Genomic DNA, 243,793 nt, shown 5'->3' with positions numbered 1-243,793 from the left:
GCATGAAAAGGATCTATGTCACTAATTGACGAGGAAGAATACAGGAATAAATAAACCCACGGGAGGAATTTAATAAGAGGCATTGTTGCCGGAGCACTAAGAGGCACTGCTTCTTCAGAAGTCTCTCTTTTTCTTGGGTAAGGCAAAAACACCTTTTCATATTACATACAGTTCAATAGCCCTTCACTATTTTATATTATATTTTTCCTTCAGATGGAGATGTCATAGTCTACTTAGCAGATTACTTGTTTGCAGTTTGCACTGCTATGTTCATGATGAAACCACTGTTATCTTGTTCATTTATAATATTATGTAGTAATAGGTAAAGTGAGAGATAGAGAGTGATAATAATGTATTGGCAAATTTTACAGTTTAATACATTACAATATGAGATTGCAGAACCTTAGCACAGATTATACAAGAAATATGAACTACACTTTCTTTCTCTCTCTCTCTCTCTCTCTCTCTCACTCTTGGGTTTCTTTTTCTTACTTTATTGTATCATTGTAAAAGATGAGATATACAGTATCTTGCAATGTTTGCATTCAATGTATTCCACAGGTTACTATCAAGAGAAGGAGACAGCATGGCTGAAGATAATACTTTAGATGCCTTGCCACAGGAGAGAATATCTTTGAACCTCAAGCTTTCACCATCACCTTCCACTGTGGATAATAAACTACTTAAGAAAAGTGTTCACTTCAAGCTCACCAAAAGCTACCCAGAGAAGAATGCTGAGCTCCTCAGCAGGCAGTATGGGATTAATGTGTTCCTAGCTGGACTTCTCTTGATGTTTGTTTCCTCCCTAGATATCTCTGGGATTCCCAAACCAAGTCTACTGTCCTATCTGGTCACTTTAATGCTGATTCAGTTCATCTGGATGATTTGGTATATTTATATAAGTTACAGACAAAGGAAACTGAGCAAAGAAAAGGATACTCATGCGGGAACACGGTGGCTGAAATGTAAGTAGCAAATTACATTAAATAAATTAAAACCGTCGCCATATATTGCAGAATGTGAATATCAAAGGCACACGTGCTGTGTGGGTATTTCTGATCTGTATCTGCTTTATATGCACTTCATGGTATCAGAAAATGTTTGAATAAAGGATGACCCATGAAAGGCAACTTTTGTGCCTCATAGAAAGGGCAGACCAAAAAGGATAGTACAGCCGTAAGGAGGAACGGAAATTCCACTGTTGCTGGGTGCATACGTCTTGTGCTCAGCAGCAGGAGAACATAAATTAATCCATGCACCTCTGTCAGTGCACTGGGGAATAAATCAGTACTCACAGACTGTGTGCCAGACTGATGCAACCAGCAACTCAAGATCCTAATTTTCATGGCAGTTTTCTGGCAAACTAATTTTATTTAGTTATTTTTTTTTTGTTTTTAGCAGGATGCACATTGGCACTTTTTTGACTGCTAGGGTTGTACATGTAGATAATATGAAAGTTATCATTTAAGCATATGAGTGCAGAAAGAGAACACAAAAACATGTGTAGACCATCCAAAAGAGTCTAAAAAGAAAAAAAAGATAAATGTGCTCAGGAGAAAAATAATTCAAAGATATACGAATTACAGTGTGAAGAATGTTGCTTAGAAGATAATCCCCATTCATTAACAGAAATTGCTTCAGCAGTAGAAATAACTCTTTTATAGTTCTAGAAATACACACACAAAAAATGATAAACTAATTTCTAGACCAGATACAGTACTAGTTCCCTTCCCTGTAGGTTTACAATCTAAGGGGGTCATTTACTTAGCTGTGTTAGGGTTTTATTGCCCAATAAACAGCATTGCCTTAATATAGAGATAGCATGAGGTATTTGAAATACTGTGCGTTATCTTCCCTCCCCCAAAACACCTCACAGCACCAGTATTAAATGATTCACTTGCAAATGTATACAAATTAACTCATTATTAATTGATCCTATCCAAATCAAATAATACAGCTTGCCCCAAAATTCTAAAGCCATGTTATTTGATCGAAAGTTAGCTACATCTCAAGAGGTGCAGCTGCATTTCCCCTGGAGCATCAGGACAATAATGTACATCCTGATGCCCTGGGCTCTGGTCTTGAAAAGGCCGTTTGGCCCCAGAGCTCCCACCTTGGCAGAGTAGGGATCTCATGAGAATATTATGCACCCAAAATTTAAAAAGATTAAGCGCTTGGGCACTAGGCCCTTCCCCCATGCCCAGCCTTTCTCCTTCATCCCCCTCCCCCCAAATGATGTGTTTTTTCACCCTCTTCAAGCACCCCCAAGGCCTCCGGGAACCCAAATCCACTTTTAAGTACCTTTGGTATAGTGGTGATAGCCACAGCACCGCCTAGGCGTGCGGGGCTGGTGACTCCATTTTCAAAATGTCATCAGCTGGCATTGGGCGCCTTCTATACCTATATTAAGGGATTGGACAGGCCAATGTGGACATTGGGATGTCATACATCCCAGAAGAGTGAACTTAGCAAAGGAAGCACAGTGTGTGTTCAGAAGTAGAACATGTCAACGCAGATGCCGGGACATCACATTATGCAATCTATCATGACTATTTAGGGATTATTTTGGAATTATAAATGCAAACCCCCCCCCCCCATATGTTTAAGATAGGATATAATTTAGAATTATACTTTTGCATAAAGGTAGAAAACAAGAAACGGCTTTTACTATATCTATCTAAAAATATCTATAATTTTCAAAACAAAATTTTAACTGAAATATGTTACTTGTCACACATCCTGAACAGTAAAGTTATTTAGAAAACAATTTTAAAAAAGAATTTTGTGGGTTAACTAAGACTTACTCAGGTAAGTTCTCTAAACTGAAAATTACTTTGCCCCCAGAGGCCAAAAGTAAATATGTAGTTTCACAGCAGATACATAAAGGTAGATTGTAAGAGTCACACGCGGGCACACCTATGCGCACGTTTGCTGACGCGTGCACATGGAAGCGCTGATTTTATAACACGCACATGTATATGCATGCGCGTGTTATAAAATCTGCTACCCACACCAATTTTATATCGACGTGCGCACATGCGCGCGATTGCCATCTCGAGCACGTAACTGTGTGGATTTTAGTAGATGCATGTGGCAACGCATTAGGGCCTGTTTCCCTATTCCGTCCCAGTTTGCCCCTGTAAAGCAGCAGACTTCCTAAACCTCCTACCCAACCTGTCTCCCTTTTACCCTACTAGCCCCGACCCCTAAAACACCACTGATTACCCTACATTTTTTTTTTTTTACTACTTACCCGCCACCCATTGAAGCAGCAAATTACGCGGTCGTCGAATCCCAGCATGCACTTGTACATGGCTCGGACTTAATGGTGCTGTCCCGCCCCGCCCATGGCCCGCCCACACCCAGACCCCACCCCAGCCCACTCCATTTTGTGAAATCCTTTCCAATGCGCGTACTGCGGGCATCTTAAAATCTGCACGACCAGCGTGCGTCTCAGTCAGGCACGTATTCCCGGATTTGCTACATGTAGGGCTTTTAAAATTCACCCTATACTTTTTTGACAAAGCAAAAAGTGATGGAACAGGAGATGGGGAGATAAAATAATCACAGAGATTTTATTTCGAATGCTTTGGTATGCTTTGCACTTGCTATAACACAGGTGTAAATTACATGGTACAAGAACACCTGCAGTCCCCACCAGCTCTTAATTTTCAAAGAAAAACTCTGCTGAGCATTTCCCTTTGAAAATTAGCTCACACCCTGTCCCTTTTGTTAGGAAAAATTTTTATGCACATACCCGTGTGGGTTTTAAAAACCAAGTGGAGGGCACCAGGCCGAGTCATGCGTGTATCTCCTGGCTTTCTTGCGTGTAGGACTTTTACAATTGACCAATTACTGTATAGTCCAAAAGTAGTCTACAGAGTCAACTTACTCCAGCAGCTCTTGCTAGAATGTCCAAAATCTCACAGCTCTCTTTACTCCTTGCTTCAATCTCTTAACAGAGGCAAAAGGAATCAAAGCCCAGCCCTTCCAGATACCGAGGGGACTCCCTTCTGTCAGGAATTGGCTCCAATCAAAAATCCAGCAATCACAGCAAATTCTTCAAATCTCCAAAAATCCTACTCTTTAGATCCACTCTACTGTGTAGCAAAGAAACCTTTTCTTCTTCTGGTCGGTCCATCTGGGGGATGACCAAGACCATATCAGAAAAAACCCTTCTCTTTTCACTACTTGCATTCTCTCTCGCCTTTCCTCTGACTTCTGAGCAGGCTCCTGAACATTTATAGCCCATAGAAGCTTCCCACAAAAAGGTGAAGATAAATCAAGGGGATGATAAAAAATGTGAAAAACCTCCTCCCACTATCTGCGCTAGAAAAATCTAGGAGAAAATCTTTAGTGACAGGCAAAGGCGGGTCACATTGGTTGGAAATCTTGTGAGACCCCTGGTTTTTGGCCTGGAGAGAGATTACTGGGAAGTCTCTACCTGGGGGGAACATGATAGTGAAGATCTGCCCCTTGCTACCATGAGGACAGAGGTATGGTGATGACCCATTGCAAATGGATTCCTGTATTTGGACTCAGTTAGGGGGAAAGAGATTTCTGTATTGGAAGACCTGTGGATCCCTAAAAGGCTAGGGGATGGGAATAAATAAAAAAGCGTAACCTGCACGGAGCGGCAGTTACTACCTTGGGAAGCTTGCTGGGCAGACTAGATGCCTGGACCATTTTGGTCTTTTTCTGCCGTCATTACTATGTTACTATGTTTCTATGAGAGAAAGACTTTGCTGTCCCCTTCCTGCCCTAAAGGAGGAACACCATGAGATCTGTGGTGATCCTGGTTGGATCCTTTTTCCATCGAGGGATCCTGGGAGACTAAGACATTCTGGAGAACTGTGAGTAAGACAAACATGAAATATTCTGAGGACCCCCACTTGGACTCTTCACCCTGAAGAAGGAGGGAATTTGGACTCTGTGCAAGGCTTGAGATTTACCATTTTTCTGTCCAGTTTGGATATCTTTTTTTCTGCTCAAATAGGAATACCCCTGCCCACATGGGAACCTTACTTATCCAGTTCTTGGAGGGTGAGTGCCTTGTTCTAGTTGAGAAAGAGACCAATGTACAGATAGAGCTCAAATTGAGAACTGTAAATGCCATCTGTGATGCTCAGAACTGATTTGAACTGCACCATTGATTCATTTAAGAACCAGTGCAGTAAAGTTTATTTTTTAAATACTAACCAAGGTTCTCTAGTGTGGTTACAGGCACTCACATCCCTCAGAAAAGAAAAATAACTTATACCTCTTCCAGGTTTCAGCTATAGTATCTCCCCCGATGCCCAGGGTCTTGGAGGAGGAGTCCCCCTAACCTCCAGAAAGAACCTAGCCCTGGAGCTAAGAGATTTGTGAGTGTTTGAAATGTGGAGCGAGGCCCCAAGAATCCTGTGTGCCCCTGTACCTATTGTCACGATCAGGTCCCTCCGCTCAGCATGCTGTGGGGCTTTGCTGGGCTTCAGGCCTCTGGCTTCGCTCCTATGACACGTCTTGTCCCCTTGCACAGCTCAAGCATAGCGCTGCTATGGACTCCTCACAGCCTCTAGTCAGAGTGCCAGGCCCAGTCCTGGCACTCCCAAGCAGTACACAGAAAAAGGATCTTAATCAATAAGGAGTTTAATGTGGTGCTGTAGCTCAGCGGCTGCAGCCTTATATTAATGTGGGGTTGTCCTTACAAGCCCCAGGGTACACAGCATTTAAAACACAATCCCTTCCCGCCTGTCTCATACATCCATACAGCAATACAGGATTTACCATCCCCCAACCTCCTGGTTATTCCACCTCCATAGAGGAACAGCTGGAGCTTTCCTCTCCCCAGCTTACCTCCATCTCCTCCTCCAGAGACTCCGAGGAGCCGGGCTTTTGTGGCCAGGTCCACCACGGGGGCACGCCCTCTTCTTCAGCCTCCATAGAGCATGCTGAGTCATAGGGATCAGTCCCAATTTCCTCCACCTGTTCCTGCTCCAGCCAGGGGTCAGGTGTTGGTTCGGGGAACCTGGGAAGTGTAGTCTTTGCTACCTTCCTCAGCGCCCTCCGGTGGCTAAGTTTGGTACCACTAGCTTCTGCTCGGCTGTGTCTCAGCTGTTTCTGCCCCGGGCCAGGTCGTACTGCATCACACTATGCAATCTGCAAATTGGGGTTACATCTACATGTTTGCATCTTCATAAACTGTATTAGAATTGTAAGACAAGACTTCCTTTTGCTGAAACCATGTTGACTCTTCACCATTAAGCCATGTCTATCTATATGGCAAGTAATTCTGTTTTTAACAATAGCATCTACCAGTTTTCCCAGTGCCAATGACATGCTCACCATTTTATAGTTTCCCAGATTGATTTTGGCACCCTTTTAAACAATTGGTATTACAAATAGTAACATATAACATAGTACAGATGGCAGAAAATGACCAAATGGTCCATCCAGTCTGCCCAACAAGCTTCTTATAATAATATCTGCCACGCCATGCAGGCTACCCCCTATGTTTCTCTTAAGGGTAACAACTGCCACTCTGTGCAGTAATTCCCAAGCCTTATGATAACCCAAGCATTTACTGCTAGCAACATTTTTACTGGGTGATGAGCCTTCTTGAAAATTCCTAGAGTGCTGATCTGTTTTGCTTAAGGACTTGGCCTCAGACGTAGTCCTGTGCTTTTTCACTTATGTCTGCATATCAGTACCCCAGATCATAAAAGTCAGGGCCCGTGTTGATTGTCATCTGAATCTAATTCCTCTTCTATCCCCCTCCACCACTATCAAAGTGGAGACTGATGTAGTTGCAACAAAAGCATCAAGGCTTATTGGGTAAGGGTAGTAATCCCTTGCCTTCTGTTAAGGATAGTAATTCCTGCTCTGTGCAATTTATCCCCATGCTCATCAGCTCCCCAGACTAAAAGTGAGGGCCCTCATTGGTTTGTTGTCTGAATCCAGCTCCCCTTTTCCCCCTGACATTGAAAAGGAGAGCATTGTTGCAATTGCATCAAAAGTATCATGGCCTATTGATTAAGAGTACACATCAACAAGTTACCCCCATGAATCCTTGTCTTCATTTCCATCTTCTAGCTTTTAGGGATCTACACTGTTTATCTCATGTCACTTTGAATTATTTGACTATTATTGTCTTTGCCCCTGCCTCTGAAAGGGCATTCCAGGCATGCACCACCCTCACCATGAAGAAATATTTTCTGGTGTTCGTTCTGAGTTGTCCCTCCTGGAGTTTCATTTTGTGAACCCTTGTCCTACTGATTTCTTTCCAACTGAAATGTTTGAAGTTCATGCATCATTAAAACCTTTCAGGTATCTGAAGGTCTGTGACATATCTCCCCTGCACCTCCTCTCTTCCAGGGTATACATATTTAGATCCTTCAGCCTCTCCTCATGTCTTCCAATACTGTCTGCCTCTATCCTGCCTCTATCCTTTTTGAGATATAGGCTCCAGAACTGAACACAGTACTCCAGGTGCGGTCTCACTAAGGACCTGAACAAAGGCATTATCATTTCCTTTTAATCACTGTTTATTCTTCTTTCTTTGCCGCCCAGCATTATTCTGGCTTTAGCTGCCTTCCGATTGCCAGACACTATCACCTGAAGAACCCTTTCTTGCTCTGTGCACATTAGTCTTTCACCCCCTATCACATAAGGCTCTTTTGGTTTACTGCATCCCAGATGCATGACTCTGCATTTTTTGGCACTGAATCCCAGTTGCCAAATCTTCGACCACCCTTCCAGCTTTCTTAAATCACATTTCATTCTCTCTACTCCTTCAGGCATGTCCACTCTGTTGCAGATCTTAGTATCATCTGCAAACAGATACTTTACCTTCTACCCCTTTCACAATGTCGCTCACAAAGATATTAAACAGAGCTGGTCCCAATACCGATCCTTGAGGCATTTAACTTTGCACAGTTTTCTCTTCAGAGTAGGTTCCAATTACCATTACCCGCTACCTCCTGTCAGTCAACTAATTTGTAATCCACTTCACCGTCTTGGTGCTGACTCCCAAGCTTCTCATTTTATTCACAAGCCTCCTATGTGGGACCGTATCAAAAGCTTTGCTGAAATCCAAGTAAATTACATCAAGTGCTCTTTCTCAATCTAATTCTCTAGACACCCAATCAAAAACAGCAATCAGATTTGTCTGACGGGACTTTCCCCTGGTGAATCCATGCTGTCTTGGATCCAGCAATTTACTGAATTTTAGATAGTTCACTAATCTTTTATTCAGCAGAGTCTCCATTAATTTCCCCACCACAAAGGTGAGGCTAACTGGCCTGCAGTTTCCAGTCTCCTTTCTGTTACTATTTTTGTGAAGTGGGACTATAACTGCTCTTCTCCAATCTCTCGGAACCACTCTTGTTTTCAGGGATCCATTGAAGAAGTCTTTCAATAGACCTGCCAGGATATCTCTGAGCTCCTGTGGTCTCCTGGGATGAACCTCATCTGGCGCCCATGGCCTTGTCCACTTTCAGTTTTTCTAACTCTTCCCATACATTCTCTTCTGTAAAAGGAGTTGTGTCTGCCCCATTCCCATCTACGGTCTTGTCAACCAGGAACAGTCCATCTTCAGGGTCTTCTTTAGTGAACGAAGAACTGAACACTGTTATTTTTGTTTTTATTTTTTCAGTCACCTCCTTTGAGAACCAAATCAGTTTCTTTTTCCTTGCACATTTTTTATTTTTCTAATATATAGATTTCTTGCCTTTGTAATAGCTCTTTTTAATTTGGCCCACTGTTGTTCCACCTTGCCCATTTTCTCCCAGTCTTCTAGTTCTTCCTCTAGGTACATCCCCATGTTGTCAAAGTCTATACTTTTGAAATTCAGAACTCAGGTCTTTGTGAGACTTCTCTGTATCTTATTTGTGATATCAAACCATACTGTCTGATGATCACTGGTGCTCAGGTTGGCACTTGTCCAGACTTTAGAGACATTATTCCCATTAGTGAGCACTAGGTGAGGTATCACACAATCCCTCATTGGTTCCATTACCATTTGTTTGAGCAGAACCCCTTGAAGGTCATCTATTATCTCTCTACTTCTTACAGATTCTGCAGAAGGGATACTCCAATCCATATCTGACAGATTATAATCTCCTGTCTCACTAGTGTTTTATATCTAATTTGCCTTTTTTCCTCATTGGCATCTGCTTTCCATTCAGGCCAATAGTGTCCCTAGTGCCTCCTTTTACTGTGCGCCCTCATTTCTATACTCGATTGCGTGCCCAGAAGAGTGGCCTGGGCGCACGTTGGGAGAGCGGGTGCTCGCCTCGGAGTGCTGGCTCTCCCGCAAATTTTACTGTATCGGCCTGATTGTTTGAAAGATGTTCTTTTATTTTTATTTATTTAGAGGCTTTTTTATACCAATATTAGTGGGTACATCATATCAGTTTACATCAAACCAAATAATGTGATTTCTTTTAAATAATGTGATTTAATTTTAGTTTGATATAGAAATTATTTCAAGTTAGTTGTATGGATAAATAACATTATTAGAATTAAGGTTTGATATATTTTATTTTATATTTTAGAATTACTGATTAATGGTATTTTTATTATGTTTTAGTCTAAGACTGATGATCATATAATATTGAAGGTTTAATTGTAATTTTGTGAATCGATAATGCTAAATTTTTTGTTATTGTAAACCGACGTGAAATCAATATGAATGTCGGTATATAAAAATTGACTAAATAAATAAAATAAATAAGATAGAAAGTACATATAACAGGGAAGGGGGATGGGATTGCAGAGAACAAAAACTAGAGTAAAACATAAGAGGAGAGAGAAATTTAACTGCAGTGAAATAACATGTTAACATAAAATTTAAAAATTAGTAATTTAGAAGCATAAGTCTGTGGCAATGGGTTTATGGTGTAAGGGTCCTAATCTGGGTATGCTTGTTTGAAGAGCCAGGTCTTTAACTTTTTCTTTAATTTGATGGTGCAAGACTCGAGGCGGAGATTCGTGGGTAGTGTGTTCCAGCGGGTGGGGCTTGCTATGGATAGGGCTCGATCCCTTGTGGCGGAGAGGTGTGCATTCTTGGGGGAAGGGATGTGGAGGGTGCCTTAACGGGTTGCTCTAGTGGGCTTTTGGTTTTAACTGCCTCATTCACCTCACCATTAAACCATGCTGGCAGTCATTTGGTCTTTATTTGACGTTTTCAAATGTATGGAATACAATGAAACACATGGGCAATCCTATTTGAAAATTACTTCCATAATATCAAACATTCAACCTCACCAATCTTATTTTTAAGACTTCTACTAATTTTATTTGCATTCACAACCTGCTTATTAGCAGATGATACAGGCAGTTCAGAGTCATTCATATGTGTGCCTTTTATTTAAATCCATCTGGGCTAGTTCAGCCTTTACCATAGTCTCTCTATCTGGATATTCTAACTTCCTTTGGAAAATATCGTCCTCTGAATCATGTACTTCTGAGTGACTATCAGCTTTCCCCCATGGTCTGCTGTAAAAGCTGCTCTATCTCTTTTTTAATGTTAGTGTCAGCAGACAGGTTCTATCCTGGTTAAGAAGGAGTCCATCACATCCGAATAGGTCCTCACTCTCCCAGAATGTTCTCCAATTCCTATCAAATCTAAAGTCCTCTTCCCTTATCATTGTCTCATACATTGAGACTCTGGAGCTCAGCCTGCCTCTAGGATCTTGTGTGTGGAACAGGGAGTATTTCTGCGTGCAACCTTGGATGTTATGGATTTCAATTTCCTACCTAAAAGCTAAGATTTCCTTCCTGCACCTTCCTGTGTCCGTTATACCTACATGTACCCAGAGCTACCAAAAGGCGCCATAGCGCTGCAAGGCCTGATCCTTCGACTCTTCAGGAGCAGGGAGGGTGAATGAGGGCATTGAAGTAGCACTGTGGGGGTGAGCAGCATTAAATGAAATCATGCACTGGCTACCTGTGGAGAGTGAGGGGATTCTGGGCAGTAGGGGGCTGGGAGGGGAAAAAAGTCTGGGGAGCAAGACTGATGGGAAGTGGAGGTCTGGGAGAGCAGGGCTTGTTGAGCAAGACTGATGGGGAGTGGGTGGGGGGGGGGGGTCTGGGTGAAGAGAGGGGGCTGTGGACTAAGACTTCTGGGGAGTGGGATTTTTGAGATGGGAAAGGGATCTGGAGAGAAATACTGCTGGGAATTGGGGATCTGAAAGGGGAGAGGGGGCTGAGGATTAAGATTCCTGGGGAGTGGGATGTCAGAGAGGGGAGCAAAACTGCTGGGGCATTGGGGGTCTGAAAGGGGAGAGGGGGTTGGGACCAAGAGTGCTAGGGAGTGGGGGGGAAAGGGAGCAAGACTGTGTGGGAGAGTGAGAGAGAGAATGCGTGTATGTGTGTGGAAGAGAGCGAGAACTTGTGTATGAGAGTGATATAGCATGCATGCATGTGTGTATGCATGTGTAGGAGAGAGAGAGAGCATATATGTGGGAGTGATCTCTCTTCCTCTCTGCCTGCCAATCCATGACAATTTTAGGGCTTCTAGAAATCAAACGTCTAGATATGGATAACGGGATTTTTAAAAATAATTATTAGTTTTAATGGGTGTTATTTGATGTGTTATTTGAAATATTTTATTGATATTTGGAAAATTTGTATGTGAGTTTTAAATTTTGAATGTTATTCTATTCATTAGTTTCAAATTATTCTTTGAATTGGTATGGTTTTACTATTTTTATTGTGTTATGAGGAATGGTAATGCTTCTGATTTTCCATTGTTGCAGTTCATATAGAATTTGGCTTGCTGTGTTCAGATTTTGACTGGTCTCTTTATTCTGTATTTGAAGGTCCATTTTTGTTTTGCATGTGTGACTGAAGTGAGGTATTCCAATAGTGTGTAGTTGTATGTAGGGATCTATAGCATCTTGGCTTGTTCTGTTTTCCTAATTGGGGGTGTATTGGTGTTTTAGGCTTGGTGTAATATTTGCTGTGTTAACTTTCATAAGTAGAGTTATTGCTGTTTGAGTGCTGGCAGTTAGTGTTGTTTTGATTATAGAAAGTTTTTTGCATTATAATTCTGTTTTCTTGTGGCTCTCTGAGGGCCATGAACATGCCCAAGATGCTTAACCGTAGGCTTAATATCATAGAATTCCAAGTGCCATTTGTTTTTTTGCAGGGTTTTCTGGTTGGCACCATAGTAGTGCATGTAAATATAATATAGATATTGTAAGTGATATTTTTACCTCAGAAGACTGTGCTTTGAATGTCCTTTTTCATGTAAAATGTTATTATAAATGCATACATTTTAATTGTGTATGATGGGGTGGAGGGCACCGATTACCCTTGCACTGGCCTTGGGCATTGCTTTACAAACATTTAACAAAGTCTCCCAACTCATAGTGTCATGTGTTGAATAATGGGAGAGGGCATAGTTTTTCACTTGGCCATAGGCGCCACATTGCCTGGCTACGGCTTTGCACTATAACTGGCTCAACACTGTTTAATAGGACTGTTTAATATCCTATTTAGGTGATATATCAGGTATGCTACTTTTGTACCAGGTAGGCAAATTAGCAAGCGATTGTCAGGCCCACGATTCTTAATGATTGAATTGCTAACTACAATGACAGTTCTAACCCTCATTTAGGATCTTTTTGAACTGATGCTATGTTCCTGCCTCTGCAAGTACCCTTTTTGTATCTGATTTCCAAATAATTAACTTTCTACTTGTCTCTTCTTATTTACTCCTGGACCAAAGCACCAATTGGGCAGCTTTCTCCTTTCACCTTTCTCCTTTCCTTAAAGCTTGGTAACTCTGGATAGCATCTGACACACACTTCTCACCACTCCTGCCTAGATCTCTGTTCACTCCTGGAACACAGATCATGGACCTCTGTCCCTTTTGAAAGACAGACTCAAAGTGAGAGATTTACTCCTTCAGAACAGGGATACTCTTTTTACTGCTGGATAGCTTGAGAAAACTGCAATGTGAGAAGCACTACTACAGGGACTGACTGATGGCCTTCTGTACCCACTGCAGGAATTCAGAGACAAGAGTTTGCCTCCTTCACCACTTCCCTTCTTCATTCTTTATTTTTGACCAGAGCCTTCTAACAAACACCTAGAACTATACAATTGTAGCCACTCTTAAAGGGAAGCAATAGCAAATAGTTCAGTGAACTCATTACTAGGGATGTGAATCGTTTTAGGACGATTAAAATTATCGTCCGATAATTTTAATATCGTCTTAAACCGTTATGGAACACAATACAATAGAGATTCTAACGATTTATCGTTATAAATCGTTAGAATCGTGAGCCGGCACACTAAAACCCCCTAAAACCCACCCCCGACCCTTTAAATTAAATCCCCCACCCTCCCGAACCCCCCCCCAAATGACTTAAATAACCTGCGGGTCTAGCGGCGGTCCGGAACGGCAGCGGTCCGGAACGGGCTCCTGCTCCTGAATCTTGTTGTCTTCAGCCGGCGCCATTTTCCAAAATGGCGCCGAAAAATGGCGGCGGCCATAGACGAACACGATTGGACGGCAGGAGGTCCTTCCGGACCCCCGCTGGACTTTTGGCAAGTCTCGTGGGGGTCAGGAGGCCCCCCACAAGCTGGCCAAAAGTTCCTGGAGGTCCAGCGGGGGTCAGGGAGCGATTTCCCGCCGCGAATCGTTTTCGTACGGAAAATGGCGCCGGCAGGAGATCGACTGCAGGAGGTTGTTCAGCGAGGCGCCGGAACCCTCGCTGAACGACCTCCTGCAGTCGATCTCCTGCCGGCGCCATTTTCCGTACGAAAACGATTCGCGGCGGGAAATCGCTCCCTGACCCCCGCTGGACCTCCAGGAACTTTTGGCCAGCTTGTGGGGGGCCTCCTGACCCCCACGAGACTTGCCAAAAGTCCAGCGGGGGTCCGGAAGGACCTCCTGCCGTCCAATCGTGGTCGTCTATGGCCGCCGCCATTTTTCGGCGCCATTTTGGAAAATGGCGCCGGCTGAAGACAACAAGATTCAGGAGCAGGAGCCCGTTCCGGACCGCTGCCGTTCCGGACCGCCGCTGGACCCGCAGGTTATTTAAGTCATTTGGGGGGGGTTCGGGAGGGTGGGGGATTTAATTTAAAGGGTCGGGGTGGGTTTTAGGGGGTTTTAATGTGCCGGTTTTGCGATTTTTCGATTTTTAGATTTTTCACGATTTTTCACGATTTTTCACGATATTTTACCCCCACAAACGGCAACAATACGATTCCCTCCCCCTCCCAGCCGAAATCGATCATTAAGACGATCGAGGACACGATTCACATCCCTACTCATTACTGATAACTTTAATATGTCCTCCAGTGAGAAGAACATAGGCCTTTTACATGAGTGTAGATTGCCTTAATGCACTTAAGTGGATTTTCAGCTGCCTAAAAATATGTGTAAAATAAATTCATAATGTTCATAAAAGTGGTCATATTGAAAAGTGACATTCAAGGCGGGACAAAAGCATGCTATCAATCTACACACATAACTTAAAGTTTCAAAAAGTATGTACATAACTGGCATGCTGATGGCACGCTTAACTTGTGCCTTTGTTCTGGAATGGGTAAAGTTATGCATATGTATTAAGATGTATATCAATATGATTTTAAATTTATGTAGGTATTCTGTGTTTGAAAATTAAGAGATCGATATTCAAAAGACATTTAGATGGATAACTAACAAGTTATTCGTCTAAATGGCAAATTTGGCATATTCAACCACTTATCTGGTAAATTATTGCCAGATAAGACATTGTTTGGCTATTATTTAGCCAGATAACAACGATGCACTTGCGGGCATTCTGGGGTGTGTCAAAGTTGTCCAGCTAACTTAGCCGATTTTCAACTATAAGTTCCTAAGGGGGTCATTTTCATAAGGGATCGCACGTGAAAAAGGACTTTTCGCACGCGATACCCTAGATCGAGGCAGGTTCTGGGCGGCGTCCGCACTGGAAGGGGAGGAGTTGGGGTGGCACCGGGGCGGACGCCGGGAAGACGTCTCTGACAGCGAAAAGGTAAGGGCCCTTTTTGCTGCCAGTTTTGCGCCCAATAGCACCACCTTATATGATGGCACTATTGGGTGTGAAAGCCGGCTGCGATAGCACCGTGGAGGTGCGATAGTTGCCGGATTTTGCAGGCCTGCCTCCGGCTTTGCCACCATGCCCCCCCATTACTGCCGGATTTTCTAAGGTCTGTGACCTTAGAAAATCCAGGCCTAAGGCCTAGATTTATCATTTTGTGATAAATATCGCAAAAATAGTGCCTGCGATAAAAGAAGGGGTGAGGTTAGGGTAATTTCACTGGTACTGCATAGTTATTTTACCGCAATACAGATTAAATTTATCGGACCCACAATATTTTCACATCGCAAGCTGAGAAGTGCCCAGATAGGCATTTATCACATTTTGGGCTGCTGCTGGCTAGAAAGAGAGAGAGAGACTGAGAGAAAGAGAAGAGAGAGAGACTCTGTGGAAGCTCACCAAAAAGTTAACTATTTATACTACTATAAGAGGGGCCACTAGTAACTTGGGATGAAATATGTGGGATGAGTTGGGTTTTGGGGGGCAGTTTAACATGCACAGTCATACATACGAACAGCACAGTTACCATCGGTGAAGAGATAAAGTGATTTGGAGTGATGAAAGGTGAAAGAAGAGTAGATTTGTTCCATGTTCTCTCTACCTAGCTTGACTGCAGCTAGGCAGAGAGTAGGGATGTGCAGCAGGGACGGATTCGTCCCATTCGGTATTCATATTCGTCGGGACCCAAATCTGTTGCATCCGTTCTTGGGGGACCCCGATCTGTTCATTAGTTACATATGTATTCGTTTCCCAAAAAACCCCTCATCCCAACCCTTTAAATTTAATTAGCTACAACCCCCCACCCTCCTGACCCCCCCAAGACTTGCCAAAAGTCCCTGGTGGTCCAGCGGGGGTCCTGGAGCGATTTCCTGCACTCGGGCTGTCGGCTGCCGGTATTCAAAATGGCGCCGATAGCCTTTTCCCTAACTATGTCACAGGGGCTACTGGTGCCATTGGTCAGCCCCTGTCACATGGTAGGAGCAATGGATGGCCATCTTGTGTTCCTACCATGTGACAGGGGCCGACCAATGGCACCGGTAGCCCCTGTGACATAGTAAGGGCAAATGCTATCGGCGCCATTTTGAATACCGGCAGCCGACAGCCCGAGTGCCGGAGATCGCTCCAGGACCCCCGCTGGACCACCAGGGACTTTTGGCAAGTCTTGGGGGGAGGGGGTCAGGAGGGTGGGGGGTTATTCATTATTGATATGTTGTATTCGTGGGGGTTCACCATATGTTTCGCGACCCCCACGAATACAACGAATATGGCATATACGTTGCTGATTACCAATACTTTGCAAACGAATGCACACCCCTAGTAGAGAGTGCATCAAGCAAGGCAGAGAAAACATGGTAAAAATCTACTCTTCTTTCACCTTTCATCACTCCAAATCACAATAAATCTTCACTGCTGGTAATGTGCTGTTTGTACATATAACTGTGCATGTAAAACATGATCTTAAACCCCAAGTCACCCCACAAACCTCACACCAGTTCATAATGTCCCCTCTTACAGTAGTATAAAGAGTTCAAAAATACCAGTGGGCTTCCACAGAGTCTCTCTCTCTTTATCTCTCTCTCTAAACGGAATATGTGATAAATCCTGTTTCAGCCATAACTCACAGCTATCGCAGGCATAACACAGAGGAAAAAGTTGCAGTTATTTCTGGTGTTAAATACCACGAAAGCATGCGTTATTTTATCGCATGCAGTGTTAAACAGCCCTCATTTCCATTTACTCTACCCAAACTCCTCCCACTTGAAACATTTTTTAAAATTTGCATACACATTTCATGATGCGATATTTATCACATGTGTTATGGCATTATGGCATTATCACGGGCGTTAGCGCCCTAACATCCAAAATAACACCCTAACACGATTTCATGAATGACCCCCTAAGTTAGTCAGACAACATTAGACCTGCTCAAGTGCAAGGCTGAACATTAACGCTGATAGCGTTCACTTTCAGTGTTAGTATGAAAGGTACACAGAAGCACCCTGGATTGCTTTGTTCAGCAATCCCGGCCAGTCATTGAAAAAGGTACTGGGGGCAGGAAGGGAAGGGAATGGGGAAGAGGGGTTGAGTATTGGGGGCAGGTGGGGGCTGCAGAAGCAGGATTTTTATTTTCTAGACCAGGGAGGGAGGATATGACATGCAACATTTAAACAATTCTTCACATATTGGAGAGGTTGGGAATTTTGTTAATAGTGGGGGCACTGAATAATAGTGGTTTGGGGGGTGGAGAGGGGTAGAAATTAGCCCTCAAGGCCTGCGGTGTCATTTTTTTTTTTAACAGGATTACCACTTAGCCGGGTATCTTTGAAGATATCCACTTAAGTGGCAGGTTATCTGGTCACACAAGGCTGGATAATTAATAAACCTAACCAGTTATATTCAAACAGCTGGTTGGGTTTTATAGGTATCTGGCTACATGTAGCCAAACAACTTTAAACACAGTAAATGTGTTTTTTTTTAAATCTGTAAAAGTACCTTCTAGGTACACCTGGCTAGAACCTACATCACTAAACATTTGTACGTATGTTTATGATTTAATGTAACCGAAACTTAATGGCACCGGTTAGAATGTACTATAGTATGCTTACTCCAAACTTACTTATGTGCCTACATGTAAACCGTTGCGATGGTATATAACTTAGCGATGGTATAGAAAAGACTTTAAATAAATAAAATAAATAAATAAACAAATATATTCAGGGGAACATTTATCCCATTGAATATACAGGACAAGTTATCTGGCTAACTTTAGCCGTATAACTGGTCCACTAAATGGCTTACTGAACATGGCCTCCATTAATGTTGTTTTGTATGGGCTTTGCTGTTAGGCACTCTACTGAACATATATCCATTAATGCCTTATATTATTACTTATTTATTTGCCTACATGAGATCATAATACCATAATTAGATGCTGTTGTACATCCACAGTTATTATGATTTAATAAAGTACATGCATGCCCTTACTGTGGTAAAGCCTTTGAATGTGTTATTTTATTTATTTATTTTTTGTTATAAAGCTTTCCATTAAGATTGTTTTGAAATAATGTGTGCTTTACTAAAACATTTGTATGCAATATTAATATTTATAATATTTTCTTATTCAGGTGCTATATTGCTATTTGCTGGGATTACTTTGATTTTGGATGCTATGAAAGTGGGATATTTCATTGGATACTTAGAGTGTGAATCAATAACTGAAGTCATTTATCCAGTTACTCATATAATGCATACTCTTTTACAGGTACAGTATAACTGAACTCAGAATATTTTAGTCTGATTTACTAAGCTTTTTTCCCATGAAAACAAAATGAGAGAAAAAAAAAGCTTATGTAAATAATTTTCTTAAATGTTGGCTGAATTAATGTGTGCTTTGTTTTGTAAAAAAAAAAAAAAAGGCATATAATCTATTAGAATTCTTTTTACTTGGCCTATGTTGAAATAATTTCTCTATGAGAGAGTAAGCGAAATTCAAGATGATGATTTTGATATTTTAGGCCATTAAGTGGGCAGGGCCTGGGTATCTACAGAAATTTCTGAGTTGTTATATCCTGTGGAATAACTAATGCTCATCCCAAGGTATACTACTACCATTCTTTTTTTTTATTATTATTTTATATTTATCATTTTCAATATACACCATCATAATAATATAAGTGAAATCACAAAAAAATATCATAATCACAAAGAAAATTTAGCTGACATATCATACTAAACAAAAACTATCTTATTTTTCACAACAAAAGAAATTCAATCAGCTCAATTTTTTACTTATATATTCAAAGTAATATAGTGATAACACCATAAAAAGTAGGGAAGGCATTTAGGTTAATACAGGGAGCCAAATCCATGAAAAAGAAAATTCAAAAAGAAAGCAATAACATAGATTTTTCCTGCACTGTTCTCTAATTTTTAATTAGATAATGGGGATGAAGTGACTACTTTCCTTTGCTCAATAAAACTTTTCAAATGTTCTGAAATGAGAAAAACAAATGTCTCCTGATTCTTTTTTAACAAACATTTGCATGGAAACCTCAGTGTAAATGAATACCCTAAGGGGTAGATTTTCAGACCGCGCGAATAGGCGTACTTTTGCTGGCGCATCAGGCGCCAGCAAAAGTACGCGGGATTTTAGTAGATACGCGCGTATCCACTAAAATCCTGGATCGGCGCGCGCAAGGCTATCGATTCTGTATAGCCGGCGCGCGCCGAGCCGTGCAGCCTACCCCCATTCCCTCCAAGGCCGCTCCGAAATCGGAGCGGCCTCGGAGGGAACTTTCTTTTGCCCTCCCCTCACCTTCCCCTCCCTTCCCCTACCTAACCCACCCGCCCGGCCCTGTCTAAACCCCCCTGCGGAGGGAGACGTAAATCCCCGCGCGCCAGCGGGCCGCTAGCGCGCCGGGACGTGACCTGGGGGCGGGTCCGGAGGGTGCGGCCACGCCCCCGGACCGCCCCGGGCCGTAACCACGCCCCCTGGCCCGCCCCCGGAACGCTCCCGACACGCCCCGAAAACGCTGCGCGGTTTGGGCCCGCCCCCGACACGCCCCCGTCACGCCCCCCTCAGAAAACCCCGGGACTTACGCGAGTCCCGAGGCTCTGCGCGCGCCGGTAGGCCTATGTAAAATAGGCTCACCGGTGCGCAGGGCCCTGCTCGCCTAAATCCGCCCAGATTTGGGCGGATTTGGCGAGCAGGGCTCTTAAAATCCGCCCCTAAGGATGCCACCTCTTGGCGGAGAGCTAAAAACTCTTTTCTCCGCACTTGGGTCGTTAAAGCAAGATCTGGGAAAATCTTAATATTTTTATCATAAAGTGAGACTGGGTACTTGGAAAAATATTTCTTCATAACCTTATTTAGGTCCAGGTAATTTATAAACGTAACTATTAAAGTTCCCCTATCTATCACTTGATTTGAATTTTCTAGAAACTCTGTAAGATTTCCCTGAAAAGGTAAATCAGGTGTGTTTAAATTGGAAATTCTTTTTGGCAGGAAATAGCAAACATTTATATTAGTTAAATCATTTTCCAGATATCCTAACACTTCTTTAAGAAATTTGAGGAAAGTTCCCAAAGGTACTTCCCCCACAATTCTAGGAAAATTTAGGAGATGCAAGTTTAAACGTTTTGAATTGTTCTCAAAGTTTTCTATTCGCCTTGCAAGTAGAGCTCTATCTTTCACCACCGCAGCGTGGAACTCCATATTCTTTTTCTCTGTCTCTTCCAAGGCTTTAATCCTCTCCTCCGAATTCTTAATAGATTTGTTAAGTAGTTGAATTTCCTGTTGGCTTTTCCCACTATTACTATCCATTTTCCTCTCAAGTCTCTTGATGTTTGTCGACATTTCAGCCATTAAATCCCACATTACTTGGCCTATTACTCCTATGTTGAAATAATTTCTCTATGAGAGAGAAAGCGAAATTCAAGATGATGATTTTGATATTTTAGGCCATTAAGTGGGCAGGGCCTGGGTATCTACAGAAATTTCTGAGTTGTTATATCCTGTGGAATAACTAATGCTCATCCCAAGGTATACTACTACCATTCTAAATGGTAGATGAGAACAGTAACTTATCACAGGAAAGCTTTCTCTGTAGCAGGTCCAGTACTGTGGAATTCAGCCCCATTGGATATTAGATTGGAACCAGACTACTGGTTTTTAGAAAAAAAAATATAAACGTGGTTGTTTCCAGGCAGATAGATGAATGACTGGGATGGGAGTAGAGGGAAACTGGTACCCTGTGGTTGAAAAGTGAAGGATTTGTATGAGTGAGTTAGAAGCATTTTCTCTGTGCTTGGTTATAATAGTCAGGAAGCTAATGGGGAGGGGACTGAGAAGTTTTAATTTTATTTAAATTTTAGTTTAGTTTTAACTTTTTATGTATGTTAGGTTTTTTATATTTGGCTTTCTATATGTATGGTTGACATTATTGAATACTCCAACTAATTTGACAAATGGTCAACTGGTCATATATTTCAAAACAATTACTTTTTATATTTTTATAATTTATATATTTGTAGGACCAACACTGAAACAGCTTATAATATACCAAAGCTGCTCTTAGTTTAGAGTCCACTTTACTTTATTATTTACTTATATATAACTTTTTATAAAAAAACTTGTAAACAGTTCAGTCCAGTGAGAAGTAACAATCACTCGTTCAGCCTTAGTAATCCAAGCAACGTGAGCAACTCCACTTAAATAGTACTTATCTTGCCATGACATAGAGGTCACACACCCCGACATGAATTCATGTTTCCAAAGCAATCTGCTATAGGGGGTTGAATCTGCAAGCTCACATACTGTCCAGTTTCCAAAAAATTCACAATACTCACTGTATCTGAAAGAACAAGTCAATCCTTAGAGATATCTCATTCGAAGTTGGAGTTGCTCACGTTGCTTGGATTTCTAAGATTGAACGAGTGATTGTTACTGCTCACTGGATTGGAATGTTTACAAGTTTTTTTTATAAAAAGTTATATATAAATAAATAATAAAGTAAAGTGGACTCTAAACTAAGAGCAGCTGTTTCAGTGTCGGTCCTACAAATATATAAATTATAAAAATATAAAAAATATTTTTTTAAATATATGACCAGTTGACCATTTGTCATATTAGTTGAAGTATTTTCTCAATAGGTCTCTGGATTTCTGATATTTTTTGGGTTATTTTGTACTTGACATTATTGAATGCCAGTATGAGCAGGTTTTGTGCCTAGTATGGTGGTATATAAGAAAAAAAATGAAAAGAAATGGTATAAATGTAGGGGTAGATTTTCAAACCGCACGATTTGGCGTACTTTTGCTGGCGCATCAGGCGCAAGCAAAAGTACGCGGGATTTTAGTAGATACGCGCGTATCCGCTAAAAACGGGGGTAGGCTGCGCCGAGCCGCGCAGCCTACCCCCGTTCCCTCCGAGGCCGCTCCGAAATCGGAGCGGCCTCGGAGGGAACTTTCTTTTGCCCTCCCCTCACCTTCCCCTCCCTTCCCCTACCTAACCCACCCGCCCGGCCCTGTCTAAAGGGGTAAGGGGGACCTTACCTTTGTCAGGGGATTTACGCCTCCCGGAGGGAGACGTAAATCCCCGCGCGCCAGCGGGCCGCTAGCGCGCCGGGACGCGACCTGTGGGCGGGTCCGGAGGGCGCAGCCACGCCCCCGGACTGCCCCGGGCCATAGCCACGCCCCCTGGCCCGCCCCCGGAACGCTTCCGACACGCCCCGAAAACGCTGCGTGGTTCGGGCCCGCCCCCGACACGCCCCCCTCAGAAAACCCCGGGACTTACGCGAGTCCCAAGGCTCTGCGTGCGCCGGTAGGCCTATGTAAAATAGGCTCACCGGCGCGCAGGGCCCTGCTCGCCTAAATCCGCCCGGATTTGGGGGGATTTAGGCGAGCAGGGCTCTTAAAATCTGCCCCGTAATGTTTTAATTAATGAAGAACTTGCTTATCTGTACACATAGAATAATTTGTGGCAAAGTGATATCTGTTGACCTATGTGCGTAAATATATTCAAATCCTGTTAAAAATATACAGCTCAAACACCCTGCTTATATCCCAAAATTCATGTACGTGCATGGCATACAGGTTTTTAAACCTGCTTCCAGTCTGACTTGTACAATTTATTATCAGGCTCATTAAAACATGCATGAGACTCAGTAGTCATTTACAGATATGCAGAATCAATCTCTTGACATTGCCAGCATGAAGAAAGCAAACTGAACATGATCATACCATAATGTCACCACAAAGTATGGGAAAAAAGTTAAAAATGTTTTCTCACACTTCAATCATCACACTTATTTAAAAAATGCTGAAAACCAAAATCTACCAGCCAACAACATTGGGGAATGGGGAAATGAGAAAAAGATAATTAAAACAGAAATCTTTATTTGATGGTAGGAAAAGTATTTTAATAAGAGTGGCATGAACATCTGAAGACACTGTGAGAGAAGCAAAGCAGCACAAATAGTGACCTGAAGCCAGAGAAAAGTCAGGAGCAGCTCCATTGTTTTCCTGATGTGCAAATCTGTCTTCAGACCTGGGTTTAGAGCAAAAGACTAATCAAACCATCTAGTAGCCAGAAAATGGTGAACTTAGTATCCCTGGGTAGAGTGAAGGCAGAGGACATCTCTGGAGGAGGTCTGTACTGATCATTGTGAAGGTTTCCTATAATTTCAATAGGGGATGAAGATGAGAGTCAGGTTTGGAGATTGACTTCCCCTTTCCAGTGTCTTTGCTGATGCTGATTCTTGTAGTGGGTATGAGGTCCCAACATGTCAGTATCCCCAGTTAGCACAGAGAATAGGTGAAAGGAGCAGTGGTATCAACATGCCAAGACACTAAGGACCAAGTGTTGCGCCAGAGGTGGATTCTTGGGCTGAGGTGGGGTTGATGCAACCCATAGGCAAAGACCTATGGGTCCCCACTGTCAGCAGGTGAAGTGGGCTGAAGCTAGAGGCCATTGGAGATTCACCTATACCAGTTCACGTTCCCCTCGGGTTGAGCCTTTGGATGCCGGGTCCAGCAGGACTTAGGCAGACCTCAAAGTTAGGTAACGGTAGTAGGTGGTTCAGCCCAGAGGCAGCAGTCAGTAGATGGCATAGTTCTATCCAGGACAGGACTAGGTACAAGAACTCAGGCATCAGGGAACGAGGAGAGACTGAAGGTGCCTGAGCAAGGAAAGGCCAAGGCCTTAGTTGTCCATGTCCAGAGGATAGGGACAGAGGCGTCACTGTCAAGCTTGAATCAAGGCTGGTGGCAAATGGAAGGTGTAACAAGCAACGCAGAACTCTGGACTCAGGAAAGTCTATAGTGTAGTCATTCATAGCAATGGTCAGGGCACAGAGAAGGCAGGTATGGTCAGGCATAGCAATGGTCAAGGCACGGAGAAGGCAGGCCTGGTCAGGCATAGCAATGGTCAAGGCACGGAGAAGGCAGGTGTGGTCAGGCGTAGCAATGGTCAAGGCTCGGAGAAGGCAGGCGTGGTCAGGCGTAGCAGAGGTCTGGCTTGGAGAAGGCAGGTGAGGTCAGGTGTAGCAGAGGTCAGTACCAGGGTGATGTAAGCAGGATCCCTTTTGGAAGGCGTCTTTCAAATGATGGAAGGCGGTTGTGGCCTCAGGTGGCCAATTCCATGTGTTTTGTCCCTTCCGGGTCAGGGCCATCAGAGGAGCAGCCAGCGTACAGTAATGTGGGATAAAGTGGCGATAATAGTTAAGAAAGCCCAGGAAGCACTGGAGTGCTTTGAGCCCCACTGGCTGTGGCCAATTCCGGATTGCCCTCAATTTATCTGGGTCCATGGAGAAGCCTTGTGGAGAAATTACGTAGCCGAGGAAGGGCAAACTGGACCTCTCGAACAAACACTTGTCCAATTTTGCAAACAACTGGTTTTCACGAAGACATTGTAGTACCATTCGTACATCAGCACGGTGAGTGTCAAGGTCTTTCGAGAAAATGAGGATATCATCCAGGTAAACTACGACTTTGGTATATAATAGGTCTCTAAAACTTTCATTCATCATTCGCTGGAATACAGCAGGTGCGTTAGAAAGGGCAAGAGGCATCACCAAATATTCGTAGTGACCATCTCTAGTATTAAAGGCGGTCTTCTAGATGTCATCATGGCAAATTCTCACCAAGTTATACGCCCCACGTTGATCCAGCTTCATGAAGATGGTAATCCCTTGGAGACAGTCAAATAATTCAGAAATCAGTGGTAAGGGATATTTATCCTTCCGGCTGATAGCGTTCAGACTGCGGTAGTCGATACACGGTTTAAGTGACCCATCTTTCTTGGTCACAAAAAGAATCCTGCTCCAGCGGGTGATGTAGATGGATGGATAAATCCTTTTGCCAGATTCTCCCGAATATATTCGGACATGGCCCTTGTCTCAGGTAAAGACAAAGGATAGGTGCATCCACGAGGAGGCGTGGTTCCAGGAAGAAGGTCGATTGGACAATCGAACCATCGGAGAGGCAGAAGAAGGTCAGCCTTCTGTTTAGAAAATATACCCTCATAGGTGATGAATGGAGCAGGTATGCCAGAGGAGGTGGTAACCAAAGGAATCGTTGATGATGGAGTCACTTTCTGAAGACAGGACTGATGACAGGCTGGACCCCACTCTACCAATTGTAGTGAGGCCCAATTGAATTGGGGAGAATGCTTCTGTAGCCAGGCAGTCCAAGTACAATGGGATGGATAGTCTTATCCAACACTAGTAATTTGAGTTCCTCGAGGTGTAAGGCCACCGTATGTGACTGTACAGGTTCCATGGTCAAAGTGATGTGGCTGGGAAGCATCTCTCCATAGATAGAGATGATACACGAGGAAGGGCCAAGCAAACGGGTTTTTATACCCAAAAGTTGCACAAGATCTTTGAGAATAAAAGTACCTCCTGCTCCGGAATCTACCAGAGCAAGAACCGGGAAGGATCGGGAATCCCAAATTAATGTGACTGGAACTGAAAGTTTATTTATTTATTTATTTATTTTATTTAAAATTTTTATATACCGACATTCATCCAGGATATCACATCGGTTCACAGTGTAACGCAAACAGACGCCAGGCATGGCGCTTTACATCGAACAAATAAAACATGTTAACAAGGGATTAAATGAGGGTGGGAGATATCATGGGAAAGTTTGCATTAAATTATAAACAAGATTTGCAATTATAAACATATGTACAATAATTGTACATAATTGTTGAGGGGCCGGAGAAGTTACACCCAAGTTCAGGACCCCTACTGAACTCGGGCCCTGGAGTTTCCCAGACACAAGCCAGTCACAAGCCAGTCTGCTTCGCTGGAGGCGCTCTTCCAGTGTCAGTCGACCTCGACCCAACCACATAGGTTCTTCTGCCTTGACCACTCTATTGTCACTAGAGGTAGAATTAGTAACTAGTGGTGAGCGGGAGAGAACCCGCGAGGACATCTGACTCTCTTGGACATCTGACTCTCCTAGTGATGCTCTTGAAGACAGTGGTCAATTCGGCCTGTCAAATCTATAAGGTCCTCCAAGGAGGAAGGGAGCTCCCAAGCTGCCAGCTCATCTTTTAATTGCGAGGAGAGACCATCAGTAGCCAAAGTACAAAATTCTATAGTGAAATCAGAGGCTTCATTGTCCTTGATGAAGGTGTGGTAAACTGGTGCTTGCTACATCATGCCGCCCTGGATCGTCAAAGGTCCATTTGAAAACAGCCACAAATTGAACCAGTTCTTTAACAAGGAGTCTGAACATTCCCACAGGGGGGAAGCCCAGGCCAGAGCTTTCCCTTCAAGGCGAGACAGGATAAACGTGACCTTTGTTAACTCTTCCTGGAAAACAGAGGGCTGCAGAGCAAATTGCATATAGTATTGGTTTATAAACCCTCTGCAGAGCTTGAAGTCACCATTGAAACGTGGAGGCACTGGAAGTGCCAACAAGGCTTGCGGAAATGATGAAGGTGGCTGTGGATGAGGAGGAGCCAAGTCATTAAAGAAAGCATTGACCCGGGCATGAAGACGGTTCATTGAGGAGACCAGTGCCTCAAGGAACTCTGCTGTTCTTGCACCTTTGAAGCCAGGCCTGGATTGACCTGGAGGGCATGCAGCTCCACTGAATCCATGGCCTTTGCAACTTGTTGTGCTGGAAGTGGATTCTTAGGCTGAGGAGGGGTTGACGCAACCTGTAGGCAAAGACCTATGGGTCCCCACCATTAGCAGGTGGAGTGGGCTGAAGCTAGAAGCAACTGGAGCTTAACCTATACCAGACCACATTCCCCTCGGGTTGCGCCTTTGGGTGCTGGGGCTGGCAGGACTTAGGCGGGCCTTGAGATTAGGTAACAGTAGTAGGAGGTTCAGTCCAGAGGCAGCAGCCAGTAGATGGCATAATTCTATCCCGAAAGGGGTTAGGTACAAGAACTCAGGCTCCATGGAATGAGGAGAGACTGAAGGTGCCTGAGCAAGGAAAGGCCAAGGCCTTAGTAGTCCACATCCAGAGGAAAGGGACAGAGGCATCACTTTCAAGCTTGAATCAAGGCTGGTGGCAAATGGAAGGTGTAACAAGCAACGCAGAACTCTGGACTCAGGAAAGTCTATAGCGTAGTCGTTTGAAGCAATGGTCAGGGCATGGAGAAGGCAGGCGTGGTCAGATGTAGCAATAGTCAAGGCAAGGAGAAGGCAGGCGTGGTCAGGCATAGCAATGGTCAAGGCACGGAGAAGGCAGGCGTGGTCAGACATAGCAATGGTCAAGGCACGGAGGAGGCAGGCGTGGTCAAATGTAGCAATGTCAAGGCACGGAGAAGGCAGCCATGGTCAGGCGTAGCAGAGGTCAGGCTTGGAGAAGGCAAGCGAGGTCAGGCATAGCAGAAGTCAGTTCCAGGAAGCTGATCCAACACACAGACGAGATGATCAAGGAATCAGGAACCAGGAATCAACAGGAACACGGAGCAAGACAAGCACGACAGCAACATGTACTCGGAGACCTGAAGCAGGAAACCGGAGGAGACCTGTTGCAAAGGCAACGCTATGGAGCGAGCCTGAGGATTTATACACTGGAGGATCTGACGTCAGCATCCAAGTCCGCGGCCACGTTCCCGCCACAGGACCTTTAAAAGATTTACTGATGCGCGCGCACGCGTGCCTAGGAAGGGGCGCGGCGCTGCTGGCAGTGTCTGCGGAGAGGCCCGACAGACAATGACATCTTGGTTGGAGGTCCCAGGCAATGGAGCAGGGCTGGAGGCGCTGGCGGGAGCCCGAGGTCGGGGCTGGTGGCCCACAGCCGCCAGCGACGGGAAGCTGTAAGCTGTAGTCTGCTTAGAAAGGTGAGAGGGCCGCACCGCGGGGCTGCTGCTTGTGGCGAGCGTAACACCAAGGACATAGCAGCTGTGGTACTGAGTGAGGACCAAAACACCCCAATGCAACAAGACAGTGACATTTACCCTTCCATCTGGTAGGTGAAGGAAATGTGACATAAAGAAGACTGCCTCCTTGGTGCCACTTGGGAGGCCGAGTCCTTCAGACGAGGAATAACACCTTGCATGATATTAGGATGGTAGTAGCCCATGGATTACAAGTATCAGTCCTTTATTTAGCTGGTTTTCTTAAGATTGCAGTATATAACATGTGGTATAATCCACTGAAGGCTAAATACTAGATGAGACTAATAGTAAGTATCATGAGGAAAATTTGAAATAACTTTCAAGAAAGAATATAAGAGGGCATGAAATCATTAAAGGTAAACAGATACGGTTTATGCAGTATACCTAAAGGATTAAAACTGACAGTTTGGTTGGTGGGATCAGGATGGTGGATTATCTGTGTAACTCCCAGCTGGAGTAAATAAAATGAAAACTAATTGCAAAGAGATTCCAATTCTGACACTGGTTAGTGGGTCCACCCACCCAAAAAAAGGTTGAGCAGATGACATAGTAGACTGTGTGCAGATGACTTTCTTTTACTGGACTGGGCAACTTCTCCCTCTGTGGATTTGTATTTTGTATTTAGTCTGGTGGATTCTTTCATGCAACAGAATCTTAACACAATGAATGGGCATCCCCATGTTACTTGGCTTCTTCTAACAAGTCCCAGGTATAATGCTCCTTACCTCCAAGTGATTCCCGGCATAGTGTCCCACTGCATGCTGCATCCAAAAGTCATGTATAATACTTCCTGCATCTAGGAACTCCTCTTATTGGCCCTGCAGCCAGGACTTCCTGGGGTGCTGGCCGACAACATCACAAACTGTCTAGGTACATAAAGAAGTCCTCTGCAACCAGCCAGTGCCTCACCAACATATGCTCCTGTGCTAGTCATCAATGCTACATTGCTACTGTTCCTGCTTTGTCCAGCCTTGCCTAGCTTTGCTTCTTCCCTGCCCTGCCTTGCCTCTCTAACCTGCTTGTTCTCCTGTCCCACTTCATCTTGCCTTGCCTTCCAATCAGCTTTTCCTTGAACTGTTCTTCTGTTGCTGACCTGGAGTGCCTTTTATCCCTTGCTTGATGTCTGCTGGCCTCGATTTCTGCCTGGATACAGACTGTGCTTGATTTCTACCTGCCTCAAACCCTGCCCAGACCCCAACCTTGCCTGATCTCTGCCTGTATCAATCCCTGCCTGGACACTGACTTTGCTAGTTCTCTACTTGCCCTGACTTCAGCCACCATGATCCTGCCTTCCTTGTATCCTGCTAGAGAATTCCTGCTTGCCTCCAGAACCTGTGGGCTCAACCCAAGGGGGAGGGGGCCAGCAAGGCAGAAGACCTTGCTTTGTGGCATGTCAGCTGCTGCCTGCTAGGGTCTATGTTCGTATGCCCCAGGCTGCACCAATGTAGCAGCAGTCCTATGGTTCACATCTGCTAGATCGTGACACCAGACAACCTTAAGAACATAAGAACATGCCATACTGGGTCAGACCAAGGGTCCATCAAGCCCAGCATCCTGTTTCCAACAGTGGCCAATCCAGGCCATAAGAACCTGGCAAGTACTCAAAACCTAAGTCTATTCCATGTTACCATTGCTAGTAATAGCAGTGGCTCTTTTCTAAGTCAACTTAATTAATAGCAGGTAATGGACTTCTCCTCCAAGAACTTATCCAATCCTTTTTTAAACACAGCTATACTAACTGCACTAACCACATCCTCTGGCAACAAATTCCAGAGTCTAACTGTGCGTTGAGTAAAAAAGAACTTTCTCCGATTAGTTTTAAATGTGCCACATGCTAACTTCATGGAATGCCCCCCTAGTCTTTCTATTATCCGAAAGAGTAAATAACTGATTCACATCAACCCGTTCTAGACCTCTCATGATTTTAAACACCTCTATCATATCCCCCCTCAGCCATCTCTTATCTAAGCTGAAAAGTCCTAACCTCTTTAGTCTTTCCTCATAGGGGAGCTGTTCCATTCCCCTTATCATTTTGGTCGCCCTTCTCTGTACCTTCTCCATCGCAATTATATCTTTTTTGAGATACGGCGACCAGAATTGTACACAGTATTCAAGGTGCGGTCTCACCATGGAGCGATAGAGGCATTATTACATTTTCCGTTTTATTCACCATTCCCTTCCTAATAATTCCTACCATTCTGTCTGCTTTTTTAACTGCTGCAGCACACTGAACCTTCAGCTCAGGCAAACCCAAACCTGGAAAAGAAGTCAGTTCACAATGTAGATTGGTGGTTCCAATAATGCCAGCTTTATTAAAAAAAGCCCAGCTTTCCACAGATCTCCTTGGTAAATAGACAGACAGTAGAAAAATCAAAATATCCTTAGCAGCACAACAAACTCCTCAACACAGGGAAATCCTCCTTGGCCAAAACCCAACATAATTCATCAGTCAGAAATCAGTCACTTACTCCAAATCAGAGTGTGATGGAGCAACCTTATTTCCCCCCTTTAACCTGTGCAAGACCAGGCATTTAGCTTCATCTGCCTTAAATCCTACAGAGGGAGAGAGCTCTGTGGGTGGGACTCTGCTGGGAGGGGAATAAAAATGTGAGCCCAGCTGGGATCAGAAAGCCCTATATCTCCAGGAGCAGAAGCTCCTGACTCTCTCTGGAAGTTGATGTTGTGTTATGAGTACACTGCAAAGGTAGGCAGCCTACAGTTAAGTTATTTTGCTGATTATATGAATAAAAGTTTAAGTTTGCATTAGAAAAGGCTGGAGTCAGTATGGGTTTTCTGCTCATGCCTAGAAGATTTGCTCAGTCATCCTCACATATGATGGCAGATGTGGGATTTTTTCTAAGCTTGGCACAGAGAAAAAAACAAAGCAAAACCCAAGTCTCCAAGGGAGAACAAAAAAGAAAAATAAAGTTGTTGTAGGGCCTGCAAAAGAAGAAGTTTGGAGGCAAAGCAGTGCTTTAGTGTGCACCAGAGCACTGATGTTAAAGCTTCCTGGCTTAAAGAAGAGCCTGAGGAGAATCAGATGTAGGTTTACAGCAGACAAAGGAGGCAAGCTTCACTGGAGTTAGGGCTTGTACTCAGTAAAGTCAGTGCCAGAAAGGCAGGGTTTAAAAAAATTTTTTTTTACCTTTGAAGGAAAAAAAAATAAAGAAAAAGAGAACAACAGTTGTGCACTGTGGCTGGAAGAGGGTGTGCTCCCTAGAGAGACTGAAACAGCCAGTGTGACTGGGTGCACTGTCTATAACTGAAACCAATTCAGCTCATTATTTTCTATGGATAGAAGTTAAGGGATGAAAATATTAGTGGCATATGGACCAGAATTGGAACCTGAGCCACATTTGTATATGTGTAACTAATTGTGACTCCCAAGGGCCTAAATTATAGAAACAAAACTAAAAACACTGCAAAACACCATTGAAAGCAAAGCACATTAACAACCATAAGCATAGATGCAAAGCAAGATAGCAAGCACAATGACATCAACAACCTAAGACAATGAGTGAGAGGTAAGGAAGGAAGAAGAGTCACATCAGTACCCTAAAGCATAAAGTACTGAGTATGTCAGCAAGAAGAATGGCATCAGCAGAGCAAGAATGAACTAAAGTAACAGGATAGCAGGAGAAGGCTGAAATGAATCAGCATCAATGGTAATAAGATCCCAAACCTTCGAGAGGGGCAGGGGAGGAAAAGATTTTCTCTCTTTTATGCTTTTTATTTCCTTTATTTTTTTCTTTGTTTTGGGGGCAAAAACACACATGTAGAATCAAGAGAATGGCAGTACAGCAGGAATAGGTCAATCAGTGACAGCAATAATGGAATCAACATTGCAGGACACTGAGAGTGGCACTAAACATTGGTTCAAAGGGGTGAAGCCCCAAAGGTTTGATCATTGGTGTTCAGTGGGTGGGTATGAAGGAGTGTTTGGTAGACCTTCCTTAAAAACCCATGACCAGACCTTTAGCCTGGTCCACCTTGAGCCACACATACACAGGAAGGGAACTCTGCTCTCAGGGCAATTCCCTTAGAAGGGTGATAAGAAACTAGGCCCAGAGGGAACAGAGGGTGACAAAAGAGAAGGAAGCCCAGAGAAAACTAAAAAGGTATCCCATGAATTGTTTTGTGACTTTTGCTTTGAAAACTGCTGAAGTAGGCAGGTCTGTTTCTGCTTGTTTTTTTTTTTTTTTCTGTAACCAATAAATGTTTATAGAGAATTTGCCAAAGTCCAGCCTGAATCTGTCCTCTGGCAAGCCAAAGATTGTGCACGGTGTCATATGTGGTGTCTATTCAGGGCTTTCTGAACTAAGTCTTGCACAGGCAGAGACCTATACCAAAAAGAAGAAAAAAGAGGAGAATTTTTTTTCCTGGGGTCTAATTACAGCTGCTACCTGGGATATTAATTTACACCATGTCTTTATCCATGATGTTGGCCAGAGGTTCCCATTACTTCTCTTCTGGTCCATAGCCCTCCTAGGAGATGAGGTAGTCCCACATCTTGCTTCTCTTATGGATATCCAAGATGTCATCTATGGCATATTCAATGTCGTCCTCCGTGTCCAGATTTGTGGTTTCTGGGGTCTTCTTGGAGAACTCTGAGAGCATCAAGGGTTTTAACAGAGAGACATGAAAAGTGTTGTGTATTCTCATAGATGGAGGTAGTTTTAGATTGTACGTCAGATTTCCCAAGCACTGAAGGATAGCAAAAGGTCCTACATAGCGAGGCGCAAAGCATGCTGAAGATAGTTTAAGATGGAGGAACTTGGTACTCAGCCAGACTTTGTCTCCAGGCTGAAATTGAGGTGCCTCTCGATGGTGAGCATCATAGATCTTTTTTTGCTTTCTGTCCTGCTTTGAGGAGCAGATCCTTTGTTTGCTTCCAAAGCTGAGATAGTTCTGTTGCACTAGCCTGTGCAGCAGGAGAATCCACTGATAAAGGAATTGGCAGAGGAGGAAGCGGTTGTCATCCATAGACGAGATGGAAGGGTGAAGACCCTGTAGATCCAGCAGGATGCAAATTGATAGCAAATTCTGCCCAAGGCAGCCGTTCTGCCCAGTCATTCTGTCTTGAGTTAACATAGGACCTTAGAAACTGTTTAAGTGTTCTGTTCATTCTTTCAGTCTGACCATTAGACTGAGGGTGGTAAGCGAAGGTTCAAGTCCAAGGAGATATCACATTTTTGACATAAGGCTTTCCAGAATTTGGTAGTGAATTGTACTCCTCTATCGGACAGAATATGCTTAGGCATTCCATGAAGGCAGAAGATATGTTTGAAGAGTTTCGCTAACTCCACAGCAGAAGGTTATCCTGGTAAAGCTATGAAATGTGCCATCTTGGAGAAGCGGTCAACGGTGACCCAAATGGTATTGTTACGCTATCCTCCTCCAGAGGGGAGGAGTTAGCAATCTGTTGTCGCTCACCCTGCCAGGAGGGCGGAGTTAGCCATCTGTTCTGCTTTTCTCCTGAAAGGGGGAGGAGTAGCAATCTGTCATAATCTGCTCCTCCAGAGGGGAGGAGTTAGCTATCTGTAGTGCTTACCCTGCCAGGAGGGCGAAGTTAGTAATCTGTTAGCAAACTGCTGTTAGAAGTTCCTGTAAGGAAAGGAGGTATCAATCTATTATGGATCAACTCCCCAGGGAAGAGGAGTTGGCAGTCTGTTCAATGATACTCTTCTGAGGAGAGGAGCTAACAATAGGTATATAGTACTTCGCTACTGAGAAAGCAATCTATCATGCCTCCGCTATGGAATAGCAATCTGTTATATATAAGCTGCTGGCAAGTCCCATAGAAAGAGAAGGTAGCTATCTATATAATACTTCCGTAAGCGGTGTTAGTGGTCTGTAGTGGTTGGCTCCCACAGAGTGATAGTAGTGTTGTTATATGGTTTTGTTAAGTTAACCCCTAAATTTGATGTAAACCGGCCTGATATGAAGCTTGTCATGAAGTTCGGTATAGAAAAATGTTAAACAAATAAATAAATAAATAAATAAATAGTGTAAGGAATGACCACTTGAAGGAAATGGTGAATCGCTGGGCCGATGGCAGATGACAGCACCCCCAGGAGGAGATCCTGAGAGGAACCACTGGCTAGGCTAGAATATGAAATAAACACAAATAGTTCTTTATTAAGCTGGAAGCTGGACCACCAGTGGTAGCAGTAGTGAGTCGAGGTGTCCAGTAGGGCTGAAGCCCTTCTGATACTGGAATATAATCTCTGGGTCACTGAGCTGAAAAGAGAGACTAGAAGTAGTGAGTAGATAGGGTATACTGGATACAAGATGGTTCACTCACGATAGTAGATGTATGCAATGGTCTCTATGCCACAGAGAGTCTTCAGTATATTCAGGAACAGGAGCCGTAGGCGAGCACTGGTTCCTCTAAACAGTCTGTAATAAGAACTCACAATAGCTGTAAATGAAATGGTTTCTAGAGTAGAAGAGAGTCTGTAAAGGATTCTAGGAACATGGGCCCTCGTGGAGTGAGTACTGGTTCCTATCTGCAATCTTGCCAATATAACTCTCGATCTCCATACCTGCGATAACGTCTTGGACGGACAGGAGTCTTCAGAGCTATAGGAATATAGGCCCTCGTGGAGCGAGTACTACAATAGAAATCACTGCGTTCACGTCTGCAATCGCTTCCAGGCAATGAGGAATCTTCTGAGTATTCCGGCAATCTGAAATCAAGAAGAGAGAGCGGAGCCCCCGTGGAGCGGGTACTCCTGGTAAATTTGAAAAGGCCGAGCAGTGGAGAAGGATTCTCCTGGCTGACTTAGATCATTGCTGCAAGAATCGTGGACTGCCTGTTCGTGAAGTCCTGTTGGAGTTCCTTGCTAACTCACTAGAGGTTAGCAAGCAAAGACCTTTTAAAGTGAAAATGGATGACGTCACTACGGGGGGATGCCCCCGAGATTCATGCCCTTGCTGGTACAAAGTCTGGAGCACGTGCACGTGCATGCCCTTACATCATCAGGAACATGGCGGATCCGTAGCGTCAAGCCAGCCCGGGGACATCGGGACCAAGAGGCAGGGAGAAGCCACGGCTGCAACTGTCATCAGAGCCGAAGGGAGTCGCTCCAAAGATAGAGAGGGTGGAGCAAGGGGCAAGAAGAGGCACGAATGCAACAATTGTTCCCATTGGAGAGTGGTAAGTCTACCACAAAATCAGTTGCTATATGTGTCCAGGGTTTATCCAGTGCTGGTAGGGGTTGTAGCAGACCCCATGGACATCCGGCTGGCGGCTTTTGCTTGGCGCAGACAGCGCAGGAACCCACATAAGCTTGTACATCCTTTTTCATGGTTGGCCACCAGTAATACCGCTGTAACATAGCCAAAGTGTGACTATATCCAGGATGGCCGGCTAGGCGGGAATTGTGTGCCCACTTCAACAGTTTCTTCCTTTGATTTCTAGCCACAACCGTCTTCCCGGCGGGTACGACATGAGTGGCTGCAAGAACCACTCTCCCGGGGTCAATGATATGATGGGGTTCGTCAGGCACATCCTGAGATGAGAAGGATCGTGACAGGGCATCAGCCCAAGTGTTCTTCTCTCCCGGACTGTATTTCAAGAGGAAATTGAATCTGTTAAAGAAGAGTGACCATCTTGCTTGACAGTGATTGAGTCGTTGAGTGTGTCTAAGATACTCCAAGTTCTTGTGATCGTGTACACTACTATCTGGTGTTGTGTGCCTTCCAGCCAAGGACACCATTCCTCAAAGACCAGCTTGATAGTGAGTAACTCTTTGTCTCCGATTCTGTAATTTCTTTTGGCAGGCGAGAATCGCTTTGAGAAGAAGGAGCAGGGATGGAGGACATTGGATTCGCTGTACTGGCTCAAAACCACTACCATGCCGACATCTGATGCGTCAACCTCAACGATGAATGGGCGGTGCGGGTCTGGATGACGGAGGCATGGCTTCTTTTGAAAAGCCTCTTTGAGAGTCAAAAAGGCTTATATGGCTTCAGGCGACCAGTTGACGGGATTGGCTCCCTTTCTGGTCATAGCTGTAAGAGGAACTGTCAATGATGAGTAGTTCTTAATAAAGGAACGGTAGTAGTTCGTGAAGCCCAAGAAGCGGTGCAGTGCCTTCAGGCCTGTAAGTTGAGGCCAATCCCGGATGCTTTCTAATTTCTTAGGGTCCATCTGAAACCCGTTTTTAGAAACAATGTAGCCCAGGAAGGGCTACATTGGACTCCTTGTAGAACTCACATTTCTCGAGTTTTGCGTATAAGTGTTATTCCCGCAGGCGTCTTAGAACCTTCTTGACGTCCTCTTGATGTGTTTGTAGATCTTGTGAGAAGATCAGAATATTATCAAGATATACTACTACACATTGATATAGTAAGTCCCGTAAGATATCGTTCATCATATTTTGAAAGACTGCAGGTACGTAACTTAATCTGAAGGGCATGACGAGATATTCGAAGTGTCCATCGTGGGTGTTAAAAGCTGTCTTCCATTCGTCTCCTTCACGAATGCGCACCAAATTCTAAGCTCCTTTGAGATCAAGTTTATAAAATATCTTGGCTCTCTGGAGCCTGTCAAATAGTTCAGAAATCAAGGGCAGGGGATACCGGTCCTTGATGGTAATTTCATTCAGACCCCTGTAGTTGATGCAGGGATGTAAGGTGCCATCCTTTTTCCCTATAAAAAAGAATCCTGCACCAACCGGGGATTTGGAGGGTCAGATGAATCCTTTTTAGAGGTTCTCGTATATAGGCGGATATGGCCTTAGTCTCAGTTGCAGAAAGAGGGTACACTCTTCCCTTTGGAGGCTCCGCATTAGGTTTCAGGTTTATAGTGCAGTCAAAAACTCTGTGTGGAGGGAGTACATCTGCTGCTTGTTTAGAGAATGTATTTTCAATATAACATCATATCAGTGAAATGCTGTTGCCCTGTAGTCTTATAAATATAATTTGAGAGACCTCATATAAAGTGGCGGGCTTTAACTGAAATAGCCCCAGACAGTCACTATGTTAATTGTGCGGTCATTTAATATTTGGAAGACCGTCACTGTGTTGTAATCATTGGTCTCTCCAAAGTTTGTTTTACATTTTTTTAGGTTTTGCACAGTTTTTTTACGACAAAATTATGTCAGTTTAAAGGCAGTAAAGTTTGACTTATCGTAGCGGGGTTTGCAGCAGGGGTATCACACTGGCGTTGGCCCAACACGGCTCGTGTTTCTGTGAACCTTCTTCAGGGGCCGCGATATGCCAATTGATTAGCTGCCCAGATATAGCTGCAGCCGAGTAGCAGAACCCAGTTGGCAGATCCGGGAATCAATTGGCATATCGCGGCCCCTGAAGAAGGTTCACAGAAACACGAGCCGTGTTGGGCCAACGCCAGCGTGATATCCCTGCTGCAAACCCCGCTACGATAAGTCAAACTTTACTGCCTTTAAACTGACATAATTTTGTCGTAAAAAAACTGCGAAACCTAAAAAAATGTAAAACAAACTTTGGAGAGACCAATGATTACAACACAGTGACGGTCTTCCAAATATTAAATGACCGCACAATTAACATAGTGGCTGTCCGGGGCTATTTCAGTTAAAGCCCGCCACTTTATATGAGGTCTCTCAAATTATATTTATAAGACTACAGGGCAACAGCATTTCACTGATATGATGTTATATTGAAAATACAGTTAAGAATACATCATACACATACAGTTTGAATTATAAGTGTAAAATGCTTGTTTAGAGAAGACATCCTGGAAGGAGGCATATTGTGGAGGTAAGCCAGGTAACGATGGTGTAGTAGGCATGCAAATTAGCGGCGAGACTTCCGCGAGACACTGACCATGACAGCCGGGTCCCCACTGGGATAATTCCAGTGTGGCCCAATCAAACTGTGGCATATGATCTTGTAGCCAAGGCAGTCCAAGTACCAACAGGTGCATGGCCTTTTCCCCCGAGGTTCCCGCCATGACACATTCAAAAGCATAGGTGGCATGTTTGCGAGTGCCTAGGAGGCCTCAGGAAGAAGCATGGGGGACAGGGATGCCCATGCTGTGTCGGAGACACCGAGAGTTTCTGCAATCAGCACCGTAGGCAGCCATCCTTCCCAGGGTGGAGGAAAAGGGTAGAAGAGAGGTGGGGCAGAGCGGTTGCAGCCGTCTGCGACCGACGGACGTCTGCATGTAAAAGTGGCCCGTAAGCCCTACACTACTATCTAAACCTCACCTCGAGTTACAAGATGGGCCTTCAATAGTAGCATAAATAGCCATCTACTAGATGGGTCTTCTAGATAGTCTCTCTCAGTCTCTCTCTCTCTCTCTCATGCAATAATTGTGGTATTACTGAAAAGTGTGGGTAATACCTATGCAATAAATAGCCTATTACCATAAAACATGCCCCTCTTCTTGAGCTATTTTGATGAAGCTAGCCCTTAATTACAAGTATAGAAGCTTTACTTATATGTCTGAGAATAAGCAATAAAAAGCATACAAGATTAAAATTTTGCTTTAAAGAATATCTACACAAAATACTTCCCTTACAGTTCCCAATGTGAGATATTTTGGAAAATCTGGGAACACAACGAGTTGAAAAATCAACAACAACTCATTGGTCACTTCATTAACCACTGATAATGTCCAAAAAAAGCTTTTCCCAACTTCATGGGTCACTTCATTATCACTGGTAATGTCCAAAAAGCTTTTCCCAACTACATGGGTCACTTCATTATCACTGGTAATGTCCAAATAGCTTTTCCCTACTTCATTGGTCACTTCATTAACAATGGTAATGTCCAAAAAGTTTTTCCTTCAAGCTGTTGGTTCTCTGATTTCAAACCTGTCTCATGTTGCTTGTTTTAAGTTAATTTTTCTGACCTTTGTCCTAGTTTCTTTCTCTGGACCATTCCCCATGTGCTTGCTGAGGCCCCAACTATCCGTTATCACATCACTAACAAACAGTCAGGTGTGGCCCAGAAGCTAAGTCCTGTTCTGTTCAGATATCTGCAGTTAGCCTTTCTGAGTAATGGCTTTCCAATATATGTGATCTCAGGACTTGTTTTGTTGTAACAAAGTGTCAATTATTCGCCAAATCGATTTGGCGAATAATTGACACTTTGTTACAAAGTACTGATAACAGAGGTAAATATAATCAAATAGTAAAAGAGAATTTAAATATGACGTAACACGTAAGACGTTCCTCCATCCATTGGCGGATTCACGATCTGCTGACCAATTTAAAAAGCACACTTCCAAAGCGCCGGTGAAATAATGCCGTCATTTAGAGCTTGTTAGCTCGAGAGAGAGGAAGGAAGAAGAATGCCACCGACCAGTGTTTATTAACCTGAGGCGAGAAAGAAGCGAATCGATAGAAGCACGCCACAGATCAGAGTCTTAGCACCTGAGAGCGCGAATCAAAGAACGGACACATGCTCCCCTGACGAAGAAAGGACATCTTTTCGAAACACGGCTGTGTTGGGAGATAAGTCTTTGTGATCAATAATCATATGGCATTTATAATATGATTTTGGCGTTTTCATGAACAGTTCTCGGTTGGAGATAAAAGTGATATCATTCCTTATCGACTAGGTTATAAGGTTTAAGTGTTCATTACAAACAAACATTTATAAGCCTTTAGAGGCAGAATTTTTTCAAAAATTTGGAAAACCTAGAGATAAGGTGAAGATTATATTTTTTAATAATAATAATAAAAATGAATCAAATAAAATATTGAATAAAATTCTAAAAAATAGTACAAAATAAAGTGAGTGGGAGGGAGCTAAGTTAATGATTATATTGCAAAATAAGAGGCAAGGCCGTGGAGGCATGCGTCTAGTATATGAAACTTACCTCATCCCGCATCTAATTATTTTTTAAATTTTTTGTAAACACGTTGTTAGTTTACAAGAACGAAAAAATAGGGTGAGATTATGACATTTTTTTGGGATACATAGACTTAATGATGACATAGACTTAATTGGCATCTTAGAGACATGGTGGAAGGAGGATAACCATTGAGATAGTGCTATACGGGGTACAAATTATATTACAATGACAGAGAGGAGCACCTGGGAGGCAGTGTGGCACTTTATGTCTGATCAAATCTTTATGGGTAGAAATCCCTTGTGTGTTGGGGAAAACTATAGTGATAGGAGTATACTACCGTCCACCTGTCCAAGATGGTGAGACAGATAGTGAAATTCTAAGAGAAATTAGAGAAGCTAACCAAATTGGTAGTGGGTAATTATGGGAGATTTCAATTACCCCCAATATTGACTGGGTAAATGTATCACCGGAACATACTAGAGCGATAAAGATCCTGGATGGAATAAATGACAGTTTTATGGAGCAATTGGTTAAGGAACTGATGAAAGAGGGAGCAATTTTAGATCTAATTCTCAGTGGAGCACAGGATTTGGTGAGAGAGGTAATGGTGGTAGGGCCGCTTGGCAATAGTAATCATAATATGATCAAATTTGAATTAATGACTGGAAGGGGAAAAGTAAGCAAATCCACGGCTCTCGTGCCAAACTTTCAAAAGTGAAACTTTGATAAAATGAGAAAAATAGTAAAAAACTGAAAGGAGCAGCTACAAAAGTAAAAAGTGTGCAAGAGGCATGGTCATTGTTAAAAAATACCATCCTAGAAGCACAGTCCAGGTGTATTCCAGACATTAAGAAAGGTGGAAGGAAGGCAACATGATTACTGGCATGGTTAAAAAGTGAGGTGAAAGAAGCTATTTTAGCCAAAAGATCTTCATTCAAAAATTGGAAGAAGGATCTAACAGAAGAAAATAGGATAATACGTAAGTGTTGGCAAGTTAAATGTAAGACATTGATACGACAGGCTAAGAGAGAATTTGAAAAAAAGTTGGCCGTAGAGGCAAAAACTCACAGTAAAAATGTTTAAAATATATCTGAAGCAGAAAGCCTGTGAGGGAGTCAGTTGGACCGTTAGATGTTTGAGGAGTTAAAGGAGCACTTAGAGAAGATAAGGCCATCTCAGAAAGATTAAACAATTTCTTTGCTTTGGTGTTTACTGAAGAGGATGTTGGGGAGATACCCATTCCGGAGAAGGTTTTCATGGGTATTGATTCAGATGGACTGAACCAAATCACAATGAACCTAGAAGAACCTTCTTTTTCTTTCTTATGTGGCAGGCCTGATTGACAAACTGAAGAGCAGTAAATCACCTGGACTGGATGGTATACACCCCAGGGTTCTGAAGGAACTCAAAAATGAAATTTCAGATCTATTAGTAAAAATTTGTAACCCATCATTAAAATCATTCTTTTACCTGAAGACTTGAGGGTGGCTAATGTAACCTCAATATTTTAAAAGTGCTCCAGGATTAATCCAAGAAACTACAGACCAGTTAGCCTGACTTCAATGCTAGGAAAAATAGTGGAAAGTGTTCTAAATATCAAAATCGCAGAACATATAGAAAGGCATGGTTTAATGGAACAAATCAGCATGGCTTTACCCAAGGCATGTCTTCCCTCACAAATCTGCTTCACTTTTTTGAAGGAGTTAATAAACATGTGGATAAAGGTGAACCAGCAGATGTAGTGTACTTGGATTTTCAGAAGGTGTTTGACAAAGTTCCTCATGAGAGGCTTCTAGGAAAGGTAAAAAGTCATGGGATAGATGGCGATGTCCTTTCATGGATTACAAACTGGCTAAAAGACAGGAAACAGAGAGTAGGATTAAATAGACAATTTTCTCAGTGGAAGGGAGTGGACAGTGGAGTGCCTCAGGGATCTGTATTGGGACCCATGCTTTTCAATATATTTATAAATGATCTGGAAAGGAATACAACGAGTGAGGTAATCAAATTTGCAGATATTACAAAATTGTTCACAGTAGTTAAATCATAAGCAGATTGTGATAAATTGCAGGAAGACTTTGAGAGACTGGAAAATTGGGCAACAAAATGGCAGATGAAATTTAATGTGGATAAGTGCAAGATGATGCATATAGGGAAAAATAACCCATGCTATAGTTACACAATGTTAGATTCCATATTAGGTGCTACCACCCAAGAAAGAGATGTAGGCGTCATAGTGGATAACACATTGAAATCATCGGTTCAGTGTGCTGTGGCAGTCAAAAAAACAAACAATGTTAGGAATTATTAGAAAGGGAATGGTGAATAAAATGGAAAATGTGATAATACCTCTGTATCACTCCATGGTGAGACCGCACCTTGAATACTGTGAACAATTCTGGTCACCGCATCTCAAAAAGGATATAGTTGCGAAGGAGAAGGTACAGAAAAGGGCGACCAAAATTATAAAGGGGATGAAAGAGGTTAGGACTTTTCAGCTTGGAGAAGAGACAGCTGAGGGGGGATATATAGAGGTGTTCAAAATCATGAGAGGTCTAGAATGGGTAAATGTGAATTGATTATTTACTCTTTCGGATAATAGAAGGACTAGGGGGCACTCTATGAAGTTAGCATGTAGCACATTTAAAACTAATCGGAGAAAGTTTTTTTCACTCAATGCACAATTAAACTCTGGAATTTGTTGCCAGGGGATGTGGTTAGTGCAGCTAGTGTAGCCTAATTTAAAAAAATGATTGGATAAGTTCTTGGATGAGAAGTCCATTACCTGCTATTAATTAAGCTGACTTAGAAAATAGCCACTGCTATTAATAGCAACAGTAGCATGGGATAGTTTTTGGGAACTTTCCAGGTTCTTATGGCCTGGATTGGCCACTTTTGGAGACAGGATACTGGGCTTGATGGACCCTTGGTCTGACCCAGTATGGCATGTTCTTATGTTCTCTTCTGCTTCTCCTTTTGTCATAGGAAGATGTTTAAAATGAACCCATTGCAACATATTTCCAGCACCCAAATGACTTGATGCTTCATGCACATAGTTCTCTATGCTGACTGCATGAATGGCTACATGTTGATCAGCAGCCTGATTATGAGTACTCCCACCATTATCTCTACCTCCATGTGCAGCTACATGTCTAGCATAAACCTGTATCTTCTGACAGATTTTCCAAATTTCAGGCCAGAGATCCTTACCCCCAAAGAGGTTTTACTTTAATCTGCCATACATCCTGATGCCACTTTGCCATCCAATGTAACAGTCTTTGATAAACTGCCCAAGAGTCTGTGTATATGTAACAGGAACTAGCCCCATCATGTTGTGCTGATTGAAGGGCTTGAAGTGCGGCATTTAACTCTGCATATTGGCTACTTTGCCCCACACCCTCCCTCATCGATGTTCCTGAACAGCAGGAGAATAGGCTGCAGCCTTCCATTTCCTCTGACCCTGATTATAATGAAAACTGTCATCAGTAAACCAGGCAAGACGTTTTTGTTCTGTGGTCAGGATCTCATATTCCGGGGCTTCTAAGACAGGACTGCAAGGTGGAGTATTATCAAGCACTGGAAGCACTTCAGAAGTTAGGGAAGTTAGGGACTTCCCTAACTTCTTCATGAATTTTGGATAGCCCAGGGGAGGAACCTCGGACACAGCTAGCAATATACCATTTCCATTTTAAAAGGCTAGCTCAGGAGGGGGAAGGGGGCTTCATTCCCTTTATATATAAAAATGTCTTGCTGTCATGATAAGCTCCATGTATTAATATAAGTTACCTTTGTATTTTGTCAACTCTGACAACAATAAAACTGTTAATTAAAAAAAAAAGTCTAGCTGTAAGGGCAGTACCAGTTAATGCAGTGGCGTGCTCTGAATTTACCCATGTCATAATTGGGATTTGTATTCTCAGGGTAATATCCAGTAATCTGATTAGTCTCAATCAAAGCCCAATAAACCCCTAAAATATGTTTCTCAAACATAGTATATTGCAAAGCCGCAGGAGTCCATTTCCTTCTCCAAAACCCTAATGCATTCTTTCAGCCAGTTTCATCTACCTGCCAGAGAGACCCATCTGCTCTAGTAGGATACAGTGATTCTTCAAGAATAAGATGGAGCATCCTCATTGATAGTATGCAAATTCTTAGCAGTAACAATTTGACAATTTAACAAGTAGACAATTTGGCAGCATGAAATGCATTCTGTGCCTCCTTTGACCATTGGAATACACATTTCTTTTTACATAGTGCATACAGAGAATGCAGTATCTGTGAGAGATGTGGTACATGATTCTGCCAGAAATTAAAAATACCACAAACTCGCTGCACTTCCTTCTGCCAATTGTTGGATTTTATTGGTCACTGATTCAGGAATACAACGTTTAGGTTGCCCACCTCATATACCCAGAAATTTCACATCCTGACTGGGTCCCTGGACTTTCGTCTGACTTATTAACCACCCATGTTTTTCTAATTCCTGACATAGCAGGGCTAAAGCTTCAGCAATTTCCTCTGTGTCCTTTCCCTGAAGTAACACATCATCTACATAATGATGTAACTTTATGGAACCCGGCAAGTTGGAAGTTAACCTTTCCAGTGTCTGTGCAACCTTTTCATGACAAATGGTTGGACTATGTATATATCCCTGAGGCAGTCTGGTAAAGGTGTATTGTCACCCGAGCCATGAGAAGACAAACATCTCCTGATTAGGAATACTAAAAAATGCATTACTAATATCTACCACAGCATACCAAGTAACAATATGTTCTTGGATGGTATGTATTAGCGGGCTGATACAGTAAAAATTGCGGAGAGCAGGTGAGCGCCCACTCTCCTGTGCGCGCGATACAGTAATTTAATTTATTTAAATTAGGGCCGGCAGTAAAAAGAGGCGCTAGGGACACTAGCGCGTCCCTAGCGCCTCTTTTCGGACAGGAGCGGCAGCTGTCAGCAAGTTTGACAGCCGACGCTCAATTTTGCCGACATCGGTTCTCAAACCTGCTGACAGCCATGGGTTCGGAAACTGGACGCCAGCAAAACTGAGCGTCCAGTTTTCAACCCCCTTGAGCCGTGGGCCTATTTCAATTTTTTTTTTCTTTTTTTAACTTTCGAGGTTGGTGCGAAAAGGGAGGGGGAGGACGTGCAAGGCAGAATATTGTCCAGGGTGCCTAACACCCTTGCACTGACCCTGATTGTTAGGAATGGCCATTAGGGCAGATTCTGTTCTATAGCCTTTCCTGAAGCCAGATTGGAGATGGTGCAGGATGTTGCCCTCTTCTAGGAAGTCGAGTTGGAAGTAAACCACTTTTTCCATTAGCTTGGACTAGAAGGGAAAGCTGGAGATTGGATGATACTTGTCAATTATTTTTGGATCAGAACCTAGTTTCTTAGAGATGGGCTTGACAACTTCCCTTTTTAGTGAGAGAGGTAGGGAACCTTGGGTAAGAATGGCGATAATGATGATGGTTAGCGAGGGGGTGCTAGGTCATATTTCAGGTTACAGATGAATCTGTGGAGGGGGGGCATAAAGTCTAAAGGGTTCTCAAATTGATTCAAGAACCTTTTCCCCCACTTGTGGGGAGATTGTCCTGAAATCAGGCAATGGAATACTGTCAGAAAAGAGTTTTGATTTGGCGAAGATTGAAGAAAGGGTAATTGTATTAGTGGGGCAACTTGGGGCTTGAGGTGAGTGAGGTGGAGGAGGAAGTATCAAAGCATAACAAATAGTTTGGATTTTTTCCGTGAAAAAGTTTGTGAAATGACAAATTAGTTCCAGAGAGTGGCTTTTGTGTGGGAACCTTGATTAGTTGTATGTGGCCCAAATCATCCATGTTGCATTGGAAGCTGGATTTGAATTCCATTGCCCACATCTTGAATAAGGTGGTTCAGATTCCCTTGACCACTTCTACCAGAGCTGCTGTGCTGACCACCCCTCCTGTTCTGATGTAAATTCCTGGCTTTTCTCCTGCATTTATCTATCTGATCTCTCAGTATAATGTTGATACCCTCTTTTCCCCTTGGCCCAAGGGCATTCTTACTGCCAAGTGCAGCAAGTTCCAAAGCATGTTAGCCCCCATTGGCCATTTCCCTGATCATGTTGCTGCCATTGGCTTTTACAAAAAACAGGAATATTCCAGTTTCTCAAGCCTAGCCTACCCTCTCTCATCCCCCTGATCACCTCTAAGATATGGGTTGAAGTATGGCACTGGTACATCACCTGGGAGTGCAGCACAGCCTACTTGTATTCTGTTTGTGATTCCTTGCTAGGTGCTGCCTGCCTCATCCTGCAGCTACTGATGTACCATCAGGGAAGGGCAGGAATGTGCAGCATTCTGGCTGGTTCAAATATTACTTGTAAAATGAATTATACTCCCTTCATCTTGGCCAGCTGTGCCTGCATCTGGGTATAACACTGAATACAGGGTGGGGATTGTGCACATACTAAAAGTTGTTCTAGAGGGCACTTTATAATTTAGAGCTAATAGAAACATAGGAACATAGAAATGACGGCAGAAAAAGACCAAATGGCCCATCCAGTCTGCCCAGCAAGCTCCCACACTTATTTTCCCATACTTATCTGTTTCACCGACCACCAAGTTCAGGGCCCTTGTTGGTAACTGTTTTATTCGAATTTCCTGCCTCCTCTTTCCGTTGATGCAGAGAGTAATGTTGGAGTTGCATCAAAGGTGAATCATAAGGCTTAATGGTTAAGGGTAATAACTGCCTCATCAAGCAAGTTACTCCGATGCTTGTTTACAAAGATCGCACAGATCCATGCCTTGTTGGATGTTGTCTGAATGTAAATCCTCTTTTCCACTTCTCCCCTTGCCATTGAAGCAGAGAGCACACTGTATATGCATTCAAAGTGAGGTATCAGGCTTAACTGGTTTAGAGTAGTAACTGCCGCAATAAGCAAGCTACCCCCACACTTATTTGTTTACCCAGACTGTGTAATTCAGTCCTTGTTGGTTGTTGTCTGAATGCAAATCCTCTTTTCCACATTTCCCCTTGTGGTTGAAGCAGAGAGCAATGTTGGAGTTGCATTAATGGGTGTGGACCCACCCCTTAAAATCTATGTTCTCTACCATTCGCAGGACAATCATTTCCTCAGTGCGCAACGTGTCCCCCTTTCAATGCTTCCTGCCTCTTGCACTGGGAAAGTGATGTGGAGCACCACCCCGTCTGCTCCATAATTATTTGTGGCTGACATGGGTGTGGGGTTTTCAGGCCTGCAAACTCACCGAGGGAAGGGCCAAATGCTCAGCTTGGGAAATGGATTTCCTCTTTGCTGTGACTTTCCTGCTGCCTTGCAGATGCGCATGTCCAGTCAGAAAAATAGCTGTCCAGGTAAAGTTATGTGTGCAACTTTATCCTGGTATATTCAGTGACAGACATGCCAGAATAAGCCCTGCTGAATATCCCCAAAAAATGTTACATTCATAATTTTACCTGGATTTATTTGGTAATAGTCTTATCCAAGTAAATACTCTTGAATATCTGGGAAAAGTTACATGTGAAACTCTACCTGAATAACTTACTTGTTCATCAGCTGTCTGAATACTGACCTGAAAATGTAGTTCTTATAAAAGTCAAAAAGTATGATAAGGCCTGAAATGGCCTACCAGAGGAGGGTAGTGGTAGGAAAAGGCTTGAAGGTCAGGTAAAAGACATGGGTTGTCAAATTCTGCCTTGTAATTGCTGTTCTGCCCCTTACAAAAATGACAACAGTGGCTTCATCTGGTCTGAGTGCCCTCAGTGTGTATCGGGGTTCTTAACCAGGCCCTGCCCCTAATGTGAAGTCAGTGTAATATAGTGTTTTAAGGAATTGTTACATCAAAATAAACATTCACAGTACATTTTACTAATTTCTATTGGCTACAGAATTGCAAATTATAGGACCTTCATAAATGGCTGTTCTCAATGCAATGAACCCATAGGTACTAAAAACATGCATAGTACAGGATATAATCATCAGTCCATAATAGTTCTTATTTTTTCATTATTTTTTGCACTTAAAATATTTAAAGAAATAAAATACTTTCCTTGTTGTGACATTTCTCGTCATAGTATTTAGCCCAACATAGTGCCATGTTTCAAGATTAAATCTTCTCTGCTCCAGGGGATTTGTTAAAAAATCTGCCACTACATCTTACAGATCACCATCTCGGCATTCTTTTTAAAGGAAAAGAACACAGATTAAGGAGAATGGCAGCACCATTTGGCCAGTAAAGTCTAAAAACATCACTCTTTTACACTCCTGTTGGTTACAAGGTTTGCTCTCAAATATTAAACACCAAACGCAAGGAAATAATAAAATTTTGAACATGAATGTTCTTTGTAGTTCTCAATATGAAACTGCCCATCATTGGAGATGAAAGAAGCCAGTATATTATAGGGATGTGCATTCGTTTGCAATGAAATAGGAAATAAAGATGATATTTCCTATTTCATTGTGTTTTGGGGGGGGCTGACGAAACGATAGGAAAACCCACAAACTTTTGTGTGGTTTTCTTATCGTTTTTTTTTTTTTTGGGGGGGAGAGAAAGGGCACATTAAAAAAAATGCAAACCCACCCCAAGTGCAACCCCCCACCCTCCCGACCCCCCAAGACTTGCACGATCCCCCCCCCCAAGACTTGCCGAAGGTCCCTGGTGGTCCAGCGGGGTCCCAGGAGTGATCTCCCCCTCTCAGGCCATCATCTGCCACTAGTCAAAATGGCGCCAGTGGCTCTTTGCCCTTACCATGTGACAGGGGCTACCGGTGCCATTGGTCAGCCCCTGTCACATGGTAGGAGCAATGGATGGATCGCGCCATTTTTTAAGATGACGCCAGCCGTCCATTGCTCCTAACATGTGACAGAGGCTGGCCAATAGCACATCTCTAGTATATTAACAGATTTTGGGCATCTTTGGGACTGATATGGAGAGTAGTGGTAGGAAAAGGAAGCACAAAGGAAGAGTGGGATCTGGGGGTAATTGTATCTGATGATCTTAAGGTGGTCAAAAATATGGATAAAGCAACGATAAACACCAGAAAAGTGCTTGGCTGCATAGGGAGAGGAACGGTCAGCAGAAAAAGGAAGGTGATATTGCCCTATATAGGTCCCTGGTGAGATCTCATTTGGAATACTGTGTACATTTCTGTAGACCGCACCTTCAAAAGGATATAAACAGGATGGAGTCTATCCAGAGGACGGCTACTAAAATAGTCAGTGGTCTTGGCTCTAAAACATATGGAAATAGACTTACATATCTAAACATGTTCACCCTAGAGGAAAGGTGAGATAGGGAATATATAGAGACATTCAAATATCTCAAAGGTTTCCATGCACAGGAAGTGAGCCTTTTTCAATGGAAAGGAGGCTCTAGAATGAGGGGTCATGATATGAGGGTGAAAGGCGGTAGATTCAGAATTAATCTCTGTAAGTATTTCTTTACAGAAAGGATGGTGGATGCATGGAACAGATTCCCAGTGGATGTGGTGAAGACAAAAAGAGTATCTGAATTCAAGAAAGCATGGGATAATTACAGGGATCTCTAAAGAAGTGATGAGGATTATAATGCTAAATTAATTGGATGGATGGGCTGACTGGATGGGCCATATGGTCTTTTTCTGCTGTTATGTTTCTCTGTTTCTAGCTACTGCCCCTTATAAAAATGGAACCAGTGGCTTCAGTGTATATCAGACATCTCAATGAGACCCTGCCTCTATTGTAAAGTCAGTGTACTGCAGGTCTGTTAAAGAAGTGTACCACTCCCTTGGGAGGGGTTGTGAATACATGGCTGCACCCATGTGATGCAGTCAGAGTCCAGAGGGGGTTAAAGAAGCCATCCATAACACAAGGCTGAGGCTGTGGGTGCTCTCTTCTTGTGGAGGACACTTGGAGATCTTTACCTCCACAGAAAAAGGACCAGGAGTGGCGCAGTTCCTCTCAACCAGAAGGCTGTCAATGGAAGAAGTTTAGGAGTCCAGGAATAGAGAAGTCTTGGGATTCCAGTGTGTTCTGGGAAGAAGTGTTCCTTTGGAAATTTTGAGGAGCCCAAAGAGGAAGGGATTTCTTCAGAAACAGAGGATTGCTGAGGATTGTCCTTTGGGGAGCATTAGAGAGAAGTTGCTTGCCTGCTAGAGGCAGGATCTATGGAGTGGGTGACTGACCACACAAATCAGTTGGAGGGTCCGTTGTGACTGAGAATTGAGGGAAGGTACAGAGAGAGAAAGATAGAGAGAGATGGAAATCTGTTCCATCTAAAAGGTATCGGGCAAGCTCAGGAAGGAAGTTTCCTTCCCTTAAGAGCTGACGTTTTGGGAAAGCTGTGGTATTCTGTGAAATGAGACTGAATTTGTGGTTTTTTTGTTACTGGATTTGAACTTTGCCCTACTATTGGTGTACTATCAACTAGTGTATCCTTTTGAACTTTGCTTTCCTGCCATCTCTGGAGTCAGAGTGATGGTTTTTGGAGTGACTGCAATGAGGTGCAGTACAGACCCAGAGTGATAAGGGCCTTGAAAAGAAGATCTTTTCCTTCCTTTGTGGGAATCCTGGGTGGTCAAGGGATTTTGTGTGTTCTGTGACCCTCCCCCATGCCCAAGAGCTGACTGGGACGGGCCTATATTTGTATATGGGTGAGTATGCTTATTTGGGAAGAATCTCAGCTGGGCAAACTGTATAGGCCAATTTTGTTTTTTCTATCTTTCACTATGCTGCTATGTTACTATTAGATTAAAACTTTTATCATAATATTGCATAGAAACAGAACAAACCTTCTGCATTGTAATTCATCGTCAATTCACAAACAGAATATAAAAATCAGATACATGTTTATATACTTGATAAATTAAATCATGAATCTGACATTTTTCTCGTGTTGAAGACAATAATTAGAACAAACTCTGATATTGTGAATTCTCTGACATGGACAACTTTTTTTTTGTGGCAAACAGAAGTTCACTGCAAGAATGTTTTCCACTATCTATGTGATTGCCCCACCTCATTTTTTTTTTAAGGGAAATGTTTCTATTCCATTCAACAGATCCTACTTGACATTCAAGTTTTCTTAGCAAGTGATTATATTTCATTCCAAAGGTACAGACATGTAGAACTTAAAGATTATTCACTCAGGTAACTATGAAAGCATTTTGCTTTTCTATTGTGAGGTTTTGTGAAAGGAACATTCTATATTTTTATATTCCTGGAAAAGGGGGCAGGCAAATGTGGAAATCCGAGGTCGTGGGAGGGTGAAATTTCAAACAATGTAGACCAAACAGAAGCCTGCCAATTGTAATGCACACAGTTACAGTATTTGCAAAGAACAAAATACATAAAGGAAAGACAGAACTGAAATAGAACAGCATATCAAATATACTGGTTTATTGTGGTGAGACTAGGGTTGCCAAGTTTTCCACTTACCATAATTGGACCCTCCCCAAGCTTGAGGATTGGGGGCAGGAGGATATCTGCTGTCAATTGTCCTACCTTGTATTCTGTTCAATGCCACTACTCCTTGCTCTGCCGCTTGTATGGGGAAGTGACTGAGGGCTGTACAAACAATGGAGCAAAGAGCAGGAGCATCAGACAGAGCATTTTGGTATTGGAATAAGCAAGATTTCTATAGATACCGTGAGAGAGCATGCAGTCCTTCACTGAAAGGTGGGCAGTTAGTCCACCAAAGAAACAAAGAGCACTGCAAAGGGAAAATGGAATGAAAATAGGAAGTGATGTTGTTATAACCAGAAGATGGACGGGCAATGTAGACAGGACTGGTGCAAGGGTGGTAAGCACCCTAGACAAAACTTACAGCCTGCTTCTATAAGTTTCCTGGGGGGGGGGTGCTTCCAAGGTCATACCAATTACCAAAGTCAGACACAATTACAAATTATGCATTTATAATAATTTTACATGAAAAAGAACAAAGTACAGTCTTCTGAGGTAAAAATATCACTTATAACATGTACTGTATATTATATTTACATGCACTGCTGTGGTGCCAAGCAGAAAACCCTGCAGAAAAAAATAAAAAAGAAACTTGGAATTGGTATTAAGTCTATTGTAATATTTGTTGGGTGTGGGCTTGGCTCTCAGAAAGCCATGAATAAACTGTAGTACAATTTCAATATAGTAAACTTCCAATACCAAAACAGCACTAATTGCCATTACTCAAACAGTAACAACCATAACTATGAAAATGCCTCACTGCAAATATTATACCAGGTCCTAAAACACTAATATATCGCCTATTAGGAAAATAAAACAAGCCAGGCTGCTATAGATCCCTACACTGAAACTACAGGCTAGAAGAATATCTCACCTCAATCACACATGCAGAACACAGCCAGACCCTCACCAAATAAAGAATAAAGATAACATAAACTATAAATAGAAATGCGTAAATAAAAAAAATTGGAAACCACAAGAAGCCAGACTCATTTTTTTTATTTACAACAATGGAAAAACAGAAACAACAATGGAAAAACAGAAACATCACCATTCCTCATGAAAACAAACAATAAAATCAAGAAATATACATTATCAATAGTGTAAAACCATACTAATGAAAAAAATAAATATTTCAAAACAGCTGATGACTAGAACAACATCTAATAATTTAAAAGTCATACAAATTTTACAAATACCAATAAGCTATTTAAAAACAGCAGGCATCATACAACACCCAATGATTTAAATTAATAAGGTTAAAAATCTCCTGCTATCCATAACTGGGATCTTTTGATTTCCAGATGCCCTGAGATTGTTGTGGATTAGCAAGGAGAGAGGAGAGGAATTGTTGTTCACAAACTGTCTCCTATCTACTATATATGTTTATATATATACATGCTTACTCACTCTAACAAACACACACACATACAGACATAGACATGCCCGTTCATACATACACACATACAAACACACAGACATACACACACACAGACATGATCTCTCATACATACATACATACATACACACACATGCTCTCTCTGCCATATTACACACAGAGACATGCTCTCTGTCATATATACATACACACACAGACATGTTCTCTCTCCAATACATACACAGAAACACCCTCTCTCTCATACACACACAAAAGACATACCCTCTCTCTCATACATACACACAAAGACATGCTCTTTCTCTCATACATACATACACACTAGATATGTTCTCTCTCTCATAAATACATACACGCAGATGTGCTCTCTCTCTCATACATACACATACACACTAGACATGTTCTCTCTCTCATACATATATACACAGACACACAAGCTGTCTCTCACTGCCCCTCCCCCAGAGGCACAAGATCAAGACCTACAGCAACAGCCTCCTCGTTCAGCCTCCAGGAGCCGAGGGTATTTTTTCTCTTTCTTCAGACCTGTAGGAGCCGCTCCTCTGGCTCCTGAAGTCTCAGCTACTCCTCTTCCTACAGCGGAGCAGGAACCGGGGCCAATATTACAGCTTCCAGAGTGGGTGGGGCTGCAGTGCTTGGCTGCTGTTACTTGTTCAGACCCCAGGCCACACTACTGCTCCTCCTCTCTCTGCTCCTCACTGCTGTACAGCCCGGGTCCAATACCGCTGTTGTTCTTCTGTGTCTTCTGGCAACGACGTGGCCTTTCCTTCTTCTTGCCCACATGGGACCGTACCATGGTGTTTTCTCTTCCAGGCACACAGCAGGAAGGAGAGGCCATGCCATTGCCGCCCCCCACCAGTGGCGCTGTAGATGGCTGCCTTGTCTGCCTTGAGCTTCCACTGGCTCTGAAGTTACAAGGGGACAGGAGCTGTGGTTGCAGATGGGGCAAAATAGGGTATGGTTGAGACAGTTATAAAAGCCCTTTGGAAAAAGCCAAAAAGCATCAGACAAGTGTGGAGGGCCTGTAGGACTGCAGGGAAGGACACAAGGGGAATCAGGGGCCAATTAGAGGGAGACCATAGGCTTAAAGCTACCACCCCATTTCAAGAGGTAAAAGCTTGGTATCGTTTTGCTATGGTCCTTGGAAGCATGATTATCTACATCACAGGAGGGGTTTTTGGGTGGTTTATATTGTTGAAAGGCCTTGGTGTCACAAGGAATGGACTGGCATTATAGGTGTGAAGTAACAGGCTTCAGCAAGGAATAAAAATATTGCTTTAACTGCAAATTCCTGATTTTGTGGAGTTTTGGCAGTGCACTGGCACTGGTCCAGGACAGGGCACAGGAGCTGCCCTGTCACATTCCCCACAAAAAAAAACTACAGGCTAGCAAAATACCTCAACCTCAGCCACATTTGCAGAACAAATACTGTACAAAGAATACAGAATAAAGGACCACAAATTAGGAAAAGAAATGTGAAGACAAAAACTGAAATGAAAACCCCAAGAAGCCAGACCCCAGTGCAACACCGGAAAAACAAAATTATCCCCTCCCCCCCCAACAGAGTTGTGCCTCTCCATTAAGATACCACTGAACTAGGGCCCAAACTGCCTTCTCCTCCCACTCCAGAAGACACCCCAGCTGCCTCCTCTCCCTCCTTCTAAAACCCCAATCTGGGCAAAGACTTTACTGAGTCATAACCAGACATTGTAAAAATAAATAAATACATAAATACATAAAATCTCCAAACTGAACTATCTGGTCCCAAACTGGGCAGCTGGCAACCCTAGATAAGACTGGTTCATTCTTTAGTATGTGTACTTTATATCTTGGCAAAATATTATATCCAGATCTCAATTCAAAAACTGCCCCAGTTTAGGTTTTCAAAACTGCTCTTCATTGTTTTCAAATCATATGCAGCTCTCTTTCCCAACTTAAACTAGGTAGATCCTTTGATGGATGCGTCTGCTTACTCTATCTCAGACATGTGTTGTAATTTGAAATGTGGAATTCTCTGGATAAGTCATCCTAATGTTATGGATCATATTGTACGGATGCTTTTGACTACTGAAGGAGCCCCAAAGCACATTAAAATAGTCTCACTCTATGTGGAACTGGCCAGCATGCAGTATTTACACGGTGGGTGTTTGCTTCTCACAATAGGCCTATGCACTAATAATTATCTAAATAGGCACTAAATGGGAAAAAAAAAAACATTGGGGAAAATTTTAAAAGCATTGCTTGCGCTAAAAGGCCCATATACGCAAGAATTTGGACTGCATGTGAGTAAAGCATATTTTAAAAGCCACTAATTATGCACATATATGTGCATGCTTGAGTGAAAGAAAGGGGCAGGGCATGGGCATTCTGGGACAGGGCCAACAGTTACATGCATAAATCCATATTTTAAAACCGGCAGCCACAGCACAAGGCAGCTTCTTAGCCGCAAATACTTACTGCTGCGCCTGATGAGGTGTAAGTCTGCAGAAATCGCTTTTCAGGTCTAACACGACAGGGCGAGGGGTCTGGGTAAACTGGAAAGAGGGCAGGCTGAAGAACCAGAGGGGTCTGGATGACCTCAAGATAGTTTGGGAAAACTTGTGGACTACTTGGTAAAACTGGGAACGTCTTTCACGCAAGTATGCTTTACAGTCCGTTTGCCTGCGTACGTTAAAGTCGACGAAGCCTAAGGAAGTCACGCAAAGTAAGTTTGCTTGAGTAACCACTTAAAATTAGGAACACACGTAAACTAGGTAGTTGTATTTTAAATTATACGTGTGCAACTGCATGCATGATTTAAAATTCCAGCGAATGGGTGCCAGTGAGCTTGTTTTAAAGTTACCCAATTGAGTACATGTGGCCCAATGTGCGATAATTTTTTTTATTAGTCAACAAGACATCCCTAGCTGGGTATGTATAAACACTCACTGATCTTAAACACATTGGGGTAGATTTTAAAAGAAGCGTGCGTGGCCTACATGTGCACGCGCAAGGGGGTGCAAAATTATGCACCTTGTGCGTGCCAAGCCGCGCTGCCTTCCCCCATTCCCTTCCCCCTAATCTGACCTTCCCACCCCTTCCTGTTCTTTGACATCCAAATGTATACATAGCCATTTGTATAATCCCTCTCATCTCTCTGCAGTTTATGAATATAAACATAAGGCACAGCAGCTGATGAAAAAAATGTATTGCCCGGGGATATCCCAGAAAATGTTTGAAACAGGCATTTAATAGGGGTCTGTACACTAATAGGGATAACCTGTTGATAAAAAATGCTCGCACTAAGTTAGACCAGATGATTAGCTGTATACCGTATTTCTCTAAGGTGATGTCCATTAAAAAGCCATATTAAAACATTGGTCATTAATAAAAGCCATTCCAGGATGTAAGGAACTCCCGGTGTTTGCATTCACAAAAGGGAAAAATTTAAGGTCTTTATTAGCTCAAGGTGGAAATAAAAAAAGACAGAATGTAGGTAATAGAAGTGTGGGTCAGATAACATGCCAGGGATGCTCGGTATGTAGAAATGTATTGGTAGATGATAGGTTTCAACATTTGGGGAAGAAAATAATATATTTTCTGAAGGGCGAATTTTCCTGCATGTCTGAGAAGGTTGTATATGCCATTATATGTCCCTGCCAACTGATATATATAGGATATACCAAACGAATGATCCGACAACGGATCATTGAACATAAGAGTAACATTCGGCTACAGAAAGAAGTTGTGGCTCACTGGGCTAATGCACAACATCAGATTGATGATCTAAGATTTTTTCTGGTAATGCAATGTGTAGAGGAGTATCGAGATGTGATGAAATGGTTATGGCATACTGAACAGAAATTTATTTTTCAATGAAAGACTGTACACCCATGGGGTCTTAATGTCGAAATTGAATGGACAGCATATTATGCTTGATAGTGAATGCAGATGAAGACTATCGAGAATGACAGATATACCGGGGGGTGTGTGATGGAGCATAGAATCGGATTGGTTGGAAGAAGAATGAGTGTGTCCTTCATGACTCATACGGGAGATTTAAAAAAAGGAAGTAGAATTTAGTTTCCATTGTGATGAGATGTTGGCTGAAGGATTTTTGAGGCTTCTATGGCTTACAAGGGAGATCTAATAAGAGGAATTAGAATACAGGTTTCGTTGTGGTGAGACGTTGACTGTAGGCGTTTTGAGGATTAATGGAGACAAAATGACTGATGTAAGTATTGTGAGTGATTATAGAAATATGGGGTATATGGTTGTAAATATGGGGTATAAAGACTTGACAAGACATTTGTACGTGTTATAGGTTTATGGTGTATTACCGGACGATATCATGGAGCAGTGAGGAATAATGGAATAACTTTGACACCATCTTATTAGTATGAGTAAGTGCATGAAGATGTGGCGTTGATATGCACGAGATCAAATTTATTGGTGAGAGATGATATATATAATAAATTATTTTATAGATAGTAATTCCTGCAAACAGTGTTTGGAATATATTGGAAGATTGTTGATATCGGCATGAGATGAGTCAAATGACATCTGAGGTGTAGAAAGTGAGTAATAAGATTTAGGCTATATTTGTCTGGCTTGTATTTTGGCGAGAAATTAGTAATATTCCTTATATGCATTATAGGACATTCGGGACGCCTGTGCACAAGGTATTGAGTTTGGAACTGCGGGGAGTATTTACACTGCCAAGTATATGAAGATAGTGAAGAAGAGAACCCCTGAAGAAGCCACATACGGCGAAACAAGGGTCCTTGTAGGGTTGTGAAAACTTCAATATATGTAAAAAAATATTTGGGTTGTGGAGATGCTAACACATGTAAAAAATCCAGCTGGGAAGTGAAGATAATAGTACAGGCATTGATAAAACGTGAGAATAATATCAATAAAAGAATATTAGGGGGGGTGGTATTAATTTTAATGTTGCCCTGTGAAGGGATAAGTAGGTGAATGTAGATGGATGATGAATGTGACAGATGAATGTGGAGAGAGGTTTTAGGGGATAATTAATACTAGTGCAATAGGGAGGGTATGTGCACAAAGTGGGTGCCCAAATGATATGGATTTAAATATCTTTATTGTTGTGATCAATGGACTAGTGGACCCTTGGGCCGGCCTACAGGAGACTTGGGAAGGGCTTCACTGGTCTCGACTAAACAGGCCGGGAGGCAGACCTCTGGCGGACAGGTGGAGATGGTTTCACCCTGGAAGCTGGTACTCCCCCGGGAGGAGCCCTTGGGAGTCCAGCCGCTGGGACTTAGGAGATTAACCCTGGAAGTCGGAGCCCCCCTGGGAGGAGCCCGTAGGGGCCCGACCGCTGGGACTTAGGCGAGGCTTGGGGCTGGACCTAGGATGGATACGGCAGCCAATGGAGTGGAAGCAGGCGAGTACCAGGCTTGGCCGAGGCAGGCAGGAACCCGGCTTGGGCTGGAGACAGGCAGGAGCCCAGCTTGGGCTGAAGACAGGCAGGAACCCGGCTTGGGCTGAAGACAGGCAGGAGCCCAGCTTGGGCTGTAGACAGGCAGGAACCCGGCTTGGGTTGTAGACAGGCAAGAGTCTGGCTTGGGCTGTAGACAGGCAGGAGCCCAGCTTGGGCTGAAGACAGGCAGGAACCCGGCTTGGGCTGTAGACAGGCAGGAACCCGGCTTGGACTGTAGACAGGCAAGAGTCCGGCTTGGGCTGTAGACAGGCAAGAACCTGGCTTGGACTGAAGACAGGCAGGAACCCGGCTTGGGCTGGAGACAGGCAGGAGCCCAGCTTGGGCTGAAGACAGGCAGGAACCCGGCTTGGGTTGTACACAGGCAGGAACCCGGCTTGGGCTGAAGACAGGCAGGAACCCAGCTTGGGCTGTAGACAGGCAAGAACCTGGCTTGGACTGAAGACAGGCAGGAACCCGGCTTGGACTGTAGACAGGCAGGAACCTGGTACAAGAGAGCAAGATGAATACCAACACGACGGGCAGGCAGGCAGGAACGGAGTGGCTAGAACGCTAGCGGACTCCGGGGCTTGAGGCAACAGGGAACCAAGGGAACCCTGTTACAAGGCACTGATCAGGTGTCTGCGGTGACCCTAAGTAGGCCGCAGCGTCTGACATCAGACTAGGGGTGGAGCCACCCTCGGGCGGGAAACTGCCTAGAAAAGTGCGGGGAAGCCGCGCGCGCGTGCCTAGAGGCAGGCCAGCAATGGCGTCTCCCCCGCGGGGACGCCCAGGTCCTGACTCCGTTTCGTTCCCAGCTGGCAAAGACCCTCGAGGTAAGGGCCGGGACGCGAGCTTCACGGACCGGACCGCAAGATTTATATATTGAAATGTTGTATGTTAATATGTTGATATGTTGAAATGTGTGATACTATTTTAGTAATTTATTAAATAAAGGATTGTGATGTGATATGTGTAATAGTTAATATTACTAAATATACTATCCTTATGTATTGGTATTATGATTAATTAGTATAAGGGTGGATAAGAGTATCTTGTATTTGTTAGATTCATCGACGACATTTTTCTAATTTGGTTGGGAACAGATGTCCAGTTTCACATTTTTTTGACTGGCTTAATCAGTGTGACCCTAATTTACAATTTAGTTGCAATATACATTCTTCTCAGATAGCCTTTCTGGACATTCTCATATCACTTGATAATTCAACTTTTTCCACAACTATTTTTAGAAAAGAAACTAATCGTAATACCTTACTCAGGTTTGATAGTTGTCACCCTAGGGCTTTGAAAAGGAATATACCTACGGGTCAGTTCTTGTGGTTACGCTGGCTCTGTTCATCCAAGACTGACTTTATCATCAAAGCTAAGGAGATGATGTCCCAGTTTAAGTCAAGAGGGTACCCCAGTAAAGTGTTAAGACATGCCTTTAAATGGGTTCTATATGTTAATAGAGGTTTGTTATTTTTGCCATCAGTATGTAGTACAGATAAGACATTGAACTGTATTTTACCCTTTTCTCCATTAAGTAATCCCATCACTCATATCATACGTAAACATTGGCATTCACTATCCCTTCAACAACTTTTTCAGGGATCTTTATGGTTTACACATCAGAGAGGCAGGAATTTACGAGATTTGTTGACACACTCTGATTTAAGTTTGAGACGATCTGGTTATCAGGCTATTGGAGTACATAAACCCTGTGGGCAATATTCCGTCTGCCCAATTACTAGCACCATTTCACATTTTGTACACCCCTGCTCTGGGAAAAAGTACCTGTTACAGTGTAGCTCGGATTGTGATCCTGAAGGGGTTATTTATATTATTTGATGCCCTTGCCAAAAACTGTATGTGGGGAAAACTATCAGGCGGGTAAAAACTAGAATTATTGAACACAGGTCCAACATCAAGCACACACGTGAAAATGCACCTCTTGTTGACCATTGGGGGTCAGTGTTCAAATACTGTATCAGATTTATTTTACTTTGTCTTAGAGGTCGTTGCTTTTCCTAGTAGCGGGGGCAACTTCTCTGAATATCTGATTCGTAGAGAGCAAAAATGGATATACATTTTAAACACTGTCACTCCTCATGGACTGAATTCTGATTGGTTACATTGCTCTGCTGTTGATTGGTTGTTTTTCCCTGTGCAAGCTGATTGGTCCACGGGGTTTGGCGCCTTTTTTGACATTGCTTAAAAATACATTTGTTGTATTGTTGTATGCGCTCCCTGCCACACATTTGTAAGCTTCATAAAGATATGTTTTAATGTCTGTTCTATAAAATTTGCTGCCGGCGTAAGTTCCATTGATTAACATAGTCCTTTTATATTTTGCCTTTAGACTTGTTGATACAAATTGTCTGTCCCTCCCGACGCAGCCTTGGCGAAACACGGGTCCGTGTCGGATGACCCCTTTGAAAGTAACAATGAAAATCAGTAAAGTTGCCATATGAATAAAAAGATTTATTTGAACAACTATAACGGTCTATGCAAACATTTTCTGCATTCATCTCGGTGTTATATTAATTTTGGGGTAGATTTTCAGAGGGGTACGTGCGTATCTTACGCGCGTACCCCCTGAAAACCTACCCCAAACCCCCCCTGCGCGCGCCGAGCCTATTTTGCATAGGCTCGGTGGCGTGCGCAAGCCCCGGGACGCGCGTAAGTCCCGGGGCTTGGCAAAGGGTGCGTGTCAGGGGCATGTCGGGTAGGCGGCACTAATTTCAGGGGGGGGCGGGAGGCGTGTCGGGGGTGTGATGCCGGCCTGGGGGCGTGGTCGAGGCCTCCAGACCATCTCCCGGGTTGGGTGATGGCGTGCCAGCAGCCCGCTGGTGCGCGCAGATTTACGCCTGCTGAAAGCAGGCGTAAATCTGCCAACAAAGTTAGGGGGGGTTTAGATAAGGCCGGGGAGGGTGGGTTAGGTAGGGGAAGGGAGGGGAAGGTGGGGGGAGGCCAAAGGAAAGTTCCCTCCGAGGCCGTTCCGATTTTGGAGCGGCCTCGGAGGGAACGGAGGCAGGCTGCGCGGCTCGGCTCGGCACGCGCAGGCTGCCAATTTTTGGCAGCCTTGCGCGCGCCGACCCCGGATTTTAATGGATATGCGCGGCTACGCGTGTATCTATTGAAATCCCGCGCACTCTTCTTTGCGCCTGGTGCCCAAACAAAAGTACGCGCGTGCGCGCTCTTTTTTAAAATGTACCTCTTTGAGTGGAGTCATTGCTCTAGTGTTTTGCTGAATGTTTTGAAGCAAGTCATTGCCAAGCCTTTGTTAAAAAAAACAAAAAAAAACCAAGTTTAGAATTACCAGTTTGGCTAATTATAGACCAATTTCATCCCTGTCTTTTGTTGCAAAGGTTTTGGACTCTGTGGTATTGAAACAGCTTGTAGACTTTGTTGAGAACCAGCAAATTTTGAACCCTTATCAGTTTGAGTTTTGTAAATCACTGAATACTAAGATGCTTCCTCTCTCAACCATTGATTTCATCAGAAGGGGGCTTGATGGTAGCAGAAGTTGTTCTTGTTTTAATTGACATATCATCCGCTTTTGATATGGTCCACCACAAGATCCTTCTTTTCTGGTTGAGAGAATCTAGCATCTCAGACACAATATTAAACTGGTTCCATTGTTTTCTTTGTGACTGGAAGTAGAAGATCATTGTTGGTGTGGCTAGTTCTGAGTGTTACCCCATATGGACAGGGATCCCTCAGGGTTCAGACCTTTTGGCACTACTGTTTAGTTGTGCAGTCTTAAGCTGCTTTCGCATGCTGCAGACTTTTGATTTGTTGTTCAAGCTCTTATATTACCTGTACTGGATTACTGCAAGTCGTTGTATTTAGTTTTGCCTATGTCATCATTGAGAGCCCTACAACATTTGCAAAATGCTGTGGGCTACTTTATTTCTGGTTGCAGACTGAAGGAATACACATCAGTGATCTGACCTCTATTGGTTGCTAGATCTGCCGAGGATCAAATATAAAGTTGTTTGGTGCGTAAATTGCTTTCACTTGATTCCTTTTCTTCATCCAATGCATTGCTGTAAATATATAATTCTACAAGAGCCTTACGTTTTTCCCAGACATTCCAAATGTGCATCACAATTGATTGGCAAAGACCAGGGAGCAAGCATTCTCCGTTGCCACCCCCTTGTTGTGGAACTGATTGCCTCAGGAACTACAGCGAACAACCTGTCTTAAAACTTTCAAGAGCCTATTTAAAAACATTCCTGTTCAGGGATCATTTCTTTAAATGAAGCTACGGACTCTACCTGGTGCATTTTTAGGTGTGTTTGGGCTGGAATGTTTGGGGCCGATGCAGTAAATCTGTGCTTAAAACGAGCACTCAGTGTTGAGCGTCCGCTTTCCTAATGCCGCCCAGCCACCTCTCTTGGGCCCACGATTGAATATATTTAAATGAAGGGTCGCGCTGTCAAGGAGGTGCTAAAGACAAATGTGTACCCCTAGCGCCTTCTTGGGAGTGGGTGCCCAGGAGAGGTGGCTGCCAGCAGGTTAGGAAAACAGATGCTCAATTTTAAGAGCGTTCATTTTCCTAACCTGTGCACAGTCATGGATTAGGAAAATGGATGCTCGTTAATTGAGCGTCCCTTTTCCTAAACTGACTGCTGGCACACTTTTATTTATTAATTTTTTTTTTTTTATCTTTTAGTTCTTTTGGTTCCTCCTATTTAATTAATACTGCTATGATATTAAGTCAGAAGAAGTACAGAAAACAGTATTTTCTGCTTTTCTGTACACCTTTTTGGGCTGGTCAGAAATTAACCTCTGCTCTGGGAAGGCATTAATTTCTGAGCGTAAAAATGTGCAGGTCGGGCGCTTATATAATTTTTGATCTGGGAAGAATAGCTAATAGCCTCATCAACATTTATTTGCATGTGATAAGTGCTATTAGTTTTGCAGGGGGTTGGATGTTCATTTTGGACACGCTAATCCCGTTAGAATAAGGGGCTTTGGACGCGCATCCAAAACCCGTGTACAACCACGGGTTAAAAAGTGTGCTTGGCTGAGCGCACTGTATTGCCCTTTTTGTGCTAATTATCTGATGGTTCTGTTTGTGTTTGATAATACGTCAGAAAGTACAGTGACGTCAACAGCCCAAAGAAAATAAAGGGTAAGGCAGAGAGCACCGTGACATTGGAAGCCCAAGGTACAGAGTGTATAGTAAGGCAGCAAGCACAGTGGCATCAAGACCCCAAGGCATGTGAAAGGGCCATAAGGCACCAGTGAGAGTGGCATGAACAGGCCAAGGTACCAAGAGCAGTAAAGCAGCACCGGCAGTGGCATGAATACCCCACACCAAAGTGAGAGGGGCAAAATGGTACCAATAGTGGAAGGAATTCTCATAGGGACCATGAGAGGACCAGAAGTGGAAGAAACAATGGCAGAACACCACATCAAGGAACTGAACTAGGAGAGGGGCAGGGAACACGGAGTGGGCTGGGCATCATCAGCAAGAGTGGTAACTGCTGGCAATAACTCAGCAAAGTGCTGAGGGCCACTGCTGTAGGCATTGGTTCTCTGTAGCTGTACACTCAGTCCTCTCACTCACATGGAAATTCTGGGAAGCCTAACAAAGGGAGGTTTATTTTAAGAAAATAATTGTGAAAGTCAGAGAGAACAAAGAAAGGAAAGACTGGTGTTCTAGCTTGTGAATGGAATGGTCACTAGTTAGAGATACTGCAGCTAGTAAGATAAAAATAGATCTCTCTCTCTGCTGCAGGTGCACAGAAAGAGTGATACCCTCTTACTCCTTCTTGTTAAATGATACAGTAACTCTGTAACAATGAACAGATAAGATTAAATTGCAGTGTCTCCTCTCACATGGTGACACTGTGACAACAGGAAACAATACAGTCTATCTTGCTTTAAGTTTCTCTTTCCTTTTCTTTCTAAATCTTTTTTTTTACTTTTTCTTTTGCATCGAGGATTACCTTCAGAAGCACAAACTCTCTTTCTGAAATCCAGCAGAAAAATGACTGAATATAAAATAACTGCTCAAAGTTGCATGTTTTCAGTTTCAGATCATTGTCAATCCAGACAGGGGCCAATTGGGATAGGCTGATTGAAAAAATGCTTGACCTTGATTGATCCTGCTCCTTCCTTGCCTCTTCTTACCTTAGCTCCATTTTGCATAGCTTCAGTGACTTGTTTTGAATAGAAATAAAATCCTGCAGTTTTTGTTTGTCCCATGGTCGTGAATGGGATCTGAAAAGAAATGTAAATGAAAATTTCATTATTTTCAGGAGCATTATCCATTTGTTTCATTTTAAACAAAATAAAAAGAAAATGTCATAGTTTGTTTTGGATTACCAATTCATTTCAAATGAATGCACATGTCTATTATAAAATTAGTTTCCATATGTAATGAATTATTTCTGATAAAGGTGAAAGGTTGTAGACTTTTAGATTTGTTTAACTGCTATTAACTGCTGTTATATTTCTCTCCCAATGAACATCTTGGTTTAGGTTTACTCTTACAGTTGTTGTCTCTTTCGTACTTTTTTCCTTGCTTATTTGTTCACCATGATCTTTTATTAATGTTTATGTCTCTAGTTAATTGAAATATTTTATGGTTTACAAATTTTTTTGCCCAATGCAGCCCAATCTGAGAATATTTTTTTTCTTGTATAGGTTTATTTTCTGTGGTTTCATGCAAAGGATATCATTCAATCTTTCAAAACACTTGAAAGGTAAATTAGTATCATATTTGTTCTTGTAAATGAAAATTCTATGAATCTTTGTATTTTGAATGTAAAATATAAAATAGATTTGATGGGGACTGTATAGCTCAGGGGATATGCACAGTATTGAGATCCAGCTCAGGCTGATAATAAATTAAATCTGCTATCATTAAGCCTATCAGAGAGTAGAGAAGTTTGTACTGGCACTGCCCTTCCTATACTTATTCTGTGCCAGACTTTAGTTTCTAGTATTGCCAATCTGGCACTTTTAATTTTACATGGAGACAAGAATTCATTTGTGAGGATTTTGAATCAGGTACTGTTTAGGAGAGGGAGAGAGAGCAAAACATTTATCAGAAATTGCAAGCTCACCAAGCTCAGGTCATCAACATTTTGGACTCATAAAAATGTATGGCTAAATGTTATTCAGCAGCTTTGGTGAATGGAAATAATTCACATTCTATGAATAAAATAAATGTCTTGAAGGATCTGCATATGTAAACCCCTTTTATATGCCATTTGGACCCGCCCACACTCAGAATAAAGTAATGCATTATCAATGTCTTTGCAATATTCATGAACCTCATTATTCATTTCCTGATAGGCAGTCTCTTTCCTGATATCATCCAACAAATAGATGGAGGAGATGCAAGGAGTATGTGTCCACCATGATGTCAGCTCAGAGAGGCTGAAGTAATAAAATCCACTCTAAAATCTGGGCTAAATTTTAGCATGGGTTTTAGTTTATTTGCATGCAACAAACCCACGGTACCACCAGGTGCAGTAAGCTAATGAGTTGCAAATAGTCCAAGATTAAAAAAAATGCAAACTAAATAGAAAAAAAACATGCTTTTTATTACTCATGGGCAATGTATATGCCCTTATATATAGAAAATCTACATAAAAAAAACCCAATAAAACTCAGCTGTGCATGCCTGCATGGAAACACCGTGGGTAGTGGCAGTTACTGTATGTCCAGACTTATGTGCAGCCCTAATGATTATAAATATTCAAAGATCAGAAGACCTGACATGTACTACTCTTTTGATCTCTGCAATTTAAGACTCATTATCTGAATATTAAATAGTATCTTACAATTGGCCACAAAGCACACAAACATCCAGTCTGGTTTCATACTAGTATCAGGTAGGGATGTGCAGAAGGAAAACATTTGTTTCATTTCGTTTTTTGTTTCGCTGGGACCCACATTTGTTTCATTAGTTTCACAGGGGGGAAAACCAATTCATTTATTAGTTTCATTCGTTTTCCGTTTTGCCATTAAAGTCAATGGGGGAAGTATTTGCAGCCTATTTTTGGCTGCAGAATTGGGTTTGGTTTTTTTTTTTTTATCAATTCTGATGAAACGTCTGGGGAGCTATCATCAGAACAAGAAAAGAGCTCCAAGGTACTTAGACTGTGGCAAAGTGGTACCAAAGTGTCATGAATAGCCTAAAAACAATGCACAATTGTGTTTTCGAGGGATATAAATACCATGAAACAATAAACAAGATATCACCTCTAATGACCCAATTTTACCATGTATTATTCCAGATTATTTTGATGAGAATCCTATCTCTGCAGTATTAAATAATTCTGAATCTCTCATAAAGTAAACATTTTTTTTTACCACAAAAACAATTTTTTAGGAAAGAAGAGGAAGGTTTCATACAATTTCTTTATATCACTGCATCCAGCAGTGCATAGCAATTATAATCATGAACCAACCTCCTCCGCCCCGTGATTTCTTTTTTTATATATTTTTTCGCGTGTTAATGTCGTGAATCCAATAAAATAAAATACTCTTTTCTGTCTGTGTATTTCTAAAAAATGCGCAAATTTTCCCAAAAACGCCCAAATTTTCCCAAAAACGCCGACATGCAATATTCTCAACTATTAAAGTGACACTGTTGTACGGAGAGATTTCCTCTTTAAACTTATCTGTATATATTTGCCGTGACTCAAGTCTGAATTGATGTTCCGTCCGTTTCAATGTCCCAACAGGGCCTTGTTTCGAATCCTTGATTCTTCATCAGGGGACAAGACGTGTTAGTCCGGTGATTGGTATTATTCGGCGTTCTCTCTGCTCTTAACCCACCTGGATATTTAAACAAAAATGGCAAACGTATTAATGGCAGGTTAATATTTCCAGAAACACCAATAATTTCCTAGTGTACTCACCAAAAAGTTATAAAATGTGCCTAGCCTACCAGAAACAACCATTTCACCTTCTCCACCAGTTCCTTTACAATATATATATTTTTTATTTAGATTTATATTCCACTTTTCACACTACTTCAAAGTGGATTACATTCAGGTACTATAGGTACAATAAGTTTGTACCCTGAGGCAATAGAGGGTAAAGTGACTTGCCCAAGGTCACAAGGAACAACAGCAAGACTCAAACCCTAGTCGCCTGGTTTATAGCTCACTGCTCTAACCACTAGGCTACTCCTCCACTCTGCATATGGACTCTCTCCCTTTGTATCTGCATATGGACTCTCTACCTGGGTAACATCAAGCTAGGTTGAGAGAACATTGCACAAATCTCATCTTTGTGTGAGTTTCCTCACTCCGAAGGTCATCAAATCTTCACAAGAGTGCACTGTTCTGTTCGTACATCACACTCTGCATGTCAAAGTGACCCCCTAACCCCTACACTAATACCTATACCTCACCTTGAGTAACTAGGTGGGCCTTATATTGGGGTATAAATACCTACCTTGTATGAGAGTGTTATAGTTAATCTCTCTCTCTCTCTCTCTCTCTCTCTCTCTCTCTCTCTCTCTCTCTCTCTCTCTCTCTCTCTCTCTCTCTCTCTCTCTCTCTCTCCCCCCCCCTATTTGGTTAGTGTTTTTAACATTCATTGCAACCAGTAATTTTCCTCCAGTCATTTAAACACCTTGTAAGGGGTGCTCTTTTCACAGATGTATAATGCTTTTTCTTGGAGCTTTACAGGAAAGTAACACTCCTAAGAAAGCCCAGAAGTGTGGGAAACTGTTCCTTCTCTCTGTTTTTTCTGAGCAATAGAAATGGTATCCAGACTACTGGGAGAGGGATGCAATATAAGACCTGCAAGACATTGCAGGGGGACAGCCTTAAAAAGGGATTGAAGAAATCATCATCCAAAACTCTATTCAAATCCAGGGATTTGCTATTGGTGGGTTAGAAAACTGGATAGTGGGTGGAGGGGACTGCCAAACTGATGATTTGCTATCACTTTTTGGTGCTGTGGAAAAGTGCATGCTTACACAAGTATGGCGGGAAGTTGATCTCCACCTCTTATCCAGGCGTTAAATGTTCTGCAGTAAGAAGATGGGCATAAAGCAGCCCCACCTTTAGTGTACCGCTCTACATTGCAGGGTAATAGCTAATTAATTTGTTAGCATGGGATTTGCATGTAAATATACTAATCCTAGAGCAGGTTTTAATCTGGGTTTTAGCACTTGTTTTTCCATGCTAGACATACCAGGGTTATTTCAGCATGGAAAAATCTGTGCTAAAATGTGGGTTAGGATCAGTTCAGCTTATTGCATTGATTGGCCCCAAAGCAAGGGCAAGTAGCTAAAAACACTTTCCTACACTTCAATCAATACAATTATTTAAACATATTCCATTTATATATCACTATTCTACAGAAAGTTAATGGGGATAAATGAAATTTAACAGAAATAGAAATGCATCTTTGCTGATCAAAAAACAGTCATAAGTAGAAGGAAGTTAAAAAAAGGCAATACAATACAGGAATTAGGGAAGCTTATATATATATATATATGCAAACTAAGGGAGCCTACTTTCTGGAACACATGTACCTCCCCACACGCACATAATTGTATGATGATCTCTTTGACATGTACTGAAAATTTAGTGTGGCTTGGATACTTAACACAAATTATTGGGACACACACACACACACACTAGATGGTGCATCTAGTCTGCCCAGCAAGCTTCCCATGGTAAATGGAACTTTCTCTGAAGAGAGGACGGTGTTAAGCAGAATGTCACAAGGATCGATGTGGGGACCATTTCAGTTCAATATCTTTGTGAGCGACATGTTGGAAGGGATAGAAGGTAAAGTTTGTCTATTTGCAGATGATACTAAGATCTGCAACAGATTGGATACATTGGAAGGAGTAGAGAGAATAAAATGTGACTTAAGGAAGCATGAATAGTGGTCGAAGATATGGCAGCTGGGATTCAATGCCAAAAGTGCAGAGTCATATATCTAGGGTGTGGTAATCCATAGAAATGAGCTTCATTTTTCTGCCTAGTAGGGATGTGCAGACAAAAAGTTTATGTTCATAAGTCCATAAGTCGAAAAGGGGGGTCAATTTCGGTCAATATGGACATATGGAGAATTCCATAAGTTGAGTCTATGTCCATACGTGCACCGGTTCCCTAAATAAAAATTTAAACCCCTCACCCTCCTTAATCCCCCCCCAAGACTTACCAAAATTCCCTGGTGGTCCAGCGGGGAGTCAGGAAGCCATTCCTCTATTCCTTTGCGAGGAGCACGTGACGTCCGCGTCACGTCGGAGTGACGCGGCCGTCACGTGGTCCACCGCGGTTCCGCTCCCGGACCCCTCGTTGGACACAAACGGAACTTTTGGCCAGCTTGGGGGGGCCTTCTGACCTCCCCAAGCTGGCCAAAAGTTCCGGGAGCGGAACCGCGGTGGACCACGTGACGGCCGCGTCACGTCGGAGTGACGCGGCCGTCACGTGGTCCTTGCAAAGGAATAGAGGAATGGCTTCCTGACTCCCCGCTGGACCACCAGGGAATTTTGGTAAGTCTTGGGGGGGGATTAAGGAGGGTGAGGGGTTTAAATTTTTATTTAGGATCAACGATCGCGATTTCCAACGTATTCAACATAGCTATGTTGATTAAGTTGGAAATCCGATCGTTTTCGCCTCATCACTTTTTTAAGTTAAAAAAAAAAAAAAAGTAGCGTTTTACATATAAGTTCAAAACGAATGCACACCCCTACTGCCTAGGGTCAGGTTTCAGTTCGGGCACTTCGTGGGAAAACTCATTTTCTCACGGATCGTTTTTCAGCAAAAACGAAGCTGGAACCTGAACCCGAAACTGGAAAAACGAATAAAAAAAAAATTTGAATCGGAAAAAAAACCACCCCAACCTTCACATTTACTGTATTACAACCCTCCCACCATCCCGATCCCTCCCCAAGAGGTTGAAGGACCTAAATATGTATACCCTGGAGGAAAGGAGGTGCCAGAGAGATATGATACAGACCTTCAGATATCTGAAAGGTTTTAATGATGCACAATCAACAACAAACCTTTTCCATTGGAAATGTTATATTATTATATTATACTGTTATATTATGTTTTTCTGTAATGTTCACTATGTTATAATGATATCTCAAATTTCCTTGATTATATTTGTTCACTATGTAAACCGTTATGATGGCTTTTCCGAATAACGGTATATAAAACTCTTCAAATAAATAAATAAATAAATAAATAAATAAATAAATAAATAAATCAGTAGAACTAGAGGTCAGGAAATGAAACTCTAGGGATGACAACTCAGAACCAACATCAGGAATTATTTCTTCATGGAGAGAGTGGTGGATGCCTGGAATGCCTTTCTGGAAGAGATGGAGAAGACAATAACAGTAAAAGAATTCAAAGAGGCATGGGATAAATACTGTGGATCCCTAAACGCTAGAGGAAGGAAATGAAGAAAAGAGTGCATAGGGGTAACTTACTGGTATGGTGGTTCCTACCCTTAAACAATAAGCCTTCATACTGTTGATGCAACTCCATCATTGCTCTCTGCTTCAACGGCAGGGAGAAAAGAGGAAAAGGGGAATTAGATTCAGATGGCAACCAATGAGGACATTGAATTGTATGGTCTAGGAAAACAAATAAGCATGGGGGTAACTTACTGATGTGGCTGTTACTACCCTTACCAATAAGCCAACCTTTGATGCAACTCCAACATTGCTCTCTGCTTCAATGGCAGGAGGTAATTGTTACAACTGTCGCTGCCCGGCGTCTCCACTCCGCCCTCCTTACCTCTCTGGTGACTCCTCCTGCAGTTGACGGACATTTGGCTGCAGTGGCGTCTGCCTGCCGTCCTCTCCGGCGTCTCCTGACCGGCTTGGGCGTTGCCTCCTGCCATGCTATTCAGCTGCCTTATGGTGCGCGCGCCGCGTTGCCCTGCTTCAAGTACCTTCAGTGGCGCGATCCTCAGGGGTGTCCCCCTGTGATGACGTTATGCATCCAGGATACAAAAGGCCTGAGCGATTGCTAGCTAATCGAGTTAGCAAAGGTTTCCTAATGGATGGGATTCGCTCTCCGTACCTTGCAACTCTGCCTCCTTCGGACCTACTCTATTTGGGGTACCTGCTCCTCGGGGGCCTCTCTCGCTTTCTTATCTTTCAGGTCGTAGTCTGGAACTGGTACTCGCTCCTCGAGGGCCCATGTTCCTGGACTTGCTACTTGGACTCCACTTCTGCCAGGAAGACACCGCTGCCTATAACATCTGTGAGTTACCATCTCTATCTCTCAGAGCTATTCCCTGGAACCTGGAACTCGCTCCTCGAGGGCCTGCCTTTCCTCCAGCTCCTGTGCTCCACACTAAGAGACTGCTGCGTGAGTACATTACCAACGAGGCTCTATTCCTGAACTCTGCATATCCTGCTACTACTCACAATATCAGTTCTCTCTATTACAGCACAGCCATTGTGGGATCGCTGTTCCAGAGCATGAGGGACTACAAGCCCAACCGGGCTACTTTCCAACTCACTACTGCCACCTCTGGTGGTTCACCAATCCTGAATAATAAAAGAACTAGTGTGTGTGTGTCTCCAACGCTGAGCCTGACCTGTGGCCCCTCACGGGACTTCCCCCCGTAGGTGTGGTCATCTGCCACAGGTCCAGGGATCCACCCAAAACCCTTACAAATAATAACAGTAATGGGGTATTGGACTCAAACAGCAACCAACAAGGGCCCTGAGTTTGATGGCCTGGGGAACTGATAAGTATTGGGGTGACTTGTATGGTGCAGCAGATAGTACCATAAGCTTGCTGGGTAGACTGGATGGACCGTTTGGTCCTTTCCTGCCATCATTTCTAAGTTTCTATAGTAGTAACTGCTGTGCTGTGCAGGTTACCCCCATGTATCAGTCAGTTTTGCTTGACGTGCTTTGCTTATGAATTTGGCCACAGAAGCAGTCCTGGGTTATTGGTAAGGGTAGTAACAACCACATCAGTAAGTTACCCCCATGCTTATTTGTTTTCCTAGACCATACAGTTCAATGTCCTCATTGGTTGCCATCTGAATCTAATTCCCCTTTTCCTCTTTTCTACCCACCCCTGGACTACCCCTTTTGTAAAGCCCTGGGACTTACACGCATCCCGGGGCTTTATGTGCGTCACAGGACCTTTTGAAAATAGGCCCGGTGCGCATAACCTTTTGAAAATCTGGCCCATTATTTTTATTTATTTTTTCATAGTGATTTTTTTTTACTGTTTGGGTTTGAACTATTAGTTATTAGAATTTAGTGCATTTGATATAGCTGTAAAGCTATAGAATCTGTTAGAAACTTAGGGATAGGTTTTAAAAAGTATGCGAGCACGTCCATGTGCGCGTGCTACCTGGCGTGCACAGATGGACTCACAATTTTATAACATGTGTGCCCAGGAACACGCATGTTATAAAATCGGGGGTCAACGCGCGCAAGGGGGTGCACAATGTGCACCTTGTGCGCGCTGAGCCGCGCTGCCTTCCCCTGTTCCCTTCCCCCTAGCCTGACCTTCCCACCCCTTCCCCTAACCTTCCCCCCCCAGCCCTACTCTAACCCTCCCTGACCTTTATCTTACCTTTTGTGCCTGCTTCTGGGCAGGCGCAAGTTGCGTGCACCGGCAGCCTGCCGGCACGCGATCCCCCAACACAGCGGCAATGGCCGCTGGTGTTGGAGGCCTCTGGCCCCGCCCCGCCCTACCCACCCCCGGACTGCCCCTTTAATAAATCCCCGGGACTTACATGCGTCCCGGGGCTTTACGCACGTCGCCAGGCCTTTTGAAAAGAGGCCTGCCGCACGTAAATCCATAGGGGCCGACCGTCGGCCCCTATGGCATAGTGAGGGCAAAGGTAGCGCTGGCGCCATTTTGAATACTGGCAATACGGTCCGAGTGCAGGAGGTCGCTCCCGGACCCCCGCTGGACTTTTGGCAAGTCTTGTGGGGGTCAGGAGGCCCCCCCCAAGCTGGCCAAAAGTCCTTGGGGATCCAGCGGGGGTCCGGGAGCGATCTCCTGCACTCAGGCCGTATTGCCAATATTCAAAATGGTGCCGGCGCTACCTTTGCCCTGTCACATGGTAAGGGCAAAGGGCCATCAGCGCCATTTTTATTAACGCAGCTGATGGCCTGAGAGCGGGAGATCACTCCCCGCGCTCCCGCTGGACCACCAGGTAATTTTAAAACCTTTTTGGGGGTTCGGGAGGATGGGGGAGGGTTTTTTGATTATCGGATCGGGCGAAGCCGATAATCAGAACTCAAATCGGGCTGGGCGATAAAAATTTTAAGATTTGGATCAGAACCGGAACCGATCAGATTCCGGTTCCGATTCACATTTCTAGTAAATACTTATGTGCACAGTTGCTCTCCGACGTCCCCTGCTGCATAACTTTAGTACTGCTGTGGATGGCGGATAATTAGAAAAACAAAATAATCTAGATTAGTCAGTGGAGTTTTAAGAGTTAAGACTTACAGGGAGAAGGGAGGCTAATAAATTAGGGGGGTTTGGAAGTGCTCTTCATAAACTGAAGGAACTGGGAATGAAGTGGGAAAACATGGTATGGCATTGAGGCACGTCCCTTATAAAATTCCCCCCACTTATGTGGTAGAGGCTGCATTTGCACACACATGCATGCATCCATATAAAATTGTGCACACATGTATGTGCGGTCACTCTATTTTATAACATGCACACATATATGCACATATGTTATAAAATGGCCTCATCTCTGGATTTATGTGCACAGGCGTGCGCCGGGGTCCCCTTCTGCGTAACTTTACTTTTGCTATGGATGGCATGTAAGTTTTAAAATAAAAATAAGAGCTTGTCACTGGGGTTTGAAGAGTTGGGGCTAATAGGGAAAAAGAAGGAAGGTTAATTAGGGGAGTTAGGAAGTCGGAATCCTTTATCTGGACAAACTAGGAAATGATTGGGGAAATTGGTAATTGCATCAGCACATATATCTAATATACTCCCCCCACTTATGCAGTAGAACCGGCATTTGTGCACACAATTGCATGTCGATATAAAACTGCGTGCACATATACGTGCATATAACCGATTTTATATCATATGTACATATACGTGTATATTCTATAAAATAGCCATGTCCATTTGCGCAAGCCGCCATACATACCCGTGAGGCTATTTAAAAGTTATCATCTTTGTGTTTAAATTTTTTTCTTGGCATTTAATGTTATGTGTTATTTTTTTCTCCGTTGTGAGGGAAACAGATGGTCAAGGTTCAAAGAAGGAGAGGGCAACCTGGGTACATGTGCTAAACTTCTTGATCTACATGGAGGATCCTCCAGGCTGATCTGCATAGAATCCAGGGAAAAGGTTTTCACTGTAAAAGAGCTTCCTCATACATGCACACACCTGGAATTCTGTAGCCCCATATCCAGAGTTGTGGGAGCAGGACACCTTTGCAAGAAGTTTCAAAGGACATCACCAAAGCCCTTATGGTGCAAGGATAACTTTGGATGTGATGGCTCTGTGTAAAGGTCAGCCAAGGTTATAGCATAACATTGTAATTTTCAGTGATAAGCTGGGGGTGGGGTGGGTGAAGGTAGTAGTATACATATATGTCATAAGGGAGCATGAAGAGCCACAGTTTGTATGAGTGAAGGCTTTGCTGGCATGTATGGGAATCTGCCATTATGGATGTTACTAACCAACCTCATGCAACTAAGAGCATATTATGCCACCTTTTCATCTCTATAATTTGAAGACCTCAAGAAGAAGCCCTGGAAACTGCTCCACTTGGAGGGGGAATGGCTGGTGCAACTGCAGAGGCAGGAGTGATCCAAAGTAAGTTCACATAACTCCCATCTGGGGGGCGTCACCACTATCTTTCTATATACAGCTTCCATCACATACCCCACTATTGCCCTGCCTGCCAATTAAACTGCTCCAGCCTGCAGTTTTAAGTATCCCTCCTGCACAAAATGTGGATGAGGCACAAGCCATGGATCATTGTGTATCTTGCCAAGAAGCATAACTAGCAGCAATTACTGGTCAACTATGTATGTTATAAAGGTGTGAATGTGAACTCTCAGAACCTGAAACAGGAAACGCTTTTCCTCCCTTCCAACAAAGTCCATGTGCCTATTGGCAGCAACATGACCATAGAGAAGTTGAAACCCAGAGCACCCTCCCAAAAAGTGCCCTGCCTCAGAGAGCTCAGAGTCACAAACACGAAGACAGTAACTTTCAAAGTGGTGTGCGGGAGCACATGTGCACATGTTCATTAGCTCATGCCTGGGGACACAGCTGTTTTATAACATATGTGCTTATATACACGCATTTTCTAAAATAGCCTGGCTGCGTGCACATGTGCACTCAATTTTAAGTGGACACCCTCCTGTATGCACAAATGCAGCTTCTACCACGTAAGAGAGTGGATTTTAAAAGGCACGCATGCCGACGGCATTGCTGGTTTTCCCAGTTTATTCCCCGTTTATTCCCAGTTTGCCTTCCTTCCCTACTATTATCCCTGACCCTTAAAATCCCACTAGCATGTTTATTTTATTTTTTATTTTATTACTTGCACACCATCCATATCAGAAGTAAAGTTACGCAGCAGGGGACACTTGTGTGTACCAATGTGCATAAGTATCTATGTGCTAATTTCACGTCAACGCCCATGCCCCACCCAGACCATGTCCACATCCTGCCCTACCCCTTTTTATAAAGTTTTCATTTGTGGCCACAGTGGGAGATTTGTGTGTATCTGGGCTTCTTTTAAAATCTGCTCGGCCTGCGCCGGGCCAGCATATTTGCACATCAAGCTTTTAAAATTCACCTATAGGTAGTCAACATGCTGTAGAGAGTAGCTGTACAGAAGTCTTTGTTTCTGTTTTGACCTATATCCTACCTTTGCAACCCATTATTGTTGATGGGTGTCCCATTGCTTGGATCACATCCCTTGGCATTTACCCCTCCCATAAATGGAACTTATATTTACAATTTTTATGGTGCTCCAGATCACAACTCTGTTCAAACCATCTGATGGCTTTCCATGCACTTTTTTCTCTTCATAGAAAACACCAACTTCTGCTCTGACAAGGAGGATGAGGATGAAGAGGAGGAGTAGATGCACCAGGCCCCTCCTACTGATGCAGCTTTGCACCCATCTGCAGTAGCCAGCCACCAAAACCAGCAATACCACCTGTGCCAGCCTCTCTTCCCCCCAAAAAAAATAAGTACACACAAAATGGCCTCAGGCCTCTTGGGGACAGGCCACTCCAGGCACCTCTCCCACTTACTGCCCTGGACATACTGCCTCCCAGTCCTGTTCTCACCTGTATTGCCCTCTCCTCATTTGCCCTGGAATCTCAGGACAATGGTTCTGAAGGTGCCCTGCCATTGCAGAGGAAGGGAGACAAGCATGTTGGGAAACAGCTTGCTGCCGAGTCAGAGCAGCACATCATGGCTGTGGAGGCTGGATCTGCAGCAGGAGCATCTGCTCTTAGCCTAGAGGCACAGTCTCTCACAGCGTTGGGCACAGCTTTTGAGAAAATGGGGGAAGCTGTTGCCCACATGGATGTTGATTTCAGGAGGCTGATAGCAGTGGTGGAGCACTTTGCCCAAGCTCAGGAGAGACTCACTGCTCCTCTTGAGCTGATTGGCATGCACCAACCACCAGTGCCCCCAGCCCTCTAAGCCTAGCAAGATCTATCCTCCTGGAGTTCCTGAGGCCTTTTCAATTTTGTACATAGTTTTATCTCTAGACTTTCATTTCTCTCCCCTTTTCTATTCAAAGTTTATAGTTGTTTATATTTTAAATATTTGTATGACATTTTATATCTGGTAGCTTCTGTGTGTTGCTTCTTCATTTGCATGCTGGGTGCCATGTCACCCCAGATTCTAGCCCCTATCACGACAGCCTATTGCACACTCTCACATACTCACACACTGAACATAAGACCATAAGAACATAAGAACATGCCATACTGGGTCAGATCAATGGTCCATCAAGCCCTGTATCCTGTCGCCAACAGTGGCCAATCCAAATCACAAGTATCTGACAAGTAACCAAACATTAAATAGATCCCATGCTACTAATGATTAAGAGCAGTTTATGGACTTCTTCAGGAACTTATCCAAATCTTTTTTAAACCCAGCTGCATTAGTTGCCTTAACCACTGGCTTGCATGTAGCACTGCATCATGCTCATTCTATTTAACACTGTATCCTTTTCTTTCCTACCTTTTTCAAGAGCCTCAGTTCTGCTCCTGCATATGACAAGGTAAAGCTGAGTGTACTTGTTGTAATGCCCATAACACTACAGAGCGACATGTCATTAGTTAGATCTTGCCTCTGGTAAGTGCCAGAGATGTGTGTGAAGCAAAGACAACAACACTGGGTTAGCTACAGAGGGTTAAGTTTTAGCTGCTACAGCATAACTGCCTTCACATAATGGGAAGACCAGGTGCAATTATAGGGATGTGCAATTGCATTTCCCGAATTAGGCAATGTCAATGAAATTGCCTAATTTGGAATGGTTCGGGAAAACCGAAAAATGATTGAATTTTTTCCGAAATTTCATAAAAAATTCATTTTTGAGTTAGTGTGCGCTATCTCCCATTAGTGCATGCTAACTCCTGATAGTGCGCACTAACTCTGCCAGCTTAGTGCGCACTATCGGGAGTTAGTGCGCGCTAACTCCCGTTAGCGCGCACTAACCCGAAAATTGGGGTCCCGAAAAAAAAAACCCCCGAACCACGGGAAAAACAAAATTCCCACAGGGGGCCCTCCCGAAATGAAGCCCGATATGACATTTTTACCCGAAGCACATCTTACAATTTAATAGGGGCCTTTTCATTGGCAGGAAACCTTCCAGCATAGAAGAAGTGTCATTTAGATTTACAGCTAGATACTCTTTTCAACGGCAGCCATATAACTCGAGGTCTAATCACCCACCTCTGTTTCCCAAATGCTGGCAATGTAAAGGAAAACAATTGGACCTAATTGTGGTCAAATACCATGGTGGATGTCGCAAACCTAGAGTTCAACTCAAAACTACAGTTATTAGAGGCCCAATCCATATCATTCTTCAGCATACACTGGGTCACCACTCTAGCAGAGTCCAGCTTTCCACCAGAAGGGTTTCAGTTCACTGCCAAGGTGCTCTTCATCACCTTTCCAACAAATCTGTAACAGGAAACTCCATGTCCCAATAGGATTATACCAGCCGCTTACTGGGTCTACCTGAGATCTCCTTTCTTAAACCTGATATGTAGGCAAGAAGACTCCCTGAAGGCATCCTCAGAAAACCCTCAGCTGTGAGCTATATGAGACTCTTAGACAATAACTTTAAAATCAGTATGCACCTGCCCATATATGCGTGCATGTGGGCGCAAGCTCACGTATGCTTGAATTGTATATTGTCCGCGCAAGTGCATGCATACTATATAAAATAGGCCTAGTGCATAAGTGTGCTCCTAATGTTAAACAGTTATACGAAGTTATGTTATTCTCATATTTTCCTTAGGACTTATCAGCTTTTACATGCACAAAGGAGCACATTTTATAACATGCGCGTGAAGGAAATTACTAGTTTTCCCAATTAGTCCTTCAGTTTGTCCAGTCTATCTCTAGGTCATCAAGACCTCTATGGTTCATCAGTCTGCAGTCCCCTCAGTTTGCCCAGATCCCTCACCCAGTCAATGTTTGGCTATAAAGAGTTTTTTTCTGATTTATACCTTATAATTAGCAGAAGTAAATATATGCAGGTAACAGCCCTATGTGTGCTGTATTCGCAAGTTATAAAATTGTGATTAATGTGCGTTAATATTGACCCCACCCCAGAACATCCCTGACCTGCACTAAATCGAGCCCTTTTTTACATGAGCAAAGTTATTTGCATATCAGCACTTGCACACGAATGTGCAATGTTTATAAAATAGCTTTAGCATGAATAATCTCTAAATGCATGCACATCTACTATTTTGTGCACACATATCTCTTTTGTAAATTTCACCTTTTAGAGTTTGCCATTACCTCACATACCTGGCCCTCTAATATGGAGATGGAACCACAAAAAGCAACCCTTTGGAATCTAAATGGAATCACCCAATGCAAGGTTTGAAGTGGCTGTACCAACACCAGCTTCCCCTATAGACATATATAATGCCTTCACCTCTGCCCTCCCTGAAGTAACTCACTCAAACCCCCCACCCCTGACCTTCCCACAATAACACACCTCAACCCCCCTCTCCGACCCCCGAAGTAACACAATCAATTCCCCACCCTCCCAGTGACCCCAAAGTCTCTACATTTAAATCCTCAACCCCTCCCAGAAAATGCAGAACCCTCCACCACCCCTGCGCCCTCCCCCCAACTCTGACCCTCCTCCAGAATCCCGTACCTTAAATTGGATCCTGCGTTCAGGTCAGGTGCACCCTCGCACCCAGCCCAGTCTGAGCCATTTTAGAAAATGGTGCTGACTTGACCTTACAGCAGTCATGTGACTGGGGTAAGGTCCAGGGATCGGGGGGGGGGGGGGGTAGGGGGTATCAGTACTGGGGCCACATGTTATTGTGTGCTTTGGGGAGGGGGAAGGGGGGCCAGGGCTGTCACCACGCAGTTCTTTCTTTAACTTTAAACATTTTGGATGTGATGGAGCCTCCTCAATTGGCAGCCCCAGGTTGAGACAGGACTCAGCACTGACCCCCACTCAATCTCCACATTTGGCCATGACTTTTTAAAACATTTTTCTTCCTCTTTAAATGTGCAGCAGGAGCCTTGGCACATGCATTAGGGTCCCGGGCTTCCCACTGCATATCTACCACATTTCAAATACCTGTAGATATTTTAGCATGGCTGACCACCTTCTCGGATGGCCATGATAAATAATTTACATAAAACTGACTAGTTATGACCTATTTTGCATGGATTTACATTACCAATGCATGCAAATTGCATGCAAATAAGGTCATTGTAATAGGGGAGATATCTAGGCAGGGAAATGCAAAACACCTTGTATATTTTGTAATAACCACAATATAACATGTGTTAGAGCCCTAACATGGCTTGATGAATCAATCGCTTTGAGGCTAATATTCATCACCAATTAACCAGGTAAGTTCAGACTTATCTGGGTAAGTGGTGCCATTTCAATATTTAGCTGGGTTCAGCAGCTTCTGCTGATCCAGATAATATTTTATTTGATTATAAAGTTATCTGCCTAAGTGGGGGAGTGGGATGGGGCATTCTGGGACAGAGCTACTTATCCAGCCTTCTTTGACAAAATTGTCTGGATAAGTTAGACCTGCTATTGAGCTGGACATAAGTTAACCAAATAAACTAATCCAGCTAACTGTTAAATAGCTGAGTATATTCAACAGTGCAGCCATTCCATGCAATATCTCAGCCAAATTAGCTGGATAAGTTTTTCTGGCTAATTTGCTAAGCTGGATAGTGGCTGAATATGGACCCCTATTGATAGATAGATATTTACACCTATACCAATTGACTGTGGTCCAAAAGGCAGGTAGGGCCTGTAGTCATGGGCAGTCTATTGCCACATGCCTCTATTTTTTAAATACTTGATTGTTTTAGCCTGGAACTGCAAAATGTTAGCTGAGACAACCTAAAGCATTGAGGACTTCAAGGCTTGACGGCAGATGTTATGACTTGGGAGGTGGATCCTTGGTCCGGCGATGAATGTGCATCCAGCCGCCAGAAGGCGAGGCCAATTCCAAGGCTCACAAGAGATGGGAGAAGGGAAATCTGGATGCAGGCGCCTCCTGCAGGTCGTGTGGTCCAGATAGCTGGCGCCTCCAGCAGGTCGTGGGATCAGGAGCTGGAGCCTCCAGCAGGTCGTGGGATCAGAAGCTGGCCTTTCTCCTCCAGAGGGGATCAGGAGCTGGCCTTTCTCCTCCAGGGGGGAAGGATGCTCTTCTTACAGAGCCCAATGATGGTGAGAAGTAGGCAAATGACATAGGAGAGAAGAATTGAGAGGAGATAAAAACTGAATATGAAAGGAACACTCTGATACTACAAAATTTTCATGGAGAATGTGCATTTATTAACATGTGAAGGAAGGTATGCATTATATACATTGGACATTGATTATTTTTTTCTGGGACGTCCTCTTGAGTGGTGCCCTCTGTTATCTTGGACTAGCCTAGTCTAGTGCTTTTGTGACGGGACATACAATCACTGCTGAGTGTGCCCTCAGAAGTCACACACCCAGAAGGCATGCCAAGGGTCCATCAAGCCCAGTATCCTGTTTCCAACAGTGGCCAATCTAAATCACAAGTACCTGGTGTTTCGCTCGCCGCCCACAGCAGCCCTGTAGTGCGGCCCTCTCTCCTCTCTACACAGTGTTCAGGCTCCAGCTCTCCATCGCTAGCAGCAGTGGGCTGCCAGCCCCGACCTCGGACTTCTGCCAGCGCCTCCAGCCCTGCTCCATTTCCCGGGACCTCCAGCCAAGATGTCTTCATCCGTTGGGCCTCTCTGCAGGGTTCGTGGAGAGTCACCACCGGCAGCACTGCATCCCTTTCTAGGTGCGCGCGCATCAGTGAACCTTTTAAAGGGCCCGTGGTGGGAACCTGGCCACGGGTCCTGATGCTGACATCAGATCCCTCAGCGCATAAATGCTCAGGCCGCGCTCTGTAGCGTTGGCTTTGCAACAGGTCTCCTTGGTCTCCTGTTCCAGGTTACTGAGTACTGGTTGCCTCCATGCTTGTCTTGTTCGTATTCCTGTGTATTCCTGGTTCCTGGTCCAGTATTCGTTTAGTCTGTGTGCTGATTGACTTCCTGGTTCTGACCATCGCTACACCTGACCTTGCCTGCCTTCTCCAAGCCTGACCACTGCTACGCCTGACTACATTTGCCTTCTTCATGCTTCGACCATTGCTATGCTTCACCACGCCTGCCTTCTCCGTGCCTTGACCATTGCTACATCTGACTACACCTGCCTTCTCCAAGCCTTGATCATTGCTACGTCTGACCATGCCTGCTTTCTCCGTGTCCTGACCATTGCTATGGACGACTATTCTACAGACTTTCTTGAGTCCAGAGTTTCATGTTGCTTGCTACACCTTCCAAGTGCCGCCAGCTTCCATTCCAGGTTGACAGTGATGCCTCTGTCCCTATCCTCTGGACGTGGACTATTAAGGCTTCAGCCTTCCTTTGCTTAGGCACCTTCAGTCTCTCCTTATTCCTTGGTGCTTGGGTTCCTGTTCCACATCCCATCTGGGATAGAACTATGTCACCTGCTGGCTGCTGTACCTAACCTCGAGGCCCGCCTAAGTCCTGCCAGCCCCGGCACCCGAAGGCTCAACCCGAGGGGAATGTGGGCTGGCATAGGTGAAGCTCCAGTGGCCTCTAGCTTCAGCCCACTCCACCCGCTGATGGTGGGGACCCATAGGTTCTTGCCTACGGGTTGTGTCAACCCCACCTCAGCCCAAGAATCCACCTCCAACGCAACACCTGGCAAGTACCCAAACATTAGATAAATCATAAGCTACTATTGCTTATTAATTACCATAATATCAGTTTATGGATTTTTTCTCTAGGAACTTATCCAAACCTTTTTTAAACCCAGTTACACTAACTGCTGTAACCACATCCTCTGGCAATGAATTCCAGAGCTTAACTATGAGCTGAGTGAAAAATAATTTTCTTTGGTTTCTTTAAATGAGCTACTTGCTAACTTCATGGAATGCCCCTAGTCCTTCTATTATCTGAGAGAGTAAATAACTGATTTACATTAAGTTGTTCAAGACCTTTCATGATTTTGTAGACTTCCATCATATCCCCCCCCCCCCCCCCCCATCTCTTCTCCAAACTGAGCAGCCCTAACTTCTTTAGCCTTTCCTCATAGAGCAGCCGTTGCATACCCCTTATCATTTTGGCCACCCTTCTCTGCACTTTCTCCAGTGTAGCTATATCCTTTTTGAGATGCGGTGATCAGAACTGAACACAGTATTCAAGTCGCGGTCTCACCATGGAGCAATACAGAGGTATTATGATATCCTTTGTTTTATTTTCCAATCTCTTCCTAATAATTCCTAACATTCTGTTTGCTTTTTTGATCGCCACAGCACACTGGGCTGACAATTTCAATGTATTATCCTATCCACTATGACACCTAGATCTCTTTCCTGGGTGGTAACTCCTAATGTGGAAGCTAATATCAGGTAACTACTGTGTGGATTACTTTTCCTTATGTGCATCACTTTGCACTTTCCCTTACTAAATTTCATCTTCCATTTGGATACCCAATTTCCCAGTCTTACAAGGTCTTCATGCAATTTCTCACAATCTGCTTTTAGGCACAGAGTCCTGGGAGTGGACTTATTTTACCCATCTTTTTGATGGGCAAGTCTAATTGGCTTGGACCCTGCAAAACTCTTGGGATTTTTCATGATCAGCTTGAGAGTAAATTTTGATCAGGTTTTTTTTTTTCTCATGTAAGACTTGTATGGTGTGTTAGTCATCTTGCTTATTCAGCTATTTTTCCAAATTAGGTGACCAATAAATATAACTAAATAATCATATGAACATTGATATGCTATTCTGGGTCAGGCCAAGGAACAGTAAATCTAGCATCCTTTCTCTGACACAATCTGTGTTACAAGTAACCAGCATTCTAATATATTCCATAAAGTAGATCTATGTGTTGCTGGAGTCAAGAGAATGCTGGATTTGGACTTTAATGGAAAGTGCTAAAATCAGACTGGAGTGGATAGATTTTGCTGGGGTCGGACTGGGGGAGAGTATTGTGGTGAGGCTGGAGGGGGTAAAGAGTGCTAGAGTTGGGTTGAAGGGACAGTTTTGGGGTCAGACTGAAAATGGCAGAATACTGGTGTTGGGTTGAGGGAGAGAGTGCTTGCAAACTGGCAATAAAATCTGCATGCATGATCAACATATGTTACATTCACTTCTTCATTTCCAATTTTGTTGTCATGTTTGCAGTAATAATATGATGAAGGTTGTAGAAATGATATGAGACTTTTCAAGATGTACATTTCTGGCTAATTATTGTTTGTTAAAGTACGGCAGATGCTTTCAAAAAGTAAAAGGAGGCTCACCACATTTATCAAGGTATGATTTACAGTTTTTACAGCAAACACTGTGCAACATGGCCATGTTGGGTATTTGTTAGTATTTCTTATTTGTCTTTGTTTTTTATATTTTTTATATTTATTCAGCTTTTATATTCACATTTTTGTATTTAAGTGACAGTTTAGCAATCAGATATTTTTATTTAAATTATTTGATTTAGGTTTACCTTTACATTCCTGTTTCTTTTTTTATTGGACACAACTCACATTGTTGTTTAAAGCAGAAAGCATAGGTGTAGAGCACTGCAGGAAGAAGAGTAGCACTAATACCCTATGGCTCTGTGAAGGGGGCAAAACAGTCCAAACAGATGCATGAACAGTCCAAGGTACCAAAAGTGGAGTCAAGTCGAACTAACAGTAGAATAAACATCCCCAAGGGTCCATGAGAGGTGCAGTAGTTGGGGTAGATTTTCAAAGGGGTACACGCGTACCCCCTGAAAACCTACCCCAAACCCCCCCTGTGCGCACGCGCAAGCCCCAGGATGCGCGTAAGTCCCGGGGCTTGCATGGAGGGGATTGTCGGGGGCGTTTAGGGGGCGGGCCGCGAGTGATGCGGCGTTTCGGGGGTGTTTCGGGGGCGGGCCCGGGGGTGTGGCGCCGGCCCAGGGGCGTGGTCGAGGCCTCCGAACCAGCCCTCGGGTCGGGTGATGGCGCGCCAGCAGCCCGCTGGCACGCGCAGATTTATGCCTGCTTTCCGCAGGCGTAAATCTGCCAACAAAGGTAGGGGGAGTTTAGATAGGGCCGGGGGGGGGGGGGGGGGGTTAGGTAGGGGAAGGGAGGGGAAGGTGAGGGGAGGCAGAAGGAAAGTTCCCTCCGAGGCCACTCTGATTTCGGAGCGGCCTCGGAGGGAACAGGCAGCGCGCGCTGGGCTCGGCACACGCAGGTTGCACAAATGTGCACCCCCTTGTGCGCGCCGATCCCGGATTTTATAAGATACGCGCGGCTAAGCTTATGGTCAGCAAACGAAGCTGGTAAGTCACAGGACCAAGCTGTCGCAGCACCGGAAAAGGCCCAATATAACGTGGGGTTAGGTGCATGGAAGGAACTCTCAACCGGATATGCCTGGTGCTAAGCCCCTCCAAATATATAGAGCGGTGACAATTTTCCTCCCAATGGAGTTCGGATGCAAGGGTTCTAAATTCAATAGTGTAGTCAGCCAGTGGTCGATTTCCTTGTCAAAGTTGTAGGAGCTTGGAGCCGGCGACCATTTGTCTCCCTGGATCATCAAATACTGCTTGAAATAATTCCAAAAACTTCGGAAGGTCTTGTAGGACAGGGTCTGACCATTGCCAGAAAGGAGAAGCCTAGGCTAGGGCTTTCCCTTCTAAAAGAGACAGGATATAGGTGGTTTTTGTAAGGTCATCCGGAAACAGGGAAGCATGAAGGTGGAAGTCCATACTGCATTGATCGAGGAATCCTTGACATAAACTAGGTTCACCCGCATAACATGGAGGAAGTCGATCCGAAGTCAACGCCAGAGAACCCCCACAGCTGGCCCAAAGGTCAGGAGCCACATAGTTAATCCAACGAAGAGAGAAGCAGAAGCAAGACGAAGAGCAGAGCAAGTCCAGGAACACGGGCACCGGGAAACCAAGCACAGAGCCTCAATACCAAGGCAGGGTCTGAGGAGCAAACCTTGCCTTAAATACCCAAAGTGAGGTAGGATACTCAGGAGGGAGCCACGACAACATCCTGTCTTGGCCCCTTTAAATCTATTCTTCAGCTGCGCGCGCAGCTCTAAGGCAGCCAGGAAGGGGAGAAGTCATCTCAGCCGTGCTGGGCCCTGCAGATGGCCTAGCAGTGGCTATGACCGCAGGGAGAATGCTGGAGGAGGCTACCTGCTCCAGCAGGAACCTCGGAGCCCACTGGATGCCTCGGGTGAGTGCCTGGTCCCGGCCGCGGACTGCCATGGCCGGCGGCCATGACAGTCGGCCCCAGTCACGGCCCACCACCGCCGACGGCCATAACAGTGGTGGCTGTCCGCTGGTTAAGAAAACGGATGCTAAATTTATCAGCGTCCCATTTTTCTAACCAGCGCACATGCAGGGGTTAGGAAAATGGACGCTGATTCTGCGTCCATTCCGCCAACCTGACTACCGGCACCAGAAGGAGTGAATAAAATCAATATTAAAGTGTCAGGCACTTAATATTAATTTATTCACTCCTTCACTTACTACGGATTGGTCCCTTTTCTGTCACGTCAGTGAAAGGACCAATATCCTCTCAGAAGGCTGTCCTGAAAGGCGATTGGTCCTTTCACTGACATGTGACAGTGTAGGGACCAATTGCTGATTGGTCCCTTTACTGTCCCTTAAGTAGGAGGTAGTACAGAAAAGCAGTTTTTTCTGCTTTTCTGTACTAGTTTTAGTAGCGCTCAGCAATTAAAGCCTGCTCCGGGCAGGCGTTAATTTCTGATCACTAAAATGTGCGTCCTAGACGCATTTTTTTTTTTTTTTTTTGCATAGGGAGTGAATAGCTAATAGTCTCATTCACATGCATTTGCATGTCATGAGTGCTATTAGTTTCACTCCGTGTTGGACATGCGTTGTAGAGGCGCTAATCCCCTTATTGTATAAGGGGATTAGCGATCAGAAATTAATGCCTGCCCGGAGCAGGTGTTAATTGCTGAGCGCTACTAAAACAAACATTGCATAAGGGGATTAGTTAGTGCCTCTACAACCCATGTCCAACTGCAGGTTATACAGTCCGCTGGGCTCAGGGAGGCCTTTCTCTCTCTGTTCATGCTCTTTGAGACCTGTATCTTTGTCCTTCCTATGACAGTCTGTTTTTCAATCAGTCCCTGGCATGACCATTGTCATCATCCTATCCCTCTTCTTCTTCCTTCTCCATCGTATTTTTGCCCATGCACATTACCTTGAGCAATGGGGCAGCAGCGGAGGTAGTTGCTGGTTGTAATAGTTGGAGAGCCAACAGAACAAGCAACACATTTCAAAATATTTATAACTATTTACCAAAATATTTAAAAATATGTACATAAAAAATACTATATATTTAAAAAAAGGAGGGGATGGGGCAGCAGGGGCCCACTTGGCTGAGGCTTGGACAGGACCATCAATGATTGAGTTCCTGCTACACATAATAGAAGCTCAATCATCTGCTGCTGGCATTGTACCAGCTTTGCCAAGTTGGCTCCCATCCAGGAGCCCTTGCATTGTGTCCATCCTGCAATCCAGCTGACTTAGCAGTGCAAGCACAGCATCCAGGCATGCCTTGATTGAAGAAGGCCTTCCTGCCTCATGAGGCACATCCTCGGATGCAGCCTCTTGCTCCTGTAGATCACAGGCCACAGATGGAGCATCAACGGAGGGCTCCTCATTGACAAATACCTCCTCGACCTGCATGGACATGGGACAGGGTCTCAGGCCGCAGTTGTGCTAGAGTTTGTGGTGACGGCAGAGATGGCGCGGTTGGTGGACATGGTGGTGACATGGGAAGTGGCGAGGGTCACGGAGGTGGCAATAACAGCCGAGGTGGTACTTCGCCTTCTTCTTCCTCCTCCTCTGTGTTGGAGGTGTCTGAAATAACAAATAGCAAAGTGTTGGGGAAATGGAAGATGGAAGGATGGCGGAAGGAAGGTGGTGGTCAAGATGAATCAGTTTTACACAACAGATATAAATAAATCTTATTATTTCTACTCACAAAACCATTATGATTTTTACGGGGGCTGAATAATTTTACGGGGCTGAATAATTGGCTGTGATTCCTAATATACTCACCATTCGGCTGTCCATGTCTGGCACGGAGGGCCAGGAGCCACTCCTTCTTCTCCTGTCATATACACCTGGCCCTATTTTTCAACACCTCCACCTGGCATCAGGAATTAAAAATGCAAACATTATTATATTGAGAAAAAGATGCAGGGCCTGCACCTCTCATCCATTCTACAATTTAAGCTATTTTTTGCATTTTGGTGTCGATATTGAAACTCTGCTATAAGTTCCAAGCTACATTTCCTTCTTTAATACCTTACTCTAGGTCTCAACCATACTTATCTCTCTTGGGTAAGATGCATGGGCACTGAATCTCGCCCTGCGCACCATCCAGGCAGCATATGCACTTTCCTGGTTCTAACAGTGCCCAGAGCGAAAGAATAGGTGTCTCTCATCCTCCACAATCATCTACGCTAGTAGGTACACATACCCCTTAGTAAAGTTGGGCAGCCGGCCTTGAGGCATGCTGCCAACGGTTCCACAGAAAATGGATCTGGGCGTGGCCGCAGGGGATGGACACCATAAGAAATGTGCACAAGGAACCATGTGTGAGGAAGATAAGTGATGTCCAAGTCCAGGGTGTCCCGTAAAGGTGCCGGATTTGGGCATCCAAGCAGTCTGATGGCCCAAATCTGGTGCCTTTAAGAGTCACCTCAGACTTAAGCATCTTTTGATGTGGCCCCTCGAGGACATTGATGTCAATGGCATCCCTTAAAGGCACCAAATTTGGGCATTTGAACAACCTGAGATTGGAGGCCCAAATCCGGTGCCTTTAAGAGATGCCCTGGACTTAAGTGTACAAGTTCAGGACATCCAAGTACAGGGTGTCTCGGAAAGGGACACTGTAAAGGAACTACATGTAATGTAAAGGAACTACATTAAACCAAAGGATGTAAAGGAACTACATTAAACCATAGATACACTCAGCTGTAGAAACATAATTTATTCACTAAAATGAAATTATAAAACAAAAGTTAACATTAGAACATCTTGGAACATCATTCGGTGCCTCTCTTGGACTCCAATTGCAACTCCTGAAATAGAAACACAAAAGAATGGATTTAGATTATTCAAAATATCTTTGACAGAGGAGAGGGGTTATTTGTAAGACCTCTAAGAATCTACACGAGAAGTACTCCGCAATGACACTTCGGCAAACCTCTGAGCCTCGCACTGTGTTGTCCGCTTCTGCAGCTGGTTGTAGAAGTGGATCTGGGGGCAAGTTTTCAGGTACCTCCACTTCCATCCCAAAGCGTAATGAGAGGTGGCATGCAGAAGGCCATAACAATGCATGCAACCTTTTTGGAACGGTATTGGAGGGCACCACCTGACTAGTCCAAGCATCTGAATTGTCCTTTCAACACGCCAAATGCCCACTCAATGACAGACCTAATGCTGGTATGTGCCTCATTGTACTGTCTTTCCACTGCAGAGCGTGAGGCCAGGAGCAGAGTCAGTAACCACAGCGTACAGCCATAGCCAGCATCTCCTATAAAAGAGGTCACCAATATTGCATCAAAGATACTGACAAAACACCAGGAAACACATATATACACTACTTCATATGGCATATACATAACAGTCTCATTTTATACTACACCCACCTTAACAATACAAAAATACCAAAATACTTCAGGATAAACAATTAACTTGTACAAGGTCCTGCATTCCTCCTTGTCACCTGGTTGTCTATCAAGACTTCTGATAGCTATTGTTACTTACCGAGCAACCAGCCACCACTGTATTTCCCTTCAGGAAAATTGGCTCCAAGCAATGAATGAGCAGCTCCCCGGAAACCTCGATAATACATTCAGGATCCATTGATGCGCATCACATACCATCTGCATATTCATCAAATGGAATGACTTCCAATTGCGGAATGCACTCTCCTGTTCCAAGCTGGGGGTAAGTTCAATATGGGTGCAGTCTATTGTGCCAAATACATTTGGCATCCCAGCTATGTTAAAGAATCCAAGCTGGATCTCCTGAAGTTGCCCTGGGTCCACTGGGAAATAAATATACTGTTGCATTAATTTCATCATAGCCCTCAAGACTTGTCCAAAGTGCCACGAGACTTAGGACTGTTTCATCCCACAAACCAGTCCTACTATATTCTAGAAACTTCCTGACGTGAAAAAATGCAAGGTGCACAGAAGTTTCACCAGCCTAGGGACCGCTTGGTTGTGAGAGGTGACAGGATCAAAGTTGAGACGGTATCTTCGCACCACTTCTGACTCAGGTAATCCAAGGTTAGTTGTGCATGACCAAATAACATACTGCCTGCAGGGTCTATGGATGGCTCTGTGCTGCCCTGAAAACATAAGAACATAAGGAACATAAAACATGTCATACTGGGTCAGACCGAGGGTACATCAGGTGTTTTTTTTAACACATTTAGATCAACCACATCCTCAGCTTATCACAGCTGTGTGGTGGGCATGATCCAAAAGCACATGTTTTTAAATAGACCCAAAACTAAAGGGTTCATAAAAAGGCCCTTGTCAGTTAAAGACGCCTGAGGCCTGAGGCCTGAGGCCTGGAGCTTTCACACATTACTTGGACTTTGATGTCCATTGTTCTAGTAATGGATGTTCAACTTTTAGGTGTCGACATTAGCAACATTGAAGTCCAGAGCATCTTGTGATGGCCCCAGAATTGGATTGAAGCCATTTTCTAATCTGTGCCTACGCCACCACCACATGGTCCTTGGCAAGGTCGTTGGCAGGGTATTTGCTATCGCCCATTTTGCTGCCCTAATTCTTGCTTGTAGACACAAGAAGAAGGTCAGCATGTCAAGAAAGTAAACAGTTTCCATTGAAAAAGCAGGAAACCTTCAGGAACTGCCAGCTACCACTAACTCCAGCACAATAATGCCAGGATAAGGCAGGCGTCAAATTTTGAATGTAAAAAAACTCGCTAAGGATGCAGAAACCTTTGGCGTGTGTTACTGCATTAGGTACTAATAGATAATCGTCACATTTAAATATGATTTGCATGCCATTGGTGCTATTCCCTATGCACAGATTTTCCATGTGCATTATGGACGAGCTAATCCAAATATTGCATTGGCATTCCTTTTGCGCCCAAAAAATGTGTGTCTAACCTTGTGCTTACCACCGAGCTAAGCGGAATGCCTACTATTGCATTGGCCCCTACAGATTTTTAGTCATCTAGTAGTGTGGACACACACAAACACTCGACAAAGCAATCATGTCTGATAGAAAAAAAAAACCTACACAGTGGTACTGTCAATAACCCTAAACATGGAGAGAGGGCTTAGGCAGGAAGAAGGGTATCATCAAACCCCAAGGCACCTAAAGAGTAGCAACAAGGCACTAATGGTGTCATTTATACTACCCTAAGGGACCATAGGAGTTAGGGATGTGAATCGTTTTTGAACGATTAAAATTATCATCAGATAATTTTAAAATTGTCCAAAATCGTTAGAGTGCACAATACAATACAAATGCCCCCGATTTATCATCAGGGGCATTTGTATTGTATCATTAAATAGGGCGCGGGAAAACCAGCACTCCAAAAAAACCCTAAAACCCACCCCGAACCTTTAAAACAAATCCCCCACCCTCCCGAACCCCCCCAAAATGTTTTAAATTACCTGGGGTCCAGTGGGGGGCTCCTGGCACGATCTCCCTCTCTCTGGCCATGGCTGCATTGAGAAATGGTGCCAGTGGCCCTTTGCCCTTATCATGTGACAGGGCAAAGGTAGCACCGGTGCCATTTTGGTTCCTTGCTCCCGACGTCACGCGTACAGGAGATCGCCCCGGACCCCCGCTGGACCCCCAGGGACTTTTGGCCAGCTTGGGGGGGGGCCTCCTGACCCCCACAAGACTTGCCAAAAGTTCAGCGGGGGTCCGGGAGCGACCTCCTGCACGCGGGCCGTATTGCCAATCTTCAAAATGTCGCCGGCGCTACCTTTGCCCTCACTATGTCATACTGGCAAGTCTTGTGGGGGTCAGGAGGCCCCCCCCAAGCTGGCCAAAAGTCCCTGGGGGTCCAGCAGGGGTCCGGGGGCGATCTCCTGCACGCGTGACATCGGGAGCCAGGAACCAAAATGGCGCCGGTGCTACCTTTGCCCTGTCACATGATAAGGGCAAAGGGCCACCGGCACCATTTCTCAACGCAGCCGTGGCCAGAGAGAGGGAGATCGCGCCGGGAGCCCCCCACTGGACCCCAGGTAATTTAAAACATTTTGGGGGGGGTTCGGGAGGGTGGGGGATTTGTTTTAAAGGTTCGGGGTGGGTTTTAGGGTTTTTTTGGTGTGCCGGTTTTCCCGCCTTCCCCCGATTTACGATTTTTAACGATTTTAAAAAACAAAACAAAACACGACGATCAGATTTCCCTCCCCCCCAGCCAAAATTGATCGTTAAGATGATCGATCACACGATTCACACCCCTAATAGGAGTTGCAGCAAGTGTGCAAGGCATCAGATTGGCATGGCAAGATGTTATGGTTTCAAGGTTTCGTTTGAATAGATTCTTGGGTACTATGGAAGATGACCACACCCACGGAGAAGAGCCCCGTGGGGAGCCACAGTACTGGGCTAGATTCAGGATGCACAAACACACAGTTTTGTCTTTTATTGTACAGCTGATGTATACCACCAAAGGTGGTAGTAGTGAGGTGATCCAGAGGTAGCAGTTCAGGGACCCTCGGCAGAAGGAACCCGTCTCACCAAGATGGTATAGGGATATCCAGGTGTAGGTTTCCCAGCTCGGCAGTCAGACAGACTGAGAATTAGATTACTCACTAGATGGTAGCTGTAAGGTTGATGATTCCACCAGGCAGACGTAGATGGTAACAGGCACCAATGCAGGGAAAGCAGGCCCTCAAGGAGCAAGTACCCGATCCCAGTAAGGCACCTGAAAGAAAGCAAAGGGCCCTCGAGGAACGGGTACCCAGGTTAGAGAATACCCCGAAGGGCAGAGAGAGCTTCCAGTGGCAGCATGGAAGTGGCAGAGTAGCTAAGACCGGATGAGTCCAATCCTTGCTAACTCAATGAGCTAGCAAACAAGCGTAGGCTAAATACCCAGATGGCGTGACGTCACTCGAGGGGGACGCCCTCGAGATTCCCATCATGACGTGGATAAAAATGTGGGTGGCGTGCGCACGTGCACCCTAGGAGGCCCTTAGGAGAAACATGGCGTGAGGCCTTGCCATAGCCGTTCCCCTTACGCCGGAGAACACGGCTTGCAGATGCGGTGGTAGCCATCTTCCCAAGGCTAGTGGGGAGAGCAGAGAAAAAGGTGAGGCACAAAGGTCAAAGCTGTCAGAGGCCAATGAACGCAACAGTACCCCCCTTCAAAGGGCCCTCTTCAGACCTCCTACCTGGTCTTGGTTTCTGAGGATGCATTCTGTGGTATTACTGAAGCATCTCTTTATCCATGATATTTGCCAAAGGTTCCCAAGAGTTTTTTCAGGTCCATAACCCTCCCATGACAGGAGGTGTTCCCATACTCTGCCTCTCTTTCTCGCATCAAGGATAGCATCTACCTTGTATTTGATGTCTTCTTCTGCATCAATAGGTGTAGGTTCAGGTGTCTTGGTTAAGAATTCGCTAAGGACTAGCGGTTTCAGTAGTGAGACATGGAACGCATTATGAATCTTCAATGCTGGTGGAAGTTTCAGACTTTACATAAGAGAACCTAGTTGTCGGAGAATGGAAAATGGTCCTACAAAGCATGGATCAAAGCGTGGAGCAAAGCAAGCTGATGGTAGCTTGAGTCTTAGATGTTTTGTAGACAGCCAGACTTTGTCACCAGGCTGGAATTTTGCAGCCTTGCAATGATGAGCATCATAGCCTTTCTTTGCTCTTTGTCCTGCTCTATGGAGCATCTCTTTGGTTTTAGTCCATAGTTGTTGGATATCTTTGGCAGTAGATTGAGCTGCTGGGGATGACACTGAAAGTGGAAGTGGTAAGGGTGGTAATGGTAGTCATCTGTAGGCCACTTGAAATGGTGTTGATCCAGTTGATGTTGCTGGATGAGAGTTGATGGAGAATTCAGCCCAGGGCAACAGTTCAGCCCAGTCATTTTGACGTGTACCCACATAGGCACAAATGAACTGCTTGAGTGTCCTATTCATTATCTCCGTTTTCCCGTTAGACTGAGGATGGTATGCAGAGGTGAAGTCGAGAGAGATATAAAACGTCTTACACAGTGCTTTCCAGAACTTAGCTGTGAATTGGGTTCCTCTGTCAGAGATGATGTGCTTTGGCATCGAGAAACGATCCACTGTAACCCAATGGTGTTGTTATCTCCCGAGAGTGGTAAGTCAACCACAAAGTCTGTAGCAATGAGTCCAGGGCTCATCTGGCACTGGCACGGGTTGGAGTAGGCCCCAAGGACAACCGGGTGGCGGTTTCTGTCTGGCACAATAGGAACACGAAGCAACGTAGGAGAACGTGTCTTCCTTCATGGTGGGCCACCGGTAGTACTTCTGTAGTTTTGCCAGAGTTCTGTGTTGACCAGGGTGTCCAGCCAGTTTAGAATTGTGAGCCCATGCTAACAGCTTTTTCCTTAGGTTCTTGGGTACAACGGTCTTACCCGCAGGTACTGGGTGAATAGCTGACAAGATAACTCTTTTAGGGTCGATGATATGTTGTGGTTCATCAGGTACATCCTCAGAGAGAAATGAGTGCCATAGGGCATCTGCTCTGACGTTCTTATCTCCAGGGCGGTATTTCAGCACAAAGTCAAATCTGTTGAAGAAGAGGGACCATCTCGCCTGCCTATGGTTTAGGCACTGATCGTGACAGAGGTACTCCAGATTTTTATGATCCATGAAAACTGTGATCGGATGTTGTGCACCTTCAAGCCAGGGGTGCCACTCCTCAAATGCCATCTTTATTGCCAATAGTTCTTTATCCCCTATGCCATAGTTCTTCTCCGCTGGCGAGAAGTATCAGGAGAAAAAAGAACATGGGTGTAAGGCCTTAGAGTCACCTGCCTGGCTTAGCACGGCCCCTACGCCTATGTCTGAGGCATCGACCTCTACGATGAAGGGCCGGGTCGGATCCGGATGTTGGAGGAATGGCTTGCTTGAGAAGGCGTCGTTCAGTTTCTGGAATGCTGTTACTGCCTCCGTAGACCAATTGTCGACGTTGGCACCTTTCTTAGTCATCGCTGTAAGCAGAACAGTTAGTGAGGAGTAGTTCTTGATGAATGTTCTGTAGTAGTTGGTAAATCCCAGAAATCATCTAAGAGCCTTTAGACCTGTGGGTTGTGTCCATTTCTGAATGCTCTCCAGCTTCTGTGGGTCCATCTGAAAACCTTGGTTGGAAACAATGTACCCCAAGAAAGGCACTGATTCCTTTTGGAACTTGCATTTAGACAACTTGGCACATAGGCAGTTCTCGCGGAGTCTTAGCAGCACTCTTTTGACATCTTCCAGATGAGTGTTTAAGTCCTGGGAAAATATCAAGATGTCATCCAAGTACATGACAACACATTTGTAGAGTAGATCATGCAGAATGTCATTCATCATGGTTTGGAAGACAGCCAGGGCATTGCAGAGGCCGAAGGGCATCACTAGATATTCAAAGTGCCCATTCTGGGTATTGAAGGCTGTCTTCCAGTCATCGCCAGAGTGAATGCGAACTAGATTGTAGGCTCCCTTGAGATCAAGCTTGGAGAATAACTTGGCTCCCTGTAGTCTATCAAATAGCTCTGAGATGAGTGGTAAGTGATAGCGATCTTTCACAGTGATCTCGTTTAGACCTCTGTAGTCAATGCATGGACGCAATGTTCCGTCCTTCTTCCCCACAAAGAAGCAGCCTGCCCCGGCAGGATACTTGGAGGATCTTATGAAGCCTTTCTGAAGGTTCTCCTGTATGTATTCCGACATAGCTTTATTTTCTACCACGGAGAGAGGGTAAACCCTTCCTTTGGGTGGTTCAGTGTTAGGCTTCAAATTGATGGCGCAATTGTAGGATCTGTGTGGCAGTAGTACATTTGTGGCTTCTTTGGAAAATACATCTTGAAAAGATGCATATTGAGGCAGCAACCCAGGCATTAATGGGGTAGTTGGCATGAAAGGTATAGGAAAGACCTCCATCAGACATTTACCATGGCAATCTGGACCCCAACGTGAAAGCTCCAGAGTGGCCCAATTGAATTGAGGCATATGCTGCTGCAGCCACAGTAGCCCCAGTACTACAGAGTGCATGGCCTTCTCTAGTACAAAGAAGGAGATAGTCTCTGAATGGAGAGCACCGATCCGTAAACTCACGGGTTTGGTGAGATGTCATGGTGGTGGTATGAATCCGCAAGTGCTCCACTAATCGTTTCAAAATGAAGTTGCCCCCTGCCCCTGAGTCCACTAGAGAAAGAGTCTGGTATTCTAGGGGTCCGTGCAGTTAGACCCGCAGGACTTAGGTCTGCCAGTTTCCCAGACATATAGGGCATGTTTGTACAGCAAGGTCAGCTTGTCCACAATACTTGCATAGTCCCAACCTCTTCCGCGTTCTTCTCTCCTTTGATGTCAGGTGACTGCGACCTAATTGCATTGGTTCTTCTTTGCCAGCAACTGGACCCGAGAGAATAGGCCTGGGTGTAGTCTTAACTCGAGTTTCACTCTGAAGGGGTCTTCTGGGAGTCTTGGTCTCTTGAACCTTGCCACGAAGTCGGCGATCAATCCTTGTTGCCAACTTCACCAGTTCGGCCAAAGTCTCAGGCATCTCGCGAGCTGCCAGCTCGTCTTTTAAACGAGAGTTCAGTCCCTCAAAGAAGAGGGTCCTCAGGCATTTAGGATCCCAATGTAATTCAGATGCCAGTGTCTTGAATTCTATAGCAAAGTCTGATAAAGGTGTATTATCTTGCTTCAGGTGAACCAACGAAGATCCTGCAGTTGTGTGCTGGACCGGGTCATGAAAAACTGATCTGAACAGTTCATGGAAGCCGGCAAGATCATGTAGGATAGGATCATCGTGCTCCCACAGCGAAGAGGCCCAAGCCAACATTCTTCCGTCCAGATAAGACAAGATGTAGGTAGTCTTGGCATAGGCTGTAGGAAAATGATTAGGTTGCAGGGAAAAGTGCATGCAACATTGGTTGATAAATCCTCTACATTTCCAAACTTCCCCTGAGAAGCGTGCTGGAGCAGATAGAGGTACAATGGTCTTGACCGTCACTTCTGGTGGTGTAACTTCTTTACCTGTGGTGGTTGGTGAATCCATCTGTGCGTGCAGCTGGTTAAATGCAGCAGTCAAATTCTCCAGCACGTTCTGCAGTTCAGAGATATGCTGGGCCAGGCCTGGAATGGCCTGCAATGAAGTGAGCTGAGCCGACTCCATGGAGTTAGTAATCTGTTATGGTTTTGAGGTGTTTGAGTGGATTCTTGGGTACTGTGGAAGATGACCAGGCCCAAGGGGAGGAGCCCCGTGGGGAGCCACAGTACTGGGCTAGACTCAGGATGCACAAACACAGAGTTTTGTCTTATATTGTACAGCAGATGTATACCACCAGAGGTGGCAGTAGTGAGGTGATCCAGAGATAGTAGTCCAAGGACCCTCGGCAGAGGGAACCCATCTCACCAAGATGGTATTGGGATATCCAGGTGTAGGTTTCCAAGCACGGCAGAGCTGTAGATGAGACAGACTGAGAATTAGATTACTCACTAGATGGTAGCTGTAAGGTTGATGATTCCACCAGGCAGAAGTAGATGGTAACAGGCACCGATGAAGGAATAGCAGGCCCTCGAGGAGCGAGTACCTGATCCCAGTAAGGTACCTGAATGAAAGCAAAGGGCCCCCGAGGAGCGGGTACCCAGGTTAGAGAATACCCCGAAGGGCAGAGAGAGAGCTTCCAGCAGCAGCATGGAAGCGGCAGAGTAGCTTAGACTGGATGAGTCCAATCCTTGCTAACTCAACGAGCTAGCAAACAAGCGTAGGCTAAATATCCGGATGGCGTAACGTCACTCGAGGGGGACACCCCCGAGGTTCCCACCATGACGTGGCTAAAGACATGGGTGGCATGCGCACGCGCATCCTATGAGGCCCTTAGGAGAAACATGGCATGAGGCTTTGCCATAGCTGTTCCGGGGATGCCGGTGCAGATGCGGCAGTAGCCATCTTCCCAAGGCTAGCGGGAAGAGCAGAGAAAAAAGTGAGGCACAATGGTCGAAGCCGTCTGAGACCGATGGACATAACACAAGACCAATAGTCAATAAGAACTTAAAAGGAATTTGAAAAGAACTTTGAAGACTGCCCATGACCCAAAAGTACCAAGGCATTTATGGCATTTAAAACCATAAGTTCAAAAAGGGAAACATCAGTATCACGCTATAATAAATTAATCATTTCACACCTAAAATGATAAATAATTTAGGAGAGAAATTATTACTGAAGAATAGGGTTTAAATCCAGAAACCATAGGTGTAGAGCTATGCATCAAGAAGAGTGGCATCAATGCCCCAAGGCTCTGTGAGGGGACAATGTAGCCCAACCAGAGGCATGAACACTATAAGTCACCATAAAAAGAGCAAATGACATTAACAATAGTGACATGAACATCATAAGGCACCTAAATAGGGACAAAGGACACCAATAATAATGGCATGAACTCCACAAAGCACCTTCAGAGGGTCAAAAGGCACCCACAATGGTGGCATGAGAACCCCAAGGCACCTAAAGAGGAACAATGCAGAATCATTAGTGGCATAAACACTGCAAGGCTGAGTGGGCGTGTGAAGCTACAGCAATAGTAGCATGAATATCCTAAGACATAGAATGAGTGGTTTGCAGTGAACATGAAAACCCCTAAGAGACAGAATGAGGGGTATGGCAAAAACCACAAAATGTCTTGGGGTTAAAATGCCACACAGTGGCATTATAACCCCAAGACATTTTGGAGTGAATTTCCAAAAGGGTTAGGCAAGTAAGAATGCCTTATATGCACGTATGTTCAATGTATGTGTGCACACATCAGTTTAAAAACAATGTGAGTGTAGATTGATGAGCAAGACAGCAAGCAAAGTTGTATCAAATCCCCAAGACATAAAGTGAGGCATAGAGTAAGGTGTGTGGTAAACAGCACAGTGGCATTAAACCCTCAAGGTATAGCATGAGGTGTATGGCAAACAGAGACTGTGGCATTAAAACCCTAAGGCACAGAATGGGCAAGATAGCAAACACAGTAGCATCAAAACCCTAAGACATAAAAAGAGGGTATGGCAAACAGCACAGTGGACTGGAACACAGGGATGTGCATTTATTTAAAGTATAAGATATTTTCATTGTCATTTCTGAAATAAAATGAAACATCATATTTGGGAGGGGGGTGTTGCATCATTTCTTTTTGCAAAATAGTACACACTGTTTTCAAATGGTGCAGCTTATTTTTAAAAAATGAAACAAAATGAAAACAGAAAACACAAAAAGAAATAAAAAGAAAGCAAAGCATAAAAATAAATCAAAATGAAACAGATATAAAAAAAGGGAGCAAGCACAGACCTAAATATTAAAATTAGGGCATACACTATGGAGAAATCATGGAAAAGATATTAGTTTATAGTGTGTTATTATCTCTCATTCCATCTAAGGATAAAAAGCACATATCAATATCTTTAATGGTCAAGCAAATGCCTTTATCAGTCCAAGCTAAGGGCCTCATTTACTAAGCATTTTTTCTATAGACACAAAATGAGAGTAAAACCTTAGTAAATCAGGCCTTAGTTTGCATTTTACATTTTGATATTCTTGATCAATTGTTAAATTGGTTATTGTATATACTGCCAGGTTAATTCAATGTGATTGAAATATTGAGCTGAAACAAGTTTGACAATAGTGCATGTTCTTTAGACCTGACCATTTTCTGATAGTACAACATGTTCAATCTATAAAAGAGACAAAAGAGAAAACTACATCATTTGTAATCAAAGTATGAAAATTATACTTCACAAGGTACTGGAACACTAAGAAGTTGAATATCTGGTAAGCCAACACTTATGAATTGAAAGAACTTGCAAGTGAAACATAACACTAGACATGGATAATAAAGATGAAAATAAGAAACCTGCAAAAGGGATATTACAACTCCAAATAACATTGGAGAAATACGTGTAGCTGGTGTTCAGTTTCGTACTTTAAACACGAGCACAAGGGTTCTTCCATAATAGGTCATGGAGTTCTATAATTGGAACTCTGCTGGGGGAAGGAGGGCCAGAATTCTACCTCATCAAACAAACCGTTCTTCATACTGCAGTTTTGTGTTCCCAAGGACCTTTCTTTCATTCAGGGAAATTAGTACAGGAGAAAAAAATAAACAGTTCACAGTAGCTTGCACAGCACAGTCAGTGCTGCTTCTGAGTACTGGGCAGGTACGAACACTCTGTCTCCTCTACCTTTTGCCTCGGATGTCCCTCGTGTTGGGAGATCAGTCACGCAGAACTGCTGCTTTCACAAACCCAATAGCTCACGGGAGGCATCCCCCTGGGAGCCAACCCACTGGGCAGGTACAGAATCATTTTGTACTTTGGCCACTCAGTCAAGACAGTGGGGCTTGTCCTGCATTTCCATTGCAGAACTCATTTTAGTATTTCAGGAAGGTTAGGATACAACTGTGGTCAGCTTGCATGACTCAATCCAGAGAATGCGTTATCCCATGTAGCTGAGTCTCTGGTCAAAGATCCAAAGCGTGGCCCTGCAGGTGAGAGGCATTCCTTATGGCAGGAAGCTGCTTAGCAAGCAAATCACAAATATCTATCGAGATCCCTCGTCTCCTTCCAGAGTCCTCTGGCATAGTAATACTAGTGAATCTATGCAGGAGTTGCTCCTTCTTCTTCACACTTGTTAGAAGCTTCTCAGAGTTTCCAACTGTATCTCCAACTTGCTAATAACATGTTGTGAAACCAGGGAGTTGCACCAGACTGCATCATTCTCTGAGTAAGAGCAATGGATTTATAGTTGAAAAGCTTTACATGATATAATTATTAAATTTGTTGATAAGTAGAAAAAAAAAAGTCTCAGTAGAAAATTAAAGGACAATACTCAAAGCAATTTCCCCAGATAAAACAGTGTTTTACGCATGGACATGGGGAGTTTGAATTCCCCCTCCTCCACACACACACAGCTTTCTTGTCGCAGTGTAGATGCTCGGAGAAGGGAACGTACAGAGGGGGCTTGCATTTTCCAAGCTCCAGGTGTAATTTCTTACTTCAAAGCAAGTCAAATGTACATGCTGAGCTTTGGGACCCATTCCCACAGCTGACTGCATTTTCCCTTTAAAATGAGCTTGCAGTCCCACAGGGACAACATGTCCACAGGACACTAAACTAGACGTGGGGTCTGATTATTATTCCCTTAGAAACTAGCACATAGGCATTGAAACAGGAAATGGGTCATGAGGGCTCATACAAAATATTACTGGCAAGAAAGCTTTACCTTAATATTAAATAATTTGCAGTGATTTCATTTTTTCTATAGTAGAAACAGAAAAGTGTGCAATGAACAACTCCTATTTGCCATCCTAGGGCCATCTTCATGTCCCTCACTCTAACCTCTTCTCTTCTTTTAATGCTTCTTTTCAATGTTTCCCTCTCGTTTCTTCCTTCTTCTTCCCACTTTTCTACCCTTTCAGCCTCCTGATTTCCTTTCTTCTCTCTGAGTACATTTTATTTGCTTTTCCTCTCACTCAGGTTTTTAGCTCTGTTGTATTCATTTTTCCCCTCTACTTTATCTCCTCTTCAATATTCCAAGTCCACCTGTCCTCTTTCCATGCCCTGGAATGGTAGGTAGGTTACCCTCCCACCCTCCCAGCTTTTTCTTTCTATCCTATCCTCATTTCACTTCTTCAGTTCTTCTTTCTTTGTATCTGAGATCAAATTTTCCTCTCATCTTCCCCCCTCCACCCCCACCCCTCCCCCGCACCTTCTCGTAAGATATCCACTTCTAGCCTCTCCTTGGGAGCAGTTCACCTGATCTCCACCCTTCCCCTTCATCTACCTCCTTTTCTCATTTTCTTAGTGTCACTGCTTTGCCCTTCAGCCCACTTTGTAGTGCTAATCAATGACACTTTGAGCCCAACTTGTGAAGGCATGCGTGGGGCACCAAGTGTTCACATAAACGAGCCCACGGAGATTTATGCTAGTATTTCATAAACTGTGTGGCGGGAGCTGCCTATTTCTGCCCCAAAAGGATGCACGGATGTTTCAGTATATGTGTCAATTTGTAATTCAGGAAAACATACATTTTGTTTCCCATTTTTATAACAAAATGCATGTCTTTTTTAGAAACATGATAATTGTAAGAATGCACACATAATAACCAAGAAAAATGCAGAGGCAGGTATTTTATTTTTAGAAGCATACTCTGCTTCTAAAAGTATTTTCTGGCATGTGTAATAGGAATCAACAGTTCACTAATACCACCACCACTTCACCCAGACCTTCACCAGTTAACCTAGACCCTCCAGCATTGTACCCTGAATGCTTATCAGTCCAACTAGACCTCCCACCCAAAAACTACAGTCAAAAGACAAGTCTGATTTCAATTGCGTGAGATGATTAGCAAGTGTAAAAGTCGAGGGTACTAACAACTTTAGCGATGTATGCACAAAGGGACAGTAACTTTCAAACCGGCATGTGGGCATACTTTAGCATGTAAATGCCGGCACAGGCCCAGACACTTGGCCATGTTATAACTTGCACGTACATATGTGTACACGTTATAAAATAGCTTGTGGTCGCGCACACATGTGTGCCCAATTTTAAGAACTTGCGCGTCCAGGTGCATAAATCGTGTTTCAACCGCGTCAGGGTATTTTAAAACTGGCACGTGTCCACACCATGAGCAGTTTCACCAGTTTGTCTACCAGTTCACCCAGTGTTGAGATAGATCCTCCAAATCCCCCTGGTTTAATAGCCTGCACTCCCTCCCCCCCTCACTCCCCCCCCCCCCAGTTACCCCAGACCTTGTAAACCCCTCCGAAATGACTCTTTTCTTTTGTTTTTTTTACAGTTACACTTCCTCCATAGTAAAGTTAAGTGGCAGAGGAACTGGGTGTGCGCCGGAGTGTGTGAATATTTACGTGTACATCTCTTGGCTATGCACCGCCCAGAGCATGCCCAGACAATGCCTCTTTTTTAAATCGAGTGAGATGTGCACACAGCGGGAGATACACTCGCATCTGGGCAGCTTTTAAAATTCAGTTAGTGCATGCAAGCCATACTTTTGTGCACATCCCCCAACTGATGCATGCGCCAGGCTTTTAAAATCTAGCTCATACTGCTTACCAAATAGCAGCTTTCCTAGTATGAATATTCTTTTCTTTAGTTGAATGTACAATAATATTTATACCAACCTTGAAGGTAAATGTTATAATAAATAGAGATGTGTCAATCCAACTTTCTGGATTTGTGATTCCGGATTTATGGTTAGAGAAAGAGGAACCGTTGGTTTGGGATTTATATTACATGTTTTTAATTCAATCCCAACTGTGATCTAGCCCTCAGATCTTAAATCATGAATCACACTAGTAAAAGAGCTGTCTTTGGCATTTTTAACAGGGTAAAATCCCTTTAGGCTATAAGTCTGAGATGAAACCTTGGTAAAGCAAAATGAGGGCAATATCTTCTCAACGGATTCAGGGAACAGGCTGGAAAGAGCCTTCTAGATAGGGATGTGAATCGTTTTTTAACGATTAAAATTATCGTCCGATAATTTTAATATCGTCTTAAATCGTTATAGAACACAATACAATAGAAATTCTAACGATTTATAGTTAAAAATCGTTAAATCGTGTTAGTGCGCACTAACGGGAGTTAGTGCGCACTAACTGAAAATGATACAAATTGACACTTTCCAGGTCAGTAAAGGTCAGTTAGGAATGAATATGTGTTCCTATTGGCTGGCTGCCCTCTTATCTATTGATGTTAACCAGGTTCCCACTGAGGTGATGGTTGGGGGGATGGGAAATGGAAATGGAAACTCAGGAACACTAACAGAAAATGATACAAATTATTGACACTATCCAGGTCAGTAAAGGTCAGTTAGGAATGAATATGTATTCCTATTGGCTGGCTGCCCTCTTATCTATTGATGTTACCAAGGTTCCAACTGAGGTGATGGTTGGGGGGATGGGAAATGGAAACTGTTGGTAGTTGACAAAAAAAGTAATGTGATCAGTCAATATGACTAGAACCTGTGCCCTATTCCTGATACCAGGGGTGTTGTGATCTTCCTGCACTCAGTGCCCTATCCCTGATACCAGTCTGAGACAGCTCCCTCCCTGCATTACTAGTGAGAGGCTGGCTTCACAGACAGGGGGGAGCTGCCTGACCCCCACTCCTGACTTCCCCCATGTCCCAGCCAGTGAATGGTGTGTGGGTGAGGGGGGGGGGGGAGGATGGTGAAGTCTGAGACAGCTCCCTCCCTGCATTACTAGTGAGAGGCTGGCTTCACAGACAGGGGGGAGCTGCCTGACCCTCACTCCTGACTTCCCCCATGTCCCAGCCAGTGAATGGTGTGTGGGTGAAGGGGGGGGGGGAGGATGGTGAAGTCTGAGACAGCTCCCTCCCTGCATTACTAGTGAGAGGCTGGCTTCACAGACAGGGGGGAGCTGCCTGACCCTCACTCCTGACTTCCCCCATGTCCCAGCTAGTGAATGGTGTGTGGGTGAGGGGGGGGGGGGGAGGATGGTGAAGTCTGAGACAGCTCCCTCCCTGCATTACTAGTGAGAGGCTGGCTTCACAGACAGGGGGGAGCTGCCTGACACTCACTCCTGACTTCCCCCATGTCCCAGCTAGTGAATGGTGTGTGGGTGAGGGGGGGGGGGGAGGATGGTGAAGTCTGAGACAGCTCCCTCCCTGCATTACTAGTGAGAGGCTGGCTGCACAGACAGGGGGGAGCTGCCTGACCCTCACTCCTGACTTCCCCCATGTCCCAGCCAGTGAATGGTGTGTGGGTGAGGGGGGGGGGGGGGAGGATGGTGAAGTCTGAGACAGCTCCCTCCCTGCATTACTAGTGAGAGGCTGGCTTCACAGACAGGGGAGAGCTGCCTGACCCTCACTCCTGACTTCCCCCATGTCCCAGCTAGTGAATGGTGTGTGGGTGAGGGGGGGGGGGGGAGGATGGTGAAGTCTGAGACAGCTCCCTCCCTGCATTACTAGTGAGAGGCTGGCTTCACAGACAGGGGGGAGCTGCCTGACCCTCACTCCTGACTTCCCCCATGTCCCAGCCGTGAATGGTGTTTGGGTGAGGGGGGGGGGGGGTAGGATGGTGAAGTCTGAGACAGCTCCCTCCCTGCATTACTAGTGAGAGGCTGGCTTCACAGACAGGGGGGAGCTGCCTGACCCTCACTCCTGACTTCCCCCATGTCCCAGCTAGTGAATGGTGTGTGGGTGAGGGGGGGGGGGAGGATGGTGAAGTCTGAGACAGCTCCCTCCCTGCATTACTAGTGAGAGGCTGGCTTCACAGACAGGGGGGAGCTACCTGACCCTCACTCCTGACTTCCCCCATGTCCCAGCCAGTGAATGGTGTGTGGGTGAGGGGGGGGGGGGAGGATGGTGAAGTCTGAGACAGCTCCCTCCCTGCATTACTAGTGAGAGGCTGGCTTCACAGACAGGGGGGAGCTGCCTGACCCTCACTCCTCCGGGGTATTGTGATCTTCCTGCACACAGTGCCCTATCCCTGATACCAGGGGTGTTGTGATCTTCCTGCATGCAGTGCCCTATCCCTATTAATACCAGGAGTGTTGTGATCTTCCTGCACGCAGTGCCCTATCCCTAATACCAGGGGTGTTGTGATCTTCCTGCACACAGTGCCCTATTCCTGATACCAGGAGTGTTGTGATCTTCCTGCATGCAGTGCCCTATCCCTGATACCGGGATGTGTGCAAGAAGATCACAACACCCCCGGTATCAGGAATAGGGCACTGTGTGCAGGAAGATCACAACACCCACGGTATCAGGAATAGGGCACTGTGTGCAGGAAGATCACAACACCCCCGGTATCAGGAATAGGGCACTGTGTGCAGGAAGATCACAACACCCCCGGTATCAGGAATAGGGCACTGTGTGCAGGAAGATCACAACACCCCTGGTATTAGGGATAGGGCACTGTGTGCAGGAAGATCACAACACTCCTGGTATTAATAGGGATAGGGCACTGTGTACATGAAGATCACAACACCCCTGGTGCCAGGGTTAGGGCACTGTGTGCAAGAAGATCACAACACTCCTGGTATTAATAGGGATAGGGCACTGTGTGCAGGAAGATCACAACACCCCTGGTGTCAGGGTTAGGGCACTGTGTGCAGGAAGATCACAACACTCCTGGTATTAATAGTGATAGGGCACTGTGTGCAGGAAGATCACAACACCCCTGGTGCCAGGGTTAGGGCACTGTGTGCAGGAAGATCACAACACTCCTGGTATTAATAGGGATAGGGCACTGTGTGCAGGAAGATCACAACACCCCTGGTGCCAGGGTTAGGGCACTGTGTGCTGGAAGATCACAACACTCCTGGTATTAATAGGGATAGGGCACTGTGTGCAGGAAGATCACAATACCCCTGGTATCAGGGTTAGGGCACAAGTTCTAGTCACATTGACTGATCACATTACTTGTTTTGTCAAGCTACCAACTGTTTCCATTTCCCATCCCCCATATACTGTCAGTGGGAACCTTGGTAACATGAATAAATAAGAGGGCAGCCAATAGGAATACATATTCATTCCTAAACTGACCTTAACTGACCTGAAAAGTGTCAAATTGTATCATTTTCAGTTAGTGTGCACTAACTCCCGCACTAATCGGAAAAAACGATTTTTAACTAAAAAATCGTGCCTAACACGATTTTCTTGCCCTGCCACACGATTTCTATCGTTAAGACGATATGGAAAACGATTCACATCCCTACTTCTAGGTGCCAGCTGCCTCTTATGTCTCTTTGAGACTGATGTATTAATCAGTAAAATTTGCACAATGGCCATTTCAGGTGCTAAAGAGGCAAAGAGTGCTTGTTATTTGGGATAGCATGCACTTTCAATTTTAGTGTGAAAATTTAGCTATTTGCTAAATTTGCCAGAGTTTTAGGGGTCCAAAATGTTATTTATCTTAATAGTTAATTAGTGACTATGATGCAAAATTATGCAAAGCAGTTCATTAATTATGAGCACATAGTAAAACTACTTGTGAAAAGCTTTTCAAATGCAGTTCTGCACACTTTATAAATATATCTTATTGAGGCATAGTGAAAGTTTTAGTGAAAAGGCTTATAGCAAAACTGCATGTGCTATTTTTCTACCTTGGGTTTTTGCACAGAAATCCTAGAAGCAAAATACTGTCTATTATATACTAAAGTGTGCATAGAGTTCTGTGCAGTGTAATATATACTGGCTTCTTTGTTAGTTATAAACAGAGTATACGTCTGACATTAAGTCTTCATAAAGCAAGGTGAGGTCAATGTCTTTTACAGAAGGCTTTCTGGCAATTCATCTTGTCTTCAGAATTAAAGAAAATGTGTTATGCTTTTCAGGAAATTGTTTTGATATGTTTTTTTCCGGCTACCAGTTTGCTTGAAGTGTTCATTTTTTTATGCTTAAAGGGGACTGGGTGTAAGTAGGAATCAGCCTTCTAGGTGCTAATTGTCTCCTTTTTCTCTTAAGGCCTGATTTACTAACATTCTTCTCCCATGCTGTGTCTATGGGAAAAATGCTTAGCAAATGAGGCCCTTAGTTATGCCCAGAGTATAAGTCTATAAGCAAAGATCAGTCCAAATCCATAAAGTGTTGTGTTTGCAGAAAATGTAATATCAGCTGAAATTGCTTTATATTTACAAAGTATGGGGTAATTTTCTCCGCCCCTCCCCCTTAAATTTTAGTTAAGGACCTATTGGGCCATGAACACCCCACCCCCAATCCCCTTAAATGTGGCTAATTATGTTCCGGGGTCCACAGATCAGGCCTCCCTCAAACCCTTTCCTGGTTCTGTATATACATATACCTTTAAGGATCTCTCCATCCCCCAAAATATCAAATAATCCCTGCTGGCAGTGAGGCATAAATTTACTTGATCCTGAGGCATCAGTGAATGCTTCTATAAGAAACAGTGCTGGAAGGATAAGTTACCCACTGTTTATACCTTGCTCCTGGCAGGGTTATTAGATATCAGTTGATGGGGAAGGGGGCTGGGGGTTGGAGTCCAGCCCAGGACTTTCACTTCAGATGGGTGAGGGACTTCATTTTATATCTATTTACAAAACCAGGAAAGGAGTTGGGAGGGCCCAACTTGCACACCATGGGGCAGATTTTAAAAGGTGCGTGCAACCCGGCACTCACAAATGTACGCCCAATTTTATAACATGCGCCCGCCCTGTCCCCGGACCATCCATTTTATCAAGCCCCGGGACTTACAAGCGTCCCGGGGCTTTACTCGCATCGCCGGGCCTTTTGAAAATAGGCCCGGTGTGCGTAACCTCCCTATGTGCGTAACCCTTTGAAAATCTGCACCCATGGGTGGTCAAGTAGCTGCACAAGGCCGAATAACTTAGGCCTAGATACACTAAGCTATGATTTGTTAAGGGGAGGAGGCAACACAATCGCGCGCGCGTGTGTGTGTGTGTGTGTGTGGGGGGGGGGGTTTGTTACCGTGATAGTGGGCCCCTCCTTCCCAAAATTATCACGGCTGTATCGTTGTGTTGTTTTGGCTGGCAGCAAAACACTGCAAGGAAAAAACAGTGCAGCCTTGTTCTTTACCGTGTGATGGCAGCTCCCAGTGCACGGGGCCACCATTACCTTGAAGGGCACAATACCATCAAAAAAGATGTGGCCAAATGTAGTAAAAAGTATCCAGGGGTCAACCATGATCCCCCTCCTCACTCCAGGGCCACCAACTGAAGTGGCCCTGACAACAAAACTTTAATAATAGCAAGCCATGAACACGCGGTAATGGCCCCCCTACTCAAATCCAGTCATCATAGAGTCAATGAACGGGACAGGGTTTCCACATCCCCACCACCCTTCCATCAAAAATTAGACAGGCATTTAACCCCCCTGTTCCCCTTCCCCCCAACCTGCAGATAATAAAAAAAAACTTGCTGGGTATGTTGGCACTCTCCCGACCTCCCGACCCCACAAGTTCATACAACAATCATTGGGGTCTTGTAGGGCACCCCTTAGACCCCCTTTCATCCCCTATTACCTAAAATTCTGGAAAAGCAATCAGCAGAAGGGTCCAGGGCTCCCCCTAGCTGTAGGCCCAGTGTGCGCCATGACTGGAGCAAAGTCTACCAATCGGACCTTCAGCCACATGGCCGAGGTCCGGTGCTTAGACCTTGCCCCAGCCATGTGATTGGGGTAAGGTCAGGCCAGTGCCATTTTGGATAATGGCACTGAGCAGGCCCAAGGCTAGGGAGTGCTCCAACCATTCTGCTGGCTGCTTTTCCAGAATTTTAGGAAATGGGGGATGGGAGGAAGGCTTGGGATGTTGGAAGGTGGTCCGGGGTGACCCACTAGACCCCAATGATTGTTGTATGAGCTTGTGGGGACAAAGGAGGAGGGTTTGCCACTATACCCAATGAGTTTTTTTTAATTATTATTCGGGGGTTGGGGAAGAGGAATTTGGGGAGGGGGGTGAAATGCCTCGCCAGTTTTTGATGGAAAGGAGGATGGGGGTGGAAACCCTGTCTCTTTTATTGATTCTATGTTAATTGGATTTGGGGGGGGGGGGGCCATCATCGCACATTCGTGGCATGCTATTATTAAACTTTTGTCATCAGGGCTACCTCAGTTGGTGGCACCAAGGTGGGGAGGGGTGTCATGGTTAACCCCTGGACACTTTTTGCTATTTTTTTTTTAAACTCTTTTTGCTCTTTTTGTAGTGTGATATTTTTTTTCTCGGCCTTTTAAATCTAAAAAAAAAAAGGATTGGGACCCGTGTTAGGACCTCGATGCTCCCATGTTAGATTAAAGTTTCCTAAAAGGTGTAGCTAAAATAATTTGGCTAACAACTATCAATGTCAACTGCGTTATTTTATTTATATGAGATTACCTATGTATGAGCTTCTCTGCATGGATTTGCAAAATTCATGCATGCAAATCCCATGCAAATCAGCTCATTGGAATAGGGTAGGAAATCTAGCCCAATATAAGCTAATTATCATTAGGGCTATATCAAGTGATTTACAGCTTATATTGTGCGACATACTCTATTTAACGTGCATTATAGCCCTATCATGGCTTGATGCATCTCCATCAGCTGGTTATTGTTAAAAATCGGCTAAGTTTCCTGAATTATTTAATAGAGATGTGTATCGGAACCGGAATCGGTTCGGATTCCGGTTCCGATTCACATGTGGGTTTTTTTTCATTGGGCCCGATCACGGTTTTGTTTATCGGCTGCGCCTGAGCCGATAAACAAAAAACTCACCCCAACCCTTTAAAACTAATCCCTTAGCTTCCCCCACCCTCCTGACCCCCCAAAACACATTTTACAGGTACCTGGTGGTCCAGTGGGGTTCACTGGAGTGATCTCCCGCTCCCGGGTCGTCGGCTGCCACTAATCAAAATGGCGCCGATTGCCCTTTGCCCTTACCATGTTACAGGATATCCTTGCCATTGGCTGGACTCTGTCACATAGTAGGAGCACTGGATGGCCCGCGCCATCTTGTGCTCCTACCATGTGACAGGGGCTGACCAATGGCACCGGTAGCCCCTGTGACATAGTAAGGGCAAAGGCTATCGGCGTCATTTTGATTACTGGCAGCTGATGGCCCGAGTGCAGGAGATCACTCCCGGACCCCCACTGGACCACCAGGTCCAGTGGGGGTCCGGGACCACCCTGCTGGACCACCAGGGGCTTTTGGCAAGTCTTGGAGGACCCTCATGACCCCACAAGACTTGCCAAAAGACAAGCGGGGGTCCGGGAGCGACCTCCTGCACTCGGACCGTCGGCTGCCAGTATTCAAAATGGCACCAATAGCCTTTGCTCTTACTATGTCACAGGGGCTACCGGTGCCATTGGTCAGTCCCTGTCACATGGTAGGAGCACAAGATTGCGCCGGCCATCCAGTGCTCATACCATGTGACAGTGTCCAGCCAAATGCACGGATACCCTGTCACATGGTAAGGGCAAAGGGCCATTGGCGCCATTTTGATTAGTGGCAGCCGACGGCCCAGGAGTGGATGATCGCTCCAGGGACCCCCACTGGACCACCAGGTACCTATAAAAAGTTTTGGGGGGGATCGGGAGGGTGGGGGAAGCTAAGGGATTAGTTTTAAAGGGTCAGGGTGGGTTTAGCGGTTATTTTTGTGTGCCGTTTTCCCGCCCTCCCCCAAAACGATAAGTGAACCCCCACGATCAATATCGTGGGGTTTCCTATTGTTTAGGGGGAGCCCCCAATTTCTGATGATTTTGAAAATATCGTCCGATATTTTCAATCGTCCGAAGCTCGATTCACATCCCTATTATTTAACTCATTTCCAAAATGCTCCTGGAATGCCTCTTTTTTTATCCAGTTAGATTTTATCCAGATAATGACTTATATGGCTATTCAAAACTTGCCATTTAGATGGATAACTCATGAATCAATTAGCAGGTGTAAAAGGTTCAAGTTCGGTAATGTATGCATGTATCTCGCTTACAAAAGAGCACCTTGTGGGTGGGTACTTCTGAACTCTGCCCCAGAATGTCCCTCTTTATTCCTGTTTACGTTTATGCATGACATTGCAAGTGTGCGTTTATTCTTGAGGCTTTTAAAATAGTATAAAAGTATGTACATGTTATTTACGTGCACATATGCTAATTTTACATGCTCAATTCCTGTATAATGTTTTAAAAATTACCTTCATAATGTTTATATGTTAATTCTAATCACATTTATTCATACACACTGCTCTGAGTTGTACTTTTTAAAAATTCACTGATGTGGACCGTATGTTCCCTTGCGGTTTTCATTGTTTTAAGATTTTCTCATCTAATTTAGAGTTTATATTGTGTATTGTATTGTGTATGCTATTTCTAAAGCATTATGTTCATATATTTTTACAATTGTTTAACTATTGTACACTACCCTGAGTCATTTCTGAATAGGCAGATTACAAGTGGAACAGACAAATAAAGAAGGGCTGGTCAGCTGGTGCTTTTTTTTCAGCTTACATTCAAAGACTGCCACACATGTTCACTTTCCCTCATTATTTCAAGTATCCATGGCAGAGGTTGAAGCACCAGCTGAACCCATTATCCAGATCTTATAAAGTGGTCCAAATCTACTCTTCCTTATGAATAGGATCAAATGTGATGCACATTGTTTTGCTGAAATATAGCTGCCACTTGTATATTATGAAGGGGTGATGGAAACTTAGTTGTAGAGGTAAAGCAGAAGAAATAAAAGCAGCAGAAGCCACTTCTGAGTCACTTGGATACTTTAACATTTCTGAGGACTTGCTTTTGTCAAGCAAGACCAGGCACTTGTGAAAGGTGATACCTAAGGGGAATAAGGGCGAGGGGATGCAAGCCTGGGTATTACTTTATTTTATTTTGCCTTGCAGACATTTCAAAGCAGATTACATTCAGGTACAATAGGCATTTCCCTGTCCCTAAAGGGTTTTTAATCTAAGTTTGTATCTGAGGCAATGGAGAATGAAGCAACTTGCCCAAGGTCACAAGGAACAGCAGTGGGATTTAAAGCTTGGTTTCCCTGCTTTGCAGCCTGTTCCTCTAACCACTAGGCTACTCCTCCACTTGTCAGTTCTGAAAAAGCCCATCTTTTTCCTAAGTTTTTAATTTCCTGTAGTTTAAGCATGGGAAAACATTCACAGACTAAAAATGTAATTGTGAAACCGTAAATGAACTGGAGAACATTTGCTTATAGTGACAGTAACTTTTAAACCAGCATGCAGACGCACAAGTGCACGATTCATCGACCTGCGCCCAGGGACGAGTCTATTTTATAACATATAAATCTTCCAATCCCCCCTGGTATTTTAGCCTGTACTTCCCCCAGTTACTCCAGGCCCTTTAAACTCCTCCAAAATGGCTCTTTCTTTTTTTTTTTGACTTACTTGCTATCCATAATAGAAGTAAAATTGCACAGCAAGGGGCCTCAGCACGTACTGGATTGTGTAAGTATTTAAATGCAAATTTCTGATTAAAATCCCGAAATGTCCATGTACCACCCATTCCTCACCCAGACCATGCCCATGCCTCATCGCTTTATGAGAAGTTCTGAGATGTGCATGCAGCGGCATTTACGCGAGTATCTGAGCGAGTTTTAAAATATTACATTGATTACATTGATTTTTTGGAAATGTTTAACATTTTATATTTTATCCTTATTCTTATTTTATAGATGCTCTGTCATCTGTTTTGAAATACTGTTTTTAATAGTATGGTTTTCTATTATGATTGATTTATATTTCTTGATTTTGTTTTATAAAGAATAATGATGTTTTTGTCTTTGCATTATTGCACTTTGTATGTGTCTGGCTGAGAAGTCTGGGAAGGGGAGAGGAGGCTCAGGAGCAAAAGTGCTGGGACCTGGAAGGAGAGAGGGAGCAAGTCTGCTGGAGACTGGGAGAGTAGGATTGTTATTGCTTCCATTTCTCTGAGATGGGAAGTGGGAAGAATTCGATTTTCTCTGTGTCATTTTTGGGAAATGTGCATCTAAATAATAATATTTTTTTACAATACAGGGAAAATTTGGAAATTTTGGAAGAATTTAGAAATTTAACATCACAGTTTGGCTCTTAGTCTCATTCTTTATCAGAAGCTGTTTTTGTTTACTTGCAGTACCACACAGGGAAGGGGCACCGGAAACTCTTTTGGTGGCCTACCTTCAGGCAGGGAAGATTTTGCCTCATAGGAAGCTCACAATAGTTTGCCAGTTCATTTCTTTTCTGATTCAGACAAACCAAGGAAAAAGTCTTCATCTGAATTAGTGAATAAAAATACTGTCTTCACAGCATCATCTCTAGTGAGGAAAGAAAAGCACAATGCTGATTTTGGGCATTCCTGTTCTCCTGCCCCTTTCACCTTGCTGCTACTCTCTTCCTGAGAAAAGTCTGCTATCTTTTTCCTCATTTCAAAAATAGAATGGAGTGAAACATTCTCAGTGTTCTTTGCTTGCTGCAGTGGCACATGCTCATCCCCATATGTCCGTTTCTTATGGTTGGAGCGGACATCTGCCTTTTTAGTCTTGAAAAAATTCTGCTTCAATTTAAGTGTGGGTGTTGCTATCCCGGTCGCCAGGCTAGCGACCGGGCGCTTACCTCCGTGCCGAGGTCCCCGTTCGTGCCGCGCTCCGCCGGGGTTTCGGGCCTGTACGCCGCATGGCAGCGGTGTCTCCCTCATGGAGACGCCGTTGAGGCCGATTCAGACTCCTCCCCCCTGCCGAGGTACGCGCGTGCGTGCGCGAAGGGACGGCACTTGTAGGTCCAGCACCCGGAAGTGCTGAACCGCCCCCTTCCCTGACGTCAGAGGCTGGCTGGCTATATAAACCAGCTTCAGTCTCTCTTACCTTGCCTTGCAACGAGGTCGCTCCTGTGAGTACTTAGTTGCTTCCCTGGATCCTGCCGTGCTCCGTTCCTGCTTGTTCCAGTCCTTGTTCCTGTGGTTCCTGCCTGCTCCATTCCTGCTTGTTCCAGTCCTTGCTCCTGAGGATCCGTTCCTGCTTGCTCCAGTCCTTACTCCTGTGGATCCGTTCCTGTCTTCCCAGCTTCTCGTCTTCAGCCAGTCTTGACCTTCGGACTCCTGCTCGACTCATCTCGTCTTCAGCCAGCCCTGACCTTCGGACTCCTGCTTGATCCTTCTCGTCTTCAGCCAGCCTTGATCCTCGGACTTCTGCTCGACTCATCTCGTCTTCAGCCAGCCCTGACCTTCGGACTCCTGCTTGACCCTTCTCGTCTTCAGCCAGCCCTGACCACCGGACCTCCTAAGTCCCAGCGACCCGGACCCCTACGGGCTCCTCCTGGGGGGGTCTCGGGTTTCCAGGGCGAACACTTCCTCTTACACGCCAGATCCGTACCGCCTCCCGGCTCCTTTTCCATCGTCTGGATTCCGCTGTCCAGACAGCCGGGCCAAGGGTTCACTAAACAGACTTTTTCACAACAGTTTGCAAGGCCATGGACCCGGCGGACACTCCCGGCCTGCAGGCCATTCCGGGAATGGCTCAAACAATCCAGCAACAGCAACAATGTTTAGAAGTGTTGGCTGCCATGGTAGGTCGCCTGGCGAATCGCCTGGACGCTCAGCCGCTCGATGTGGTGGTACAGCCTCCGCTCCCAGCACTAGTTCCTCAGCCGTCCGTGCAGACCCAACTTCCGGCTCCTACGCGTTACTCAGGGGACGCCAAGACTTGTAGGGCCTTCCTGAATCAGTGCTTCATCCGCTTCACCTTGCTGCCGGGGCAATTTCCATCTGATGCTGTCAAGGTAGCCTACATCTTGTCCCTGCTTGATGGGAAGGCCATGATATGGGCTTCGCCCCTCTGGGAACACCAAGATGCTTTACTACAGGACCTGCAAAGGTTTGTGGATCATTTCAAACAGACTTTTGACGAACCAGCTCGCCAGACTACCGCCACTACTGAAATTCTTCAATTGAAACAAGGGTCCCGCTCGTTAGCGGACTATGCTATTGAATTTCGCACCCTGGCCATGGAGCTTGGGTGGCAAGATAATTGCTTGCGAGGCATATTCTTGGAAGGTCTCGCAGGTCGTATAAAAGACGAACTGATGACTCGGGACATTCCCACTACCTTGAACGAGGTGATAGACTTGGCGGGGAGGATCGACCGACGCCTACAGCAGCGAGCCAAGGAGGGCCGAATAACTAGGCGACCGGTTGCCCTGGCCCCCACCTTTTCACGATCTCTGACCTCATCTCATAAGACACAATCCACTTCCAGTCATAACTCCTCTGAGGAGCCCATGCAAATTGGGCGAACGCCGCTAACCGAAGAGGAAAGGAGGCGACGCCGCACCCTAGGATTGTGTCTGTACTGTGGTACCAAGGGTCATTTGTTGGCCCAGTGCCCCGCGAGGCCGGAAAACGCTTGAACCTAGGGAAGAAGGAGGAGATCTCTCTAGGTTGTCTTAATCCTGCTCCTCAATGTACGGTACCTGTCACCCTGGATTACCCAGGAGGCTCCTTCCAGACTCTAGCATTCATCGATTCCGGAGCTGGGGGAAATTTTATCTTGAAAGAACTGGTCAATCAACTGGGGCTTCCCACATTACCCCGGGAGCCTCCGCTCCGAGTCACCTCTATCCAAGGAACTCCGTTACCGGGAGACATCTCGGAGGTCACTGGACCCCTCACTCTTTGGACCGGGACGCTCCATACCGAAAGACTCTCCTTCATGCTGTTGGAGAAATCAGTGCATCCTATAGTCTTAGGTCTTCCGTGGCTGCAACAGCATGCTCCAATCATTCACTGGGATTCTCTTCAAATCGCCCAGTGGAGCGACTATTGTTTCCAGAACTGTTTGAACTTGCCTCTGAGACCATCTGTTCCGCTCTGTCAAGCCGCCTTGGAGCTTCCAGCCCCCTATCAGAACTTTGCGGATGTATTCTCTAAACAGAAGGCGGAACTTCTCCCTGTTCATTGACCATTTGATTGTGCCATCGACCTGCTTCCCGGCACCACTCCTCCGCGAGGCAGGGTCTATCCCTTGTCTATACCTGAGACTCGGGCGATGTCGGACTATATCACTGAAAACCTTGCCAAGGGCTTTATCCGGCCTACTCACTCGCCAGCTGGGGCAGGCTTCTTTTTTGTGGCCAAGAAGGATGGCACCCTCAGGCCATGTATTGATTATCGTGGATTAAATACTATCACCAAGAAGGATCGGTAACCGCTTTCACTAATACCTGAACTATTAGACAGACTCCAAGGAGCCAAAGTTTTCATGAAACTTGATTTGCGTGGGGCTTACAATCTAGTCCGTATCCGTCCCGGGGACGAGTGGAAAACTGCTTTCAACACCCGGGACGGTCATTACGAATACCTTGTAATGCCCTTCGGATTATGTAACACCCCAGCTGTTTTCCAGAATTTAATGAATGAGGTTCTTCGAGAGATGCTCCACTCATTCGTTATCGTATATCTCGACGATGTCTTGATCTACTCTCCGGACCTCATCTCTCATCGCCGTTACGTCCAACGCATGTTACACGCATTAAGAGACAATCATTTGTATGCCAAGCTGGAAAAGTGCCAGTTTGAGTGCGAGACACTTCCTTTCCTGGGATACATCGTTTCGTCCACTGGCTTCCAAATGGACCCGGAGAAGGTCGCTGCTATCTCTAATTGGCCCCGCCCGGTGGGTTTAAAGGCTCTCCAACGTTTTCTTGGTTTTGCCAACTTTTACAGACACTTTATACCACACTACTCCCAAAAGGCGGCCCCTCTTACTGCACTCACCCGCAAGGGTTCCAACACTCATGACTGGTCCACTTCTGCTTGTCTCGCCTTTGAAGAATTAAAACAAGCCTTTTTACAAGACTCTTGCTTGCGCCACCCAGATCCGCAGCGCCCCTTCATTGTAGAGGTTGATGCTTCCAGTTTGGCGGTTGGGGCCGTCCTCAGTCAGCACGATGCCTCTGGCAAGTTAATGCCTTGCTCTTACTTCTCAAAGAAATTCTCATCGGCCGAATGTAATTATGGTATCGGAGACAAAGAGCTCCTTGCTATCAAGCTCGCCTTCGAAGAATGGAGACAGTGGCTTGAGGGAGCCAATCATCCTGTGACCGTATATACAGATCATAAGAATTTGCAGTACTTGGCTCAAGCCCAACGGTTGAACCCTCGTCAAGCAAGGTGGTCACTGTTTTTTAGTCACTTCAATTTCATTCTTAAGTACCGACCTGCGGAAAAGAATGTTCGGGCAGACGCTCTATCTTGGACCACTCAACCTGAGGAGGAGGAGGGTTTGCAGCACATTTTGGACCCCGCAAGCATACAACTGAACCTCACTCCGCTGGACACCACTATTAAGACTCCTGTACCAAAGAGACTTCGCAGGAAGGTCTTAACCTGGGGGCATGACTCCTTGACCGGGGGGCATGCGGGAGTACAAAGAACACTGGATCTTATAGGTCGCTTCTATTGGTGGCCTGGACTTCGGAGGGATGCTTCTCTTTTCGTTACCTCCTGCCCCACCTGCGCTCTACAAAAACCCCTAACTGGTTCCAAAAGGGGGCTCTTACAGCCCTTACCGATCCCTGCGGAACCTTGGACACATATTGCTACGGACTTTGTAGTAGAACTTCCACCTTCTCAAGGCAAGACTGTGGTTTGGGTCACTGTGGACCGATTTTCTAAAATGGCCCATTTTGTGCCTTTACCCAAACTTCCCTCCGCTACGGAACTGGCTTTCTTGTTCGTTCACCATATTTTTCGCATCCATGGTCTACCTCAAGATATTGTCTCTGACCGTGGGCCCCAGTTCACCGCCAGGTACTGGAGAGCGCTATGCAAAAAATTCAAGATACAGTTAAGTTTCTCCACTGCTTTCCACCCACAGAGCAATGGCCAAACAGAACGCATGAACCGTTCGTTGAAGTTGTTCTTGAGAGCTTTTATCAATCACAAACAGGACAATTGGGTAGATCTGTTACCTTGGGCAGAATTTGCCTACAACAATCAAGTGCACGCCGCAATCGGAAGATCACCTTTCCAGATTGTATACGGAAAACAGCTTAAACCACCCTTGCCGCTACCAGTACCAGTCTCCTCTCCTGCCGCCCAGTCAACCGCTAACCAACTGGATAGACTTTGGGTTTCTACGCAGCACCGACTACAAAAGGTGGCGCTTTCTTCTAAACGATTTGCCGACCGGCATCGAAAAGCCACACCACTTTTCCTCCCAGGGGACAAAGTATGGCTCAGTACCAAACACCTCCATCTCAGACAACCTTCTAAGAAGTTGGCACCCAAATTCTGCGGTCCTTTCCGCGTAGCAGAGAGAGTGGGCATGGTATCTTACCGGTTACGACTACCCACTTCCCTGCGCATTCACAACGTTTTTCACGTTTCTCTACTGAAGCCAGTCATACTCTCAAAATTCCATCCTAGACCACCTGATGCTTCCCCGGCGCCTACGGCGGAAGATCCCACCTTTCAAGTGCGTGAAGTACTGGACATTCGCTTTGTCAACAGACATTGGGAGTATTTGCTAGCATGGGAGGGTTGTGGAGATGAAGACAATACATGGGAGCCAGCTCGCAACATCTTAGACAAGTCTCTCCTGCGACAGTTCCACCTGGATCACCCTGAAAAGCTTGGTCCTTTGAAGAGGGGGCGTAAGAGAGGGGGTACTGTTGCTATCCCGGTCGCCAGGCTAGCGACCGGGCGCTTACCTCCGTGCCGAGGTCCCCGTTCGTGCCGCGCTCCGCCGGGGTTTCGGGCCTGTACACCGCATGGCAGTGGCGTCTCCCTCGTGGACACGCCGTCGAGGCCGATTCTGACTCCTCCCCCCTGCCGAGGTACGCGCGCGCGCGAAGGGACGGCACTTGTAGGTCCAGCACCCGGAAGTGCTGAACCGCCCCTTCCCTGACGTCAGAGGCTGGCTGGCTATATAAACCAGCTTCAGTCTCTCTTACCTTGCCTTGCAACGAGGTCGCTCCTGTGAGTACTTAGTTGCTTCCCTGGATCCTGCCGTGCTCCGTTCCTGCTTGTTCCAGTCCTTGTTCCTGTGGTTCCTGCCTGCTCCGTTCCTGCTTGTTCCAGTCCTTGCTCCTGAGGATCCGTTCCTGCTTGCTCCAGTCCTTACTCCTGTGGATCCGTTCCTGTCTTCCCAGCTTCTCGTCTTCAGCCAGTCTTGACCTTCGGACTCCTGCTTGACTCATCTCGTCTTCAGCCAGCCCTGACCTTCGGACTCCTGCTTGATCCTTCTCGTCTTCAGCCAGCCTTGATCCTCGGACTTCTGCTCGACTCATCTCGTCTTCAGCCAGCCCTGACCTTCGGACTCCTGCTTGACCCTTCTCGTCTTCAGCCAGCCCTGACCACCGGACCTCCTAAGTCCCAGCGACCCGGACCCCTACGGGCTCCTCCTGGGGGGGTCTCGGGTTTCCAGGGCGAACACTTCCTCTTACACGCCAGATCCGTACCGCCTCCCAGCTCCTTTTCCATCGTCTGGATTCCGCTGTCCAGACAGCCGGGCCAAGGGTTCACTAAACAGACTTTTTCACAACAGTGGGATTATTTCTTTGGTTGTTCTTGGCACTATCAACCTGGCCAATTTTGGAAACATTTCTTTTACTTGCTCTGCCATTCCCTATCTCTGACATGATTGATTTTGTCACTGGGAGTTTAGATTTTAAAAATGATTTTGTATTTCTTAGTGGTACCCTAACTGATTGTATGCTCACTGACTGTGCTACGCTAATGTGTGTGTGCAGGGAACATAGAGATAATGCTGCACTGAGTGGCACACTGTCTGACACGGATGAGATTAATGGCAGGCTCTATAACCCAGCCTGATATGCTTCAGTCTCTGCACTGTGCTCAGTGCTCATCTAGTGCCTATTGCCATCTGTCCAGGCAGACAGATACAAACTTAGTATTAGCTTTTCAAGCAATTCTCCACACTCTGCCTCCTCCCTACCCAAAACGAGAGAGCAAACTGCATACACTGACACACAACTTCTGCAGCAGTGCGCTGCCTAGTTGATTTTCTCTGCTGGCAGAGTGACAGTCTAAAATGGGCAGCAGCCAAAGGGTTGTTTGGGGAAAGTTATCTAGCAACTTAGTGATAGTTCACAGACAATGCTTTCAGAAGTAATGTACAGCAATTCTCAGGCATGCTCAGTGTCACTGGATCTGGTGTACAGTAATAGGCTGGATTGGAAAAAATGCTTCACTGTGTTATGTCATCTCTATTGTCTCCTTATGAACATGTCCCTCCTACCTATATCTGCTAGCTGACTGCATTTTACTTTGCAGCAATTCCTAACAGTATATCTGTTGCTCTCCCATAGATTTCTATGAGGCCATTGACTTTAATGTTTCATAGAAATCATTCATTTCAAAATGAATGAAACAAATAGGTTTTGTTTAAATTGGGAGTTCCTCTCGATTCATTTCGGGGACCCCCAATTTGTTTTGCTATGCCCATTTTTTTTTAATGAATGCACATTCCTGGTTAATAACTGGGGAGAGAAAATCTAAGGAATATTTTTCAGCTAATTAAAATCCTTTCCTACTAGAGCTGTATGCCAGTCAGTAAGACTGACAAACACAATCAGAGAGAGAGAGAGAAAGGAAATAAAATTGAGTAGATGGCAAAAATTAGATAAGGACACATGTTTTTTATTGTTTATCTTTTTTTATTAACTAGTTCACAATCCAGTTCAGTGGTTCCAGTGAATGAGGAATAAATATACTTAGATTCTGCTGGAAGAAAATTCATGTAAAGAGGAGGTAGCCTCTCTTTTTAGTTTGATAAAGCTCAGGATAGTAGATGGTGTGGCTGGATGTGGACCTGTGTGCCCGAGGATCAGATGATCAAATATTTCAAGAAGAAGGAAGCATGCCTACACACTCCAGGGGCACCAGCAAAGACTTCAGAACTGTGAACTATTTCATGCACATCTGTTACAAAGATAGTACATTGCTGGCCAGAAATACAGAGAAGCACAGACAGAAACTACTCACAGACATATTTATTTTATTTTATTTATTTATTTATTTAAACATTTTTATAAATGGCTTAAAGCAAATTAATCATGAGCACACAGAAAGTGGTGCAGAATGAGGTACAAGGAAAAACTGACAGAAATGCAGTGTTCTTACCATGAGTATTGAAGATAATCTTTATTTATCTGGTGATTTTCTAAGTAAAAACTGGAACCTTCAAGAAACAAAAATTGAAAATATTTTGAAAAAAGAAACATTCTTGGTTGATTATTTGAACTGAAATTTATCTGGTTTTTTTTGTTGATAAATCCTTGCACCTGCAAGATAAAAGAAAAAAAGGAAAGGTCAATATTTGAGAAATAGTAGTTAAAAGTGAAAAACAAACAGTTAAAGGAAAGTTGTGAAAGTGTGTTCCTGGAAAGTATTTAAAGAGTTTACTTGTTAGCTAAATAAGTTTTCATCAATTTGTGTTCTTTTATTGTATCTGAGAATTTGATTGAAGGTATGTAGTGTTGTGAAGTACCACTTATTTCAGGATTTTATTATTGATTACGTTATTGGTACGTTAGAAAATCTAGGCCTAAGTTTGTACCTGAGGCAATGGACTTATCCAAGGTCACATGAGCATCAGTAGGAGATGCTGGATTTGAACTCTTGCAGCCCAGGTTCTCAGCCTCCTGCTCAAACCTATGCTACGTCTCCATTTTTTGTTCTAGAACTTTCCATTGAAAAAGGTGTACTTTTTGTGCATTAAAAATAAAAGGGATACAAAGAGAACACCAAGGTATTTCACAAAAGTAGACAAGTTAAGAATGTTAAGAGTGCTACAAATTATATCAAGGTGTCAGCATGCCAGTCAGTGTGCCCATAGAAATATATTCAAGGCCACCCAGTCAACTTATTCATCCATCTTGTGTAAGAGACAAATTTTTGTTAATTTTTTCTTGCATCTAAAAATGTGTCCTTACACAACTGATCATTAGACAGTCTCCTTCTCTAAGACCAAACCTGACCTATGTTGCACCTAGCAATACATCTACAGGGGCAAAGAATCATTTTATGTGCACTAAGAATCATTGTTTTCTAAAATCTGGAAAATAACAAAAAATAACTATATCAGAAAATATCCAGAGAGGGGAAATTTGCAACACTTATCTGTGATCTAGGAGTACATACTTGGTCCGGATGACTAGCATCTCACAGATAGAGAAATAGAGAACCTCAGTGGGAAAACTTCTTCCTCCTAAATGCTGAATTTACACAACAGCTGATGATGTAATGAAATCAGTAAATGTCAAAAATCCAAACACCTACAATGACAAACCACTGAATACAGAAAAAGAAATCAGTATAAAATGACAGTATGAAAAATCATAAAAATACAGCAAGATCCAATTCATCATTAAGACTATATGGTATAACTGTTTAATTTGTAAATCCAATGTTGTTCAAGACACAGTAGTTTCAAATCAAAGTCACCACCTCACCATTTTGTCACTAATTGATCAATGATATAGAAATGAAGATCTTCAAAAGAATGTGCATGATCATCAAAATGTCCAACTACAGATGCAGTAGCCAGGTAGAGATTTAGACTAGAATGGTGCTCGATCATTCTGATTTTAATTATCTGCTTAGTTTTCCCAACATAAAGGTACATTTTAAACCTGGCATGTGGACACATATGTGCCCACGTTCATTAGCCTGCACCCAGGGACACTGATATTTTATAACATACATGTGTAAATGTGCACATTATAACATAGCCTGGCCGCACGCACAAGTGAACCCAATTTTAAGTGGGATTCATTGGCTCTTTGTGACGGTACATTTTGTGCATTAGCAATATCTTTCAGATATTTGAATGTGTTTATCTTCTCCTCTAGGGGGACTGTATAAAAATATAGGTCTCTAGGTCTCATCTCATAATAGCAAAAATAGCTAAATGGAAGGCATTTTCAAACCCTAAAGAGGGTTATTTGCCCATGTAAATAGATTGAAAATGTCCCACCTTGTACACAGGTAAAGGTACAAGTGGGAATCAACAAAGTACCTACTTTTGTACAAGGGAAAAGTAGACAGGCTCAGAGGTGGAGGTTAGGTCAGGGGAGACAGCAAAGTGCAGAGTTTTGTAGGAAAAATATCTGCAGAAAAAGCAGGTACAAATGTCTGCACATACTTTTTGCTTAGGCAATTTCCAAAGTGAAAGTACACAAATACATTTCCTTTGAAAACTGCAGAGTCCATAGGTGACAGTACTTGAGGGTTTTTCAACTACCCATTTCGAAAATGGCCCCCTTAAAACATCAGTATTGCTGCAGAAATTCAATTGCAAGCCACAAGAAAATATATGGATGAGCATGATTTGCCTTTCCTTCCTAACTCCAGCCTTGGATTTGTCAATAGGCACCCATTATGTCTGTGCCAAGGTCAGCAATCATTTAGGTGCAGCAGGCTGGCTAAGATTTTCCACCTTCCAGCTCTGCTGAAACTCAGTCAGCAGAAAACAGCCCTCTGCTACCCTGTAACAGACCCTTACAGAAGGGGGTAACCCCAAAAGTGCCTAGGGGCAACAACATTATAAATCTGTCCCTGCCCAACTCTTATTGTCCAACAAAACATTTCTGCTATTAGTGCTTCAACAACATACTCATACTGGGCCTTATTCGATAAAAACTTTCCAAAGGCACAGAATGGAAAACATATTTTTTAAGGACTTTTTGTACAGCTATTTGTTTTACTGCATGATTCATATAAGATGTAGACATGACCAGTGCTGGCCCTATAAACCTTCGGGGAATTCTGACACTTTAGTGGATTTGTTGGGATAGACTGGGATAACCTGCTATAACTCCATTGATTTCAAAGGACAAAATCAAGCGTATCCACACCGACTTTTGGCAGTTCTGTGAAGTGGTACACATTATCAGAAATGAAAAAGTGTCCAGCATTGTATATCAGCTTATCATGCACAAATGCTATTATGTTACAATGTCCTCTGGTGCAAGCTGCTGGACACTTAACCACTTGTATCAGATGCTATCAGGAATTAAGTATCATATATTTTCTGTGCTTATCTGTAATCTTTTTTTATTTTTATAATTTTTGACAGGTTTGGATTGATCCATTCTGTATTTACCAACTTACTTTTATGGGCTGCTGCAGTTCTAACGGAGTCAAAACACCAGCTTTTTGAACATAAGGAGAGGCTGTCTACTCTAGGTTTTGAAAACATTACTTTGCGTAAGTTAAACAGCTAGTAATGTATAGATATTCTTCTTATAGTAATTCTACCTTGACATTTTTGCACAAAACATTGGTCTGGTTTACAGTACAGTAGTCAACAGTGCTGTTCATGACCATATTAAGCTCTTGATTTTATCATGGTGAATAATTCCCGCCTGCAAAGTATTTTGCAGGAAATTGCTGATAAACATCATAGGATTTGGTAGGAAAACAGGATGAAGCTGTACTGTCAAGGATAATTGTAATAATGAGTCTGTGAATAATTAATTAACCTTTTTTTTTTACTTATTTTGGGTCATTCTTATTAGTTAAAGTATGATAAGCATTGGATAGAGTACAGGACCACAATTAATTTGGTTAGATTAAGCGGGTCAGTTTAAATTTTAATGAGATTCTGCTAAATGTTCTTACGGGAACTCATTCAGATTCACTTAGCTTAGAGAAACACATGTAACCCCCTCTTCAGGGACTTTCTCTCCTCTTAGTTCACTCTACCAACAGAATGAAGGGCAATAAACATAAACAAATCAAAGATGATAATGCATACTATGCATTATAGATAGGGTGTCAGCAAGCTGGCAACAATATGTACAGCACCTCTCCAAATCAGAGGTCACTTGGTCCTCTCAATCCTTCACTCAGAATTTTGGAATGATATTTTTTTCAAGAGATTTTTAATTGCATATAAAAACTTTTTCAAAAATGTGAAAAAATTCAGTATTATTAAACAACTATTGACCCATGTAAGTGAACAAACACAATGCCCTGACATCAGCTGACTAAAAATCTCTTGAAAAAAATATCATTCCAAAATTCTGGGTGAAGGATTGAAAGGACTGGCAGATCTTTGTTTTGGAGAGGTGCTATATGTATTTGTTCCCGGTTTGCTGACACCCTATCTATAATACATAGTGTGTATTATTGCCTTTGATTTTTTTGATGTTTATTGTCCTTTGTTGTGTTGGTAGAGTGTTATTTTGGACAATTGTATGGGTTGTTGAGTGTGCTGAGTTGTCCTCTTATTTCACTCCAACATAGTTGGTGCTGGGGTTTATTCCAGTGGGGAAGAGGATAAACCTCCAGGGTGGATACCAACACTCAGATTTCAGACTCCCTTTGGTTTATCGCTCAGATATATTCATTATTCTGATGTCCTTGCTTTAGGGTATCTTTGACAGTAAAGAAAGAATGCTGGGTATTCTGGTGGGGTATTCAACAAAACATTTACTGCAACCAAAATACATTTAGTCCAATTCCGTGGCTTGGTGCTTTTATATATGTGAGCATTTGTGCACACATATGTACTTGTATTTTATAACCTGTGCGTATCACATCTGTGGAGGTTATAAAATACAGTAACAACTTTGCATATGCCCATATACAGAAGTAAATGGACACATACAAGCAGTTTTGAAAGTTATTCTCATAACGTGCATTAGAAGATCTTATACGGACAGAGGAAGACGTATCCACTGTAAAATCCAATGGGAGATGAAAAATGCCATGAAAAAGTAGAAGAGAGTCATTGGAAGATGCATAAATATTCAGCAAAATAATTTTGACAGGAATAAACATTACAATAGCCAGCACTCATCTATCTTCTGAATCATATTCAATGCATAGTCCAGATGCTTGAAAAAGAGAATCACAACATCATTTTCCATCCTCAGAGTGGATACAAAAAGACAAATTCAGGAGAGAATAGATGTGTTTCCTGTGAAAAGTTAATAGAAGGACATTGTTTATTAAGATAAATCAAGACCTATTTGCATTTAATTGGGTGCTTCCCTTAACATTAAGGGAAACTATTGGAAGAAAAGATGACAAGTATGGGAGAAGGATAAACAGTACAAGCATTAATCCAGCACCTAAGCAAAACCCATGAGCACAGAAGGAATAAACACAGAAGAAAAATATACCCCATTCATATTCGAGAAAGAAAAAGAAACAAAATGAAAACAATAGTAAAGCCTTTACATAAAAACAGAGAAAGAAGATAAAAACAGCAAACAAACAGTAGCATAATCAGGTTCAGAAAGAAAAAAAACAAAAATCGCATCCATCAGGCATATCCCCAATATGCAGAAAAAATTCAATGAAAGCACACATACAAAGGAATACCCAGCAAATAACAACCGATGAAAAGATTGGAGAAAAATAGCACCCCACACAGCATCCCCAAACACATTTGAAACATATAACTCCCAACAATACTAAGTTCATACATGCACTGTCCAACTAATTAGTAAAATGCCAGAAAAGGGGTCAAGAATTCAAGAGCCAAAGAAAATCGGCTCTGCCAAAAGGAAAAGACCAAAAATAAAAAGAGCAAACTCCAAGTCCCTGTGGCCACAAAAATCAAAGAAGTACAGGTTGGGATAACATCTCCTGACACAATGGCCAACACCATCAGCAGAAATTAATCAATATTGCATCCAAAAACAGGAAAAGAAGTACCAACATGACTAGTTCAAAATTAAGTAAGCATATTCCCAGAAGAAAAATCAAGGCATGAATGTTCACCGCTTAAGTACACAGAGTTACTTAATAATGATACTTAGGCCTCGCATTCAGCCAAAAACTTCTCCAAGTCCTTAGGATCCAAAAATTGTTGAGTACTGTTCTAAAGGGTGTTCTTCATATCAGTGGGAAAAAATAAGCCAAATTCAGTCCCCAATGCATGTAAACATGGGCACAGAGCCAAAAAGAGTTTCTGTCTATCCGCCATGGCTTTAGCAAGATCTGCCAAAATTAAAATCTTTTTACCTTCCCACATAATCTGCGGTGTTCGCTGTTCTTTAGATAGAATTTCAGCAACTTGTGGATATCTCAAGGTTTTTATGACAAATGGCCTGGGGAGCAGCAGGAAGGAGGGAATGCAATGAAAACATTCGATTTCAAACAGTTTGGACAAACAGATATGTAACAATTGCGTGAGTACCTTCTCCAAAATGTCCAAGGGGTTGTTACCTTCAAGTCCTTTAGGGAATCTTGAAATCCTCAGATTGTTCTTGTAATTGTGGTTTGCCAGATATTCAACAGTCCAAAAAGCAAACAGAATGTTAGGAATTATTAGAAAGGGAATGATGAATAAAACAGAAAATGTCATAATGCCTCTGTATCTCTCCATGGTACAATTCTGGTCACCTCATCTCAAAAAATATATAGTTGGAATGAAGAAGGTACAGAAAAGGGCGACCAAAATGATAAAGGGGATGAAACAGCTCCCCTATGAGGAAAGACTAAAGAGGTTAGGACTGTTCAGCCTGGAGAAGAGATGGCTGAGGGGGATATGATAGAGGTTTTTAAAATCATGAGAGGTCTAGAACGGGTAAATGTGAATCCATTATTTACTCTTTTGGATAATAGAAGGACTAGGGGGTACTCCATGAAGTTAGCATGTAGCTCATTTAAAACTAATCTGAGAAAGTTCTTTTTCACTCAATGCACAATTAAGCTCTGGAATTTGTTGCCAGGGGATGTGGTTAGTGCAGTTAGTGTAGCTGTGTTTAAAAAAGGTTTGGATAAGTTCTTGAAGGAGACGTCCATTACTTGCTATTAATCAAGTTGACTTAGAAAATAGCCACTGCAAGTACCTGGCAAGTTTTTGGGTACTTGCCAGGTACTTATAGCCTGGATTGGCCACTGTTGGAAACAGAATGTTGAGCTTGATGGATCCTTGGTCTGGCCCAGTATGGCATGTTCTTATGTTCTTATGGCAAACTCCAGTTCTTGAATGCCACAAACAGGCCAGGTTTTCAGGATATCTACAATGAATTTACATTAGAAAGATTTGCATGCACTGTCTTCATTGTATGCAAATCTATCTCATGCATATTCATTGTGGATTAGGGATGTGCTTCAATTTCCCGCGGTTTGGGCCTTTAAATTCGGGGGAGACCCGAATTTCGGGTTAGTGTGCAATAACTCCCCATTAGTGCGCTCTAAGTCCCGTTAGTGCTCACTAACAATTTTTCCAGTTAGTGCGCAGTAAACCCGAAACAAATTTTTCCCAAAATTTCAGGAAAAATTCCTTCGGATTTCGGGCTCCCCAATCCAGGACGAATTAAGCAATTTTGTTGAAATTGCCTAATTCGTCCTGGACGAATGCACATCCCTATTGTGGATATCCTGAAAACCGGTCCTGTTTGTGGCACTCGAGGCCTGGAGTTCGCCAACACTGCAAGGTTCCAATAACTGGCCCATGTATATTTCCAGCTCATTTAGATGCATTTGAAATGCCTGGATTTGAGATAAAAGAAACTTCAACCTTAATCTCCTGAATTGCAGTGATGTTGACAAAGATCATAGATTTGATTTCCCAGAGCTGCTCAAAATTTGAGGCAGAGGAGTTGCCATCAGCCCTGGGTTTTTGAAACCACCAGAAAAGGATGGTCATCTTTTGGCCTTTTAACACCGGAGCCAGCCGTAAAAGTTGCCTCAGTCTTTCAAGTTTTGCTTATAGACATGATCCCCAAGGGTCTTGTGCAAAAAGAATCCAACAACAATAAAAAAAAATCTGAACTATGGGGATGTTCCCGAGAGCCTTCTTTCTACACTGCCATCCTGTAGGAGCTCAAAAGTACCCCTTTAGCATTATTTTTAAAGTAATTTTAGCTCTCAAAAATAAGGGATGCTACAGGTAGCTACTTTGAAAATATTAACAAATAAAAGCAGTTTAAAATCAATTTGGGAGTTAAAAGCATGACTGTAAGCATAACTGAGGATATAGTATTTTCATAAAGAGCAGGGTGCAAGTGAATGTGAGAGAGAAGGGAGAGCCATTAATTTCTAGCAGATGAAAAAAAAATGCACTTCAGATTTTGGCACAAAAAAAAGGGAATTTTAATTTCCTGCTTACCTCATTAGTTTCATAATGGGTGTTCCACAGCACCTCTTACTAGAAAGAGAGTCATTTCAGTCGCATAACTCAAGGTAAAGAAAGCTGGCTTTACTTCACAGTTCTGTCAATTGATAATGGGATATGAGGCTGTTCTTGTATCAGAGACCATACCTGTAGGTACTTGTTGTTTACATACAATGTCTAATAGTGAGCATTCTTTATACTTTAGATACATTTAGAAATTGATCTCTTACTGCTTGTTTGCTGTTTTTCACCTTAAAAAAACAGTAAGATATTGTCACCCAAGCACAGATTCTGACAGTGGTTTTCTTTTCTTTCTTTCTTTTTTATAATTTTTAGAAGACAGTTCACCTACGTGCAATTGTTCTATGAATGCTTGCTCGATACTTTCTAAAGGAATATACTATCTGTATCCATTCAACTTGGAGTATCACATATTAGCATCTACAATGCTCTATGTCTTATGGAAGAATATTGGGAGCAAAGAAAAACACCATGCACAGAAAAAATCATTTCATTTCCAGGGTATATTGACTGGCACAGTGCTGGGACTGAGTGTGTTGGCAGTCACGGTTGCCGTCGTCATTGTGTATTTCATTCAGATTGGAAGTTCGAAAAGCAAGAGTGAATCAGTCCTCATCATGTATTATTTATATGGGATCACAATACTGACACTAATGTGTGCGGCTGAATTTGTCGGTCTTTTCCTATATCGGAAAGAAAGCAAATTCCAGGAAGATGAGGCAAAAAGCCCAGCCATTAAACTAGACACATCACTATTGGTCGGCTCTGCATGTGGATCTTGGCTTATGTCTTTGGGATCCATCTTGGCCATTGTCGGTGCAAATGCACACCCAGTATACACCTGGTACAATTTGCCATATTCTATACTAATTATCATTGAGAAAAGCATTCAGAACCTGTTTGTAACTGAGTTTGTGTATCTCAAAGAAGAAGCAGTAAAGGGCGATGGAAGAACTGTTGATGAGATCTTCACCATTTCTAGCGAGAGCACCCTGTCGCTTGTGTCTCCGTATGATGATATGTGCCATAAACCTGACTCAAATGAAGAGCTCCCTGCAGTTGCAAATGGGAATGAGTGTAATGACGATAAGTGCGATCAAGGATACGATCCAGTTGGACTACCAGCTGCCACTGTGCCAAGCCATGCTACGAGTTCAAGGAGAATGAGCTTAAAAAGGATTGTTCTGAAGAATATAGCAGCATTTTTGTTCCTGTGCAATATTTCGGTAAGATATTTTAAAAGCATTGATCAAAATACTAAGCAAAATATGACTATTATTATGAATTAGGCTCTAAGCATGTTTCTCATTCTGTGGACTAAAACTGCAAAATTTCAAAAGGCTTATTCAAAGGAAAGGGAAATTAAGGAAATGTAAGAATTTTCTACTACATTCATTCTATAAAGGATTTTGACATTTTATCAGTAATCCTGTTTAATATCATAGAATTCTTGCCCTGTAAAGCAGTCAAAATAGTTAACTAATTTATTTGTACCTGTATGCAGATATATGTTTTCTTTAATGTGGACACTTTAAAGTTTGATGTTGCATCTTTTGAATGTAGGACTTTCCTTATGTTTTATAATTTAAGCAAAAATTTCCACTTGACATGCGGAACATAGTGTCCTGTCCAGAACAAATGATCTGATATAGGAACCTGTTTACTGAGCATTTTTTCCATATACACAAAATGAGAACAAATCTTTAGAAAAAAGGCCTCATGGATGGTGTCCAGAACTTCTGGAAACTGGAGGCTTATTTTTAGTAATCAGTATGCATGATTTCTGAAACCGCGTTCTTCATTCAGGGGTAGATTTTAAGAGGCGCGCGAACAGCCTACTTTTGCTTGCGCATCAGACTCAAGCAAAAGTACGCTGGATTTTAGTAGATACGCGCGGAGGCGCGCGTATCCACTAAAATCCTGGATCGGCGCGCGCAAGGCTATCGATTTTGTATAGCCTGCGCGCGCCGAGCCGCGCTGCCTCCCCCCGTTCCCTCCAAGGCCGCTCCGAAATCGGAGCGGCCTCGGAGGGAACTTTCCTTTGCTCTCCCCTCACCTTACCCTCCCTTCCCCTACCTAACCCACCCACCCGGCCCTGTCTACACCCCCCCCTTACCTTTGTCGGGGGATTTACGCCTCCCGGAGGGAGACGTAAATCCCCGCGCGCCAGCGGGCCTGCTGCGCGCCGGGCCGCGACCTGGGGGCGGGTACGGAGGGCGCGGCCACGCCCCGTACCCGCCCCCAAAACGCTGCCGACACGCCCCCGCAACGCCGCGCGCTCCGGCCCCGCCCCCCGACACGCCCCCCTCCGAGAACCCCGGGACGTACGCGAGTCCCGGGGCTCTGCGCGCGCCGGGAGGCCTATGTAAAATAGGCTTCCCGGCGCGCAGGGCCCTGCTCGCGTAAATCCGCCCGGTTTTGGGCGGATTTACGCGAGCAGGGCTCTGAAAATCCGCCCCTCAGTGTATCACTTTATTATGCATTAGAAAGAAACAGGGCAGGGGTGGCCAACTCCAGTCCTCAAGAGCCATAAACAGGTTTGTTTTTCAGGATATCCACAATGAACGTGCAAGAGATAGAATTAGCATGCACTGCATCCATTCTATGCAAATCAATCTCATGTATGTTCATTGTGGATATCCTGAAAACCAGGCCTGTATTGGCTCTGGAGGACTAGAGATAGCCACTTCTAGAATATGGTATAGTGCTACATATCAATAATCATGAAATCAGGTATACATAGGGCTATGTTTGAAAACTAAGCTTTAAGATAAATCAAATTATAATTTTGATGAGGCTCTTTGCTAGAGTTAGAAGCATCCAATTTTTGCTCACAGTAAGCATAACAGTCGTACTGCAAAGTCCTTGACTTCCCATAGTGGGGAGGGCTTTCTTATATCACTTACTCTGCTGCTACAACCATAAAATAGATATTCTTAATTGTAGTAAAAATCTACTTTCAAAGTGAAATTTATCAATCAGCTGCAGGTGTATTTTCACTTCACTGGACAATTCTCAGGGATATGCAAACAAAACTTTTCAATTTAGTTCATTTTTTTCATTTTTTAATGCAATTTTTGGATGGTTTCTTTTGTGAACTAAAATAAGTATTAACCTAACCTCCCCGAGGTATTTTAATACCCCTCCAACCTCCAAAATATCCCCAGGACCAAAGCCTTCCTGGCTGAGCTGAGCCAGGCCCAGCCAGTATCTTCTGACCCCCCCCCCCCCCCTCCCCCCTTTCCCCATCCTAAACCTAGTCTAGAGCTTGTTCCTACTAGGATTGGCTTCCCTGGACCCATCTGAGGCCTCTGTGGGCCTTCTCACTCCACTGTAATCTTGGACTGAAGCTGGGGTACCTTCCTTCCTGACACCCAAATACCCCATTGTTGGGGGTCTTGCCACCCGATATTTAGAAATGGCACCAGCAGCCCTGATGCTGGCACCAAATTGTTGATACTTTGGTACAGTCTCAGATGCAACCAGAACTATTATATTGTTTGGTCATATGATTATGGTTTTGCAACATAATTGCGCCATCTGCACCTGAGATGGTGCTGAAGTGATATCACTTTGAAATTGTTGTCAGAGCTGCTAGCATCATTTTTAAAAATCCAGGTAATGGGGCAGAGGCAGTGGACTTACTCCTGCCATTTTTAGACTTTTAATTCGGAACCTGCAGCAAGGGGATGAGTGGAGGCCAGGGATGGAGGTCTCCATCCCTGGATAATGTTTCAAGGGTTGGATGGGAAGGGACTTGGAAGGCCCAATTGGGTAGGCCTGGGCTCTAGGTTAGGGTTTTAACAGGTGGAGGGGAGCCAGGGTAGGCCATGACTTGGCCAGGCTCAGCTCAGCTGGGAAGACATGGCCTCTGAGGATATCTTGGGGGAAGGGTGCAAAGAAGGTTGGAGGGCCTTGGGAAGGCCCGTTTCAAAACTTTTTAATGAAAACAAAACTGAGAATTTGGGGGTACGTTAATAAGAGGACATTTTCAATTCATTATATTTGGAGCAAACTGCAAATAGTCTCAGTTGTTCCATTGAACACATTTTTGTTAAATTAATACTCATCACTAACAATTCCCCAATTTCGAGCATAGGTTTCCTTTCTGAAGTGTATCTTTTTCTATGGCTGGAACATGGTATGCCATAGCTGAAAATGACAGACTCCACTGGTTATATTTAGAACATGGCATGCCATAGCTGTAAGTGACAGGCCTCATTGGCAAGGGCTGGAACATGGCATGCTGTAGTTGCTGTAAGTGACAGGCCTCATTTATAATAGTTGGAACATGGCATGCCATAGCTGCTGTAAGTGACAGGCTTCAGTGTTAAAGGTTGTAAAATGACATGCCATAGTTTTTAAATGACAGGCCTCATTGGTAATATTTAGAAATGGCATGCCGTAGCTGTAAGTGACAGACCTCATTATTGATGGTTAGAACATGGCATGTTGTAGCAGTAAATGACAGGCCTCATTGCCAAGGATTGGAACATGGCAAGTGGTAGCTGCTGTAAGTGACAAGCCTCAATATTAATGATTGGAACATGGAATGCCGTAGCTGTAAGTGACAGGCCTCATTATTATTAATTTCTGGAATAATTTCTGGAATTATGCTTATCAACAGTAAAGAGATGGTTAACACACAATAAATTGTTTAAATTTATCAAAGATAGAAATTCTCATCCTAGGCACCCATCCATTCAATGACATTCTCACCCATATTGAGCATGACAACTGTACCATTAATATTGTGAAAGAAGTACGTAACCTAGGTATCATACTAGACTCCAAACTAAGTTTAACCACACATACACTGAGGCCTGATTCCTCTGACCTCTCCTGCCTGCTCTCCCTCTACAACTGTTTGGGTTGAAGCAGGCAGGGGAAGTCAGTGGAGTCACGCCTCAGTGTTGACATCTGGGGAAAGAAGGCAGAGGAGCTCAGTGAAGTCATACCTCAGAGATTGCATTTGTTAAAAAGAGACAGAGGATATCAGCAGAGTGATGCCTCTGGGGTAGCATTTCTTAAAAGGAGGCAGAGAAACTTAGCAGAGTCATGCCTCTGAGATAGTGTTTGTTAAAAGGAGGCAGAGGAACCCAGCAGAGTCATGCATCTGAGGTAGCGTTTGAAAAAAGGAGTCAGAGGTTCTAAGCAGCACCCCTGCGGCCTGATTCCACTGACCTCCCCTGCCCGCTTCACCTCAATAACTAGAGATGAAGCAATGAGGGTAGGTCAGTGGAATCAGGCCTTAGGGGTGGTATTTGCCAAATAATACCACTAAGGCATGTCTCCAAACAGTTCTTGAGGCAAAGCAGGCAAGGGAACGTCAGTGGAATCAGGCCTTAGGGATGTTGTTTGCACCCTCACTGAGGTATGACTCCCCTGTCTTCCCTTGTCTGCTTCTCCTCGACAAGTGTTTGGGGTGGAGCAGCCAGGGGAAGTCAGAGGAGTCAAGCTTCAGTGATGGCATTTGGGGAAAAGAGTCAGAGGATCTCAGCAGAGTCATGCCTAGGAGGCTGAGTTTGTTAAAAAGAGGCAGAGGTACTCAACGGAGTCATGCCTCAGAAGTATGATTTTTTAAAAGAAGGCAGAGGATCTCAGCAGAGTCATGCCTTTGAGGAGGTGTATCTTAAAAGAAGGCAGAGGAACTCAGCCAACTCATGCCTCTGAGGTAGAGTTTCTTAACAGGAGGCAGAAGAATTCAGTTGAGTCTTGCCTGTCTTGGAGGTGGATGTTGGGGGAAAGGAGGCAGAGGAACTCAGGGGAGTCACACCTAAATGGTTTCATTTGGGGGAATAGAGGCAGAGGAACTCAGTGGAGTCATGCATCTCTTAGAGGTGTTTGAAGGGGAACAGGAGGCAGAGGATCACAGTGGAGGCATGCCTACTCGCTTGCATTTGGGGAATAGAGGCAGAGGTACTCAGCAGTCATAACTCAGAGATGGAATTTGGGAATAGGATTGCCTCTGAGGTGGCTTGAGCATGCAGAGTACCTCTGCATGCTAGACCCCTATGTTGTTCATGTGGTAGGAAGGAAGTAAAAGGCTGCTACTGAATGCCTGTCAGACCTCTCTAGTGTCAGGTCCCAGTGTTTTCCTTGGGAATGTGTCAGGAGGAAATAAGCTGTGTCAGGCACCAGTTTGTGGATGGTGACATGTCAGGAGGCAGCAAGGAGTGACAGGACACAGTTTGGTGGATGGGGCCATGTCTTCATGCAGGTGAAGAGAGTCAGTGCATGTTGGTGTTGCGTGTGCCGGCTGCAGCAGGTCCACTGCCAGACCCTCTTACCCTCTGCTACCTAATCCAGCATCTAGCTCCATTTGCCTTGCGGCAGTAGGCCACCGGCTCCGTCCTCGAGCCACCCCTGGTGCCCCTGATGCTACGACGAGTGCCTGTGTTCTGCGGCAGGCCTCTCCGCGTGGCCCGCGGGGAGACGCAGCCATCCAGCGCCGTGCCCCTCCCTAGGCGTGCACGTGCACATCACTGTCTCTTTTAAAGGGCCCATGGCAGGAACTTGGCCACGGCCCCGGATGATGACATCACTGAAGCTCTGGTATATAAGGCCGGGCTCAGCTCCAGTTAGTCGCCTTTGTAACAGGTCCCCACACTGGTTGTGTACTTTGCTGCCTCCTTGTGATTCCTTCATATTCCTTGTTCCTGTTCCCTTCGAGTTCCTGTCCTGGTTTGTCTTCTTCATTCCTGCGTTCCTGCTACCCAGCTTTCCTTACGGAATGATCTTCTCCTGGACTTGACCACTGCTTTGCCCGACTACGCTATTGATCTTCTCCTGGACTCGACCACTGCTTTGCCCAACTACACTATTGATCTTCTCCTGGACCTGACCTCTGCTTTGCCCAACTATGCTATTGATCTTCTCCTGGACCCGAACTCTGCTTTGCCTGACCATGCTACTGATCATCTCCTAGTCCAGACCTCAGCCTTGCCTTGCCACCACGCCTTGATTGTTGCCTGCCCTGACTTCAGCCTTTTCTACGACACCTCCACTGTCAACGCCCTGGACTTGGCCTTTCAGGCTTCAGCCTGTTCTTGCTCGGGCGCCCCCTGCCAGACTTGGGTTCCAATTGGTGCCTGGGTCTCCGGGACTCTGCCTCGTCCAGTACAGACTCTTCAGTTCTGCTGTTGCTGCCTCTGGGCTGACCTCTCCATCTTCACCAATTACTACATACAGAGGCACACCTAACTCCAGCCGGCCCCGGTACCCAAAGGCTCAACCCACGAGGAATGAGGGCTGGTATTGGCAAAGCTCCAGCCGGCCTCCGTCAGTCAGCCCATTCCGCTTGCCAGCCAACTGTGGGGACCTGTAGGATCCTTCCTATGGGTAGCATCAACCCCACTTCAGCCCAAGGGTCCTCCTCCTGTGCAACAGTTGGTCCCTGTGATTTTGGTAAGGGCAAGGCAGGCATATCAGGGTATGTTGGCCCCTGTGATGATTTTATAGACCCAGCAGGACTCAACATTGCTTTGTTGTGGCCCTTGGAATGGGTTTTCAGGCCATGGAGGCAGCAGCAGCATAGTTGTTATACTGTGCCCCAACTGGCACTATTGGGGACACAGGAGGACACAGCATTGTATCTCTTCCAGCCCTTGATCTTGCATCTCAGGCCTGGACAGGAGAAGCAGTGTGGTGGTTGAAGTGTGGCCCAACTGACGGTGTTGGGGACACAACATTCAGCAGGACTCAGCAATGATGTTTTCTGGCACTTGATTTGGCTTTTTGGACCTTGAAGGCAATAGCATTGTGGTGGTTGTAGTGTGGCCCAACTGGTGGTGTTGGGGACACAAAAGGACTCAGCACTGCAAAGCTTGCCAGCACTCGATCTGGCATCTCGAGCCTGGACAGCAGTGTGTTCCAATTAATGGTGTTGCAGACAGAGCAGGCAGATGGATTTATTTATTTATTTAGGTTTTTTTATATACCGGCATTCATGATACAATCACATCATGCTGGTTTACAGTTGAACAGGGGTGCACAATTACTTCAACTGTAACTAAAGTGCGGAGAAAAGCAGTTACAAATAACAAAGGAAGATTGAACTGGGCGAAGAGAGAAATAAAAGGAGAGGATAACATCAGTAAAGATAATTATACATTTCTGAAACTAGGATGACCGAGCGAGATATGTTGATATAGTGAGAGATTAATTAGGGTCCGGGAATGCTTGCTTAAACAGCCAAGTCTTAAGTCTTTTCCTGAAGGTTGGGAGGCAGGTCTCCTGTCTCAGATCGGGGGGGATGGAGTTCCATAAAGGGGGACCGGCTGTAGAGAGGGCCCGATCCCTTAAAGTAATATGTCTGGTGGTTTTGGTGGGAGGTATCTGGAGTGATCCTCTGTATGTGTCTCTTGTCGGTCTTGAGGAGTTATGTACTCGGAGGGGGATTTGTAGGTCAATTGGAGCATGTTGGTGGATGATTTTGTATATAATGGAAATGGACTTGTAGATGATTCTGAAGTGTATTGGCAACCAATGTAGGTTTTTTAGGATTGGAGTGATGTGGTCTCTCCTCCTGGTGTTTGTTAGTATTCATGCTGCCATATTTTGTACCATCTGAAGCGGTTTGGTGTAAGAGGAAGGGAGACCTAGGAAGATTGAATTACAATAATCTATCTTTGAGAAGATAATTGCTTGAAGAATTGTTCTGAAATCTTGAGTGTGGAAGAGAGGTCTTATCCTTTTCAGCACTTGGAGTTTGTGGAAACAGTCTTTGGTAGTTCTGTTGATGGTAGCTTTCAAGTTCATGCGATTGTCAATAATCACTCCTAAGTCTCTCACTTGTGTGGTTGGTGGAATGGTAGGATGAGTAGTGGTGATTAGAGATGTGAATCGTGTCCTCGATCGTCTTAACGATCGATTTCGGCTGGGAGGGGGAGGGAATCGTATTGTTGCCGTTTGGGTTTTAAAAATATCGTGAAAATTCGTTAAAATCATGAGCCAACCCCCTAAAACCCACCCCCGACCCTTTAAATTAAATCCCCCACCCTCCCGAACCCCCCCCAAATGCTTTAAATTACCTGGTGGTCCAGAACGGCGGCGGTCCAGAACGGCCCCCTCAATTGAATCCTTTTGTCTTCAGCCGGCGCCATTTTGCAAAATGGCCGCCGCAAAATGGCGGCGGCCATAGACAAAAACGATTCGACGCAGGAGGTCGTTCTGGACCCCCGCTGGACTTTTGGCAAGTCTTGTGGGGGTCAGGAGGCCCCCCCAAGCTGGCCAAAAGTTTCTGGGAGTCCAGCGGGGTTCAGGAAGTGATTTCTTGCCGCGAATCGTTTTCCGTACGGAAAATGGCGCCGGCAGATCGACTGCAGGTCGTTCAGCGGCGGTCCGGAACCCCCGCTGAACGACCTCCTGCAGTCGATCTCCTGCCGGCGCCATTTTCCGTACGGAAAACGATTCGCGGCAAGAAATCGCTTCCTGAACCCCGCTGGACTCCCAGAAACTTTTGGCCAGCTTGGGGGGGCCTCCTGACCCCCACAAGACTTGCCAAAAGTCCAGCGGGGGTCCGGAACGACCTCCTGCGTCGAATCGTTTTTGTCTATGGCCGCCGCCATTTTGCGGCGGCCATTTTGCAAAATGGCGCCGGCTGAAGACAAAAGGATTCAATTGAGGGGGCCGTTCCGGACCGCCGCCGTTCTGGACCACCACTGGATCCCAGGTAATTTAAAGCATTTGGGGGGGTTCGGGAGGGTGGGGGATTTAATTTAAAGGGTCGGGGGTGGGTTTTAGGGGGTTTTAGTGTGCCGGTTTTCCTGCCCTCCCCCTTCCCCCGATTTACGATTTTTTAACGATAAATCGGGGGAATTGGTATTGTATCGTGGCCCTAACGATTTTTGACGATTTAAAATATATCGGACGATATTTTAAATCGTCAAAAAACGATTCACATCCCTAGTGGTGATGCAGCTGTTCTCAGGAGAGATGAGCAGGAGTTCAGTCTTGGAGGAGTTTAATACTAGGTTTAGACTGGAGAGGAGGTGTTTGATTTCTTGGAAGCAGTTTTCCCAGTGATCAAGTGTTTTCGAGTAGGTATCTTTAATGGGGATCAAGATCTGAATATCATCCGCGTAGAGGAAATGTTTTAGATTGAGGTTGGTGAGAAGCTGGCAAAGCGGTAAAAGGTAGATGTTAAAGAGTGTCGAAGACAAGGAGGAACCCTGTGGGACTCCTACGGGTGAGTCATAGCATGATGATTCTTTATTCTGGACCTTAACCTTGTAGCCTCTATTGCTGAGAAAAGTTTTAAACCATGTGAGTGCGGTGCCAGTAGTGCCTATGGAAGCCAACAGGTTTAAAAGGATGGAGTGGTTGACCGTGTCGAAAGCAGCCGAGAGGTCCAGTAGGATCAATAAGAAGGATTGACCTTTGTCGAGACCCATGATAAGGTAGTCAGTTAGGGAAATGAGGAGGGATTCCGTGCTCAATGCTTTGCGGAACCCATATTGAGAAGGGAATAGGAATTTGTTGTCTTCAATGTAATCTGAAATTTGAGTATTCACTAATTTCTCCATAATTAGCTATGAAGAGAAGGTTGGCGATCGGGCAGAAATTGTTGGGGTCTTTAGGGTCCAAATTTGGTTTCTTAAGGAGAGGTTTGAGGGAGGCCAATTTGAGGTCATCTGGGTAGGATCCTTGGGATAGAGAGCAGTTTATGATGTTCTCCAGTGATTTGCAAATGGAGTCAGGAATTGTCAAGAGATGTTTGGTGGGAATATGATCTGCAGGATGAGAGGAAAGTTTCATTCTCCTTAGAACGACTTGTATCTCAGAGGTGGAAATGGGTTCAAATGCTTCAAAACAAATGTTTTTGAAGGAGGGATGCTGTGGAGTCGAGGGGGATGAGGTGCTGGAGGGCAGCTGATTCAGAAGGTTGATGATTTTGGTTTGGAAATAGTGAGCGAGTTCTTCTGCTTTAGATTGTGCCAAGTTACAGGGAATCTCCGGGGGGTTGATTTGCGTGAGATTAGATACATAGGCAAATAGTGCTTTAGCGTCGAAGACCAGGTCATGGATCTTGGACGCATAGAAGTCCCTTTTGGATCTCATTGTGGAGGCCTTGTATTGATGTAGGGTGAATTTGTAGGAGGCCAAAGTGCTGGCACACGGGGCTTTACGCCATTGGCTCTCTTTCTGTCTTAAGCTTTGTTTTAGTTGGTTAATTTAGTTTGATTTAGTTAATCACAGTCACTGGATGATGTTGGACGCTAGATGTAGGCCCCATTGCTGATATTGAGGCATGGCATGCAGAAAGGCAGCACAGCCAGCAGCTATAGGACCTTCATATTCCATTCATTCATCTTGCCACTCACATGGCAAATCTGGATAGTCAAGCAAAGGCAGATCAATTTTAAGGACCACTATCTTCTCCATCAAGTGTAGTGACAGCCTGGAGTGATGAGGGCTTATGATGTCTCCTGTCATGGAAAACACTATTTTTCTGGAGTGACTTGGCGGACAAGATAGCGCTGAGCAACTCTCGCTAGGTCTGGTCAGATCTTAGACTTGTGAGACCAATATGCCAGCACATCTGTCTCCATGTCCTCGATGGTCTCAATGAGATAGTGTGTCACTAAGATTTGAGCTGCCATCTCCTTTGGTGGTATTGAACGTGAATCTTTCTTCCCAGCTGCTTTAGCGATTCCCTGGGACAGAAGTGAGGATTATTTTTGTTTTCCAGTGGAGGGTGTGCTAGATGGTGATGAAGGGGTGCTGCTCTGACTTGCACTAATGTTTGACCAGGTCAGTGATGGTGTTACCTCCTATGCTACATCCCTCCTCTGACTCATCCACTGACATGCTAGCTGACAGACCTACTCTGTCAGCATGACCTTCATATGTGTCAGATTGTTAGCCTCCAGTGCAAGTTTTCCTTTCATACATGGATCATATAATGTAGCAGGCATGTATGTGGGGGTTTCTGGTCAGAGGTCCTAGTTTCTCTGTCACCTATTTTTCCAAAGACACCAAACAGTGCATCACTTCACCTCTGTTGAAAGCCCTCCAACCTTTCTAACAGGATGTTCACTATTGGGATGACAACTCACAAGGTGGCACTTGTAGCTCTCAGCTCAACTGTGGCATCCTTAGAGGGCTTCAGGATTTTCACAAGCTATTTCATGACTGACTAGCCATGATGCCCTAGGGGAGCCTGCACACCTATCTCCATTTCTTGAGACAGATCATGCAGGGGTGTTTGCTGCTCCACTAGTCTCTGCAGCATCATGTAGGTTGAATTATGATGAGATGCTTGTGAGGCACCCCTAATTCCTCCTGCTTTTCATGGAGAAGTTCACCTGTCAGTGGAAGTGACCAGCTATTTTTCTACACTTCTCTAGTAAGCTGGTCAGATATGCATGCTCTGGATCACTGGACCCCAGCCCCAGGGCCACCTCTACTGTTAGGTACAGGGTGTGAGCGAAGCATCATATACCTTGATATCCACCATTGGATAGTGCCTTGACCATATTAGAGCCATTGTTGGTGGTAAAGAAACCTGCATTGAGAGTTCTGGCTCTCTGATCCAGCTGCCAGCCCTCCAGTATTTCTCAAATTGCTGCTAAAATATTGGCAGACATATGGGAACCGTCCACTAGGTGAGTGTTCAGCAAAGCACACATGCGTCCTGTTCCTCTGGATCTATGGAACTGCTGCCTGCCCCTACCACAGCCAGGTCCCATCAGTGTGCCATCGGAGAGAGGAAGGATTGTGAGGCATTTGTGGATGTCCATATGTCACTTGTGAAATGCACGTTTCTCCCCTGTGCCTTCACCAGCAGTGCCTGCATCTGGCTACAACAATGTTTGTACAAATTGGGGAAGACCTTTCTGCTGAAAGTGGTCCTGAAGGGCACAGTATAGTTTGGCACTAGAAGCTTCAGCAAACACCTAAGACCTACATTCTCAAAGACTTCAGGGGCTGATCGTCTAAAGCGATCATCTGACTGATAGTCTTTGTCACCACTTTGGATGCTGCCTGCCTCTTTCCCCGTGACAGTGCCACCAAACACCACCCCATTTCCTCCATTGCGGGCTGTTGCTTCTTTGCTATAGTTGGGGACTGCTGCTGCCAGCCTGCCACCTGATTGGTAGAAGGAGATGAGGAACACTTGTCCCCTTTTCAAAGACTAGTGTCCTCTGTCTTGCATACTACTACTACCATCCCCAGGTGCATATGCTGGCTGGGTTTTGCAGCTCGGCCTTCTACAGCTAGAGATTTCTTTGCCAGAAATTAGAATATAAGAGAATAAAGAAATACAGTTCTATTTCTATATTGTATTACCATCTGTAATAGCAACATTAGTGAGCCCTAGCTCACAGATTATAATAAAAAGGATGAAAAGTTCAGTGATTCACTGATTTAGAAAAATGCTTCCCTCTGATATATTCCCTTGCTTTGTCAATATGATTTCCTTGACAACAGATCCTGGTTCTCCTCTGACCTCACACATGAGTCATAGGCATGAGGGCTGGTTGCTGTGGAAACTCCCATATTACCTGCCCAGCTTCAGAGTCTATCTTTTTAATGCAGCCAGCACTTTTGAATGGGGAAACATAAACAAAAGAAACAAATGACACATGTTTTATCTGTAGGACTTGCTCATATGTTTTTGGGGGCAAACAAATCAAATGAATATAATGTCGTGATAGGCCATTTGTTTTAAATGAATGCACATCTCTAGTGAATAGACTCTTAAAAACTGGGATACAAACAGGCCGATACAGTACAGTGCGCTCTAGTGGAGCACTGTTAACCGGCATTTGGATGCGCGTTTTTGATGTGCTAGCTTTACCCATTATTCAGTAAGGGGTAATAGCGCGTCGAAAATGCGCGTCCAACCCCCCCCCCCCCCCGAGACTAATAGCTCCCGCAACATGCAAATGCATGTTGATGGCCCTGTTAGTCATTCCCGTGCGATACAGTAAGTAAAATGTGCAGACAAGCCGCACATTTTACTTTAAGAAATTAGCGCCTACCCAAAGGTAAGCGATAATTTCTGCCGGCGCCAGGGAAGTGCACAGAAAAGCAGTAAAAACTGCTTTTCTGTGCACCCTCTGATTTAATATCATGGCGATATTAAGTCGGAGGTCCCAAAATTTAAAAAAAGGTTAAAAATAAAAAAAAAATTTTAAATGGGCCCGCGGCTCGCGGGTTGAAAACCGGACACTCAATTTTGCCGGTGTCCAGTTTTCGAACCCGTGGCTGTCAGCGGGTTTGAGAAGCGATGCCGGCAAAATTGAGCGTCGGCTGTCAAACTCACTGACAGCCGCCGCTCCTGTCAAAAAAGAGGCGCTAGGGACGCGCTAGTGTCCCTAGCGCCTCTTTTTACTGCGGGCCCTAATTTAAATAAATTAAGTTACTGAATTGTGCGCACAGAAGAGCGGGCGCTCGCCCGCTCTCCTGCAATTTTTACTATATCTGCCCGTTAGTTGGGGAGTTGCTTAGTTGAATGGTTGAGGTTAAAACCTTTGGTGGTGCTGCATTCTATTCCTGGGCTTCCCTCTTCTTTCAGGATTGGGAAAATGTTGCCCGCATTAGTGTGCACCACACAAGTTTAATGTGCAGTAAACTATTTTTGTGCATGTTTAAAAACCATGTTCCTGTACATTAAAATGAATTAGCTTGATATATGTGTGATGTTTAATTACTGGGTAAATTAATGTCATGTCTACATATGTATAGACCAATTGGGAGTAAAAAGCTTGTCTTGAAGGAAAAATGGAAAGAGAAGCTCAGACAGTGTTTCAGGAAAGGCAATTTCTTTATACATGACTCTCTTTTTAGGTGATTGTTTTTTGCCGCTGTAGGCAGAGATATACTCTGGAAAGCTTAGGAGCCAGCTTTACCAAATGCATCATATGCCAATTGGCAAAGCTTAAACAACAAAAGTGCTGGTGGGAGTACAAGGAAATGTGTGCGTAAACTAAAAGGATAAAATCCTTTTTCTTCTCCTTTCCTATAAGGAAAAAGGAGGACCTAGAAAGTGCAGAAATGTGATTCGATGAGCTAATTATTCAGCAAAATAATGAGAAGCTTATTGTCCAATCAAGAGCATGGACCTGATAATAAAGCAATATATTTTACATCTAAGTAGATCTCAAACAATCCTACTGTGAACATGTGGCTCTTATTATCTTTAGCATATGCAGCTTATACTGCTGGGTTATGGATTATTGGTTTCTCTCACCAGCTGGCTGTCTGGTATTTCCTGATGGTCACCCATCCAAGTCTGACTTACTTAGCCAAATAATCATGCAATATGAGAATGATCCAATGCTCCTCATAGTTTCTACTGCTGCTGGAATAATTAGCAATAATAGAAATCTCCCCTTTGATGGCTCATTCCCTCCTTTTCATAGAGATTTGTGAGAATATTTTCCAGGATAAGGAAAAATAAGTCAATACCTAGATTTGGGTCTGATTTACTAAGGCTAATAAAGAAAAATGTTGGCTGTTGCCAGCTGAGGTGTGGAGCCTTAGCTGAGGCGAGGTTAGCACTACTTGCCGGGATGTCCCGCAGGTCCCTGCTGTCTGTAGGTGGAACTGGTTGGAACAGGAATCTGAGCTGGGCCTTCACCCGTACCCACCCTCATTCCCCGCAGGTTGTGCCCTTGGGTGCCGGGACAGGCAAGACTTAGGTGGGGTTCCTGATGAAGAAGAAGATCTCAGAACATCAGAAAAAGAAGAGGTTGGCCAGGTACTAAGCAGGTAGAGTTCCAGAACATACCGAGGTCAGAGGCAGGAGGCAAGCAGGCAGAATTAAGGGGCATTCCGAGGTCAGGGACAGGCGGCAGGCAGGCAGAATCCAGAGGCGTTCCAAGGTCAGGGACAGGCGGCAGGCAGGCAGAATCCAGGGGCGTTCCGAGGTCTGGACCAAGACAAGCAGGCAGGAGAAGAGAAGCAGGGCAGGAACACAGAGGCAGACAAACTGGTACAGGAACACGGAGGCAGGAAGCAGGGCAGGGGCACAAGGCAGGAACTCAGGTGTAGGCTCTGCAGACAGCTGCTCACAAGGAGAAGACCTGTTCAAGACAAAGCAGACTGCCGGGGTCCAAACCTAAATAGGACGCCGGTCCTGATGTCACTTCCTGGGGCTGGGGCACTTCCTGGTCCCAGGTCCCTTTAAGAGGCGGAGCGAACGCCTGGAAGCCCGCCCGGAAGCCCGCCCGCGCATAGGTCTAATAGCGTTGGAGCCCCGAGTGGGGGAGACGCACTGGGAGCGATGCTAGGGAATCACTGCCAAGGGACCGGCTGTGCCAGTAAGTGGAGTTGGCTGTGTGGCCGCGCAGCTGGCCCACGCATCAAAAAATTTGCAAAAAATGGATATTTTCAAAATTTCTTTCATCATATAATTTTATGAGAAAATGTTTGAGGAAACAAGCAAAGAAGGGCAAATAAATTCCCTTTATGCTACATTTTCAATACTCTCTCCTATAAACTTTGCAGAATATTTATAAATTAAAGTTGCATTTTTTGTACATCCTTACTTTCTAGTAGGGGGAAGGACATTATTTAAATTTGATTTGAACATACAGAGAGTATTTTTCAAAGGCATTTAGAGGGGTAAAATGGGACATTTCCCATGGAAATGGGCTGCTATAAAATTACCTGCCTAAACTCATGTGCCTGTGTGATATATACACAGAACTTAACCAAGACTGAGCAGAGATTTGCCTTGGGGGTAAGGTTGGGGAGCAGTTTTCACTTACAGGCATACTTCTGCATATTCAAAAATAGGGGTGGAAAGATGTAAAAATTTGTTTTTTTGTTTTTTGGGGGTTCCCCCACAAATTTTATTTTGTTTAATGTTTATTTTGTTTATTTAGTTTAAAAAAAGAAATAAACATAAAAAAACAAAAAGGGGGGGGGGGGGGCCTTCTGAGGCTTCCCATTGCCAACACCCATTCCTTTCACCCAAACAAATACTGGGGACAAGATCCTCTCCAGCCCCCACTTACCTGGTCTGGGAGGTGGATGGAATCTGACGTTGAGGCTTAGGCCCAGGCTGAAGCCTGAGCCTTGTGTAGGCTTAGGTTGCAGTAGGTCATCCCAGCCATGGCCAAGGCTCTATACAAGGCCCAGGCTTGAAGGTCTGGTCCTGATGTCTGACCCTAAGCCTAGGCAGAGGCCTGGTCTGGAGGTTGGGTCTAGATGTTGGGTCTTTGGCTCGAGCCCAAGCCTGATGCCAGGGCTCAGTTCAGAGGCTGGGTCTCGAAGCTGGGACCTTGGCTTAGATCAAGGCCTGGGCATTGATCCAACACTGGGGACTGGTCTGGAGGATGGATCCCAATGCTACAGTGTCAGCACAAACCCAGGCCTGATGCTAGGTCCCGGCCTGGAGGCTAGGTCTGGCAGGGTCCCAATGCTAGGGCCTCCGATCGGACACAGATCGGAGGTTGTGTCCTGACATCTGAGCCTCAGGCTATGTCAAGGCTCTGGCCCCAGCCTGATGCCAGGGCCTTTTCCAGAGGCCAGATCCAGAGGCCTGAGTCCAGAGATTGGAGCCCAGGCCTTGGTGTGTTGTCCTCTTCTGAATTCTTCCTTAAAATGATGGCATCTGCTGAAGATGCTCTGGAATTAATGAACACCTGCACTTCTCTCTTCAACGGGGGTCACCATTTTGGTGCCCAATACCAATACCAATACCTGAGTTAATTAACTCCGGTACATCCCCAATGAATACAATCATTTTCAAGAAGAGGATGATGTACCAAGGCCAGAGCCTGGGCTTGTGCTTGAGCCTAGGCAGAGGCACAGCCACAGGTATTGGGAGCCAGCTTCTGGACTAGGTCCCGGCATTGGGCCTGGGCGTAGGCCTGGGCTGGGCCTCTGGTCTAGGTAGAGGCTTAGGCATCAGGACCCAGTCTTCATGCTGGGCCCTGGAGTTAGGCTGAGGCCCCAGCATTAGGCTTGGGTTCTGGCCAAGGCCCCTGTATCAGAACCAGGCCTCTGGGAACACTGAGAGGAGAGGATCACCTTGCTGGTGGCTGAAAGGAATCAGTAATTCTGCTTGGGACATTTTTTAAATGTATTGGTGAGAAGTTAACTATTGGGGTATATAATTAATGTGTTTGTGTGTTTGGTTTTTAAATAGTCAGTAAGACAGCTTATAAACAGAAGTTAGTGTTTGTATTTTTTAAATAGTAAGGCAGCTAATAAACAAGTTAGTGTTTGTTTTTTAAATAGTGTTTGTTTTTTTAAATAGTCAGTAAAGCAGCTAATAAAAATGTAAGTGTGTTTGTGTTTCCCAACCCTCCCACCCCTCTCTCACCCACCCCTAGCTCATCCTTTAATTTATAGGCAGGTGCCACTTTCACACACACACACACACACACAAAATAAAAATTCAGCCTTTTAACTTCACTTCACGAATTCCCCACACCTTATTGAGAGTTTGATCATTCCCTTGTAGGCCACTACCAGATATATAGTGAATACACTAATATATTTAAAGGACCCTAATTAGACACATTCCTACTCCTATAGTAACCTAAAACTTAAGTTAGAACTGAACAAATTCAAGATGAAGGCAGTGGGGGCCTCCCTGACAAGATGTAAATGCTGGAAAGCTACTTGTATTTTAAACCAATAAAGTATGCTGAGACTGACAATCATGGTGGACACTATTCTCAAACAAGGAAGCAGTGTCAGGCAGGCAGTGTGCTAAGAAGATAAATTCTCACTGAAAGATAAGTGATTTTATTTGCATGCAAGTAAAAATGATTACAAAAAAAGGAATAGTGTATGATCACTTCTGACCAATGATTATATCAAGAGATGTGATCTCCCTCAGACTCTCACATTCAAGATTAAGAGCGAAGTTAGCGTCTCACAATAAGAAGGTCATACCATGTTACATATAATTGTATTTGGTTACATCAAGCTTTTTTGCCATTTAAAAGAACAAGACATTTTCAAGTTTGAGGCTTTAACTATTAAGGATGGTGAATATATAATAAAAATTGTATACAGATTTATTCACCTCCCCCCAGGTTTATTATCTCACTGTATATTAAACCAGGCAGGCATTTTCATTGGAATGTACAATACATTTTTCTTCATTTTATCTTATCTACAAAAATCAATGTACATGATTTTTTATACCATTTCTAGGCTTTAATAACTTCAATACTTCAATAGCTTCAATGCTTTAATAACTAATTCTGTGCTTCTTACGTTTTCTTTTTTTTCTGCAGCTTTGGATTCCACCAGCATTTGGATGTCGCCCACAATATGACAATGGACTCGAAGAAATAGTGTTTGGGTTTATACCTTGGATTATTTTAATTGATATTGCAATGCCTTTTTCTGTTTTTTATCGAATGCATTCAGCTTTCTCAATCTTTGAAATCTATTGTAAATTCTAAACAATATATAAAGATATTTGTGCTTAATGCCACTTAGCTAGTAGGGCCTGCCTAGGCATTAATATCACCTATGTAATAATGTGTGTTAAATTGTGAATTAACACAGGTTAATTAGTGAATTTTAATGCATGCATTAGCAGCAAAGCCTTTAGTACATTGTGCGTTAAAAGTGGATTTTTGCATCCACTGTGTCTGTAGTAATGCTACCTTTAATGCAAATTATTTACTATGTCTTGAAGGTGTAGTTAATTTTTTACATAAAAAGCTGTGCTAATGCAGATGCATTAGTTAACGCAAATTACACTAACCTACAGTAATTTTAAATATTTTTAAGTTAAGCTGTGTTACGGCTTTATTAATGGTAATGTAGACTAATATGGCTCAACACATTAAAGTGTGCTAACTATTGACAGCATTAATGTACATTAACACTAAAGCATAGTAGTAAATAAAATCTTTAGATACGTAAAATAAAAGTCTATATTTTAGCTGGTTAAATTCTGCTCAAGTGCATGTTTGAATTTAGGTTTGAGGCCAACAACTATTATACAGCAAAAATCCTTTTACTTTCTTAAGTTCTCTCAATTACAATTTAGTATGCACTAATCTCCCAAAGAAATGCATTTGTACAGTGTTCAATTTATAGATAAGTATACAGCAAACATGCTATATACTTGAGACAATGTATTTCTCTTTTAAATGAGAAAAATATTGTTATAGAAAGAAATATAATATTTCTAGATTATTGAACTGAAGTCAGTAGACTAATGGGCTGATACAGAAAGAAGCGTGGGAGAGCCGGCGAGCACCCGCTCTCCCGACGCAAGCACAGGCCAGGGTCCTGGGCGCGCGATTCAATATTGGCCCACATGCAAATGAGGGCCCGCAGGAAAAGGAGGCGCTAGGGATACTAGCGCGTCCCTAGTTCCTTCTTTTTGACAGAAGCGGCAGCTGTCAGCAGGTTTGACAGCCATCGCTCAATTTTACCGGCGTCGGTTCTCGAACCCGCTGACAGCCATGGGTTTGGAAAACGGACGCCGGCTAAATTGAGCATCCGTCTTCCAACCCGCGGGCCGCAGGCAGATTTTTAATTTTTTTTTATTTTTGGGGCCTCCGACTTAATATCGCTATGATATTAAGTCGGAGGGTATACAGAAAAGAAGTTTTTCTGCTTTTCTGTACACTTTCCCAGTGCTGGCCGAAATTAACGCCTGCCTTTGGGCAGGCGTTAATTTCTGAAAGTAAAATGGGCAGCTTTGCTGCCCATTTTGTTTTCTGTATCACGCGGGAATGAATAATAGCCCCACCAACATGCATTTGCATGTTGCGGGCGCTATTAGTTTCGGGGGGGGTTTGCCACACGTTTTCAATGTGCTATTGGGCTAACAGTGCGCTCCGCTGGAGCGCACTTTACTGTATTGGCCCGTAAGAGAGATAGAGATGGTAGAAGAATAGGACACATGGAAGATATGTACAGATCAAACAGCATAAGAGAGGGACACATTACACACAAACAAGTTTAAAAATAAATATAAGTGAGAAAATGCATAACATAATGGTTGGAGAGGATGGCAAGTGTTGTGTAAGAAAGAAGTTAAGGGCCGGATTTTAAGAATTACGCCCGATTTTATAACATGCGCGTCAATGTTGTAAAATCCAGGGTTGGCGCGCGCAAGGGGGTGCACACTTGTGCACCTTGTGTGCGCCGAGCCCTAGGGGAGCCCTGATGGCTTTCCCTGTTCCCTCCGAAATCGGAGCGGCCTCAGAGGGAACTTATCTTCTGCCCCCCACCTTCCCCTCCATTCCCCTATCTAACCTGCCCCCCAGCCCTACCCACATCCCCTCCACCTTTATTTTTTTATTTACGCCTGCCTGTGGGCAAGCGTAGGTTGTGCGCGCCGGATGTGTGCCAGCGCATGATCCCTAGGCACGGTCACTGTGCCGAAGGCCTTGGTCCTGCCCCCGCCCCGCCCCCAGACCGCCTCGCCCCACCCACTTCCTGCCCCTTTTTTCTTGCCCCGGGACATACGCATGTCCTGGAACTTGCGTGCATTGCCGTGCCTATGCAAAATAGGCTCGGCGCACGCAGGAGTGGGTTTTAAAGGGTTACGTGCATATATTATACGAGTAACACTTTTAGAATCCGCCCTTAAGTATCTGTAGACATTTTTTCACAAGCCAAAGTTATGAAGTAATTAGCAGCAATGGCAGGAGGAAAGAAGAGATCACTCTACCAGCAGTCTCTAATAGCTCCTTCCTTCTTCCCCCATAGCCACTAAAGACTCACTGGTCCAAACTTCAACTTCTCCTCTGACCCCTGAGGTCAGCACCATAGTCTGGTCCCTTTAAGGGGCCTGCCTTTAGCAGGATCTCCTGCTGGTAGGCCTGGCACCAAAAGGCCACACCAAAGATCATGTCCTTAGTACACCCCTTTATGACCAGTTTCACATGATACATCTCTGCAAGCACATCCTAACAATCTCTTGATATACAGAATATTTCTACACTTTCAGTGAATAACCATGCAGCTGTTCAAAATGCATTACTTTGCCCATTCAGGAATACCATTCAACTGTCCTGTGTTATTTTTTCCCATCAGGGAAACAATTCATTGTTCTGAATATGTTACTTCACCCAATCAGGAGAAACATTCAACATTTCTAATCAGGAAAACTTTTTAACTATTCTGAATGTGTTACATCCCCAACTAAAGAGAAACTGCTCAACTGTCCTAATGTTGACTTAACACTCAGAAAGAGGGAGAGGAAAGAGGAAAGTCAGAATATATCACCAAAATGCTCTTCAACACAACCATCTTACCTATAGAGATGATTTGGGGCAGAATTCAAACTCCACATCCTGTGCCTCACAGAGAACGAGTTAGGAGAAGGTAACACTTTCACCCCCACACAGCTCTGCTTACCAAATACATCACATGCACATACTGTGGGCCATGGGAGAGTGGCTATCATCTCACATCATTCCCTGGTCCTTGATTTAGTTGCTACCAAACAAATTGGCAAATCTGACTGCCTTGTACTAAAATTTTAAGGTGACAAGGGACTTGTCCTAATATATCGGCCACCAGATAACCTCTCCAAACTCCTATGTGACCTTGCTACTATTACCCACAAACTCTTGGTACTTGGAGACTTCAACTACCATGTTGAAACCCCCTTCCAAAGGTATTACCATCATCTTTCAGTACAATATGGATCTTAGCCTCATTCAACTAATCAAAGTTCTGTTCCATAATTAATGATGATATCTGCCCTCCTTTTGCTGTTCTTTATACTTAAGAACATAAGAACATAAGAAATTGCCATGCTGGGTCAGACCAAGGGTCCATCAAGCCCAGCATCCTGTTTCCAAAAGAGGCCAAACCAGGCCACAAGAACCTGGCAATTACCCAAACACTAAGAAGATCCCATATCCCATACTACTGATGCAATTAATAGCAGTGGCTATTCCCTAAGTAAACTTGATTAATAGCCATTAATGGACCTCTCCTCCAAGAACTTATCCAAACCATTTTTGAACCCAGCTACACTAACTGCACTAACAACATCCTCTGGCAACAAATTCCAGAGCTTTATTGTGCACTGAGTGAAAAAGATTTTTTTTCCAATTAGTCTTAACTGTGCTACTTGCTAACTTCATGGAATGCCCCCTAGTCCTTCTATTATTCGAAAGTGTAAATAACTAAGTCACATCTACTCGTTCAAGACCTCTCATGATCTTAAAGACCTCTATCATATCCCCCCTCAGTCGTATCTTCACCAAGCTGAACAGCCCTAACCTCTTCAGCCTTTCCTCATGGGGGAGCTGTTCCATCCCCTTTATCATTTTGGTTGCCCTTCTCTGTACCTTCTCCATCACAACTATATCTTTTTTAAGATGCAGCGACCAGAATTGTACACAGTATTCAAGGTGCGGTTTCACCATGGAGCGATATAGAGGCATTATGACATTTTATGTTTTCTTAACCATTCCCTTCCTAATAATTCCTAACATCCTGTTTGCTTTTTTGACTGCTGCAGCACACTGAGCTGACGATTTTAAAGTATTATCCTCTATGATGCTTAGATCTTTTTCCTGGGTGGTAGCTCCTAATATGGAACCTAGCATTGAGTAACTACAGCAAGGGGTATTTTTCCCTATATGCAACACCTTGCACTTGTCCACATTAACTTTCATCTGCCAATTGGATGCCCAGTCTTCCAGTCTTGCAAGGTTCTCCTGTAATGTATCACAGTCCGCTTATGATTTAACTAATCTAAATAATTTTGTATTATCCGCAAATTTGATAACCTCACTCATCGTATTCCTTTCCAGATCATTTATATATATATTGAAAAGCACCGGTCCAAGTATAGATCCCTGAGGCACTCCACTGTTTACCCTTTTCCAGTGAGAAAATTGACCATTTAATCCTAATCTCTGTTTCCTGTCTTTTAACCAGTTTGTAAACCATGAAAAGACATCACCTCCTATCCCATGACTTTTTAGTTTTCGTAGAAGCCTTTCATTTGGGACTTTGTCAAACGCCTTCTGAAAATCCAAATACACTACATCTACCGGTTCACCTTTATCCACATGTTTATTAACCCCCTTCAAAAAAATGAAGCAGATTTGTTAGGCAAGACTTCCCTTGGGTAAATCCATGTTGACTGTGTTCCATGAAACCATGTCTTTCTATATGCTCTACGATTTTGATCTTGGGAATAGTTTCCACTATTTTTCCCTCACTGGTCTATAGTTACCCGAATCACCCCTGGAGCCTTTTTTAAATATTGGGGTTACATTGGCCATCCTCCAGTCTTCAGGTACAATGGATGATTTTAATGATAGGTTACAAATTTTAACTAATAGATCAGAAATTTCATTTTTTAGTTCCTTCAGTACCCTAGGATGCATACCATCCTAGGGTACTGAAGGATGATATGCATCCTAGGTGATTTCCTACTCTTTAGTTTGTCAATCTGGCCTACTACATCTTCCAGATTCACAGTGATTTCGTTCAGTTCGTCTGGCTCGTCACCCCTGAAAACCATCTCCGGAACTGGTATCTCCCCAACATCCTCATTAGTAAACACGGAAGCCTCTTTAACCCCTCGGTCATCTAATGGTCCAACCGACTCCCTCACAGGTTTCTTGCTTTGGATATATTTAAAAAACTTTTAGTAAGAGTTTTTGCCTCTATGGCCAACTTCATTTCAAATTCTCTCTTCGCCTGTCTTATCAATGTTTACACTTAACTTGACAATGCTTATGTTTTATCCTATTTTCTTCAGATGGATCCTTCTTCCAATTTTTGAAGGATTTTTTTTTTGGCTAAAATAGCCTCTTTCACCTCACCTTTTAACCATGACGGTAATCGTTTTCCCTTCTTTCCACCTTTCTTAATGTGTGGAATACATATGGACTGCACCTCTAGGATTGTATTTTTAAACAATGTCCAAGCCTGTTGAATATTGTTAACCTTTGCAGCTGCACCTTTCAGTTTTTTTCTAACTATTTTCCTCATTTTATCAAAGTTTCCCTTTTGAAAGTTTAGTGTTAGAGCTGCAGATTTACTTATTGTCCCCCTTCCAATTATTAGTTTAAATTTGATCATATTATGATCACTGTTACCACGTGGCCCCACCACCGTTACTTCTCTCACCAAATCCTGCGTTCCATCAATGATGCCTCCAATTCTTTCACTCCTTCCCAGCAAGAATACTGGGAGAAATGCTCAAGGAGAAAAATATATAAAATATACCATACCCTGTATACTCTGCATGGTTAGAGAGATATGACACCTGGGGTCCACTAAAATGCATAAAATATATTATGCAATATAAAAGTAAACAAATATTTATTTATAGAGTATCAAAACATACATACATTTAGCAACACAACAAAATAAATCAATTTCCCTTTCACATATACATTTTATGACCATTCACCAGTGGGCACCATATTTAATTACAATTAGGTACTAATCTATGACCATCCATATTTAATTGAATATGATGTATCATCCTATAACTGTTCATTAAAAGTCATAGTAAAACTGAAAGCAAAAGTCACTAGAAGTCCCAGTACCTATGACTTTCAGGAAGAACACTAGAAGTCACTTGCTGTACAGATTACTTTGATAATAGAGCTCGGGCTGATGACTGTAGTTTTCATGGATAATTTCTGTTCTGTGGTCTTTCCTGAGCTGGATTTCTAAAAGTGAAGGATATTGTTCTCTTCTTGAAAGTATAAGAGTTAGAGGGAGACTATTTTTCCACTAATTTGGATAAGAAGAGAAGGCTAGAAACTGGTTGACAGTGGTCAGCTGTACTTGGATCAGAGCCTGTTTTTTTCAAGATAGGTTTGATGATGGACTTTTTTAGTGAAATAGGCAAGGAGTTTTGAATTACCTTGGTATTTATTATGGTAATTAGCTAAGGGGCTAAGTTTCAAGTCACAGACAAATTTGGAGGGTATTAGATCTAGCAGGCAGGTGAAACACCTGGCCCTTTGCAGGATTATTTCTACCTCTTTGGTAGAGACTCTTCTAAATTCACACAATGGGATATTGTCTGGATGGAGTTGAGTTTATCTGACCAAGGTTACAGGAGGGGTAGCTGTGGTTGAGGGAGGGGTTTCAGAGATATTGAGGTCATTTGGGTGGGGGTGAATAAGAGGAAGGAGAAAGTGAAATAGGAGGAGCGTATAGTTTGAATGTGTTTCATGAATGATTCAGCACCATCCTCCACTGTAGAGTCTTCTATAGTAGTGACTATGATTCAGGCTTAGAGAGTTTCCATACTAGCTGAAAATTTTCCCTGGGTGATTCTTAGTTCTAATTGTTTGGAGATGTAGTCAAATGGATGACTTACATTTTCTTGCATGTCCTTGTAGATATGTAGATTTTTATCAGTATTTTGTTTCCACCATTTCCATTTAAATTACCCAGATTTTTGTTTGAAAAGAAAACTTTTATGAAACCAGGGCGAGTTGTTTGGAGGTTTGATAGGGTTTGATTTGAGGGGAACTAGGATCGCAATGACTGTGGTAAATTCATCTTGCCCTTGTTGAACTAGAAATTCTGCTGATTCTAAAGTATTCGAGGTTTTTCGTACATTGAGGAAATTGGTTAGACTGTCAAGTGTTTTGCAATGTGCACTGCCATGTATAAGGTCCCCAATGTGATCCCCAAGTTGGGTCTTCGGCTCCCTGAGTCAGCTGGGGATGCAGAGGTAGCATTCACAGCACCAAAAGGGGAGGGAACCATATTCATTGCTTATGAGTGGCACCTATTGACAGGATGTAGGGCCAATTACATGCCCCCCCCCCCCCCCCACCACCACCCAGAAGTTACACTGTAATGAACAGGCTAAGTATGTTGGGGTGAAAGAATATAACATAGGAGAAAAATCTCTGGGTACTTACAAATAAAGATTCATGATTCCAGAACCCAGCCCTAGTTCCAATTGAGTTGGAAGTACAAAGGAGCAGGAGGAACCTACAGGATCCAAAAAAGATAGTCTACTTGAGTGAAACAAATAATTCTATTAGGTGAAGGCTTTCTTTCCTTGTGCCAATTACACTAAATGCCACCCTTCAGGTGAAGAATTTTTTCTGACTTAAATGTCATGTAATACTCACCACTTATCACGCTTCAGTACATGCTGATAGAAATTCCTCAAAAGCTCATTATTCTTCATTAGCATTCCCTCTACTATAATTCCATGCATAACCATGATACATGTTCTAACAGCTATGATAATCTGTTTTATTATATGTTAAAAAATGAGCGAGGAGTACTAGTAATGTGCATGGGAAAAACTTTTGTTTCATTTTTCTTTTTATTAGCAGGTATTTTTTTTGCATTTCATTTTATTCCTGCATTTTAGTGCATGATGAACTGCAGAACCAAAACACACATATAGGGATAGATTTTAAAAAGGAGCGCGCGGGCATACATGTGCATGCGCTACCCAGTGTGCGCACATGTATGTCCAATTTTATAACATGCCTGCACAGGCATGCGCATGTTATAAAATCCGGGGTCAGCGTGCACAAGAGGGTGCACAATTGTGCACCTTGCGTGTGCAGAGCCCGCTCCGAGCCACGCTGCCTTCTCCCGTTCCCTTCCCCTACCTCCCCCGCCCTTTCCCACCCTACCTTTTTTTTCTTGTTTTTTTGGTTTCTAAACTTACTTCAGCCCTGGGGCTGAAGTAAGTTGCGCGCGCTGGCTGACTGCTGGCGCGCGATCCCAAGCACAGCAGCAAATGGTCACTATGCTTGGAGCCTCTGGCCCCGCCCATGCCCCGCTACCAGACTGCCTACACCCCGCCCTTTTTTGCAAGCCCCGGGACTTACACATGTCCCTGGGCTTTACGCGCGTTGCTGGACCTTTTTAAAATAGGCCCGGCGCGCATAGGGCCGGTTACGTGCGTAAATCCAGAGGATTTACGTATGTAACCTTTTTAAAATACGACCCATATTGTTTTCTTCCATCATATCTTATCGGAAATAACACAAAATGGCACAACAAATGTTGCTTTTTTCCCTCATCATTCTAAATGACTATATATCCCTAGTTAGTGCATAGGGTGAGGCTTCTTTCACATAATCAACAGTTTTACTTTGCTCTAAATGCCTTCTCTCACTTTAGTACATCTACAGATTAGTTTAATGTAGACTAGTATATGCCTCTATAGTACAACTTGGGCAGATCTAGAGCAAGCAAAGTAATCACAGTAATGCAAACAGCCCATGGAGGGAGGGGTCCACATAAATAACTTCACCTCTCAGCTATGGGATTTAGAATGGATATGTATAACATAGCAACACAATTAAAGATTCTCCCAGGGATGGAGAATAGATGCTGGAGCAGAAAAAACGTAAAATAAAACAAATACAAAATAAACAAAATCAATGCTTGGAGATTTATATAACATATTTAGACTCTTGTACTCTATAGGAGACAGAAGCCCATGACATTATAGTAAAATAAGAATTAATTAGCGTTAGAAAATATGGAAAAATTAGCATTTGCAATTTTTATATAGAAAACTACAAGCCCCACTCTTCTCTCAGTTCATAGTTCAAGCAAATTAAAAATGAACCCTTAAACTCCCCATCTAAATTCTGGCCAGAATATGAGAAAAATGATTTCCCAGTTCAACCTCACATGTTTGTTGAATAGTTTAGATGAATTTCTCTGCAGTCAGTTGCTCCAGTTGAGTGATAATGAAGTTGCAGAATGCCTGGGGAATCTGCAATGCTTTCTAGTTCTCCATGTGGCTATCACTTTACCTCATGGTGAAAATAGCACCAAAACCCACCAAAATAATATAAAATTCACTCTCTATTCTGAATAAACATGACCAATCTTCCGATTATTCCCTAAGGGCTGGATTTTAAAAGATTTACGCGTGTATGGGGGGGTGACGCGCACCGGGCTTATTAAAAAAAGGCCCGGCGATGTGTGTAAAGCCCTGGGACGTGTGTAGGTCCCAGGGCTTTACTAAAGGGGTGGTCCGGTGGCAGTTTGGGAGCGGGGCCAGAGGCTTCCGACACAGCGGCCATTGCCACTGTGTCAAAGGATCTCGTGCCGACAGGCCGCCGGCACGCGCAACTTGCGCCTGCCCAGAGGCAGGCGCAAAAGGTAGGATAACAATTTTTGGGGGGCTAGAGAAGGGCTAGGAGGGGGAAAGGTTTGGGGAAGGGGTGGGAAGGTTAGGTTGGGGGAAGGGAAGTTCCCTCCCAGGCCGCTCCAAAATTGGAGCGGCCTGGGAGGGAACAGGGGAAGGCAGCATGGCTCGGCGCTCGCAAATTGCACAATTGTGTACCCCCTTGCTGAGCTGGATTTCTAAAAGTGAAGGATATTGTTCTCTTCTTGAAAGTATAAGAGTTAGAGGGAGACTATTTTTCCACTAATTTGGATAAGAAGAGAAGGCTAGAAACTGGTTGACAGTGGTCAGCTGTACTTGGATCAGAGCCTGTTTTTTTCAAGATAGGTTTTTTTCAAGATATGGCTAACCCCTGATTTTATAACTTGCGAGCGCCTGTTATAAAATCGGGCGTACATGTGTGTGCCTGCAAGTTATAAAATCGGGTGTACATGTGTGCGCGCCTGGTAGCGAGTGCACATGTACGCCGCGTGCATATGTATGCCGCGTGCGCTCCTTTTAAAATCTACCCCTAAATTCAATCAGGGCGATATTCAGCCACTGGTTAGTTTGCAAAGTAGCTGGATAAAGTTATCTGGCTATCTTTGGAGTGATATTCAGTGGCAGAGTTACACTATTGAATATACCTTAAAGTTAACTGGATAACTTTACCTAGCTAACATTGGGACTATTCTAAGGCATGATCAGAGTGAGCTGGATAAATTATAAGGCTAACTCTGAATATCAGAATTAGCCAGATAAGTTAGCTGACTATCTTAATTACATACTGGAATGCCTTCAGAATGCTCTTACATGATCTGGCTAAAGTTTAACTGTATATTGGCAGAAATATTCAAAAGTCAGTATTTCGCGGAATAACTCACAAGTTATCTGACTAAATACTGCTGAATATTGACCCCAATTTGACTAATTTTTATAGGATATAAACACTATCCTAATGCTGGTTACCAAGCTAGAAATAAAAGAAAACACAAATTATCTAAGAATAACTTTACTTGTCCTCTCTTTATGCGAAAACAATAAAATATTATACTTGTTTCAGTTTACTTCTCCAGAACCAGATCATTAAAACACCTTGCAAGGTAGGAGTATTCTCTCAAACTTTTAAAACTTTCTGTACAAAGAAACCTGATTACATTTTTTTCTCTGCAGCCCAAGAAAGGTTTCAGTAAGATATGACATCACATTCTAGCTAGATTTCTTCATCTCTGATCTGTCCTTATCTCTGTTCAAAGAAAAATCCCTCCATGTTTTATTCCCAGATTTCAAAGTGATAGCTGTGAGTGGTTATGAAGTATCATTAGTATTCTGTCTGACCTTTGCCTGTTATGTTGGCTAAAGGGATGAACAGGTAATTTTCAAAGGTCACTGCTTGAGCCTTTCATGACCCGCTGACAGTTCTTTGGAACACACAGCTCAGAGTAAGCCACTTGCAGTAGAAAGCAACTTTATTCCATGCATCAGTGTTAACTTCACAATTACAGTTTTCAGTTCCTGTCCTGCAACACCAGACTCACCCTAGTAAGATAAATTGGTAGTCACCCCTAAGCCAACTCAATTCTCCAGATGTACTTTTTCAGATTCAAAATCCCTAACCAATACCTGTACGTATCTCTACATCTGGGTTTGGTAAACCCTTCTCTCCTGGTTCCCCACCTGGCTCTCTGTCTGGAAGACAGTGCACTCTCCCTTAAGAGGCATTCTGATTCTTTGCAGTAGTTCTGTAATTTGTGTCAACTGTGTCTTCCAAGTATTACCTTTCTATGGCTGTGCCTTCATTATAATTGGTTCTCTGCCAAAGATCTCCAAACTACATTTCCCTGAAGCCTTGTGCTTCCTGTTCCAACTGACTTTACAATCCTCTAGCCAACTCTTGCTCACTTTTCCTTAGCACCCTTAGCATCCTTAGCACCCTGGAACTCCATTAGAGCGCCTGGACTCTCTTGACTCCTGGACAAATCTAACTGTCCTGTCTCTTTAGGCTGCTTCTGTCTATGTGAAACCCCTGTTTGAGGCAAAAATCAGCTATTCAACAATATGAATTTCTACAGGGTATTACTGTTATCCAGCAAATGGCTTCCAGCCAATAAAATCATTCAAATCTTAGAACTTTAAACACAAAGCTGCATTAAGCCATTTATCATGTGGTTGAATGATCTTTGCTATGGGTAGACATTCATTTGAAATGAAATAGGAAATACCAATGATATTTCCAATTTTGTTTAATTTCAGAATTTTAAAAAAATTGATAGGAAAAAACAAAATTTCATGTTTTTCCTATTTTTTTTTAAATCTGAATATGCAACATTAAGAAAATATCTGTTTATTGAGCAAAAGAAATTACAAAGTTAACAAATGCAACTCTTCAATTATAAACATTACTAACATAATTCAAAGCTAACTTTCTAACAATTAAATATTATGGATCTTCCTCAAAAAGAACATCTCAGGTCATCCTCAGCCCTTATTTCCTCCCTTTATCCCCCTTTTTTTTCTTCCCACCTTAACCCCCTCCCCATATGATCTTCATGTACTCAATGCATTTACAATCATACTGCATATTCTAGTAGAAAGCAATTTTAGGTATGGATCCCAAATTTTTAGAAACCTTTTACATTTTGATATAGTAATTTTAAGCACTGTTAATCTTTCCATAAGTAATAGATTGTGCATATGGTTATGCCACCATTTCCAAGATAGGAGAATCACCAGATATCCATTGTATTAATATACACTTTTTTATCATGCAACTTGCCTTTCATATAAACACTAGCAAACGTGCCTCTGATTTATCACAGTCATCGAAAATATCCAACAAACTAACAGGGTCATTTTCCAATTTGCATTAGGGCTCTAACACATATGATAAACATTGCAATGCACGTTAGTATGCAAGTGGGAGGAGTTAATAGAAATGAGGGTCTGCTAGTGCGGAATGCAGTAGAGTAACTCACAATAATATGGGATTTAATGTCAGAATTAACTACACCTTTTTTTCTGTGTGTTTGCGGGGAAAATGGTTTTATTGCATGGGGGGAGAGAGATGGAAAGAGATAGAGAGAGAGAGACTCTCTGGAGAGAGTCAATATGACATGTTATATATATATACCACTGTAAGAGGGGACACTTTCAACTTGAGGCAGATTGGGGGGGGGAAGGGTTTACATACATAGTCAGAGGAATTAACTGCAAATTTGATATGACTGTTGAATTTCTATCATTTGAATTGATAAAAGATACCAACAAGAGGAGTTGATTTGTAAAATGCAGTATCTAGTAGGGGTGTGCATTCGTTTTGAACTTAAATGGAAAACGCAACTTATTTTTTTTTTTTAACTTAAAAAAATGATGAGGCGTAAACGATCGGATTTCCAACTTATTCAACATAGCTATGTTGAATACGTTGGAAATCGCGATTGTTGATCTAAATAAAAATTTAAACCCCTCACCCTCCTTAATCCCCCCCCCCAAGACTTACCAAAACTCCCCAAGCTGGCCAAAAGTTCCGTGAGGGTCCGGGAGCGGACGCGTGGGGAATCACGTGACGTCGGCGTCACTCCGACGTGACGCCGACGTCACGTGGTCCATCGCGGTTCCGCTCCCGGACCCCTCGTTGGGCCCAAAAGGCACTTTTGGCCAGCTTGGGGAGGTCAGGAGGCCCCCCAGCGCCACGTCACTCCGACGTGGCGCTGACGTCATATGATTCCCCACGGGTCCGCTCCCGGAACCCTCGTTGGGCCCAAAAGGCACTTTTGGCCCGCTTGGGGGGGCCTCCTGACCCCCCAAGCGGGCCAAAAGTGCCTTTTGGGCCCAACGAGGGTTCCGGGAGCGGACCCGCGGGGAATCACGTGACGCCGCGTCACTCCGACGTGGCGCCGATGTCACGTGATTCCCCTCGGGTTCGCTCCCGGAACCCTCGTTGGGGCCAAAAGGAACTTTTGGCCCCAACGAGGGTTCCGGGAGCGGACCCGCGGGGAATCACGTGACGCCGCGTCACTCCGACGTGACGCCGACCTCACGTGCTCCTTGCAAAGGAGTTCAGAAATGGCGTCCTGACCCCGCTGGACCACCAGGGAGTTTTGGTAAGTCTGGGGGGGGGGGGATTAAGGCGGGTGAGGGGTTTAAATTTTTATTTGCACATATGGACATAGACTCAACTTATGGAATTCTCCATATGTCCATATTGACCGAAAATGACCCCCCCTTTCGACTTATGGACTTATGAACTTAAACTTTTGGTCTGCACATCCCTAGTATCTAGCTAACATCAGAGACTTGACCAATCGTCTTTAGACCACACACTTCACATCGACAAAATATTCTCTGATGTAATTCTGGTTGAAAAGCTGCATTTCTTCTAATTGGCAAAAACACCAACAATCTCATAGGTAAACCATTCTTAGTCCTCACCCACCTCCAAGCTTTAAGATTAGCTATAAATAATTGTTTCTTCATTAATGATAGGGGTAATTCTGAAGTCTTTACATGAAGAATATATGACAGTGACAGAGGATGAATCATGTTATTATCTACCTCAATATCTGTCACCGTACTCAGTCCCCCTAACCAATCTTTCACCACCCTAAACAAACATGCAGCATTGTACATTTGTAAGCTGGATAGTTTTAAATCACCATTTCAAAGATTCAACTTGAGCTTAGAAATCCTTATACAAGGTTTTCTCCAGCTCCATATAAAATCTGAGATCATTTTATTCCAAGCAGTTATATACTGCGCTGCAAACCCCACAAAGGTATTGTTTGTAACATGTAGAGCCATTTGGGCAAGATAATCATTTTCACTAATAAGATCCTTCCATACCAAGAAATTGGAAAATGTTGCCAGCTAACTAACAAATTTTTTTAATCATACCAATAGAGGAGTCATGTTCGCATGATTCAATGAAGAGATATCATGGGGAATACAAATACCTAAATTTATTAAGTCCTCCTCCCTCCACTGCAAAGCAAAATCCCTGTTCCATCTAGTCCTCAACCTCATTGTTACATCCAAAGCCACTGACAAGGAAGTAAAAAAACTGCAATATATTTAATAATTTTGGTAATGAGTCCATTGGTTGAGAACATGCCAGCAAAAGGTCATCTGCAAATAATGTAGTCTTCACCTCCTTTGAGTCGTAACGAATCCCTGAAATACCACCGTAGCCCTCAAACGCCTAGCCAATGGTTCCATTGATGAAAGGGGGCATCCCTGCCTAGTACCTCGTGCAAGAGAAAAGAAATCCGAAGTTAAGCCATTAACAATCAGTGCAGCCAAAGCATTTTTATATAAGATATGTAACATTTCCACAAATTGACCAGCATTAAAAAATATATTAAAAAAACCAGAACCTGCCCCAACCCTTCCCTTTTAGTAGAATATTGAGCCGCCACCACCTCCTGAAAACCACTCTTCTGACCCCAGCACTCACCAATACTGCCCTGGTAGTCTAGCAGAGGGCCCCAAAGCAATCTCCTACCCCCAGTCAGCAAGTGCCATTAGTCAAAATTGGCACCGGCCGCCCTTTGCCCCTTTGTTGTGATGGGGGCTACTGCTGTCATTGGCAGCCCCTGACACATGGAAGGGGAAATTGGTGGCCCTCACCATTTTTAAAAATAGTGTCAGCTGACCTTTTGCCCCTATCATGTGACAGGGATTCCCAATGGCATTAGTAGTAGCCCCTGTTACTAAATAAGAGCAAAGGGCGGCCAGTACCATTTTAACTAATGGCAGCCGCCAGCCCTGGAATATGAGATCACTCCCAGGCCCTCTGCTAGACTACCAGGGCAATATTGATGAGTCCTGAGTGGGGACAGGAGGGTGGGCTAGCGTTTTCAGCTGGTGGGGGGGGGCTCAATATTCTACTAAAAAGGAAGGGTTGGGCGGCTTTGGAGTTTTGTTTTTTTAATGAAAAAATAAATCCCAATCCAGTGGGGGACCTAAAATGGCCCATCCCCCCCCAAAATTTTTTTTAAAATGCTGACATTTTTTGGGGCTACTGTTCACCATGCCAGAAATGGCTTAGCATGGTAAATAATACAAGGTATTTCAAATACCTCACATTTATTCTGGCCCCAGCTCTGCACATATTAAAATGAGCTGATTACCATGCAAATGAATGCTAATCAGCTCATTACTACTCAATGCTATGCAGATCAAATAATGCAGCTTGCTGAAAAAAAATCACAAGTTATGTTATTTGATTTGAAGTTAGCTACAACTCTCAAGATGTAGTTATTTTCTCCTGGAAGAATCAGGACAACTAATGCATGTCCTGATGCTCCTGGGGCCTAGCATTAAGGGGGCCATTTGGCCCCATGTCACCCACCCACAGAAAGTAATTTAAAAACGTCAGAGGTCTGCATAGATCCCTATCCCACTCCTCATGCTTAGCCTGGAGATGGCTGTAGTTACAAAAAAATGTTTGTTTCCAATGTTAATGTCTGGTACTGGCCATGCCAACAATCCCCAACTACTCCCTTTCAATAACAAAAGCTGACCCTTAGAAGCCAGGAACAACACCCTCCAGAACCTCCCTTTTTCACAATTTAGTCTCTGATGGTCCCTGCTTGCCCAGAGCATCACCTAGGCTCCAGACCTGGAGGTGGCCACTTTTTAAATGGTGCCAGCTGCCTCATCGCATGATGGGGCAAATGACTAGCAGGTGTCATTTATAAAAATGGCTCACAAAGAACTGTTCCCTGTTTCTGTTTCTCCTTGGAATTAAACCTTAGCAGAGAAACAGTTTTAAATGCAGCTAAGTCACTGACTTACTTTAATAATCAAAGATTATTGCGGTACACAATAAAGATAGAGAAGATGACCCAAGTACTCATAGACTAAAATGTTCTCCCTGCGTGTAGGTAATCAAGGTTTCTGACTCGTTTACTGCTAAATATACAATGGAGATAATCTTATGCTGCTGTGCTGCTGTGCATCTAAAGTTTCCACCATTACTGCACCTGTTATCTATAGTAGTTTATGTTTTTTTTTTGTTCCATTTGTAACAAGCATGATTATTCCCAGGAGTTCAAGGGATTACTGTAGAGATAACAAACTAACAAAAGAAAAGTATTACAAATATCTGGGAATTATTTTTTAATGCTGCTCAGTGGATAAAAATAGGCTGTTATTTGAATTAAAACTTTGTAAAAAATAATACTTGCATAAAGCAGGAATTAGTAAATCCATTGATTAGTTATTTTTAAACAGTGACTATGTTGTTCAATACAGCAATAGCAACAGTAGTCAGCAGTTGTGAGAGACAAAGCTATTTTCATACCTCTTTTCATTCAGTTTCAGTCCCAAGACAAAATATTTAAACTATTGGAAGTTCCCTCTGTTAGTAATTCAACACAATACACTACTGTCCATTCTGGCATTGCCTTTCTGCTAGTCATCTGAAATGTATTCTAACCACATTAATTCAGCTGACATAGCAGAAAAGTGATCTTCTCAGTAAAAAGTTAGAAATTGGGAGATGGGAAGAGAAAATAACCATAATAAAATATGCTTACTTTTTATTTAGATAGAAAATGAACTACAATATTTAAATATCCTATCAAAAATATATGCAACCTATCTCAACGAGGGGATAACCAGCATCAAGACCCTTCTATAAAATACATTTACATTTATATTTATTTGGATTTATAGCGTACCTACCACAGAATGGCCTAGGTGGAGAACAAAAAACATTTGCATGCATAAAGTGATGATTGTATTATGAATGTATATGAAAGATGTTCAAATGGACAGTAACCAGGGTTAAAGCCTTGAGGACTGTTGTTTCTGCTCACAAGTTTCAAATTTGTGTAATTCATCCCCTTTATATGTCTGTCTAAACCAAAGAAATAAGTGTTGTTTTTTTTTAAACTAAACAACAGAAGATTGATGTGCCTTTCCTAGGAAAATCAGATCTACAAATCCTTGAGATTAATATTCAAAGCCATTCAAACAGATAACTCACAAGTTATTTGTTGTGATGCCATTCATGGGCCCATCCGTGAGCAGCCTCTCACCTCTCTGGCCCGCCGCCGCCGGTCCTATGCTTCCTTTGTGGATTGGAGTGCAACTGCTGCTGCTGCTGTCACCGCTGATGTTTTCGGCAGGCCCAACCCCACTGCAGGCCTCTCTCCATCTTAGCGGCTGGGAGCCACAGCTGCCACTTGTCTTTGCGGCCGTGTGCCACCGATGCTACTCCTGCGCGGCTTGACTGCCGCCCTGCTGATGCCATCATTCTTGTTGGCAGGGAGCTGCTGCTGACTTCTCCTTCCTCGCGGCAGGGGAGCTGCAACACTATTCATGACTACTTTTGAAAATTTCCCTTTCTTATACTAAGTCATTATCCAGCTAAGATTTAGCCGAATAAGCAAGAACCATGTTCAAGGTGTTCCAGAACATGTTTGAGTTAACCGAATATCTTAACCAGCTAACTCCAATAACCTGAGAGCAGGTCTAAAGTTAGCAAGCTATATTTGAAAAAATATAGTGGAGGAATAGCCTAGTGGTTAGAGCAGCAGGCTATAAACTTGGGAGTGTAGGGTTCAAATCCCCTTGTGACTTTGACTAAGTCATTTTACTCTCCATTGCCTTAAGTACAAATGGGCGAATTCAGTAAAGTCCGCTCGCCTGTGCGCGCGATTCAGTATTTAAATTAGGTCCAGCAGTAGAAATGGGCAAAAGGAGGTGCTAGGGACACTAGCGCGTCCCTAACGCCTCCTTTTGGCCCAGAGCGGTGACTGTCAGCAGGTTTGACAACCGAAGCTCAATTTTGCCAGCGTCGGTTCTCAAGTCTTTTTTTTATTTAAAAAAGCATTCCCAGACCCGGAATAAATCTTAACTACCTCTAACCAACTTCCAATCACTACACTTACGCAGAAAACTAGAATTTCCAGTCACTACCATTATGCAAAAACTACAAAATGGCAAATGGACATTTCCTAATAAATACCATAAACTCTGTAAATGTACCCCGTTAAATTTCGGTTAATATTTTCTGTTAAATTTCCTATCAATTTTCTCTGCTCCTAGTTGTTTTTTTTCCCCTGTTTTATTGTAACTGTAACTGTTTTCGTTCAGCACCTGTTATTTATTTCGTTCACTGTAACTTTTTTCCCCCTGTTTATTGTAAACTGGCATGATGTGATACCCTCACGAATGCCGGTATAGAAAAATCTAAAATAAATAAATAAAATAAAGTCCACTGACAGCCATGGACTCGGAAACCGGACACCGGCAAAATTGAGTGTCCGGTTTTCGACCCGACAGCCACCAGCCGACTTAAAAATTTTTTTTCTTTTTTTTTACTTTTTTTTACCATGATATTTTTTTACCCTTTTTACCATGATATTTTTTACCCTTTTTTTACCCTTTTTACCATGATATTTTTTTACCCTTTTTACCATGATATTAAGTCGGAGGGTGCACAGAAAAGCAGTTTTTACTGCTTTTCTATGCACTTTCCCGGTGCCCAAAGAAATTTGCACCTACCTTTGGGTAGGTGCTAATTTCTGAAAGTAAAATGTGCGGCTTGGCTGCACATTTTACTTACTGAATCGCCCCAAATACCTAATAGGGCCATCAACATGCATTTGCATGTTGAGGGTGCTATTAGGTTCGGCAGGTTGGACGCGTGTTTTCCGCCCCTTACTGAATAAGTGGTAAGGGAAAACGCATGTCCAATGTACTGTATCGGCCCAAAAGTTAGATTATAAACTCTCAGGGAATAAGGAAATACCTACAGTAGGTAAATATAATCCCTTTGAAGTGCCAAAAAGTGAAATATAACAAGTGCATCACTTTGCACTTGTTCATATTAATGATAATCTAGGGGGAGCACTGAGAGGAGAGGATCACCTTGCTGGTGGCTGAAAGGAAACAGTAAGTTTTTGCTTGGGACATTTTCTTTTTTTAAAGTATTGGGGCAAAGTTAACTAGTTGGGAATATTATTTAGTGTGTTTGTGCTTTTAATAGTCAGTAAGGCAGTGAATAAACAGAAGTTAGTCAGTAAGGCAGATAGTAAGCAGTAGTTAGTGTGTTTGTAAATTAAAAAAAAAAAAAAAAGAAAAAAGTAGCCAGAAGCTAGAAATAAGCTAGGAGCAGTATATACCTAAGTAAAAAGGTTGAAAAGTTCAGTTCAGTTACTCACCTTGGAAACCTGTTAGGGTAGTGTGATTTGGTTTGATTAGGTACCAACATTTGTTAATCAAGAGAGCAGTGAGTCACTCTGGCTGACTAACTGAAGTTAGACTGTTTGTATTTCCCAACCCTCCCACCCCTCACCCACCCACCTGTAGCTCATCCTTTAATTTATAGGCAGGTGCCACTAAAAAAAAAACCCAAAAAACAAACCTTATTGAAAATTTGATCATTCCCCTGTAGGCCACTGCCAGACATATAGTGAATTCACTAATACAGTTAAAGGACATTAATTAGACACAATCCTGCTCCAATAGCAACCTAAAACTTAAGTAGGAACTGAACAAATTTGAGATGAAGGCAGCAGTCCAGCAGCAAGAGGGGGGCTTGCCAGTCTTTTGCATCGAGTGTCACATGTATGATTTTTTACCCACCGGTGAGAAGTTGTACATGGGCATGCAATGCAAAGAGCTCCTGGCTCCTGGCTCTCAGAGAACAAGACCGATCTCGGGAGGCTAGAGTGGCAGACCTGGAGGAGCTGAGGCAGAGAGGTATGTAGATGAGACCTTCAGGGACATAGTAGCCAAGTCCCATGGCAGCCTTAGTGCTGCCTTGGAGGAAGAAGGTCTCATGATTGGAGAGCATCAACCTGGTGCAGCAGGAAAGGATACTGTAGCAAGGAACTGCTCTCCAGGTGGTGCATTGTCCTTTCGCACCGAGAATATCTCCCAAAGGCCTACTGCCCAGGAGGGAAGGGTTAGGTCGGCCGTCATAGTTGGTGATTTGATTATTAGGAATGTAGACAGCTGGGTGGCTAGTGGGCATGAGGATCGCCTGATAACATGCCTACCTGGTGCGAAGGTGGCGGACCTCACGCATCACCTAGATAGGATTTTAGACAGTGCTGGGAGGGAGGTTCTGGAAGCCAAATTTAGGTTCTTGGGTAGAAAGTTTAAATCCAGAACCTCCAGGGTAGCATTCTCTGAAATGCTCCCTGTTCCATGTGCAGGTCCCCAGAGGCAAGCAGAGCTCCGGAGTCTCAATGCATGAATGAGACGATGATGCAAGGAAGAGGGAATCAGTTTTGTAAGGAACTGGGGAACCTTTTGGGGAAGGGGAGTCTCTTCTGAATGGATGGGCTCCACCTTAACCAGGGTGGATCCAGACTGCTGGCGCTAACCTTTAAAAAGGAGATAGAGCAGCTTTTAAATTAGAACAAAGGGGAAAGCCAACAGTCGCTCAGCAGCTCATGGTTTGGAGAGAGGTATCTCCAAAGGATACTAATGATGCATTAGAATTGGCGAATCCCGACAGTGAGGTTCAGATAATAAGAAAAGTAGTCCAAGTGCATATAACTAAAAACTCACCTGAGCTAAAAAACTCTAACTTATCCCTATCAATTAAAAAGCAGAATGAAAATGCAAACAAAAAACATACTTTGAAATATTTGTATGCTAATGCCAGAAGTCTAAGAAGTAAGTTGGGAGAATTAGAATGTATAGCAGTGAATGAATGATGACATAGACTTAATTGGCATCTCAGAGACATGGTGGAAGGAGGACAACCAATGGGGCAGTGCTATATCGGAGTACAAATTATATCGCAATGACAGAGAGGAGCACCCGGGAAGCGATGGAGCACTTTATGTCCGGGATGGCATAGAGTCCAACAGGATAAACATCCTGCATGAGACTAAATACACAATTGAATCTTTATGGGTAGAAATCCCTTGTGTGTCAGGGAAGATTATTACAGTCCACCTGGTCAAGATGGTGAGATGAACAGTGAAACACTAAGAGAAATTAGGGAAGCTAACCAAATTGGTAGTGTGGTAATATGGAAGATTTTAATTACCCCAATATTGACTGGGGAAATGTATCATCAGTACATGTTAGAGATATAAAGTTCCTGGATGGAATAAATGACATTTTCATGGAGCAATTGGTTCAGGAACTGACAAGAGAGGGAGCAATTTTAGATCTAATTCTCAGTGGAGCACAGGATTTGGAGAGAATGATAACGGTCGTAGGGCTGCTTGGCAATAGTGATCATAATATGATCAAATTTGAATTAATGATTGGAAGGGGGACAGTAAGCAAATCCACGGCTCTCGTGCTAAACTTTCAAAAGGGAAACTTTGATAAAATGAGAAAAATAGTTAGAAAAAAACTGAAAGGAGCAGCTACAAATGTAAAAAGTGTGCAAGAGGCATTGTCATTGTTAAAAAATACCATCCCAGAAGCACAGTCCAGATGTATTCCACACATTAAGAAAGGTGGAAAGAAGGCAAAACGATTACCGACATGGTTAAAAGGGGAGGTGAAATAAGCTATTTTAGCAAAAAGATCTTTATTCAAAAATTGGAAGAAGGATCCAACAGAAGAAAATAGAATAATGCATAATCGTTGGCAAGTTAAATGTAAGACATTGATAAGACAAGCTAAGACTGAATTTGAAAAGAAGTTGGCCGTAAAGGCAAAAACTCACAGTAAAAACTTTTTTAAATATATCAGAAGCAGAAAGCCTGTGAGGGAGTCAGTTGGACCATTCGATGATGGAAGGGTTAAAGGGGCACTTAGAGAAGATAAGGCCATCGCGGAAAGATTACATGATTTCTTTGCTTCGGTGTTTACTGAAGAGGATTTTGGGGAGGTACCCGTACTGGAGAAGGTTTTCATGGGTAATGATTCAGATGGACTGAACCAAATCACGGTGAACCTAGAAGATGTGGTAGGCCTGATTGACAAACTGAAGAGTAGTAAATCACCTGGACCAGATGGTATACACCCCAGAGTTCTGAAGGAACTAAAAAATGAAATTTCAGACCTATTAGTAAAAATTTGTAACCTGTCACTAAAATCATCTATTGTACCTGAACACTGGAGGATAGCTAATGTAACCCCAATATTTAAAAAGGGCTCCAGGGGCAATCCGGGAAACTACAAACCGGTTAGCCTGACTTCAGTGCCAGGAAAATAGTGGAAAGTGCTCTAAATATCAAAATCACAGAACATATAGAAAGACATGGTTTAATGGAACAAAGTCAGCATGGCTTTAACCAAGGCAAGACTTGCCTCATAAATCTGCTTCACTTTTTTGAATGAGTTAATAAACATGTGGATAAAGGTGAACCGGTGGATGTAGTACACTTGGATTTTCAGAAGGCGTTTGACAAAGTTCCTCATGAGAGGCTTCTAGGAAATGTAAAATGTCATGGGATAGGTGGAGATATCCTTTCATGGATTACAAACTGGCTAAAAGACAGGAAAGAGAGTAGGATTAAATGACAATTTTCTCAGTGGAAGGGAGTGGGCAGTGGAGTGCCTCAGGTATCTGTATTGGGACCCGTGCTTTTCAATATATTTATAAATGATCTGGAAAGGAATTCGACGAGTGAGGTAATCAAATTTGCAGATGATACAAAATTGTTCACAGTAGTTCAATCACAAGCAGATTGAGATAAATTGCAGGAAGACTTTGCAAGACTGGAAAATTGGGCAACAAAATGGCAGATGAAATTTATTATTATTATTTATAGATTTTTATATACCGGAGCACGTAGGTAACATCACCTTGGTTTACATTCAAACATTAATTCAGCATAGCACTTTACAATATAACATAATAACTGAAAGAATACAATACCATGTATAACTTTGTATTAAGAGAATAAAAATCAATATATGAGTGTCTGTGGAAATAAACTAGGAAGAATAGAAGAGGACAGTTCATTAATAGTAAGTTTTTTTGAATAACCAGGTTTTTAGGTTTTGTTTACATTTTTTGTTACAAAGTTCCTGGCGTAATTCAGAGGGCATGATGTTCCAAATTGTGGATCCAGCAATGATGAATGAACGTTCTTTCATAGTAGAAAGATTGGTCAGATTAGGCGCGGGGATCTTCAGTTTAGCTAAATGCTGGAATCTAGTTGGGCGGATTGATGTTTTGAATTGTAGATGTTCGGTGAACCAGTGCATGTCTGTGTTGTGAATGGCTTTATGTATAAGCGTCATGGATTTATATATTATCCTGGAAGCCACGGGTAGCCAGTGCAAAGACTGAAGTGCTGGAGTAATGTGCTCGTGGTGGCTTCTGTCAGTGATGATGCGGGCAGCTGCATTTTGTAACATTTGCAAAGGTTGAATTGTAGTTTTAGGTAGACCTAGTAGCAGTGCATTGCAGTAATCAATCTTTGATAAAATAGTTGCTTGTAAGACTGTGCGGAAGTCATATTGGTATAAGAGAGGTTTAATACGTTTTAGTGTGTATAGATTAAAGAATCCATTTTTAACCGTATCCGCGATGAATTTTTTAAACGTGAGATTGCTGTCAATGATGATGCCAAGGCTGCGTACTTGCTGTGTCATAGTGGAGATGTCTTGTGTAAGACCAGTGTTGCTCAGTGTTGCGTTTTTTGGATGTGAAATTATGATAAGCTCAGTTTTATAGGTGTTGATAGCCAATTGGTTGTCCGTGAGAATTGTTTTAATTTCTAATAAAGCTGCATTCCAAGTGTTCAGGGCATTTGTGATTGTGCTGGTAATAGGTATGAGTATCTGAACATCATCTGCGTAGATGAAGTGTTGAAGACCCAGTTTTGAAAGTAGCCGGCATAATGGTGTAAGGTAAATATTAAATAATGTAGAGGAAAGTGAGGATCCTTGGGGGACTCCTTGAGAGAGATTTCTTGGCTTGGATTCACTTCGTCCACATTTAACACTGTAAGTTCTGTTGCTCAGGAATGACTGAAACCATAGTAGTGCCGAGCCAGAGATACCTATTTCAGAGAAATGGATTATGAGGGTGTTGTGATTTACCGTGTCGAATGCTGCTGATATATCAAGAAGGGCGATGAGATATGATTTTCCAGCATCTAAAGCTTTTAGTAGCACCTCTGAAAGTGATATCAAAAGCGTTTCTGTACTGTGGTATTTTCTGAAGCCATATTGGGATGGGAAGAGTAGTTGATGTTCATCTAAATAATCAGTTAGTTGTTTGTTGATAACTCTTTCCATTATTTTTGAAAGGAAGGGTAGGTTTGATACTGGGCGAAAGTTTGCTGGATCAGATGAATCTAGGTTTGATTTTTTCATCATAGGAGTTATGATAGCATGTTTGAGTAGAGAAGGAACTATACCTGTGGTGATGGATTTGTTAAGAATCTTTGCAATAGGTTTTGCTATTGTAGAACGTATTGAGAGAAGGGTCTTAGTGGGCATGATGTCTGTGGGGTGGAAAGCTGGTTTCATTTTCTTTAGAATTGACTCAACTTCAATACCGGTAGTGATCTCAAGATTAGTTAGCTTTGTTTCGGATTTATTTTGAGTGGCTGATGTAGCTTGGTTGGTGTGTGTAGAAGCAGTATAGTAAGGGGGATTGCTGATGTGGGTGGAGTTGAAGTTAAGGTTTGAGTTCGGTGCAATTTGTGACTTAAATCGCGTTAGAATAGATTGTATTTTGTTATAAAAGTACGTAGCTAGTTCCTCACATTTTGAATCATCGTCGTTGTTTGGGCTGGTGTGAGCTGGAGCAGTTACAAGGCTTTTGACATATTGGAAGAGTGCTTGAGGGTTGAATTGATATTGATGGATTCTGGCAGCGTAGAAATCTTTCTTCGTTTTATTGGTGGTTTGGCAATATTTGTGTAGCAATGATTTGAATTTTAATAAAGTAGTAGAATTTTGGTTTCTGCGCCATTCTTTTTCTGTTTTATGGAGCTCCGTTTTCATAGCTTTTAGATCGGGAGTGTACCAAGGTTTTTTTTTGATTAATTTAATGTGGATAAGTGCAAGGTGATGCATATAGGGAAAAATAACCCATGCTATAGTTACACAATGTTAGGTTCCATATTATGTGCTACCGCCCAAGAAAGAGATCTAGGCGTCATAGTGGATAACACATTGAAATTGTCAGTTCAGTGTGCTGCGGCAGTCAAAAAAGCAAAGAGAATGTTGGGAATTATTAGAAAGGAAATGGTGAATAAAACGGGAAATGTCATAATGCCTCTGTATCACTCCATGGTGTACAATTCTGGTCGCCGCATCTCAAAAAAGATATAGTTGCGATGGAAAAGGTACAGAGAAGGGCGACCAAAATGATATAGGGAATGGAACAGCTCCCCTATGAGGAAAGACTAAAGAGGTTAGGACTTTTTAGCTTGGAGAAGAGATGACTGAGGGGAGTTATGATAGAGGTGTTTAAAATCATGAGAGGTCTAGAAAAGGTAGATGTGAATTGGTTATTTACTCTTTCAGATAATAGAAAGACTAGGGGGCACTCCATGAAGTTAGTATGTGGCACATTTAAAACTAATCGGAGAAAGCTCTTTTTCATTCAACGCAAAATTTAACTCTGGAATTTGTTGCCAGAGGATGTGGTTAGTGCAGATAATATAGCTGCGTTTAAAAAAGGATTGGATAAGTTCTTGAAGATGTCCATTACCTGCTATTAATTAAGTTGACTTAGAAAATTGCCACTGCTATTACTAGCAACAGTAACATGGAATAGACTTAGTTTTTGGTTACTTGCCAGGGTCTTATGTCCTGGATTGGCCACAGTTGGAAACAGGATGCTGGGCTTGATGGACCCTTGGTCTGAGCCAGTATGGCATGTTTTTATGTTCTTATAGCCAGTTAAGTGCTGAAGGGTTAGGTATTACATGGGCCTACTGGCCAAAACACAGCTCCCTCCTTCCTCCCACCCTAGCTTCAAAGGTTTGGCCTTGCTGGGTCAAGCCTATAATTAATCTCCCTCCTTAAACCCCTTCTAATTTTTTAAAAATATACTGGTCGGGACCGGTGCCGATCTCACCTGCTCTCCCCACTCTCTTCCTTGGTCTGATATAACATTTAAAATTTTAAATATCCAGGATTCCCCTCCCCCCCCCTCCCATCCCTTACCCTCCTACCCTCCTGGTACTTTAATGTTAGCTTAATCTTAAGCCCAGATCACAGTAGTGATTCACTGCAATCCAGGCCTAGTGTTTCTATCTTGCTAGGTAGCTACACTGAAATGTATGCTTCCAGCATAGCTTCTAGAAGTACTATGCTAGAAGCCTGCATTTTCATCGTAGCTACTTAGTGATGGCAGAAGTGCCAGGTTTGGATTGCAGCAGGCCACTGAATACTAACCTAAAATTAAAGTATTGGGAGGGTGGGAGGCTAAGGGTTGGGGTGGTACCCTAGAGATTTAACATTTTAAAAACCCTGGTCTAGGAAATAGGGGGTGGCGGAGGAGGTGGTACTGGTCAACACCAGTACCACCGGTACTGGTGTTGACCAGTATAATTGTTGTAGAGACCCTTAGGTCTCCACTAGATGGCCCTAACTCCCTCCCCTGGGGTTAGCCAGTTTAGCGGGAGATACCATTCTACTCAGCATCTCTCTAGCGCTTGTCTGAAATGGATAACCCCCGGGGCCACAAGGGGGGGGGGGGGGGTGTTAGGAGAAAAGAGGGCATGGTCTTTTGATTTTGTCTTTTGGATAATTTCCTTTCCCCCAACGACTTCAGAAAAGTTCTCCAACTACTCATCTTCTCCAACCTGGATTTCTGCAACTCCCTGCTATTCAACTTATATCTCACCACCATCCAACCTCTCCAAATCCTTCAAAATACAGCCGCCAGAATACTCACAGGAATGAAAACATACGATCACATTACTCCAACTCTCATTTCACCTTACTGGCTACCAATAAAATACAGGATAGACTACAAAATACTATCCATAATACACAAAATAATATATGAAAAACAAACAAACTGGCTAAGTGCATCCATAAAACTCCACTCACCAAACCGAAATCTCCGTTCAGCTAACAAAGGTCTACTAAAAATTCCACCTGCTCACCACAAACAATTTACTTCATCTCGGAAGAGAGCCATATCCCTAGGAAGCCACCCTCCCAACCGAACTGAGAAGACAGCAAAACTTAAACACCTTCAAAAAAGAACTAAAAACTTGGATGTTCACCAAAGCCTACCAAAACACCCAATGACTCTATGCTACAACTTCCATCCCTACCGGCCCATATAAACATGCAGAACCAATCCAACGCACGTAATTTAACCTGTACAGTTTAACAACTACCTATGCTTATAACGACTACGATAACAAGGTTAACAAGCACGTGAATTTCTGAACACTCTGTTGAACATCGATACTTTGTAAACTGTTGTGATGGTGAAACCGAACGATGGTATATAAAACTCGATAACTAACTAACTAACTAAATAAATAATGACGAACTGTATTTTTTCCTATTTTGAATTTATTTATTTATTTATTTAAAGGCTTTTATATACCGGAGTTCATGTACTAGTACATACCACTTCGGTTTACACAGAACCAATATTGGAAAATTACATCAAACAAGTGGGTATAAAATAACAAGGCTAACTTTGTAGGAACTTAGAACTTGAGGTAAAGGAGAGAACAGGGCCAAGTGGTAACAGATCAATGTAAATAGCTAAATAATAAATACAAATTCTTACAATAAATACAAATGCTTACAGATTACAGTCTTCAAAATCTAAGTTTACATCTTCAGAATAATGTTTAAATCTACAAGAACTAACGGTTACATCTTCAAGGTTTGTAGACTTCAAAGCTGAGGTTACATCTGACTTAAAAGGTATTGGTGTAGCATGCTGTAAATTTAACGATTGGGAATATGAGGCCAAGAAATACAATTAAGAGTTGTGGCATCAGACATCTGGTTAACATGATTATGAAATGCGTGAATGAGTCTAGTTCTGGGACGTGGCTCTGAGCGAAAACTTTAAGTGAAGGCTTTTATGCTGACCTAGCTTGTGTGTGTGAGGATCTGTCTCCAAATATTATAAAGAGACCTTTGTTAGAAGATTAAGGACTTGGGATTTTTTTTTTTTGACTGAGATGAGATCCTGGCAGTGGAGCAAGGACATCCCTGGATCTGCGGGCTCTGGGCAAGGCAATCTGCTGTATCCCTTTTCCTTTCAGGGAAAGAGCAGTGGAGAGAGTTATTTCCTCAGAGGAAGATTTTGGACTTAACAGTACTTTCCTTATTTTGTTTGGTGAGGAGGTTTCTACTACTCTTCCTCCCACTGAAGCTGGGTTTTATGCACCCGGTTTGTTTTTTCAACATATCTTTCCCTAAAGAAAGTCCATCAGGAAGAGTCTGGAGTACTAGGTGACATAGAGCAGAGGCAAGCACTTTGGAGACCCATCTCTGGGGATCTCCAGCTTTTGGGGTTGTGAAGGACTGGACCCTCATAGACCTCAGGCTTGATTTTTCAGGATGCAGAGGATTCTTCTCACACCTGCCCCATTGGGACTTACCCATTCAGTAGCCAGTACTAGAAACAGTTAGAATGAGGCAGAGGAGTCCAGAGTGTAAAGAAATCAGTCTGAGCACAAATGTACTTGGGATCAGTTATTTCTGATTGATTGGACTTTATTTATTCTGAAGAGAAAACAGTAAACTTTAATTTTGAACACTCAAACTGAGTCCTGTCTGGTCCCTACAGCACCATCAGTGAGGAGTCATAACAACAAACAGAGGGAAAGGGATTCCACTTACCCTTTGGGGGCCTTGAAAGTCATTCTTTCTCTCAAAAGAAAAGAAGCCACCCCCTAGGGATAAGAAGATTGGTGAATATGACAGCTGGAGTTAGCCCTGAGATATAGAAGTTCTTTTATGGCCCCATTAGAATTCAGTAATCATCCTGAAGTTGGGTTACATTGTTAAAAAATAGATAGAAAGGGTTTTAGAGAGGAGATTGCAAGCTCAGCCTGGCAAGGCCCAGCCTTTGGAGTTAGGGTGGAAAGAAGAGTGGGGATGTGTTTGGGCCAGTAGACCCACAATCTTTCCTTTATTATATACCTAGCACTTCTCCGCTTAACTGGATAATTTCTTTTCAAAATAGAGGCCCTTTTATTTTATTTTTTTCAGAGGAAGGAAAATGAACATACATGAAACGTTTAATTTTTTTTCTCCAAAACATATTTTTGGCTTCTGTCATTTGTAAAAAATGCAAATAGCCTCATTCATTATGTTAATCACATTTGTTAAAAAAATATGTGAATTCCTAGGAAAGAACAATGTTGCACTTGCTTAAGAAGGTGGCCTTTGGTTATATCACTTTTGCTCTCCTCATTCCATTGTGAAGTTACCTGTTGTATATGGCTTCCTTATTGCAATTGCATTCATCTGTACATGTTAATTTTTCAGAGGTTGTGTCCCCTTATCCTGTGAAAAATATGTAAAGAATCAGGACAGGAATAAGGGCTGTTGTAGATGCTTTGCTGGAGTCCATGACTAGACTACTGCAAATACTCTTCATAAGGGATTGTCTATTACAGTCTTGTAGAACATGGTCTCTAGGGGAAGATGTGAACTTAGGTTGTGTGTGTTGGAAAAAATTGCTAATCAGACCTCAATGGAGACTTTGACCATTTAGAATAGTAGGTAGTATGTTTGGAGGTCTTAACAGAACACTGAGCTCTTTTAACTGTCAACATTGATGTTGCGTCCGTCGGTGCTAGACGGCTTCGCCCCATTTGCCTCACCTTGTTCACGGCTCCTCCCGCTTACCTAGGAAAGATGGCTACCGCCGTTTCTACAAGCCAACCTCTTCGGCGTCCCCGGAACGGCTATGGTGCAGCCTCCTGCCATGCTCCTCCCAGGTACCTACTAGGATGTGCGTGCGCGCACGCCACCCATGTCTTTAATCCAACCTTGGTGCGAACCTTGGGGGCGTTCCTCCTTACTGATGACACGCCATCCAGTATATAACCTATTCTAATTTGCTAGCTCGTTGAGTTAGCAAGGACTCAAATCCATTTCTGTCTACGCTACTCTGCCGCTCCCGTGTTGCCGCTGGAAGCTCTCTCTCTGCCCTTCAGGGTAACTGCTAACCTGGGTACCCACTCCTTGGGGGCCCTCTGCTTTATTTCAGGTGCCTTACAGGGAACAGGTACTCGCTCCTTGAGGGCCTGCTCTCCCTACCTCGGTGCCTGCATTATCTTCTTCAACCTGGTGGAATCGCATACCTACAGCAAACATCTAGTGAGTACTCTAACTCTCAGTCTATCTCATCCACAGTACTACATTGCTGGGAAACCTGCTTCGGAACCTCCCTATACCACCAGGGTGAGAAGGGCTCCCACTGCCGAGGTCCCTGAGACTGCAACTACCAGTTTGCCTCGCTACTGCCACCTATGGTGGACTCTTCAAGCTGTATAATAAAGAACTAATTTGTGTTTGTGCGTTCTGAGTCTAGCCCAGTACTGTGACTCCTCACGGGGCTCCTTTACATGGGCGTGGTCATCTGCCACAGTACCCAAGGATCCACCCAAACAACGCTTAACCATAACAATTGGTCACTGTATAGTTCTTTGTCATTGTGACATGAACATGATTGTCGCTAAGTGTCATGCTCCCTTCATACCATGATATAAACAAGGATTCGGAATGTGGAATCTGCTTTTTTTGGTGTGACAAATGACTCATGTCTTGCCAATAAAGCTCAGGAAACAGAGAGTAGGATTAAATAGTCAATTTTCTCAGTGCAAAAGGGTAAACAGTGGTGTGCCTCAGGGATCTGTACTAGGACCGGTACTTTTCAATATATTTATAAATGATCTGGAAAGGAATACGACGAGCGAGGTTATCAGATTTGTGGATGATACAAAATTATTCAAAGTAGTTAAATCACAAGCAGATTGTGATACATTACAGGAAGACCTTGTAAGACTGGAAGATTGGGCATCCAAATGGCAAATAAAATTTAGGGGTAGATTTTAAAAGGTGCGCGCGGGAGTAGATATGTTCGCACAACCCGGTGCAAACAAATCTACTTATTTTATAACATGCGCATGCTGCCGTGCGCATGTTATAAAATACAGGGTCGACGCGTGCAAGGCTGTGCAAAATTGGCAGTCTGCACGCGCCGAGCCGCACAGCCATCCTCCGTTCCTTCCGAGGCCGCTCCGAAATTGGAGCGGCCTCGGAGGGAACTTTCCTTCCTGCCCTGCCCACCTTCCCCTCCATTCCCCTATCTAAGTCACCCCCCAGCCCTAACTAATTTCCCCCTACCTTTATATTACAAGTTACGCCTACCCGAGGCAAGCGTAACTTGTGCGTGCCGGCCGGCTGCTGGCATGCCATGTTCCGGTCTGGGGGCTGGTCCGGAGGCCATGGCCATGCCCCCGGAATGCCCCAGGGCCGGAACCACGCCCATGGCCCCGCCCCCAGAATGCCCCCGATGATGCACTGTCTGCGACACGCCCCCGACACGTCCCAGGCATGCCCCTCCAGGAAAGCCCTGGGACTTATGCGCATCCCGGGGCTTGCGCGCGCTGCCAAGCCTAAGCAAAATAGGCTTGGTGCGCATAGGGGGTGGAAGGGGCAGCTTTTCGGGGGTTATGCGTGTATCTTACGCGTGTAACCCTTTGAAAATCTGCCCCTTAATGTGGACAATTGTAAAGTGTTGCACATAGGGAAAAATAACCCTTGCAGTAGTTACACAATATTAGGTGCCTTATTAGGAGCTACCACCCAGGAAAAAGATCTAGGCATCATAATGGATAACACTTTGAAATTGTCAACTCAGTGTGCTGCAGCAGTGAAAAAAGCAAACAGAATGTTAGGAATTATTAGAAAGGGAATGGTTAATAAAACGGAAAATGTCATAATGCCTCTGTATCGCTCCATGGTGAGACCACACCTCGAATACTGTGTACAATTCTGGTTGCCACATCTCAAAAAAGATATAGTTGTGATGGAGAAAGTACAGAGAAGGGCAACGAAAATAATAAAGGGAATGGAACAGCTCCCCTATGAGGAAAGGCTGAAAATGTTAGGGCTGTTTAGTTTGGAGAAGAAACGGCTGAGGGGGGGGATATGATAGAGGTCTTTAAGATCATGAGAGGTCTTGAAAGAGTAGATGTGAATTGGTTATTTACACTTTCGGATAATAGAAGGACCAGGGAACATTCCATGAAGTTAGCAAGTAGCATTTAGTCTCTTGTATGATCTTTATCCTGTTGGACTCTATACCCTCCCCAACATAAAGTGCCACACCCCCACCAAGTTGATCCTCCCTATCATTGTGATATAATTTGTTCCCTGATATAGCACTGTCCCATTGGTTATCCTCCATCCACCAAGACTCTGTGATGCCAATTATGTCAATCTCATCATTTGCTGCTATACACTCTAACTCTCCCATCTTACTTCTTAGACTTCTGGCATTGGCATACAGATATTTCTATGTGTGTTTTTTGTTTGTATTAACAACCTGCTTTTCAGTTGTTTGGGATAATTCGGAAATCATTAGCTTCGGTGATTTTTTACATATAGGCATATGGACTATGTTTGCTTTTAATGGAACCTCTCTGTTGGGATGCCCTAACTCTCCTGTTCATTAGTAACCTTCAAGGATACATTTCTCTGAACCATGCACTGCTGAGTGACTGTCGGCTTTCCCCCTTGTTCTAGTTTAAAAGCTGCTCTATCTCCTTTTTGAAAGTTATTGCCAGCAGCTTGGTTCCATTCTGATTAAGGTGGAACCCATCCTTTCGGAAAAGTCTCCCCTTTCCCCAAATGTTTCCCCAGTTCCTTACAAAGCTGAACCCTGCACTATCGTCTCATCCACGCATTGAAACTCTGGAGCTCTGCCTATCTCTGGGGACCTGCACGTGGAACAGGAAGCATTTCAGGAATGCCACCCTGGAGGTTCTGGATTTCAGCTTCCTACCTAAAATCCTAAATTTGGCTTCCAGAACCTCTCTCCCACATTTTCCTATGTCGTTGGTGCCCACATGTACCACGACAGCTGGCTCCTCCCCAGCACTGTCTATAATCCTATCTAGGTGAAGCGTGATGTATGCCACCTTCGCACCAGGCAGGCAAGTTTCCAGGAGGTCCTCACGTCCACCAGCCACCCTGCTATCTACATTTCTAATAATCAAATCACCAACTATGATGACTGGCCTAATCCTTCCCTCCTGGGCAGTAGCCCTGGGAGACTTGACCTCAGTGTGAGAGGATAATAAGAACATAAGAACATGCCATACTGGGTCAGACCAAGGGTCCATCAAGCCCAGCATCCTGTTTCCAACAGTGGCCAATCCAGGCCATAGGAACCTGGCAATTACCCAAACACTAAGAAGATCCCATGCTACTGATGCAATTAATAGCAGTGGCTATTCCCTAAGTAAAATTGATTAATAGCCATTAATGGACTTCTCCTCCAAGAACTTATCTAAACCTTTTTTGAACCCAGCTACACTAACTGCACTAACCACATCCTCTGGCAACAAATTCCAGAGTTTAATTGTGCGTTGAGTGAAAAAGAACTTTCTCCGATTAGTTTTAAATGTGCCACATGCTAATTTCATGGAGTGCACCCTAGTCTTTCTATTATCCGAAAGAGTAAAAAACAGATTCACATCTACCCGTTCTAGACCTCTCATGATTTTAAACACCTCTATCATATCCCCCCTCAGCCATCTCTTCTCCAAGCTGAAAAGTCCTAACCTCTTTAGTCTTTCCTCATAGGGGAGCAGGACCTTGCTACAGGATCACTTCCTGCTACACCAGGGTGATGTTCTCCTGGGAGACCTTTCTGATCCAAGGCAGCACTGGGGCTGCCAGACTGGATTTGGAACTTGGCTACTATGTCCCTGAAGGTCTCATCAATGTATCTCTCTATCTCCCTCAGCTCCTCCAAGTCTGCTACTCTAATCTCCAGAGATCGTAGTTGTTCCCTGAGAGCCAGGAGCTCTTTGCACCGAGTACACACATACAATCTCTCACCGGCGGGTAAAAAATCATACATGTGACACTCAATGCAAAAGACTGGAAAGCCCCCCTCTTGCTGCTGGACTGCTGCCTTCATCTTAGTTTTATTGAGTTCCTAGTTAAGTTTAGGATACTAAGGGAGTTGGAATGAGAGTACTTTAAATTTACAGGTGAATTTACTAATTAATCAGCTAGTATCCTACAAGGGGATGATTAAACTTTCAATAAGGGCTGGTACAATAGTATGATTTAGATAAGACCTTGAATGTTTTTTAATGAGAAAGTGTCTCGTGCCTAAAAATCAAGGGTTGAGTGGGTGGGAAAGACAGACACTAAAATTAACTATCTCTGGCTTGCTTATTTCCTCACACACACACAAACTCTAAAGAATATATCACTTAATTTCACCTTTCACCAAACTTTTATAAGCCCAAAAATTTCTGAAAGCTGTACTTACCAATCCTCTTTAACCACCGTTAAATTAGTGTTCACTCAGTTAATGGAAGGGTTTGAGATGCTGGAAGCAGTATGAAGATGAGCCTTCTGGTCCTCCTCTACTGCAAAGGGTGCGGGGCATCTGGAAGCTGGGCTGTGGAAGTCAATCCCTGGATTGCTTGCGGTGACCTCTGGACTCCTCTCCTTGGGGATGCTGGGAGCAGTATGCAGATGAGCCTTCCGGTCCTCCTCTACTGCAAAGGGGGCAGGGCCTCTGGAAGCTGGGGCTATGGACGTTAATCCCTGGATCGCTTGCGGTGACCTCTGGACTCCTCTACCGGGGAATGCTGGGAGCAGTATGCAGATGAGCCTTCCGGTCCTCCTCTTCCCACATGCGATACTCCTTCCTCAGCATGTCTTGCTTGAAGTTCATCTGCAGACATTGCTGGTTGTAGCACTCGAGGAGTGCTACTTTTTGTGGAGTGATGGATTCTTTATATCCCATGGAAGGGGGGTTTCTCCCATTAGTCTTGAGAAGGTAACATTTCCTATTTTGAGAAGGTTTGCTACCTTTTCAGCTTTTTTTCCTCCTCCTCTGACATTTCTCTGGCTTCTCCTTTCAGCTTCTCCTTTCAGCTTCTTCCAAGTTTGCTGCTCTGTGACACACTACATGTCAGTGGACTGGGTGATGGGGTCTGGATTATGGGCACTGGGCACTGGGGCCTGTGAAAGAGATCAAATGCATATAATTGTTTCCTCACAAAAACCTTTGAACTGTAATATGTATTTCACATACTTGTACACGGAAAGGGCGGAGTAAATAGCACACTCATACAATAGCAAATGCAACAAGAACTAATGCGTGGTAAACATAAAGACCTGATCAATATATTACAAAAGGACACACTTTTATTGAAAATGCAGTCACACCAATGGTGTACATTGGTTAACAAATTACAGTTCACAGTTTTGAAACAGGGGCCTCCAACATGGCCGTGTTTCGCATCAGGCTGTGTCAGAGGGACCAAGCACGTAAATATAATCTTCTATCGGTAGTTTCAAGTGAAAAATAACCTAAAATGGATGGTTAGTTAACATAAGGGATCCTTAATTTACTAAATTTAGTGAGAGCCATGACTACATGGGAAAAACACATTAGAGCTGCTTGTGGGTAAGAGACAAATTTTTATGATGAATAAATTCCGATGGGTACTGGTCAGTTCTAGAGAAGGGGTCAAATGACATGTACTGCGGGCACACAGTAAAATCCCACCGTGGTTAGAAGAGGGTATGCAAGCTTTAAATCATGGGCTCAATGGGGAAACAGAAAAACCTTGTAAATTGAAAAGAAGAACTGCTGACCCTGGGCTTTTAGAAGCTTAGTAATCTTCAAAGAGGGTTTAGACAGCCAACAAGCTTGCTACTTCTTCTTTGTAATGTTCACCACTGATGTGACTGCATTTTCAGTAAAAGTGTGTCCTTTTTGATCAGGTCTTTATGTTTGCCACGCATTAGTTCTTGATGCATTTCATACCTGGAGTTTCTTCCTTTCCAAGAGCTGTCTGAAAAGCTTACCTGCCATCGTTCCTGCAGGGCTGAAATCCTATGCAAGGCCCTCAAAGGCACCTGGATCCAGATATTACATCAGGCACTCCTTCATAGGGTTGACAGCAGTGGGACATGGCACACATTCTCCTTTCTCTTTATCTTGGCCACCTTGTTCTTCCACCAGATCTTTAGGTCATGAAAATGGTGAGCCATCTGTTTGCTGCTGTTCTTCACACCACGGTGCTTGAGGATGTCCCATATCTTCTGGCAAATATGGCTCTTTTTCACCTTGCAGGTCTTGGCTGCCTGGTTCCCAAATAGAATTGCATAATTTGCTAGCATTCAGATGCTGTCTGTCTTCTGGTTGGCTGCTTCCAGGCTGAGTTAGCATTTCTGGAGGGGCCAGCTTCCTTCATTACACACACTCATACTCACTCCCACTCCCTGCTCCCATCCCTTCCACCACTCCTGTACCTGCTCTGTCCAACTGGCTTTCCTCTCTCAGCGTCATCTGCCTTTCTCCTCTCTCCTGACTTTCCTGTCTTTTCCCATCAATCTCCCTCCTCCCACTATCTCTCCCCACCTCCCTATTGCTACTCCTTGGCTACTCTTCTCTGCCATTGTTTGCCCCTCAAACACTCCTGCCTTCTTCCCTCTGCCTCCACCAGCTCTCCCACCTCACCTGACCTGCCTATCCTCTCTCTTCCATAATCTCCCTCATTCACCTACATGCCTCTCATGCCTATGCCCACTCCTGCCACTCTCCATCCTTACACCTAGCAGGCACATACACTCCTCCCTTTGCTAAGCAAAAAGACACACAAATGAACAACACAGACATAACAAACCCACAGATGCTTCTTTCACACATAGAGACACCAGATAATGGAAAAGGTAATCACACAGGAAACAGATAAACAGAGACAATCCACTCAGGTTCTCCTGTCCTCTGTGTAATGTATGCAAATGAGTCTTCCGGTCTTCTTCTCCTGAACTAAGTACATAGGCACATATGGCAAGCAAGAAGACTGGAAGACTCATCTGCATACATTTCCCAGCAGTCTCCGAGAGAGGACTAGAAGTGTACCCTCTCAAATCTTCTTACTATAAATTTAATACAGATTTTATAAAGCAGGAATTTAATTTAAGTGTGAATAAGGTGGGTAACTAGGTAATTATAAGTAGATTAATTGTAGTGTTTTGAGAATAATTGACAGACAAATATAAAATAAATTAATAGTCTAAAAGTAGTTTAAATTAGTTTTACATCTCTACCCCCTTAGAAATTTTAGCTCAATAACAAATCAGCAAAATTATGATGGAGATAGCAGTCTAGCAGCAAAAGGGAGGCTTTCCTGTCTTTTTCACTGAGTGTCACATCTTCCAGCTAGAGAGAAGCTGAATGTGTGCACTAGTTGCAAAGAGCTCCTAGCCCTTAGAGAATGTTTGATCTCTGGAGGCTAGTGGCAGACCTGGAGAAGCAAAGGGAGACAGATAGGTATCTAGTGGAGACCTTCAGGGACATAGTAGTGAAGTCCCACTCCAATCTGGCAGCCCCTGTGCTGTCTTGGAGGAGAAAGGTCTCCTGGAAGGAAAGCATCATTTTTGTCAGGCAGGAATCAATGCTGTAGCTAGGACCTGTGCTCAAGCTGATGTAGTATCCTCTCACACCGAGGCTATGTCTCCATGGGAATGTACACAAGTGGGAAGGGTTAGGACAACCATCGTAATTTGTGATTCAATTATTAGGAAGGTAGATAGCTGGATAGCTGATGTACATGAGGATCACTTGGTAACTCGCCTGCCTGGTGTGAAGGTGGCAGACCTCACGTGTAACATAGATAGGACCTTAGACAGTGCTGGGGAGAGCCAGCTGTCATGATACATGTGGGTACCAATGACATAGGAAAATGCAGGAGGGAGATTCTGGAAGCCAAATTTTGGATTTGAGATAGAAAGTTGAAATCCAGAACCTCCAGGGTAGCATTCTCAGAAATACTCTGCATTCCATGTACAGGATCCCAGAGGCAGGCAGAGCTCCAGAGTCTCAATGTGTGGATAAGATGATGATATAGGGAAGAAAGTTTTAGGTTTGTGAGGAACTGGGGTGGGGGGGGGGGGCACTTTTCTGAAATGATTAACTCTACCTTAACCAGAGTGGAGCCAGGTTGTTGGAACGAACCATTAAAAAAGGAGATAGAGCAGTTTTTAAACTAGATCATGGGGGAAAGCTAGCAGTCGCTCAAATGCGCATGGTTTGGAATGATGTATCTTTCAAGGTTACTAAGAGAAAAGGGAATTTAGGGCATCCCAGTAGAAAGGTTGTAATAAATGCTAAAGTGGACCAGGTGCCTTTAAGTAAAGAGCAGACAAAACAGAGGTTAAGGTTCCAAATTATCCCTATTAACCAATGGGCAGTTTGTTAATACAAATTAAAAACATACTTTGAAATATCTGTATGTAAATGATAGAAGTCTAAAAAAATAAGATGGGAGAGTTATAGTGAATAATGCAGAATGAAGAGATTGATATAATTGGCATCTCAGAAACCTGGTGGAAGGAGGATAACCAGTGGGACACTGTGATACCAAGAATAAGACTGGACTGGGCATGGCAAGATCAAACAGAGACAAGACAAGGCAAAACAGACTAGGACAGGACTGGGCAAGAACTAGACAAGACAATTCTGAACAAAGAACATAGAAACCCAAAGACAGCAAAGCTGGAGGCCTGAAGGCCGCTAGGCAAAGGCTGGAAGTCCCAAAAACCACTAAGCAAAGGCCCAGAGGCCACTAAGCAAGGTAAGGCCTAGATAGGCTGCAAGACAAGGAGCAAGGAACAAAAAGGACTGGAAACCTCAAGCAAGGTACAAGATTAAAGTGGCTAGGTCAGAGAGCCAAGGGTGACTCCATGAAGAGGCAAGGTGATTTGGCAAGGCAGGGTTAAAAGGGGCTGGAGCTTGGGTGAAAGCAGCAAGACAGAGCTTGGCAAGGCTGGAGATGAAGCTCACTGAGGACCTGTGGTGAAGGAGAGGCTGCAGAACAGGCTGAATCAGGTGGTAGGTGAGGGGGGGTGGCTCAGATAGCTGGAAGCAGAGCCTTCTAGAGAACTCTACAGGTAGGGAGGTGTTATAACAGGCAGGACCAGAGCATGGTAAGGCTGCAAGACAGGCGAATCCATGATACATAATAATAAAAGAAGATTTCAATTACCCTAGTATTCACTGGGTGAATGTCACATCAGGACATGCTAGAGAGGTAAAGTTCCTAGATGAAATAAATGACTGCATCAAGGAACATCTAGTACAAGAACTAACAAGGGGGGGAACTATTTTAGACCTAGTCCATAGTGGAACACAAGATTTGGTGTGAGAGGTAACAGAATTGGAGCCATTTGGCAATAATGATTACAACATGATCAAATCTGACTTAACAACTGAAGAGAGGACACTTAAGAAATCTACTTCAATAGCATTTAACTTTCAGATGGGTGACTGATAAAATGAGGAAAATGTTTTGGGGAAAAACTTAAAGAGGCAGCTGCAAAAGTTAAAAGAGTTTACATCAGGTATGGACATTGTTTAAAAATACCATCTTGGAAGCCCAGACCAGAGGTATCCCACACATTAGAAAAGGTAGAAAGAAGGCAAAATGATTATCAGCAGGGAATCTATCTATCCCTTGAGATTCTGCCAGGTACTTATGACCTGATTTGGCTACTGTTGGAAACAGGATATTGGGCTTGGTGAACCTTTGATCTGGCACAGTATGGCAAATCTTATGAACTAATATACTTATCTCAGGCCTCCAGTGTCTGACACGCCTTCAATGAAGCAACTTAAGGAGAACAGTTTTCATAATCCAGTGCATGAAATGGTAAAATACCATGCGGTATTCAAACAGAGCACCATGCATCATTTACATACTTATCAGGTGGTGCCCTGTTTGGATCATTTGTTTAAACATTCCCACTTTTTACCACTCGGTACTTGCCTAAAATAATGGGCAATGGTTTCCCTTTTTAAACGCAACTTAGTAAATTACCCTTAGATCGTAAGGCTTCTGGAGTAGGGATCTTATTTTTTTTAGTTTTATTTATACTCTGCCTTTTAGGAAGTTCAAAGTTGTAGGTACTTCCCTGTCCCCAGAGGGCTCTTAATCCAAGGGACATATTTACTACAGTTTTTTTTTCCTATTCTATGTCTACAGGAAAAATGCTTAGTAAAGGACTCCCTAACTTTGCATCTGAGGCAATAAAGAATTAAGGGACTTGCCTAAGGTCACAAGAAGCAGCAGCAGCAAGATTTGAACCCTCATTTCTATGACTCACAGCCCACTGCTTTATCCACTAAGTTACTCCAGCATTAGTCCTCTGTTGCTACTTGCCTTAAACATGGGTTTGGAAAGGTGATAAATCCATGACAATGTTGCTGGACCTCTAATAATGTTAACAGAGAAGTACACAACAGCTGTGAAAGTATATTTCCAGTCAAACTTTCTCCATGGAAGTGGGTGACCATACCTGGGAGTATTACAATGACCTCAAACATGAAATAGAAAGACATATTTATTCCACATTTTACAACATGCTACAATAATGTCATTTTATTCTCTCTTTGAGTATCATGTCAGCTGCTTGCTTCTGTTGAACCCTGGGAAACTTGTCCATAAACATTTTCTGTAATTTAAACATACCAAGCCCCTATAATTTGCTGTGTGAACAGTGTTCAGATTATAAATCTTCAGTTCCAGGAACTTGCATGAGTAATTGTTTAAAGAAACAGTCAAAATATTGCATGCCGGGTCTTTCATTACAACAAAGTAGTAGGCCCTCTGGGTTAGGGAAATACCTATAGTACCTGAATAGGGAAGTGTATCTGGGAATAGGGAAGTGTAAGTCCTCTGGGGCTAGGGAAATACCTATAGTACCTGAATGTAATCCACTTTGCTGCAAAAAGCGGAATATAAAAATAAATAAAAAAAGTAAAAGTAATAATATGCCTGAAAACGTCATGCTTTAGAAATGTACATGGGGTAGAACACGCAATGGAATGGAAGGAGTGATTGCATATTTTTAAAGCCAAGACTGCATGGAAATTTCTAAAATCTGTTCATTACTTTTATAGTTATAGATTGAAATGGGTACACAGTTTTATTTTTGTTCTTTTGCATGCTTTATTCCCTGGGAGCTCTGTGCTGACTTTAATGCAAAATGCTTATTAAAATATATCTAGTTCTCTGCTGTCACCTCAGATTCTCTCTTTTGAAGCTAGCATCATGTTTAGAAGAAAACTAATATTCCATTGTTAAGAGGCATTCGTAATGTTAAATAAATATGGAGAAATGAATGCACCTAGATTTAAAAAACTTTTCAATAATAGCCATACATCAAAGAGCAGCTCTGCCTGTGAACCACTAGATGGCAATGCAGGATTGAAAAAATGATCGGTGGGAAAGAGCAGGTAAATAATTTAGCTTATATGCATGCTCAAGAATTTCAGTTAATAAAATCTTTAAAGTGGCACAGTCAGGAACAAAGAAGTTAGAAAATGGCTGAAAGTGCCTAAATTGCAGAGAAAATAAGGGGAGAAACAATGCAAGAAGAAATTAAAGTTGTGCCAGCAGGAAGATATGAGCAAAGCAGCTGAAGGGGAAAGGCCCAGAAGAAGACCAAACAAGACATCAAGCAGTACCCTGGGCATAGCCAGAACTGAATGTTTTTCGGGGGACCCAAGGATAACATGAGTGGGCATTGTGGCCAGCCCCCCACCCCACACTCATACCTTACCCTATAATTTCTGACAACACTCCTCTATTTCCTGTCCCTTTATTTTCCTCTGCTTAGTCTCTGCTGTTTCTCACTCTCCGTCTGAGATTCAGGGAGCTACTTTATACAAGGTTAATCTCTCAGGCTACTGGAGGAATTCTGCCCTACTGTGGAGTGCAGAATTTGCACAGAATTCCCCCTGCGCAGAATTGCCATTTTTCTCTGCAGAATTGCCAAATTCTGCACAGAAAATAGAAGAGACCCCGGCATGCCGCGAATGGAGCGTGTCCCACATGTGCCGTGGGACGTGCTCCGTTCGTGGCTAAGATGAAGGCTGTGGTGCGCCATTCGCAGTGAAGATGGAAGGCCCCCGTGTGCTGTGAATGGAGTGTGCTCCACTTGCGGCGAAGATGGAAGGCCCCGGTGAGAGAGAATATGTGTGTGTGTGTGTGTGTGTGTGTGTGTGTGAGAAAGGGAGAGGGGGAGGGGAGGATAGGGGGAGAGAGAGAGCAGGAGGATGTGAGAGAGAGCATGGGAGGTAAGAGAGCTGGAGGGGGATGCTTGACTATGGGTTTCAGAGAGAGGGAGTCTATATGAGGGGAGGGGGTGTGGGAGAGGGGAGGGAGAGGGAGAGCAGGAGGGTGTGAGAGAGAGCATGGGAGGTAAGAGAGTGGGGGGGGGAGCAAGGCTTGAGTGTGGGTTTCAGAAAAAGGGAGCCTATATGAGGAGATTGTGAAGGAGTGTGTATGTGTGTGAGAGATTGGGAGCTTGTGTGTATGAAAAAGGGATCGTGTGTATGTAAGGGTGCTAGCTTGTGTGAAGGGATTGTGTATGTGTGAGACAGAGCCTGTGTGAAGGGATGCATGAGAGAGAGATATAGGTAGCCTGTGTCAGGATGTATGTGTGAGAGAAATGGAGCTTGTGTGGGTGTGTATGCAGGAAAGAGGGCCCTGTGTGAGGGGATGTGTGTGTGTGTGTGTGTGCGAGAGAGTGAGGGAGCCTGTATGATGGGGTGTGTATGTGTATTAGAGAGAGGGAGCATGTGTGCGAGAGAGGAGGGGACAGAGGGAGCCTGTATGAGGGGCAGGACTGAGAATGGGGTCAAACTCTGGGACTGGCAATAAAGTGGAAGGGGTTGAACCTAGAGGTGGAGGGGATAGATACTGGCAGGTGGAGGAGCTGGGGCCTGAGAGGGCAATGTGGCCATGGGAGTAGGGAGAGCAAGTGGAAGGGACACTCTTAAATGGGCTGATGCAGTATGGTGCAGTCGACCGAGCGCACCGTTAGCCCCCGTTTGGCTGCGCGTTTTTGACACACTATTTTTACCCCTTATACAGTAAGGGGTAATAGTACGTGGAAAATGCGAGGCCAACCCCCCGAAACAAATAGCAACCACAACATGCAAATGCATGTTGATGAGCCTATTAGTCCCGCGCGATTCAGAAAGAAAAATGTGCATCCAAGCCGCACATTTTACTCTCTGAAATTAACGCCTACCCAAAGGCAGGAGTTAATTTCAGCCGACACCGTGAAAGTGTACAGAAAAGCAGAAAAAACTGCTTTTCTGTTCACCCTCCGACTTAATATCATAGCGATATTAAGTCCGAGGTCCCAAAAATAAAAAAAATAAAAAATCTTAAAAAAAATAAATTTTTAAATTTTCCCACGGCCTTTGGGTTGGAAAACGGATGCTCAATTTTGCCGGCATCCATTTTCCGAACCCGTGGCTGTCAATGGGTTCGACAACTGACATCGGTAAAATTAAGTGTCGGTTGTTCTTATAGAACCTGTTTTTAGAGGAAAAAAAGCTGTGCTTTAACTAAGGACTTTAAAAAAAGAAAAGCTAGATTATAGAAGGGTTTAGAGATTTGCTAATCTTTGTCTGCTTTAACTGTTAATTAAGTGTTTTTGAAAAATTGTACCTATCTCCTCAGTCAAATTTTAAATAAGTGAGTTAGAGAAGGAAGTGTTTTCTTATAGAATCTGATTTTAGGGAAACTAAGGTTTTGTATGTGTTGTATCTTTAGGGATCCCTGCACATTTTTGGAAAAAAAAATCATTTTAGCAGCATATAAGCAAATACATTTTGGATTTAAAGTGTACTGATACTTAAAATCCTCCCTTCCTACCTCATTTCCCCCCACCCCTGACCTTAATTTTTTTATATAGCTGTAGGGCACCTTTACAAGAATAATTAAACTTGAGTGGTAAACAAGGTATTTAGAAATTCCTTATAGTAATGCAGGTGTTCTGTATTAAAAAAAATAAATCTACAAATGGCTATTATTCAGTGTAACAACTGTGGAGCTTTGGTCTTAAGGAAGACCATCTGGATATTCAACTGGAAGCTCATTTGCCTTCAACTGTTAGCAATAAAAAAGGAGTTAACTCAACTAAAAGAGGAATTGTCTTTGTTTAAAAACACTTCTCCAATTGCACAATGTCCTAAATATCTGCCACCACTCTCACAAAGGATTCAGAAACCATGAATAAATGGATTAGTGTAGACTCTGGAAGGGTAAGATCTATGACAAGGAGACATTCATTCTCCCAAATGATACCCACATAAAATGTTTTTTCTGAACTGGAAAATGAAGATGCTCCAGAAATGAAAACTGAAGTGGTGCCTGAAAGGAATGACACTCAATGTCCCTGAAACTGCAGAATTAAAACAGAATGCATCCTCTGCTGAGAGACAATTTTAACACGGTCCAATAGAAAACACAAAATACTACCAAATATCCTAACAGAAAGCTCTTTCTGTTGGGAGACTATCATCAGAAGAACTAACCTGGGGACTCAGTTTATGTCTTCCAGGATCCTCAGCTAGCAGAAATAAAAATCAGATTTCCAATACCATTAAGGATGTAAGAAGCAGCATCCAAGCAGTAAAAAGGAGTTTCCAGTAGCTGGGGAAGCAAATTGGGTGCATGGCACAGAAGTATTGCCTATTCATGGAAAGGGAAGAGACAGGTTAGGTTGTATAGACAACTTCAATACATGGCTCAAAACCTGGTGTAAAGGAAAAGGATCTGGAGACATTGGTGCCTGGGGCTATGTATGGAATAGTAAAAGACTATACAGTAAAGATGGCCTGCAACTGTCTGAGATAGTGTGAGCAACAACAAAATTCCAGATTTTCAGGTCTTAATTGTGAAGGTAGACTTGGATATTGTTGCTATCAGGGTGCCGAGGTTCAATAAGTCTCATGAATGGGATGCGCCACCCCCAGCTACAACCTGTTGAGGAAGGATAGAGAAGGCAAAAAGAGGGGAGGAACAGCTCTTTATGTTAAAACCAATATCCTAGTAAATGAAATATAGTGGGTGTGGGGGAAAAAATAAGCACTGAGGGCTGTTTTAAAAAAAATATGATGGCATTTCCATTTGCAATGTTATGGCATACAGGCCACCAAATCAGACAGAAGAACTAGACAAAGATTTGGCTGAAGACACCCAAAAGGTGGAAAGGAAAGGAGCAGCGTTGCTCATGGGAGATTTTAATCTGCCGGATTTGGACTGGAATATCCCTGCTACAGAATCTGTAAGGAGTTTGTGGATGCCTTTCAAGGAGCTCTGCTTAAGTAAATGGTGATGGAACCCACGAGGGGAGGAGCTCAAGAAAGGAGATGGTATCTCTAAGGTCCAGGTATATGCCAAATGAGCACCAGTGCTTATCAAACGGTATGGTTTGATTTAGCTGCCAAGATGGAGGGAAGTCACACAAAGATCAAAATCCTGGATTTCAGAAATACAGACTTCCTCCTTTAGGAGGAGCTAGAAGACTTGGAGGGGTTGGGTGAAGTGGAACAACAGTGGACTAAATTAAAAGGACCAATAACAAAGGCAACACATCTTTATGTAAGAAAAGTAAATAAAAGTAAGTGTGAAAAGAAAGCAATATAGTTCTCTAACCAGGACCGGTGCAAGGGGATTTGGCGCCCTAGGCGAGCCTTCTCCCTTGCGCCCCCCCCCCCCGGTCTCGGCCCGACCCTTACCTCATTCTCGATCACGCCTGCTGACTGGGGTTTTCTGGGTCGCGAGCAGGTTGGGCACTGCTTGCGGCCTGCTAAATCTCCACTCCTCTTTGCCACCACTTGCAGCCCCATATGGCTCGCACCCAGTGGCGCACCAAGGGTCTCCGGTGCCCGGGGGCCAATGCATTTGTGTGCCTCTCCAGCATCCCCCCTTAATCCTTCTTGTACTAATGCTTAAGGTCACAGAAAATCAGTGGTGTCTCCAGACAGAAGAATTGGGGGGGGGGGGGAGCCAAAATGACATTTCTTCATCTCACCCACCTCTATAGCATGGATCCTGCTTTAAAATTGGTTATTAAAAAAAAAGTGTTAATAAAAAAGTCCAAAGGGTCCTCTGCGTTATTTTAAAAAGCTGGCCAGTTTCACACTATAAAATTATGTTGATAGCCTCAGTCAACTAATTCTATATGGCTATGAGAGTGAAGTCAGGAATATATAGGAAGGGAAAGAATGTCAATATAAATCCTGCACCTCCAGTTCTGTAACTCTGTGCATCCACTGAAATTCCCCCAAACAATGGAACTTGGATGTTTCCCTTACAGCTCATCATACTGAAAGATATTTTCAAATTCACAGTAACAGCAGCACAAACACCTTCCACTACCAGACACATTGTGAACTAACACAAAACACCACAAAAAAGACACTCAAAATCTATACTGCAGTCCCATCATCACATAACAGTAATAACACCAAGGACTCAAACAACAATAACCCTACCTGTGAATAAGCAAGGGTAAATATTACACTGGGTCCTAGAATACCAATACTCCACCTACTGAGGAAACAAAACAAACCTGATTGCTATAGATCTCTATACAGACACTATATGATAGCAGAATCTCTCATCATGGTCACACACACAGAGCAGAGACAGACCCTCACCAAATACAGAATACAAAATAAAGGAGCACAAATTAGAAAAAACTGAAATGGAAACCCCAAGAAGCCAGACTCTGTGTATTAACAATGGAAAAACAGAACCACCATTCCTCATAAAACAAATAAAATCAAGAAACATAAAGCATCAGTTATAATAGTAAAACCATACTAATAAAATAATATTTTAAAACTACTGATAAATAGAATTTCTCTTAATTAAAATCATATACATTTTTTACAATTTCCTAAAACCAATAAAATATTTCAAAACAGCACATATATCAAATAACACACAATAATTAAAACTAATAAGGATTTTAAAAAGCCCCTGCTGTCCATACATGGGAGCTCTTGATTGAGGTTATCCTCTCTCTCTCACACATACTCACATGTCCATTCTCTCTCACACATACACTGTCACATACATACACATTCATGCTCTTATACCCAACCATAACCTCTCGCTCTCACAGACACTGACACACTCAGGCTCTAAGGCACTCTCTCCCCCTCCACACACCCCCCCACACACAAACTCTTACTCCCCTGGATTTTCTCATACACACTCATGCTCTCACTGGCTCCCTCACATACACACAAACACACACTCCCAGGCAAGCTTCCAATCATTCTCACACAAACAGACACACACACACACACAGGCAAGCTCCCAGTCATTCTCACACTGACCCCCAGGCGGGCTCCCATTCATTTTCACACCACTCCCTCCCCATCCCCCAGGCATGCACACATTCATTCTCACACCCAGACCCCCAGGCAGGCACCAATTTATTCTCACACACACACACACATACAGCACAAACAGGCAGGCATCTATTCTCACACATACAAACCCCAGGAAGACACCCATTCATTCTCATACACAGACACACCCTCAGGCAGGCACCCATACATTCACACACATACACCGCCAGGCAAACTCCCATTCATACACATGCACACACTAAAGGCAGAGACCCTCTCTCTTTCTTTTGCCAGCAACCTCAGAGCCTCTCTCATTCCTCTGCTGCCACTGTCACTGCTGCTGCATGGCTATTGTGGAGGTGCTGATTGCTGCTATTGACACTGAAGCCCATTCTGCTGCCTCCTCTGTGCAGGCCCCATGGGCTTCTAGTTCCTCTATGCTGATCTCGTACATTGTGAGATCCGCATAGAGAAAGTGCTACTCTTGCACATTCCCAAAGATTACATGTTCCAATCAGTAAAAAATAATTTATTTTTTTTTACATTTGCTGTCTGATCTTAGTTTTCTAATCAGTTGGTCACAAGCTTTTTTTTTTCCACCTTCCCTTTCTTATTTTTTTGCCAATTCCTTTTATAACATATTTCTTTTCTCTCCATCTGTCTTCTTCCCTCAAACTCACAGTCAGGTTCTCATTCTCACATGCTTTCTCTCTCTCTCACACACACACACATACACAGGCACTCACTCTCACATGCTCTCTCTCATACAATCATGTATACACAGTCTCTCTCTTGCACATGCTGTCTAACTTTCACTCCCACATGCTGTCTTGCTCAAGCACAGGCTCTCATTGTCACATGCTCTCTCTCATATAATCATTCATACACACAGTCTCTCACTGGCACATGCTGTCTGACTCTGGCACACAGGCTCTCTCTCACTCCCACATGCTGTCTTGCTCAAGCACAGGCTCTCACTGTCACACGCTGTCTCTCTCACACACACAGAGGCTCTCACATGCTGTCTCTGCAAACATTCAGGTCCTCACTCCCACACACAGTCTCTCAACTCATCTCATACACGCACACATACACACTGTACAAACCCTCAGTCTCTCTCTCACCTCTGGGCCTCCTCTTCACGGGCCGCTGCAGGATGGGCTCTGCAGCGGCCCCGGACTTCTCGAGCCGCGCTGCTCCTCTTCTGTACGCGGCTGATGCTCCTCCTCTTTCCTGCCCGCGCGGCTCCGGCAACATTTTTCTTCCGGGGCCCCGCGGGCAGGAAGGAGCTGGAGCACTAGCATGTTTAGACGCGATTGTTTACTTCCGGCCGTGGTGACTTGAGCTCCACCATGGCCCCGCCGATCTTCTTGCTGTGTGTATCCGGCACACAGCATAGCAGTAGTTCACCGCTCAGCCGCTATTGGGATGACGTCCACCGGCGGCCATTGGCCATCAGCGGCTCGGCGCCCCCTAATGCTCAGCGCCCTAGGCGATCGCCTAGTTCGCCTAGTGCTTCCACCGGCCCTGTCTCTAACATGGTAGCTATAAAAGTAGAGGCAAAAAGAATCAGCATTCAAAAAACACAAAGGAACTCAAAAAGAGGAACATAGGGAAGAATATCTGATGAAGCTGAAAGAGACAAGACCAGAAACCAGGATGGCAAAAACTCAAATGGAAGAAAAGATTGCCAAGGTGGTAAAGCAAAGTGACAAAACATTTTTCAAATATATCAGGGAAAGGAAGAAGGCCAGAGGTGTATTGTAAGACAAAAAGGAGACAGGGGTCATTGGATCAAGATGAGGAAAAAGCTGAAGTATTAAACAAATACTTCAGTTTGGTGTACACTAAAGAATAACCTGAAGGAGAACAGTTGTTTGTTAGTAAGAGCACAGATGGGTGCGAGGTGAATACCAATCCATTTACAGAAGAGAGTATTTGGGTGGCACTAGCAAAACTGAAAGTGGACATGGTCATAGGGCCAAATGAGATAAAGCCAGGATATTGAGAAAGATCAGAGAGGTGCTGGTGAGTCTACTGAATGAGCTGTTCAATAGTTCTTGGGAAGGGGAGTGGTGCTGTAGAATTCAAGAAAGGTGATTATGGTCCCACTTCTCAAAAATGGTAGTAGGGAGAAGCCTAGGAACTACAGGCAGGTTAGCTTAACCACAGTGGTTAGAAAACTAAAAGACAAACTTCTGAAGGAAAAGATAATAAACTATAGCAACTCAGTGGATTGAATGATCCGAGACAACATGGTTTTACCAGAGGAAAATCATGGCAGACAAACCTGATTGACTTTTTTGACTGGGTGAGTAGAGAATTAGATCAAGGTAGAGCATGATATAATTTATCTCAGCAAATCTTTTCATACTGTCTTGCATAGGAGGCTCATGAACAAATTAAAAAGTCTGGGAATGGGTCCCAAGGTAGTGAAATGGATTAGAAATTGATTGATGACAGCAAGTAGCAATAAATGGTACCTATTCTGAGGAGAGTCGTGTGATAAGAGAAGAGCCTCAAAGTTGAGTTCTAGGACCAGTTCTGTTCAATATCTTTGTGAGTAATAATGTAGAAGAGTTAGAAGAGAAATTTTGTCTTTTTGCAGATGACGTTAAGATCTGCAACAGAATGGACACGGTTGGAAGAGTAGAGAGAAGAAAAGCAATCAGGGTAAGTCTGAGGAATGGTCGAAGGTTTGCAGCTGGGATTCAATACCAAGAAGTGTAGAGTCATGCATTTGGGTTGAGAAATCCAAAGTAGCTGATTGTGATGGAGGGTGAAAATTGTATGTGCACGCTCAGGGAAAGAGCAGGGTCATAATGTCTTAAGATCTGAAGAAGACGAAGCAATGTGACATAGCAATGGCTAAGGCCAGAGAGATGCTGATCTCCATAAAGATAGCCATAACCAGCAGGAAAAAGGATGTGATAATCCTCCTGTACACATCATTCGTGAGTCCTTATCTGGAGTTCAGTTCTGAAGACTATATTTCAAAATGGATAGAGACAGAATGGAAGTGGTCCAGAGAGGGGTGACTAAAATGATGTTTGGTTTGCACCCAAAGAGTCATGAGACTGAAGACCCTAATTATGCATACCCTGGAGGAAAGAAGAGTCAGGAGAATATGATACAGTGTTTTAAATACCCCAAAGTATTAATCATGCACAGGAATCAAACCTTTCTTGATGGAAAGAACAACATAGAACAAGGGGGTCATAATATGAAGCTCCAAGGGGGTAGGGTCAGGACTGATGTCAGGAAGTGTTTTTTCACAGAAAGGGTGGTGGATGTATGGAATGTCCTCCCAGAAGAAGTAGAGATGACAAAGATGATAAAGGAATTAAAAAAGGCATGGAATAAACAGAGAGGATCTCAGTGACTAAAGGATGGAAATGCAGAAAAGGAGTAACCCAAGGTAACTGAGGTAACCTGCACACAGCAGCAATTTCCCTAAAAATAAAATAATAATAATAATAATAATGATAATAAAAAGCTAGCTGGGCAGACTGGATGAACCACTTGGGTCTTTTTCTGCTGTCATCTGCTATGTTACTATGTTACTATCATTAAGCTTGTTGATTTTGCTGTGTACACCACCTTGAGCATATTAATAGAAAGGTTGCATATAAACTGAATAAAGAAATAAACATTACATTAGTCTAACCTTCATATTTTGTTAAAAGTTGAACTCTGCAGTATATAACTTAGACTTTATTCTATTCCATAGTTCACAACAGTGATAGAATTGCTACATCAAAAAATTACAATAGCCTTTCATATTTTAAATTGCTTCAGTTCTTCATTCAGTACAGGGCTCATAAAGCCTTGCTGTCCATAAGTATTCAGGGCCATGATGGTGACAGTGGAGCCTGCTCAGTTTGGGGCCCCTGCCAGACCTGTTTTTTCCCTCACATCCTGGGTCGAGTTTGGGGACTGCTTTGGCATATATGCTTAGTGGAGCTAGAAGGGGTTGACGAGCCCTAAGAGTGCAGCAGCTCATTGGCCCAGAACAGGGGGTTGATCAGCTCAGAGGCAGTTGCTGATCTGTCAGAGGATGCCGGTCACTTGTTCTGCAGAGATCTCAACTGTGTCTCCTACCTAAGCAATTATTCCTGTCTGCTAAATGGCCTGGCAGATCAGCCCCTGCTAATGTTTCAGGTGGCATACTTCTAGGCATTTTCCTTTGCATTGCTTCATGATAGACTTATCATGAAAGTCCTGGAAACCCTTTGTATCAGATTGATTGGTATCCATACCAGAATGCTCTGATCTTCTTGAGAGGACAATGGTGGTGCTAATGTGTTTGATAGGGATGCGTATTTGAAATGAAAATTGAAACTGGGCTGAATGAGCCTGGTTTGTTTGGTTTTTTTTCATATCAAACAAAATTAATTTTGCCTCTAAAAATCAAGCAGGTCTATATTCAAACATTTAGCCAGATAGCTAAGAAGTTATCCGTCTCAGTGAAAATTTGGCCTCTCATCCAGCTAAATTGTAGCTAGATAACTATTCTTCCAGCTAGAATTTGGCCAAATAAGTGAGGGGCGTTCCAGGGGCAGTCCAGAAGAATTTTGGGGAGGAGCTGATTTAATGGGCTAACTCTGGTCATGCTACAAAACTGTCCTAAAGTTAGACGGATAAACTTTAAGATAGCTGGGTATATTCAGTGGTATGGCTGTACCACTGAATATCCAGCACTGGTTACCAGTTATCAGCCCGCCGCTGGAAATTTTGTTTTCCTGCGGTTCAGGCCGATTTTATTTCGGCTGCCCCGAAATGAAAAACCAAAACCCACCCCAACCCTTCAAATTTAATTAATTACAACTCCCCACCCTCCCGACCCCCAAAAGTTGACGAAAGTCCCTGGTGGTCCAGCGGGGGTCCCAGGAGCGATCTCCTGCTCTCGGGCTGTCAGTTGCCAGTAATCAAAATGGCGCCGATGGCTCTTTGCCCTTGCCATGTGACAGGGGCTTCCGGTGCCATTGGTCAGCCCCTATCACATAGTAGGAGCAATGGATGGCCCCCCGAAATGCAACGAAATAGGAAATATCGTCTTTAATTCCTATTTCTTTGCAAACAAATACACATCCCTAGTTACCATGATAAGTTTATTCAGTTAACTAGCAAAGCAACACAATGGCTGAATATGAACCATAAATAATATATATCAGATACCGTATATATTTTATTCAAAATTTATTGTACCAAAATTTTTTTTTAAAACCTATTAACATACATATATCCCAAATATATATATCACAATACATATATCACATTACATATTTATCAAATATCATTCACACCACACACTCATACAAAATTACCCAATGCATTACAATGTATATTTTTCTATTGCACAAAAATTTATAAAACTATTTGTTACTACACCAATTCTATACAAAGGGTACTACAACCCTTATTCTCCTCCTTCTCTTCATTTCCTGAAAAAAACCTCGGCCGGCACATGCAACCTACGCCTCCCCGGAGGCAGGCACAACATAAAATAAAGGTAGGGGGGGTGATTTAGGTAGGGCTGGGGGGTGGGTTAGGTAGGGGAAGGGAGGGGAAGGTTGGGGGGGTGGAAGGAATGTTCCCTCTGAGGCCGCTCCTTTGTCCCTTCTTAGGCGCGTGTCTGATTCACAGGTCCTGCCTTTGAAGCCTCTTTGGCGGGAACCTCGGGGACGTCCCTGTTTGATGATGTCATTGGGACTCCTGTATTTAAGCTCCACCTTTGTCCCCAGCTAGTTGACTTGGTAACAAGTTCCATACGAGTCCTCAACTCCTGCCTTGTGTTCCTGAGACGTTGCTACATGCCTTGCTCCTGGATAATGTCTGGCACCCTCTCCTCAGGGATCAGTGTGTGCTTCTAAGGGGACTTGCTCCTCTGGCCTACCCTGCTCCTTGGGCTGGCTCTGCGCCTCCTGGGTCCTGCTCTGCTTTGGCTCCTGCCACTCGGGTCTCCCTTGGAACACTGTGGCAACCTGTGAGTTCCTTGGCTAGCCTTCCCCACTCCTCGGGGTTGCACCTGTGTTCTAGCAAGACTGTCTGTGCTCTCCCACTCCTGAAGAGACTACCTAGAGCCTCCCCACTCCACTGGGCTGTGCTCCTGCCTATTCAAAGATTGTCAGCTTTTCTACTCCTTGGCCCTGCTTCTCTACTACACTGCCAGCATTCCTCTGCTCTCCGGGTTCCTGCCTACGTCAGAAGCTGAGATCGGGACCGGGCTTTCCTGCTTCATGGGTTGGCCTGCGCCTCCTAATCACACTGACTACACTGCAGCTCCGCCCCTCAGGGCTGTCCTCCCGGAGAACCTTCTGCATGGCTATTCCTGTGTTTACCGCTCCACAGTCCGCCTGGCACCTCTCTCTTCAGGGTCTCACTCCAGGAACCACTAACTGTCTACCACCCTATGGGGGTTACCTCTGGTCCCTGGGTTTCTCTCCATCACTGTGCCCAGAGCTCCCCGCCGTGCCGGTACATCGCCTCCTGATGGTGCGGACCTATGGGGCTCCTCCCCATGGGATGTTACAATTCGCACCCCAGGCCAAAGGTCCACATACCCACAAACCTTAAAATTGGGTTATTTTTCCCTATATGCATCACCTTGCACTTATCCACATTAAATTTCATCTGCCATTTGGATGCCCAATTTTCCAGTCTTATAAGGTCTTCCTGCAATTTATCACAATCTGCTTGATTTTTGACTACTCTGAATAATTTTGTATCATCTGCAAATTTGATTACCTCACTCGTCATATTCCTTTCCAGATCATTTATAAATATATTGAAAAGCACAGGTCCCAATACAGTCCCTGAGGCACTCCACTGCCCACTCCCCACCACTGAGAAAATTGTCCATTTAATCCTATTCTCTGTTTCCTGTCTTTTAGCCAGTTTGTAATCCACAAAAGGACATCACCACCTATCCCATGACTTTTTACTTTTCCTAGAAGCCTTTCATGAGGAACTTTGTCAAATGCCTTCTGAAAAACCAAATACACTATATCTACCGGTTCACCTTTATCTACATGTTTATTAATTCTTTAAAAAAAAAAAAAAAGTGACGCAGATTTGTGAGGCAAGACTTGCTTTGGGTAAAGCCATGCTGACTTTGTTCCATTAAACCATGTCTTTCTATATGTTCTGTGATTTTGATATTTAGAACACTTTCTACTATTTTTCCTGGCACCGAAGTCAGGCTCACTGGTCTGTAGTTTCCCGGATCACCCCTGGAGCCCTTTTTAAATATTGGGGTCACATTAGCCACTCTCCAGTCTTTAGGTACAAAGGATGATTTTAATGATAGGTTACAAATTTTTACTAATAGATCTGAAATTTCATTTTTTTAGTTCCTTCAGAACCCTGGGGTATATACCATCCAGTCCAGGTGATTTACTACAGTTTGTCAATCAGGCCTACCACATCTTCTAGGTTCACCGTAATTTGGTTCAGTTCATCTGAACCATTACCCATGAAAACCTACTCCGGAATGGGTATCTCCCCAACATCATCTTCAGTAAACACTGAAGCAAAGAAATCATTTAATATTTCCGTGATGGCCTTATCTTCTCTAAGTGCCCCTTTAACCTCTCGCTCATCTAACAGTCCAACTGACTCCCTATAGGCTTTCTTCTTTGGATATATTTTAAAACGTTTTTACTGTGAGTTTTTGCCTCTACGGCCAACTTCTTTTCAAATTCACTCTTAGCCTGTCTTATCAGTGTCTTACATTTAACTTGCCAATGCTTATGCTTTATCCTATTTTCTTCTGTTGGATCCTTCTTCCAATTTTTGAATGAAGATCTTTTGGCTAAAATAGCCTCTTTCACCTCATCTTTTAACCATGCCGGTAATAGTTTTGCCTTTCTTCCACCGTTCTTAATGTGTGGAATACATCTGGACTTTGCTTCTGGGGTGGTATTTTTTAACAATGTCTATGCCTCTTGCACACTTTTTACCTTTGTAGCTGCTCCTTTCAGTTTTTTTCCAACTATTTTTCTCATTTTATCAGTTTCCCTTTTGCAAGTTTAGCACTAGAGCTGTGGATTTGCTTACTGTCCCCTTTCCAGTCATTAATTCAAATTTAATCATATTATGATCACTATCGTCAAGCGGCCCCGCCACCATTACCTCTCTCACCAAATCCCATGCTCCACTGAGAATTAGATCTAAAATTGCTCCCTCTCTTGTCAGTTCCTGAACTAATTGCTCCATAAAACTGTCATTTATTCTATCCAGGAACTTTATCTCTCTAGCATGTCCCAATGATACATTTACCCAGTCAATATTGGGGTAATTGAAATCAGAAACATTCAGAGTGTTGGACCGATGATTAAAAATGACCCGTAGCGGCTGAAAATACAGGCATAAAATGCTTGCAGACCGCAGGTGTTATGATGGTCCCAAATATACTTATATAAAAAACCCTACACACTGAAAAATTCAAGACTTCTATACAACGTGTTCATTTGCAGTTGCGGTAATTGAAATCTCCCATTATTACTGTTCTACCAATTTGGTTAGTTTCCTTAATTTCTCTTAGCATTTCACTGTCTGTCCCATCATCTTGGCCAGGTGGACAGTAGTATACACCTATCACTATACTCTTCCCCAACACACAAGGGATTTCTACCCATAAAGATTCGATTGTGCATTTAATCTCATGCAGGATGGCTATCTTGTTGGACTCTATGCCATCCCGGACATAAAGCACCACACCGCCTCCCGGATGCTTCTCTCTATCATTGCGATATAATTTGTACTCCAGTATAGCACTGTCCTTCAGCCTCTCCTCTTAAGTCATTTGATGGAGATCCCACACCATTTTGGTCACTCTTCTCTGGTCTGCCTTCATCCTGTCTCTATCCTTTTTTGAGATACGGTCTCCAGAACTGAACACAGTATTCCAGGTGAGGCCTCACCAAGGACCTGTACAAGGGCTTTATCACTTCCTTTTTTCTTACTGGTTATTCCTCTCTCTATGCAGCCCAGCACTCTTCTGGCTTAAGCTATCGCCTTGTCACATTGCTTCACCATATTCAGATTCTCAGATACTATTAGGGATGTGCATTTGTTCCAAACAAATTTTAAAAATGTGATAGATAAAGGTGGATGAGGGTGTATTAACAGCTCTCATTAATATTGGGGATAAGTTAACTGGTAAAAATGTTTTTTTTTCTCCATTACACACATGGTTGTGATTTTTCTCTTGTTAAGATTTATTCTTTTTCTTTTTTTGCTCCCCTATAAACTGGACTTTAAATTTGGAATTACATGGTATAATTTACCTGTTCTTATTTTCTTTTTGAAATTATGTATTGGTAATCCAAAAATATTACTTTGTTCTTTTCATTGTAAAATGTTATAAGAAATTAATAAATTATAAATTATAAAAAAAAATAAAAAATGTGACAGATAAGGGCAATTTGCTTTATTTGAGGGACTCTGAACTGAATCAGCCCCCCTCCCCCCACCAATCAAATGAACCTTATTCTTTGCATTTGTTTGAAATTAATGCAACTGGCCTATGTCTAGTACAGAAGCCGGGGCCTCACCTAAGGTGTAGGCCAAGGCCAAAAGTAGGGGCCATGGTCATAGACTCGAGCTCAATGTCAGGGTCTCGTCCCTGATCTGTCAGGAGTATCTGATGGCAAACCTGGGCCATGGGTCCCAAAGATTGGGCCTAGGCCAGAACCTGGGCTGAGGCTCGATGCAGCGACCCGGCCCGGAGGCCAGATCCTGATGCCTAGGTTTCTGCATAGATCAGAGCCCTGACCCAGGCCATGATAGATGCATGGGCCTCAGCCTAGGTTGGAGCCTGGACCTAGTCCTGATGCCATGACCCGGTCAAGAAGCCAGGTCTTGATGCCGGGTCCTCATCCCAGATGCAGGCCCAATGCCATGACCCGGTACAGAGACTGGATCCTGACAACTAGGCCTTGGCCCAGGCCAGAGCCTGGACCCAGGCCCGATACCATGAACCAGCCCAGAGGCCGGGTCCTGATGCTGGGGCCTAAGCCTGGATCTAAGACCCATTCCGTGGCCCGGCCTGGAGGCCAGGTTCCAATGCCTTGGCTTGGCCTTGGGTCAGACCCAGCGCGAGAGCCCAGGCTTTACTGCTGTTCCCTTGTCATCTTCTTCTTTCTTCTGAGTTCATAACTCCACTGCAACCCCAGTGGACAGCCTTAGAATAAAAAAGAGGATGACGAGGGAGCAGCAGTGAGGCCTGGGCTCCAGGTTTGGGCCTGATCTGAGGCTCAGGCCCAGGCTTTGGGACCTGACCTCAAGGCCAGGTCCTGGCATCGGGCCTAGATCCAGGCCTAAGCCCTGGCTTTAGGACCCAGCCTCTGGCTGGGTTGTGCTTTGGCTTAGGTATGAACTGAAATCCTGGAATTGGAACCCAACCTCAGAGTTGGTTTGTGGTATTGGGCCTGGGTCTGGGCTCCAGGCTAGGTCGAGGCCCAGGTATCGGGACTCGGTCTCCAGGTCAGGTCATGACATTGGGCCTGAGGCACAGGCTTCAGGACCCATGGTCCAGATTTTGGAACCCGGTCTCTGGGCCAAGTCGTGGCAACATGCCTGTATTCAGGCCAAGACCCTGGCATAAGGCTTAGGTTTAGCCGAGGCTTCGACCTTGAGTAGGCTGAGGGTACAGTCAGTAGCCGCAACCTTGGCCTATGGAAGGCTAAGGCTTCAGCCTGGGCTTAGGCCTTGCCAGTGGATCCCCTCTGGACTGGGTAAGTGGGGGCTAGGGGGATCCTGGACCCAGCATTTTTCTGGGCAGGCAGGTGGGCACCCCTGTAAGTCCTTGTGAGCCCCCATTTTTAATTTTTAGCTTTTTTTATTATTGTTTAATATATAGTAATATAATATATAAGTGTTTAAGCAAATGAGCAGATGGAAGGTGTTTATAAGTAAGTACTGTGAGCTTGGGGCTGCTGTCTTTTAACTCAGCTGTGACTGGGAATAGCAGTCCAAGACTTGCTTTAACCTGCATGGTAAGCTAACCATTTTTCTTTTTTCCATATCTAATTTAGAGAAGACTTGATCAATTTACTCATATATAATAAATAAGCATATTTTAATTGAATTTTCTTTTTTTCTGATTATTGCTATCATACTAATACATTAAGTCTTAGGATCAAGAGTTAATGTATTATCATGTTATATGATATGGGGTCCTAGAGAGAGAGATAGACCTAGAAGGGTACTCCTAGTTAATGATTTCCTCATCTAGTACTACCCAACAGTAAACCCAAGACAATTTGACCTTGGTTAACCCTGTAACTGAGGTCTCATTGAGCACTGAGGAAACATATCCCCATAGCAGCTGACACTGGACACACTCTGGTGGCTCTCAACTGTTAATGACTGATGATGTCAGAGGCCAACAAGTTGAGGCAGGACCATATTGGGGAATCTCTCAGGATACTAAGAACTTGTAGAAGTTTATGGAGGGACAAAATTTACATATGTGACCTAAGGCGGAACATCTTTCTGAGCTTTCCATGGACTCGTTGGAGGTAGTAAGTTCTAATCCCCATAATTTGTTGGGGTTTGAACAAATAGACAAAGTGGAGCAAGTGGCTATAATTCCTCTCCATGAATTGGTTAGTTTTTCCTCTCCTTTTACTTTCCAGGTTCCATCTCATGTATCTTTGCAATATGTATGGACTGTTGTCTCATGTATTGAATTTTCTTTAACTAGAATTTAACTAGAATTATTTATTTTCTGACAAAGCAGTTAACAAATTACAAGATCAAGAAAACATTTTCTCAAATATAAATTCTGTATGTCAATGTGTAGAATACATCTCTTCTATGCAGGCTCTGCAGGCAACATTGGTTAAAGAACATTTTAACCTCCATATTAAAACTGAATTGCTGCAGAACACTGTGAGAAGATGTAATCTTCAGTTCAGTAACTTTCCAAAAGTTTTGACTCTTACCCCTAGAGAAACTTTTAATAAATACCTGACTAGGGTTCTAAAAGTTTCTCCTGACTCACTACCTACTCTGCTGGGGGTTCAGTTTCTCCCTATTCCACAGCTAATAGCAGTTGGTGAGGGAATGAAGGAAGATTTGTAAACTATTCCTTAGGATACCTATCTTAATCTTATGGGGATATTAGAACAATCCCAAAAAGAAGGGTAATTAGAACAACATTTTGGTCTCTTTTGCTTTAGAACCAGATAGGAAGTTGACTTTTAGAACTTTTTTTCAAAATAAAGATTGTTTTTTGACAGGAAGGTTAGGGATTTTCAAGATTTATACAAAGTTACTCAGGAGAAGTGGAAGACGTTTTTGACAATATGTCACAAAGTAGTTGCTTTGGATGCTGATTTCTTTTTGAAATTTCCTTTTAAATTTATAGTTAAGTACTAGGCTGTTCAATTAGTTTTTTATACTCCTTTCCAGTTTGAGAGATTTCTTGAAGGAAGAACTTTCATTCCACTGCTGGAATACAATCTTAAATGTATAAGGAGAAGGTAACGTATGGACCCGTATTTTAGGATAGTTTTTCATCTTATAATATATTTCTTTGTCTCCCTCTAACCTCCTTCTCCCATTATTTTGGTTTAATTATCCATTTGAGAGTCCAAAATTCAATAACATGATGAGCTAAAGTTAGTTGGATAAATGTCCCACTGAATATCCCTGATTAAAGCTATTGGTTAAATGTATCCACATAACTGTGGTAAATTGAGGCTTTTAATAAAAAGATTGTGAGTCTGCTGGCCTTAACATAAGAACAAAAGAACTTAAAATATGCCATACTGAGTCAGACCAAGGGTCCATCAAGTTGGGTATCCTGTGTCCAACAGTGGCTAATCCAAGTTACAAGTACCTGAAAAGTACCCAAACATTAAATAAATCCCAAGATACTATTCCTTATTGATTAATAGAAGTTTATGGACTTCTCCTCTAGGAACTTATCCAAAACTGTTTTAAATTTTTATGGAACCAGGGAGTAGGGGGTGGGAAGGCTGAGGCCAGGATTGGCCGCAGTGCTTATATTTTCAAATCAAATGGAAGGGGTTGCAGGCTCAGCTGGGCTGAGTAACACTAACTGCCATAACCACTAGGGATGTGAATCGTTTTTGAACGATTAAAATTATCGTCAGATAATTTTAAAATCGTCCTAAATCGTCAGAGTGCACGATACAATACAAATGCCCCCGATTTATCGTCATAAATCGTCCTAAATCGTTAAATAGGGCACGGGAATTATTTGGAGGAGGGTGGGAAAACCGGCACACCAAAACAACCCCTAAACCCACCCTGACCCTTTAAAACCAATTCCTTACCCTCCCCCACCCTCCCGAACCCCCCCAAAATGTTAAATTACCTGGTGGTCCAATGGGGGGGTCCCGGCGTGATCTCCCGCTCTCGGGCCATCGGCGCCATTTTGGCTGCCACTAATTAAAATGGCGCCGATGGCCCGATAAAAAAAAAAAACCCACCGACCCTTTAAATTGACCCCCCCAAAACCTTTTAACATTACCTGGTGGTCCAGGGGGGCCTCGGGGGACGATTTCCCGTTCCCAGGCATCAGCTGCACTAAAACAAATGGCGCCGATGCCCCTTTGCCCTTACCATGTGACAGGGTATCCGTGCCATTGGCCGGTCCCTGTCACATGGCAGGAGCACTGGATGGCCGGCGCCATATTTAATCAATTGGGGGCCCCCCAAATAAAATGAACTTTATTCATATGTTTCATTTTAAGCTAATGATTTGGGCCTAGGTCTAGTCCCAAAGCTGAGGCCTTACCCCAAAGCAGGGACCACAGCCTATGTCCAAGCACGATGCTGGGACCTTGACCTAGGCATGAAGCAGGGACCTTGCCTAGGGCATAGGCCGAGGCCCAAAGCCGTACTTCAAAATTATGCCATCTGCTGGAGAGAATGTGCCAGAGTTAACTCCAGCGTGAGCTCAGTGGATTCCGTCATTGAGCTGTGGGCTAAAGAAAGAATAGGATGTCTGAAGAGTTCAGAGGCCTGGACTCTGAGGCCTGGGGCTGACCTTGGGCCAAGGCCTAGGCATCAGGTCCCAACCTCTAGGTCATGGCCACAGTGTCGGGCCTGGGTCCAGGCCTAGGCTCGTGTTGAGACCCAGCCTCCGGGTCAGATTATAGCATCGGGCCTGGATTCCAGCCTAGACCCTGGTGTTGGGACCTGACCTCCAGGCTTGGTCATGGCATTGGGCCTGGGTCAGGCCCCCAGCCTATGCTGACGCCCTAGTGTCAGGATCTGACATCTGGATTGGGTTGTAGCATTGAGCCTGGGTCCGGGTCAAGGCCCTGGCATCAGATCCCAGCCTTGTGCCGCGGCCCAGGCCCTGGTCTAGGCAGAGGACCCAGCATCAGGACCCTGCCTCCATGCCGGGTTGTTGTTTTGATCCTGAGTCCGGGCCCCAGCCTAGGCTGAGGCAAAGGATTTGTGACCTGACTTCTGGATTGGGTCATGTTATCAGACCTGGGTCCGATCCAAGGTCTTGGCTTCGGGACCTGGCCTCGAGTCTTGTTCCAGCCCTGGCCTAGGCTGAGGCCTGGCATTGGGACATGGCCTGCAGGTCAGGTCACTACATTGGGCCTGGATTCGTGCACTGACCAAGGCCGAATCCTAGGCATCAGGCCTTAGGCTATGCTGAAGCCGCAAGTCTGAGGCTTTGGCATAGACCAAGATGGCGGATCCCCATCAAACCTAGTAAGTGGGGGCTGGGGGGAATCCTGGCCCCGGTGTTTTTCCGGGAGGGTGGGTGAGGGCTTGTTTTCATTTTTTGGCCATTTTATTTTTAATTGCTTGATTCATTTTTTTCACACAAATGAAATGAATCAGGCAATCCACGAACCGAAATTCGTGGGAAAAAACCTCCCAAAAGCGAACCGAAAAAAAACCCAATTTTTTTTCCCTGCACATTCCTACTCTCATGAGGGACTTTGTCGAATACCTTCTGAAAATCCAAATACACAACATCTATCAGCTGATCTTTGTCATGTTTATTTACCCCTTCAAAAAATGTAGGAGATTTATGAGGTAAGACTTCCCTTGAGTAAATCCATGCTGGCTGTGTCTCATTAAATCATGTCTATCTAAATGTTTTGTGATTTTATTCTTTATAACAGTTTCCATGTTTTTCCTGGCACTTAAGTCAGGCTCACCAGTCTATAGTTTCCTGGATCACCCTTGCAGATTTTTTTAAATATCGAAGTTGCATTGGCCACCATCCAGTCTTCAAATACAATGAATGATTTTAATGATAGGTTACAAATTAATTGTAATTGGTCTGAAATTTTATTTTTTAGTTCTTTCAGAACCCTGAGGCACAAATCATCCGGTCTAGGTGATTTACTACTCTTCAGTTTGCCAATCTGGCCTATTACATCTTCCAGGTTCACTATGATTTGGTTCAGTTTATCTGAATCTTCACCCTTGAAAACTGTCTTTGAAATGGGTATCTCTCCAACAGCTTCTTCAGTAAACACCGAAGGAAAGAATTTGTTTAGTCTTTCCGTCATGGCCTTATCACATCCCCACCTCTCCCTCCCACCCAAGGTCCAAATGCTCAGCCCAGCTGAGCCTGCAACCCCTTCCATTTGATTTGAAAATATAAGCACTGCGGCCAATCCTGGCCTCAGCCTTCCCACCCCCTACTCCCTGGTTCCATAAAAATTTTAAAAGAATTATAAGCTCCAGGTTCCCCCACATCCCTCATACACCAACCCTTAGCCTTCCACCCTCTCTTTACCTAAATAACCTTTATTCTTCACCCAACTCACTGTAGCATCCTACCTTGATCAAGGCCTAGTGCTTCTGGCATTGATAAGAACCTATGCTAGAAATATATGCTCTTTAGAAACACTATCCTGGAAGCCTAGCTCCAAAAGCTTGTAACGAAACATCAAAGAGTAATCTTGTCAGTGATATACAAAGTTAGCAAAGCATTCAATAAGCACTGGAGAACATGCACCTATCAAGCAGCATTACAGAAGAGTGTTGCCTCATGTGTGTGTGTGAGGAATTTAAAAGGTATATCCAAAATTTAGTGAGAGCAACAGTTCATGGGCATCTCCAGCAGTCACTATCAAAAAGAAAGATGGAGCTATAAGATTTTGTTGTGACTATCATAAATTAAATACAATCACTGTAAAAGATGCATATCTACTGCCTTAAATTGATGAGTGTCTTGATGCATTAAGTTAAGCATCTTTGCTCTCCTCACTTGGCATGACCTCAGGTTATTTCCAAGTGGCAATGGAAGCTGAAGTCTGATTGAAAATAGTAGGTGCTATCCATTTGGGTTCCTGGAGTGGTCCAGAAAGCGTTTTGTACTTAGTAATGCTTTGCGACTTTCCAGTGCATAATGGAACAGGAGCGGACTTAATATATTTTTGACAATCTTCTCTTATATTTAGATGATATATTAGTATTTTCCAGAGATTTTGAAAGTCACCTGGTCCATCTCAGTCAAAGAGGTGTTAAAGTAAAGCCCGTGAGGTGCAAGCTGATATACAAGGAAGTAAATGATCTGGGACGTATAGTCTCTGAGAAATGGGTGACAGTAGATGCTTGCTAAACTGATACTCTGAAAAATTGACCATTCCCAAACTTTGTAAAAAATATGTGGAGATTTTTGGGCTTTGCCAGCTACTATCACCTATTTGTACCATTGCATGCATAGATTGCAACTCCTTTGCCTAGATTGACAGGCAAGAGTAAGAAAAACCCAACACCAGAGTCATTTCACTGTACAACGGAGTGTCAAAATATATTTGACTTTCTAATTGAAAAACTAATGTCTGCACCAGATCTTGTCTAATTTTCAATCTCCCCTTTATTTTAACCATCGATGCCAGCTTGAAAGGGTTAGGCTCAGTACTAAATCAAATTCAAGATGGACAGGAGTGAGTGATCTCATATGCCAGCAGGGGTCTGTGAAAGTCAGAAAGAAATGATAACTACAGTGCAATCAAGCTAGAGTTGCTGGCAGTAAAGTGGGTGGCTACTGAAAAGTTTAAGGACTATCTGATATATCGCAAATTCATTGTATATACTGATCATAACCCCTTGAGATATCTGGAGACTGTTAATGTGCAAGCCGAAGAACAATGTTGGTTAGCCCAGTTTGTTGAGCTTTCCTTTGAGGTGAAGTTATAAACCTGGTAGACAAAATATTGTAGCTGATGCCCTGTCCCATATTCCATTGAGAGAAGAGGGAAGACAATGAAACAGACTCCCTAGTTATTAATCCTCAGGAAGTGATAAGCTACCTTTGGCGAAAGGAGAAAAGGTCCAGAGTTACAATAGGTGCACTGATAGCTGCTGGCCTGACTATTCACACACCTCCTCTTCTGCCTGCACGGCCTGCCCAAACATGCCAAATCCATGGGGCTCAGTTTACAGCCAAGTACTGGTGTTTCCTCTGTAAAAAATGTAACATTCAATTGGACTATACAATGGAATACCACCCCCAAGCTAATGGCCAGTCTGAACAAACCAATTGGCACTGAAAGGCTTTCTCAGAGCTTATGTAAATCATTGTCAAGACAACTGGATCACTCTCCTTCCTTGGGCAGAGTTTTTCTATTACTCCCACATCAGCATTGCTACGGGGTCATCCCGCTTCCAAATTGTTTATGAAACATAGCCATCAGCTTTATTGCCTATCCCATTGACTGTTCCCTCACCAGCAGCTCAATTGAAAGCTCAGGAGCTCCAAGACCTCTGTATCTTCACAAGGGAAATACTTCAGAAAGAGGCAGAGAGAGCCAGGAAGGCAACAGATGCACACAGAGGGCCAGCACCACATTTTAAGCCTGGGGATAAAGTCTGGCTCAGCACCTGCTATATTCAGCTCCAGATGCCTTCCATGTGGCTTGCTCCATGATACATTGGGCCATTCCTAATCCTTCACCAAGAAGGCCCAGTAACCTACCAGTTATATTTATTAACCTCTCTAAGAATTCACAATAACTTTCACATTTCTCTCCTAAAACCATTGGTCCTCTCATAGCCCTCCAGGAGCCCACTGGATCCTCAAGAAGTCTCCTCAGAAGATAACATTACTAGGGATGTGAATAGTTTTTTGACAATTTAAAACAATCATCAGATATATTTTAAATCGTCAAAAATCGTTAGAGCCGCGATACAATAGCAATTCCCCCGATTTATCGTCAAAAAATCGTAAATTGGGGAGGGGGGAGGGCGGGAAAACCGGCACACAAAACAACCCTAAAACCCACCCCGACCCTTTAAAACAAATCCCCCACCCTCCCAAACCCCCCCAAAATGTTTTAAATTACCTGGGGTCCAGTAGGGGGGGGGGGGTCCCGGCACGATCTCCCGCTCTCGGGCCACAGCTGCGTTAATAGAAATGGCACCGGTGGCCCTTTGCCCTTATCATGTGACAGGGCAAAGGTAGCGCCGGCGCCATTTTGGTTCCTGGCACCGGAGGTCACGAGTGCAAGAGATTGCTCCCGGACCCCCTCTGGACCCCCAGGGACTTTTGGCCAGCTTGGGGGGGCCTTCTGACCCCCACAAGACTTGCCAAAAGTCCAGCAGGGGTCCGGGAGCGACCTCCTGCACGCGGGCCGTATTGCCAATTTTAAAATGGCGCCGGCGCTACCTTTGCCCTCACTATGTCATACTATGTCATACCTGTGCAGGACCAGGCTAGATGCCTAATCTACTTTAAATTCTTTAAGGTAAGTATTCTCCCTGTGGGGGGGGGGGGGGGGGGATCCTGCAGAGCAGTTGGGTGGGAGGGGATCCTGCAGGGCAATTGGGGGATCCTCAAAGGGCATAATCAGAGCCTGGGAATAAGAGCTCAGATCCAGATGGAGATAACCAGACTAGACCCAGGTATCCAGGAGGAAGGCAGCTCCTGTAACATACACTATCCAAATACTGAGCTGAGACAAAGCTGAACTGTGAGTAATTAAGTACATTGTTCTGAAGGGAAGAAAGTCTACTGTTGTGTATTATGAAGTTATAATAAAGATAAGTGTTTTAAGAAAGGCTGGAGTCAGGCTAATTTTGTCTCCAGGCCTGTGGAAATCACTGCTTATTCCCACATATGGTGTCATGAATGGGATTTTTTCTAACATTTTGCACAGAAAAAAAAAACTCAGCCTCCAAGAAAGTGTCTGTTTAGAGTACAGAAATAGAGGTTCTAAACATAGTATAGAACATAGGGGGCCTGTGGCTCTAAAACAAATTATAAAGTACAAGGGTCCTCAGAGCACGGTAGCTTGTGAAAGGGTGTAATTCAGAGGCTGCACCAAAGGAAGCAAAAGTTTCAGGTAGAGAGGAAACTGTGAGTGGGCCTGGTTGCAGGAAGAACCAGAAAGTGTAGGTTTGTAATGGCTAATGGGAAAAGCCCGGCTGGAGGTAGATAGGGAATTAAACATGATTTAGTCAATAATGGTTATGCAGTTTGTTAGTTTTTTTTACTTTTTTCACCTTCACAAAAGAAAAGAAGAAGGAACACTGGTGCAGCAGGCCTGTTCTGAACAGGGCATGTCCCTGTAAAAACTGCTAAAGTGGGCTGTGTGAGTGCAATGAATGGAAACAGGGTAGGGCCCTTTCCAGCAAGCAAGCCACTCTGCAGTAAAGGCGTTCAGCCAGAAACAAAACCTGGAGTAGAGCACCCAGGGTAATGCAGAACCAGAATTAAGCAGTCTGAGAGCATGACTGAATAAAGTTGGCAAGCATTATTACAGAGGCTTCTGGAAGGACACAAAAAGTTACAGGAGAGCCTCCTAAAGTGCCAGCTTGCCATAGTGAAGAGAAAAAAGAACCTGGAAGCAGGCCAGACTCTTATTGATTCCTGTTAGAGAGGAACGTACGTGGCCTCAGAGCAGAGAATGCAACTGTAGAGAACTCAGTGGAGGCCCAGCAACTGATTGGCACTATAGGTGGTAGTGCCCAAACACTACCAGGAGGCTAGAAACAGCTCCCATGAGAAGCCCAGAGAAGGGGGTCAGTGAAGAAGCCTGCAAGAGGTGTCACAAAGAGCCCCAGGGAGGGTGACACAGACTGCCCAGGAGGGAGCAATATTGAGAAGTTGGAAGTCGGTGCTACAGGAGGTCCCAAGAAAAACCCTGTAGGGTGCCTAAACACTAACAAGAGTCCAGAGACAACTCCCAGAAGAAGCCCAGAGAGAGATGGAATAGAAAGGCAAGCAATAGATGCCATGGAGAGCCCAGAGGGTGGTGCTGCAAAAATCCCAGTGAGTGAAGCTGCTGAGGAGCCAGAGAACAGCATGGGCGAGTGACCAATAGTGAACAGAGGTGGAAACTGCAGAGAGTCCAGAGGGAGGTGCTGTAAAGAACTTGGAGGAAGTTTCCACAGAGAACCCAGTGGTTCGTGTTGTGGAGACTCCAGCAACTGAGGATATAGAGGAGCCAAGGAGGGGCTCTACATTAGAGATACCAGATTCCTAGAAGTGGTTGCAGCTGGTTATAAAGGAACCAGCATTGGTGGTTCCCCAGTCAGTCCATTAAGCTCCATGGGGTGGAATTTGAATTTGGAGCTAACAAAGGACTTAGTTAAAGGACTGGGGATGAGTACTGCATGAACAATACTCTGAGTGATGGTTGTGTCACTGTCTAGGGTAACCCTAAGAGATGGGGGTGAGCATGTCACTAGGTTCCCATTTCCAAGCATCGCTGGTGGGAAGCCAGAGGAAGGGAAATAGGATAACTTGAACTCTCCTGAATGGGATCCAGGAGGGAGTAGGGATGCTTGGCACAATGGGTCCAAGCTGAGGGAAGGGCTTTGTGAGGCAGTACCCCTAGTGTTCCCCTATTTACCTGAGTAGGAACTGGTCTACCTTAAATTCCTTAAGGAGAGTATGCTCTATAGGGCAGCCAGGCCAGGTGGGGCTCAGAAGGTATAAAAAGAGACTGGGGAATAAGAACTGGGATCCAGATGGGGATAATGAAACCAGGCCCAGGTCTCCAGGAGGACGGCTGCTCCTGTAACTTAACACTGTCCAAACACTGAACTGAGACAAAGCTGAACTATGAGTAATTAAGTACACTGTTCTGAAGGGAAGAAAGGCTACTGTTGTGTATTGAGAAATGATAATAAAGGTAAATATTTTAAGAAAGTCTGGAGTCAGACTACTATTGTCTTCAGGTATGTAGGAATCACTGTTCGTTCCCACAGGGGTACTGTTGCAATTGGCGGTCTGCGGTCCCATCCTGTAGACTTCCACTCTTACCTCCAGCCCAGGACATCCTTCTGATGATGTGGCCTCCTTTCCCAGCTCTAACACTCTAGCCCACAGCAGCATGGCTAAGCTGTTGTTGCTGCTGCCCCCAGACGAAGACTACCACTACTGCCTGTGCAAATTTAAAGGGCCCACAGCAGAAATCCCCATGTGGTGCCCTCTGATTACATCATGGAGTCACCAGATTTCAAGCCTGCCTGAAGGCCTCTCCAGTGCCTTGGCAATAGGTTGACTCCCTTGGAGAAGTGCTTTGCCTCTACATTCCTGATTCCTGCTCCTGGTCCTTGTTTCCTGGTTCCTGCTTCTGCTATGTGTCCTGTTCTTGGTTCCTTGGCAGTCTGGTTTGTCTTCTGAATTTTTGTTTTCATGCTCAGTCTTCCCCTCATCTGTCTTGAGTGCATCATCTTGCTCCTGTAGTTCCTTATCCTCCCTCTTCCTCGTCATTCCTCCTCCCATCAGATTGGACTTCTGGCTTTGACATCAGATTGGATTTATGGCTCTGTCTTTGGAATAGACTTTTGGCTCTGACTTGGACTTGACTTCTGGCTTGACCTCAGATTAAACCTCGATGCTGCTCAAACTCTGCCTGCCTCTGACCACTGCCTGTTTTCCCTTACTGCTCAAACTCTGCCTATCCTGACTACTGCCTGAACCACGTCACTGAATGAACTCTACCCGTCACTGACCATAGCCTGAATCTATCTCCATTGACCACCAACTGTTGCTCATAAAGACTCCGCTTCTTCCATGCTGGCCCGCAACAACTTCTACGTGACAGATATTCACCTCCATAGAGGCTCACACCTAAGTCCTGCTGGCCCGAGGGCTCAACCTAAGGGAAACAAGGGCTGGTATTGGTGAAGCTGCAGTTGGGCCTCTGCTCTAGCCAGCTCCACCTGCCAATGGTGGGAACCTGCAGGGCTCCTCCATGTGGATTGCACTAATTCCACATCAGCCCAAGGGTCACTTATGCAATAATATCATGCTAAAAACTTTTGAAAAAGAGAAGAGATGGTGTGAGCAATTTTGCTGGAATTATTATTAGCCTACATCAACTACATCCCTAGCTTATCTGGATATGTGCTGTTTTTCTCATGTTTGGATAAAATTTGAGGCTGATGCATAACTTCCATATGTTATGACCGACGGTCACAGATGGCTGTGACTGCTATTACTCACTTTGTGTGTTGCTGCCCTCTCTCCTCTGGGAAGACTCACGGCTGTGGTTCCGTCTCAGGAGCCATTCCTGGCCTGGTGCAATGGATTTCTGAGCAACAAAAGTTCTTGGAAATACTGGCAGCAGCCATAGATAACATGAGTATCCGGTTGGACTCCGCCTCGACGTCTTCCAAATCTAATTCTGCTTCACACACGCCGATCCTCCAGCCTACTGTGCCCTTGCTGGCACCCCCACATTTCTCAGGAGACCTTCTTATGTGCAGGGGTTTCCTGAATCAGTGTAATATGCACTTTTGCCTATAACCTGCATATTTTCCAGATGTGATCGCCAAGACGACTTATATCCTGTCACTCCTGGATGGTAAGGCCCCTCTGGGAGCGAGCTGACCTGGTTCTTCAAGATCTGCCTGGCTTTCTCGCCCTATTTTGCTCCATTTTTTACGATCCAGGTTGGAAAACAATATCCAGGTCTTCCCTTCTTCATCTCCAACAAGGCTCCAGGTCTTTGACTGATTACATCATTGAATTCAAGACCCTTTCTTCTGAACTTCATTGGAATTCAGACTGTCTGCATACTATCTTACTCGAAGGCCTAAGGCCATGGATTCAAGATGAACTAGCAGCCCGGGAACTCCCTGAATCCATGAATTCCCTGATAGACCTCGCCGGTCATATTTATTTTATTTATTTATTTATTTTTAATTTTTATATACCGAGGTTCTTATAGAGACTATAAATCACTCCGGTTTACATATAACGATAAACTGCCCAACAGAGATAAGGGGGCTTTACATAGAACAGTGGTACATATGGAACATTATAACTGGATGACAATTTAACATAATGATAATAAATAATATAGAATAGTTTTACTTGTAATTAATAAAATTATGTAATATAAACTGTATAATTTAAATATTTAACTAGGATATAGTGACATATTAACCATGCCAAATATAAATAATAAGATAAAATGAATTTTGAACTTAGAAATTGTAGTCCAGTTGCAGAGGAAAATATAAATAAGATTAATTTTTAGAACTCAAAGATTGTTGTCCAGTTGCAGAGACCTGAAGGTAGGACTTGGTATGGTGACCATAATTAGGGGATACTTCTTATTTGGAAGACTCATATCGATCGTCGCATTCGAGAACGTTCTCAAGAGGCTAGAGTGTCCAGAAGGATGATACCGGGTGCACCCCGAATTCAACGTATGCACTCTCCTAAGCCCAACACCACTCTGAATAAAGAAGCAAAAGAACCTATGCAGATAGGTCGAAGTAGGCTTTCTCTGAAAGAAAAATGCTGTCACCAACAATCAGGGCTCTGCTTGTATTGTGGCCAACCTGGACTTGCCATAGCTTCATGCCTCATCTGTCCAGGAAACTCTCAGGCCTAGATTATGCTGGAGGACTGCTCCTAGGCCTGACTTCACCCTCTCTTCCATTAATCTTGCCAGTTTCCATAAAACTTGATGCTCAAGAGTTTCATACACTGGCTTTGGTGGACTCTGGGGCCGGTGGGAACTTTATTCTGAGCAACTTGTGGAACATCTCTGAATCCCCACCATCCGCTCCCCAGTGCCCTTACTACTTTGCTCCATTCATGGCGAACCTCTACCAGGCGAAGTTACTCAGTCCACGGTCCCTATCTAGCTCCATACCGGCTCTCTACATGTAGAGGCCATATCCTTCCTCATACTGGATAAAGCTATCTATCCTGTGGTCCTGGGGCTGCCGTGGTTAAAGTTGCATACCCCGCAGCTTGATTGGGTCACATTACAATTATCTCAATGGGGTGACTCTTGCCATGGCAAATGCTTGGAGGTCGTATCACCTGTACCTTGCCTAACCACTTCTGCTTCTCTTCAGGGTCTTCCGCCACAGTATTCCTCGTACGCAGATGTCTTCTCCAAAAAGACTGTGGACATCCTACCCCTGCACCGCTCATTTGACTGTGCAATAAATTTGCTGCCTAACACCGAACTCCTCGGGGAAGGATTTACCCATTGTCCTTGACCGAAACACAATCCATGTCAGAATATATATGAGAAAATATAGCCAAGGGCTTCATCTGGCCCTCCAAGCCCCACTGGAGTGGGCTTTTTCTTCATGGGAAAGAAAGACGGCTCCCTCCGGTTGTGCATTGACTACCGTGGCTTAAACAAGATCACTCTGAAGGACCGCTACCCACTTCCGTTAATTTCGAAACTCATTGACAGACTGCAGGGAGCCAAGATGTTCACCAAATTAGATCTTAGAGGGGCTTACAACTTAGTCCAATCCATCAGGGCGTTGAATGTAAAACCACGGTTAATACATATGATGGCCACTTTGAATACCTTGTGATGCCTTTCGGTCTCTGTAACGCTCCAGCGGTTTTTCAGTATATGATGAATGAGGTCTTCAAAGACATGCTCTACTGATGTATTGTAGTCTACCTGGATGACATCTTCGTTTTTTCTCAAGATCTTCAGAGCCATCATCAGGATGTCTGCAGTGTTCTTCAGCATTTGCGGGACATGCTGGAGAAGGGCTCTTTTGAACAGGAGTCCGTTCCCTTCTTGGGTTATGTGGTCTCTAGCCAAGGCTTCCGGTGGACCCCCAAAAAAACCCCAAAGTATCTGCAACTGGCCTCAACCCTCAGGCCTCAAGGCCCTGCGGAGATTTCTTGGCTTCACCAATTACTACAGATCATTTATTCATCACTATTCTATGCTGACCGCTCCATTCACGGCCATGAATTGTAAGGATGCCAATTCGTCTCAGTGGTCGCTCGAGGCCATGACTGCCTTTCAGGACCTTAAAGCCACCTTCCTTCTGGAACAATGCCTGCACTATCCAGACCCCCGATGGCCCTTCATCGTCAAGGTCGATGCCTCTGATGTTGGAGTAGGAGCAGTACTCAGCTAGTATTCAACGGCAGGGGAGAAAGTCTGACACTTCACGCATATCCAGCATAGCTCTCTGCTTCAACAGCAGGGGAGAAAGTTTGACACTTCACGCATATCCAGCATAGCTCTCTGCTTCAATGGCAGGGGAGCAAGACTGATACTTCACTTTCAATGCATAGCCAGCATGGCTCTCTGCTTCAATGGCAGGGGAGAATGAAAAAAGGTGGATCTATATGCAGGCAACAACCAACAAGGACTGAATTACATAGTCTGGATAAACAGATAAGCATGGGTGTAGCTTGCTTATTGCAGTTGTTAATACCCCTAAGTAATTAAGCTATTTCACTTAGATGCAGTTCCAACACTGCTCTCTACATTAATGGCGGGGGTGGAAGGGAAATAGAATAAAAAAGGTTACTAAGAGCCAAGAGAAACAGAAAAGTATGTGAGAGAAAAAGAAAAGTGCAAAAGCTTGCTGGGCAGACTGGATGGGCCATTTGGTCTTCTTCTGCCTTCATTTCTATGTTTCTATGTATTCAGCCACCCATACCTTACACCCTTGCTCAATTTTTCCAAAACGCTTTTCTCCAACAGAACATAATTATGTAATCGGGGATAAGGAGCTGTTGGCAATTAATCTGGCTTTCAAGGAATGGTATCCCTCCCTGGCTCGAGGGGGCACAGCACCAGATTACAGTATATACCAACCACAAAAACCTCAAGTATTTGCACCGTGCGCAACACCTAAATCATCAACAGACCCGTTGGGCCCTTTTTTTTAACATGATTTAATTTTCTGTTATGATACCGGCCAGCCAGTAAAAACGCTCATGCCAATGCACTCTCCCAGTATTTCGTCACTGAAGATGTTCATGACCTTCCAGGGCACATCATTGATCCAGCCAAGGTCTTTCTTTCTGCCACGTTCACGGTTCTACCTGGGAAAACAGTAGTTCCCCGACAACTCCGATGGAAGATATTTCACTAGGCTCACGACTCCTTGACAGCAGGCCACATGGGACAGTCTAGAACCCTGTCCACTCTCCAACAATTCTATTGGTGGCCCACTATGAAGAAGGACACACAAGCTATGTTGAGTCTTGCCCCACATGCGCTCGTCATAAGCCTCCGGCGGGTCATGCAACCTCTTCCCGCACTCAGCATGCCGTGGACGCATATAGCCACAGATTTCATTGTGGACCTTCCTTCTTCAAGTGGCAACAATACAATTTTGGTCACTGTGGACCAATTTTCGAAAATGGATCACTTTGTGGTGTTATCTGGCCTTCCCTCAGTTATGGAACTAACTAATCTGTTTATCCGCCACATATTCTGCCTCCACGGACTCCCAAGACATATTCTCGCCCAGTTTATTCATCTAAAACTGCCATTGCTCCGTTTCGCCCCTAAATACATTGGGCCTTTTCCCGTGCTCTGCCGGCTGGGCCCAGTTACCTACAGCCTTCGACAGCCTGCATCTCTTAAAATCCATAATGCCTTCCATATCTCACTACTCAAACCTCTGGTACTGTCTGATTTCACTAAGAAACCACCTGAGCCGCAACCTCTGTCGTCGGAAGTGGACGTTATTTATCAGGTGCAAGATGTCTTTGACGTTAGAAAGCATGGAAAGAGATGGGCGTATCTCCTCTTGTGGGAGGGCTTTGGGCCTGAAGAAAACAGCTGGGAGCCTGCTGTTACAGTTCTTGCTAGGGAGTTAGCAATCTGTTACGCTCTCCTCCCCCAGAGGGGAGGAATCAGCAATCTGTTATCGCTCACCCCGCCAGGAGGGCGGAGTTAGCAATATGTTCTGCTTTCCTCTTGAGAGGAGGAGGAGTTTGCAATCTATCATGATCTGCTCCTCCAGAAGGGAAGAGTTAACTATATGTAGTGGTTACCCCACCAGGAGGGCGGAGTTAGTAATCTGTTAGCGAGCTGCTGTTAGATGCTCCTGTAAGGGAAGAAGGTAGCAATCTGTTATGGATCAACTCCCCAGGAAGAGGATTTGGCAATCTGTTCAATGATACACTTCTGAGGAGAGGAGCTAACAATAGGTATATTGTACTTCACTACTGAGATAGCAATCTATCATGCTTCCGCTACGGAGTAGCAATCTGTTATATATAGGCTGCTGGCAAGTCCATAGAAAGAGGAGTTAGCTATCTATATAATACTTCCGTAAATGGTGTTAGTGGTCTGTAGTGGTTGGCTCCCACAGAGTGATAGTAGTGTAATGAATGACCACTTGGAGGAAATGGTGAATCCCTGGGCCGATGGCAGATGACAGCGCCCCCAGGAGGAGATCCTGAGAGGAACCACCAGCTAGGCTAGAATATGAAATAAACACAAATAGTTCTTTATTAGGCTGGAAGCTGGACAACCAGTGGTGGCAGTAGTGAGTCGATGTGTCCGGCAGGGCTGACGTCCTTCTGATACTGGAATATAATCTCTGAGTTGTTGAGCTGTAGAGAGAGACTAGAAGTAGTGAGTAGACAGGGTATACTGGATACAAGATGGTACACTCACAATAGTAGATGTCTGCAATGGTCTCTATGCCACAGAGAGTCTTCAGTACATTCAGGAATAGGAGCCGTAGATGAGCACTGGTTCCCACAACAGTCTGTAATAAGAACTCACAATAGCTGTATATGAAATGGCTTCTAGAGTAGAAGAGAGTCTGTAAAGGATTCTAGGAACATCGGCCCTCGTGGAGCGAGTATCGGTTCCTATCTGCAATCTTGCCAATGTAACTCACGATCTCCTGTACCTGCGATAACGTCTTGGACAGAAGGGAGTCTTCAGAGCTATAGGAATGTAGGCCCTCGTGGAGCGAGTACTGATTCCTATCGACAATAGAACTCACTGTGTTCACGTCTGTGATCGCTTCCAGGCAATGAGGAGTCTTCTGAGTATTCAGGGACGTAGGCCCTCGAGGAGCAAGTACCGGATCCTGTCTTGGCATTCTGAAATCAAGAAGAGAGAGTGGAGCCCCTGTGGAGCGGATACTCCTGGTAAGTTTGAAAAGGCCGAGCAGTGGAGAAGGATTCCCCTTGCTGACTCGGATTGTTGTTGCAAGTATCGTGGACTGCCGAAGCAAGTCCTGTTGGAGTTCCCTGCTAACTCGTTAGAGGTTAGCAAACAAAGACCTTTTAAAGTGAAGATGGATGACGTCAGTACGGGGGGGACGCCCGTATGACATAGTGAGGGCAAAGGTTGCGCCGGCGCCATTTTGAATATAGGCAGTACGGCCCGCGTGCAGGAGGTCGCTCCCGGACCCCCGCTGGACTTTTGGCAAGTCTTGTGGGGGTCAGGAGGCCCCCCCCCCAAGCTGGCCAAAAGTCCCTGGGGGTCCGGGAGCGATCTCCTGCACTCGTGACGTCGGGTGCCAGGAACCAAAAAGGCACTGGCGCTACCTTTGCCCTGTCACATGGTAAGGGCAAAGGGCCACCAGCGCCATTTCTATTAATGCAGCCGGGGCCAGAGAGCGGGAGATCACGCCGGGACCCCCCCACTGGACCCCAGGTAATTTAAAACATTTTGGGGGGGGGGGTTCAGGAGGGTGGGGGATTTGTTTTAAAGGGTCGGGGTGGGTTTTAAGGTTGTTTTGGTGTGCCGGTTTTCCCACCCTCCCCCTCCCCCAATAAAACGATTTTTTAACCAAAAAAACCATGATGATCAGATTTCCCCCCCCCCCCTCAGCCAAAATCGATCGTTAAGACGATCGATCACACGATTCACATCCCTAATATTTATAAATGATCTGGAAAGAGATACAATGAATGAGGTGATCAAATCTGCAGATGACACAAAATTATTCAAAGTAGTTAAATCATAAGCAGATTGTGATAAATTTTAGGAGGACCTTGTGTTGAACTGTGGATCCTTGAGCCGGCTAGAGGGTGAAGTGATCCGCTGAAGGAAGGCCCGCAGTGTCACTTGTAGCCGAGAGGTAGAACAGGGCCAGGAGACCAAGCAGGACCGTCACCTAAATCAATCCTGTTCTCCGCAGGTTGAGCCCTTGGGTACTGGGGGGGCCGGCAGGACTTAGGTGGTGGTCATCTGGTGAACAGGAATCCAAAGAACTGTCTGAGTCGAGGCAGGCAGAAGTGAAGTGGAACCAGAGGGAGTCCAGAGGTCATAGCAGACAGCAGTGGTGCAAAACGAGGAGGTGGACCAGCAGTCAGGGTAGGTGGCAGACAAGCGGAAACCGAAGACAAGCCAGAGGTCAGGACGGGCCGCAGAGCAGGAATACCAGAGGACTTACTGAAGTCAGAAGCCAGAGAGACGAGCTAAGGAAGGAGCAGGAATCAGGAACAGGTGAGGATGGAGCAGGAGTCAGGAACAAGCTGGAACGGAGCAGGAATCAGGAACAAGTTGGAAAGAAGCAGGAATCAGGAACAAGCTAGAATCGCAGGAACAGCAACTCACTCTCACAAAAAAAGACCTATTGCAAGGCAAAGAGTAGAGCTCTCAGCAGGGTTTAAATACCCGAGAGCGTCTAATGTCATCCCTGGGGCCAGGCTGAACTTTCCCGCCCTGGTCCCTTTAAATTCAGGGCTCTTGCACGCATGCATGCCTAAGGGGTGGGGCCAAGGGCAGATAATCGGCAGCATCTCCCTCGTGGAGGGAGCGCCGCGGGAAGGCCCCAACAAGGCCCGAACCAGGGCGGAGGGTGCTGCAGTCAGCTGGGGTGGCCCTGAGGTAGGAAAAGGGACCGGCTAGGGACCTCCACGGGCTGGGACCATAACAGTACCCCCCCCCTCCTACGCCCTCTCCCCGGGAGTCTGGGCTTAGCCGGATGATCCAAGTGGAATCTGTGGAGAAGAGATTTGTCCAATATGTTGGAAGCAGGTTCCCAAGTGTTCTCCTCAGGACCACAACCCTCCCAAGAAAGGAGGTACTCCTATCTCCTATGATAGAAGCGCATGTCCAAGACATCTCACACTTGATAAATGGTGTCCTCCTCTGCCATGGTCTTGAAGGGTTCAGGAGGTTTGTTGTGGAAAACTGACAGCATCAAAGGTTTAAGTAAGGACACATGGAAAACATTGTAAATCCTCAAGGTGGATGGGAGGCATAAGCGATAGGAAACCGTACCCACTCGCTCCGTAATGACAAATGGGCCTATGTACTTAGGAGCCAAGCGCATGGATGGAATATGTTTGGTGCTTAACCAGACTTTATCTCCAGTGGAGAACACAGGAGCAGGACACCGATTCTTATCTGCATACCTCTTAGCGGTGGCAGCTGTCTGCTGCAACTTGGTTTGTGTAGACTCCCAAAGGGATTGAAGCTGTTGAGCCATAAGCTGTGCTGCCGGTGATGGTACTGATAGAGGTAGTGGCAAAGGAGGTTTAAGTTGTTTCCCTTAAACAAGTTGAAAAGGGGAAAAGGGGAAAACTCCAGTGGCCTAATGACGATGGTGAATATACGAGAATTCCGCCCATGGTAACAAGGCCACCCAGTCGTCTTATTTGTCTCCTACAAATGCTCAGAGAAAGGTTTTTAAGGACGGATTGATGCGTTCTGCTTGACCATTGCCCTGCGGGTGGAAAGCAGAATGTCGGAGGTGATGTGAAATGGTAGTCCATGAATACGAAATATATGTTGGGTGAAGAGTTGTGCTAGTTCGGTTACAGTCGGAAGCTTGGGTAGAGGCACAAAATGAGCCATTTTAGAAAATCTGTCAACTGTAACCCATACTACGGTTTTCCCATCAAACAACGGTAGGTCTACTACAAAGTCTGTAGAGATGGGTACATGGTTCCGTTGGAATGGGTAATGGCTGTAGAAGACCCCATGGATGACCAGGCAAGGGTTTTTGCCTAGCACAGAAAGTTGAACATCTCTCTTGACATGTGGCCACCAGTAATATCTAGTTAGTAGTTCCAAGGTTCGTGCCACACCAGGATGTCCTGCTGTCAGTGAATCGTGAGCCCACGATAGAACCTTTTTACGTAAATGGAGCAGGACCACAGTCTTACCTATGGGAACCACATCGTAGCAGCTATAAGAACTTTAGCTGGATCTAAAATGTATTGAGGTGGATTAGGTGTGTCTTCAGTTTCCATTGTGCGAGATAGTGCATCTGCCCAGACGTTCTTAGAAGCAGGTGTGTAGCATAGTGAAAAATTGAAACGGCTGAAGAATAAGGACCATCAAGCTTGTCTCAGATTGAGGCGTTGAGCCCGACACAAGAATTCCAGATTCTTGTGATCAGTATAAATGATGATAGGATGTTGGGCACCCTCCAGCCACTGACACCATTCCTCAAAGGCCAGCTTAATGCCAACAGTTCCTTATCTCCTATGCCATAGTTCTTTTTGGCCGCAGAGAATTTCTGAGAGAAGTATTAGCACAGCAGCAATTTGCCTTTATTGGATATTTGACTGAGGACAGCCCCCACGGCTAGATCAGAAGCATCAACCTCCACAATGAACTGGCACTGTGGATCCGGATGATGTAGACAAGTGTCCAGAGGAAAAGCCTCCTTAAGGTTCTGGAAGGCCTGTTGTGCTGCTGGCGACCAAACCTTGGCATTTGTTCTTTTCCTGGTGAGAGCCATGAGTGAAGCCACCCTTAGGGAGTAGTGCGGTATGAATTGCCGGTAAAAGTTGGCGAATCCAAGGAAGCGTTGGAGAGCCTTGATGCCTACTGGTTGAGGCCAATCCTTAAAGCTGCCACCTTGTCGGGGTCCATATGGAAGCCTGTAGAGGACAGTATGTATCCTAGAAAAGGCAGGGATTCTTGCTCAAATTGACATTTCTCCAATTTAGCAAATAAACGGTTGTCTCAAAGTTTTTGTAAGACTCTCCGGACATGTTGTCGTTGTGTGATGAGGTCTTTAGAATATATCAATACATCATCCAGATATACTATGATGGAGATATGCAGTATATCACGTAATATTTCATTCATTAGGTTTTGAAAAACCGCAGGAGCATTACATAAGCCGAATGGCATGACCAGGTACTCGTAATGCCTGTCACAAGTGATGAAAGTGGTTTCCATTCATCTCTTGGTCGTTTTCTCATGTGGCTGTATGCTCCCTGGAAGTCAAGCTTGGTGAAGAACTTGGCTCCCTGTAAACGGTCTAAGAGCTCTGGAATGAGTGGTAATGGGTATCTGTCCCATCGAGTAATGGCAATGAGACCACGGTAATCTATGCAAGGTCTGAGTGAGCCATCTTTTTTTGCCATAAAAAAGAAACCAGCTCCAGCTGGTGAAGTAGTAGGTCGGATAAAGCCATGGTCCAAATTCTCCTGAATATAGCTAGACATGGTTCCAGTCTCAGGAAGTGATTGAGGATATAGGTGCCCTTGGGAGGCATGGTACCCGGTAGCAAGTCTATGGCACAGTCGAAAGGTCGATGTTCTGGGAGGAGTTCAGCCTTTTCTTTAGAAAAGACATCCATGTATTCTGAATATTGGTCAGGCAAAGATAGAGTAGTCAGCAGCAGAATGCAGGGTCGTGGAACTGCAGCGAAGCATGAGGAAGAACAGTACAGATCCAGGCCGCAATTTGGAGATTGTCCTAATGGATAACCGGTGAGTGCTTCTGATGCCATGGCAAGTCCAAGATGATAGGATGAATGGCCTTTTCTATAACCAGGAATGAGATCTCCTCAACATGAAGTATTCCGGTATGGAGACTCAGGGGAATCATGATGGTAGAAATACATCCTGAGAGTGGAGTTCCATGAATGGATGAAATCCGAAGTGGAGGTGAGCAAGGCTGTACTGCAATCTGTAATTGTTGAACGAGATCAGCGAGGGTGAAATTTCCCCCTGCTCCAGAGTTGATAAAGGCTAAGGTGGAAAATGACCCTCCAGGGTATTCGAGGGTAACAGGTACGGTACATTGAGGAGCGGGATTGATGCAGCCTAGGGTCAGCTCCCCGATGAAACCTAGGCCCTGGCGTTTTCCGGCCATTCACCACATTGAGCCAGTAGATGCCCCTTTCCTCCACAGTACAGGCAGAGGCCTAAGGAGCGGCAGTGCTTTCTCTCCTCAGGAGTCAAAGGACTACGTCCCAGCTGCATAGATTCTTCTCCACGAGTGGTTGCAGCTTCTGTATAAGGAAGCAGCAGACGAGAGAAGGAAGGAGCTAGAGAAACCGGTCTTTTGGTCGACTTAACCTCTTGAGCTCGTTGTTGTAAGCGCTGATCAATCCATCCGGTGAGTTCTATCAGAACACCCCGGTCCTCAGAAAGATCCCGAGCAGTGTGCTCCTCCTTGATTCAAGGAGACAAACCCTCCAGAAAGATGCTCCGCAGGCTGTCCTCTCGCCAACCCAGCTCCGTTGCTAGTGTGTGGAACTCGAACGCGTAGTCCACAAGAAGACGGGCTCCTTGATGAAGGTGCAGGAGCTTGGTAGTGGCAGTAGATTGCCAAGCTGGCTCATCGAATACTGTCTTGAACGTGCGAATAAACTGCTGCATGTCTGTCAGCAGGGGGTCGCCTCATTCCCAGAGTGGAGAAGCCCAGGCTAGATCTCGTCCATCCAATAGGGACAGTATATAAGTCGTCTTGACTTGCTCTGAAGGGAACTGTGTAGGTTGCAGGGTGAATCTCATAAAACAGTGGTTTAAGAAACCATGACACTGCTTTGGATCTCCCGCATTTCATGGAGGTGCCAGAAGATTAAGCGATGCAGACAATCCGGGAACTGAGACTGGCTCGACTGACACCAGTGCTGCCGGCGAGGGAGCATCCAGACGGTTAGCCAATCTCTCCACAGTGGCCACCAGGATGTCCAGGCAGTGTTGCTGCTGCTGCACTTGCTGGGCTATGCCAGGAATGGCCTGAATACCGGGAATGTCCTCTGGGTCCATGGCCTTGCAAACTGCTGAATTTTGGACCCTTGAGCCAGCTAGAGGGTGAAGTGATCCACTGAAGGAAGGCCCACAGCAGGACTCATAGCTGGGAGGCAGAACAGGGCCAGGAGACCAAGCAGGACCTTCACCTATACCAACCCCTGTTCTCTGCAGTTTGAGCCCTTGGGTACTGGGGGTCCAGCAGGACTTAGGTGGTAGTCTCCTGGTGAAGAGGAATCTGAAGAACTGTCCGAGTCGAGGCAGGCGGAATTGAAGTGGAACCAGAGGGAGTCCAGAGGTCATGGCAGACAGTAGTGGTGCAAATCAAAGAGGCGGCAGGCAGCAGACAAGCAGAAACTGAAGACAAGCCAGAGGTCAGGACTGGCTGCAGAGCAGGAATAATAGAGGATGTACCGAAGTCAGGAGCCAGAGAGACGAGCCAAGGAAAGAGCAAGAATCAGGAACAGGTGAGGACAGAGCAGGAGTTAGGAACAAGCTGGAACGGAGCAGGAATCAGGAACAAGCTGGAACGGCAGGAACAGCAACTTACTCTCACAAGAGAAGACCCGTTGCAAGGCAAAGAGTAGAGCTCTCAATAGGGTTTAAATACCTGAGAGCGTCTGACGTCATCCCCGGGACCGGGCTGAAGTTTCCCCCCCTGGTCCCTTTAAATTCATGGCTCTTGCGTGCGCGTGCACCTAAGGGGCAAGGTCAGCGGCAGAGAATCAGTGGTGTCTCCCTCGTGGAGGGAGCACCGTGGGAAGGCCCCAACAAGGCCCGAACCAGGGCGGAGGATGCTGCGGTCAGCTGGGGTGGCCCCGAGATAGGAAAAGGGACTGGTTATGGACCTCCACGGTCTGGGACCACAACATCTTGTGAGGCTGGAAGACTGAGTGCCCAAATGGCAGATTAAATCTAATGTGGACAAGTGCAAGGTGATGCATATAAGGAAAAATAACCCATGCTATAGCTATATGATGTTAGGTTCCATGTTAGGCATAATCACCCAGGAAAAAGATCTTGGCATCATAGTTGATATTAGGGATGTGAATCGTTTTTTGATGATTTAAAACAATCGTCAGATATATTTTAAATCATCAAAAATCGTTAGAGCCGCGATACAATAGCAATTCCATCAATTTATCGTCAAAAATCGTAAATCGGGGGAGGGGAGAGGGCGGGAAAAACCGGCACACCAAAACCAACCCTAAAACCCACCGTGACCCTTAATAGAAATCCCCCACCCTCCTGAACACCCCCAAAATGTTTTAAATTACCTGGGGTCCATTGGGGGGATCCCGGCGCGATCTCCCGCTCTCGGGCCACGGCTGCGTTAAGAGAAATGGCGCCGGTGGCCCTTTGCCCTTACCATATGACAGGGCAAAGGTAGCGCCGGCGCCATTTTGGTTCCTGTGACCTGACGTCACGAGTGCAGGAGATCGCTCCCGGACCCCCGCTGGACCCCCAGGGACTTTTGGCCAGCTTGGGGGGGCCTCCTGACCCCCACAAGACTTGCCAAAAGTCCAGCGGGGGTCCGGGAGCGACCTCCTGCACTCGGGCCGTATTGCCGTATTGCAAAATGACGCCGGCCATACGGCCATACGGCCGGCGCCATTTTGCAATACGGCCCGAGTGCATATGACAGGGCAAAGGTAGTGATGGCGCCATTTCTATTAATGCAGCCATGGCCCGAGAGTGGAAGATCACACCGGGACCCCCCCCCACTGGACCCCGGGTAATTTAAAACATTTTGGGGGGGTTCAGGAGGGTGGGGGATTTATTTTAAAGGGTCAGGGTGGGTTTTAGGGTGGGTTTTAGGGTTGTAGGGTTGTTTTAGTGTGCCGGTTTTCCCGCCCTCCCCCTTCCCCTCCCCCCTCCCCCGATTTACAATTTTTGACGATAAATCAGGGGAATTCCTATTGTATCGCGCCTCTGACGATTTTTGACTATTTAAAATATATCGGACGATATTTTAAATCATCAAAAACCGATTCACATCCCTAATGATTAGGCAATTAGTGTAACTGGATTTAAGTTTGGAGCAGAATTCCATAAACTGTTATTAATGAAGAGGGAATAGCTTGTTGCCGGCATTAGTAGTATGGGATTTATTTATTGTTTGGGTACTTGCCAGGTATTTGTGACTTGGATTGGCCACTGCTGGAGACAGGATAATGGACTTGATGGACCCTTGGTCTGATCCGGTATGCCGTATGTAATGTTCTTATGAGAACAACAGAGCAAATCTCTGCTGGTACTCCTGGGAACCATTATTTGGAACTGCTCCTCATCTGACTTTGTTCTTGTGCTACATTCAGCTCTGCTTCATTGTTGCTACTCTCCACACCCAGCTCTGCAGTCTAGCCGTATGGATAAGCATGGCTTAATGAGAAAGAAAATGCATAGATTTAGCAAAGGGAAGTAAACCTTTACTAATCTATTAGAAATATTTGAAAATGTAAATAAGCAATTGGACAAGCAAGTCGTTATAGTGTATCTAATTATTAGTGGCTCCCCTCAATTTGTGGGCTAACATTTACAGAATTTGAGAACTGTTTTGAATTTATTTTCTTGTATTAATCTTTTATCTTTGGACTTGATAATGTAATTTGCAGTAAGATGCTCTTGTAAACATTTCTAATTTTGACTCCATAGGAAATTAAAAAATCATGAGATTGAAGGTAATGCTCTGTTATGGATTGATAAATGATTAAAGGATTAAAGGATAGGAAATAAAAAATAGGACAAAATAATCAGATTTGACAATGAAGAGAGTGGAGTACTCCAGGGATCTGTACTGGGACCAGTGTTGTTTAAACTTATTCAGAAATGATCTGGAAAATGGAACTGAGAGAGAGGTGATTAAATCTGCAGATGACATTAAAGTAGTTCAAAGCATTACAACAAAAGCAGACCATGGGAATTGCAGGAAGACCTGACCAGACTGGGGAACAGGCTATCTAAATGGTAAATGAAATTTAATGTGGATAAGTACAAAGTGGTATACATAGGAAAAATTATTCTATCTACACATTGTGGGGATCTGTATTAGGAGGATTGCTCAGGATAATGATCTTGACATCACCATTGACAAGAAATTGAAATCTGCAGCTCAGTGAGCAGCAGCAATCAAAACAGCAAATATAATGATAGGAATTTTGAAAAAGACAGCTGAAATAAAACTGGAAATATCTTAATATCTCTGTATAAATAAATCATGATGTGACCACACCTTGAATTCTAGGTGTAATTCTTTTCATCCTATGTTAAAAAAGATATAGCAAGACTAGAAAAGGTACAGAGAAGGGCCAGAGAAATGAGGATAGAACATGCCCCTTATGAAGAAAGGCTAAATAACAGGCCAAGTCAGTAAAGTCTGCGGGAGAGCGGGCGCACAGGCCACTCGCCTGTGTTCGCGATACAGTATTCAAATGAGGCCCGGTGGTAGAAACAGGCAAAAGGAGGCGCTAGGGACACTAGCGCGTCCCTAGTGCCTCCTTTTTGACAGGAGCAGCAGCTTTCAGTGGGTTGACAGCCGACGCTCAATTTTGCCGGCGTCGGTTTTCGACCCGACAGCCGCCGGCGGACTTCAAATTTTTTTTTATTTATTTTTTTACTTTTTTAACTCTTTGGGACCTCCGACTTAATATCGCCATGATATTAAGTCAGAGGTGCACAGAAAAGCAGTTTTACTTTCTGAATCGCGCGCAAATACCTAATAGGGCATATTGAGGGTGCTATTAGGTTCGGCGGGTTGGACGCGCGTTTTCCGCCTCTTACTGAATAAGGGGTAAAGGAAAACGCACATCCAATGGCAGGTTAACAGTGCACTCCATCGGAGCGCACTGTACTGTATCAGCCTGTAAGTTAGGGTTCTTCTATTTGAAGAAGAGATGACTGAGAGGGTATATGATAGAGGTTTATTAAATCATGAGTGGTGTACAACAAAATCATTTACCCTAGATCTAAGGGACATCCCATGAAATGTACTGGTAGCAGGTTTAAAAGAAATTTTAAAAAGCATGTGCTTTGGTCCATGCATAATTAATAGTATAGCTGTCCTTAAAACATGTTTTTATAAGTTTCTGGAGGACAATCCATTAACAATTATTAGGAAGGTAAACTTGGAAATTGCCATCTCTTCTGGACATGAGCAACAAAGAATGGTCTTCCAAAGGGATCTGATGAATACTAGATCAAAGAAACTTAGGGCTGGATTTTCTTATGCCGCAGAGCTCATTGAATCCCATGGTAACGGGGGGCAGGGGGGGTGGGCTTGTGAAAGCCGGCAGCGATCGCACCACCATGGTGTTATCGCTGCCGGCTTTCACACCCAATAGCGTCATCGTAAAAGGTGGCGCTATTGGGCGCGCTACTGGCAGCGATAAGGGTTCTTACCTTTTCGCAGCCAGCGATTTCCGCCGCATTCGCCCTGGTGCCGCCCCGACTCCTCCTCTCTTCCGGTGCCAACTCCGCCCCGATTTAGCTATCACACATGAAAAGTCCGTTTTCCGCGTGCGATAGGTTTAGAAAATGACCCCTTTAGATAGGCCACTTTTGGAGGGAACAGAAGGAAGAAGATAGCTTGGAGCAGATTGCCAAGTACTGTGGGGAAGGCGTTTTTGTCAACATGCCCCTGCCCCGAAGGATGTCCTGATCGTCTCACTGCCACTGCTACTGCTTGGGGCAACTTGAGGAAAGCTCTTATTCTGCCCCCATCTGCTGATGTCATCACAGGCTGACCTGAAAATGTAGCCCATAATAGAGGTGGGATGCTCCTGAAGGTGCAACCCAAAGGGGAATGATTGGGGATAACTGGGGCTTAGTTATGCTGACCCTTTTCAGAGAAGAAACAAAGAGAGGTGGGATTGTCCTTGTAAAAGTGCTTTAGGTCTGGTCCATGGTAGTGGGCAGACAGAGCTCTTTTTAAGAAGTCTTTTTGGGAGTTGGGAGGTGGATGGGTTATGTGTTGGGCTGGTGTTGATTGATTTTAGGCATATTTACTGTGACTCAGCAGACCGATTACTTAATAAGAGTAGGGAATAAGTTTTAGTTGTCTGTTAGGATATTCTTCTTCTTTACATTATTCTGTTATTATTAATTTGTAATTATGTACTGAATCATGAATTGTTTATGGATTGTATTTTACAGGGTCATTCATCAAAATACATTAAGGCTTTATCACGGGCTTGATAGGAATTTGGGCAGAGTTTATGAACATGATGGGTGTTTAACACTGCATGCAATACCATAACATGTTTTAATGTCAGAAATAACTACACTGGGGTGGGAGAGGGAGAGAGCGCAAGCCTTTGAAGTGGCACACATATTTATCATCAATTTATACCATTGTATGAGGGTCATCTAGTAACTGGAGATGAGGTTTTAGTGATGGTCTAGGGTTTGGGGACCAGTTTTTGCATGCACAGTCAGAGGTATGAACAGCACAGTACATATCAATAAACATTTGATGTGATTTGAAATGAGGAAAGGTACACAAAGAAGAGATTTCTACAATGTACTCTCACCCTAGTTTGATAGCACCCTATCTCTCTCTCCTCTCTCTCTCTCTCTCGGAGCAGCCCAAAACATGGAAATGCCTGTCTAGCCACTTCTCAGTTGTGAAGTGGAAATATCACAGGTGTGATAAATTTAACACTTGTTGCAGTAACTAAAACATTAACCTAAACATGCCCCCCCCCCCTTTTTTTGAATCTAGCTGTTAATTTGCTGTAAACCACGTTAGGCAATCTTTCAGGAGTGGAAAGGTGGGATTCAAGTGTAAAATAGGAATAAAAGTAGAAAATGGAGACAGGATGCTGGATTTGATATAGTGCACCATTGGTCTGACCCAGCAGGGCACCTCTTATGTTCTTAAACAGATTATGAATGAATCTCAGTGTGTAATGTAGGATTTTATTCTTTAACTTATTCTGCAGAATAGACAAGTCCTGGATCACTTTTGGAATTTGTTCCCAGCAAAAGGATTCACTTTACTTCTACTGAAATGAGTTATTCATGGGGTAACCTTTGCTTGCATTTCTTGTGCACGGTGGGGGAGGGGTTCAGTGCACATGAAACTCTCACAGAATGTGTGCAACTTTCATCATTTAAGACAAGAATTATTAAAAAGGGGTGTGGTGTGTGTGATTTTCCTGCAGAGATGAATGTCAAGAAAAGGTAAGTGAATTTTGTTATCAGTTTTCAGTGAGTTGGGAAAAAGCAACATTAGCAGCGGGCAAACTAGTGGTTGTTTAAGATGATTTAAGTGTATGGGGGAGAAGAATGTGAGTTTGCAGAGAAACCCCCCCCCCCCCCCCCCCCCAAGAATGAGAACAGTGAAGGTTGGTGACTGAAGGACAGAGGATGCAATATACCCGCATGTACTGTACATGCATAGAGATTAGAGAGCACACCGCGTGAGTGTAAGGTTGGATACATCGTCAGAAGAAACAAAGAAACGCATAGGAGCGGCAGAAGATGAAGCATGCAGGTCTCTGCCGATCTGCATATGATTTACGTGACCATAAGAAAGGGAAAGGACAGGAGGGATCGTCACAGGAGATGCATGTGATGTCTCCGATTATGAATATGTAGTAGTATGCTAATTTATTTGCTTCGTTTTCTAGGGAGTTGCGAGTTAAGGCGCGAGAAATGGAAAGAAGGAAGAATGGATGGAAAAGTCTGGGCGAATGCATGGTTATTTAACTGGTGTGAGTGAGCCTGTGTGTGTGTGTGTGTGTGTGTGTGTGTGTGTGTGTGTGTGTGGTGTGTGTGTGTGTGAGTGAGTGTGTGTGTGTGTGTGTGTGTGCGCGCACTGATAGAAGGAGAGAGTATGAAGCAGCTGTCAGAGAGAGAGTGCACTTTAGGGTGAGCGGGTGGGCTTTCCTTGCGAGTGGCGGCAGCGGGAATGACTTGCGAGCCAGTTTCCTCGGGAAATTCATTCAGAGCAAAGACAGAGCATTAGTGGTGGGGTTTTTTGTTTTTAAATTTAAGAGCAAAGAATATCTAACCTTTGTTCCTGAAACTCGTGAAACAGTAAAACAAAGCGGTCCCGAGCTCGCCCTTATGTTGACCAGGAGCAGACCCAGGGTGCTGCTGAAGAAGCTCTTCGACCTGTGACCGAAGGGGACGGGACAGGGCGATGACTGCCGGTGCCTTTTCCTTCTACGGTTCCCGTGGGGCTTTGGAAGCAAATTGCTCGTCCGGCTAGCGCTGCCGAGGTCAAAGCCGCAGGGTAATAATCAGCAGCTGCTGCCGCATGCCTTGAAAAAGTGCCGCTGCCCCCTCGGCCGGGCTGAGAGGTCAGCAGGGGGTCAGCAGGACGGATTCCCCCCCCTGGCCGAGGCAGGAGGTTGAATGCGCCGCGGGCAAGCCCCCGCTCCCATGGAGCAGCCCCCCCGACGAGGTCCCAGGCTTTCTGGCACCGAGCGCGCCGTCCGAGGGGCTCCCGCCATGCCGAACGGGTCCCTGGGCGCAGAAGCCGCTGCAGCCGCCCGGCCGGGAGCTGCTGGCCGCGCAGGTGGCCACCGGGAGCCTCCTCTGCCTGCTGGTGGTCTGGACCCTGCTGGGCAACGTGCTGGTCTGCGCCGCCGTCCTGCGCTTCCGCCACCTGCGCGGCAAAGTCACCAACAGCTTCATCGTGTCCCTGGCCGCCTCGGACCTCCTGGTCGCCCTCCTGGTGATGCCCTGGAAGGCCGCGGCGGAGGTGGCCGGGCACTGGCCCTTCGGGGCCTTCTGCAACGTCTGGGTGGCCTTTGACATCATGTGCTCCACCGCCTCCATCCTGAACCTGTGCATGATCAGCGTGGACAGGTACTGGGCCATCTCCAGCCCCTTCCGCTACGAACGGAAGATGACCAGAAGGTGGCCCTGGTGATGATCGGCGCCGCCTGGGCGCTCTCCGTCCTCATATCCTTCATACCCGTCCAGCTCAACTGGCACAGGAGCCGGGACGGCAGACCGGGCTGGAGCAACCACAGCGCCGGGGACTGCGACTCCAGCCTGAACAGGACTTACGCCATCTCCTCCTCGCTCGTCAGCTTCTACATCCCGGTGGCCATCATGATCGTCACCTACACCCGGATTTACCGGATAGCCCAAAGCCAGATCCGGAGGATCTCCTCCCTGGAAAGGGCGGCCGAGCACGCCCAGAGCTGCAGGGGCCAGCGCCTGGACTGCAAGCACCACCACAGCAGCCTGAGAACCTCCATCCGGAAGGAAACCAAGGTCCTGAAGACCCTGTCCGTCATCATGGGGGTGTTCGTGTGCTGCTGGCTGCCCTTCTTCGTCCTGAACTGCATCGTGCCCTTCTGTGACCGCTCCGGCGGCCGCCAGCTCCAGGCCGGGCTCCCCTGCGTGACCGAGACCACCTTTGACATCTTCGTCTGGTTCGGGTGGACCAACTCGTCCCTCAACCCCATCATCTACGCCTTCAACGCCGACTTCCGGAAGGTCTTCTCCAGCCTCCTGGGGTGCAGCAACTTTTGCTCCGGGACCCCGGTGGAGACCGTCCACATCAGCAACGAGCTCATATCCTACAACCAGGACACGAGTTTCCACAAGGAAATAGTGACCGCTTATGTCAATATGATTCCCAACGTGGTTGACTGTAGGGGCGAGAAGGAAGAGACCTTTGACCATGTGTCTCAGATCTCCCCCCATAACGAGCTGGCTTCCGATTCCCTGTGCGATCTGGACTGCGAGGGGGACATTCCCTGGAGAGAATAACTCCCTTCACCCCAGACGGTTTACCTTAATCTGAACCACTGTACAAATCGGATGGGAATGAACTGCAAAGTTCACAGACTCGAAAAGAAAATATTGTGGAATATACTTTGATCAGTGAATTAAAAGAAACAAACAAACAAGACTGCTCTAATTGTCTTGTCCTTAAAGAGTTATAATTGCCAAACTGTACCCTTTTGTTAGATCCCAAAGGAAAGCTGCAGCACATTTTAAAGTGTATGCATGGTTCTTAATAGGAAAAATAGCCTCTGCCAAAACCTGAAAGTGGGGGGAGGGGTAATTTATTTGGACCTTTCAGTGTCTGACATCTGGAAGAGTTCAAGGGTGTCGGGATGGGTGCAAAGACGGAGCATGTACTGAGCTATCTGCATAGCAAAACCGCATCCGAGGACGATGCAGGGGGCAAACGCTGTCTGTGTGATTGATTGATACATTATGTAATAGGAAATGTGGCTTTTCCAAGTTGCCTTTTTAACAGCTTTCATTAGACGCTCGCTGTACCTTCAAACTGCTGTCGCATGGACAAGATTGAATAAACAACCAGACAACTTGCAAACAGTTATTTTCCATTGCCCATCGGCGAGTGTCTTAGTGTTCCGCTTGCCTTCCTGCCACTCGAAGTGCTGCGTCTTGCCACTTGTTAACTGCTGCTCTAGACCGGAGGCACAAGAGCTTGTTATTAATATGAAATTTATAAAAAAAAAAAAAAAAGGTCCCATTCTCACAGAAATAGCTTGATTTTGACCTGAGGGTTCGAGTCAGCCAAGGGACTGAGTCAGACGAGCCTTAGCAAAATCTTCCTCGGGGACACACTTGTCCTTTTTATAAATGTCATTTACTGCCCCTTAGCATTCTCTAAAATGACAAGAATCGTATATCAACCGAAAGTTTTTACATGCTGTATCCAGCTCTAGCTCTTAGTTCTGTGCCTTGATTAGCTTATTATAATAATAATAAATTAAAAAGATATAATCAAGCATAATTGTAGGCGCGTATAGAATTCTCAATTTTTTTTACGCATAAACCAGCAGTACGGTTATTGATTTAACAAATTCCTATACTTGAACGTTTTTTTTTTTGTAGTGACGCATGAAATCTAAAGTTTGCAGGTGTCCTGATAAACCAAGCTATTTAGAGAATTACAAAATAAGTAATAGGTGTTGTCGTCTGGTTGTTCTGGATTTTGCCTAGCAGGTCTTTTAAACTAAATAGTTTTAATTCTTTAATTTGCTTCTTTTCGGCATGGATTAAAGGAAAATACGGGTATTTTTAGCTACATTTCAGAGGTTTTCACATCAAAAACTGGAAGCCTGTTATTATTCATTTAACTGGTAGATTGTTTAGACATTAGTGCCACGTTTTATCGAAAATCTGTCAAAACTCAATCCATTTTGTAATGATCTGGGGGATATATGCTGTGTTTTTGAACCAGTGCAGTTAAGTCTTTAAGCTTTACATTTTTTTTTAAATCAAATTTTAGATTTTATATCTGTGTGAACAAGTTGGTACCATGTCACCTGTTTCTGGCAGTTTCAGTGAGTCCATGGTTTTATGAAGCTAGATGTTGTGTTGCATAATGCTGTTCTCATGCTGTACAGTATTTATATTTGCTTCTTTAGTTAAGTAAAATGTTTGACTAAGGAAGGCACATGATTATGTGATGGTGATGTTTATCACAGGTGGGGTGGTTTCTCACAATGGAATTTTAAATCTGTAAAAGATCACTCTATCTGAGCATTCTAAAAGGACTGGCTCGTTTTAAATCACATGTTTTTATAGCATGATATAACTCAAAACAAAAGTGAAAAACTTTAGAGAGGGAAATAGTGTTTAAACTATTACCACAAAGAAGTTAGAACAGACTAGAGACAATATCATCAGCGTATGCTCAATGAAAGATTTAATCTGCTGTCTCTCGCCCTGGTTTGCTTCTATATTTGTGATTATAGCATGATATAACATTGCACTTCTGGCATTTATCAAAACATTGTGCACCTTCCTTCCCAGCAGCATTCTGACAACAAAGAGCGACCAAGAAAGGAATCCAGAGCAGTGGCTCTCAATTTATGGAGAAGGCTGTAAAAGCAGCAAATCCCAAAATACTTCCCCTCCCCAAAACATACACACACACATAGGACATTTTCCAGTAATTGGACCCCAGATTATATCCCCTTCCCCAGGATAATCAAATGATCTAAGCATTCTTCTCATAGACACCAAAAGGGCAAGTTTAAAAGCCATTTACACAGTTAAGAAGCACTAATTAGCTATTACAAAATTGCCCTGCACAAATGTAATGAAAAGCATGTGCATCCCTCCACAGTGTGAGCACTTCTAGATGTGTTGAGAGGAGGTGTTCCTGGTGGCATGTTCAGGCTGGTTAAAGTACAAGCTTTAAGGTGAATTTTAAGAGCCTGATGCACACCAAAATTGGGAGATGCACACACAAGTTGGGTTTATGCACACCGACCACATTTTAAAAGCCACTCAGATACGCACGTATCTTCTGCTGTGTGCTCATCTCACTTGTTTTCAAAAAGGGTCGAGGTGTGGCAAGGTCTGGGTGGGGTTTGGGCATTTCACTATGTGGCCAAGAGATTTTCCCGTAAATGCTTATGTTCCCTGGCACGTGCCTAAGTCCACTGCCTCATTGTAAAAATAACAGCTGTTATGGAGGGGTTTAAAGGATCTGGGATAATTGGGGAGGGGGGGGAGGGGGGGAGTACAGGCTATTAAACCAGGAGGACCCAGCTCTTAACTGGGCTAACTGATGGATGAACTGGTGAAACTGGTCATGGCATGGAAGCATGCCACTTTTAAAAATACCCTGCCTTGTGCAGTAGAATGGGATTTATGTGCCTAGGTGAATGCCAACTTAAAATTAGGAGCACATGTGTATGCACTCAGGCTATTTTATAATGCAAGCATATGTGTGTGCAAGTTATACAATTACCATGTCCCTGTATGCCTACTGACATGCCTACGCCAATATGCGCCCACGCACTGCTTTGAAATTTACTATCTTGAGTCATGTTGAACGCTTATGTTTATTAGGGATGTGCACAATTTTTTTTTTTCGGTTCGTTTTCATTTTCGGGTTTGGGGTGGACCATTTCGGTCCATTCTCCGAACCCGAAACCTTTTTCATATTGTTTTTGGAAACGACCCAAAAACCCCCCAAAACCCCCCAACAAATTTACTTAATTACAAACCCCCCCCCCCCCCCACACACACACCATCCCGATCCCTCCCCAAGACTTACTAAAATCCCTGGTATTCCAGCGGAGTCCCAGGAGCAATCTCTCCCTCTCGGGCCATTGGCTGCCACTAATCAAAATGCCACTAATCAAAATGATGGTGCTTTGCCCTTATCATGTGACAGGGGCTACCGGTATCATTGGTCAGCAATGATAACATTGCTGACCAATGATACAGCAAAGGAACCAATGATGCAGCAAAGGAACAATGGATGGCCCGCACCATTTTCTAAGATGGCGCTGGCCATCCATTACTCCTACCATGTGACAGGGGTCGAGCAATGGCACTGGTAGCCCCTGTCACATGGTAAAGGCAAAGCGCCACCAGTGCCATTTTGATTCCTGGCAGGCCCGACGGCCCGAGAGTGGAAGATCACTCCCAAGACCACCACTGGACAACCAGGGCTTTTAGTAAATTTTTTTTTTGGGGGGGGGGGGGAATCAGGATGGTGGGGGGTTGTAATTAAGTAAATTTGAAGGGTTGGGTTGTTTTTTTCTTTTTTTTTAATAAATGTGCCCCTCCCCTCACGCTAACCTGAAAAAATTTTTTCACGAATTTCAGGAAAAATCCATTTTGGGATTCGGGTTTCTAAATATCCCTAATGTTTATCCATGAATAAAGAGTCTTCTGAATGAGCAGGTGCCAATGGCCACCAGTACTTCCTACCTGTGGCAAGTTTCCAAGTGGGAGCAGGTGCACACTCTCCCTTTAAAAAATAATACAAAGTCCACAGGTTAAACGTATACCCAGACTTCGCCTCCAATGCGGACAGTTTGAAAACTGCCACCACACTGGGAAAAACCCTTTAGCTCA

At 44.1% G+C, this 243,793-nt stretch overlaps 2 protein-coding genes across 2 annotated transcripts; both read left to right on the top strand.

Moving 5' to 3' along the window:
* The first annotated feature begins 586 nt into the window (after positions 1 to 586).
* Positions 587 to 148,917, top strand: LOC115093884 (proton channel OTOP1-like). Its single transcript, XM_029606280.1, has 6 exons — positions 587 to 965; positions 18,182 to 18,318; positions 64,652 to 64,710; positions 124,475 to 124,605; positions 129,812 to 130,722; positions 148,705 to 148,917. The coding sequence occupies exons 1-6, from the start codon at positions 587 to 589 to the stop codon at positions 148,873 to 148,875; spliced, it is 1,788 nt and encodes a 595-aa protein (XP_029462140.1). The 3' UTR covers positions 148,876 to 148,917.
* Positions 148,918 to 230,808: 81,891 nt separating this feature from the next.
* Positions 230,809 to 239,733, top strand: LOC115093879 (D(1B) dopamine receptor-like). Its single transcript, XM_029606266.1, is given in 7 exon segments — positions 230,809 to 230,878; positions 233,206 to 233,340; positions 237,136 to 237,154; positions 237,604 to 237,642; positions 238,478 to 238,830; positions 238,833 to 239,687; positions 239,690 to 239,733. Coding segments are annotated over 7 exon segments (1,515 nt in total).
* Positions 239,734 to 243,793: the final 4,060 nt, after the last annotated feature.

The sequence above is a fragment of the Rhinatrema bivittatum genome, chromosome 1 (genome assembly GCF_901001135.1).
Source record: "Rhinatrema bivittatum chromosome 1, aRhiBiv1.1, whole genome shotgun sequence".
In the NCBI taxonomy this organism is placed as follows: domain Eukaryota; kingdom Metazoa; phylum Chordata; class Amphibia; order Gymnophiona; family Rhinatrematidae; genus Rhinatrema; species Rhinatrema bivittatum.
Note: the sequence above shows the minus strand (reverse complement) of the source record. Positions and strands in the feature narration are given on the sequence as shown.

Bases quoted from the DNA above. Each gene is read 5' to 3' on its own strand.
- LOC115093884 (XM_029606280.1), top strand. From the start codon at position 587: ATGGCTGAAGATAATACTTTAGATGCCTTGCCACAGGAGAGAATATCT. The intron at 18,319-64,651 runs GTACAGTATAAC...TTTCTTGTATAG, and splicing joins TAATGCATACTCTTTTACAG to GTTTATTTTCTGTGGTTTCA. The intron at 64,711-124,474 runs GTAAATTAGTAT...AATTTTTGACAG, and splicing joins TCTTTCAAAACACTTGAAAG to GTTTGGATTGATCCATTCTG.